Source organism: Manihot esculenta, chromosome 11, assembly GCF_001659605.2.
Source record: "Manihot esculenta cultivar AM560-2 chromosome 11, M.esculenta_v8, whole genome shotgun sequence".
Lineage (NCBI taxonomy): Eukaryota > Viridiplantae > Streptophyta > Magnoliopsida > Malpighiales > Euphorbiaceae > Manihot > Manihot esculenta.
Window position 1 is genome coordinate 7,596,620 of NC_035171.2, and position 253,693 is coordinate 7,850,312.

At 27.7% G+C, this 253,693-nt stretch overlaps 9 protein-coding genes and 2 long non-coding RNA genes across 23 annotated transcripts; 7 read left to right on the top strand and 4 right to left on the bottom strand.

Moving 5' to 3' along the window:
- Window positions 1-5,451: 5,451 nt before the first annotated feature.
- LOC122721228 (heavy metal-associated isoprenylated plant protein 47-like) lies at window positions 5,452-6,330 on the bottom strand. 3 transcript variants are annotated; one of them, XM_043961944.1, is made up of 3 exons: window positions 6,220-6,330; window positions 6,007-6,079; window positions 5,452-5,909 (listed from the first exon to the last, which is right to left on the bottom strand). In XM_043961944.1, the coding sequence occupies exons 1-3, from the start codon at window positions 6,223-6,225 to the stop codon at window positions 5,626-5,628; spliced, it is 363 nt and encodes a 120-aa protein (XP_043817879.1). In that variant the 5' UTR covers window positions 6,226-6,330; the 3' UTR covers window positions 5,452-5,625. The 3 variants fall into 3 exon arrangements, with proteins under 3 accessions (XP_043817879.1, XP_043817878.1, XP_043817877.1); XM_043961943.1 differs by having other exon boundaries at window positions 6,007-6,154; window positions 6,190-6,290; XM_043961942.1 differs by having other exon boundaries at window positions 6,007-6,293.
- A 12,569-nt stretch (window positions 6,331-18,899) lies between these two features.
- Window positions 18,900-28,126, top strand: LOC110607934 (receptor-like protein 56). The gene is made up of 5 exons (XM_043961406.1): window positions 18,900-18,990; window positions 21,868-22,005; window positions 22,050-22,178; window positions 25,943-27,905; window positions 28,078-28,126. Exons 1-5 carry the CDS (start codon window positions 18,900-18,902, stop codon window positions 28,124-28,126), a joined length of 2,370 nt encoding a protein of 789 aa, XP_043817341.1.
- A 9,955-nt stretch (window positions 28,127-38,081) lies between these two features.
- On the bottom strand, window positions 38,082-56,797 carry LOC122725153 (putative protease Do-like 14). The gene is made up of 8 exons (XM_043962064.1): window positions 55,662-56,797; window positions 55,470-55,564; window positions 43,295-43,352; window positions 43,005-43,132; window positions 42,596-42,900; window positions 42,378-42,438; window positions 42,033-42,163; window positions 38,082-39,356 (listed from the first exon to the last, which is right to left on the bottom strand). The coding sequence occupies exons 1-8, from the start codon at window positions 55,735-55,737 to the stop codon at window positions 39,095-39,097; spliced, it is 1,116 nt and encodes a 371-aa protein (XP_043817999.1). The 5' UTR covers window positions 55,738-56,797; the 3' UTR covers window positions 38,082-39,094.
- A 161-nt stretch (window positions 56,798-56,958) lies between these two features.
- On the top strand, window positions 56,959-58,009 carry LOC110607936 (receptor-like protein 1). Its single transcript, XM_021747109.1, has 2 exons — window positions 56,959-57,768; window positions 57,878-58,009. Exons 1-2 carry the CDS (start codon window positions 56,959-56,961, stop codon window positions 58,007-58,009), a joined length of 942 nt encoding a protein of 313 aa, XP_021602801.1.
- A 19,828-nt stretch (window positions 58,010-77,837) lies between these two features.
- Window positions 77,838-78,528, top strand: LOC122725080. The gene is made up of 3 exons (XR_006352489.1): window positions 77,838-78,095; window positions 78,177-78,300; window positions 78,381-78,528. It is a non-coding gene; the product is annotated as an uncharacterized LOC122725080 (long non-coding RNA).
- Window positions 78,529-78,534: 6 nt separating this feature from the next.
- Window positions 78,535-79,573, top strand: LOC110626370. The gene is made up of 3 exons (XM_021772213.2): window positions 78,535-78,707; window positions 78,831-78,938; window positions 79,051-79,573. The coding sequence occupies exons 1-3, from the start codon at window positions 78,546-78,548 to the stop codon at window positions 79,462-79,464; spliced, it is 684 nt and encodes a 227-aa protein (XP_021627905.2). The 5' UTR covers window positions 78,535-78,545; the 3' UTR covers window positions 79,465-79,573.
- Window positions 79,574-98,195: 18,622 nt separating this feature from the next.
- LOC122725062 (AAA-ATPase ASD, mitochondrial-like) lies at window positions 98,196-100,079 on the bottom strand. Its single transcript, XM_043961538.1, has one exon. The coding sequence runs from the start codon at window positions 100,009-100,011 to the stop codon at window positions 98,437-98,439; it is 1,575 nt and encodes a 524-aa protein (XP_043817473.1). The 5' UTR covers window positions 100,012-100,079; the 3' UTR covers window positions 98,196-98,436.
- Window positions 100,080-111,281: 11,202 nt separating this feature from the next.
- On the top strand, window positions 111,282-213,485 carry LOC110607890 (receptor-like protein 13). 5 transcript variants are annotated; one of them, XM_043962156.1, is made up of 9 exons: window positions 151,226-151,355; window positions 151,388-151,680; window positions 151,828-151,837; window positions 204,986-205,131; window positions 207,167-207,304; window positions 209,732-209,869; window positions 209,974-210,048; window positions 211,131-211,202; window positions 211,372-213,317. In XM_043962156.1, the coding sequence occupies exons 1-9, from the start codon at window positions 151,342-151,344 to the stop codon at window positions 212,580-212,582; spliced, it is 2,097 nt and encodes a 698-aa protein (XP_043818091.1). In that variant the 5' UTR covers window positions 151,226-151,341; the 3' UTR covers window positions 212,583-213,317. The 5 variants fall into 5 exon arrangements, with proteins under 5 accessions (XP_043818089.1, XP_043818092.1, XP_043818088.1 ...); XM_043962154.1 differs by lacking the exons at window positions 151,226-151,355; window positions 151,388-151,680; window positions 151,828-151,837 and adding exons at window positions 111,282-111,736; window positions 111,947-111,956 and having other exon boundaries at window positions 211,372-213,485; XM_043962153.1 differs by having other exon boundaries at window positions 151,225-151,680.
- Window positions 165,795-168,424, top strand: LOC110626368 (receptor like protein 21-like). Its single transcript, XM_021772208.2, has 2 exons — window positions 165,795-166,021; window positions 166,122-168,424. Exons 1-2 carry the CDS (start codon window positions 165,949-165,951, stop codon window positions 168,215-168,217), a joined length of 2,169 nt encoding a protein of 722 aa, XP_021627900.1. The 5' UTR covers window positions 165,795-165,948; the 3' UTR covers window positions 168,218-168,424.
- LOC110607892 lies at window positions 191,789-204,487 on the top strand. Of its 7 annotated transcripts, none has more exons than XR_006352651.1 (8): window positions 191,789-191,992; window positions 192,070-192,161; window positions 192,752-192,938; window positions 193,733-193,830; window positions 195,198-195,409; window positions 196,181-196,278; window positions 196,905-196,982; window positions 204,333-204,487. It is a non-coding gene; the product is annotated as an uncharacterized LOC110607892 (long non-coding RNA). The 7 variants fall into 7 exon arrangements; XR_002486796.2 differs by having other exon boundaries at window positions 191,790-191,992; window positions 195,198-195,297; XR_006352652.1 differs by having other exon boundaries at window positions 191,790-191,992; window positions 195,198-195,384; window positions 204,290-204,482.
- A 29,013-nt stretch (window positions 213,486-242,498) lies between the features above and the next one.
- Window positions 242,499-244,364, bottom strand: LOC110607783 (AAA-ATPase ASD, mitochondrial). Its single transcript, XM_021746949.2, has one exon. It carries the CDS (start codon window positions 244,311-244,313, stop codon window positions 242,739-242,741), a length of 1,575 nt encoding a protein of 524 aa, XP_021602641.2. The 5' UTR covers window positions 244,314-244,364; the 3' UTR covers window positions 242,499-242,738.
- Between the last annotated feature and the right edge of the window lie 9,329 nt (window positions 244,365-253,693).

Consider the following 253,693-nt stretch of genomic DNA (forward strand, 5'->3'; position numbering starts at 1 on the left):
TGGGACTCTAAAAAAAATAAGTTTGATCCTAAATCTATTATCTGTGTTTTTGCAGGTTATAGTGAAAAATATAAGGGATACAGGTGCTTTGATATTCATAATAGACGATATATAATATCCAGGAATGTTGCTTTTGATGAAGTGTGTTTTCCTTACAAATCTAAAATGGGTACAGATGTCATTAACCAAGCTGGTCAAATTATTGACAACTGGACCACTACTTTAAAAACTACTGAGTCGCACCCAGAGCAACCAATCTCAACAATACCCCTACCTGCACCTGGTCTTTTAACACCTGCAATCGTCCCACCACAAATAACACCTTTGAATTCTGCTCCAACGTTGCCATCCAATTCACCACCCCCGCTCCTCAGTTCACCAATTGATGTCAATTTCACACCTCAAACCCAATCGGAATCTAGAGTATCCCAAGCGGATTCAATTTCCTCTCACCATATGTCGGTGTTTTCAGAAACTACACCACCCAATTTACCTGCAATTCCTAGACCGTCAATTGAATCCCAGTCACCCACCTCAGGTGGATCTGTTCCGACCATCCATCAAGATGAAAATCGACAAGCAATAATAGTGGCAGAACACTTACACATTGATCCTCCTGTTCCTCAACATTCGATGATGACGAGGTCAAAATCTGGTATTGTGAAACCTAACCCCAGGTATGCTCTTCTAACAACTGTTGATTCATCCATTCCAAAAGAACCTCGCACAGTCCGACAAGCTCTGGCCCATCCTGGTTGGAAACGTGCTATGGAGGAGGAGATAGTTGCTCTTCACAAAAATGAAACCTGGACTTTGGTTCCCAGGCTTCCAAATATGAATGTCATCGGGTCCAAATGGGTCTTCAAAGCCAAGCTTAAATCAGATGGTACCTTAGATCGGTTGAAAGCATGGCTGGTAGCGAAAGGTTTTCATCAGATTGATGGTAAAGATTTTACGGAAACGTTCTCTCCAGTAATCAAACCAGGTACAATACGTCTTGTTTTGTCTATTGCACTGGTTCGAAAATGGCAGATTAGGCAATTAGATGTGAAAAATGCGTTCCTGCATGGACACATTACAGAGGATTTGTACATGACTCAACCGTCAGGTATGACAGATTCTCAGTTTCCAAATTATGTCTGTAAACTGAAACGAGCGTTGTATGGTTTGAAACAAGCTCCGCGAGCTTGGTTTGATCGGTTGAGTAGGTTTTTGATTTCGTATGGGTTTGTTTGCAGCTTAGCTGATCCATCTCTGTTCATATTTCAGTCCTCCAAAGGCATGCTCGCTTTGTTAATTTATGTCGATGATATGTTGTTAACAGGTTCTTCTGCTGTTTTACTTGATGAGTTTGTTCAGTTATTATGTAAGGAATTTGCCATGAAAGATCTAGGACAATTGCATCATTTTTTAGGCATAGAAGTTACCCATACGTCTGAAGGATTGTTCTTGAATCAGTTCCACTATGCATTCACATTACTTGACAGGTTTGGAATGCTTGATAGTAAGCCCATGTCGACACCCTTGGAGCTTCGACCGCCGGTTACCAAGGCTGCTGCTTCAGTTGATGCCACTATATATCGCAGCATGGTCGGCGCCTTACAATATCTAACTCTAACACGACCTGACATTGCTTTCAGTGTTAACTTTGTTTCACAGTTTATGCACGATCCGACGGTACTTCATATGAAGTTTGTACATCGCATTCTCCGCTATGTGAAAGGCACTCTTGAACATGGTTTACATTTTACTTCCAACTCCACCTTAACGCTTCAAGGATTTGCTGATGCTGATTGGGCCGGCTGTCCGGTCACAAGACGATCCACCACAGGCTACTGCACTTTCCTCGGCTCCAATTTGATTTCCTGGTGTGCAAAAAAACAGCACACGGTCTCACGCTCAAGTACGGAGGCAGAGTATAGAGCTATGGCGCATGCGGCAGCAGAGCTTACTTGGCTCACCTATTTGCTCCAAGAATTCTTGGTCCCTCTTACGGTTACTCCGCTTTTGTTTTGTGATAATCTCAGTGCTCTCTATCTCACTATCAATCCCGTTTTCCATGCACGAAGTAAACACATAGAATTGGACTATCACTTTGTACAAGAACGTGTTGCACAAGGACTTCTTGTAACTAAGTACATTCCCAGCACTCAACAGGTCGCTGACATCTTCACTAAACCAATCCATAAATCTGCCCTTGTTCCATTTCGGACCAAACTTCGCCTCCAACCTCGGCCAAGTTTGAGGGGGGATGTTAGCAATCACAGCTGATATAAGGTGATAAGTGTGATTCTGCAAATTAAGTACAACCTGTTCATGGAAAATATGATAGGTATAAGGTTGTCAAAGGGGTTATAAGGTTGACTAATATTTTCCTATTTTTCACAACAAGAATATATTTGGTTATTTGATATCTTTGTGCAGCAGGTTCTTGACTTGGTATTAGTTCATATTCTTAGCCAAATAATCTGGCTTCTGTTACTATTTTTTGAATAATTGCATTATTATAGGGATTCAGTAGATTGTATTTGTAAAACAATCTCTATTTAAAGAGCATTGTATTTGTATTGAGGTGTGTGTGGAAAAAATATTAAAAACAATTTTTTTTCTCTATTAAGGTTTTTTTCTATCGAACTTCTTGTATTTTTTTTATGACTTTTCATTCAAAATTATATTAATTTAATTTTTAAGTATTTTTCTTCCTCTTAAAAAGTTCCTTCATTAGATAAATTTTTTTCTTTTAAAAAATATATTTTTAAATTTTTTTAATGATTCCTTCCATTTTTGTAAAAAAGAATTATTGTAAAGAATGTGTAAAGAGATAATAAATTTCCATTAATAAATTTAATTTTTAAAAAATTAATTTTATTTTATTTTAAATTTTAAAAATAAAATTAAGCATAGAAAAATTTTGAAAATAAAAATTCATTAGATTTTACTTTTGTTTTTCAATTTTATATATTCTAATTTTATAAGTCCTAATAAATTAAATGTATAGATGGAGTAAATTTTCTAATTGAGTGGGCCACTTAAATTGAAGTTGATTATGAAGTTTAGCCACTGAATAGTAATTTGAAAATTTTGAATAAATATGGGACCGCATTTCACGTCTCAAACTTGCTTTCTATACTAATAATATTTTAGATTCATTTATAAAGTAAATTATTATTTAATTATTTTTTAAAACAGAAATGTTAAAATTTAGTATGAAAATATTTTTAAATATATTTCATTAATATATTTATCGTATTTTTTAAAAAAATAAATAAAATTATAATTAAAGTTTAGTCACATAATTATAATTAAAAAATTTTAAATGAATAATAGACTGCATTTAATACTGATTTATAAAATTATTAAATTATTGAGATGGTTATTTAAAAAGAAATATTTAATGGTTCCATCAACATGTTTAGATAGATTTAAATTCTTAAAATTTTATGATATTATTATTTTAATTAAAAATTTTGAGAGAATATAATAAATTATTTATCTACCATTGACTTGTATAATTGACATCAAGTCAATATAATTACTTTCTTTTTTTAGTGACTTATCAAAATATCTCTTTTTAAATATGTTTAGTCGCCTGCAATATATATTAAAAAAATTATTATAAAATATTTATTTTAATTGATATTTTTTAAATATAAATTATTTTTTATAAATAAATAAATATTAATAACAATATATGGAATAACTTATAATTATAATATTTAGAGAGAGATAAATGTAAGATGAATGGAAATAATGGTGAGAGATTTTGAAAGGAAATTGAAAGAAAAAGAATCATATAAACTATTATATACATTAATTGTTATTTTCCAGACCATAATTTTGAAAACATCACAATTTGAGAAAATAAATTTATAAAGACTTAATAAAATTTTAAGTCCACTGCTATTATTTTTTTCTTTTTAGCGTTCTTAACTTCTTCTATTTTTTAATAATATTTCATTTGAAATTATTTTAATTTAACCCATTGTACTTCCAATACTAGAAATAAAAATAAATTTACATCATTTTTTCAATTCTAAGACATCTCTGTCATTGCATCCATCACTTCACCACTTTAACCATATGTAAATAATAATACTAAATAATAATATAAACTTTTTCACTTTAATTATATGTAAATAATAATAATAAATTTTTAATAGAATCGATTGTTTTATTTTATGAAAAAAATTATTATTTAAATTTATTAATTAATTTTTCAATTTTAAAAAATTATATTAAAACATTTGAAAAATATATTAAAACATTCTTAACATTTTAAAAAATCTACTAATTATTTGATTAAAAAAAATTTACTAATTAATTTTAACCGTTAAATATTATAAAAAAATATAAAATGCCCTGATATTTAAAAATTAATTAATATATTTTTTAAAAATTTGAAGAATCAATTAATAAATTTTTTAAAATTATAAAAACTATTTAATAAAATATTTAACAGATAAAATTAATAGAAAAATTAATTAATAGATTTATTAAAATGTCATGAATATTTTAATATATTTTTTTAAATTAAAAAATTAATTAATGAGTCTTTCTATATTATAGAAACTGAATTGTAATTTTTTCATTTATTAACGACACCCTATAATTAGATTGTGACTTGGGCACATTAAACCAAAGATCCCTTAAATGGATTTTGAACATCCTTTATCATGTTTTTTCTCTCTTATGTGGAAAAAAAATCCCTTTCATTGAATAAACTATTTTTTTATAAATATATTTAAATTTTATTATTATTTTTGAAAAAAATTTAAATTTTAAAAATAAAAATTAATTAAATTTTACTTTTATTTTTTAGAAATTTTGATGATATTACCAATTTGATTGGAAAGTTTGATAGATTACAACAAATCACTTGCCAACTATCAATGTAATGTAGTTGTCATCAGACCAATACAATTACATCAAGTGGTATATTTTATTCTAATAACTCATAAAATATTTTTTTAAACGTTTTTAGTACGCTTAGAATTATTCATACATGAGAAAAATATCTTGTAACTTTTGTATTATATATGATGTGGCTATTTTTTATATTTTTTTCAAAAAAATTAAGATCTGCTTGTGTTTTAAATTGGAGATTGAGGTGTAGGGACTCAATTTTTTTTAAAATTAATAATATATCCTTAGCCGCTAAATTAATTCGTAAAAGAAAATTTAAATATTTCAGTAAATAAATTTTAAGCGTTGTTTGTGTAATTTAATTAAATTTATATGTGAAATTTGATTTCATGTCTTATTGTTACTTATTGCATAAAAATTTAGTTTACATTAAATTTGTTATACTAAACTAATCGATGAATTTAAATGTAAAAAGAAATTATTTAATAATATTTTGAAAAATAGATAATCACTTATTAATTTCTACAGATATATATAAAAGAATACATGCACATGATGAGTGTATATTCAATGAGAAGCCCATTCCTATGAGAGAGAATAATTTTTTCACTAAAATTCATAAATGCATGTAAAATTATTAATAAAATAAAATTTGTCTTCTACCAGAAAACCTAGACCACAAGTAATATAGAGGGCAGGTAGGAACTCCAGTCCAGTCAGCGGATTCTTAAAAAAAAAAAAAAAAGAAAAAGAAAAAAACTTTCACATGATGGTGCAAGTTCCTGGATTAGTATCATAAACCACACTGACTAATTCGCAACGAGGAGGTTGTTGACAGCAATGTGGAGTTGGCGTATTATCTTCATCTTTCTTTTTATTGTCACCTTCCTGCTTCTTCTCCTCAGGCTTCACTTCTTCTACACTTTCTATGGCTGCATAGTTTATCTTCTTCCGAAGTGCTCTGGTCAAGCACGCTGCGTCTACTCTTTCTCCGATCACCACCAACTTATCTTTGTCATCTCCCTCCAATGCCACAGAATTCACACCTAATTATATCGCCATTAACAAAACAATTAAAGATTAATTAACTTAATTATAATTACAACATATGATCATTAATTAATTGCAAAAGAAATCTCTCACCATCTGCAATGGCAGCTGTCTTCAAGGCCTTGCTTCGGCCTTTATCGCAACAAGTTGTCACCTTGATCACTATCTTTTGCCGCAACATTGTCAGTAAATAATTAATGCTAAGTATGATTATTACAAGTGTTTAACTATAATTAACTAACTTTTAGTTTTTCTTTTTTTTTTTTTTGAATCAAACTTTTAGTTTTTCTAGCCAGGTGTACTTACCTTCATAATTTTCTCGAGCACCAAACAAGATGTTGGTTTCGTAGACTAGCGAGTGATGTTGAGAGAATAAGAAGAAAGAATCAAGAAATGGGTATTTATAGATGAAGAGAGAGATTAAAGATTTGCATGAGAAGTAAACTTGCACATGACTCGAAATTACTATCTGTGCATGGAATTTTAAGGAATGATTATTTTTGATGATATTATATTTTTGCATGGAATTTATATATTTTTTTATAAATATATTTAAATTTTATTATTATTTTTGAAAAAAATTTAAATTTTAAAAATAAAAATTAATTAAATTTTACTTTTATTTTTTAGAAATTTTGATGATATTACCAATTTGATTGGAAAGTTTGATAGATTACAATAAAAATAAATTGTTCTTTGTACATAAATAAAACCTAAAAGACTAAAATAAGTAGTATTAACAACATATGAAATGATTTGAAATTATAATATTTTGAGAGAGAAGATATGAAGAGAGAGGGAGAGACTATTGTATATGTCAATAGTTATTTTCATGGACTACAATTGTAAAAATATCACAGTCGAAGAAAATAAGTTTGTAAAAACTCAATAAAATCTTCTAATTTTTTATGACCTTTTATCTGAAATTATATTAATTTAATAGCTAGGTAATTTTTTTTCTCTTAAAAAGTATAAAGATAAACTACTTTCTTTTCTCTTAAAAAATATAATTTTAAATTTTTTTTATTAATTTCTTTCGATTTTTTTAAAAAGAATCATCGTAAAGAATTGTAAAGAGAGATTAAGTTTTCATTAATAAATTTAATTTTTTAAAAAAATTAAATTTACTTTATTTTATTAAAAATAAAATTAAGCATAGAAATATTTTGAAAATAAAAATTCATTAAAATTACTTTTGTTTTTCAATTTTTATATATTTTAATTTTAAAAGTACTAATAAATTAAAAAATATTCAAAAAAATTCATTAAATTTTACTTTTGTTTTTCAATTTTTATATATTCTAATTTTAAAAGTACTAATAAATTAAAAAATAATAAGTTTACGAGTTTTACAACTAGTAATTAACAAGAAAAAGAGAAAATAATTGTGAGATGAGAAATTTATAAAATGCTTAAATCTCATCAGTAATTATAGAACATGTTTAGATTAAGACTTGCATAAAGAAATAGGCTGAATTTTCTCATATGGAATTGGGTGGGCCAATTAAATTAAAGTGATTATGAAATTTGGCTATTGAATGATAATTAGGAATTTTTTTTTTTTTTAATAAAAATCACATTCAATACGTTTAGATGGAATAAAAATTTTAAAATTAATATTATTAATTTAATTAAAAATTTTAAGAAAATATAATAAATCACTCATTTATCATTGATCTGGTCATTATTGATCATAATAATTAAATGAATTAAAAAGAGTTTAAAAATCATAACAATTAAATACAAATTAATTATATTATTTTTTATAAATAATTAATTATATTATTAATAATTTATTGAAAAATAAAAATTATTAATATATAAAATTCATTATATAAAATTCTAAATTAATCAAAATAAAAATACAATATTTTCTGTATTTTAAAAATTTTATTAAAATATCAATATATAAATAATTAATTATATTATTAATAATTTATTGAAAAATAAAAATGATCAATATATAAAATTCATTATATAAAATTCTAAATTAATCAAAATAAAAATACATTATTTTCTGTATTTTAAAAATTTTATTAAAATATCAATATATAAAATTCTAAATATATTTTAAATATAAATTATTTTTCACAAATAAATAAAATATAAATCACTCAAATAAGTAAATAATTTATAATTATAATATTTGGAGAAAGATAAAGATGTGGAGAGACAAGTGAAAATGATGGTAAAAGAGAGACCTAAAGGAAATTAAAAAAAAAAAATCATATAGACTATTATATATTTTAATAGTCATCTTCTGGACCACAATTTGAAAAAATCAGTGTTTGATAAAATAAGTTTATAAGGACTTAATAAAAATTGCACTACTATAATTTTTCTTTTTTTCAGCATTCTTAATTTCTTATAATTTGTTTTTAACAATCTTTTATCTGAAATTATATTAATTTAATTTCTAAATAATTTGATAATTCATCAATGAATTAACCCATTTTATTTCGAATAATAAAAATAAAAGTAAAGTTATATAAATTTTTCAATTTTGAGCGAGTCGGTAACTGCATTCATCACTTCACCGCTTTAACTATATGTAAATAATAATAATAAATAAAAATTAAATTTTTAATAGAATCGGTTATTTTATTTTATGAAAAAAATTACTATTTAATTTTTATGATACGAAAAAATTTATTAATTAGTCTTTCAATTTTAAAAAATATACTAAAATATCTCTGATATTTTAAAAAATTCTACTAATTAGTTATTTTATTAATTTTAACTGTTAAATATTATAAAAAAATCTAAAATATCTATGATATAAAAAAATTAATTAATATATTTTTTAAAAATTTAAGAGATCAATAAATAAATTTTTTAAAATTATAAGAGCTATTTAATAAAATATTTAACAGTAAAAACCTAATAAAAGAACTAATTAGTAAATTTTTTTAAATATTCTGAATGTTTTTATTATATATTTTTAAATAAAAAAATTAATTAATCATTTTTTTAATCATAAAAACTATATAATAATTTTTTTCAAGCCCCTATTATTGCATTGGAAAGTAGATTGTGACTTGGGCACATTAAATCAAAGATCTCTTAAATGGATTTTTCACGTCTTTTTTCATTTGTGGAAAAAAAAATCCCTTCTTGGATATTGATTGGAAAATTTTTTTAAAAAATATTATTGTAAAGATTCTTAAAGAAATATTAAGTTTCCATTAATAAATTTAATATTTTAAAAAAGTTAATTTTATTTCTTGTAAATTTTAAAAATAAAACAAAAATTTTACTTTTATTTTTTTATTTTATATATTCTAATTTTTTTTGAAATAGATATTTTAATTTTAAATTTTAAAAGTACTAATAAATGAAAATATATTTTACAGTTATTTCATATATTATGAAACATAATTAAACTCATTTAGATTAAGATTTGCATAGATATGGTCCGAATTTTCTCATATGAAATTGGGTGGGCCACTTAAATTAAAGTGATTATGAAGTTTGGCCATTAAATGATAATTAGGAATTTTCTTTTTTTAAAAAAAAAAATTCCAAGTCATACGTTTAAATAGAATAAAATTTTAAAAATTTGATAATATTATCAATTTAATTAGAAATTTTGAGATAATACAGTAATGATTCATTAAAATTATTATCTGTATAGAACGTCAACAAGTTTGAATACAATAAAATATTAAAGTTTGAAATATTTCAGACTTAGAAAATGCTTCAAGTTCACTAAAAATTAGTATGTAATATGAGATTGAAATTTAGATGCAGACGGGCTAAATTTTCATTTTTGGAATTGAGGTAGGTATCTTAGAATATGTAATATGAGATTTCTTGGCATAATTCTCCATTTGATTTTCCAAATTTTCTTCTTTAAGTTCCAAATTTCTCCTTTTCATTAGGAATCCGATCAAAATTTTATGGAAAAGTTAATGTAAAAATCAACTTGAAATATTCAATTTAGTTGCTTAATGTAACTCTATATATAATATATAATTTATAAAATATTAGTTTATAAAATTATAATATAAACTAAAATATAATTATATATTATTAAAAAAATATAAATAATATTTAGTTTGGATATCTATGTTAATTAAAGAAATTAAATTAATTCCATTATTAATTAAATTACATATTATAAAAAATAATTAAAATGAATTGATGAAAACATACACTCATCCGAAGCATGAAAGTTCTCTTCTAGGACCAGAATTTTAAAACACGATACTCAAAGAAAGCTTAACTTATTTTTTCATTGTAAAGATTCAAAAATTAAAAAAAAAAAAATCAAAGTCTCACTGTCATTATTTTCATTGTATTTTTTTTATTACTTCAATCATAAAAAATTATATTAATTTACTTTGTATGCAAGCGATCTTAATTTTTCACAATCTTTTTTCAAAAAAAATATTTTATATTTTTAACATTTAAATCAATAAAAAAATAGTTAACAAAAAAATATTTTTTTATCAAAATAAAAATATATTATTTTCTATATTTTAAAATTTTATTAAAATATTAATATATTTTAATATTTAAATCAAAATTAAATAATAAAAATAAATAATTTTATTATAAAATATTTTCTTTGATTGATATTTTTTAAATATAAATTATTATTCACAAATAAATAAAATTTAAATCAATGAAATAGATATTAATAATAATATATGAAATAATTTATAATTATAATATTTAAAGAAAGAGAAAGACATGGAAAAATAAATGAAAATGGTGGTGAGAGAGACGAAAAAAAAGAACTATGTAGACTATTAAACATTAATAGTCATTCTCCATACCACAATTTTAAAAACATCATAGTTGGAGAAAATAAGTTTGTAAAAACTTAATAAAATTTTTTGTATTTTTTCTTTTCTAATAATCTTTCATTTGAAATTATATTAAATTTAGTTTTTTCGTTAATTTTAACTATTAAATATTATTAAAAAAATTAAAATGCCCTTAATATAGAAGAACTAATTAGTATACTTTTTGAAAATTTTAAAAATCAATTAATAAATTTTTTAAAATCATAAAAACTATTTAGTAAAACATTTAACGGTTAAAATTAATAGAAAAATTAATTAATAAAATTTTTAAAATATTAAAAATATTTTAATATATTTTTTAAAATTAAAAAATTAACCAATAAGTTTTTACTATGAAAATTAAATAGGAACTTTTCCTTTTTACTAATAAAGCCCCCTACTGTTGCATTGGAAATTAGATTGTAACTTACGAAAGATCCCTTAAATGAATTTTTTACGTCCATTATCGTTTCTTTTCTTTTATTGGATAAATTATTTTTTTTAAAAAGAAAAAAGTAAAATATGAATGCAAAGCAAATAGTAATCCTAATTAAAGTATGCAGATTATCATATATATACTCATTGTAAATGATGACATCAGTGGAAAAAAAAAAAAAGAAACTTATAAATTATCACTCATGGAAACATAAAAGTTATTTTTTTATCAATTGGTTTTATTTCATGCCTTTATTTTATTAGTAACAGACTTCTTCCAAAAATGTGAGATTTTGAATTTAAATATTAGATAAAGTCAATTACTAAAAAAATAAAATATAATAAAAAAATATAAAATGTAATTTGAAAACTCTAACAATATCAAAACAAAAAAATAAATTAAAAAAAAATCAATGATTTAACCCTATCAAACACCAACCTGATGACTAACAATAATTTGCATAATATCAAAATAAAAAAATAAATAAAAAGAAGTCAATGTATTAATACATTTGATGACAAAGTCTAAATTATTCTAAACCTCAAATTTCAAATTGAAAGTGATTGTGGTCCCACATACCACATTAAATTTTACGCCTTTTCATTTTGTTTTCTTCTATTTTCATTTTCAAAAGAGCGTTCGACATACGGTTAGATATTAACTCAATTAAGCTCAAAATAAAAATCAATTAATAATTTTTAACTCAAATTTAAGATTAAAAATATCTAAGATGACTATTATAAACATTTCCTTTTAAATTTTTATTAAAAATATTAAAATTGACAATGTAATCTCTAGAATTTAATATGCTTTCAGTGAATTCTAAAAAGTAAAAGTTAGATATAAGAAAAAAAAGAGTGATGGATAGTAGCATCGCATTTTCAAAACATAAGTTTTAAATATGTGTGAAATAAAATTTAATAAAATTTAATGTATTTTAGAGTGTATAATTGAAAAGTTAATAAAAAAATTATATTTTTTAATAAATGTGAAAAAATGGATAAAAATTATAGAAAAGAGAGAATATTTTGCTTTAAAAGTTTATTTGATTTATTTTTTAAAATTTATTTGATATTTTTTTAAAATTTAATAGTTTTATTAATTACACTTCAAAAAATTAAATGTCTTATTAATTTATTTATTGATCTAGATTTTAAAGGTTGCCTTTTTGTTAAAAGAAAAAAAAAATAATATTGACTCTCTTAGATTTCATGGAAACAAAGGTTGCTTTGAAGAAGATAGATTGGCTCTCTTAGATTTCAAGGCATTTGTTGGATCAAATGGGTTCGACGCAGACCATCTTCTTCCTTCATGGATTGATGATCCAATCAGCAATTGTTGTGAATGGGAGCGTGTAATGTGCAACTCAACCACTGGTCACGTAACTGAGCTCTCGCTCAACAATACACGAAAATATGATATTGATGATCTCAATCAATAGATTTAGATATAATAAAATTTTTTAAAATTTGATAATATTATCAATTTAATTAAAATATTAATATATAAAATTATTAATATATTTTAATTTTTAAATCAAAATTTATTAATAAAAATAAATTATTTTATTATAAAATATTTTCTTTAATTAATATTTTTTAAATATAAATGATTTTTTATAAACAAATAAAATTTAAATCACTGAAATAAGTATTAATAATAATATATGAAATTATTTATATTTATAATATTTAGAGAGAGATAAAGACACGGAGAGAAGAATGAAAATGATGGTGAAAGAGAGATTGAAAGGAAATTGTAAAAATTTAATAAAATAAGTTTGTAAAGACTTGATAAAATTCTAAGTCAATTATAATTTTTCTTTTTTTAGCATTCTCAACTTCTTGCATTTTTTTTTAGGTAATTTGGTAACCCATCTAAGATATTTTCTTTTTTTAACATTCTCAACTTTTGTATTTTATAAAATGCTTCAATCTCATTATTATTAATATTTTGTTATACTCATATATTTTATAGTTATTCCATATATTATGGAACATAATTAATCACATTTAGATTAAGACTTGCATATAGAGATAATCTGAATTTTCTCATATGAAATTGGGTGGGCCACTTAAATTAAAGTGATTATAAAGTTTGGCTATTGATTGGTAATTAGAAATTTTTTTTTTCTTTTTCTGAAAAAAAATTTCAGTCAATACGTTTTATATAAAATAAAACTTTTGAAATTTCAATAATATTATCAATTTAATTAAAAATTTTAAGAAAATATAATAAATCACTTATCTATCATTCACCTATATATGATGTGGTTGTTATTGATCATAAACAAATTAATCATATTAGTTTTCTATAAATAATTAATTATATTATTGATAATTTATTGAAAAATAAAAATTATCACATATTACTAACTAACAGTATTTTAAATGAATTATTATAAATTGAAAAAGTTATATGAATATAGTTTTATCAGTTTATAAATATTTAAATTTTAATCAATAAAATTTTACAGTTAGTAATAAATTAAATTATGTATGACTTATTTTTATAAATTATCAATATAATTAATGTGTTTAATTGATATAATTTTTGTAAATTTTGGTATTCAATAAATTATAATTTAAATTTAAATTTTTAATGAGTTAATATGAAATAGTAAAGTGGTATAAGGATATATTTAGAATTATTTCAATAAGAATAATAATAAATATTTTAAAACACTTGAAATTAAAATAAACGGAACTGGAGAGAATTATATATATATATATAAATTAAACAAAATTCTGGAAAAAAAATAAATTAAAAAAAAGGTAAGGTGAGGATGTAATATTGTTGTTATTAAAGAATATTAATATATTAATTATACAAAATTTATAAATATATAACAAATAAAGCTCGTAAAAAAATTAAAATATATAGTAAATTTCATAAAGTTGATTTAATATATTAAAATAAGGAATTGTTATTATCTTTAATAATGAAAATAAAATATAATAATATGATTCTCAAAGTAATATTTTAAATTTATTTATAAAGTAAATTATTATTTAATTTTTATAAAGGGAAATGTTAAATTTTAACATGAAATATTCTTAAATATATTTATTTATTTTATCTTTTAAATTTTATAAATATATATATCAACGTATTTATTATTCATACCACCTTATATTAAAATTATATTGATTTACTTTTTACGCCAGCGATCTTAGTTTTTCACAAACTTTTTTAAAAATAATATTTTACATTTTTAATATTTAAGTCAATAAATAAAATTTAAATCACTAAAATAAGTATTAGTAATAATATATGAAATGATTTATAAATATAATATTTTGAAAGAGATAAATACATGGAGAAACGAATAAAAATAATGGTGAAAGAGAGACCGAAAAATTAAAAAACAAAATCATATAGACTATTATATAATATACGTTAATGGTCATTCTCCGAACAATAATTTTAGAGATATCAGTATAAAATAAGTTTGGTAGAGACTTAATAAAATTTTAAATCCACTATTATGATTTTTTTTTAGCATTCTTAACTTCTTGTAACCTTTTTAAAATCTTTCATCCGAAATTATATTAATTTAATTTCTAAATAATTTAATAATCCATCGATGATTTAACTCATTTTACTTTCAATAATAGAAATAAAGGTAAAGTTACGTAATTTTTTCAATTCTCACCAAGTTGGTAATTACATCAATCACTTTACCACTTTAATTAATAAAAATACAAATTTTTAATAGAATCAGTTATTTTATTCTATGAAAAAAATTACTATTTAATTCTTATAATAAGAGAAAATTTATTAATTAGTCTTTTAATTTTAAAAAATACATTAAAATGTCTCTAATATTTTAAAATTTACTAATTAATCTTTCTATTAATTTTAACCGTTAAATATTATAAAAAAATCTAAAATATCTCTAATATAAAAGGACTAATTAATATATTTTTAAAAAATTTAAGAGATCAATAAATAATTTTTTTAAAATTATAAGAACTATTTAGTAAAATATTTAATGATTCAAACTAATAAAAAAATTAATTAATAATTTTTTTTAAATATTTAGAATATTTTAATATATTTTTTAAAATAAAAAAATTAATTAATATGTTTCTTTATATCATAAAAAATTGAATAATAATTTTTTCAAGCCCCTATTATTGCATTGGAAATTAGATTGTGACTTGGCCGCATTAAATCAAAGATCCCTTAAATGGATTTTTCACGTACTTTGTCATTTGGGAAAAAAAGCCTTCATTGGATATTGATTGGAAAATTTTTTAAAAGATATTATTGTAAAGATTTGTAATGAGATATTAATTTCCATTAATAAATTTAATGTTTTAAAAAAGTTAATTTATTTATTGTAAATTTTAAAAGTAAAACAAAAATTTTACTTTTGTTTTTGTATTTTATAAATTTTAATTTTAAAAGTATAATAAACGAAACATAATTAACCTCATTTTAGATTAAGACTTGTATACAGAGATAGTCTAAATTTTCTCATAGAGAATTGGGTGGGCCACTTAAATTAAAGTGATTATGAAGTTTGGCCATTGAATGGTAATTAGATTTTTTTTTTTTTTGAAATTTTGATGGTATTACCAAAAAGTAAATTATTGTTTAAATGGAAATGTTAAATTTTAATATTAAATTTTACCAAAAAGTAAATTTTGATGATATTACCAAAAATTTGGTCTTAGGAAATTTTGAATGCATACCGGACCATATTTGATATTGATTTAAGAAATTAATAAATTATTAGGATGGTTATCTGAAAAGGAAATTTTGCTGATCCAATCAATACGTTTAAATAGAATAAAATTTTTGAAATTTTAATAATATTATCAATTTAATTGAAAATTTTGAGAAAATACAATAAATCACTCATCTATCATTGAATATAGTTATTAAATATTAATGATTCATTGAAATTATTGTGTAAAACTTAAATATCCCAGTCAATAAGTTTGAGTAGAATAAAATTCTCAAAACTTTTTTGATATATAGCTGTCTTAATAGAAAATTTAAGAGGAATATGACACATCATTAAAAATATTGGCAACATTATGGTTCAGAGTAATATTTTAAATTTATTCATAAAGTAAATTGTTATTTAATTATTTTTAAAATTTTATAAACGGAAATAAAATAAGAGCATTGATCATTTAAGCACTACTATAAAAGAGAGGCATTTAGAGTTCAGCTAAATAATGATATATCGAAGCAGAGATCGTTGGACGTAATAGCGTGGTCTTGAGAGTCCAATATCACTAAAATCAAATTCTCTTTGGCGTCATATAAAAACCATCATGTAAATTAGATTTATTCAGCAAATCCCTCGTTGGTGAAGACTAAAACATACAAAATAGAAACCGTCCACAATCGGTAAGAAAAATTAGAGATAGAGGTTCAAAAAAAACTATAAATCTAATAAAACTACAAAATGTAAAAAATCACAAATCACAAAGTAATTCGGTAAACTGCATGCGAAGTCGAAGACCTTATCAAACTCAATTATGATGACTAATGATAATTTGCACAATATTAAAATAAAAAAAGAAAAAAATAAATAAAAAGTAGTTAATGAATTCGGTCATTTTGATGACAAGTCTAAATCATTTCAAATAAGGAATTCCAGAATGAAAGTGCCTGTGGTCCATATATCATACCAAATTGCACTCCTTTCCATCTCTGTCTCTTCTATTTTGGTTTTCCAAGTCCATCTGCTATGATTTATGGTTTATGATTTTTTTTTTCTTTTACGGTCTTAACTTCTTATGTTTTTTCTTATGACTTTTCACCTGATATTATATTAATTTAATTTTTAAATATTTTTTTCCTCTTAAAAGTCCTTCATTAGATAAACTATTTTTACTCTTAAAAAATATAATTTTAGATTTTTTTTATTGATTCCTTCCATTTTTTTTAAAAAGAATTATCGTAAAGAATATATAAAGACATATTAAGTTTCCATTAATAAATTAAATTTTTAAAAAATTAATTTTATTTTATTGTAAATTTTAAAAATAAAATTAAGCATAGAAAAATTGTGAAAACTAGGTTTTACTTTTGTTTTTCAATTTTATATATTCTAATTTTAGAAGTCCTAATAAATTAAAAAATAATAAGTTTACGAGTTTTACAACCAGTAAGTAACAAGAAAAAAAGAAAATAATTGTGAGATGAGAAATTTATAAAATGCTTCAATCTCACTAATAATTAATATTTTTTACACTTACAGCTATTCCATATGTATTATAGAATATAATTAACCTCATTTAGATTAAGATTTGAATACAGAGATGGACTGAATTTTCTCATACACAATTGGATGGGCCACTTAAATTGAAGTTGATTATAAAGTTTGTCCACTAAATGGTAAATTATTATTTAATTTAGATTCATTCATAAAGTAAATTATTATTTAATTATTTTTTAAAACGGAAATGTTAAATTTGAATATGAAAATATTTTTAAATATATTTCATTAATATATTTGTTGCATTTTTTAAAAAAGTAAATAAAATTATAATTAAAGTTTGGTCACATAATGGTAATTAAGAAATTTTAAATGAATAATAGATCACATATACTGATTTATGAAATTATAAAATTATTGAGATGGTTATTTAAAAAGAAATATTTAATGATTCCGATCAATAGATTTAAATATATTAAAATTATTTTTTAAAACAGAAATGTTAAATTTTAATATAAAAATTATTTTAAATATATTTCATTAATATATTTATTGCATTTATTTTTTTAAAAAATAAATATCAATGCCAAACAAATAGTGGTAGTAATTAAAATTTGATCACAGAATGGTAATTAGGAAATTTTGAATGCATACCGGACTATATTTGATATTGTTTAAGAAATTAATAAATTATTAAAATGATTATCTGAAAAAGAAATTTTGATGATTCCGATCAATACATTTAGATAAAATAAAATTCTTAAAATTTTGATATTATATTATCAATTTAATTAAAAATTTTGAGAAAATATAATAAATCACTTATCTATCATTGATCATATGATATGGTTGTTAAATATTAATGATTCATTGAAATTATTGTCTATACAGGAAGACTTAAAATTCCGGTCAACAAGTTTGGGTAGAATAAAATTCTCAAAGATTTTATGATATATAACTGTCTTGATGGAGAAAGAGGAATAAAATTCTCAAACATGATTCCGAGAGTAATATTTTAAATTTATTCATAAGATAAATCATTATTTAATTATTTTTAAATTTTTATAAATAGAAATGTTAAATTTTAATATGAAATATTCTTAAATATATTTCAGTAATATATTTATTATATATTTTTTAAAAAAAGTAAAATATTAATGCAAAACAAATAGTAATTCTAATTAAAGTATATGGACTATCATATATACTCATTGTAAATTATCACTCATAGAAACATAAAAGTTATTTTTTTTATCAATCAGTTGTATTTCATGCCTTTATTTTATTAGTAACAGAGTTCTTCCCAAGATGTAAGATTTTGAATTTAAATATTAATTAAAGTCAATTATTAAAAAATATAATATTATAAAAAATATAAAATATAATTTAAATATTTTTTTATTAATACACCATATATTCTATTTAATCAAGGTTCATATGTATATGAGAGAGTTATTGAATAGTATTCAAAAGTTAAAAATCTAGTATAAATCCAACCAAATTAAAATTTAAAAATAGGAATCAAACCAACTAGACAATAAGCAAACTAAATAAAAAAATAAATAATCACAACTAAGCAATGACTTTGCCAAACTCCATCGCCACAGCACCGATGACTCCCATCGATATTCCATTGTTATTGACCAATAAGGAAGTGAGAACAACAAAAAGTAAAGAACGCAATCAACACCAAATTCAAAAAAAATAAAACAAACATAATAAAAAAACAAAATAACTAATATGCAGTAAATTGGAGAAAGCCTTCGAAATAAAACAAGAGCGTTGATCATCCAAGCACTATTATAAAAAGGGAGACATTCAGAGCTCATCTAAATAATGATATACGGGAGCAAAAATCACCGGACGTAACAACGTGGTCTCGAGAATCCAATGTTAATAAAATCAAACTCTCTTTGGAGTCATATAAAAATTCTAAGTAAATTAAATTTATCGAGCAAATCTCTCATTGGAGAAGATTAGAACATGCAAAATAAAAACTGTCCACAATCGGTAAGGAAAATTAGAGATAAAAGTTAAAAAAATAACTATAAATCTAACAAAACCACAAAATGTAAAAAATCACCAATCACAAAATAACTCTGCAAATTATAAGCGAAGTCGAAGACCTTACCAAACTCAATTCTGATAATTAATGATAATTTGCACGATATCAAAATAAAAAAGTAAAAAATAATAAGTAAAAAGAAGTCAATGAATCAAGTCATTTGATAATAAAGTCTAAATCATTCCAAATCCTGAATTCCAAAATGAAAGTGACTGTGGTCCATATACCACACCAAATTAGCTCCTCTTGTTTAAAGTAAAACAAATTAGCCATTAAAGTTTGATTTTTTTACTTGTTTGTACACTTTGATAAATTTTTTATTTTTATTTAATTTTTAAGAAAATCAACAGTAATTTATTGTTTATAATGCGGAGCACACTCTTGTTTTTTATATAAATTATGAAAATGATGATAAATTATTACACTTAATAAATATTTGATGAATAAATTATAAATATGAATATGATAAATTTAATGTGTGACTCTAATGGGAAGTAATTATAAAAAATTATATTTATTGTACTCTATACATAATAGATATTATGTTTCAATAGTATCCTATCATTTAAAGGTAAATTTTAAATTTTTGTATTTATAAATTGATTTCTTTTAAAAAAAATAAATGGATTTCTCAAATGTTTTTATATATGATTTTACAAAAAAATATTTGTCTTTGTTACATATATATTAAGAAAAATAATTTTTTATATTAACTTTTCAAATTATATTCATCTTAAAAATATTAAATATTAAAATTTATTTTGAATTTTTTTTAAAATAACATAAAATTAAATAGAACTATAATAGTCAATTTATATGTTATTATAATAAAAAAATAAATAATAATTTTAAACAATTAAAATAATAGATAAAAATCATAGAACGAATAGAGTATATATTATATTTATATTTAAAATATATACATATAATATGTCTAAATATAATAAATATAATTTTAATTACTATTCTAATTTTTAAGAATTTTTTTTTGAAATGCTTATGTTGTATATTATAAATACTCCATTCTTCTTATAATTTTTATCAATTTTTTTTAACAATCTTAAAATTATTTTTTTTAGACTATAGTAATATATAAATTAATTATTATAATTTTATTTAATTTTATCTTATTTTTAATAAATCTCTTAAAATATCTCTTAATATTTAATAAAATTTAATATATTTAAAATGGATATAATTAATTAAAAAAGTAATAAAAAAATTATATTTTTTTAATATGTGTGAAAAAGTAAGTTAAAAAAAAATTATAAAACAGAGTATATTTTTTTCTCATTTACAATTTATATACCTATTGAATATATATGAGTCTGTGAAATAAAATACATTTTAAATAGGAATGTTAAAATTTTCATTATTTATTGTAAAAATCTTCATCAAATTAATTAATACATTAGTTAATTTGAATTTTTTAACTTGTTTGTACACTTTGATAAATTTTTTATTTTAATTTAATTTTTAAGAAAAAAAGCAGTAATCTATTGTTTATAATGCGGAGTACACTATTTTTTTTAGATTAGAATTCAATAATAAAAAATAAATTATTATATAAAAAATATTTTTTAAAAAATATAAATTATTTTTCAGAAACTCTAATTTGATAATTTTTTACTCCTACAATTTTTGCTTATTTTTGTTTTCACACTTATTAAGAAAAAATAGTGTTTTTATAAACTTTTCAATTATACACCTCTTAAATATATTAAATTTTATTAAATATTAAAAGATATTTTCAGACAATAAAAAATATTATTATAGTGTAAAAAAAATTAATAATAATTTTATGATAATAAAAAATATGGACAAAAATTATGAGAGAGAAAATATTTATTTTATATAATTTGATATTTTTTATTTATTTGCATAAATAAGTAATGCGAATCACGCTACTTTTTTTTATTTAAAGTATAAAAATTTAAGATGAATTATTCAATTCACCTCATTTTACCTATTTCTTTATTATATTAAGACATATTTAATGAATAAATTATATATATAAATATTTTAATAGAATTATTCTTTCAAATTTAATGTGTAACTCATAGTGAAAAATAATAAAAATGTTTTATTTATTATACTCTAAGCATAACATATATTATATTTTTAAATTAAATAAAAAATTTAATTAAAATTCTATTTTATTGACAAAATAAAATTTAAAAGATAATTAAAATTATTTTTTATTATTTAAATTACGGTTAATAATAAATTTGAATAAAGTGGTCATCACATTAACTTTAATCGTAATTTTATAAAATATTCTTTAATCGAAAAAATTCTATTAAAATTAAATATCACCAAAAATAATATAAGAAGTTACTATATATAATATTTATTAGGATTGAATATATAAATAAGAAATATATATATATGTATGACAATTAAAATTATTAGATTAAATTGTAATTTTAATAAAAAGTTGATTTTTTTATTATCCTTACTTAAATACTGAATATTTTTGTAGGTTTTGAAAGATTAAAGACGTTAGATATTAGTTGGAATAGATTCAATAAAAGCATATTATCATCATTGGGAGCTCTTACATCACTCAACACTTTAATTCTTAGAGACAATTTCATGAGAGGTTCATTCCCTGTTCAAGGTATGTTTGATTAATCTTGGATATGTTTGATTAATCTTGAATAGTTCATTCCCCTTCATCATTGGGAGCTCTTACATCATTGAGAGCTACTTCTGCAGAATTGAAGAACTTGAAGAATTTAACATTCTTGGATATAAGTTATAACCGTTTCAACGGCACTCTATCCTTTAAAGGTAAAATTTAAATCCTTTATCTTTGTATTTATAAATTGATTTCTTTAAAAAAAAAGAAATTCTCAAATGCTTTTATATATGATTTTATAAAACTATGTATAAACTAGAACATTTCTCTTCATTATTGTATATTATATATATACATAAGTTCATATTTTATCAAATTTTAAAATAAATAAAATATAAATCATAATTTTATTAAAATGTTTTTGAATGAAATAAGTGTTTAGCTACAAAATAACTAAAGTTTATGCTAAAAAGAAAAGTAATTTTTTTATATTTAATTGAGAAATTATTTTTTTTTTAACATCATTCATCATCGCTATTAATTTATATGTTAAGATTTTCAATTAATATAAATATATAAAGCAAGCTAAATTAAAAATATTAAAATTAATAAATATTTATTATTTCTTATGTGAATTAAAAAATACACATAATTAAAAATTACATAAAATTTTAAGTATATTTTCAAAGTTCTTTGACTCTTTGAAGTTATTAGCTTTACATAGTTAGTTAAACCCACTCAACCATGCCCTTTATATATATAAAAATATAGAAAAATATTTATTTAAATCAAATTTTTTGGATTCAACTATAAGTGAATTTATATAAAATTTTATATGTTTATATTATAAATTTATTCTTTTTGCTATTTGTTTAAAATTAAGTACCATTTTAAAGTAATGTGTGAATTGTCTTTGCATTTATAAACTAATAATTTTTATAAATTGTTATATAATTCACAAAATCAATGCTTAAATTGAGATTTTTTAAATAAAATATATAGTAACAAAAATTAATATTAACATTTCAAATTAATACTGTTCTAAATTATAATTTCCACTTCTTATAATAATTTCAACAGTCTTCAAATTAATCTAAACTCTAAAAATATTTTTATTTTTATTTTAGGATATATATAATTTTTAAAAATTGTATTAGATGAAAATGTCCAATTTTTGTTCCAATTCGCTTAAACTTTAAATCTGTTATTATAATATAAAAATTTTAAATTAATTACAGTTTCAGATTAGAAGTAGAAATTAATTTAAATTTAGAAAGTTAACAGTAAATTACATTAATATAGTTCCTGAAGGTTTATTTAATATAAAATAGTTTGTTAATTCAATTTTTTATGAATTAAGTATATCATAGGTTTAATTATTTTAATTATTTTTATGAAAAATAAATAGGTTTCTCAAATGTTTTTATTTATGGTTTTACAAAATCATGTATAAATTAAAAAATTATCTTCATTTTAAGTAATATTATTTATTAAAATTTATTATATAAATTATGTATATCATAAATTTCATATTAACTTAAATAAAATATTAAAATAAATAAAATATAAATCACAATTTGAATAGAATAAGCGTTATACAGTCAAATCCACATGCATGTTATTAGCTTCATGGGTTTAAGAACTTTCACAAATTTAGCTAATCACTTAATTTAAACTTTTAGTTATTAGAATACCAAAAATTCCAAACTTTTTAACTTATTTTTATAATTAGGATTAAAGTAAACAATTTTTCATAAAATTTAAATATAAATATTCATAAATTTTTTAATAATATTTTTATTATTTTATTCATTTATTAACGGTATAAGGTATCATATTTATTTTAAAACTTGATTATTAAAATTTAATTCCTTTAAAATAATATATAAGTGAAATGGATAAACAAAATCTTGTTATTAACAACGTAGGGTTAATAACATAAACATTTTCTCTACTTGAATTAATTTTAGTTTATTTTACATAAAACATTACCATTTATTTTTAATTTATTACAAAAATCAATATTTATATCAATTATTTTATTTAGAACATTATCTTTTCTCTATTTGGATTAGTCGATCTAATTTCTTTGGTCATACAGAGTTTTCGACTTTCAAAAAGTTAGAAATTTTGAATTTAAAGGGTAATACTTTCGCTGGATATATTCCGGAAGATATGTGGGCTCTTTTTCTGAAACCATTATTTATACGATAACAAACTTAGGGATTCTATAACAAACTTAGTGACTCTTTGTCAAAGCAAAATAAGTTTTACCTCAAACAAAACCAAATTTTAATTTTGTGATAATCACTTGCAGAGAGAAGATGTTAATATTAGTAATCTTTTTATTTGTTATAATATAGATTTGTGTGGTTTAAAAGATCTTCAACATTTAGATCTCAGTTTTAATGAATTTGGAGGCACTCTTTCCCGATACCTTGGTAATTTGACATTTCTCACATTTCTTGATCTGTCTGAAACCAATTAACAGAATATCTTAGCCAAAACATAAATTTCATTTGAATCCGGTTGGATTCTTATAACATCGTCTTTTTGATTCCAATATAATTATTTGATTGAGCTAGGAATTCCAAAAACTGTATACTGCCAAAACAAAGCCATGCTGCCCCTTTTAACATAGGAGACATTTTTCGTTTTCGGGATTTACGAACTCAAGTCATGCAGGGCCAACACATGCCAATCCTTAATTTTAATATGGATCTATATTTCAAAAAAAAAAAAAAAAAAAAACATTCAGCCATTAATTTCACAAACACTGTAAAGATAAAAATAAAAATAATATTTTTCAACTATGCTCTCTATTCATTTTTTGTTTACGTTAAATTAAAATCACATAAAAGTTAAAATCTCTTAATTTTAAGCAATATAATATGTATTAGAAAATTATGAAATATATATTAGTATATTATGAAAATTATGACTAGTGTATATTCACTTTTTATTTTTTAATTTTTTCTCAATTTCATATGGTGTAGAATTAAGTAATCTGAAAAATTTGAAAACGCTGGATGTGAGTTATAATCAATTCAACAGCTCCCTCTTTGCAGCAGGTAACTTCACTTTCATATCCCATCTCCAATGTTATTTTTATTATTGAATACGAACAAACTAATTGACATATTTTTATTAACATAAGAACGATATTTTTTTAATTAAATCATTTTTTATAGATTACATTTGATATTAATTTCACAAATATTATAAAAATAAAATAAAAATTGTAGTTATGTCATAATGAAATTAATTAAATTGAATATTTCCTCCCTTTTATTTCCAAAAAAAATCTATGTATGTTAGTCATAAAATAATTTATCAAAAAGATTAAAATAATTCCATAAAATAAATATGTAGAGTGAAATAACTCTAACTAGAAAGCATCACCAAAAATTAAAAAATTTTCAGTAAAATTATTCTTTTTTATAATACATTGAAACATTAGGCAAATAGAATGATAGGAAAAAAAAATCTCTCGAGATTTTTAAACCATATACCCTTTTATTACTTACAAAATTAAATATTATTCTTTTACTTATATTACTTATAAAACTCGAGATTTATTAGAATAATTATGTTTAAAATAAATTAATTAAATAATTTTAATGAATTAAAAATATAATATAATTGTAATTATATACTATTTAGAGCTATTATTTTGTACATTTTTTTAAAAATAAGATAACACTAAAAATTATAGAGTTTTATGATCACATTATTAATTTTTTAAATCAAACTTTATATATATGGTTTAAAAAGTGAGCTTCGTTATTAATATGTTTGGGCACTCACAAATAGATATATAAAAAAATATATATAAAAACATTTTCAATGACGTCATACACAAAATAATACATAAAATAATAGTTAAATATATTTTGGGCACTAATTGAATTTATTAATTAAATTCTAAATTTTTCTTCAAAAAATTTTTTCATTTGATCAATATTTTCTATCTTAGGATTATGTGTACTGAAAAGTCTCGTTGAGTTGCATCTCCAAGGAAATCGACTTTCTGGCCCTCTTCCAGAATGTATTGGCAACTTGACCAACCTCCAATTTCTTGATCTGTCATTCAATCAGTTGAGTGGCAACATTCAATCTATTGTTTCTGAACTCACCTCCCTCAAGTATTTGCTTCTTTCTGGCAATGAGTTTGAAGGCTCATTCTCATTTAGCGCTTTGGCTAACCACTCAACACTTGAAGTATTTATACTCTCTCCTGGAAGTAGCAGGCTAGAAGTGGAAACAGAAAATCCAACATGGTTTCCTGCATTTCAACTCAAGGACATTCAATTATCAAATTGCAACTTAAATGTGAGAACTAGAGCAATTCCTAGCTTTCTTCGTTACCAGAATGACATACGCTTTATTGATCTTTCTCATAATAAGTTGGTTGGAACATTCCCCACCTGGATCTTACAAAATAATTCCAATTTAGGAGTTATAAATTTGAGGAACAACTCATTCACAGGAACTTTTCAACTGCCCAATTTCAAGCATGGTCTAGTTGAGTTAGATATTTCGAGAAATAATCTCACTGGTATGCTGCCTAAGGAGTTTGGCTTGGTCCTCCCAAGACTAGAATATATAAACATGTCGAGGAATAATTTCGGTGGTAATGTTCCTTCTTCAATCAGTGAGACACCAACACTATCTACTCTGGATTTATCCTATAATAATTTCTCAGGAGAATTGCCAAGAAGTCTGTTCGCAAATTGTACCATGGATTGTGCACTGATTCTATCAAACAACAATTTTCAAGGTAACGTTTTTCCTCAGGATATGGACTTGAGAAGCATAAGGGTATTGGATATGAAAAACAACAACTTCAGTGCGATGGTAGGTGCAGACTTGTTGAATAGTGGCAGCCTATCAAGCCTCAGTTTTTTTGACATATCCAATAACAAGGTATCCGGTCTAATTCCCAGACAAGTATGTAATCTGACCAATCTTGTCCTTTTAGATCTCTCAAAAAATAGGTTGTATGGGTCTATGCCTTCCTGCTTCAATTCTTCATCATTGCTCTTTCTGTTTTTACAAAAGAACAATCTAAGTGGACCCATACCCCATGAGCTTCTCAGAAGTCCTAATTTAGGGGCACTTGATCTGAAGGATAACAATTTTTCTGGAAATATTCCATCTTGGATCGGTCAGTTCTCTGAATTGCATGTGCTTTCATTGGGAGGGAATGCATTACAAGGCCGTATTCCTAATCAGTTGTGTGAATTAAGAAATGCGAATATAATGGATCTTTCAAGCAACTTACTTTTTGGTTCCGTACCTGCATGCTTTAGTAACATTTCTTTTGGCAATAATATATTATTTTGGATGATGGAAGTATTTGATATTACAGCAATTGTGGAAGTGGAATTTGCAACGAAATATAGATACAACTCCTACAAGGGTGATATTATCAACTCAATGGCAGGAATAGATCTATCGTGCAATGAGTTAAGTGGCAGCATTCCTCAAGAAATTGGAGACCTGCATGAAATTCGATCATTGAATTTGTCTCACAATCATATAACAGGATCTATACCAGTCAGTTTTTCAAATCTAAGGAGTTTAGAGAGCTTAGATCTTGGCAACAATAATTTGAGTGGTGAAATCCCCAGTGAACTAGTTGCGCTGACCTTTTTGGAAACTTTCAATGTTTCATACAACAATTTATCAGGTAGAGTTCCTAATGGAGGGCAATTTGGAACTTTCGATGAAAACAATTACAGAGGTAATCCTGGTCTCTGTGGAGAACGCATTCATAAGAGCTGCAAAAGTGATGAAGCTCCACAAACACCGCCACCATCTGCTGATGTAGAAGAGGAAGATGAAGGGGGTATTGATATGGTGTGGTTCTATTGGAGTTTCAGTGGAGCCTATGTCACAATCCTATTGGTGTTGGCAGCAATCCTCCGCATCAACAGGCATTGGCGCATGTTGTGGTTTTATTATGTTGATGTTTGTATTTATTCAATTTCCATTTGGGTTTGTCAGAACTGATTTCAAGCAATAGTCTGACAGAAAGACACATTGTAATACAATATATATATACATTTGGTTTTAATGTTGATGTTGCTCTTATTTTGCTTCTGGTAGAATTCTGGTTTCTAAGGATGTTGGTCTAGTGGAAATGGAAGAACCTTAGGGCAATATGAACACTGCTCTCTAGTGTTTAGGAAGGAAAAGAACTCTAGATTGATGCAATTTTAAAGGACTGGTTCTTGGGTTTACTTTGCTGCAAGAATGCTAGGGCCATGAGGTGCTTTCATGGATTCTGAATTACGGAGTGAGCAAATAAAAAGGTCAGAAGAATATGGAATGTAAGGGAAGATTCATTCGCTGTACCAGATATATTATTTCAAGCCGAATATCTTATCTTTTAGCTCTATTTTTTTTTATATTTAATTATTGTTCTAATTTTTGCAAATCTTTATTGTCATTTGGAAAGTGTTGTGTACTTTGTGTTTCTTGGAGTTTGCTGCTTGATTTTCTAACATGTACACTAAATGTTTCCTCTTAATTTATGCAACTTGAAAAACTTGGAATTGCTGTTTCAATGTATTTGATAGCAATCTAATTTTGTTATTTCATTTTTTTACAATTATTTTAGATGTAATAATTTTTTTAATTTCTATAAAATTAAAATTAGTCATATTTATGAAAAAATTAAATTAATATGTATAAATTATTTTAATTTTTAATTTGTGTAAAATTTAAAAAAGTCATATTTTAAAAAAAATTAAAATAATGTGTAAAATATATTTTATTTTTTAATTTTTATAAAATAAATTAGTCGCATTTCTGAAAATAATTAAAATAATATGTAAAATTATTTTATTATTTTATTTTATTTTTTAATTTCTAAAAAAATTAAAATTAAAATTTTTATTTTAAAATTAAACTTTTTCTAAAATTTAGAAGATTTAAAAGTGTATAAGTTATAAAATTAATTAAATATTTTTTACTTCATTATTATTATTTGAAATTTAATATTTAAATTTAATTATTTTATTTTCATTTAATTTTTTATGATACTTTATGATTTATATTTTTTAATTATGCTTTTATTATATTAATAAATTTATCGTTGAAACTTTGATGATCTTTAATTGTATTTCATAATTAATATATCATTAACTAATAGATTGATTTTAATGGTTGATAGAGTGCGAAAATAATAGATGATTTAAATAGTTAATCATTATTTAACCAATAAAATAATATATAGTTTGAATTGAATTTAATTATAAAATTATATATATTATAATGAATGAAAATGGTTTGGATTCAAATTTGATCCAAATCAATCATCGGACTATGATAAGCGACTAACTCCATTTATTCTTTCTGGTATTTATTCAAAATTAAAGAACTTGAAGAATTTAGAAATCTTGGATGTCAGTATTAACCGTTTCAATAACACCCTATTATTTCAAGATAAATTATAAATTTTTTTTATGTGAATTGTCTTTTTATTTTTAAATTGATTATTTTTATAAAAAGCAAATGGTCTGTCAAATGTTTTTATGTATGATTTTACAAAATCATGTATGAACCTAAAAATTTCTCATCATTTCAAGTAATTATTTTTAAGATTTAATTATATAGATTGTGTATATCATAAAAATTTCATATTTTATGTTAAATATGATATATCATTTAAATAAAATATTAAGATAAATAAAATATAACTCATAATTTTATTAAATTGTTTATGAATAAAATAAGTCTCTATCTACAAAATTGAAAATAATGGAAAGGCAATTATTAATATATAAAAGAAATTAAATAATATAATATTTATTAAAAATTTTATCTACAGTTAAAAGAGCTGGATAATTTACCAAACTTTACCACAAAAATTTTATAACTCTAAATTTGAAAAATATATCATTAAATATCTAAATTATTTAAAAATGAAATTAAAATAACACTAAAATCCTAATTAATAGATAGCGATAGACCGTCTTATAACATTTTATCAAAATATATTTTGAAAATAGGAAATATAGAATTAATTTCAATTTTAGAATTTATATGTTTTATATGATTATTATCATTAGGTTATTAATAAATTTACAGTTGAAACTTTGATAATTTTTAATTGTATTTCATAATTAATAGACCATTAACTAGTAAATTGATTTTAATGGTTAATAGAGTGTGAAAATAATAGATGATTTTTTTTAAAATGAGAATTAAAGAGTATAATTTGAAATCTTTCAAATTTATTTAATATATTTACCATCAAACTAAATTATAAGTGCAAAATAATAAATGATTTAAATGGTTAATCATTAGTTAATTAATAAAATAATATATAGTTTGAATTGAATTTAATTACAAAACTATATGTAACTATATGTCTTATAATGAATGAAGATGATTTGGATCCAAATTTGATCTAAATCAATCATCCAACGCGTTTAATAATAACCAACTAACTCTATTTATTTTTTTTTTTTTTTGCTATTCGTTCAGAATTAAGGAATTTAAAGAGTTTAAAATTCTTGAATGTTAGTATTAACAGTTTTAATAACACCAATCATTTCAAAATAAACGGTAAATTCTTTTGTGTGATTTATCTTTTTATTTTTAAATTGATTATTTTTATAAAAACTAAATGGATCTGTCCAATGTTTTTATGTATGATTTTATAAAAAAATCATGTATAAATCTAAAAGTTTCTCATCATTTCAAGTAATTATTTTTAAGATTTAATTATATAGATTGTGTATATCATAAAAATTCCATATTTTATGTTAAATATGATATATCATTTAAATAAAATATTAAGATAAATAAAATATAACTCATAATTTTATTAAATTGTTTATGAATAAAATAAGTCCCTATCTACAAAATTGAAAATAATGGAAAGACAATTATATATTAATGTATAAAAGAAATTAAATAATATAATATTTATTAAAAAAATTTATGTACAGTTAAAGAGTTGGAGAATTTACCAAACTTTACCACAAAAATTTTATACCTCTAAATTAAAAGAATATATTATTATTTATCTAAGCTATTTAAAAGTGAAATTAAAATAATATTTTTTTTGAATTGTGAATTGGAAGAGTAGAATTTAAGATCTCTCAAATTTAATGCACTTACTACCAAATTAAACTTGTGAGTGCGAAATTAAAATAACATTAAAATTCTAATTAATAGATAGCGATGAATCTCTGATAACATTTTATCAAAATATATTTTGAAAATAGGAAATATAGGATTAATTTCAATTTTAGAATTTATATGTTTTATATGATTATTATCATTAGGTTATTAATTATTAATTATACAATTATGTAATAATTTAATTATTGTGAGTATACATTTTTTTAGTCTACATACTACTTTATACTAAAATTATAAAATCATTTCAATTATATTTTTGAATAATTTAAATATTTATTAAAACTGACATAATTCTTTTAAAAAAATTAAAATGCACAAATATATATTTCGCTATGCTGTATAACATTTAAAATAGGAGACACCTTTTTCCTCCTAGGCATTTGAAGGGCTGAATATAACTTATATATGATTATTTAAATCACCCCACTGCAGTAATTCAAAATTTTTTATTGTTATTATAATTTTTTTGTACCATTTAACCAATAAAACATGTTTTTTTCAGAAAAAACTTTTGACTTTAAGCTATTATTTTTAAGATTTATTAGTTTGATATTGTATATTATTACTATCATAAAAATATGCGACCGAAATTGTTATTTTATATATTTAAATTATAATTATAATTTAATAATAATGATATAAAATTTGTTGTATTTATCTCTATTATTATAATCTAAAATAAAAATTTATTTATTTTTTCATAATGAAGGGATTTGATGTATGTACATAAACTGCAAACAAAATTTGTTGAAGGAATTCTATACATATATTGTTAAAAGACTCTTAATTATTTTTCTTTTATGATTTGTTGTTTGAGGAGAAGTAGCGAAAATATGCTGAAATTGTTATATATATTTTTTTTAATTTTATCACTTATTTTAGATATTTAGTCTTAATTCTAAATATTTAATTTCAGTATTTAGACATCTACTCTCTTTTCTAATTTTTAACGGTGGTGAATATTTAGCTGTAATTACGAAGAAGATCTAGAATTGATAGTAAAATTCTCAAAGAGTGTTGGCAATTGAAATATTTTATTGCAACAAGTTTCTTTGATTAGATATATTTGGTGAAAATTTAGACAAAAGAAATTTTTGTATGTAAGATACAAAACATAGTCATACCTAAATATGGGTTATTAAACTTTGTAAGGTTTCTCCATTGTAAAAATGTAAGAGATAGAAGTGTATTTTCTGCGAAGATGTGCGGAAAAGATGAAGAAGAAAAAAATATAAATTTTTTTTTGTATTATTCTGTTTTTTTATTGAAATTTAATGTTTATTTTTTTTTTATTTTTTCCTCTCTTTAGTTATGGTATTTTGAATATTTTGTTATGCATTTGCGAAAGTTAAAGTTCCCGCTTTTGATATTCGGTTTTGTCACTGAATATTTAGTATTTTTGAATTTATTTTTATCTCATTTAAAATATTTATTTTATATTTTTAAATATTTAATTTTAATTTTAAATATTTATTTTCTATTTTGGTATCAGAATTTCCTTTTTGATTTTCCAATAAAATCTATAGAGTTTGGAAAGTCTAGACCTTAGCAACAACAATTTAAGCAACTTAAATGACGGTTATATTAAAACAGAATTCACGTAGTGGAACTTTGAAGATCCAAGTTTTCATTTCTATCCTAATCATTTCTTGATTTTAGGTACCAGAACTTTATGGATTGGATATTCTTGAATCCTTTATTTAAAATCAAATATTTCACAAGAATTCAGTTCAATTTATTTTTTTTTTGTCAAAATTTTTATTTGAAATGGAAAATTTTATTTTTTCTTAACTTACAAAATTAAAAAAATAAAATTATGAATAATTTTTTTAAAATTCAATTTTTTTTATAAAATGAATTATGCCAAATGGAAGAATAGAAATTAATCTTAGAAACAATAGCTTTGAAGGTTCTTGTACTAAAAACTTGAAAACCAAATAAGCTTACTCATAGAATTCCCGAGTTTTTGATTTACCAATGGCAACTAAAATTGTTGATCTCTCCCAAAATAATTTGGAAGGAAGATTTCCTGCTTGGCTATCTGCAAACAATAGCCTAATAGAATTTGTCAGTCAAGAAAAAATCCTTGATGGGTTAGTTTTACTTGTTGCAAACAATAGCATAAAGTGACAACGTTTGTTTTTTTTTTTTTTTTTTTTTTTTTTTTTTTTTTCTTTTGTTTCATAGATCCTTTCCTTTCCTAAATCTATTTTTGTTTGATCCAGCATTGTTTTTTGTTATGCTACCTATCCTTCTTCAATTCATGTGGTTTAGTGATAGAGCATATTTTAGTACATTTTATCTTGATATTATTGATAATTATTTACATGATTTCTGCTTAATTTAGCGCTTTTGATATTATTTCGCAGAAAATGGTGTAAAAGGACATTTTGGAGAAAATACCCTTAAAACTGCCTTAAATGGAGCAAAAGAGTGTAAGCCTGCCAAGTTGAAATCAAGTGAAGCTAAATAAGGAAAGTGGCAAAGAAGGAAAGAACACTCAGCCAAACATATTTTAATACATTTTATCTTGATATTATTGATAATTATTTACATGATTTCTGCTTAATTTAGCGCTTTTGATATTATTTTGCAGAAAATGGTGTAAAATGACATTTTGGAGAAAATACCCTTAAAACTGCCATTTTGGAGAAAATACCCTTAAAACTGCCTTAAATAGAGCAAAAGAGTGTAAGCCTGCCAAGTTGAAATCAAGTGAAGCTAAATAAGGAAAGTGGCAAAGAAGGAAAGAACATTCAACCAAAGTAATTTGAAATTCAAATTTCAAATCTCCAAGTAGCCTTCTCTTTATTCAAGAAGCCAAATCTCAAGTTCCCATAAATGAAGAGCCAAATAAGAAAAGTATTTTGAATTTCAAATCTTCAAGATTCATATTCAAATTTTGAATTTCAAGATTCAGCTTATTAAGGAAGCCAAATCCAAAGATCACATGCTTCCCACTTCATGCCATGCACATTCAAAATTCAAATTGCAAAAGGAGGCTCCACCTTTCTTATTTGTGCATGGACAGCAACTTGATTCTTGGGCAGCCTTTTGAAAGCCCTTGGGCAGCTTCTTGAAGACATATGGGCAGCAAAGACATCAGCATGAGCAGAAAGTGGGAGCTAGGGCCCACACATTGCACAATTGAAGACCAAGCACACACCTCACTCTTCAAATGCTTATTTAAATTATTCTTGTAATTAATGTATTTTAATTTTTTAAATGCTTATTAAATAAGATTATATTGGTAAATTGATAAATAAATAAATAATTATTGTCAAGAAAGAACAGATTTATTTGTTAAAAAGAATTCCAGAGTGGATGTGTGATTATGATCATTCCTTTTTGTTTCACACTCTTTTGTATTGTCCTTTTGCAAGTCCATTATAAGGTTTGGCCATTGCCCATTAAATGGTTAGGAAATTTTGAATAAATTAATTAATAATATTTGAATTGTTAATTATCAGCAAAATTAAAGAATACTTGACTATCCCAATCAATTAGTTGATTTCAAGTCAACAACAAGGCCCACGTTGTCTTCTAAGGATTCCCCAAATTGAGCGTCTTTTTTAAGTTTTAAACATTATATACACTGACTTACTTGGATGATCTATTAATTATATATAGAGATTTGAATAAAATTAAAAAAAAGGTTATTTTTTTAAAAAAATGGTTTTATTTTTTTAATTAAAAAAATATTTTTTATTGATTTTTGAGTATTTTAAAGATTAAAAAATATAAAAAATATAAAAAACATTTTCTGTGAAACAGATTTAATTTTAATATTATTTTAATGTGTTTGAAGATAAAAGAATTAATTTGTTAATAATAACATTATTTAGGGATATTTTTGTAACTTTGATGATCTGAGATCCAGAGAAATAGGATTTTTACAATGGACTCTGTAAAATGTAGAAAAAGCCTAAAACTAGAAGAGAGAGATCCTCCTTTTATAGGTTTCTTTTTGTCTGCTAGTGACGTGCCAAAAGAACGAGTACTAGTAGACCATCTGTCCCTGCCACGCTGATACAGACGTACGTGGAAATCAAATCTCTGCCCCATGCGTAACGACCTCTGATTCTCCCTAGGCACGGATGGGCGGATCTGCAAGATGAACGGATGGGTCTTACTCTGGGTTCCTGGTTGGGCCGGCCAGGCTGGGCCGGGTGAAGGGAACAAGATTGGGCTGAAGAGGGGCTCCCCTACGGAACTGGAGAATGGGCCATCCTGGTTGAGGCGCGTCAGGAGGGAGCCCGTCCTTACCATTTGAATAAACCAGACCTTATCCATATTAAGGGCTCTAAGATGTCTGAGTAATGGGCCGATATCGTGGGCCTCGTCTCTGATTCGGACGAAGAAATCTCGCGGTCATCAATTGCCCCTTTACCCTCTCGGCAGTTATTATCTGACTGTTGAGGGGGTAAATATCGAGGACCATCATGACCACGCCGCTCAAGGACAGTTTCTTCTAAGACGCTTGGACGCCCTTCTGTCTTGTTACCGTTTCGAATTTTGAACTCTTTCTGCCTTCTTGGAGCATTTGCCATCTTTGATTCCTTACGCCACTCGCCCACTTCGTCTTATAGCTTCGGCCATTGTTAAGGTACGCTTCTCTTCTTCACTCCCCATGGATAGCCCCAAAATTCCTGATGTTCTCCGGGTTAAGTCTAACGTTACCCCATCTTCCTTAAAAAACTTTTTCTCTCTGGAGTATTTAGATACTCCCCTTTTTCGCATTCGCGCTCCTCTCCCGTACGAAAGGATCGTTCTTCCTGATCCTCCTCCCTCTGGCTTAATTGATCCCCAGGAGGGTGTTAGCTTGGTATTCTTTGCTAAACAGAGGGAGTATGGTTTAACCTTTCCTTTTTCGCCTTTCTTTACCCAGGTTTTCCAACATTATCGTATAACCCCTCGGATGTTGGTCCCCAATTCCATCTTGTTCATGTCCTCTTTTGAATCTGTGTGTCTGAGTTGGGGATTTACACCCACGGTGTCTTTGTTTATGTCTTTCTTTCGATTGGTAAGGGGAATCCAAAATTTTTATTACTCTTCCCCTCGTGGGAAGCTTTCAATTTTCACGGGTCACAAAGACTCAATAAAGGGCTGGATGGAGGGCTTTGCAGTAGTGGAGCTTAAGAGGGAGTCCGGACTTGTCTGGGACTTAGAGCTCTCATGGGAGGATATTCCACTGGACTGCAATGACCTATCCCAGCTAAGCCTCACCGAGCAGGTTGGGTATATTCGACTGACTTCTGTCGAAATGAAGTATGATGTCGAGAAGTGTATGTTTATTTCTAATCTCCATGATATCAAAGACGCGGGTACTTGACTCTTCTCAGTAGCTGCTCTGCTTTAGATTTGTGTGACTGTTTACCTGATTTTGTGTTGATTTTTGAATTTTTACAGCTTCCCAGGTGAAGATGGATCAAATTAAGCCCCCTAAGAATTTTTGTCTGTCCCGAGAAAGCATGAACGCTGCGCTGGACATTCTGCGTGCAGGGGGACGCGTTTCCGAGGCTACCGAGGAAGTAGCTCGGGTCATTGCTTCTACCACAATGAGCCGACCTCCCAGGTTGACCTCCAAAGGTACTAGACCTTCCAAGCCCTCCCGAAGTGGCCAAGGGAGCTCGGCTCCTCTCCCTTTTCAAGCCTCCCAGCCTCGACGGAATGACAATACACAAAATGTGAGGGATCCGGAGGTTGCTGCCAAATTGGCTGAGGGTCTCGGATTCGTGAGGGCGGATGATCTTCATTCTTCTGCCGAGGTTTCCGTGGAGCTTTTGGAAACTGTCCCCATTGAGGGGGTGGGCCCTGAGGACAAAAATGAGGCGAGTTCGAAAGGACAGAATGCCCAAAAAATTTCTTCCGAGGTCGTCCCAACAAAAGAGGCTGTAACTGGGCCTACAGGGGTAGCTCCTCTACAGGGGTCGATGGTTGTTCCTCAGGGTATGGCCAAAGGGGTCAGGAGCAAGCGTCCTTTGCCTGCTGAAGAATTCGGTTCGACTCCCTCTTTGAAGAAAGCTCGAACCTCTGGGCGCCCTGCCCCTCCCTTGCCTCCTTTGGAGAAAGCGAAGACTTCCGTGGTGCCTCTGCTATCTGCCCCGGATAATGATATATTAAATGTAGAAGACATCACGCATCAGTCTCCCGTAGGGGTCGTGGCAGAGATTTTGCGAGAGCGGATGTTCGGAGGGATCACAGATGCTTCAGACTCTCGTCTACTGGCCTTGACTGGCCATTTGGCGGGCTTTACACAGGAGCAAGCAACCTTTCGTTCTTTACCACGGGAGGAGCTCGGAGAGAAGATCAGAGAGATGCTCCTGATGGTAAGTTGCCCCTTTTGCTCTTACTTTGATTCTTTCAATTTCTTTATCCTTATGGGCATTTCCTTTTCGCATTAGGCACTGGGTCTTTCCATGGAGGCAGATGCTCGTGACCTCTCTCTACGAGAGTCTGTCGACCGTAGGATTGAAGAAGCTCGTCGAGATGAGAACCTATCTGCAACCGTTGATGCCCAGGGCAACCTCGCGACAGCTCGAGAACATACTGCGTCTCTCCAGACGGAACTGTATGCAGCTCATGAGGCCTTAAAGAGGGCTGACGGAAAGGTAGCCGATGCAGAGGAGTATGCCAAGTCCGTGGAGACAGAGCTGTTTAACACCCGAAGACTTCTTGAGGAGTCTAATGAGAGGGCAGCTGCAGTTGAGGCTCGTTGCGAGGGGGTTTTGAAGCAGTTGTCTTCTGCAGCGGAGGGCCTTTGCGAGAGAGATGAGGCTGTAAGTCAAAAGGAGGAGATTCAGCGCCAGCTAGAGCAGCTGAAGGTAAAATTGAACTTTTAACACTTTACATGCACGTGAACTGATTTTCACAATTCTATGCTTAATGTAAAGTAAAGAAAAAGTATTGATGAAGCAACATCCAAGGGCGCAGTGGAGGAAGATTACAGAAAAAAGCGATAATAATGAAGTCTCAATTGATAGGTCAATAAGACCATTCCTAAATCAAAACCTTGCAAAAAAATGGATTGGTTATGGGAGAGAGAGGCCTTTGACTGCTCAACCCTCCATGAAGTTTTAACTTCTTATTTATGCAACTAGTTTTTTCCCATCACTATTTCCACTTTTCATATTGCAGTTAATGAAAAGTTTTCCACAATTAGACAAACTCATTGTTTGGTTGGAGGTGAAAATTATTTATGTTTTTTGTTGGCATTTCTTCTTGACTTCCCGGAAAGTCAAAGGTTTTTCTTCTTTTAGTGGAGGGAAAATAACTTACCTACCCCAATCTAGTTAAGTTAGGTCCTGGAAGTGACTTCTTAGGAGGTGACACATTTGAACCAACCAAGACACATTTGAACCAAACAAGGCCTAAAAGAAAAAGTAACCTATAACATTAAAAATAGCCATGTAAATACATATCAGTTGATCAACTAACTACCATCAACTTTCAGTGACTACCATAATTTATCCTTTTCTTTTTGTCTTTGTCCCATACTTTAATATTACACAAAAAATAATGAGGTTCTAAGAGGTTTAAATAATCTTATAGTTGGGCACATTCCAAAAGTTGAAAAAATCCAACTAATTCAAGGATTGCAACCAAACAATGGAAAATAAGTTATTTTCTCAAAATGTTTTTATCAAAAAATGTTTTCTCATATATGCTTTTGGAAAAACAAATAAGCCCAATATAGTAGTAATCTTCTTTTAGTGTTAAATTAACTATGGTGCTAATAGAGCTTGAAGGATGAAGATAGAGAATTTTGCTTTTTCTTTTGACCAGCAATAAGCTAGAAATTGTTAATCCCACTATATCTAATGGAATCATTGACGATCTTTTTGCAATATTTTTATCAGCCTTGGATTCAGTATTTACTGCTTATGCATAGAATGAAAATTAACTATTCTTTTATGCAAATTTTATATAAACATGTGCCTCAATCTTGAAAGGTCCCTTGAACCTAAGCCTAAGGTACCCTAATGCCCTCATGTCCCTCGAACTTTATACAACTATGACTGAGGATAACGATATTAGCCAAAGTACTACGATCCTTTAGAAACAAGTTGCACAACCTTTTAGAAACAAGTTGCATGAAACAAGACGATACCTCTTCAACAATGACCCCCTTAAATACGTTAGGGAACTTTTGAACGATCTTCTCTAAAATATCCACATCAGCTGCATAAAGGTTAGTAACTTCCATTCCAAGCCAAGGTCGGCGGGGTTCCCTAGGCCACAACATTAATCATTAGAATAGCAATGGTTAGATTTTGGTCAGCTGAATACATAAATTGCCCCTATACCGAGGACAGTAAAATTCACCTTTAACAAGACATAATATCTAAAATATAAATCATATGATGGGATAGGATGGAATTTACTACACCTTACAGAACACTTGCCACAAAAAAAAATACACAATATAGACAATGGGAATGACAGACCAACTAATCTCTAGAAAAATATGAACTCTATGCTATCTCATTTATATTGCATTGTAAATTTGTTATGAATATGCATTATCCCTCTATTTGATAGATTCTGATCAAAGTGATTGCAACAAATAAGATCAGTATTTAGCTTGTTATCTCTAATTTGATTTTTTAGTTGCTATTTAAAGTTAAATTTTCAAATTTTTGATTTTAAAAGAAGATAGAAAATATTTTTAATTCAAATGTTCATGCAACGTGAATGTAGCCTTCACTGTAAAGAGACACTTGAAATAATTGAATAAAACATTCAGAAAATATTATTCATCAGTTTATGCGAAACGAGAATTCTCTCAAAAGAGTTCTCAAATTATTTTACAATAGGTTCCTCAAAGAGAAGCATAAACATTAATAAGGGAAGATCAGTCTGGCGAGAGGATAATTATAGACTTGTGTCGTCCTATTCAAGGGCACATAACAACTTCATATCAGAGCCAATCATTATGGCCAATTCAGCGAATCTGAAAGAGAAGTTGAACTCTTTCATACAACAAATCGATGCTCGATAGTCTAGCTGCCTTCCATCCTACTAGTGAGGCTCAATTTTGGTATTACAGATTTGAATGGGAAGAACCTAGATTGACATGGCAAGTGTTCAAGGAGAACTACAATTTACGATTTAGTCCTCCTTTTCATAGCAATCCCTTGGGGGAGTTGGTGAATTTGAAGCAGGTTGGACCAGTAGAAGATTATCACCGCTGATTTCAATCTTTATTGGCAAGAGCAACAACTGTTTGAACTAATCAAAAGTTAACTTTTTTATTGCGGGATTGTCGGAGACTATTCGGCTTAAGGTGGAACTAAAAAACCCTCCCAATTTAGTTACAACAATGAATTTTGCACGAACATTCAAGAAGAAACAACAATTTGGTCTAATGATGACAGCTTACAGGTTTTGAATTTCAAGGGTCTGCACCATCTTCTAGCAATAATGGAGCGTCTTCAATTGTCGAAAGCACCTCAACTCCATTGCTGAACATCGAGCTAAAGGCCTTTGCTACAACTGTGATAAGACATTTTGTCAACCATCAATACAAAAAATTATTTTCGATGGAGATGAAGGATCCAAGGTCTCCTATTATTGAACAAGATGATTGAGGACAAGCTTGAGGATAAGCTTTTTCTCAAAGAAGGGGACAATGTTATGGATCCGCATTATCCTTCTATTTGATAGATTCTGATCAAAGCGGTTGCAACAAATAAGATCGTGTTGTCTCTGATTTGATTTTTTAGTTGCTATCTTTAGTTAAATTTTTAAATTTTAATAAAAGATAGGAAGTATTTTGAATTCAAATGTTGATGCAATTTGGATGTAGCTTTCACCATAAAAAGGCATTTGAGATCATTGAATAAAACATTTAGAAAATATTATTCATCAGTTTATGAGATCCGAAAATTTTTTTCAAACGAGTTCTCAATTAATTTCACAATAGGTCCCTCAAAGAAAAGTAGAAATATTATCAAGGAAAAGTCAGTCGGCGAGTGGAGGAGGATTTTACAGTTAATCGACCTATGACGAGATCCTATTCAAGGGCACATAACAAATTTCTTTCCATAGAAACATCTCATAAAATGTTTAGATTGAATATTAATGGATATCATCTACCCACTTTTGGTTCTTTTATTAGTGTTGACCAGACACATGGAAAATTTTCTAAAATTCCACAGAGTGCATTTAGATATAGCATTAAGGCCAAAGAAGTCCTAAATAAGATAGGTTTAAACTCGTGATTTAGAAATCACGAAAAAGAAGAAGGTTATCTTAAGGTTCTGTAGTTAATTAAAAAAAGGGTGATATATGCACCACATTAGAGTATTTGAGTGCATCAATTAAAAATAAACTAGAGTTATGCTTCAAAAACTAGAAGTTTAGATGAAAAGGCCTTTTAAGATTTGATGGAACTTTTCACACACTATCAGTAGTTACCTCAGGTTCTAAAAGGAAAACTTAAAATAATTGCCAAGTGCATCTCGAAAGGAACTAAAAGGGGAAGAAAAAAAATTACACGTCTAGAAAACAGCGTGCATGTTTTTTTTACCAAATACATCATTGGGGGTAATGTCCATTACCGTTGCTTAATTCCAAATAACTGTCATTAACACTTGTAATTGTTGTTCCCTACAACCCATAAAATGCCTTTTAATAACAGGGCAATAGGTAGCAAACCCCTAAAGAACCTATAAATAACACCATAAAATAACATGACGGCCATTCTCTAAAACCATAATTATATAAGAAACCTTGTGTCTCTTTTATAAATATTTTGAAATGTCTCCAAATGCGAGACATGAGGTACCTTTTACTATTTGCTTTAATAAAATGATAAGAACAAAAAGAGAAGAGATTTAAACGTAACAAACACATGCATTATTCATTTGACAGCAAAATGATAGCTAGAAAGGTTTGGTGCATACCCACATCTCTTGTAGTGCTCCCACCATTTGGAAGCTACATTAATTGGCAAAAAAGGAGTAAAACCCATATCATGAAAACAGATTCCCATAACTTCCCCATAATAGTTGATAAATGAGCCCCCAATGCCACACTACAAAAGAAAATATGTGTTACAACGGAAACACAAGACCTTATTCATTATAAATAAAATGTATACCAGTTTCACCACATATGTTGACACGTGATCTATCACCTTAGTAAAACCAAACTTCAATGCGCCTTACCAAATGAATATAAGCAAAAGGAAAACCCACAAAGTAAAGCAAAGTAGAGAGGTAAGGGACGAAGGGGGGAGAGGAAATTACTCTTGTGATTTGGCAGTTCACCCTCAACAGCTCTTTACAATCATATTCACAGCGATCGAGACTAAAAGAAAATAAAAATAATGTTAGTAATTAAGATAGCAATTAGGTATAGTCATATTGGAAATACAGTTACACTATATAATAGCTCATAATAGAGAAAGTGCATTTGTCCAACATATAATTAAATTAAACAGTAGAGTTAATCTATATTGCTTTACCTGAATTCACCAGCGGTAGCCATGACATCATATGGCTTTATAAAATAACGTCCAACCGCAATTAATGTATCCCCAGGGATGAGATTAAATGATTTTGAATGTGGGCGAAGCTGAAAAGGTTTTTCTTCACGAATGTAAAGCTGATTGGGATCAACTGAGATAGAATCATCCAAATGTGCCAAGCATGCAGTTGGGAGTGGAGCATCTGATTCTGACTGGATCTTTAAGGCAGCAATATTATAGTGGAAATCAAATGGTAAGATTTGACAATCAAATGAATGACCATTTGATAGGTGTGCAACAACCTAAAAAAAGTAGCATACAGTTATAAACTCAGAGCATCAGATTGCACAGAACATAAATGGCAGTATCACTGATCAAGAATGGAAAATATGGTAAAAAAAGCCACCTTTACATCATCTGCTACTGAATTTCTGCCCATACGACACCTAATGAGAGTAGCAGAAGTTAATATAACACCACTGTTACCATCACTTTCTATAATAGTTCCAGAACCTTGAAATATCTCCTCCTTCCCTGTGTAGATAAATGTATAGGATACAGCACAAACTAAGATAATTAGAAAAGAAAAAAAATATTAAAAAAAGAAAAAATAGGCAAGCAATCAGGAAAAAAACCCAATATAAGCAATCAGAAAAGTAAAGCATAAATTATTAAAAAAATAAATAAATGGATTACCTGAATAAGATATTAGACCAACAATAGATGGAGAAGCTTTCAAAACAGCTCTCTTGGAATACTGATCAAGCACAATTTAGCCACATTTTTATCATAATTATTATTGTTTATTTACACATTTTTTTGGTTAATTTATGGTTTTTATCTTGTTTTTACAGAAAAGGAAGAATTTGAAAAATTGGAGAAAAAGTGCAAAAAATTGACAGAAAAGTGATTGGGTCAGAGATTTGCCCAGTGATCTGCCCAGATCAAGCTGAAGCAGAAACCTGGAGGCAACAGGCAGAAGTGATATGTGCAGTGATTTGCCCAAGACACTCGAAGAAACTGGGCAAATCACTCACAGAGGCAGAGAAGACTGACTCACAGAAAAGTGATTGGGTCAGTGATTTGCCCAAAACACTCAAATCACCAGGCAAATCACTTTGACAGCAGAAACTGACAAAAGAGCGGGAAATTGGGCAGAAAACAGAAATCCGAATTTTCAGAAGTCCAAATCCAACCCAATCACTACCAACATAAAACCAAGAGCCACGAAAGAGCTTCTCATCCAAGGAATTCCAATTGCAATTAAATTCAACATCATAAGAGGAGTCAAACACCAAATCAAAAAGGGATTTTGAAACCCTAGATGGATGAAATTCTGCAGCTATAAAAGGAGAGCCTCCAAACCAGCAAAGGCATCTTTTGATCAGCTATTGAGCCTCCTCTTCCTCTCGCCAGAAACTCTGCAGCTCTTCCCTTTTCTTTTCTTTTTCATCTTTTGTGTATTTTAGTCACCATGAGTGGCTAAATTCATTCTTTTCTAGTTGAAGTTGAGAATATTCAGATTTGTGATGAATTGGGAGGTTTAATACTCCATTGTTGAACTCTTGTTTGTTTCACTATTTATGCAATCTGATCTTTTCCATAATTATTACTTTGCTTTTAGAATCAATAAGGGCCCATTGCTTTTAAATTGCTTAGGTGATAAATTGTTTGAATGATTTAGGTCCATAATTGCTTAAATTGTTTGAACATAAATATAATCAGTTGCATAACCTAGCATTGACCACGCGGTTGGCAAGGATAGAATTGGGTTTCTCTAAGTCTTAATGCGATCAATGGTTGTTCGATGCTAAATGCCCCAATGACGTTCCTTGGCAACTTGTTGATCAGTGTTTGATTAGCGAACGTTTCCTAATCGAACTAGAACTAAGGAGGAATTTGGATTGTGAGAAGCGTCTTCCATAACCAAAATTGATTTATTGAAATCAAATAGGAGTCTTTAATAATCAATGATCAATTCTGAACAAACTGAATTAGGCTCACACTTCAGCTAGAATCTCTTTCCCATTGATATTCTCACTTATTTAAATTACTGTTCTCTTTTGCTTTTAGATTTTAATTCATCAAAACAAACCCCCCTCTTTTACTTATTCGTTATTACTTGCCTTAGTCATTATTATGAAGATACTTGGTGTCAATTCCCTGTGGTTCGACCCTATTGCCACTATTTACAAGTTTATTGTTGATTGTTTAATAGGTTTATTTTTGACGGCTTCGACAACCGCTTATCAAAAATTGGCGCCGTTGCCGGGGAATTGATTTAAACTAACGTATTTTCCCTATATGACCAGGTCTGGCCGTAAAGACACTCTTCTTTACGACCCTGAGATTGAGAAAACTGCCAAGCACTTAAGGAAGCAAGCAAATTTGAGGAACCAAGCCTCAAAAGCATATTCATCAGCAACACCATCTCACAGAGCTGTTGTTATACCTGCTGATTTTTCTGCACCAGCAAATTCACCTACCTCTGCACCAGCTGAAGCACTTGCTGTCACATCTGCCCCTGCTGCAGAAATTTTTGCACCAGCAGACTCTCCTACAGCCACTACTGCATTTGAACCTGATACCCGATTCCAGGTTATGGCAGAAAATCCAGCAATGGCAGCACCACATGCTGCACATGTAGAAGCTGAAATACAAGCTGGAAACGCGCCCATCCAAGCACCCCAGCCACGGGAAAGAACTCTCGGAGAGTTAGCTGAACCAACAGGAGATCAAGCACCCTTATGCATTGAATATCCCCTATTGACAGCACCATTCGAGCTAAGGACAGGACTGATTCATCTCCTTCCTAAATTCAGAGGCCTAGAAAATGAAGATCCTCACAAGCATTTGAAGGCATTCCACGTTGTGTGCTCAACCATGAGACCCCAAGGCATTCCAGAAGACGATATCAAGCTTAGAGCCTTCCCTTTTTCCCTTGAAGACTATGCCAAAGAATGGCTATTCTACTTGCCACCCGGATCCATCACATCATGGGCTGATATGGTAAGAGCATTCTTGAGAAAATTCTTTCCAACCTCAAAAGCCATAGGCATCCGTCGAGAAATAAGTGGCATAAAGCAAAAGCACTCTGAAGGCTTGTATGAGTACTGGGAAAGGTTCAAAAAGTTGTGCACAAGCTGCCCTCGGCATGATATTTCTGACCAATCTCTCATTGAGTACTTCTATGGAGGTTTGCTACCCTCAGAGAGAAAATTTATTGACGCAGCCTGTGGAAGAACAATTGAAAAAAAATCACCTCGAGAGATGAGGGACTTAATTTCCTCCATGGCTGCAGCTTCTCAACAATTTGGAGACCAAGAGCTGCCAACAAGGAATGTAAATGAGGTGAGTAATTCCATTTTATCATCCCAACTTTCTGAACTCACCAATGCTGTCCGTAGCCTTGTTGTGAGTCAAACCCAACAAGTCCAGCAGATTCAGCAGCCCAAGACATGTGGAATATGTGCCAACAACCACCCAACTGATCTATGTCCTTCCCTTCAAGAGGAGGACCAGCAAGTCAATGCTGTTGGAGGCTTCAATGGGCAAAGAAGGTATGATCCTTATGCAAATACTTATAATCCAGGCTGGAGGGACCATCCAAATTTCAGTTATGCAAGGGGAAACCAATACCCAAGCTACCAGCAAAGGAACCAAGCTCAAGCTGCACCTCAGAACTCCAATGAATCTCTTGAAGAGATTGTGAAGAATTTAGCAAGTACCGTGCAAAATCTTGAGAAACAAGTGAGCCAAATGGCCACTTCAATGAGCAAATATGAGTCTCAAGGGAAGCTACCCTCCCAAACTGAGATAAATCCAAGGCAAAATGCTAGTGCCATCACATTGAGGAGTGGAAAGGACAATAGGGCTGAAAAATTGCAAAAACAGGGCATGGAAGAAATTCTGCCAGAAAGTGATCAGGGCAGTGATTTGCCCAATTCACTAGTAGAAACTGACCCGATCGCTGGTCAAACTGAGCTGTCCAGCAGTGATCTGCCCAAACCACCAGAGAAGGCAGAAAGTGATTTGCCCAAATCACCAGAGAAGGCAGAATCCAGTCAAAGGCAGAAACAGCAACCAGCAGAGAGATTCAAGGTACCTCCTCCCTTCCCAAAGAGATTTGCAAGGTCCCAAAAGGAGAAAGAAGAAAAAGAGATACTTGAGACACTCCACAAGGTGGAAATCAACATTCCCCTACTTGATGCTGTGAAGCAAATTCCAAGGTATGCCAAGTTTCTCAAAGAGCTATGCACCAACTGAAGGAAACTTGCTGAACGTGAAAAGGTAAGTGTGGGGGAGTGTGTTTCAGCTGTCATCCAAAGGAAACTTCCAACCAAATGCAAGGATAGAGGAATGTTCGCGGTTTCATGCAAAATAGGCAATGTGGGAATAAAGAAGGCCATGTGCAACCTTGGAGCTTCAATAAATGTCATGCCTCTTTCCATTTTTAACTTGTTGAATGCAGGTACACTCAAGGGCACCAGCATTATGATCCAACTAGCTGACCGATCCGTTGTCTACCCCAAGGGAGTGCTAGAAGATGTGTTGGTGCAAGTGGACCAATTAGTCTTTCCAGCAGATTTTTATGTTATTGACATGGAGGGAGACAAGAGCAACACCACCTCTGATATCTTACTTGGAAGACCATTCTTGAGTACAGCAAGAACAAAAATTGATGTGCATGATGGCACATTGACTATGGAGTTTGAAGGGGAAGTTATCAAATTTAATGTTTATGATGCCATGAAATTCCCCAATGATGTTTCTCCTGTTTATGGCCTTGATGTTATTGATGATCTAAGTCAAGAATTTTTTGATTTTGAACAAGAAAATTTACTTTATGATGGCCTTTGCAGGAAAGGAGAAGTGGACAGCAACATCACTGAAGCAGAAAAAACAGCAGACTGCTGTAACTTGCTGGATATGGGTGATTTGCCCAGTGATTTGCCCACAACACCAGATAATCTGCTCAAATCACAGACCAAATCACTGGAGCAGACAGACTTGACAGAGAGTGATTTGCCCACATCACCAGATAATCTGCTCAAATCACAGCCCAAATCAGACAGCAAACAGACAGAAAACCAGCAGACAGAGGAAGCACCAGATCTGAAACCCTTGCCTAGCCACCTCAAATATGCCTACTTGGGAGCTGGAAATACACTTCCAGTAATTATTTCCAACCAGCTCAGCCAAGAAGAAGAAGGAAAGCTCCTTGATCTGTTGAGAAAGCACAAGAAAGCAATTGGGTGGACCTTGGAGGACATAAAGGGTATCTCACCATCAACATGCATGCATAGGATTCTCATGGAGGATGAGTGCAAACCTGTTCGTGAGGCACAAAGAAGGCTGAATCCACCAATGATGGAGGTTGTGAAGAAGGAGATAGTGAAACTCCTAGATATTGGGGTCATCTACCCCATTTCAGACAGTAAATGGGTGAGTCCCATTCATGTGGTACCAAAGAAGACTGGGATTACCATTATCCCTAATTTTGAAGGAGAGCTAGTACCCACTCGTGTGCAAAATGGGTGGAGAGTTTGCATGGACTACAAGAAGCTCAACATAGCCACAAGGAAGGACCACTTTCCCTTGCCATTCATGGATCAAATGCTTGAAAGACTTGCTGGAAAAAGTCATTACTGCCTCCTAGATGGATATTCGGGATTTTATCAAATTCCCGTTGCACCTGAAGATCAAGAGAAGACCACTTTCATATGCCCATTTGGCACTTTCGCATTTAGGAGGATGCCCTTCGGTCTTTGCAATGCACCAGCCACTTTCCAAAGGTGCATGATGAGCATTTTTTCTGACTATGTGGAGAAGATCATTGAAGTCTTCATGGATGACTTTACGGTGTATGGCAACTCATTCCATGAATGCCTAGCCAACTTGGAGAAGATACTTCAAAGGTGTTTGGAGACAAACTTGGTTCTCAATTATGAGAAGTGCCACTTCATGGTCAGCCATGGCTTAATCTTGGGCCATATTGTTTCAGCAAAAGGGATTGAGGTAGACAAAGCCAAAATTGACACCATTAAAAATCTGCCCTATCCAACCAGCATTAGGGAGATTAGATCATTCCTTGGACATGCTGGTTTTTATAGGAGGTTCATCAAGGATTTTTCCAAGATAACTCAGCCTTTGTGCAGGTTATTACAGCAAGATATCCCATTTGAATTTGATGACAACTGCAAAACAACCTTTGATTTGATCAAATCACTGCTAATTTCTGCCCCAGTCATCCAGCCACCTGATTGGACCCTTCCATTTGAGATCATGTGTGATGCCAACAACTTTGCTGTAGGAGCGGTATTGGGACAGCGTAAAGGTAACTCTCCTCATGTCATTCACTATGCCTCACGCACCCTAGATGCTGCACAATGCAATTATTCAACCACGGAAAAAGAGTTGCTGGCTGTTGTCTTTGCATTGGAGAAATTTCGGTCCTATCTACTTGGGACCAAGGTGATCATATACTCAGACCATGCTGCATTGAGGTATTTAATCAAGAAAAAAGAGTCCAAACTAAGGCTAGTACGTTGGATATTATTGCTACAAGAGTTTGACTTGGAGATTCGTGACAAGAAGGGAAAAGAGAATCTTGTGGCTGATCACCTCAGCAGAATTCTGACCGAGATGGAGACATGCCCCATCAATGAGACCTTCCCTGATGAGCACCTCTTTGCTGTCCAAGAAGAGGAACCATGGTATGCTGATATTGTTAATTTCCTTGCCACAGGTGATTTGCCCACTGATTTACCCAAACACATGAGAGACAAGATCAAGAAAGATGCAAGGTATTATGTGTGGGATGAGCCTTACCTATGGAAGCATTATGCAGATCAAGTAATCCGAAGATGCATCCCAAATCATGAGATTTCTTCTGTCTTAACTTTTTGCCACTCTTACAGTTGTGGGGGACATTTTGGGCCACGCAAGACAGCCTTGAAAATACTTGAAAGTGGGTTATTTTGGCCTAACCTCTTCAGAGATTCTTATTTATTTTGTAGGTCATGTGCAAGATGCCAACAAACGGGAAACCTTGGCAACCGAAGTGAAATGCCACAAGCACCCATCATGGTGTGTGAAATCTTTGACATATGGGGCATTGACTTCATGGGACCATTCCCACCTTCCTTTGGAAACACCTACATACTTCTTGCTGTGGATTATGTGTCCAAGTGGATTGAAGCCAAAGCAACAAGGGCTGATGATGCAAAAACAGTGTGTGAATTTGTAAAATCCCACATTTTCTCAAGATTTGGTCTGCCCAAAGCCATTATCAGTGACCGAGGCACTCATTTTTGCAACAAGGTAGTAGGAACTCTCCTCAAGAAGCACCATGTCATCCATAGAACCTCTACTGCCTATCACCCTCAAACAAATGGGTTGGCTGAAGTGTCAAATAGGGAGATCAAGTCCATCTTGGAGAAAACAGTCTGCCCAAGTCGCAAGGACTGGAGTGTGCGCCTAAATGATGCTTTATGGGCATATAGAACAGCATATAAAACTCCAATTGGGATGTCTCCATATAGGCTGATTTATGGGAAAGCATGCCATCTACCTATGGAACTTGAACACAAAGCCTATTGGGTTGTGAAGAGCTGCAATCTTAATGAAAAAGAGGCTGGAGTTCACAGAAAATTGCAAATCCAAGAGCTTGAAGAGATTCGGCGTGATGCATATGAAGCTTCATGGGATTATAAAGCTTCATGGGATTATAAAGCAAGAACCAAAGCCTTCCATGATAAAAACATCTCCAGAAAACCTTCCAGGTTGGTGATAAGGTTTTGCTTTTTGATTCCAGGTTCAAATTATTCCCTGGAAAACTTCGGTCAAGGTGGATTGGACCATTCTTGGTTGAACATGTCTTTCCACATGGAGCTGTTGACATACGGAGTCCACAAACAAGCAAAGTTTTCAAAGTTAATGGGCATCGTTTGAAGAGATTCTATGAAGGTTTTACTGTCCATGTTGTGGAGGAGGTTCCCTTGGATCCCCCTTCCCAAGACTGCTGAGCAAGACACTGAAGTCCAGCCCACGACAGAAAATAGGGCGCTACTGGGAGGCAGCCCAGAGGCAATGATTTGCCCAGTGATTTGCCCACTGCTTGCCCAAATTCCCTGGCAAATCGACTGAATGTACCATAGTCACAAGTGATCGGGGCAGTGATTTGCCCATTTGCCCAGATAATTTAACCAGATCACCGGGCCAATCGCAAAATCAAGCACATCATCAGAAAAGGGCGTGAACAGTACCAGCCCAGCAATTGCAAAGGAGAAGCGATCTGGCCAAGTGCTTTGCCCAATTGCCCAGATAATTTGCCCAAATCACTGGTCAAATCACCCTGTCAAGAATCCAGAGGGCCAGCATTAAATGATCAGGGCAGTTCACATACCCAAATCACTTTAAGTAGTCTTTTCTTATATTTTTTACTTTTTACGCAATTTACTGCTTTTATCTCTTCTTCTTCTTCAAGATTTCTCTCCTCCGACCACCACTCACCCACCGGCAAACTCAAGACCACCATGGTCCGAATTAAGATGAAGGCCACCGGCGGACCGTTCATGTGGAAGAAACTAGGGCTGCCGAAACCCATCCCCTCTGACAGTGACGATGAAGCGTGGGACACCACTCCACCAGCCACCACCAGCACCGAAACGCCACCGGCTACTGAACCAGCGACCGGACGCACCGACTCACCGGCCGTCTAGACATATCGCCGGCAAAAGAAACGGCAAAGAACGCCGCCACCACCATCCACAATAGCCCCAACGGCAAACCCTGCCGGCGAAATGCTACCTGAAGCCACCACTTCCTCCGGCCACGACCAGAAACGGCCAAGAACACAGTCGCCACCTCCACCGCCGAGATCAGAGCCAGAGCCAGAACACACCATTGCCATACATTCCGCAGGACACAAAGAAAGTGGTACGCCCAGAAATTTCACCAGCAATATGCCAAGTGATGTGCCCACTGATGCACCCAGCGATGTGCCCACTGATGCGCCCACGGACTTGCCAAGTGATATGCCCAGCGATGTGCCCAGCGACACACTCAGTGATATGCCCAGTAATCTGCCCAGTGATTTGCCCAAGCCAGCATACCCTGATCACATCGTTCAAGCATTGACATTCAACAAAATTTCTTAGCGCACCAGGCTGATCAAAATTTCATCTCTACCATATCACTCAGGTAAGTATATCCACCATGGCACACTTGGAGCACTGAGACTCCATTCCCAGGTACGTTCCCTCATATCTGCTATTGGCTGGGACACCTTTTTCTTCCTGCGCATGCCCTCTTTCCTTGAACTCACACATGAGTTCTTCACCACATTTTATTTTGATAAACCTGCCATGCATAACCTACACACACCAGGCACTATTGGATTTAGGTTATTGGGGAAGCGATTTCGCTTATCCCTGCAGGAATTCGGAATTGCCATGGGCTGTGAATGCCCTCAGTCCACCTAGGACTTCCCTGCTGAGTTTGATCCAAGCTCTGTGTACTTGGAATTAAGCGATAATCCACCAGACTCATACTCACCCACCAGGTCCAAGGACCTATACCTCAGAAACCCCAGCCTGAAATACCTCCATAGATTTCTGGCTTATACATTTTTTGGGAGGAAGGATGCTTCCAACATCCTGACCAGAACTGAGTTATATACCTTTGGTGCATGAACACACACAGGAAAATACATCTTGGATACTGGGTTGCCACCCAACTATCCAGCATCATTCAGTATAACAGGCCACTGATTTTTGGCCCCTTGATCACTGCCATTGCAGTGAATCTCAAATTATTGCACCCAACACATATTGACCTTTCCCCCACTTCCAAGACAACCCCCTTGGACCTACGCACATTAGATGACATGGGGTTGCTTTGCAAAGTGGGGGACATTTTTTCAATTTCACCTGCAGGTCCAGTAACACCACGCCATGAGCGCATTTTCAGGAGGAAGAAAGCCAAAAGCATCAGCACCCAGCACCCAGCCTCCACAGCAGAACCAGTAGATGGGTCAACACAGGCAATAGGGCAGGAACCAGCAAACGAGCCACCTCCAGCAGCCCCCCAGCAGGATGCTCCTCAGCCACCTGAAGACGAAGCCCCCAACCAGACAGTAGAGGCTCGTCTCAGTAGGATTGAGGACCGAATGCAAAGGATGAAGCACTTGTTGAACCTGCTGGTGGACCATTTTCTGCCCCAGCACCGTGACAGATAGCGATTTGCCCAGTGATTTGCCCAGTGCTTGCCCAAGTCACTGGTCAAATCACCCACAGGCCAGGAAGTCTCTTTCCCTTTTCTCCTTCATTTCTCTATACATATATTCAAACATTGAGGACAATATTTGGGCTAGGTGTGGGGGTACTGGAGAGTATTTATTCACTGATCACACCATCTTTTGATTTCTTTTTGATTTCTTTTTGTTTCTTTTTGTTTCTTTTTCTTTTTGCATTATTCTTACCCCTTTTTGCACACACCAGAATTTACAGAATTTTGTCTTAGCTTTTGCTCTACTCAACATAGATAACAAGGTTAAAAGAGTTTCCTTATCTCATGACCCCATTGATCTGCCACCCCTTTAAGCCTAAATTGAATCATTCAAAATATGTTACCTTCACTTAGGGAGTTTTTCTCTTGAATTGAATCCTCAAATTTGCTAAGGTCAAGGGAAATAAAAATACAAATACATGCAAACACAAAGTTAGTGTAACTCCCTAAGAGCTGATTTGCCCAAACTATCATGAAAAACCAGCATAAAGCACAAATCGTAAACCTGTTCCAATGGTCTAAGACTATGAACTAAGCCTAATAGCCACTTGGAGAAGTGACTGACTGAGTAACCGGGGGTGTATCACCCATGTACACAATCGCGTAAAAAGGTCAGTAACTTTTTCAAACAAATAAGTTTCGATGGTCTAGACTATGAACAGAGCTAGTAGCCACTTGAACAAGTGACTAACTGAGTAACCGAGGGTGTATCACCCATGTACACAATCGCGTAAAAAGGTTAGTGACTTTTTCAGGCAAGGATAAGAATAAGTGCTGCTGAAAATAAAAATAAAAATTAAATAAAAAGGAGAAAGAGAGAAGGTGGCAAGTCACTCCTAGGGGGTTGCATTAAACCTAACATAAAGGAATAAGCACGATTGAGTCAAAAACCTTTCTCTTGACCATGGTAGGTGAAAGGAAACAAGGAAAGGAGGGGATGACCTTAGTGCATGTACTCTATACTGTGATAATTCAGATTAGGAGTCTAGGGGAGGCTGATTAAGTGGTACTTAAGGAAAAAGGGCTTGATTGGCTAAGTTATTTGTTGCTTGAGGACAAGCAAAAAGCTAGGTGTGGGGGTATTTGATCAAGCACAATTTAGCCACATTTTTATCATAATTATTATTGTTTATTTACACATTTTTTTGGTTAATTTATGGTTTTTATCTTGTTTTTACAGAAAAGGAAGAATTTGGAAAATTGGAGAAAAAGTGCAGAAAATTGACAGAAAAGTGATTGGGTCAGAGATTTGCCCAGTGATCTGCCCAGATCAAGCTGAAGCAGAAACCTGGAGGCAACAGGCAGAAGTGATATGGACAGTGATTTGCCCAAGACACTCGAAGAAACTGGGCAAATCACTCGCAGAGGCAGAGAGGACTGACTCACAGAAAAGTGATTGGGTCAGTGATTTGCCCAAAACACTCAAATCACCAGGCAAATCACTTTGACAGCAGAAACTGACAGAAGAGCGAGAAATTGGGCAGAAAACAGAAATCCGAATTTTTAGAAGTCCAAATCCAACCCAATCACTAACAACATAAAACCAAGAGCCACGAAAGAGCTTCTCATCCAAGGAATTCCAATTGCAATTAAATTCAACATCATAAGAGGAGTCAAACACCAAATCAAAAAGGGATTTTGAAACCCTAGATGGATGAAATTCTGCAGCTATAAAATGAGAGCCTCCAAACCAGCAAAGGCATCTTCTGATCAGCTATTGAGCCTCCTCTTCCTCTCGCCAGAAACTCTGCAGCTCTTCCCTTTTCTTTTCTTTTTCATCTTTTGTGTATTTTAGTCACCATGAGTGGCTAAATTCATTCTTTTCTAGTTGAAGTTGAGAATATTCAGATTTGTGATGAATTGGGAGGTTTAATACTCCATTGTTGAACTCTTGTTTGTTTCAATATTTATGCAATCTGATCTTTTCCATAATTATTACTTTGCTTTTAGAATCAATAAGGGCCCATTGCTTTTAAATTGCTTAGGTGATAAATTGTTTGAATGATTTAGGTCCGTAATTGCTTAAATTGTTTGAACATAAATATAATCAGTTGCATAACCTAGCCTTGACCACGCGGTTGGCAAGGATAGAATTGGGTTTCTCTAAGTCTTAATGCGATCAATGGTTGTTCGATGCTAAATGCCCCAAGGACGTTCCTTGGCAACTTGTTGATCAGTGTTTGATTAGCGAATGTTTCCTAATCGAACTAGAACTAAGGAGGAATTTGGATTGTGAGAAGCGTCTTCCACAACCAAAACTGATTTATTGGAATCAAATAGGAGTCTTTAATAATCAATGATCAATTCTGAACAAACTGAATTAGACTCACACTTCAGCTAGAATCTCTTTCCCATTGATATTCTCACTTATTTAAATTACTGTTCTCTTTTGCTTTTAGATTTTAATTCATCAAAACAAACCCCCCTCTTTTACTTATTCGTTATTACTTGCCTTAATCATTATTAGGAAGATACTTGGTATCAATTCCCTGTGGTTCGACCCTATTGCCACTATCTACAAGTTTATTGTTGATTGTTTAATAGGTTTATTTTTTACGGCTTCGACAACCGCTTATCAAAAATACATATCCAAACATATGTTATGTTTAACCAAAAGTGCAGCAAACTTGGGACGCTTCAAAGCATGGTTCATTAAGTAATTCATATCATCAAAGGCTATGCAGACAAAACAAGTGAATTCATAAAGAGAAAAGTTAGAAAGTAGAAGCAAAACAAGTATAATAAAATGCAAAGAAACTTATAAAAAACCTACTAATTGATGCTTCCTTTGGATCCCTCTGCCATGGGTTAGGACTTGCAAGCTTTCTCTTCTTGCTTTCAAAATCCATAATTTATGTGTATGTTGCTTTTACCTTTCTCTGCACAATCACAAATCTATATGCTAATATTACCAGTTATTTCTAGTATCTCCGACGGCCGAAGAAGCCGAACAGACTCTATGGTTCAGTCCCAGAGAAGCACACATGTAATTCAGAATATTGAAAATGCATTCTTGATTTTTTTTTTTTCTAATTTAGCTTCATTGAAATCCCAACAAATAAAAATTCAATTTCAATATCAAATAAATATGGCTGAATGACCTTAAAAAGTTAGAAGAATTATAGCATAAACCTGAACCTTATATGATACTCAAAATTAACAACACCCTAATTAACAAGCACCAATTAAGAAGACAATGGAAGAATGCAGAATCTGCAATCTGCAGCAGAATGCAAATGTTATTCTCTAAAAGAACTAATTTAAGAGTTATTTGTTATTTTTCAGGAAGTACCAATCTAAAAATATAATTGAACTTTGGTAAAATTTTAATCTAAAAATACTGACTTATGTGATTTTACTTTGATTTTGAATCTAATGAACTTTGAGCTTTCATTTATAAACTTTCATCTCACAAATACACCTATATTTATAAACTTTGATTTTGAAAATGCATTCTTGACAATGGGTCCACTTCTAGGGCTGAAATTTCTCAGTTGAAGGTTTCTATAGGTAGATCTTTCCGGACAAGGAGAGTTTTCTGTATCTCTAATTTATTTAGTATAGTATAAAAAAATCCTTCATTAACAATTCAAAGGGAGAAATTAAAGATTTGGTAAACCAGCTCAGTTATATTTACCTATTTGAAATTGGATGAATAATAAAGGAACCCATTATTTTTTAACAAAATCAAGCCCATTACAATGTAACCCATATTTCTATCCCAATTGACGTCTTAAACAAGATTGAAGAAGAATGAAATAGGATTAAAGAAAAACATCTATAGAAAGCCTCATAGAAACCTAACCCATGCCTCAGAAACTAACAAAGTAGAAACAAGAAACTTAAATAGATGAATGAGAAATCAAAGGCTTAGTGATCCCTTGCAGACTACCCGCCGAAATCACTTGCTTAAGACTCACCAAATAATTTCCTGCAAGGAGAGGTTTGTGCATTTAGAACAACTAGAAATTATCAAGGAAAATCTGACCCATGCCTTAGGAACCATCAAAGTAGAAATCAGAAACTTAAATAGATAAATGAAAAATCAGAGGCTTAAGACTCACCAAATAATGGATCTTTCTCGCAACTTACTTTTTGGTTCCATACCTGCATGCTTTAGTAACATTTCTTTTGGCAATAATATATCATTTGGGATGATGGAAGAAGTTAATATTATGGGTTTCAATCCGAGTGCTCCCGATAAAATCGCTCTTAATCTCCATTTGCCATGGGTAGATTGGGGTTCTTCAGAAATTGTGGAAGTGGAATTTGCAACGAAATATAGATACAACTCCTACAAGGGTGATATTATAAACTCAATGGCAGGAATAGATCTATCGTGCAATGAGTTAAGTGGCAGCATTCCTCAAGAAATTGGAGACCTGCATGAAATTCGATCATTGAATTTGTCTCACAATCATATAACAGGATCTATACCATTCAGTTTTTCAAATCTAAGGAGTTTAGAGAGCTTAGATCTTGGCAACAATAATTTGAGTGGTGAAATCCCCAGTGAACTAGTTGCGCTGACCTTTTTGGAAACTTTCAATGTTTCATACAACAATTTATCAGGTAGAGTTCCTAATGGAGCGCAATTTGGAACTTTCGATGAAAACAATTACAGAGGTAATCCTGGTCTCTGTGGAGAACCCATTCATAAGAGCTGCAAAAGTGATGAAGCTCCACAAACACCGCCACCATCTGCTGATGTAGAAGAGGAAGATGAAGGGGGTATTGATATGGTGTGGTTCTATTGGAGTTTCAGTGGAGCCTATGTCACAATCCTATTGGTGTTGGCAGCAATCCTCCGCATCAACGGGCATTGGCGCATGTTGTGGTTTTATTATGTTGATGTTTGTATTTATTCAATTTCCATTTGGGTTTGTCAGAACTGATTTCAAGCAATAGTCTGACGGAAAGACACATTGTAATACAATATATATACATTTGGTTTTAATGTTGATGTTGCCCTTATTTTGCTTCTGGAAGAATTTGGATTCTAAGGATGATGGGGAGATTTTAAAGCGAATTGCGATTTTGGGTACGAGTCTAATAGTAGTGGACGTGAATAAGGGTTTGGAGCCAGCGATTTGCTTGAATTTCAATACCTCGATGCAATGAAGCATTGTAACATGAATGAATTTCAGCTTGGAACGCATTTTATTTGGCTATTTTTTAAACGTTAAATACTATTAGATAGATTATTTTTTATTGACATTGGAAGCACATCACATTATGACAAGATAACATTTCACTTTTTAATGAATTGTTCATTTATTTGATGTTTATATATGGAAAAATCTCCCACTTAATTATCTTCATTAGTAACATAGCAACAATTGCTTTGTCTTTCGGATGGATTCTTATATTTTTACTCCCTATTGCTCTTCAACTATGTTTTATTTATTATTATTATTATAAGGGCAACCAAGAGAGAGAGAGTGAAGTTCGATTTCTGTCCCTGACAAGATTTAAGAAATGCCATGGGTCATCTAGACTCAACGTCCTTAGCCAATCTTTTCCATTTCTTGCTCTTCTATTTTTCCTTTTCAATGTCCATCCGTATATAGTTAAGTTGAAATTAGATCACTTAATTAAGCGATGAAAATCAATTAATAATTTTTAGCTCAAATTAAATTTGAAATTTTTAAGATGATAGACCTAAACCCTTTCTCTCTTAACTTTTTATTAAAAATATTGAAATTAGCAATATAATTTCTCAAAATTTAATATATTTTTAACCGTAAATTTTAAAAAATAATAAAAATTATATAATTTTAAACTGAATCAAAATTAAACAGAAATTATTAAAAATTAATCTTCAGTTGGTTTAAAATATGAATTCATCGTCAAAATAAGTTAGCCCATAAATAAAAAATTTAAATAAAAAATAAGAATTTATGGATCCACTTTGAAAATTTGAATATGATATTTTACTCCAAAGGCTTATTAAATTTATTTCTTTAAACTTATTTTATATTTTTTAAATTTGAAAGCCTTATTTGTATCTCAAAATATTAAAAATTTTATTTGTCTATTGACTAAGCTTTAAGGGTTTAAAAAAACTTTATGCTAAAAAAAATAATTAAACCAATTATTTATTGTGATAGATGTGATGGTAGACTAATGAATAAAATAAGGAGAGGAGTTGTAGAATTGTATTTTAGTAGATAAGGCTTCCTTATTGGAAAGATTTCCTTCTTGTTTCCTATAACGAGTCTCTCTCTCTGCGATGGAGTCTTTCGCAAATCTTAACCTAGACGACGATGATACGCAGCTCCAACCGGACGATAATGATTTTGTTGCTTCGATTGAAAATTCAACGTTTACTCTTATAGGTAAGCTTTTGACAGATCGCCAAATAAATTTCAATGATTTGAAGGCCACAATATCCAATCTATGGCGTCTTGGGGAAGGGGTGTTTTTCAAAGAATTGGAGCTGAAACTCTACTGGATTCAATTTTTCAACCATATCGACCTGCAATATATAATTGATGGAGGTCCTTGGTCATTTAGTAATCACCTGTTGGTGACTCATCTTCTTCAGTTAGGTGAAATCCCGATGGAAGTTTCTTTGTCTTCAGCTCTCTTTTGGATCCAAATTCACAATCTGCCATCTGGTTACATGACATCTTTAACGGTGCAATTATTGGGCCATTTTATGAGTCGGTATGTGAATTATGATACAACTGTTGTTGGTGGAAGCTGGCGGAGCTCCATGTTGGTCAGAGTTGCAATCGATGCGCGGTTACCGCTTAAGAGTTCAAAGCGTGTGGTCATACATGGCAATCAATCCTTTATTATGCACTTCAAATACGAAAAGCCGCCAATCTTCTGCTTTCTGTGTGGTCTGGGCCACAATGAAAAATTCTATAATCGGTTGTTTGATGGAGTCAATCTCACTAGCCGAAACCATGATTTAAATAAAATAAGAGTTTAGATTACATGACATCAATTGTCTAAAGTCTCTTACAAATTTGAAAATCAAACCTTCGGAGGTAAACATGGCTGCCTCAAATGCAACTTCAACAACCAAACTTGTATTTTGGCTGAATAGCAAAACTCAATTCTGCGGCTGGTAATCAACCCCAACACTTAAACATGGGCTTAAATTTGACAATCTAGCGATCACATAATCTTTATAGACCCAAAACAAGCTAAAAATACTAAAGAACACAATATGCAACAATTTACATAGATTTCATCATAAATTTAAAACTCACCTCATGAAAAACATAAAAACTTTTACATGCAAAAATTGAGTCACTCTTAAACAACATGAAAATGTTCTAAACAAACATATTTCAACTACAAAACACTTGCATGAAAGATTTTAAACTTTTTCATCTCTTAGGCAGCTAAGATTTTCAAGAGAACAACTTGGGTCTTTGGGTTGAAATCTTGCAACTTTGTAGAGGTAAAGATCTCAATCTTCATTAATACAATAAGATGAATCAATACTCTTGAGAATATTGATCTTTTAATTTAGAAGTGAAGGAGAAATTAAAAGGAAATTGACAGAGGTTACCTAAGGCCTGAAAATAGAGGAGTTTCCTTCATTTTTTCAGGTTTGAAAGTCTTATATAAGTAAGTTTGCCTGCTAATACTCGGGGGCCAAATCTTGGAAGTTCATGGCTGAACATTAAGACTTCTTGATTTTTTTTTTTTTTCAAAATTTATTTTTAAAATACTTAAAATTATTTTATAAAAAACTCATTTTATCATTTTCTAAAATTTACGATCTCGACATTCTAAATTCCAATAAAAATTTTATCAAAAGCTTGGAATTTGAGTACTGGGGTTTAGCTAAGTGTTATGGAAATGGATTAATTTGAGATTGAATTAAGATAATTAGTGTACCTAAATTATTCGTAAAACTAGAAAACTTATAATTATAAAACATATTAGTTTTTTAATACAATTAACAATAAAAATTCATAAAATTAAGAAAAAAATCTTATAAATTTTAATTTCAGAGGAAATAAAAAAAAAATCTAAACCTTAAAGAAAATTACAATTTCACCCTAAACTATTAAAATTATTAATTAAATTTTAAACTTTTAATTTATTATCAATTCTAACATCGAATTTATTAACATTTACATAGTGTTAAATAACGTGGTAATTTTATTAATATTTAATGACATAAGTAGCAATACGTATATTTAAAAAATATAAAGTTTAGGATTTAATTAATAATAAATTTAATAATGGATAAAATTGTAAAAATTTAAAATGATAGGATTTTTTATGATAACTCTTAAGAAAATGATAATTTCGTCTAAAAGTTTATTGTTTATTAAAATAGGGATTGAATGACCACTATGCTCTTAATCTTATTTTCAATTTTTCAAAATTGTTCCTGAAATTTTAGTTAATAAAATGGAGCGGTTTTGTATTTTAATAAATAAATTAAATATTATATTTAAAAATATAGATATATGTTATGTTTAAATACAACAAATATAATTTTTTATGAATATGTTCCTTTATGTGTCGTAATCTAAATTTTAAGGATTTTTTTGACATATTTATATAGTATATTGTAAATATATTGTTTTTCATGTTTATAATTTGTAAACCAATTGAGTATGTGCAAATCCATTAAATAAAATATATTTTAAATAGAAGTGTTAAAAGATATTTTTATTACCGTTCTTATTAAATAAGTCTCTATATTATAAAAGAAGTCTGCTTAAAGGACAATTTTTCTCCATGCTGTTCTCTAATGGATTCAGTATCAATTTGGAGTTCACATTGACTTCTACCCGTCAAAACCCATGGTTCCAAACACATTATAAACCGTGAATTAGACCATGTAATTTAATCGTATGACATTGCACACACCCAATCTCATGGTATAATCCATCAACCAGTTATACATACTATTTTGTATCACTCCACCTACATTCTTATTTTCTAAATTCCATGGTCTAGCAGACTATTTAACTAATTTAACTATTTTTTCAACAAATAAATATCACCCCGTTCAAGGTCTTTCTAGAGAAGTCATTGAATTTTTTGCATTAGAATAGAAAATGTATTAGATGGCCTACAGTGATGTCTGTAAGTCAATAACTTGATCTTATTGGATAATCTATATATATATATATTCTTACGACTTTTTATTAATTAATTCAATCTTTTTTATTTACACAATTTGATATTTTTTAATAGAAAATTAGAAATATAAAGACTGAAATCTGGATGTACAAAGTAAATATATATTTTTAAAAATCTGGAGCAAGATAAGTCAGGCGATAATTTTATTTATTTATTTATTTATTTACACAATTTTATAATTATTTTGTTTTTATCAAATTTTTTAAGAAAATAGATATTAATTTATTTTTTGTAATGCAAAGCACGCTAATTTCTTTTATATAAATTATGAAAAATTATTTAATTCACCAAACTTACATGTCTTATTACACTTCACATATGTAATGAATAAATTATAAATATAAATATTTAATAAAACATTATATTTATTATACTCTAAACATAATATATATTGTATTTTAAATAAAAAAATTATTATTTAACAAAATAATTGACAGTATTTTGATCATTTAACTTACAATAAATAATAAATTTGAACAAAGTGATCATTATATTTACTTGATCTATTAATTAGATAGTCTTTAATACATAGAAGAAGTTCCTACAAAATTAAAAATAACTGAAAATAATTATAAAAAATTTAAATTAGGATAAATTATATTTTTAATTTTTAAAATTTTATAAAACAATATAATTTAATTTATATATTTCTAAAATTAATTATAAAGTTTATTTTATAATAAAATATTCTGTTTAGATATTAAAAAATAACAAGGGATGGAGCCAGCCCCATTGATAAGGGGGCCAAGCTAGGCTGGCCAATGGTATTGTTGGAGACATCAATTTTCTTATGTTTTATGGGTTTAAAAATATATTAAACCAATAATAAAATGCAAGACCAAACATATAATATTTCAAAGTCTATTTATTCAAGCAATTCAGGGAACTTTTTAACATTGGAGACATTTTTCCTTTTTGGAATTGTGGGCTTTGGTCCCCTAAGCCCTTGAAGGGCTGAATGTAACTTATCTGATTATTTAAATCATCCTAATGCAACAATAGAATTTTCAAATTTCAAACTGATCAAATGGACTAAAAGTAAACCGAAAAAATTATAGACTATAGAATGCTTTTTAATTGTCTAGAATTAAAAAATGGAAAAATTTTGAAGATACTAGATATGAGTTGGAATCAATTCAACGGCTCTCTTTTAATTTTGTGATAATCATTTGCAGATAGAAGATGTTAATGTTAGTAATCCTTTTCTTTGTGATAATCATTTGCAGATAAAAGATGTTAATGCTAGTAATCCTTTTCTTTGTGATAACATATAAAATATAACACTCTCTATAATCGGAACATGTGTTCACGGTCCAATCAGATTTTAGCAATTGTAAAAAATTGACTTTGATAAGAGCCGGATAAAATTATTAAATCCCTATTATTAGATCACTTAAAGATATCACATTTGAAGAGTGAGGAGATGATTCGGGTGAAATATAATTGCCCCCACTCGTAGAGAAGAGGAAAAGAATTGCAAAATATCTGTGACCCCATCTTAAATCTAAACCCCTACTAAAGTCCCCTCGGGCCCAACAGCAAAATTATCCATCCAATGCTCAATTGAATCTTTGTGACTGATGAAAATAGATAGGCGGATCCGACCATAAAAACTCAAAAAACATTGTTGGCTTTAACAACTTTGAAAAAGGCCCTGAACAGGCCTAAAGAATGAGGGAAATCCCATCCGTGGCAAATTGCCTCAAAGTCGCTCATGAACAGAATAGAATTTGGAATCAAAATCCCATGAGTAACTTTGAAAAATTAAAGACAGAATGAAAAAATTTCGAAAAGAGGAAAGAAAGCCCATAGTCTACCTACTTCAAATAAAAGACAAGTTTTCTCCCGGTTTGGGCTTCCACCAAATCAAGAGCAGAAGGAAAGAAAAACAGAGCAATTTGCTCATTACAGTGTGGAGTCTGGATGTAATAAGCCTCTGTGGAAAGAAGAGATCAAAGAAAGGTCTCAGAAACAAAAGACGAGATCGAGGAAAGATCTTAGAAAGAAAAGAAGGGGTGACCCTAGAGACTACTTTCTCTCGTTAGAGAAACGGTATGGGAGCCATGACAGAGAGGACGCATATCTTTGGGATGGAAACTCGGAAAGAGAAGGAAAGAGATGAGAGCAGCTTTTAGGCAGGAGTTGAAGCAAGAACAAGATAGCAAAAGTAAGGGAAAGGGAGAAAGTCTCCAATTTATACCCCAAACTAGGCATTAATACACATTTAAGACGATGCATCTCGGCATCCTAAACGACAGTAGCAATAAACGTGCTCCATAATCATTGCACTCACTTATTATGCATGCCTATGGTGTCTCTTCATAACCCGCAAAATAAAACAGGGCTTAAAGTTGGCAATGAACAGATGAAATAGATTCATTTCTTTAACCATCATAAATAATTCTCGAAGAAGCAAAGCTAAATGATATCTGATAATATATAAAATATAAGACCCTCTATGATTGGGACACGTGTCCAGGTCCAACCAGGCCTTGGTAATCGAAAAAGACCGACTTCAATAAGGATTCGGTAAGTCGAGCATAACCTGATCCGACCTGGAGGTAAATATAAATCTTCAGCGTGATGGTCAGCTTCACTGATCCTCATCGAGGTAATAAATGTGCGTGTTGTCAATTAAGCTAATATGACGTGAACGAATGAACATTTATTAGCGGACTGTCTACTATTAATGAGTAGCCTGACATACCTGCTAAAGGGTATTCCTGTTTGATCCGATGGGATGTGGCGTGGGGATTGTCAGAATGAATCAGGGTATATATACCCTTAAACCAACACAAATTTGACATTCTGAACCTCCCAGAGAGCTTTATACCTTCTCTATTTTCTGGAATCTTAACCAACTCGAACCAAAGTACACAAATCTATTAACTCTCTAACCACCAATCCTGATCCATTAATTTCCCCAATCAACCTAACTTTTGCTCATATATCCGCTGTTGGATATTTTATTTCAAAAGAATCATAAATAATTTAAAATATTTTGAAATAAGTTACAGATTTTAAGTTGGTTAAAAATATTTTTCCACTTTAAGTTATCTTAATCTTTATCCTAACTGAACCATATCTTTAGCTGATATTGTGGATATCTTAATCTTTATCTTAACTGAACCATATTTTTAGCTGATATTATGGATTTGAATGACGTTAAGCACTATAAATAGCAGTGCATTTACGTTATTCAGGATCACAAAAAAAATAAATACTTCTCTTTCTCTCTACTGCTTCTTCTCTATTTTTCTGGATAATTAATAATTGCTGCTGTTCTTGCTCCTGGGTTACTTGTAATTCAGAAGGCTTGTTGAATCCTGGAGGATACTCAACCATAGGCGAATTATCCTTAAGGACAGTGATTATTATCACACCTGAAGCAAATATTCTGCTCATCTTTCATTTAATTTCTATATCTTTTTCTACCACATTCAACAATCTTAAGGATAATGGCTGAAATTACTTCTCCTAACAATACTTCCATTACTGGACCTATTGATCCTTTTGCCACTCGCATTCCAAGTGGTGTTCCTATTGCTATGATGCAACCTGCCATGACAATGTCCAAGCCATTCCCATATGTCTCCAAAATTGAACAGCTCAATGGTGACAATTTCAAACGCTGGCAGGAACGTGTATTTTCAGTTCTTGATATGCATGGAGTTGCTTTTGCTCTCACCGATGCTAAACCTGCAGAAACTTCCAACAAACAATGGGAATTATGGGTTCATGCTAATAAGGTATGTAGGTACACTATTATTAGCACGTTATCTAACAATCTCTTTGATATTTATTGCTCTTATAAAGAAGCAAAACAAATATGGGAGTCCATAATTGCCAAATATACTGCTGAGGATGTTGGCAAACAGAAATTTACTATTGGCAAATTTTACAAATGGGAGATGGTGGATGATAAAGATATAAAGGCACAAATCAATGAATACCACAAATTGATTGAGGACCTGAAATCAGAAAATATAACACTTCAAGAGGAGCTTGTTGCTGGTTTGCTAATTGAAAAATTACCGACTTCGTAGAGCGACTACAAGCAACAACTCAAGCATAAACATAAGCAGCTGTCCCTTTCTGAGCTTATCACTCATATCATCATAGAAGATACAAACAAGAAAGAGATCAAGAAAGCTAAAGAAAAAGAGATCGCTGCCAACGCCAACTTAATCCAAGACAAGCCACACTACCAAAACAAAAGGTATGAAAAGAAATATGATTATAAACCAAAAATTAATAATCCTACTTTTAAGAAAAAAGGTAGTTATTTTGTGTGTGGCAAGCCAGGCCATCATGCACCTCAATGCAGGAAAAGAATGGGGAGAAATGACAATCCTGCTAAACCAAAGGCAAATTTAGTGGAAGCAGATGACATAATTGCTGCGGTCATTTCTCAAGCCAATCTTGTAGCTAATGTGAATGAATGGGTCATAGACTCAGGTGCTACGAGGCACATTTGTGCAAATAGAAGTGCTTTTTCATCCTACACTCAAGCTAGTGCAGGAGAATATTATGTGTTTCTTGGTGACTCAAGGACTACACAAGTTCTTGGAAAAGGCAAAGTGCTTCTTCGTCTCACATCTGGCAAAATTTTGAAACTGAATGAGGTGCTATATGTCCCTGAAATTCGAACTAATCTGATTAATGTGTTTGTAGGTGATAAGCAGTTGTCGAAGCCGTAAAAAATAAATCTATTAAACAATCAACAATAAACTTGTAGATAGTGGCAATAGGGTCGAACCACAGGGAATTGACACAAATGATTTTCCTAATAATGACTAGGTCAAGTAAATAACAAGTAATTAAAAGAGGGGGGTTTGATTTGATGAGTTAAAACTAAATAGCAAAAGAAAGCAATAATGTAAAGATGAGTAAATCAATAAGAGAGAAGCTTCTAGTTGAAGTATGGATCTATTTCAGATTGTTTAGAATTGATCATTGATTCTTTAACACTCCTATTTATTCCAATAAATTAGTTTAGGATGTGGAAGACGCTTCTCACAATCCAAATTCCTCCTTAGTTCTAGTTTGATTAGGAAACGTTCGCTAATCAAACACTAGTTAACAAGTTGCCAAGGAACGTCCTTGGGGCCTTTGGCATCGAACAACTGTTAACTGCATTAAGACTTAGAGAAACCTAATTCTATCCTTGCCAACCGCGTGGTCAAGTTTAGATCATGCAACTTGATTAAATGTGAGTTTAAATATTCTAAGCAATTACGGACCTAAATTATTTAAACAATTGTTACTCAAGCAATTAAAAGCAATGGGCCCTTATTGATTCTAAAAGTAAAGCAACAATTATAGAAAGATCAAATTGCATAAATATTGGAAATAAATAGAAGTTTAACAATGGAGATTTAAATCTCCCAATTCATCACAAAATCTGAAATTCACCAACTTCAACTAGAAAAGAATGAATTTAGCCACTCATGGTGACTAAAATACATAAAAGATGAAAAGAAAAGAAAGAAGAGCAGCTGCAGAGTTTCTGGCGAGGGAGAAGATGCTCCCTTCCTGATCAGAAGGTGATCCTTTTATAGCTGAAGAATTCTATCTATCTAGGGTTTTGAAATCCCTTTTTGATTTGGTGTTTGACTCCTCTTTTGATGTTGAATTTAATTGCAATTGGAATTCCTTGGATGAGAAACTCTTTCGTGGCTCTTGGTTTTATGTTGGCAGTGATTGGGTTGGATTTGGACTTCTAAAAATTCGGATTTCTGTTTTCTGCCCAATTTTCCGCTCTGCTGTCAGTTTCTGCTGTCAAAGTGATTTGCCCGGTGATTTGAGTATTTTGGGCAAATCACTGACCCAATCACTTTTCTGTAAGTCAGTCCAGTTTTTTGTTCTCTGTCTTCTGCGAGTGATTTGGCCAATGTCTTCGAGTGTCTTGGGCAAATCACTTGCCCATATCACTTCTGCCTGTTGCCTCCAGGTTTCTGCTGTCAAAGTGATTTGCCCGGTGATTTGAGTGTTTTGGGCAAATCACTGACCCAATCACTTTTCTGTCAATTTTCTGCACTTTTTCTCCAATTTTCCAATTTCTTCCTTTTCTGTAAAAACAAGATAAAAACCATAAATTAAACTAAAAAATGTGTAAATAAACAATAATAATTATGATAAAAATGTGGCTAAATTATACTTGATCAGTAGGTAAGGGATATTGTAATAATGGACTGTTTGTATTGAATGTTTCCAAGATTGTTAATGATGAAAATGTTGATTCTTTTGCTTACTTGGTTGATTCTTTTAAATTATGGCATGATAGGATGGGTCATGTAAGTTTACCTTATATTAAGAAGATGCATGGAATTATACTTATATCTAATATTAATAATTCATGCTTAGATAAATGTGAAGTATGTGCTGAATCAAAACAAACAAAGAAAACTTGTGCTTTTATTTTTAGAGAAACTGAATTATTAAATTTGATTCATACTGATTTAGGAGATTTAAAACAAACTATGACTAGAGGTGGAAAAAGATATTATATAACTTTTATTGATGATTTTTCTAGATATACTAAAGTATATTTATTAAAAAATAAAGATGAAGTCTTTGACATGTTTCTAGTATATAAAAATGAAGTAGAAAATCAATTAAATAGAAAAATTAAAAGAATTAGATCAGATAGAGGAGGTGAATATGTCTTACTAAATGATTATTGTGAAAAATATGGCATAATCCACGAAATTACTCCACCATATTCACCTAAATCAAATGGGATAGCAGAAAGAAAAAAAATAGAACTTTAAAGGAAATGATGAATTGTTTACTTGTTAGTTTTAATGCACCAGATAATCTATGGGGTGAAGCCATTTTTTGCATATCACTTACAAAATAGAATTACTTATAAAAAAACTGGTATTACACCTTATGAATTATGGAAGGGTTATCCTCCAAACTTAAAATATTTAAAAGTGTGGGGGTGTTTAGCCAAAGTTATGCTTCCTGAACCAAAGAAAAGAAAAATTGATGCAAAAACTTCTGATTTTTTATTTATTGGTTATGCTAATTGTAGTGCTGCATATAGATTTGGAGGATAACCCTTTTAAATATTTAAGAAGATGCATGGAATTATGGAAGGGTCATGTAAGTTTACCTTATATTAAGAAGATGCATGGAATTATACTTATATCTAATATTAATAATTCATGCTTAGATAAATGTGAAGTATGTGCTGAATCAAAACAAACAAAGAAAACTTGTGCTTTTATTTTTAGAGAAACTGAATTATTAAATTTGATTCATACTGATTTAGGAGATTTAAAACAAACTATAACTAGAGGTGGAAAAAGATATTATATAACTTTTATTGATGATTTTTCTAGATATACTAAAGTATATTTATTAAAAAATAAAGATGAAGTCTTTGACATGTTTCTAGTATATAAAAATGAAGTAGAAAATCAATTAAATAGAAAAATTAAAAGAATTAGATTAGATAGAGGAGGTGAATATGTCTTACTAAATGATTATTGTGAAAAATATGGCATAATCCACGAAATTACTCCACCATATTCACCTAAATCAAATGGGATAGCAGAAAGAAAAAAAATAGAATTTTAAAGGAAATGATGAATTGTTTACTTGTTAGTTTTAATGCACTAGATAATCTATGGGGTGAAGCCATTTTTTGCATGTCACTTACAAAATAGAATTACTTATAAAAAAACTGGTATTACACCTTATGAATTATGGAAGGGTTATCCTCCAAACTTAAAATATTTAAAAGTGTGGGGGTGTTTAGCCAAAGTTATGCTTCCTGAACCAAAGAAAAGAAAAATTGATGCAAAAACTTCTGATTTTTTATTTATTGGTTATGCTAATTGTAGTGCTGCATATAGATTTCTTATGCTCAAAAGTGATGTTTTGGATTGTAACACTATTATTAAAACTAAAAATGCTGAGTTTTTTGAAAACATTTTTCCTCTGAGAAATAAAGTTGTTTCTAATGCATCTGTTAGTGGAAATATAAATGAAAGTGAAGTTGAAGAGTTAAGAAGATCAAAAAGACAAAGAAAAGAAAAATCATTTGGAAATGATTTTTATGCTTATCTTTTGGAAGATGATCCTTTAACTTTTTCAGATACAATTTCTTCTTCTAATGCATTATTTTGGAAAGAAGCTATTAAAGTTGAAATTGATTCTATTTTACAAAACAATACTTGGAAACTTGTTGATCTACCACATGGAGCAAAACCAATTGGTTGCAAATGGATTTTCAAAAAGAAATTAAATCTTGATGGTTCAATTGATAAATACAAAGCTAGACTTGTTGCAAAAGGTTTTACTCAAGAACAAAACATTGACTATTTTGATACATATGCTCCTGTTACTAGAATTTCTTCAATTAGAATTTTAATTGCTTTAGCTTCTATTTACAAACTTTATATCCATCAGATGGATATAAAAACTGCATTTTTAAATGGTGATTTGGAAGAAGAGATTTACATGGTACAACCAGAAAGTTGTGTTGTTTTAGGCCAAGAAAATAAAGTATGTAAATTGCTTAAATCTTTATATGGTTTAAAACAAGTACCAAAACAATGGCATGAAAAATTTGACCAAGTTTTGTTAAGTAATGGTTTTTCTTCTATTGAGGTTGATAAATGTGTTTATACAAAACTTATTGGAAATGATTGTGTAATTATATGCTTATATGTGTATGATATGCTCATTTTTTGTTCATGTCTTGATATAGTTTAAGAAACAAAACAATTTTTATCTTCTAAATTTGAAATGAAAGACATAGGAGAAGCTAAAGTAATTTTGGGTGTGAAAATTGTACAAAATGATCATGAGTTAATGTTGACTCAAGAACATTATGTTGAAAAACTTCTAAAGAAATTTGAGAATTTTGATATGAAACCTGTAAACACTCCATTTGATGCTAACAGTCAGTTAAAGAAAAATGTTGGAGATGCTGTATCCCAGTCTAAATATGCTCAAATTATTAGAATTTTAATTCATTTGATGAATTTTACTCGATCAGATATAGCTTATGTAGTGTGTAGACTGAGCAGGTACACTCAAAGTCCTAAACATGATCATTGGAATGCTTTGGTACGTTTAATGAAATATTTGAGAAGTATCATAAATTATGATATTCTATATAGTGGATTTCCCGCTATGCTAGAGGGGTAAAAGGAAATTATAAAAAATGTATTTTGTTATAATTGAATGTAGCTCAGTATATCAATGAGCTAAATTACACAGCTTTAAATAAGTAGAAAAACAACCATAGTAGCAAATAAACAGGAGAAAATAACTGAACTAACTTAGGCAATCAAACTCATCACTCGCAGAATCATAACCACTTAGACACATTCAAAGTAAAACATATTTACAAAAATACACCTTATCACTCCAATGCTCTAGCACACGGCAATCACCTTATTACTCCAGAGGGATGAACACATCCTTATAACTCCTTAAGCTATTATCCCCCCTCAAACTTTGTCGGGGCTGAAGACAAAGTTTGTGTCGAAATTGAGCCAGGCGAGCTTTAGTCATTGACTTAGTAAATATGTCAGCCAGTTGGAAAGTGGACGGAATGTGCTTAGTGATTAAGACCCCTTGAGCAACTCGTTCTCTCACATAATGATAGTCCAAAGCTATGTGTTTGCTACGGGCATGAAGAACCGGATTAACAGTCAAATATAAAGCACTTAAGTTATCACCATAAAGTATAGGTGGATTACGTTGAGGAACTCGTAAATCATCCAACAGATATCCTAACCAAGTTAGCTCTGCGGCGGCATGAGCCATAGCTCGATACTCTGCTTCGGTGCTGGAACGGGCAACAGTAGTCTGTTTCTTGGCACACCAAGAAACAATATTAGACCCTAGAAAAGTGCAGTAACCAGTTGTGGAACGTCTTATCAGCTGACAGCCGGCCCAGTCTGCATCAGAAAAAGCAGAAAGAGCAAGTGACGTATCTGCTGTAAGAGAAAGACCTAAGCCAAGAGTGCCTTTTAAATAATGTAAAATACGGCGAACATATTTGAGGTGGGACATGTGAGGAGAGTGCATAAATTGGGAAACATAATTAACACTAAAAGAAAGGTCTGGACGGGTAAGCGTGAGATACTGCAATGACCCTACAAGCACACGAAAATAACTTGGATCATCAACAGGTGTGTCAACGGATGTAGACACCGATTTTTGAACCAATGGCGTGGGCATAGGCTGGCATTCTAGCATTTGAGCACGCTCCAAAATGGAATAGGCATAATGAGTCTGGGATAAATGAAGTCCAGTGGTTGTGGATTGAACCTGAATGCCCAAGAAGTGATGTAAAGGACCAAGATCTTTCATAGAAAATTCTGAATTTAAAACCTGCAAAAATGACTGAACAAGAGTAATGGAAGAGCCTGTAAGAAGCATATCATCAACATAAATTAGAAGAATTAAAGTACCAGCTGCCGAATGGAAAACAAATAGAGAAGGATCTGCAAGACTACAATAAAACCCATATTTCAGTAAAAAAACACTCAGTCTATCAAACCAGGCACGCGGCGCCTGTTTCAATCCATAAAGAGCTCGTTGGAGCTTACAAACATAGGAAGGATTATTAGAATCAATCATTCCTGGTGGCTGTTCCATATAAATATTCTCAGAAATAAATCCATGCAAGAAAGCATTTTTCACATCTAACTGACGAATAGGCCAATGCCTGACCAACGCAACAGTTAAAACCAAACGAATTGTGCCCGATTTAATAACAGGGGAAAACGTTTCAGTGTAATCTACACCGTCTAGTTGATGAAACCCTTTACCAACAAGACGGGCCTTTAACCTATCTAAAGTGCCATCTGGTTTCAACTTAGCTTTATACACCCATTTACACCCTATAACATGCAAATCAGATGTACGGGGAACCAAAGTCCAAGTCTTATTTCTAGTCAAGGCATTAAATTCATCAAGCATAGCAGTTTTCCAACCATTATGAGCAAGAGCATGTTTAACATTTTTTGGTTCAGGCGGAATAACAGAAGACATAGTAACATTCAAAGCATATCGTGGATTGGGTTTAACAATACCTGATTTTGAACGAGTAATCATAGAATGATTAGGTGCTATATCCTCAACATGCTCCTCAGGTACATTAATTTCAGCTAAAGAAGAATTACCTGCTCCTGCACTAACCGAATCACCTATGTGTAGAACCTCTAAAGACTGCTCCTGTTGTGCACTAGATTCAATCATGTGCTGATCCGTGATGGGTTGATCATAGAGCAACGGAGCGGCAACAGGAAGCTCCTTTGGTTCCTGGTCTTGAATCAACTCGGCTTCTGGTTGTTCTGCAAATACCTCAACTGCAGAAAACTGATTGGCCAGTACATCTGAAGTATAAGACAGAACGTGTTCTGTTAATTGGTGTTGAGATGTTGTAGATGAACCAGCTTCCTGAGCTGCTGCTGGTACAATAGCAGTTTGGTCCGTTTGCAAGGGCTGTCCAGCAGACACAGCAGTGGCTGTTTGTTGAGCAGCTAGTGGGTCAGCTGGTGACTGTAACACTACTGCTGACTGTGTGCCTGCTGCTGGCGGGGGCAGCACATCAGACTCTTCTTCACACGGCAAAATACCTGCTACATCAACAGCTGAAATAAATGGTGCACATTCCTGTAAACTAAGAGAAGAATCAGTTACATTAGTTTGGGTATTTAAACCAGAACAATCAGGTAGCCAAGAATTCATAATTTTAAGAGCAAAGGATTTATCAAAAGATGACGACTTGAAAGGAAAAACTGCCTCATCAAAACTTACATGACGGCTTATGATAAATTTTTTAGTTCTAGGGTTAAAGCATTTATAACCTTTGTGTTTTTCACTGTAACCAACAAAAACACATAAGCAAGATTTTGGATCAAACTTATGACTTCTAGAATCCCAAATGTATGGAAAGCACTTCGAACCAAAGACCCGTAATGAACTATAATCAAAATGGAATCCATGTAGCATATAAAATGGTGTCTCTTTGCCCAACACAGTAGTAGGTAACCTATTCAAAAGAAAGACAGCAGTCTGAAAAGCCTCTACCCACATACATAACGGCATATGGCTATGGTACATCATAGTTAAACCTAGTTCACGTATTACTCGATGTCGCCGTTCAACGGCACCTGTTTGTTCAGGAGTATATGGACATGAAATGTGATGTTTTATGCCATGTGCAAGAAAATGAGAAGACAAAGCATTATTAACAAACTCACCTCCTCCATCGGAATGAAAAACTTTAATTCGCTTCCCAAATTGTCGAAATATAAATTGTTCAAATGCTAAATAAGTAACAAAGAAATCAGATTTCTTCTTTAAAGGAACTATCCAAGAATATTTTGAAAAGTCATCAACAAAACATGCATAAAACTTAAACTTAGAAAAAGAAATTACAGGGGCTGGTCCCCATAGATCACAATGAATCTTATCAAAACTAGATGAACTAGTATGTTCTGAAGAATTAAAAGGAAACTTACTCAATTTGCCTAACTGGCAACTATCACACAAAAACTTAGATTGCAATGAACCTTTTACATCAACTAGATTTTTATTAAATAAAACTGAAACTGCAGAAGCTTGTGGGTGTCCTAATTGTTGATGCCAAATCTCAGCGGTACCAGTCCTAAACCGATTCGAGAAATAAGCTGTAGGTACTCCAGACAACGTATACAAATTACGCCTCCTTGGTCCTGTTAAGAGCACCTGTCCCGTTTCCCGATCCTTTACATTAATAGACACGTTAGAGAATTCACAGTTTACAGGATATTCATCAGTCAGTTGGCTAATGGATAACAAGTTCTGTTTTAAATCAGGAACAGATAACACATTAGAGATAGGCAAATTATATTTTTGGTTTAAACAGGCTGTACCTACACCATCAATTGGCAGGAAGGTACCATCCCCTATCGTAATCGAATCAGGTCCATGATACTTATCAATATTTTTTAGAAGAAGTTTGTTACCTGTCATGTGATCAGACGCGCCCGAATCAGCTACCCAGTCTGTTTCCACGACTCCATTGTTAAGCGTGAGAGCTGCAAGGGCTTGTGGAGGATCTTCACGTTGTGCTTTAGATATCCACCAGCAGATTTTGGCTATATGCCCCTTTTTGCCACAGTATTGGCAAATTTCATCCTTATAAAGTTCCCATTCAGCGGGAGTCATTCTTCGCTGACCAGGTGGTGGAGGGCGACGTTGAGAGGAGTATGATCCTCTGTTCTGACCCTGTCCTCGAGTTTGTTGGGCCTGAAACCCCCGTCCATGAGAATCGAAATTGTTGCGTCAATTCGAACTGGAATTGGCTTGTTTCTGTTGATTACCATAAAAGGCAACATGCGCGATCTGGTCAAGCGCAGAATCCGACTGATTGGAGAACCAACTTCGCCTCTGATCCAGATTTTTTAATTGGGAAACCAGCTCGTTGTAACTTGGCCGTGGTGGTTTGAGCATGGTGGTGGTGAAGGTCTCATATTGCGGACCTAAACTTGTGAGAAGACAGAAGATCTTTTCATCGTCTGGAACTTTCTTCCCGATTGCAGCCAGATTATCACAAATCTCCTTAAACAAGCGTAAGTGCTCTGTGATTGTCTTATTTTCATCTTTTCGAAAATAAGTTAGCTGTTGGCGTAGGGTAAATACCCTTTCTTGTGAATCTTGTGCATAGGCCTCTTTTAATGCACTCCAAACAGCACACACAGTTTCTAGCCCAATGACAAGTCCCAGAGATTCTTCGCTAAGGGTTCCGTAGATCCACCCTCGAAGCAATCGATCGGACTTTTGCCATGTCTTAAATTCATTTGACTGCTGTGGTTGATAATTTTCTGGAATTGGTGTTGGAGGAGGAGTGAATTTCTGATCTGCTGGAAATTCCGCCACTAAATGATCGGATAATTCTTGACTCTCAGCTAAACTCAACACCTGTTCTCTCCAAAGTTGGTAATTGGTTTGTTTCAGCTTTAGTGTAACGAAATTCGCTACATTCAAGGTAGAAGAAGCCATGGTGAGTGGACAGAAAGAAAAGAAAAAAAAAAAGCGATACTTTTGCTCTTTCTGGCTTTGATACCAAAAGGAAATTATAAAGAAATGTATTTTATTATAATTGAATGTAGCTCAGTATATCAATGAGCTAAATTACACAGCTTTAAATAAGTAGAAAAACAACCATCACTACAAAAAAACAAGGTATCAGTGACGGATTTAGCAACGGAAGTAACTTCCGTCGGAAAAAAAAAATTTAGCGACGGAATTAGCGACGGATCAGCGACGAATACTTTATGTTTAATTTTCTGACGGATTAGCGACGGATTTTTAAAATATTAGCGACGGAATTTATTCCGTCGCTAATCCGTCAGAAAAAGCAAACAATATAAAAGCAAAAACCTAATCTTCTTTTCATCTCTTTTAATTTCAGCCACCCTTTCCTCTTCTCTCTGCCCCTCAGCACCCATTCGTGCTTCTTGCCACTCTCGCCGCCGCCGCTGTTCCCCTCTCCGCCGCCGCCTTTTACTCGCCGTCGCTGTCCCCTCTCCGTCGCTGTCGCTGCTCATCCCGTGGGTGTTGCGCTCCTCTCTCTGTCGCCGTCGCTGCTCATCCCGTGGGTGTCGCGCTCCCCTCTCTGTCGCCGTCGCTGTCCCCTCTCCGTCCCCTCTCCATCGCCGTCGCTGTCGCTGCTCATCCCGTGGGTGTCGCGCTCCTCTCTCCGTCGTCGTCGCTGTGGCTGCTCATCCCGTGGGTGTCGCGCTCCCCTCTCCGTCGCCGTCGCTGTCCCCTCGCCGTTGCCGCCGTTGCCACCCGCTGCTGCAGCTGCCGATCGTCGCCACTCCAGGTAAGTGTGTGTGTGTGTGCTGTGATGAGTGAATGTGTTATTGAATTGAAAGCATGTTAAATTATTTCAATAAAAAAAAATTAATTGAATTAATGTGTTATTGAATGGATTTAATAAGCTCATAGTGCATTGCGGTCTAGTTTGTTGATGAAAACAATAGAGGTAGTCAATATGGGACAGCTTGGGAGCAAATAGTCAAAGTATATTTTCCCAGCCTTAGCTTAGTTAGAAAGAATCCCACTGGAACCCCACCTAGTTACCTTCTTGGAAGTTGCCACTGTGCACTGATGAAGTCATCTATGTAATAATTTTTAATTATTATCAATTGGTTTGTTTACTCACAGTTGCATTTTTTTTACTCTTCTGTAGAGGAAAATGGTTTTACTCTTTCCAACACATTTTTGTTGTGCTCCTCTCTTTTTTCTGCTGCTGGTTTGGATTTTCTTCATACATAGTTTTATGAGTTTTTATTAAAATTCAAGGTTTATGGCTGTCCCTTCAATAATACGGTACCTAAAATTGAATCAAGTTTTTTTTCTTGAAGTGTGTTATTGAATGGATTCAATAATTTATAGATATTTTATATATGTAAATATTCTTATAATTAATTAAAAATATTCTTATCGGTTTAATTTGATTCGATTTATTGAATTAATTGAATTAATGTGTTATTGAATGAATTCAATAATTTATAGATATTTTATATATGTAAATATTCTTATAATTAATTAAAAATATTCTTATCGGTTTAATTTGATTCGATTTATTGAATTAATTGAATTAATGTGTTATTGAATGGATTCAATAATTTATAGATATTTTATATATGTAAATATTCTTATAATTAATTAAAAATATTCTTATCGGTTTAATTTGATTCGATTTATTTCAAATTTTGATTTGGTTCGATCTTTAAAAAATTTATAGTTCGATTTTCAATTTTTTTTAATACGATTCGATTTTTTTATTGTTAATTGAAACTAATGGATAATTATTTTTTCAGATGCCTCGAAGAGCAGTATCATCTAGAGGTAGAGGACATAGCCAGCAGCTCTCTACGAATGAAACAGATGAGCCAGTACAGATGCAAGAGGAAACACTGGAGCACACTCCAGCAGCATTAGAGGGACAAGCAAACGCATCATCATCATCATCAGTTCGAACTAGAGGTCCGAACTTGGGACATCCTATCCCATCAAACCCGTCTGATCGGCAATTGATCAGATTGAAAGGAAATGTGTAAGTCATATACAACTTTTTGCTATTGATTTAATATGTATTATTACTTACAACTACTAATTATGTATAAAAATATTGTAGCTTTTTAGATTCCACAGTTACTAGATCAATCAATAATGACATTAAGATGCGCTACACTGCTCCATGGAAAACTTGGTCAGAAATACCTTTAAAGACAAAAGACGAGCTCTTCTGACTTTTTCGGGTAAATACAATTTATATTCTAAAATTTCTAAATGCATTTTAAGTTTTTTAAATTTACATAACACTAATTATTGTTTGTAGAGTCGATATGTATGGGATGAGAGTGAAGAAGATATGATTCGAACTGCTTGGGAAAAGGTAGGAAAAGAAAGACTGCGAGACATTCTTAATAGAGTTAGGAGTGAATTGTTGCGTAAGCACAAGAAGACAGATATTGCTTATCTATACAATTTAGGACCAGATTGGATGGAGGCAGAGATATGGAATGCACTTGTTGCATATTGGAGTACACCAGAGTGGAGAAAGAAATCAAAAGCTGGTAAAGCAAATAGAAACGTAGAAAAAGATGGGACTATTACGAAACACTCTTGTGGTTCAATAAAACTGGAGGTTCATGAGAATAGATTGGTATAACTTTTTTATTCCTTACTTTTATTTATACAATTCTGTTTTTATATAAATGCCTAGATATTATTCGTGCATATTGTGTTGTGGTGCATCTTGTGTTGTGTGATTATTTCTTTTTTGTAGGCAAAGAAGTTAGGTAGGCAACCAACTCAACTTGAACTATTTCGTGCCACTCACACGAAAAAGGGGAGTCAAGGTGTTTTCATTGATGGAAAATCACAACGAGTTGATGTAAGTTAGTTTTTGTTTATTTATCGTTATCACATTATTTTTCTATTTGTTATGTTATCATTAGTTGTGTATGGTGCATGAAATGTTGATTATGTTTTCTTTTTTTACTTAGGGAGCTTATTTGACTGCCATTGCTGAAAATGTGAATGACAATTGTGATAGTCAGTCTGCTTTTGATTTGAATAAGTGGATGGAAATTTCTGGAAGTAGTAAAGGGAGGGTTTATGGTTTTGGATCTTCTGATATTGCAAAATCTGGAACTCCAACTACCTCTTTCTCATGCACATCAGCTCATCCTGGAGGACCTTCTCAAACTATGTTTTCTTTAGAGGAGGTTGAACAAATATTAGAGCAAAACCGGGTCAAAATGAAACAAGACATGGAGCAAATGCAAGAGCAAATGCGAGTGCAGATAGAAAAGCAAATAAAAGATCAGATGAAATCATTGAATAACAAAAAAAGATCTTCATCGCATAATCCAACTGCAGATTGTACTTCTCTATCAGATGGTTCAACAAATTCATAGATTAGTTTTTAGTTTTATGAACATTGTTAAGTATAATTGATTTATTTTAAATTTTATGACGATTGTTAAGTATTATGAATTTATTTTAAATTTTATGAACATTGTTAAATATTATGAATTTATTTTAAATATTCTGAATATTATTGAGTATTATGAACATTACTTATAATTATTATGAATGATATTTAATTTATATTTAATATGATTCTTAATTATAAATTATTTGATTATACAGGGAATATGTAAATAAAAACAGGGAATTATTTTTTGTGATCGAAATTTAACAGATTAGCGACGGATTTGTGAGAAAATTTTTTAAAATACGTTAATATTTCCAACGGATTTCCGACGGAAAATTTTCGTCTCTAATTATTTTCGACGGAACGTTCATCGGATAAATTGGAATTTCCGACGGATTTAGCGACAAACTTTTTCGTCGCTAAATTTTTCCGACTGAATTTTCCTTCGAAAAATCCGTCGGAAAAAATTAGCGACATGACTTTAAGCGACGGACTTGAGTTCGTCGCAAATCCGTCGCTGAAAGTTTCAGCGACGGATTTTTGACTTTCAGCGACGGAAAAATCCGTCACTGATAGACTGTTTTTTTGTAGTGCATAGTAGCAAATAAACAGGAGAAAATAACTGAACTAACTTAGGCAATCAAACTCATCACTCGCAGAATCATAACCACTTAGACACATTCAAAGTAAAACATATTTACAAAAATACACCTTATCACTCCAATGCTCTAGCACACGACAATCACCTTATTACTCCAGAGGGATGAACACATCCTTATAACTCCTTAAGCTATTAGGGTATAGCGATGCAAATTGAATTTCAGATTCAGATGAGAACAAATCCACTAGTGGTTATATTTTCACCCTAGGTGGTAGAGCAATATCGTGGAAATCAGCAAAATAAACTGTTATTGCTAGATCAACCATGGAATCAGAGTTTATTGCTCTAGATTCGACTGGCAATGAGGCTGAGTGGTTAAAAAACTTCTTGGCAGGCATTCCATTAGGAATGAAACTAACACTTTCTGTGTCTATTCATTGTGATTGCCAAGCTGCAATAGCCATTGCAAAAAATAAAACCTTTAATGGTAAAAATAGACACATTCGGTTGAGACATAATGTGGTAAAACAGCTGCTAAAAGATGGAGTTATATCTATTAATTATGTGAAGTCAGAAGTGAATTTGGCCGATCCTCTGACTAAACCCTTGGGAAAGAAATTAATAAACGAAATATCGAGGGGTATGGGACTACAGCCTGTTGGAGGAAGTCAACAATGATGATAACCCAACCTATATGATTGGCGATCCCATGAAATAAGTTCATATGGGTAATAACAAATCATTAGTTGATTTATATTAAGCACTTTATAAAGTCCTACCTGTGGTGTTAGTGCTAAAACTGCAAAGAAAGTGAGGTTGAGTTAAAACTCTTAATTATTTCCATATCCTTTATAGGTGGCGTATAAGGTGCAGTATACACTTGATGGAATGACCTATATGAGAGTGGAGTGGTGCCGCTTCTATGAAATTAAAGGCAAATTTCTAGAGCTCTCATGAACTTTCAGGCATGCGCATGACTTATTAGCGCAACACCGCGTCAAACAGCAGAATTGTGAAAGTAAATTGTGATTGGTGAAAAGTTTAATTTACACTAAGAATTATTTGGCTCATAGAAGTTTAAATTTCACCAAATATTCAGTAAATTATCTTTCACTTAATCAAATTTTGGTTCATAGTCCAAAAGACACCAAAATTAATACATTGTACTATACCCAGAAAATATTTTACTTAAATTTATGTCCCAATTCTTTTGAAATAAGTGGGAAATTGTTGGATATTTTATTTCAAAAGAATTATAAATAATTTAAAATATTTTGAAATAAGTTACAGATTTTAAGTTGGTTAAAAAGATTTTTTCTCTTTAAGTTATCTCGATCTTTATCCTAACTGAACCATATCTTTAGCTGATATTGTGGATATCTTAATCTTTATCTTAACTGAATCATATTTTTAACTGATATTATGGATTTGAATGACATTAAGCACTATAAATAGCAGTGCATTTACGTTATTCAGGATCACACAAAAAATAAATACTTCTATTTCTCTCTATTGCTTCTTCTCTATTTTTCTGGGTAATTAATAATTGCTACTGTTCTTGCTCCTGAGTTACTTGTAATTCAGAAGACTTGTTGAATCCTGGAGGATACGAACTATAGGCGAATTATCCTTAAGGACAGTGATTATTATCACGCCTCAAGCAAATATTATGCTCATCTTTCATTTAATTTCTATATCTTTTTCTACCACATTCAACATCCGCATCTGGTAAGCCTATCAGATCTCAGATTATCAATTTGTTATAATATAGGTTTGTGTGGTTTAAAAGATATTCAACAGTTAGATCTGAGCTATAATGAACTTGGAGGCACTCTTCCTCAATGTCTTGACAATTTGACATCTCTCAAAGCCTTAGATCTTTCTGGAAATCAATTAACATGGCATCTTCCTTCATTTTAGGCACCTAAGCTCTGATATATTGAACTTCGTAATGACCATTTTGAGGGTGTATTCTCTTTCGATTCATTTGATAAGTATTCCAGCCTTGAGGTGGTTGGATTAAGTGGCAATATTGCATTTGAGAATGGTTGGATTCCATCACTTCAGTTAAGGGCTCTTGCACTGCAACACTGTGGTCTCCAAAGTAATATAGGGCCTTTGGAGATATAGGGCATAAGAAAAAAACTAATATCGTAATTTCTATGGGCCTTTCATGATTTTAATATATGTAATATATTTTAATTGATTTAGTGTATATATGAAGTAAAATATCCCATTTTTATAGAAGGGTAACGTCCCAGCCAACACGTTTACAACGGTGTTGTTGAAAAGTTTGATAATATATATAGAGCTGCCTTATTGGAAAATTTGATAATATATGGCAGCCTTATTTGAAAATTTGAGAGAATATCACATCAAATTTCACTCCTTTCCGTTTCATTCCTTTTTATTTTCCTTTTCAAAGTCCATTATTTTCCTTAAAATATATATATATATATATTTTTTTTCTTACGACTTTTTATTAGTTAATTCAATATATATATATATATATATTATTTTTCGCCTAGGCCCTTGAAGGGCTGAATATAACTTATATAAGATTAAAATTAAAATTTTTTATTGTTATTATAAAATTTGAATTTTTCTTACCATGTAACCAGTAAAACATGTTTTTCTAAAAATTAAATTAAAAATATTCACTATAAGCAATTGTATTTAAGATTTATAGCATAGATTATGTATACCATAAATTATATACTTTACGTTATAAATGTGATATAGTTCATATGAAAAACTAAAGATAAACAAAATATAAATCATAACTTTATTAAATTATTTTTTAATAGAATACTTGCTACAAAATTGAAAATAACTAAAACGTATTATAAACATTGCAAAAGAAATTAAACATTATAATATTTATTAGAAAATTATGTATATATATGAAATTATAATATTTTTTTATTAACATAAGAATATTTTTTTTTCAATTGATTTTTAAAAATAATATTTGTTAATTAATTTTTTTTAATTGATTTCATTTGTTATTACTCAAATATTATAAAGACAAAAATAAAAATTATAGTTACGTCATAGTGAAATTTAATTGATATTTCCTTCATTTTATTTCAAAAAACTCTATTTATTTTTTCATAAAATAATTTATTCTTTTGATATATTGATATATTAAAATTAATTTAATAAACTAAATACACATAGAAAGCGTTACTAAAACTTAAAATTTTTTTACTAAGATTATTCTTTTTCATAATACATAGAAACATGATCAGGCAAATAGAATGTTAAAAAAAATCACAGAAATTATTCGTTGATAATCTATCTTTTTTTTTTTTTACTTATAAAATTAAATATTATTCTTTTACGAATCAATATTACAAATAAACCTCGAGATTGACTAGAATAATTATTTTTAAAAAAATAATAATTTAATGGATTAAAAATATAGTAGAATTATAATTATTTATTACTTAGTGTTATTATTTTACAAAATTTTTGTTTAAAGATAAAATAACATTAAAAATGGTAGAATTTTATGATCACATTATAAATTTTTTAAAATCAAATTTATGAATAAACTTATAAAAGAATATATAAAACATTCTTATTTATATTGCTAAGAAAATTAATAATAGCACAATTAAATATAATATAAAAATATTTAAATATACTTTCACCGATGTCATATATAAAATAATAGTTACTAAATTTATTAATTAAATTATAAATTTTGTTTAAAAAAAATATCTTACAGTGATTTGTTATTCCGACAAAAAAAGATTCATTCGTAATATTAAAAATTATATTTGATTAGCAATCACTAATAAGTTTATTCTAACATTTTAGGATTATGCGAACTGAAAAGCCTTGTTGAGTTGGGTCTCAAAGAAAATCAAAATTTTGGCCCTCTTCCGGAATGTTATGAATTTGAGGAAAAACTCACTCACAGAAACATGATTGATGTGCTGCCTAAGGAGTTTGGTTTGGTCCTCTCAAAACTAGAATATATAAACATATAGAGGAATAATTTCAGTGGTAATGTTCCTCCTTCAATCAGTGAGACACAGCACTAGTTGCTTTGGATTTATTCTATAATAATTTCTCAGGAAATCTGTTCGCAAATTGTACTTTTTACTGTACACCGATTCTATCAAACAACAATTTTCAGGGCAACGTTTTTTCTCATAATATGAACTTGAGAAGCTTGATGGTATTGGATATGAAAAAAAACACCTTTAGCGCGATGGTCGGTGTAGACTTATTGAATAGCTCCAGTCTATTTTTTTTTGGACATGTCCAATAATAAGATATCAGGTCCATTTTCCAAAATACTAAGCGGTCTTCAATTTTCGGATCTCTCAGGAAATAGATTGTATGGGTCTATGCCTTCCTGCTTCAATTTTCATCATTGCTCTTTCTATTTTTACAAAAGAACAGTGTAAGTGGACCCATACCCCATGAGCTTCTTAGAAGTCCTAATTTTGTGGCACTTGATCTGAGGGATAATAATTTTTCTGGAAATATTCCATTTTGGATCAGTCAGTTCTCAACTTAATGGCAGGAGTAGATCTCCTCTTTGATTCTTTGTTGATGCCATTAAGATTGCTGGACTGATTTGAATAATCACCAACGTCTTGAGATGACAGATTTTCTTTTATCTGTAAATGCACATCTTGAAACTCATCCTGCATTACCTAAGCAAAGTAAAATTTAACATTTAAATAATGTTACAACTAAAAATAAAATTATACAAAGTGGAAATTTTATACCAAATGGTTTGTTGATTAAGTACAATTTGGACACTTAATGTATGTCTATTTCAACTTTTCTTGCAAATTGATGAAATAATGGGAGAGAATGCGAAAAATCATATTGAAATGGTTATCATTTAAGAATTTTTAGTGGTCTTTCACATGTACAATACTTTAATATGCCAATTCCATCCACATACAACAAAAGTTATGTTTACTAAATAATAAAGAAAATTTTGAAAAAAATGATTCAAAAAACCCCATACGCTGGAAAATTGATGAATATGAATATATTAGTAATCGGATTAGAGAAAAATTGAGCTGATTTTACTAATAGATTCACAATTTATCGGTAAAATCTGTAATAAAATCTCAAAGTGTGAAATATTTCAGATTAACTGAAAAAATGCTTCAAGCTCACTAAAAATTAGTATGTTAATATTCATATATTTATAATTTTTTTTATTTTAATTCATATATTTATAGTTATTCCATAGATTATAAAATATTGAATAAAATCTCGTGTAGATTGAAATTGAGATGCTGATGGACTAAATTTTCTTTTTTGGAATTGAGTGGGCCAATTAAATTGAGGCGGGTATCTTAGGATTGTTTAGCCCTTAATGGTTACATTAGAATATATAATATGAGATTTCTTGGCATAATTCTCCATTTGATTTTTCAAACTTTCTTCTTAAGTTTCAACTCTAAATCTCTCCTTTTCGTTAGGAATCCAATCAAAATTTTATGCCAATGTTAATATAAAAATCAACTTGAAATATTCAATTTAGTTGTTTAATGTAACCCTATAATTTATAAAAATATTAATTTATAAAGTTATAATATAAACAAAAATATATATTATTAAAAAATAATAGTATACTTTAGTATTATTGATAAAAAAATAAATAATATTTAGTTTAGGTATATATATTAAATAAAGAAATTAAATTAATTCCATTATTAATTAAATTACATATTATCAAAAACAATTAAAATGAATTGATGAAAACACACTCATCCCAAGCATGAAAGTTCTCCTCTAGGACCAGAATTTTAAAAACATGATATTCAAAGAAAGCTCAACTTAATTCTTCGTTGCAAAGACTCAAAAATAAAAAATAAAAAAATTCAAGTCTCACTCTCATTATGTTTATTGTATTTTTTTATTACTTCAATCATAAAAACTTATATTAATTTACTTTTTATGCAAGCGAGCTTAGTTTTCTATAATCTTTTTTCAAAAAAAATATTTTACATTTTTAACATTTAAGTCAATAAAAAAATATTTAACAAAAAATAGTTTTTTATCAAAATAAAAATATATTATTTTCTGTATTTTAAAAATTTATTAAAATATTAATATATAAAATTATTAATATAATAATAAAAATAAATTATTTTATTATAAAATATTTTCTTTAATTAATATTTTTTAAATATAAATTATTTTTTATAAATAAATAAAATTTAAATCTAAGAAATAATTATTAATAATAATATATAAAATAATTTATAATTATAATATTTGGAAAGAGATAAAAGCATGGGGAGTCAAATGGAAACGATGGTGCGAGAGAGACCGAAAGAAAATTAAAAGTAAAAGAAAAAAAACTATAATCATTCTTGGGAACACAATTTTAAAAATATCATAGTATGAGAAAATAAGTTTATAAAGACTTAAAAAAATTTTAAGTCCACTGCTATGAAGTAACCCAAGAGAGGTAAATTGGGTTTATAAGAAATTTAAAGGTAAAGAGACACAAATTAAAAAGAGAATAAGGAACATAGAGAAAAAAACAATACAATGGTTTATAGAAGTTCAGTTATCTCAAGCCTACATCCTCTCCTCAAAACCCTCCTTAAGAGTTCAACTCCACTATCAAATTTTTTTTTTTGGTGAAAGATTAAAATCTCTTATAATTCTAAAGCAAAATCCTTACTCTTTACAATTTTCTTTTTCTCACAAGAGCAATCATTTGCTCAAAATCATACCCATTACAATAAATTCACTCAACAACCTTCACTCAATCTTAAAACTCAAACCACTTAAAACTCAAACCAATTACAACTCAAGACAATCTTTCAAGAAATTAATGTTATGGCTCAAGATTTTGAGAGAGAGAGAGTGAAAAAGGCTTTAATCTCAATAATTGTATGTTTAGATGATTGTTTTAACCTTTTCAGATTAAAAACACATTATATTTATAATTCTGTCATAAATATGGCCGTTAGGGATGCATTAAATGCAAATAGAGCGTTTGTGTACAAAAATAACCGTTATATCGTGTTCAGAAAAACTCTGGTTTGACGGCTGAACCATTTAAGGTGAAGAACGTCTTTCTTGAAAATAGACTTTCGACAGTCTAAAGTCTATATTCGGCGGCATAATATTTTAGACTTTTGCCTCTTTCCCTTCTCCTTCAAAAGCCAAAAGTTTTACTTTAGGGGGCATATTGAAAACAGACTTTTAGCGGCCTAAAGTTTATATTCGGCGGCCAAACATATGAGACTTTTACCTCTGTCATTCATTTTCAGAAGCCGAACATTTGACTTTAGGAGCACAAAAATAATTCTTTAAATCTTTGAAAAATCATAACTTAGGCTATGAAACTCCATTTTTCAATCCGTTTGAATTTTTGCAACCTATATTTTTGGATCTTTTATTTTGATAAAAAAATATTTTCAAAATCACTTGTTTTGGAAAATTTCATTTTGGTCCCTCAAAGTCAATTACTTAAAACTTGGCCATATTTATAAACTTTTAGGATCAAAAGAAAACTTGAGCCATCACAATTAATTAATTGAAATTCACAATGCATAAAGAAAAAATTACATTCCGATCCCTTTCTTATGGCATGCTTCCAAATTCGGCACTTTTCATTCTTGAAACTGAAGCGATTTCATTTATTTTAATAAGGGACCTACAAGCTCAACACAAATACTTTTAAAGATAATTAGTAGCACATCAATTGTTTATTAGTATCAAAACAAGGATTAGAACACTTAGGTCCAACAATCTCCCCCTTTTTAATGATGACAAACAATTGGTGGATGATAAGATAATGATCACAAGTGTAGTATATGGATTTTAAGAATTACTCCCCTTAATGTACTCCCCTTTCAAAAATACTCTATGCCATATTTAAAATTTGAGAAGACACATAAGGGAGGTTTTGACTCAATGAAATGAGTTGCAATGAATCCTATATGAATAAATGAGCCTATGAAAAAGATAGAAAAATGCATCTCAAGAAGAGCTATAATCATACAAAATATTCATAATTCAAAAGAGTCAAAATATGTTTAATCCAAAAGAGTCAAACAAAAATCAAGGTATCAACAAGGTACTCCATAAACATCATCTAACATCCATAACCATCCATAAACATCATCTAATATCTATAAACATAATCTAACATGTACATTTCTCCCCCTTTTGACATCATAAAAAACAAATGCACCAAAAGGGGAATAATAAGGGCACACAAGCAAAAAAAAATAATAAAAAAAATATAAAACATCACTGAGGTGGCTGAGAAGGTAGCACTCTAGACGACTGCTGAAGGAAGTATAGAATTTGCCTCTGCTGCTCAATAAGGGTCTGTTGCTAGTCAGCAAGTCGTCTTAACTGCTACTCCATTTGAGTCTGACGATTAGACATATGAGCAATCTACAACTCCAGATGACCCATAGCATCAAAAAGATCAAATATAGTCTGGAAAGATGTACCCTGCTCGGTAGACTTGCCTGTACTAGCATCTCCTCTAGGAGCCTGCTCTGTCTCTGGATTAGCAGGAGAAACATCATTTGACTCTTCCTCGTTATAATCATCATGCCTCTGTGTTGATGCTCGCGCTTCTCGTCGAGCTGCAAAATCTCTCCTAGAATTATAGAACTCATTGCCTCTCTTGGTTAGACCCATATGAAGGAGAGTAGTCTCAATGTAGGGGTAATACTCACTAGATAAGGGTAAGCCAGACTCGGTGTTTAGGTCAACCCCTAAGGCTCGGAGAATGAGGGTGAGATGACAACCAAAAGAAAGACAGCCCCTACTCAACCTAAGAGAGTCTACTATGGTATGAAGCATAATATATGGTAGGTTTAGAGCTGGACCCTCTAGGAGGCAAGACACCACAAACATATCAGAATAGGAAAGAGTAGTCCTATGACCTGCTCAGGGGAGAACCTCATAGGTGACAATATGATGGACAACTTTGGGAAGGGTAGTGAGGCCACAAGTCATAAGCCTGGATGGCTGCTCACGCTCAGGGTCACCTGAAATAATACAAGACTAATGAAGGGAAGAAACCTCACTAGAGATCCACTTATGAGTGGTGGATACTACAGCTCCAAAATTACGGATACCTAGGTGCTGAGCAATGATGTTAGGAGTGAGATAAACTCGCTGACCATTAACAAAACTGACAAGGTTAGGGGGAGAGTGACAATTGAATGTATGCAAGTTAGCATAAAACTCCCTAACAATCCTAGGGTGCCTGAGGGAGTAATCAAGAGATGTTCCCAACCCTAAACTATAAACGGCTGAAAGAATCCATGAGAATGAAATAACTGAATACTGTTAGTATGAATGGTTCTCCTAGGATGAACAAATCTTAGAGAGAATGGCTGAAAAGAAGGATCCTCCTCTCTAACTATAGGTGTAATACCCGGCTAGAGTCCGGCATCGGAATTCCTGTAGTCCGGAGGAATCTCGGGTGTCGGAACCCTCTAGAAGGGTAATAGTTATGTTTTCTAAAGTTTTTTTAATATGTTTTAATGTTTTAAGAGTAAAGGAAATGTGTTTTTGAAAGAAAAGCACAAAGGGAGAAAAGCCAGGTTCGGCCGCCGAAGGTGAAGTTCGGCCGCCGAACATGCATGGCTTTCGGGACCACGTTTGGCCGCCGAAGGTGGTCTGGCCAACCACCTATAAAAGGCCAAAGGTCGGTGAATGGATAAGATTTTCTTTCCATTCCCACTCACAGAGGTGAGACCATGATCTTCCTTGGGTGATCTTCATGTTTTCTTCCAATCTTTCAAAGTTTTGACAAGTTTTCTTGGTGTTTTGAAGCTTTTGAGCAAAAGACCAAGGTTTTGAAGCTTGAAGAGTTTGAGAGCGAGTTTCTCCATATCTCCACGTTAGGATCACCTATCCTCTAGATCTTCAAGAGGTAAGTGTAGATCCTTAGCTTCTTGAATGTTTTATGAAGATTTTATGGAGTTATATGGGTAGAGATGCATGTTTAGGTTAAGTAGGGTTTTTGTGTGCTTTGTGAAAAAGCATGTTGATGTGTTGTGTTGATGTTGTTGCTTGGGGTTTTAAGTTAGTTTTGGACCCCTTTGTGCATATACTTAAGTATATGCTTGTTGTGGAGCGTTGGTTGCATGTTTGAGTGATGTTTGGGGGAGTTGTGCATGAAGAGGAGCAGGATTCTACCTTACTGGGGAATCCAGCTTCGGCCGCTGAAGGAAGGTTCGGCCGCCGAAGGAAGGTTCGGCCGCCGAATGTGCTAAGGAGGTGGTTTCGGCTGCCAAAGCTCGCCCCTGAAAGTTTGGACTTTCGGCTCTGAAGGGAGTTTCGGCCGCCGAAGGTGCCGCCGAAGGTTATGGACTTTCGGCTCTGGAGTGCCTTTCAGCCCCCGAACCTTACCCCCGAAAGTTAGGCTTTCGGTATAAGAAGGGACTTTCAGCTGCCGAAAGTCAAGTTCGGCCGCCGAAAGTGCATGAGTTTCTGCTCTGGAGAGGAGTTTCGGCCGCCGAACCTGCCGCCGAAAGTGCCCTGTCCAGCCTTCTTTTGCATGCTTTATGTGATTGTTTTAGGATGTTTTAAGGGGGTTTTGGGGAGTTTATTAGAGATATTCTTGAGCTAGTTTGGTCCCTCATTTGAGTCCACCTGTGTAGGTTCGGACCCGAGGAACCGAGAAGATCAGCAGTGAGCACTGCTTCAGAATTCACAGAGTTAGTACAGAGTCGGCCAGAGGTGAGTGGAACTAAACTTAATCTTTTTAATTGAGAAATCAAATGCTTTTAGCATGTTTCATGCATCATGATATGTAACAGGATTGATTGCATTAGTGTACACGAATATGACGCATTGCATTTCTCCTTATACTTGGCACTGCTCCTTGTACATTGTTTTATGTGCGGAACGGACATAGAGTGGATTCATTAGCCCTCCCAGTAAAGTCCTGAGGAGCCCCATCGAGGGCCGGGCACAGTAAAGTCCTGAGGAGCCTCTGAGAGGGGTCGGGCACAGGGTACTTCGGTACTATTGATTGTATAATAAAGTCCTGAGGAGCTCCTTCACGGGCCGGGCATAGATTTGAGGGATTTTTATTTCCGTCCGACTGAGATGGGTGAATTACTTGTGATGTGATGCATTCCATGAGAGCATGTTTATTATCATGTTTTTACTGTTCTACTCACTGGGCTAGTATAGCTCACCCCTCTCCCCTAACCCAGTTTTGCAGGTACAGAGTTCAGGGGGAGTGTCAGCAGGGTACAGAAAGAGTGAAGAGTCATGTAAAAGTATAGTGTGGACATGTATTATTGTAAAGAGATGTATTTTGTAACAGTTGTACGGAGTATTGTGTAGAATTGTGCTTGACCCATATGTAATGTAAATCCCTTTTTGTATACATGGTCTGTTTATGTATATGTCTAGTTGGTGAGTATGGAAATCCAGGTTTAACATATATTGTGTGGACCCAGCTAGGGCATTTGATGAGGGCTCTAGTAAGGGGTCTGTGCACAGAGTTAGTGCATGCACAGGTTGAGCCTTGGTATCCAGCAGAGTTTTTACAGTTTTTACAGAGAATGTATGATCATGTATGGGATTTTACAAGCACACAGAGAGTATAGCAGGCTTGCTACGGGTCCCAGCAGCCTTAAGCCGACCTAGACCCTAGCGCCGGTAGCGGTCCGAATTTCTGGGTCGTTACAGATTGGTATCAGAGCCCTAGGTTCATATGGTCGGACCTATAGAGAGAGTGTCGGGCTCATAGAGGTTATAGTAGGTCAAACACAATAGGAAAATATGTCCACTAGGATAGGATGTTGAGTCCTGTCTATATGATGGTGTGTAGTGCTATGCTTTCATGCATGTGCATTATTGATATGTGATGTATGCTTTGAGGGTTCATGTGTTTCCACATGGACCATATGTTGTTGATGTGTTATGTTTTGTGCTGTTTTCCAGAGTTAAGATGAGAGGAACTCGTCAATCTGCATGATTGACTGGAGTCCCACCAGAAAGAGAGGGTACAGATGCTCGTCCTCCTGCGTTGCCAAGGGCAATGTCTCAGAGATCAAGCAGAGAGGGCACGTCAAGGGACCCTAGAAGGTCTTTTGACGAGAGCAGAAGAGGAACAGTCAGGGGAGGGAGGTCAGATGAAGTGAGGGAGGCTATGGATGTTGATCAGAGAAGAGATGAAAGCATGGGTATGGACAGGTCAGAAGAGGGTATGGGAGAGTCTCAAGGAGGCGCTCAGGCCTCGGGGTTTGGTTATCCACCCCAGTATTCACCCTTTCCACAGGGCCCGGGGTATCCGATGGGAGGTACGTCGGATTACTCCAGCTTTACCCCATATCCTACCTACATGCCTTATATGCCTTATCCTCCTTTTTACCCCCCATATCCCATGTATCCACCCTCACCTTTCCATCCAAGTCCAGCACACCCAGAATCAAGAGATACAGTACCTCCTCCTCCACCACCAGAACCAGTAACTCCAGCTGTCCAGGTACCTCAGCCTAGCTCATCTGGGGGAAGTAAAGTGAAGATGACAGAGTACCTGAAGTTGGATGCTCCCAAGTTCAACACGGGAGATGATCCATTTGAGTACCTCAGATCGGTGAAGATGATAACCGATGAGTTAGGAGCTGATGACAGCAGAGCCATTGAGATGGCAGGGTTCACACTGAGGTGCAAGAAAGCTAGAGAGTGGTACAAGAGTTATGTGGACCCCAGGTTGGACAGCATGTCTTGGGAAGAGTTCGCCAATGAGTTTGCAGGGTGGGCTTTTCCTGACAGTTCCAGGGAGATGAAAGTGATAGAGTTCGAACAGCTGAGATAGACCGAAGAGATGAGTGTAGATGAATACACTGATAAGTTCCTGGAACTGCTACAGTATGTGGGTCAGGCCTATGACACTGACCAGAAGAAGGCAATGAGATATACTATGAGGCTTCATCCCAGGTATTCCTCCTTGATTCTTCCAGCAGAGAAAGAGAGTTTCCACTCTATAGTGGATGCCGCCAGGAAGATGGAGACGAGTGCCATTATTTAGGGGACAGTTAAGCAGCATGTGGCACAGTCTTCGGGTTCTAAGACCCCCAGTTCAACAGCTTCAGGCAGCAAAAAGGGAGAAAAGTTTAAGTCTAAGAAGGGCAAGTTCTGGAGCAAGATCAAGTCTGGTATGGGAATGGGTAGTGGCTCAAGCTCTGGCATAGGTAGTCCAGTTTGTATGAGATGTGGGAGACCGCATAAGGGAGTTTGTCGGATGGGATCTACAGCCTGCTTTAAGTGTGGGCAGGAGGGGCATTTTGCACGGGAATGTCCTATAGCAACCTTAAGGGCACCATCCCAGCAGATGACTTCTGGCAGTGTGGCACAGCCAGCAGCTTCAGCCATGCCTCAGAGTAGAGGCAGAGGTAGAGGGAGAGGGTCAGCCTCTTCTTCTGCAGCAGGTTCCCGAGGTGGAGGTCCAACAGCCCCAGCATGGATCTTCACTGTGACACAAGAGGAGGCGAACACATCTAACACAGTGGTGTCAGGTAATCTCATCATTGGGTTTTCTGATGTGTATGCTTTGATGGACCCCGGTGCTTCTCATTCCTTCATTGCTTATAGAGCCGTAGAGAGGTTGGGTCTGATAGTTTCTGAGTTGGAGTGTCCTCTCTGGGTCAGTGGACCCAAGTGTGACCCATCAGTGGCAGAGTCAGTCTGCCGTTTCAGTCCAGTGTTCATAGAGGATAGATGCCTTCCAACTGACCTGGTGGTTCTAAATTTGACAGATTTTGATGTCATTCTAGGGATGGATTGGTTATCTACATATGGTGCTACCTTGGACTGTAGAGACAAGGTAGTCAGTCTTAGAGATTTGGATGGGTCAGAGTGTGTCTTCAGAGGAGACAGGAAGGGGACACCTAGGGGCTTGATATCAGCCCTTCAGGCTCGCAGGTTGCTTAGGAGGGGATGTCAGGGGTTTTTAGCTCATGTGAGAGAGCTTAAGATTTCAAATTAATATAAATATATAAAGTAACTAAATTAAGAATATTAAAATCGATGAATATTTATTATTTGTTATGTGAATTAAAAAAATACAAATAATTAAAAATTACATAAAATTTTAAATATATTTTCAAAATTTTTTCTTGGGTGTTTTTACATCACTTAAGACTTTGATTCTTGGCTACAATAGTATGAAAGATTTTTTTTCCTATACAAGATATGTTTGATCTTTAAAATCCAATTAAACTCACTCAACCATACTCTCTGTTTTCAAGTTTTATTTTCTATTATTTTTTTAAAAATATTTTTTTTCTGCTCCCATTTAAGTGCTATTTTTAATTATATAAACTACGGATAAACATGAAATGAAATTGTTAAATGTTTTTTATAGTTCTACAAAATATATATAAAAGTTATTTTCATATACTTTCTATTCTTTTTGATTTATTTTTTTCAGCTATTTATCCCGAATTTATAGATCGATAAAAAAGTCCAACATTTGCATTTTAATTCAATTCTTTTAATTTAATTAATCCGATATGGTATAATTTTAATTAATCTGTAAATTTTTAAATTTGATAATCTATGTCGTAATTTGATAATTTAAATGGCATGTCATGTAAATTATTATTATTAATTTTTAATTGGCCAATTGACCGAAAAAAGTCATTTTGTATTAAAAATAGTATATGTCAAAATAATATTATATATATGTATAATATTTATTATAATTGAATATATATAATTAAGAGATATAAGAATATATAAAGTAGATAATTATAATTTGCTATGTGAGTTTTAAAAATTTTAAATATATTTTCAATGTTTTATCAAGTAACCTTGGAATTGTATCATATAATAATGATTTTATTTTTTAAATTAAAATTAAATAATGAAAAATAAATTTTTTTTTTGAAAACATTTTAAAAAATATAAATTATTTTCATAAACAAACGAAGTTTTATTTTAATAATTATTTATTTATTTTAAATTTTAATATTTTTTATTTATTTGCACAAAATAAATAATGCAAAATAGGCTAATTTTTTTATTTAAAGTATGAAAATTTAAGAAACATCATTCAATTCATCTCATTTTATATATACCTTATTATATTAAGATATATGTAATAAATAAATTGACTTCAAAAAAGAATAAATAAATTATATATATAAATATTTTAATAGAATTATTCTTATAAATTTAATGTGTAACTCATATAACAGGTTTTCAAAGATTAGAGGAGTTGGATTTAAGTGATAACATATTTATTAATGGTGTAAGGTACCATATTTATTTTAATATTAAAGTTATTTGTTAACGTACGGTTTAATATCTAATATTTTTTTAATAGAGATTTAATGATGTTGGTTTTTCTTATTGTTTTACCCATGTCTTAAAATTTAAGTTCTTAAATAGCAATTATAAAAAGTTTAAAAATCTAAAAATAATTCTTTAATTTTATCAAAATTTAAATAACTTTTGACAATTTTTTAATGTTTAAAAAGGTTTTTTTTTTAATATATAATATTATATTCAAAATATTATATAATTTATACCAGCAATGAATTAAATCAGTCTAGTGCTACAATAAAAATTAATATTGCAATTTAAAATTTAATTCTTTTAAAATAATATATAAGTGAAATGGATAAATAAAATCTTGTTATTAATAACGTAGGGTTAATAACATAAACCTTTTCTCTATTTGGATTTATTTTATTTTATTTTACATAAAATGTTATAATTTATTTTTAATTTATTACAAAAATCAATATTTATAATTTTAACCAATAATGTTTGGCTAGAACAAAACAATAGAAACAAGTGGAAAGAATCAAAAACACTAATTGAAATTCTTGGAAGATTGAAAAGTGTTTATAAACAACTAAGGAAAGGCTATTTATAATAGAAAAACCCTAATATGAAAAATTATAAATAAATCCAAAAAAATAATCAAAATGCAAATTAACCCCCTAAATGGTGGAATTTGGACTGATTAAACTCTGTCAAGAGTTTTATCCAATAACGTTTGGCTAAAACGAAACAATAGAAATAAGAGGCAAGATGCCGAAAACTCTTATTGAAATTCTTGAAAAATTGAAAAGTGTCTATAAATAGTCAAGGAAATGTTATTTATGATAGAAAAATCCTAATATGAAAAATTACAACAAAGTCCAAAAAATAATCAAAATGCAAAATTGACCCCCTAAATGGTGGAGTTTGGACTGATTAGACTCTGTCAGGAGTTTTAACCAATAACGTTTTGCTAAGACGAAACAATAAAAATAATAGGCAAGATGCCAAAAACTCTTATTCAAATTCTTGAAATATCGAAAAGTGTTTATAAACTGTAAGGAAATGTTATTTATAATAAAAAAATTCTAATATGAAAAATTATAAAAAAATCCAAAAAAAATAATTAGAACGCAAAATTGACCCCCTAAACAGTGGAGTTTGGAATTATTAGACTCTGTCAGGAGTTTTAACCAATAACATTTACCTAAGACGAAACAATAGAAACAAGAGGTTAGAAGCCGAAAACTCTTATTAAAATTCTTGAAAAATTGAAAAATGTTTATAAAAAGGCAAGGAAATGCTATTTATAATAGAAAAACCGTTATATGAAAAATTACAACAAAATTAAAAAAAAAATCAAAATACAAAATTGACCACCTAAACGGTGGAGTTTGGACTGATTAGACTCTGTCAGAAGTTTTAACCTATAACATTTGCCAAAGACGAAACAATATAAACAAGTGGTAAGAAGCCGAAAACTCTTATTGAAATTCTTCAAAAATTGAAAAGTGTTTATAGACAACTAAGGAAATGCTATTTATGATAGAAAAATTCTAATATGAAAAATTATAAAAAAATTCAAAAAAATTATTAGAATGCAAAATTGACCCATAAATGGTGGAGTTTGAACTAATTACACTCCGTCAGAATTTTTAACCAACAACGTTTAGCTAAGGCGAAACAATAGAAAGAAAAAGTTAGAAGCCGAAAACACTTACTAAAATTCTTGAAAAATTGAAAAGTGTTTATAAACAGTCAAGGAAATACTATTTATAATAGAAAAACCTAAAAGAAAAATACAACAAAATCCAGAAAAAAAAAATTGAAATGCAAAATGGACCCCCTAAACGGTGGAGTTTGGAATGATTAGACTTTGTCATGAGTTTTAACCAATAATGTTTGGATAAGACGAAAAAATAGAAACAAGTGACAAGAAATCGAAAACTTTTATTGAAATTCTTGAAAGATTGAAAAGTGTTTATAAACAGTTAAGGAAAAGTTATTTATAATAGAAAAATCCTAATATGAAAATTATAAAAATAATCCAAAAAAGTAATCAAAATACAAAATTAACCTCCTAAATGGTGGAGTTTAGAGTGGTTAGACTCCGTCGGGTGTTTTAACCAATAATTTTTTGCTAAAACGAAAATATAGAAATAAGAGGCAAGAAGCCGAAAACTCTTATTGAAAGTCTTGAAAGATTGAAAACTGTTTATAAACAGTCAAGGAAATGTTATTTATAATAGAAAAACCCTAATAAAGAAAATTATAAAAAAATTCAAAAAAATAATCAAAAAAAAAATTTACCCCCTAAACGGTGGAGTTTGGAATGATTAGACTCTGTCAGGAGTTTTAACCAATAACGTTTGGTTAAGACGAAACAACAGAAACAATCTCAAGAAGTCAAAAACTCTTATTAAAATTCTTGAAAAATTGAAAAGAGTGTATAAATAGTCAAAGAAATGTTATTTATAATAGAAAAACTCTAATATGAAAAATTATAAAAAATCTAAAAACAATATAACAAATATTATCTTTCTATATCGACCAACACATAATTGTAAACTTGCAATATATAGACCGCCAAAATTAATCCCTAAGCTACACAGTATAATTTTAAATTTAACTATCACAAGTGATAAAACTCATCACACTTAAATTAGTTACTACTAATCACGTATCCTCTTTAAATTTAATTAATAAATATTAAAAATCATCTTTATTACTCCATAAATTGAGCCTTATCATCCTTATCACTCCATAAGATGAGGGCACCCTTATTTCTGCGTAGGATTAATGTGTTAATACATATACTTATCATAAGAAGGTATTCAAGCATTCATGAATCTTTAGCTCCAACATCGAATTAAGAAAAATTTATATTCCATTTCTTAAAGTTAAATCTACAGCAGTGAACATGAAGTCAATTATGGTCTGCTCTAGCCAATCAGAGATTACAAGATAATAACTTTTGGTGTGCTTAGCTCAAGTTTACTAGAAACCCAAAACCTAACAATTCTTAAAATCAAACTCAAATATGAATCTAACAATTTATTCATGAATTCTCAATTACCTATCCACCTTCTTCAACTACGAATCTCCCTGCTTCGTAGATTCAATAGAAATTTCTTCCTTCCCATTTGAGATCAATCCATTCTCTTTAGCTATGCCAATTTCCTTACCCTTTTCATCTTCTTTAGCTGGTTGGTCTTTCTCTTTGTCTTGCTCTGCTTTCAACTTTGCTTCTTCCTCAGACTTCTTTCTTCCTTCCTCTTCCTTGGCCTCTTCTAGAGCAGCAATCAATTTCTTCAGACATGTCTCTTCGTCTTCGTCTTCCGACTTTGGCATCAAATTCTCAGCAACATCAGCTGGTGTCATCTTCGTTTCCTCCAACAAGTTTTGAATCTTTGCAAACAGTTCATGGGATTCGACATCTAGATAATTCTCAGCTAGAACCTTAAATGCTTCAAAGCAACAATAAGACATTTCTATATGCTTATCCATCCTTCCCCTTCTGATCAAAGCAGGATCAAGCTTTTCCACATAATTTGTAGTGAACACAATGATTCTTTCTCCTCCACAAGCTGACCAAATTCCATCAATAAAATTCAACAGCCCAGATAAAGTTACCTTGCTGCTTTTCTTGTTTTCAGCTTCCTCTTCCTTTTCCTTTTTGGAAATTGGATCTTGCCCCTCTCCATCTTTATCTTCCTCTTTCTCCTTTGGCTTTCTCTGACCTGTAAGATCCAGAGAGCAATCAATATCTTCAATAACTATTATAGACTTGCTCGTCGTCTCGATCAATAGCTTTCTGAGCTCAGAATTGTCCTTGACTGTAGTCAACTCAAGATCATAGACATCATAGTTCAAGAAATTAGCCATGGCAGCTATCATAGTTGATTTCCCAGTTCCTGGAGGACCATAAAGGAGATAACCACGCTTCCAAGCCTTCCCAATCTTAGCATAGTAGCTTTTCCCCTTGCTGAACTTGACAAGATCTTTCATGATTTCTTCCTTCTCCTTTGTTGCCATTGCCAAAGTATCGAAACTTGCAGGATGCTCAAACACCACATGGCTCCACTTGGTAGCTTTCCATTCATACCAATTATTACTGGGATTGTTGGTGTAGAGTTTTCTTTGCCGATTCTTGACAGCAACAGCCTTCCCTTCTTTAATAACATGATCTATATAAGAATTGGTGATAACATTTCTGTAACGTCTATGAACTGTGAGCTTGAAATACCTCCTGCCTTCAGTGATAGGGTAAAAAGAAAAGGACTGGGTTTGTGGGGTTATTTTGTTTGAAGACCACCAGATTTTAATCCCATTAAAATCATCAGTAATCTCTTCATGATCGTCCATGCTGAGAACCACAGAGTGGCTTTCGTTGACAACGTCAGCTTTGAGCTTATTGGCACGCATGGAAGAGTTGGCGCTGAGGTAGCTTTGAATGGCGGAGTAGACCTCGCTGCGCTTAAGACGTTCTCCTGTGTATTCATGGAAAGTAATTTGTAGATAAGGGTAAACAAAACCCACTAATCTCTGAGTGTATCTGTTAAAAGATCCCCGGAGTTGATCTGGGAAGTACTGCTTAAACATAGCCCAACCAAACATTAGGCCGGCGATTACCGAGCCTAGTTGAGTCCACATCTCTGTTATAGTCATTGATTTGGACGCTTGAAATGAGAAGAAGAAGAAGAAGAAGAAGAAGTAGTGAATTTTAGAGTGGTTGGAAGCATATGGATGGAACTTGTGTTATTGAATATTTATATATTGAAGAAATATGACAAATTCACACTAGTCCACTTTGCATTGGTTCCTCGTAAATTCAATTGCCTTTCGGTTCTTGGTAGCTAGTAAGAACCATGATGGAACCTTCACAGAAGCTGGGGTGGCATTTAGTCGGTTGAATTCAAAATGGAATTCAACTAAATAAATTAAAATTTTAATTTTAAGAATTTAATGAATTCAATTCAAATTGAATTAAAAAAAATTCCATCTGTTAAACTTTTTAATGGTGTTTTCATATTTAGACTTTATGCAAGGGCGAAACCAAAAGACGGTTGAGGAGCCCTTCCCTTCGTCTCCCCCTGCTCTTTCTTTTCACTTTCGCTTTCCTTGATCCTCTTCTCCACTCGGTTATTTATTTCAAAAGAATATTTTGTATTTTTAACATTTAAGTCAATAAAAAATAGTTAAAGAAAAATATTTTTGTTATTAAAATAAAAATATATTATTTTTCATATTTTGAAAATTTTATTAAAATATTAATATATAAAATTATTAATATATTTTAATTTTTAAAACAAAATTAAATAATAAAAATAAATGATTTATTATAAAGTATTTTATTTGATTGATATTTTTAAAATATAAATTATTTTTCATAAATAAATAAAATTTAAATCACTGAAATAAGTGTTAATAATAATATATGAAATAATTTATAATTATAATATTTAGAGAGAAATAAAGATATGTAGAGATGAATGGAAATGATAGAGAGAGACCGAAAGAAAAAGAAGCATGTAGGCTATTATATACGGTAATAGTCATTCTCTGAACTATAATTTTAAAAACATCACAATCTAAGAAAATTCTAAGTCCGCTACTATCATTTTTTTTCTTTAGCGTTCTTAACTTTTTGTATTTTTTCTTTTTTAATGATCTTTCATCTGAAATTATGTTAATTTAATTTCTAGCTAGTTAATTTTTTTATTAATTTTAACCGTTAAATATTATTAAAAAAATTTAAAATACCCTTAATATAGAAGGACTAATTAGTATTTTTTTAAAAATCTAAATGATCAATTAATTAATTTTTTAAAATTATAAAGACTATTTAATAAAATATTTAACGACTAAAATTAATAAAAAGACTAACTAATAAAATTTTTAAAATGTTAAAAATATTTTAATATATTTTTTAAAATTAAAAAATTAACTAATAAATTTTTTAAAATCAAATAATAACTTTTTTCTTTTTACTAATAAAGATCTCTTAAATGGATTTTTCGCCTCCTTTTGTCATTTCTTTCCCTTTATTGGATAAACTATTTTTTTTCTTAAAAAAATATATTGATTTGAAAAAATTTTAAAAAATATTATTGTAAAGAGATATTAAGTTCCCATTAATAAATTTAATTTTTTAAAAAAGTTAATTGTAAATTTTAAAAATAAAACTAAGCATAGTAAAATTTTAAAAATAAAAGTTAATTAAATTTTACTTTTGTTTTTCTATTTTATATGTTCTAATGTTAAAAGTACTAATAAATGAAAATATATATTACAGTTATTCCATGTATTATAAAACATAATTAAGTTCATTTAGATTAAGACTTGCATATAGAGATAGTCTGAATTTTTCATATGAAATTGGGAGGACCACTTAAATTAAAGTGATCATGAAGTTTGGCCATTCACATGGTAGTGAGGATTTTTCTTTTTTCTTTTCTAAAAAAAATCCTAGTCAAAACGTTTAGATAGGATAAATTTTTTAAAAATTTAATAATATTATCAAATTTAATTAGAAATTTTGAGAAAAATAAAATAATGATTTATTAAAATTATTGTGTGTACAGAAAGACTTAAATATCCCAGTCAACAAGTTTTGATACAATAAAATTAATTTTCAAAATAGAAATTTTGAGTTTTATTATAAATTAAAATAGCTGAATATATAATTATATTTTATATTAAACACAAATTAATTATATTATTTTTTATAAACAATTAATTATATTATCAATAATTTATTAAAAAAGTAAAAATTGATCACATATTACTAACTGTATTTTAAATTTTGCTATGCTATGAATTATTATAAATTGATTATAATTTTATTATTTTATAAAAATTTAAAATTTAATCAATAAAATTTTAAATACAGTTAATAATAAATTAAATATTGGCAATAACATAATTTTTAAAGTAATAACAAATCACTCCGTTTTGAAATGCAAAATATTGTCAATAAAATTTAATCAATAAAATTTTATCAATTGGTTTTATTTCATGCCCTTATTTTATTAGTACGAGACTTCTTCCAAAAATGTGAGATTTTGAATTTAAATATTAATTAAAGTCAATTTTTAAAAAAATATAATATAATAAAAAATATAAAATATAATTTGAATATATTTTTTATTAATGCACCATATAATTTGAAAATTCTATCAAACTCAAACGGAGCATTAATGATAATTTGTACAATATCAAAATAAAAAATAAATTAAAAAATCAATGATTTAACTCTGTTAAACACAAGCCTGATGACTAACAATAATTTGCAAAATATTAAAATAAAAAATAAATAAAAAGAAGTCAATAAATTAAGTTAACAAAGTCTAAATTATTCCAAACCTCAAATTTCAAATTGAAAGGGATTATGGTCCTACATACCACACCAAATTGTACTCCTTTTCATTTTGTTTTCTTCTATTTTGGTTTTCAAAATCTTCGAGATACGGTTATATTTAAAATTAAATCATTACCTTAATTAAGCTCCAAATAAAAATCAATTAATAATTTTTAACTCAAATTTAGAATTGAAAATATTTCTGTCCAAGTACGGTTATATTTGAAATTAGACAATTAACTCAATTAAGTTCGAGATGAAAATCGATTAATAATTTTTAACTCAAATTTAAGATTGAAAATATCTAAAATGACCATTCTAAACACTTCCTTTCAAATTTTTATTAAAAATATTGAAATTGACAATGTAATCTCTAGAATTTGATATGCTTTCAGCCGTGAATTCTAAAAAGTAAAAGTTATATATATAAAAAAAAGAATGGTGGAGGGTAGCATGGCATTTTCAAAACACAAGTTTTAAATATGTGTGAAATAAAATTTAATAAAATTTAATGTATTTTAGGATGTATAATTGAAAAGTTAATAAAAAAATTATATTTTTTAATAAATGTGAAAAAGTGAATAAAAATTATAGAAAAGAGATAATATTTTGCTTTAAAAGTTTATTTGATTTATTTTTTAAAATTTATTTGATATTTTTTTTAAATTTAATAGTTTTATTAATTACACTTCAAAAAATTAAATGTCTTATTAATTTATTTATTGATCTAGATTTTAAAGGTTGCCTTTTTGTTAAAAGAAAAAGAAAAATATTGGCTCTCTTAGATTTCATGGAAACAAAGGTTGCTTTGAAGAAGATAGATTGGCTCTCTTAGATTTCAAGGCATTCATTGGTTCCACGCAGACCATCTTCTTCCTTCATGGATTGATGATCCAATCAGCAATTATTGTGAATGGAAGCATGTCATTTGCAACTCAACCACTGATCACGTAACTGAGCGGTTACATGCTCTCACTCAACAATACACGAAAATATGATATTGATGATCTCAGTTAATATGTTTAGATATAATAAAATTTTTTAAAAATTTAATAATATTATCAATTTAATTAAAATATCAATATATAAAATTATTAATATATTTTAATTTTTAAATCAAAATTTATTAATAAAAAATAAATTATTTTATTATAAAATATTTTCTTTGATTAATATTTTTTAAATATAAATTATTTTTTATAAACAAATAAAATCTAAAGCACTGGAATAAGTATTAATAATAATATATGAAATGATTTATAATTATAATATTTAGAGAGATAAATACAAATTAATTATATTATTTTTTTATAAATAATTAATTATATTATTGATAATTTATTGAAAAAGCGAAAAATTATCACATATTACTAACTAACTGTATTTTAAATGAATTATTATAAATTGAAAAAGTTATATGAATATAGTTTTATCATTTTATAAATATTTAAAATTTAATCAATAAAATTTTACAGTTAGTAATAAATTAAATTATTTATGACTTATTTTTATAAATTATCAATATTATAATTAATGTGTTTAATTGATATATTTTTTGTAAATTTTGGTATTCAATAAATTATAATTTAAATTTAAATTTTGGGAAAATTACTTCTTAGTCCCTCAGGTTTAACATAATTAACACTTCTATCCCTCTATTTTGGCGACCCAACACTTAAGTCCCTCACTTTCTCTCCCGTCCAAATTCGTAGTCCTTCCGTCCATTTAAACCATTTGGTCAAAGAGTCAAAAGTGAGAGGAAGAAGAAGAAGAAGAAGAAGAAGAAGAAGAAGAAGAAGAAGAAGAAGAAGAAGAAGAAGAAAGAAGAAGAAGAAGAAGAAGAAGAAGAAGAAGAAGAAGAAGAAGAAGAAGAAGAAGAAGAAGAAGAAGAAGAAGAAAGAAGAAGAAGAAGAAGAAGCAGAAGGAGAAAGAAGAAGAAAAGAAGAAGTTGTAGAAAATGGTAAGAAGAAGAAAAGAAGAAGTTGTAGAAAATGGTAAGAAGAAGAAGGAGAAGAAGAAGGAGAAGAAGAAGAAGGGGTATTTGGGTTTGGGTTTAGTGAGGGTTAATTTTGTCAATTCACGTGTCCCAAACGGCTATTTTGGACGGAAGGACTGCGAATTTGAATTGAGGAGAAAGTGTGGGACTTAAGTGTTGGGTCGCTAAAATAGAGGGACAGAAGTGTTAATTACGTTAAACCTGAGGAACTAAAAAGTAATTTTCCCTTAAATTTTTAATGAGTTAACATGAAATAGTAAAGCGGTATAAGTATATATTTAGAATTATTTCAATAAGAATAATAATAAATATTTTAAAACACTTGAACTTAAAATAAAGGGAATTGGAGAAAATTTTATATATATATAAAGTAAACAAAATTCTGGAAAAAAAATAAATTAAAAAAAAAGGTAAGGTGAGGATGTAATTTTGTTGTTATTAAAGAATATTAATATATTAATTATATAAAATTTATAAATATATAACAAATAAAGCTCGTAAAAAAATTAAAATATATAGTAAATTTCATAAAGTTGATTTAATATATTAAAATAAGGAATTGTTATTATCTTTAATAATGAAAATAAAATATAATAATATGATTCTCAGAGTAATATTTTAAATTTATTTATATAGTAAATTATTATTTATTTTTTATAAAGGGAAATATTAAAATTTAACATGAAATATTCTCAAATATATTTATTTTATTTTACTTTTTAAATTTCATAAATATATATCAAAATATCAACTATATAAAATTTTATCAAAATAAAAATGTATTTTTTTCTGTATTTTAAAAATTTTATTAAAATATCAACTATATAAAATTATTAATATATTTTAATTTTTAAATCAAAATTAATTAATAAAAAAATAAATTATTTTGTTATAAAATATTTTCTTTGATTGATATTTTTTAAATATAATTTTTTTTACAAATAAATAAAATTTAAATAACTAAAATAAGTATTAGTAATAATATATGAAATTATTTATAAATATAAAATTTCGAGAGAGATAAATACATAAGAGAAGATGAAGAGACGAATGAAAATGATGGTGAAAGAAAGACCGAAAAAATTGAAAGAAAAAGAATCATATAAAATAAGTTTGTAAAGACTTAATAAAATTCTAAGTCTATTAATATGATTTTTTTTAATATTTTTAATTTCTTGTAATTTTTTAAAGATTTTTCATCCAAAATTATATTAATTTAATTTCTAGGTAATTTGATAATCCATCTATGATTTAACTCATTTGACTTTCAATAATAGAAATAAAGGTAAAGTTATGTAATTTTTTCAATTCTCAGCAAGTTGGTAACTACATTCATCACTTCACCATTTTAAGTATATGTAAATAATAATAATAAATAAAAACATAAATTTTTAATAGAATCAGTTATTTTATTCTATATAATGAAAAGATTACTATTTAATTTTTAAGGTGATAGAAAACTTATTAATTAATCTCTCAATTTTAAAAAATGTATTAAATGTCTTTACTATTTTAAAAATCTACTAATTAAATCTTCTATTAATTTTAATCGTTAAATATTATAAAAAAATTAAAAATATCTCTAATATAAAAGAACTAATTAATATATTTTTTAAAATTATAAAAACTATTTAGTAAATTTTTTTAAATGTTCAAAATGTTTTAGTATATTTTTTAAAATAAAAAAATTAATTAATAAGTTTCTTTATATTATAAAAACTGAATAATAATTTTTTCAACCCCTATTATTGCAATGGAAATTAGAATTTTTTTAATTTTAATTTTAGTATATTTTTCATTTAATTTTTTTAATTAATTAATAAGTTTCTTTAATTTTAGTATATTTGTCATTTGCGGAAAAAAATCCTTCATTAGATATTTATTCGAAAAATATTTTTAAAATATTATTGTAAAGATTCTGTAAAAAGATATTAAGTTTTCATTAATAAATTTTATGTTTTAAAAAAGTTAATATTATTTATTGTAAATTTTAAAAATAATACAAAAATTTTACTTTTGTTTTTCTATTTTATAAATAAGTATAATAAATAAAAATATATTTTACAGTTATTATGAAACATAATCAATCTCATTTTAGATTAAGACTTGCATACAGAGATGGTCTGAATTTTCTCATAAAGAATTGGGTGGGACACTTAAATTAAAGTGATTATGAAGTTTGGCCATTGGTAATTAGAATTTTTTTTTTTTTGAAATTTTGATGATGTTACTTAAAAGTAAATTATTTTTTAAATGGAAATGTTAAATTTTAATATGAAAATATTTTTAAATATATTTCATTAATATATTGTTGCATTTTTTTTTAAAGAAAAAGTAAATATCAATGCCAAATAAATAGTGGTACCAATTAAAATTTGGTCATAGAATGGTAATTAGGAAATTTTGAATTCATATGGGACCATTTGATATTAATTTAAGAAATTAATAAATTATTGAGATGGTTATCTGAAAAGAAAATTTTAATAATCCAATCAATACATTTAGATAGAATAAAATTCTTGAAATTTTAATAATATTATTAATTTAATAGAAAATTTTGAGAAAATACAATAAATCACTCATCTATCATCGACTATAATTGTTAAGCATTAATGATTCATTGAAATTATTGTGCAAGACTTAAATATCCCAGTCAATAAATTTGAATAGAATAAAATTCTAAAATTTTTTTTAATATATAGCTGTTTTGATGAAATATTTAAGTGGAATATGACATATCATTAAAAATATTGGCAACAACATGGTCCCAAATAATATTTTAAATTTATTCATAAAGTAAATTGTTATTTAATTATTTTTGAAGTTTTATAAACCAAAATAAAATAAGTACATTGATCATTTAAGCACTATTATAAAAGGGAGGCATTTAGAATTCAGCTAAATAATGATATACCGAAGCAGAGATCGCCGGACGTAACAGCGCGGTCTCGAGAATTCAATGTCACTAAAATCAAATTCTTTTTGGAGTCACATAAAAACCCTCACGTAAATTAAATTTATCGAGTAAATCCATCGTTGGAGAAGACTAGAACATGCAAAATAGAAGCCGTCCACAATCGGCAAGAAAAATTAGAGATAGGGTTAAAAAAAAAAAACTATAAATCTAATACAACCACAAAATGTAAAAAATCACTAATTACAAAGTAATTCGATAAACTACATGCGAAGTCGAAAATCTTACCGAACTCAATTCTGACGACTAATGATAATTTGCACAATATTAAAATAACAAAAAAAAAGTAGTCCATAAATTAAGTCATTTGATGACAAATTCTAAATTATTTCAAATCCGAAATTCCAAAATGGAAGTGACTGTGGTCCATATATCACACCGAATTGCACTCCTTTCCATCTCACACCAAATTGCACTCCTTTCCATCTCTGTCTCTTCTATTTTTGTTTTCCATCTGTGTCTCACACCAAGTCCTCTTAAAAGTCCTTCATTAGATAAACTATTTTTTCTCTTAAAAAATATAGTTTTAGATTTTTTTATTGATTCCTACCGTTTTTTAAAAAAGACTTATTGTAAAGAGATATTAAGTTTCTATTAATAAATTTAATTTTTAAAAAATTAATTTAATTTTATTGTAAATTTTAGAAATAAAATTAAGAATAGAAAAATTTTGAAAATAAAAATTCATTAGGTTTTACTTTTGTTTTTTAATTTTATATATTCTAATTTTAGAAGTCCTAATAAATTAAAAAATAATAAGTTTACAAGTTTTACCACTCGTAATTAACAAGAAAAAAAGAAAATAATTGTGAAATGTGAAATTTATAAAATGTTTCAATCTCACTAATAATTAATATTTTTTTTATACTCATATATTTTACAGTTATTCCATGTCTAATGGAATATAATTAACCTCGGATTTAGATGAAGAGATGGACTGAATTTGATTATGAAGTTGATTATGAAGTTTGGCCACTGAATGGTAAATTATTATTTAATTTAGATTCATTCATAAAGTAAATTATTATTTAATTATTTTTTAAAACGGAAATGTTAAATTTGAATATGAAAATATTTTTAAATATATTTCATTAATATATTTGTTGCATTTTTTTAAAAAGTAAATAAATTTATAATTAAAGTTTGGTCACATAATGGTAATTAAAAAATTTTAAATGAATAATAGATCACAGATACTGATTTATAAAATTATTAAATTATTGAGATGATTATTTAAAAAGAAATTTAATAATTTCAGTCAATACGTTTGGATAGACTAAAATTTATGAAATTATTAAATTATTGAGATGTTGCATTTATTTTTTTAAAAAAAGTAAATATCAATACCAAACAAATAGTAGTAATAATTAAAATTTCATCACAGAATGATAATTAGGAAATTTTGAATGCATACTGGACCATATTTGATATTGATTTAAGAAATTAATAAATTATTGAGATGGTTATTTGAAAAAGAAATTTTAATGATTCCGGTCAATACGTTTAAATAAAAGAAAATTCTTGCAATTTTGATATTATATCATTAATTTAATTAGAAATTTTGAGAAAATACAATAAACTACTTATTTATCATTGAATTGACCTATATATGATGTGGTTGTTAAACATTAATGATTTATTAAAATTATTGTTTGTATAGGAAGACTTAAAATTCCGGTCAACAAGTTTGGATAGAATAAAATTCTCAAAGATTTTATGATATATAGCTGTCTTGATGGAAAATTTGAGAGAAATATCACACTATCACTAAAAATATAACAAATTACTATGTTTTGAAATATAAAATATTGGCAATAACATGATTCCATAGTAATATTTTAAATTTATTCATAAAATAAATTGTTATTTAATTATTTTTAAATTTTTATAAACGGAAATATTAAATTTTAATATGAAAGATTTTTAAATATATTTCAGTAATATATTTATTGTATTTAAAAAAAAAGTAAAATATAAATGCAAAACAAATAGCAATCCTAACTAAAGTATATGGATTATCATATATATTCATCGTAAATTATCACTTATGAAACATAAAAGTTATTTTTTTATCAATTGGTTGTATTTCATACCTTTATTTTATTAGTAACAGATCTTCCAAACATGTGAGATTTTGAATTTAACTAATAAATTTGAATATTAGTTAAAGTTAATTAATAAAAAAAATATAAAATAAAAAATATAACTTACATATTTTTTTATTAATATTCCATATATTTTATTTAATCAAGGTTCATATGGCTATACATGAGAGAGTTCCTTAATGGTATCCAAAAGTTCAAAATTCAGTATAAATCGAATCAAACTAAAATCTAAAAATAGTAATAAATCAAACCAACTCCACAACAAACAAACCAAATTAAAAAATAAATAGTCACGACTAAGTACTGATTTTACTAAACTCCACTGTTATAACACCGATAACTCCCATCAACATCCCATTATTGTCGATCAACACGGAAGCGAGCGCAACAATAAGTCAAGAATGCAATTAATACCAAATACAGAAAAAACAAAAGAAATATAATAAGAAAATAAAACAACTAACATGCAGTAAATTGGAGAAAACCTTTGAAACAAAGTAAGAGCGTTGATCATTCAAGCACTACTATAATTGAGAGGTGTTCAACGCTCAGCTAAATAATGATACACGAGAGCGGAGATCGCCGGATATAACAGCGAGGTCTCTAGAGTCCAATGTTACTAAAATCAAACTCTTTTTAGAGTCATATAAAAACTCTCAAGCAAATCAAATTTATGGAACAAATCTCTCATCGAATAAGATTAGAACATGCAAAATAGAAGCCGTCCACAAATGGCGAGGAAAATTAAAAATAGAAATTAAAGAAAAATAATTATAAATCTAATAAAATCATAAAATATAAAAAAATCACCGATCACAAAGTAACTCGCAAACTGTCAGCAAAGTCGAAAATCCTACATAACTCAATCTATACGACTAATAATAATTTGTACAACTTCAAAATAAAAAAAAAATAAATAAAAAGAAGTCAATGAATCAAGTCATTTGATGACAAAGTCTAAATCATTCCAAATCCTCAATTTCAAAGTGGAAGTGATTGTGGTCCCACAATTCACCCCAAATTGCACTCTTTTCCATTTTGTTCTCTTCAAATCTATCTACTACGCTTAAATTTGAAATTAAACCATTAGCTCAATTAAACTCAAGATGGAAATCAATTAATGACTTTTAACTCAATTTAAGATTGGAACTATAAGATGGCAATTCTAAATCTTTTCTCTCAAATTTTTATCGAAAATATTGAAATTGGAAATACAATTTGATATGCTTCCAATTATAAATTTAAAAAAATAAAAATTATATAAATTTAAACTGAATTAAAATTAAGCAGAAACCATTAAAAATTGACTTACAGTTAGTTTAAAATATGAATTAATCATCAAAGAAAATTAATTCCATAGATAAAAAAATTTGATAATTTTATTAATTACACATTAAAAAATTAAAATGGCTTATTAATTTATTTATTGATCTAGACTTTAAAAGTTACCTTTTGTTAAAAAAAAATCCAATATTTGTGATTAGGGACACTAATAGAGTTATGAATGAATATAAATAAGGGGAAGGAGTGGTGGATGGGAGCATCGCATTTCCAAATGGAGTTGGCTAACATAGCAAAGTGCTTATTGTTGGGTGTTGTGATTCTGTGGATTCAAATCCATGGAAACAAATGTTGCTTTGAAGAAGAGAGATTGGCTCTCTTAGATTTCAAGGCATTTGTTGGATCAAATGGGTTTGACGCAGACCATCTTCTTCCTTCATGGATTGATGATCCAACCAGCAATTGTTGTAAATGGGAGCGTGTCATGTGCAACTCAACCATCGATCACGTGACTGAGCTGTCGCTCAACAATACACGACAATATGATATAGGGAGTGATTCGTTTTATTATGATGAAAATAGTTGGTATGTAAACTTGTCAATGTTTCAGCAACTGAAAGAGCTCAAAACTCTTAATTTATCCTACAATAATTTTGATTGTTCTATTGATGACCAAGGTAATATACTATGCTCTTCTAATTCTATTTTTATTTTCACTTTTCTATTTATTTTCTAAATATAAAAATATTTAAATATAATTTCTACTATTAATAACATGATATGAAAATGTCTAGGAATTATTATCTCAAATAACATGGAAGATGTATGATATCAAAACTTGGATTATTATGGTTTATATATATATATTAATTTCCAAACATATGCAGGTTGTGAAAGTTTATCAAAACTGAAGAAACTTGAAGTTTTGGATCTTACTTGGAATAGAATGGAAGGTTCTTTTCCTATACAAGGTATGTTTGATCTTTAAAAATCATTCAATCTTAAAATTCAATTAAACTCAATCAACCATTCTCTCTGTTTTCAAGTTTTATTTCACATTATTTTTTTTTTCTGCTCCTACTGTAAGTGCTGTTTTTAATTATATAAACTATAGGTAAACTTTAAATTCCTATAGATGAATTGTCTTTACATTTGTAAAATAAATATTTTTTTATAAAAAATTAACTGGAATTGTCAAATGATAGTTCTGCAAAATCAAATTCAAATGTTTTTTAGGCAACTTAGAATTATGGATTTGAAATTCAATGAATTGACTTCTTGCAAGTGATTAATTAATTAATTGTGACATAAAATAACATACAAATTGTATGGTATACAAGTTTTCTAAAATTAAAGGAGTTGGATTTAAGTGTTAACAAATTCAATTATAGCATTTTATTATCATCTTAAAAATATTAAATTTTATTAAATACTAAAAAATATTTTGAAAAATTTTTTAAAAATAAAATGAAATTAAATTAAATATGGCTATTAATAGTCAAATAAATGAAAAAAAAGGCAATAATTTTAGAACAACTAAAAGAAAAATAAATAAAAATTATAAAATGAAAGGAATATATATTACATTTATATTAAAAAATATTGACATAATTAAAAAATACATATAATTAAAAATACTCTAAAATTTTTTAAATATATTTTCTATGTGTTATCATAAAAATAAAAGTAATTTTGGAATTGCATGACATATATATATATATTCAGTGATTTTTTATTAGATTAGAATTAAATAATAAAAAATAAATTATTATGTGAAAAATATTTTTTTTAAAAAAATATACATTATTTTCCAGAAGCTCTAATTTAATATTTTTTTTATTTATTTACGTAAAACAAATAATGCAAAGCACGTTAATTTATTTATTTAAAATATAAAAATTTAAACTAAATTATACGATTTATCTCATGTTATATATGTATTATTATATTAAGACATATTTAATAAATAATTTGTATATATAAATATTTTAATAGAATTATTCTTACATAAAATATAAAAATTTAAAATAAATTATACGATTTATCTCATGTTATATATGTATTATTATATTAAGACATATTTAATAAATAATTTGTATATATAAATATTTTAATAGAATTATTCTTACAAATTGAATGTGTAATTTATATCAAAAAATAATAAAAATATTATATTTAGTATATTCTGGGCTAATATATATTATATTTTTAAATTAATTAAAAATTTTAATTAAGAAGCCCTTTTATTAACAAAATAAAATTTGAGAGATAATTAAGATTACTTTTTATTTCAAGACATTTATTTTTAGGTAACTTAATTATGTGAAAGTGATTAATTCATTAATTGTGTTATGAAATAACATATAAGTTGTTATATGGTATACAGGCTTTTAAAGATTAGCGGATTTGGACATTAATTGTGTTATGAAATAGTTTCAATAATAGCATCTTATCATCATTGGCTGCTCTTCCATCCTTTTGTTTAAAGTGAAACAAATTAGTTATTAAAATTCATCATAATATTACTATCTCATATTTTATTTTATTTTATTTATTAAAATTATGAGAAATTTCAAAAACTATTAGCTCCTTTAGTTAAAGTAATATATAAATTAATTATTATAGTACTATTTAATTTATCTTATTTTCAGTAAATCTCTTAAAATATCTCTTAATATTTAATAAAATTTAATGTATTTAAAATGGATACAATTAAAAAATTAATAAAAAATTATATTTTTTAATATTTGTGTAAAAGCACATTAAAAAAAATTGAAACGGAGAGAATATATTTTTTTTCTTATTTACAATTTATATATTGAATATATGCGAGTCAGTAAAACAAAATATATTTTAAATAGGAGTGTTAAAATTTTCATTATTTATTGTAAAAAAAATCTTCATCAAATTAATTAATACATTAGTTAATTTGATTTTTTATTTTTGATAAATTTTGATAAATTTTTTATTTTTATTTAATTATTAAGAAAATAAACAATAATATATTGTTTATAATGTGAAGCACACTATTTTTTTATATATAAATTATGAAAATGATGATAAATTATTTAATTCTCCTAAACTTACATATCTTATTACACTTAACAAATATTTAATAAATAAATTATAAATATGAATATTTATAACTCATATTGAAAAATAATAAAAAGGTTATATTTATTATATTCTACGCATAATATATATTATATTTTTAAATTAAATAAAAATTTTAATAAAAATGTCATTTTATTGATAAAATAAAATTTGAGAGATAATTAAAATTATTTTTTATCATTTAAATTACAGTTAATAATAAATTTAAATAAATATCACCGAAAATAATATAAGAAATTACTATATATATATAATATTTATTAGGATTGAATATATAAATAAAAAATATATATATGTATGACAATCAAAACTATTAGATTAAATTATAATTTTGATAAAAAATATGATTTTTTTTCATTACCCTTACTTAAATGCAGAATATTTTACAGGTTTTGAAAGATTGAAGAAGTTAGACATTAATGGAAATAGATTCAATAAAAACATATTATCATCATTGGGAGCTCTTACATCACTCAACACTTTAACTCTTAGTCACATGTATGATGCAATGGATAGTTCATTCCCTATCCAAGGTAAGTTTAATTAATTTTAGATTTATTTTCCTTACATTCATTGTATTACAACATTCTGTTTCATTCTACCACAATATTCTGCAGAATAAAAGAATTTGAAGAATTTAACATTCTTGGATATAAGTGGTAACAATTTCAATGGCACCCTATCATTTAAAAAAAAATAAATTGATTTTTTTTTAAAAAAAATAAATGAATTTCTCAAATGTTTTTATATATGATTTTACAAAACTATGTATAAACTAAAACATTTCTCTTCGTTATTATATATATTATGTATATACATAAATTCATATTTTACATTAAAATAATATAATTAAAATCAAATTTTAAGATAAATAAAATGTAAATCATAATTTTATTAAAATATTTTTAAATAAAATAAGTGTTTAGCTAATAACTAAAGTTTATACTTAAAAAGGAAAAGTATTTTTTATATATATATAATTGAGAAATATAATTTCCGGTGATATTTTTTTAATATTATTCATCATCACTATTAATTTATACGTTAAAATTTCAAATTAATATAAATATATAAAGCAGACTAAATTAAAAATATTAAAATCGATGAATATTTATTATTGATTATGTGAATTAAAAAATATATATAATTAAAAAATACATAAAATTTTAAATATATTTTCAAAGTTTTTTCTTACTATCATTGGGTGATTTTACATCACTTGAGACTCTCACTCTTGGCTACAATAGTATGAAAGATTTTTTCCTATACAAGGTATGTTTGATCTTTAAAATCCAATTAAACTCACTCAACCATACTCTCCGTATTATATTTAATAAATAAATTATATATATAAATATTTTAATAGAATTATGCTTATAAAAAATTAATAAAAATATTATATTGATTACACTCTAGACATAATTTGTGCAACTTAATTATGTGAAAGTGATTAATTAATTAATTGTGACGTAAAATAACATACAAGTTGTATGATATACAGATTTTCAAAGATTAGAGGAGTTGGATTTAAGTGGCAATAGATTCAATAATAGCATCTTATTATCATTGGCTGCTCTTCCATCACTTAATACTTTGATTCTCAATGACAATTATATGGAAGGTTCATTCCCTAACCAAGGTATATTTGATTACTGATTGAATGACCACTATACTCTTAAATCTTATTTTTAATTTTTTAAAATTATTTTTAAAATTTATTTAATAAAATGTAGCCACTTTGTATTTAAACAAATACTCCATTCGTAAAATAAAATAAAATTAAATATGGTTATAAGAGTCAATTTATATGTTATTATAGTGAAAAAAATGACAATAATTTTAGAACAACTAAAAGAAATATAAATAAAAATTATAAAATAAGAGGAATATATATTACATTTATATTAAAAAATATTGACATAATTAAAAAAATATATAATTAAAAATAATCTAAATTTTTTAAATATATTTTCTATGTTTTATCATAAAAATAAAAGTAATTTTGGAATTGTATGAATATATATATATATATATATATATATTCAGTGATTTTTTTAGATTATAATTAAATAATAAAAAATAATTTATTATGTGAATTTTTTAAAAAAAATACAAATTATTTTCTAAAAGCCCTAATTTAATAATTTTTTATTTATTTTATACAATTTAATATTTTTTATTTATTTTCACATATAAATAATGCCAAACACGCTAATTTTTTTATTTAAAATATAAAAATTTAAAATAAATTATTTAATTCACTTCATTTTTTATATGTCTTATTACACCAAGACATATATAATGAATAATTTATATATATAAATATTTTAATAGAATTATTCTTACAAATTTAATGTGTAATTCATATGGGAAATAATAAAAATATTATATTTATCATTCTCTAAACATAATATATATTATATTTTTAAATTAAATAATATAACTGAAATTAAATTTTAAAATAAATAAAATATTTTAAAATAGAATTATAATTATGATAAGAGTTATTCGTTCAACTACAACTCAACTGCAGGTCACGTGACTGAGCTCTCGCTCAACAATACACGACAATATGATATGGAGAGTTATTCGTTTTATTATGATGAGAATATTTGGTATGGAGAGTTATTCGTTTTATTATGATGAGAATATTTGGTATGTAAATTTGTCAATGTTCCAGCAACTGAAAGAGCTCAAAACTCTTAATTTATCCTATAATCATTTCGATTGTTCTATTGATGATCAAGGTAATATACTATGCTCTTCTAATTCTATTTTTATTTTCACTTTTCTATTTATTTTCTAAATATAAAAATAGTTAAATATAGTTTCCATGATATGTTTAGATAAAATTTTCTACTATTAATAACATGATATCAAAATGTCTAGAAATTGATGGACTTGAAATTCAATTATTATTTCATATGCAGGTTGTGAAAGATTATTAAAAGTGAAGAAGCTTGAAGTTTTAGACCTGACTTCGAATAGATTTAGTAATATCATTTTATCATCATTGGGTGCTCTTATATCACTTAAAACTTTAATTCTTAGCAGCAATAGAATGGAAGGTTCTTTTCCTATACAAGGTATGTTTGATCTTTAAAAATCATTCGATCTTAAAATCCAATTAAACTCATTCAACTATGCTCTCTGTTTTCAAGTTTTATTTTCTTTTTTTTTTTTTTTTCTGCTCCTACTGTAAGTGCTGTTTTTAATTATATAAACTATAGGTAAACTTTAAATTCCTATAGATGAATTGTCTTTGCATTTATAAAATAATTATTTTTTTTATAAAAAATTTACTGGAATTGTCAAATAATAGTCTGCAAAATCAAATTGTCAAATATTTTTTTAGGCAACTTAGAATTATTGGATTTGAAATTCAATGAATTGACTTCTTGCAAGTGATTAGTGATTAATTAATTAATTGTAACAATGAGATAACATACAATTTGTATGGTATTCAGGTTTTCAAAAATTAGAGGAGTTGGACATTAGTTTGAATAGTTTCAATAATAGCATTTTATCATCATTGGCTGTTCTTCCATCACTCAAGACTTTGATTCTCATAAGCAATCTCATGGAAGGTTCATTCCCTAATCAAGGTATATTTAATTATTGAAATTATTTTCTTCACACTCAAGTTTATTATATCACCTAATTTATGACCATTAGTTCCTTTTGTTTAATAATATTACTATCTCCATGAGATTGTAAAATGATAAAATGATTGTAAAATTAACCATTAAAATTTGATTTTATTAATAAAATGATAATTTTATATTTAAATGCTTTATATTTAAATAAATATTTCACTCGTTTCATACTTTGCTTTTTTATATATATTAAAAAATATAATTTTTTATAGTAATTTTTTTAATTATATCCATTTTAAAAATATTAAATATTAAAAAATATTTTAAAAATAAAATAAAATTAAAGGAGGCTATAATAATTAATTTATATGTTATTATAATAAAATAAATAAATAATAATTTTAAAATAATAAAAGAAAGATAAAAATTATGAGACAAATGGAGTATATATTATATTTATATTTAAAATATATATAGATATAATATGTTTAAATACAATAAATATAATTTTTTTACTATTATATTCCCTATGTATAGCATTCTAATTTTTAAGATTTTTTTTAAATGTTGATATCGTATATTATAAATATGTTATTCGTTTTATAATTTTTATCAATTTTTTTAGATTATATAGTAATATATAAATTAATTATTATAATTTTATTTTATTTTAATAAATTTCTTAAAATATTTTTTAATATTTAATAATATTTAAGTTGAATATAATTAAAAAATTAATGAAAAAAATTATATTTTTTAATATGTGTAAAAAAATAAAATATAAAAATATTATGAAATGGAGGAGTATTTTTTTTCTTTTATAATTTATATATTTATTGAATATATACGACTCGTGAAATAAAATAACTCTTAAAACAATTTTGTTAAAAAAAATTTTATTGCCTTTAATTTTAATTTTATTAAATATTTTTTAATTGAAAAAGTTTCAATAAAATTAAATATTATTAAAAATAATATAAAAAATTATTATATATAATATTTATTAAGATTGAATATATAAATAATAAATATATATGTATGACAATTTTTTTTGAATCAATATATATGTATGACAATTAAAACTATTAGATTATAAAATGGTCAAACTCATTTATAAAGTCTAAAAGTTAAATGACGCATTTGTTTGTAGTAATATAATAATAAGTTTATAAGGAAGTAGTTTATAAATACCAAAAACATAAGATGATACTCTTAATTTTTTACTTTGATGCGTATAAACAGTGGTTATAAGTTAGTTTGACCAATTAAATTACTATAATATCTTTATTAAAAATTTAAAATTATAATATATACTCTCATTTAATGATAAACTAACTTATATCCCTTTTAATCATTTTTATAATAAATATATATTTTAATTTGTTGAAATAGGGATTTTGAGTTGTGGAAATTTAACATGAAATCTCTTAAATCTATTCATATGCACTTATCATCAGATTAAATCTGTAAGTGCTCATAATAAATATATTTATAAGTTATTTTTAACCGAACACATCAAATTTCATTTACCACTTATAAGCACTTATACTAAACACTTAAATTAGTTTTATTAGCATTCGATAAAATTAAACAGAATTATAATAGTTTATTTATATTTTATTATAATATAAAAAATAGATAATAATTTTAAAATAATTAAAAATAAAAGATGAACAAAAATTATTGTACAAAAAGAATATTTATTTTATATAATTTGATATTTTTTATTTATTTGCACAAATAAATAATGTGAAGCACGCTAATTTTTTTATTTAAAATATCAATTCATCTCTCTTTATTCGTGTCTTATTACGTTAAAACATATTTAATGAATAAATTATATATATAAATATTTTAATAAAATTATTTTTATAAATTTAATGTGCAAATCATATCAAAAAATAATAAAAATATTATATTTATTATAATCTAGACATAATATATATTATATTTTTAAATTAATTAAAAATTTTAATTAAAAGGCCCTTTTATTGATAAAATAAAATTTGAGGGATAATTAAGATTATTTTTTATCATTTAAATCACAATTAATAATAAATTTAAATAAATTTTAATCATAATATTTTAAGGCATTTATTTTTTTGCAACTTCATTATGTGAAATTGATTAATTAATTAATTGTGACATAGAAATAAAATACAAGTTATATGGTATACAGGTTTTCAAAAATTAGAGGAGTTGGACATTAGTTGGAATAATTTCAATAATAGTATCTTATCATCATTGGCCGTTCTTCCATCGCTCAAAACTTTGATTCTCATGAACAATAACATGGAAGGTTCATTCCCTAACCAAGGTATTATTTGATTACTAATTGAATGATCACTGTACTCTTAAATCTTATTTTTACTCTTTTAAAATTGTTCCTAAAATTTTATTTAATAAAATGGAGTCATTTTATATTAATCCATTCGTTTTATAATTTTAATTTATTTTTCTTTTTTATATATATTTTTATTAACTTTTCAATTATACCATCTTAAAAATATTAAATTTTATTAAATATTAAGAGATATTTTGAAAAAAGTTTAAAAATAAATTAAAATTAAATATGGCAAAAAAAGAATAAGTAATAATTTTGAAACAATTAAAAATATATAAATAAAAATTATGAGAAGAAAGGAATATATATTACATTTATACTAAAAAATATTGACATAATTAAAAAATATATGTAATTAAAAATAATGTAAAATTTTTTAAATATATTTTCTATGTTTTATCATAAAAATAAAAGTAATTTTGGAATTGCATGAATATATATATATATATATATATATATATATATATATATATATATATTCAGTGATTTTTTTTCAGATTAGAATTAAATAATAAAAAATAAATTATTATGTGAAAAATATTCTTTTAAAATAATACAAATTATTTTCCAAAACTCTAATTTGATAATTTTTTTATTTATTTTATATAATTTAATATTTTTTATTTATTTGCACAAATAAATAATGTGAATCACGCTAATTATTTTATTTAAAGTATGAAAATTTAAGATAAATTATTCAATTTACCTCATTTTAGCTGTCTTATTACACTAAGATGTATTTAATGAATAATTTATATATATAAATATTTTAATAGAATTACTCTTACAAATTTAATTTGTAATTCATATAAAAAATAATAAAAATATTATATTTATCATTTTCTAAACACAATATATATTATATTTTTAAATTAAATAAAAAATTTAATGAAAATACCATTTTATTGATAAAATAAATTTTAAAAAATAATTAAATTATTTTTTATCAGTTAATAATAAATTTGAATAAAGTGAACGTCACATTATCTTTAATTGTAATTTTATAAAATATTTTTTAATGAAAAAAATTTTGATAAAATTAAATATCAACGAAGATAATTTAAAAAGTTACTATATATATATATAATATTTATTAGAATTGAATATATAAATAAGAAATATATATATATGACAATCAAAATTATTAAATTAAATTGTAATTTTGATAAAAAATTGAATTTTTTTTCATTATCCATGCATAAATGCGAAATATTTTGTAGGATTCGAAAGATTGGAGAAGTTAGATATTGGTGGGAATAGATTTAATAAAAACATGTTATCATCATTGGGAGCTCTTACATCACTTAAAATTTTAATTCTTACAAATATGTATGATATAATGAATGGTTCATTCCCTATTCAAGGCATGTTTGATTAATCTTAAATTTATTTTCCTTGCATTCATTTTACCACAATATTCTCTTTTTTATCCTATTATTTTTTGCAGAATTAAAGAATTTGAACAATTTACAATTCTTGGATATACGTTATAACAATTTGAACGGCACCTATCATTTAAAGGTAAACTTTTATTTATTTACATAAATAAGTAATATGAAACATGTTAATTTTTTATTTAAAAAATAAAAATTTAAGAGAAATTATTCAATTCACCTTATTTTACATATGTTTTATTACACTAAGACATATTTAATGAATAAATTATATATATAAATATTTTAATAAAATTATTCTTACAAATTTAATGTGTAACTCATATCAGAAAATAATATATTTATTATACTATGGGCATAATATATATTGTATTTTTAAATTAAATAAAATTGTAATTAAAAGGCCATTTTATTGAGAAAATAAAATTCGGAAGATAATTAAGATTTTTTTATCATTTAAATTACAGTTAATAATAAATTTGAATAAAATGTTCATCACATTAATTTTAATTGTAATTTTATAAAATATTTTTTAATTAAAAAATTTTAATAAAATGAAATATCACTGAAGATAATTTAATAAAATTAAATATCATTGAAGATAATTTAATAAGTTACTATATCTAATATTTATTAGAATTGAATATATAAATAAAAATATATGCACTCACAAGTTTAGCCGATAAATGCATATGAAAAAGAGAGATCTCAGGTTCTACGCTCCCAATCCCCAATTCACATTTTAAAAGAAAAAAAAAAAGAAAAAAAGAAAAATATATATATATGTATGACAATCAAAATTATTAAATTAAATTGTAATTTTGATATAAAGTTTTTTTTATTACCCTTATATAAATGCAGAATATTTTGCAGGTTTTGAAAGATTGAAGAAGTTAAACATTAGTAGGAATAGGTTCAATAAAAGTATATTATCATCATTGGGAGCGCTTACATCACTCAACACTTTAATTCTTAGTGGCATGTATGATGCAATGGCTGATTCATTCCCTATCCAAGGTATGTTTAATTAATCTTAAATTTGTTTTCCTTACATTTATTATATTATAACATTCTGTTTTTGGTCCGATTATTTCTGCAGAATTAAAGAACTTGAACAACTTACAATTTTTGGATATAAGTTATAGCAATTTCAACGGCACCCTATCATTTAAAGATAAAGTTTAAATTTCTTATTTTTGTATTTATAAATTAATTATTTTTAAAAAAATAAATGAGTTTCTCAAATGTTTTTGTATATGATTCTATAAAATCATGTATAAACTAAAATATTTCTCTTCATTAAATTCATATTTTACGTTAAAACGATATAATTACAATAAATTTTTAAGATAAATAAAATGTAAATCATAATTTTATTAAAATGTTTTTGAATGGAATAAATATCTGACTATAAAATAATTAAAATTTATGCTAAAAAGAAAAAAAATTATAATCAAGAAAAATAATCTGGAACGACATTTTTTTTTAAATTGTTCATCATCGCTATTAATTTATATGTTGAAATTTTTAATCTAAACATGCTAAATTAAGGATATTAAAATCGATTGAGACTTATTATTTGCTATGTGAATTAAAAATATATATATAATTAAAAAATTGTATTAAATTTTTAAATATACTTTCAAAGGTTTATCATAAAATAAAAGTAATCTTAGAATTACATCATATTATACTAATATATATATCACTATTGGTTAAACCGATTCAACCATGCCTTCTATATATATAAAAATATAAAAAAAAATATTTACTTACATAGAACCGCTTTGTATTTAGATAAATATTTGATTCGTTTTATAATTTTTATTTTTTTTTTATTTTTTTTAAATAATTTTTTTTATTAATTTTTAATTATATTTATCTTAGAAATATTAAATTTTATTAAATATTAAGAGATGTTTTGAGAAATTTTTTAAAAATAAGATAAAATTAAATAAAATTATAATAATTAATTTATATATTATTATAATAAATAATAAATAATAATTTTAAAATAATTAAAATAAATAAATAAAAATTATAAAATGAAAAAAATATATATTACATTTAAACATATAATATGTCTAAATACAATAAATATAATTTTTTTACTAATATGTTCCTTATGTGTCACATTCTAATTTTTAAGAAATATTTTTTTAAAATATTTATATTTTATATTATAAATATATTTTTTCCTATTTATAATTTATATATCTATTGAATATATACGACTCTGTGAAATAAAATATATTTTAAATAGGAGTATTAAAATAATTGTTAAAATTTTCATTATTTATTGTAAAAATCTTCACCAAGTTAATTAATACATTAGTAAATTTGATTTTTTTTAGTTGTTTTTACAATTTGATAAATTTTTTATTTTTATTTAATTATTAAGAAAATAAGCAGTAATCTATTGTTTATAATGCGAAGCACACTATTTTTTTATATAAATTATGAGAATGATGATAAATTATTTAATTCACCTAAATTTAGGCATGTTTTATTACACTTAATAAATATTTAATGAATAAATTATAAATATGAATATTTAATTGAATTATTCTTAAAAATTTAATGCGTGACTTTTAGTGGAATTAATTATAAAAAAAATATTTATTGTACTCTAGACATAATATATATTTTGTTTTAAATATAAATATATAATTACTTAACAAAATATAATTTTGAGAGATAATTAAGTGTATTTTGATCATTTAACTTACAATTAATAATAAATTTGAACAAAGTGATCATTATATTGGTGTAAATAATTAATCAGATAGTTTAATAGAAGTTCCTACAAAATTAAAAATAATAAAAGATAATTATAAAAAAGTCAAAATAATACAATATATAAGTATAATATTTATTATAATTGAATATATATAATTAAGAAACATAAGAATATATAAAGTAGATACTTATAATTTGCTATGTGAAATTAAAAATTATACATAATTAAAAATAATCTAAAATTTTTAAATATATTTTCAATGTTTTATCATAAAAATAAAAGTAATCTTGGAATTGCATGATATATATATATATATATATATATTCAGTGATTTATTTTTAGATTAGAATTAAAAAATAAAAAATAAATTATTATGTAAAAAATATTTTTTAGAAAAATATAGATTATTTTTCAGAAGCCTTTGATAATTTTTTACTATTATAATTTTTATTCACTTTGCTTTTTCATACATATTAAAAAAAATAATTTTCTAGTTATATCCTTTTAAATATATTAAATTTTATTATTTTTTATACATATTAAAAAAATATTTTTATAATTTTTTATAAAAAAGTAAATAATAATATTAGCATAATTAAAATAAAAAATAGATAAAAATTATAAAACAAAAAGAGTATTTATTTTATACAATTTGATATTTTTTATTTATTTGTACAAATAGTAATGCGGATTACGTTAATTTGTTTATTTAAAATATGAAAATTTAAAATATATTATTTAATTCACCTTATTTTACATATGTCTTATTACACTAAAACATATTTAATGACTAAATTATACATATGAATATTTTAATCATATCAGAAAATAATAAAAACATTATATTTATTATACTCTGGACATAGTATATATTGTATTTTTAAATTAAATAAAATTATAGTTAAAAGGCCTGAGAAAATATTGGAGATAATTAATATTTTTTTTATCATTTAAATTACTGTTAATAATAAATTTAAATAAAATATTTTAATTTTATAAGATATTTTTTTAATTGAAAAAATTTTAAAAAAATTAAATATCACTGAAAATAATTTAAGAAGTTACTATATATATATAATATTTATTAGTAATATATAAATTAAAAATATATATATATAACAATTAAAACTATTAGATTAAATTGTAATTTTAATAAAAAAATTGACTTTTTTTTCATTACCCTTATCCTTACCCTTATTTAAATGTGAAATATTTTGCAGGTTTTGAAAAATCAGAGAAATTAAATATTAGTGGGAATAGATTTAATAAAAGTATATTATCATCGTTGAGAGCTCTTATATCACTCAACACTTTAATTCTTACGAACATGTACAATACAATGGATGGTTTATTTCCTATCCAATGTATGTTTGATTAATCTTGGATTTATTTTTTTTACATTCATTTTATCATAATATTCTGTTTTTTGTCCTGTTATTTCTGCAGAATTAAAGAATTTAAAGAACTTAACATTATTGGATATAAATGATAATGGTTTCAATGTCACCCTATTATTTAAAGGTAAATTTTAAATTCCTTATCTTTGTATTTATTTTTTAAAAAATAAATGAGTTTCTCAAATATTTTTATATACAATTCTACAAAATCATGTATAAATTAAAATATTTCTCTTTATTATTTTTAAGATTTATTATATATTATGTATATTCATAAATTCATATTTTACTTTAAAATGATATAATTGAAATAAATTTTTAAAATAAATAAAATATAAATCATAATTTTATTAAAATGTTTTTGAATGGAATAAGTATCTACCTACAAAATAATTAAAATTTATGCTAAAAAAATTATTTTTATTATTTTTTTAGATTTTTTTGAAAATAAAATAAAATAAAATAAAATAATAATAATTAATTTATATATTATTATAATAAAAAATAATTTTAAAATAATTAAAATAAATAAATAAAAATTATGAAAAGAAAAAAAATATATATTACATTTATATTTAAAAATATAGATATATAATATGTCTAAATACAATTATAATTTTTTTACTAATATGTTCTTTATTAGTCGCATTCTTCTAATTTTTAAGAAATTTTTTTTTGAAATGTTTATATTTTATATTATAAATATATTTTTTCCTATATTTATAATTCATATATCTATTGAATATATGACGATCCATGAAATAAAATAAATTTTAAATAGGAGTGTTAAAATTTTTATTATTTATTGTAAAAATCTTCACCAAATTAATTAATACATTAGTTAATTTAAATTTTTTTTACCTGTTTGTACAATTTAATAAATTTTTTATTTTTATTTAATTTTTAAGAAAATAAGCAGTAATCTATTATTTATAATGGGAAGCATACTATTTTTTTTATATATAAATTATGAAAATGATGATAAATTATTTAATTCAACTAAACTTACATATGTCTTATTACACTTAATAAATATTTAATGAATAAATTATAAATATGAATATTTAATTGAATTATTCTTAAAAATTTAATGCCTGACTCTTAATGGAATTAATTATGAAAAAATATATATTTATTGTACTCTAGACATAATATATATTATCTTTCAAATATAGATATATAATTATTTAATAAAATATAATTTTGAGAGATAATTAAGAGTATTTTGATCATTTAACTTACAATATTATATTGATGTAAATAATTAATCAGATAGTTTAATAGAAGAAGTTCCTACAAATGTTATATAATTTATACCAGCAAATGAATTAAGTCAATCTAGTGCTGCAATAAAAATTAATATTGCAATTTAAAATTTAATTCCTCTAAAATAATATAATTTTAATCTTGTAATAGTTATGAAAATAATATATAAGTGAAATCAAATATTAGGATAAACAAAATCTTGTTATTAATATATAATAACATAGGGTTAATTACATAAACTTTTAATTTATTACAAAAATTAATATCTATATCAATAAATTAGTCGATTTAATTTTTTTTGTTATACAGAGTTTTTGACTTTCAAAAGGTTAGAGATTTTGAATTTGGCAAACAACGCTTTCACGGGATGTATTCCGGAAGATACGTGGACTCCACCTTCTCTGAAAGCATTATATTTATATGGTAACAAATTCAGTGGCTCTTTAACAAACCAAAGTAAGTTTACATGAAATACAGCTAAATTTCAATTTTGTGATAATCATTTGCAGAGAGAAGATGTTAATGTTAGTAATCCTTTTATTTGTTATAATATAGGTTTGTGTGGTTTAAAAGGTCTTCAACTTTTAGATCTCAGCTATAATGAATTTGGAAGCACTCTTCCTCCATGCCTTGGCAATTTGACATCTCTCACATTCCTAGATCTGTCTGAAAACCACTTAACAGGGCGTCTTCCTTCATTTTGGCCACCTAAGCTCCAATATGTTGATCTTAGCCATAATCATCTCCAGGGCGTATTCTCTTTTAATTATTCCAGCCTTGAGAATGGTTGGATTCCATCATTTCAGTTAAGGGCTTTTATAATGCAAGATTGTGGTCTCGAAAGTATTCCTGAGTTTCTGTTTCACCTATTCAAATTGGAAGTACTTGACCTTTCTCACAACAAACTAAAAGGAAGATTTCTTATTGGTTACTTCAAAACAATGGAGGACTTAAGATCCTAGATCTCAGGAATAATTCTTTCAATGGCCAGCTTGAAATTGGGGCAAAGATGCTTCCGAGCATGACATATCTTAATTTAGCCAAAAATCATTTTAAAGGAGATCTTCTTTTTTTCTGCTGGTGATGACCGTAAATTGGTCGCTTAGATTTGTGTCATAACTACTTTTCAGAGGAAGTTCCAGAGAGACTGCTTTCAAATTGCATTTCTGTGAGCTATTTGAGGTTATCTCATAATAATTTTCATGGTCAAATAGCATTGTTTAACTTGACTCGAATTGCTGATTTGCAATTGAATGACAACCAATTCGAAGGAACCCTATCAAGTTTACTCACCAATTTTAGTCATCAAAGCTCTGGCCCAGTGGTGTTACATTTGAGCAATAATCAATTGCACGGTGAGATTCCACACTGGATGGGTAACTTCACAGGATTAAAATATCTCAACTTGCGCGATAATCTTTTTCAAGGTCAGATTTCATGCCAACTTCTTTCAACAGGAATAGAGTATCTAGACTTTTCTTATAATTCTCTTTTTGGGTTGTTACCTTCTTGCTTTAATGGAAATTCTTTGCGACAAATAAATTTGCAAGGTAATAGATTCAGTGGTTCAATACCTGAAGCTTTGCTCAATATCTCAACACTGAGCTCATTAGACTTAAGCGACAATGAGTTGTCGGACACCATTCTTAATAAATCTGGTGAGAATTTAAGTGGTTTACGAGTTCTTTTATTACGAGAAAATCATTTCAATGGCTTCATTCCAAATTGGTTGTGTCAGCTGAATAATGTTAACTTATTGGATCTCTCAAGGAACTCCTTTTCTGGGTCTATACCCCATTGCTTATATAATCTCTCATTTGCAAGGGAAGGAGAAGGACATCTCTATGATCCTCCATTCAGTGATAAACTTTTTGAATGGGTGATAGAATATAGGGGTAGCAGCAAATTCTATAGGAGTAGCAGCAAAACTCTCTTTGATAACAGAGTTTCTTTTGATGCCGAGGTTGATGAAGAAAGTGAGTTTGTTACAAAATATAGAGCCCACACATATAAGAATAAGGCTCTTAATTTAATGTCTGGATTAGATTTGTCAGATAATAACCTAACGGGTGAAATTCCATATGAACTTGGAGCGCTATCTGAGATTCATGAATTAAACCTATCACACAATCAATTGACAAGATCTATTCCGAGATCTTTTTCAAATTTATCCCAAATAGAAAGTTTGGATCTCTCTTACAACATTTTAAGCGGACAAATTCCAGTGGAATTGATCGATCTAAACTTTTTAGAGGCATTTAGCATGACCCACAATAATTTATCAGGCAGAATTCTAGATATGAAAGGACAGTTCAGTACATTTGAGAGTAAAAGTTACGAAGGAACCCATTTCTTTGCGGAACTCAAGTGAGAAGAAAATGCCACGATAATAATGATGAACCATCTCCATCACAAATGGAGTCACCACAAGAAGAAGTGGGAAATGGTATGAAATTGATCGCGAGATTTTTCTTACAAGTTTTTCAATAACTTTTATAATGTTCTTTTTGTCTGTCATCACCATTTTATATGTCAATCCTTATTGGTAATAGAGATTGATCTATCATACTAAACAATATCTATTTTCATGTTATTACTTTTTGTATGATAATTTAGTAAAGTTATTTGTCTAATTTTCATACCATTAATTAATGTAATCAGTTCTTAGATCATTTAGAGCTAATAGTGCTTGGACTGGTAATGTGAATTTACAATTGTTGTATTTATAACAATTTTGAGTATTAATTACCAAATTAATTTTAAATTGGATATGTAAAATTGATTGTGATTTAATTTATATTAGAATTTTTAATTATAAATAGTCTAATTAAAAGAAAAATTGAACAAGCTAAAGCATCTAGACTTGAGCTGGAACTTGCTTATTACTCTCTCACCCAGTTTTATAGACTTTTTTACAACTATTTGATAGGGTTAATACCTACTTGACTTAAATTACAAAATACAAAATACATGGGTTTGTACTAAAATCTGAACTCAACTCTTCAATATTAACAACATTGGATATAGAGACAATAATCTGTCCTGGCAAGATTCTTGATTCAATAACTTCACTTCTAGATTTATAAGTTTTTTTGCTGAAAGGAAATCATTTGGTTGGTACTATTCCAATTAAGTCAAATTTATGCATTGATTTTTGGTTTTTGTTACTTGTACTTTGTTGCCAATTACATTGGCTGGTTAAATTTCCTTTGTACTATTGAAACGTAAAAATTTGAGGATTCACTAGGTTAGTGTGCTCCCTCAGTAAAACTCTTCAATGAGCAAATACTTGACAAGTTTAAATCTGAGTAACTATTTCCTAAGGTTAGGTCAGAATTACAACATACTAAATAGTCAATCCTGATATTGATTTAGTGAAATAGTTTCTCTATTCACTTCTTCATTAAACCAAACAAGTTGCTGGCTTTCATAATTAAGAAATTAAAATATCCTTTGTTCACCTTCTGAATCAGTGACAATCAAGGATTCAAAACCGAAAATCTCCCATGATCATAAGCCAGAAAGACAGAGAGCTGGCAGAAAAAATCTTTGGTTGCCAAGCATTAACAAAATAGGAAGTTTCAATACAATAAATTTACCAAGAGGGACAACACATTAACATGTGATTTCTAATTTAGTAAATAATGCATCAGTTCGAAGATGTGCAGAATATCAGCAGGTAAAACAATTGGCTAATCAAATTTATTATTTCAGAATCCACATCAATATTAACATAGGAATTAACAATTTATCTATTAAGGATTTATCTTAGTCATTTAAATGGAAAGCCAAGGGGAAAGAAAAGGGGCATACAGCAGCACCACCATGAAGTTTTTCATATTGAAAGATCAGCCAAGCTAAAAGTCCTTTCCACGGCTTTGAACCAAGAATCCGCCCTCTTCTTCCTTAGCTCTTCATCTATTAAGGGGCGAAAAATGGTATCCGTCTTAGCCTGTATTATGAATGCAAACAACTAAGACTGCGCTCCAGAAAAAAGGCAAGAAATTTAGATAAATATAATACATAATTATTGTGAAATCTTTTCATAAAGAAAATTTTATTAAAAATCCAGGAAAAACTTAGCATGTCACAGACCACTAAGACCCAAACTTAGAACAAACTTAGCCCCAACATGTTAAGTGAAAAAATCTGGAAAATCTCGATGCAATAAACAAACAACGGTAACAAATTAAACCAGCAGCACTAGTTACTTCAGGAAACCAATACACATCACAAAGATGCAACAAAACCTCCTAAAAACCAGCTATAAAAAAGATACCAAAGGTTACTCAAAACAATGAAAACAAACCAAAATCAAAACAACAAAACCCAGGCATTCATAAAGAGCAGCAAGGAACCAAGTGAAGCCTCCACAAAACAGCAGCCGAGAAGCGACGAAGCAAATACAGAAAAGCAGAGAACAACAGACCATCAACATGGAGCCGAAATGCAATTCAACTTAGTAGAAACCAACCAAACCATGAACTCCTTTTCTAGGCATAGCCACAAGTTATTCACATTACTGATATCATAGTTTAAAAAAAATTATTAAAGAATGCACAAAAGTCAAACCTGCAATTGTATCAGAAGGTTGTTAACAGTTGCACCACCATCCACTCTAAGCAAAAACTCCCCCTTTGCATTCCTGTTTTCACCCTTTTCCCCTGCATCTTTGTGCATTGAGTCCAATACATCTTTAACTTGAAAACACATGCTTTCAAGTACTGCACCAGCAATATGAGACTTATTTGTAAATCTTGTGATCCCAATGCAAACCCCACGAGCATCATCACGCCACCATGGAGCAAACTGTCCATTATTAATTCCATTATTAATTAAATTACATATTATCAAAAATAATTAAAATAAATTGATGAAAACACACTCATCCGAAGCATGAAAGTTCTCTTCTAGGACCAGAATTTTAAAAATACGATGCTCAAACAAGGCTTAACTTAATTCTTCATTGCAAAGACTCAAAAAGAAAAAATAAAAAAATCCAAGTTTCACTGTCATGATTTTTATTGTATTTTTTTTAGTACTTCAATCATAAAAAATTATATTAATTTACTTTTTACGCAAGGGATCTTAGTTTCCCAGAGGAATATGGCACATCATTAAAAATATTGATAACAACATGGTCCCCAGAGTAATATTTTAAATTTATTCATAAAATAAATTGTTATTTAATTATTTTTAAATTTTTATAAATGAAAATGTTAAATTTTAATATGAAATATGAAATATTTTTAAATATATTTATTGTATTTTTTAATTAAGAAAAAGGTAAAATATCAATGCAAAACAAATAGTAATCCTAATTAAAGTATATAGACTATCATATATACTCATTGTAAATTATCACTCATGGAAACATAAAAGTTATTTTTTTTATCAATTGGTTGTATTTCATGCCTTTATTTTATTAGTAACAGAGTTCTTTCAAAGATGTTTGATTTTGAATTTAAATATTAATTAAAGTCGATTATTAAAAAATATAATATAATAAAAATACAAAATATAATTTAAATATTTTTTTATTAATGCAGCATATATTCTATTTAACCAAGGTTCATATGACAGTATATGAGAGAGTTATTGAATAGTATCCAAAAGTTAAAAATCTAAAAATAGGAATAAATCAAACCAACTAGACAATAAATAAACCAAACTAAAAAATAAATAGTCACGACTAAGCATTGACTTTGCCAAACTTCATCGCCACAGCACTGATGACTCCCATCGGTAGCACTGATGACTCCCATTGGTATCCCATTGTTGTCGATCAATACAGAAGCAAGCACAACAATAAGCAAAGAATGCGATCAACACTAAACTCAGAAAAAACAAAACAAATATAATAAGAAAATAAAATAACTAACATGCAGTAAATTGGAGAAAGCCTTCGAAATAAAACAAAAGTGTTGATTATTCAAACACTACTATAAAAGGGAGGCATTTAGAACTCAGCGAAATAATAATATAGGGGAGTGAAAATCGCGGAACGTAACAGTGGTCTCGAGAATCCAATGTCACTGAAATCAAATTCTCTTTAGAGTCATATAAAAATCATCAAGTAAATTAAATTTATCAAGCAAATCTCTCATTGGAGAATATTAGAACATGTAAAATAGAAGCCGTCCACAATCAGTAAGGAAAATTAGAGATAGAGATTAAAAAAATAACTATAAATCTAAGAAAACCACAAAACGTAAAAAATCACCAATCACAAAATAACTTGATAAATTGTAGACGAAATTGAAAATTTTATCCAACTCAATCCTGACGACAAATGATAATTTACACAATATCAAAATAAAAAAATAAAAATAAAAAGAATTCAACAAATCAAGTCATTTGATGACAAACTCTAAATCATTCCAAATACTGAATTCCAAAACGGAAGTTCATAGACCACACCAAATTACACTCTTTTCCATCTCATTCTCTTCTATTTTCATTTTTCAAGTCCATCTGTTATGATTTATGATGTATGATTTTTTTTTATGTTCTTAACTTCTTGTATTTTTTTTTATGACTTTTCATTTGAAATTATATTAATTTAATTTCTAAGTATTTTTTTCCCCTTAAAATTAAAATCCCTTCATTAGATAAAATATTTTTTCTCTTAAAAATATATAATTTTAGATTTTTTTATTGATTCCTTCCATTTTTTTTTAAATTATTGTAAAGAATCTGTAAAGAGATATTAAGTTTCCATTAATAAATTTAATTTTTAAAAAATTAAATTGAGGTGGTATCTTAGGATTGTTGGGCCATTGATGATTACATTAGAGTATGTAATATGAGATTCTTGTGATAATTCTCCATTTGATTTTCCAAACTTTCATTAGGAATTCAAACCTTAAAACATTAAAATAAGTAGTATTAATGAAATTATTGATGATTTGAAATTATAATATTTTGAGGGAGATAAAGATATGAAGAAATGACCGAAAATGTTAGAGAAAGAGGAAGAGACCGAAGGAAATTGAAAGAAAAAGAACCATATAGACTATTATATACCTTAATAATTATTCTCACGGACTACAATTTTAAAAACCTCACAGTAGAATAAAATAAATTTATAAATACTTAATAAAATTTCAAGTCTACTGCTATAATTTTTTTTTTGACATTTTCAACTTTTGGTATAATTTAAAAATCTCACGGTCGAAGAAATTTTAAATGATCCGGTCAATACGTTTGAATAGACTAAAATTCTTGAAATTTTATAATATTATTATTTTGAGAGAATATAAAATAAAATTTCAAGTCTCCTGCTATAATTTAAAAATCTCAATACGTTTGAATAGACTAAAATTCTTGAAGTTTTATAATATTATTATTTTGAGAGAATATAATAAATCACTTATCTACCATTAACCTATAATATTAATATCAAGTCAATATAATTATTTTCTTTTTACTAGTGGCTTACCAAAATATCTTCTTCTAAACGTTCTTAGTCGCCTACAATATATAAAAAAAAATCATATAATTTTTTAACACAATCAACTTTTTAACAAAATATTTAGTAAATCACTGTACTTTAAATTTTACTAATTATATTGTAAATTAAATAGATTTTTCACGTTCTTTATCATTTGGAGGAAAAATCTCTCCATTGGATATTGATTCAAATTTTTTTTTTAAAAAATATTATTGTAAAGATTTGTAAAGATATATTAAGTTTCTATTAATAAATTTAATTTTTTAAAAATGTTAATTTTATTTATTGTAAATTTTAAAAATAAAATAAAAATTTTACTTTTGTTTTTCTATTTATATATTCTAATTGTAAGTACTAATAAATGAAAATATAAGAAGTTGACAAGTTTTACAACAACTAATTAATAAAAAAAAATGTTTTATACTCATATATATTTTACGGTTATTCCATATATTATGGAACATAATTAACCTCATTAAGACTTGATGGTCTGAATTTTCTCATATGGAGTTGGGTGGGCCACTTAAATTAAAGTGATTATGAATTTTATTAAGACTTGATGGTCTGAATTTTCTCATATGGAGTTGCGTGGGCCACTTAAATTAAAGTGATTATGAATTTTATTAAGACTTGATGGTCTGAATTTTCTCATGCAATTGGGTGGGCCACTTAAATTAAAGTGATTATGAATTTTATTAAGACATGATGGTCTGAATTTTCTCATATGGAGGTGGGCCACTTAAATTAAAGTGATTATGAATTTTGGCCATTGAATGGTAATTACAAAATTTCTTTTTTTTCTTTTTAATTTTGATGATAGATTACAACAAGAGACGTATTTTATTCTAATAGCTTTCTAAGCGTTTTTAGTATGTCGGTAAATTAAATCAAATCAGTATTAATATTAATGATTCTGTTAAAAATATTCAAGCCAGTAAAAGAAAACTAAAATATCCTGGTCAATAAGTTTAGATAGAATAAAATAGTATGATCTACTAAAAATAAAACCGAAATAAAGATAGAGAATGAGATAAAGATGTGCAGTTATTACAGCCTAAAATTGTTTAAAATTATTTTAATGATAAATAATAATAATAACATATATTAAATAGTTTAAAGCACTTTGAAATTAAAATAATAAAATTAATTCTAATTTCTAGGCAAAATTGAACTCATCTTGATTTTTGATAACTTTTTAAATATATAACTTAATTTTTTTTATTATGTCGAATTTGAGACTTGGAAATCAAGTGAGATGTTTTTAACTTGAACAGAGTAAGCATTCTAAACTATTTCAAACTAACTGACGTTTTGAATTTTTAAACTTGCATGTGTATGTGTTTCAATATGCTTTCTACAATAATAATAATCATTTAGATTTATTCATAAAGTAAATTATTATTTAATTATTTTTTAAAACGGAAATGTTAAATTTTAATATGAAAATATTTTTAAATATATTTCATTAAAATATTTGTTGCATTTGTTTTTTTTTTTAAAAAAGTTAAATATCAATGCCAAATAAATACCGGTAGTAATTAAAGTTTGATCACATAATGGTAATTAGGAAATTTTGAATGCATGCTGAACCATATTTGATATTGATTTAAGAAATTAATAAATTATTGAGATGGTTATCTGAAAAAGAAATTTTGATGATTCCAGTCAATAAGTTTAGATAGAATAAAATTCTTGAAATTTTGATAATATTATCAATTTAATTGCAAAGTTTGAGAAAATACAATAAATCACTTATTTATCATTGACCTATATATGATGGTTGTTAAATATTAATGATTTATTAAAATTATTGTCTGTACAGGAAGACTTAAAATCTCAGTCAACAAGTTTAGGTAGAATAAAATTCTCAAAAATTTTATGATATATAGCTGTCTTGATGGAAAATTTGAGAGAAATATCACACACCACTAAAAATATATCTACTTACTGTATTTTGAAATATAAAATATTGGCAATAACATGATTTCAGAATAATATTTTAAATTTGTTCATAAAATAAATTGTTATTTAATTATTTTTAAAATTTTATAAACGGAAATATTAAATTTAAATATGAAATATTTTTAAATATATTTCAGTAATATATTTATTGTATTTAAAAAAAAAAGTAAAATATCAGTGAAAAAGAAATAGCAATCCTAACTAAAGTATATGGATTATCATATATACTCATCGTAAATTATCACTCATGGAAACATAAAAGTTATTTTTTTATCAATTGGTTGTATTTCATGCCTTTATTTTATTAGCAACAGATCTTCCAAACATGAGAGATTTTGAATTTAACTAATAAATTTGAATATTAGTTAAAGTCAATTTAATAAAAAAATAAAATATAATAAAAAAATAAAAAATATATTTACATATTTTTTTATTAATGCACCATATATTTTATTTAACCAAGGTTCATATGGTTGTATATGATAGAGTTACTTAATGGTATCCAAAAGTTTAAAATTTAATATAATTTCAAATAAATAGTCACGACTAAGTACTGATTTTGCTAAATTCTACTGTTACAACACCGATGATTCCCATCGACATCCCGTTGTTGTCGATCAACACGGAAATGAGCGCAACAATAAGCCAAGAAGGCAATTAATATCAAATTCAGAAAAAATAAAAGAAATATAATAAGAAAATAAAACAACTAACCTGCACGCAGTAAACTGGAGAAGACATTCGAAACAAAGTAAGAACGTTGATCATCCAAGCACTACTATAATGGGGAGGCGTTCAACGCTTAGCTAAATAATGATACATGGGAGTAGAAATCGTCGGACGTAACAGTGCAGTTTCGAGAGTCCAATGTTACTGAATTCCAATCAATAGATAAAATTTTGAAAATTTAATAGTATTATTAATTTAATTGAAAATTTTGAAAAAATATAATTATATATTGATGTGGTAGTTAAGTATTAATGATTCATTGAATTATTATCAGTACAGGAAATTTTAGAGTAATAAAATATTCTAGTCAACAAGTTTGGGTATAATAAAATTAATTCTAAAAAATTTTATGAAAATTTTAGAGTAATATCACATATCACTAAAATAAAAAATTCATAATAAAATAGTGTAATTACTAAAATAGAAAATTCATAATAAAATAGTGTAATCCACTAAATTATGAAACAAAAATACAGAATAAAGAGTTTATTATAAATTAAAATAGCTGAATATATAATTATATTTTATTGTAATTGTAATTAATTTGCATTAAAATTTTAACTTATTTAACACTAAAACTTATAAAAATCATAACAATTAATTTACTTTTTATGCTTAGTTTTCCACGATCTTTTTTTAAAAAAGTATTTTACATTTTTAACATTTAAGTCAATAAAAAATATTTAACAAAAAATATTTTTTTATCAAAATAAAAATGTATTATTTTCTATATTTTAAAAATTTTATTAAAATATCAATATATAAAATTCTTAATATATTTTAATTTTTAAATAAAAATTAATTAATAAAAAATAAAATATTTTCTTGATATTTTTAAATATAAATTATTTTTTTACAAATAAATAAAATCTAAATAATTGAAATAAGTATTAATAATAATATATAAAATGATTTATAATTATAATATTTCGAGAAAGATAAATACATGGAGAAACAAATGAAAATGATGGTGAAAGAGAGACTAAAAAGAAATTGAAAGAAAAAAATTCATGTAGACTATTATATACATTAATAGTCATTCTTTGGACCACAATTTTAAAACATCAGTATACGAGAAAATAAATTTGTAAAGACTTAATAAAATTCTAAGTACACTACTATTATTTTTCTTTTTTTAGCATTTTTAACTTCTTGTATTATTTTGTAATGATATTATATTATATTAATTTAATTTCTAGGTAATTTGGTAACCCATCTATGATTTATTTCATTTTCAATTCTATTAATAAATAAAAATATACATTTTTAATAGAATCGGTTACTTTATTTTACAAAGAAAAAATTACTATTTAATTCTTATTATAAAAGAAAATTGATTAATTGGTCTTTCAATTTTAAAAAATATATTAAAACGACTTTGAGTTTTTAAAAAATTTACTAATTAGTCATTTTATTAATTTTAACAGTTAAATATTGTAAAAAAATCTAAAATATCCTTAATACAAAAGAACTAATTAATATAACTTTTAAAAAATTTAAGGGATCAACTAATAAATTTTTTAAAATTATAAGAACTATTTAATAAAATATTTAACGATTAAAACTAATAGAAGAATTATGTAGATTTTTTTTAAACATTCAAAATACTTTAATATATTTTTAAAATAAAAAAATTAACTAGTGAGTTTCTTTATATCATGAAAATTGAATAATAATTTTTTCAAGCCCCTGTCATTGCATTGGAAATTAGATTGTGACTTAGGCACATTAAATCAAAGATCCTTAAATGGATTTTTCACGTCCTTTATCATTTGGGGAAAAAATCCCTTCATTGGATATTGATTCGAAAATTTTTTTAAAAATATTATTGTAAAGATTCTGTAAAGAGATATTAAGTTTTCATTAATAAATTTAATGTTTTAAAAAAGATTTTATCTCATGCAGGTTGTAGATAAAGTAGACACATCAGACATCCACATCAGATATTAAAACCATTATCATAACAAGTTGTTTTGAGTTTTTGAGTCATAGTATAGTTATATTTTGATATGTACATATTAAATAGAGTTAGTTATGAAGGTTATGTAAATTAAGGAATAATAAGATATCAAATAACAATTGATAATTTTACATGTGTTTTGTTTTATATGTACTACAGGTTGAAATGTTAATGAAACAGAGGAGATTTTGTCAAAATTTTGGTTTAAAATCTTACATTTACTTTAATCACCTTATAAAATTTACTTGGACTACCTAAAAACTTGATATTCACAGATAAAGGAAATTGTTTAGTGCTGATATGTTTCAAAAGGTATAGTTTGTGACGGTTCTTACTCTGTCTACATTTTGATAAGGTAAGAGGTGTTACAATTAATTTTATTTATTGTAAATTTTAAAAATAAAACAAAAATTTTACTTTTGTTTTTCTATTTTATATATTCTAATTTTAAAAGTATAATAAATAAAAATATATGTTACAGTTATTCCATGCATTATGAAATATAATTAACCTCATTTTAGATTAAGATTTGCATCTAGAGATGGTGTGAATTTTCTCATAGAGAATTGGATGGGCCACTTAAATTAAAGTGATTTTGAAGTTTGGCCATTGAATGGTAATTAGGATTTTTTTATTTTGATGATATTACCAAAAAGTAAATTATTTTTTAAATGGCAATGTTAAATTTTAATATGAAAATATTTTTAAATATATTTCATTAATATATTGTTGCATTTTTTAAAAAAAAAAGTAAATATCAATGCCAAATAAATAGTGGTACCAATTAAAATTTTATCATAAAATGGTAATTAGCAAATTTTGAATGCATACCGATCCTATTTGATATTGATTTAAGAAATTAATAAATTATTGAGATGGTTATCTGAAAAGGAAAATTTGATGATCCAATCAATATGTTTAGATAGAATAAAATTCTTGAAATTTTAATAATATTATCAATTTAATTGAAAATTTTGAGAAAATACAATAAATCATTCATGTATCATTGACTATAGTTGTTAAATATTAATAATTCATTGAAATTATTGTGCAAGACTTAAATATCCTATTCAATAAGTTTGAGTAGAATAAAATTCTCAAAAATTTTTTTAATATATAGCTGTCTTGATGGAAAATTTAAGAGAAATCTGACACATCATTAAAAATATTGGCAACAATATGGTCTCAGAGTAATATTTTAAATTTATTCATAAAATAAATTGTTATTTAATTATTTTGTCTCAAAGTAATATTTTAAATTTATTCATAAAATAAATTGTTATTTAATTATTTTTAAAGTTTTATAAATGGAAATAAAATAAGGGCATTATCATTTAAGCACTACTATAAAAGGGAGGCATTCAGAGCTCAGCTAAATAATGATATACCGAAGTAGAGATTACCGAAAATAACAATACGGTCTCGAGAGTCCAATGTCACTAAAATCAAACCCTCTTTAGAGTCATATAAAAACCCTCACGTAAATTTAACTTATCGAGCAAATAGTTGGAGAAGACTAGAACATGCAAAGTAGAAGCCGTCCACAATCGACAAGAAAAATTAGAAATAGGGGTTAAAAAAACTATAAATCTAATAAAACTATAAAATATAAAAAATCACTAATCACAAAGTAATTCGGTAAACTACATGCGAAGTCAAAAATTTTACCAAATTCAATCCTGACAAATAATGATAATTTGCATATTATCAAAATAAAAAAATAAAAAAAATAAATAAAAAATAGTCAATAAATCAAATCATTTTGACAAAATCTAAATCATTTCAAATCCAGAATTCCAAAATGAAAGTGGCTGTGGTCCATATACACCAAATTACACTTCTTTCCATCTTTGTCTCTTCTATTTTCGTTTTCCAAGTCCATCTACTATGATTTATGGTTTATGATTTTTTTTTCTTTTATGTTCTTAACTTCCTATGTTTTTTTATGACTTTTCATATGAAATTATATTAAATTAATTTTTAAATATTTTTTTCCTCTTAAAAGTCCTTCATTAGATAAACTATTTTTTCTCTTAAAAAATATAGTTTTAGATTTTTTTATTAATTCCTTCCATTTTTTTAAAAAAGAATTATTGTAAAGAATCTGTCAAGAGATATTAAGTTTCCATTAATAAATTTAATTTTTAAAAATTTAATTTAATTTAATTATAAATTTTAAAAATAAAATTAAGCATAGAAAAATTTTGAAAATAAAAATTCATTAGGTTTTACTTTTGTTTTTCAATTTTATGTATTCTAATTTTAGAAGTCCTAATAAATTAAAAAATAATAAGTTTATGAGTTTTACAACTAGTAATTAACAAGAAAAAAAATAATTGTGAGATGAGAAATTTATAAAATGCTTCAATCTCACTAATAATTAATATTTTTTATACTTACAGTTATTCCATGTATTATGGTAAATTATTATTTAATTTAGATTCATTCATAAAGTAAATTATTATTTAATTATTTTTTAAAACGGAAATGTTAAATTTGAAAATGAAAATATTTTTAAATATATTTCATTAATATATTTGTTGCATTTTTTAAAAAGTAAATAAAATTATAATTAAAGTTTGCTCACATAATGATAATTAGGAAATTTTAAATGAATAATAAATCACAAATACTGATTTATGAAATTATTAAATTATTGAGATGATTATTTAAAAAAAAATATTTAATAATTCCGGTCAATAAATTTGGATAGACTAAAATTTTTGAAATTTTATAATATTATTATTTTAATTAAAAATTTTGAGAAAATATAATAAACTACTTATCTAACTTTGACCTATATAATTAACATCAAGTCAATACAATTACTTTCTTTTTTCTAGTGGCTTACCAAAATATCTCCTTCTAAACATCTTTAGTCGCCTGCAATATATAAAAAAGAAATATTATAAAATATTTTCTTTAATTAATATTTTTTAAATATAAATTATTTTTTATAAATAAATAAGATTTAAATCACTAAAATAAGTATTAATAACAATATATGAAATAATTTATAATTATAATATTTGGAGAAATAAAGGTATGGGGAGACAAATGGAAATGATGGTGAGAAATATTTTGAAAGAAAATTGAAAGAAGAAAAATCATGTAAACTATTATATATATATTAATAGTTATTCTCCTTATTATAATTTTGAAAACATCATAGTCTTGAAAAAATAAATTTGTAAAAACTTAATAAAATTTTAAGTCCACTGCTATTATTTTTCTCTTTTTAGCATCTTAACTTCTTATATTTTTTCTTAATAATATTTCATTTGAAATTATATTAATTTAACCCATTTTACTTTCAATACATAATTTTTTCAATTCCATAAATTTACATAATTTTTTCAATTCTCAAAGTTTCGCTAATTGCATCCATCACTTCACCCCTTTAACCATATATAAATAATAATAATAAATAATAATATAAACTTTTCCACTTTAACTATGTGTAAATAATAATAATAAATTTTTAATAGAATTGCTTGTTTTATTTTATGAAAAAATTATTATTTAAACTTATTAGTTAATTTTTTTAAAAAAAGTTATATTAAAATATTTAAAAAATATATTAAAACGTTCTTGACATTTTAAAAAGTCTATTAATTAGTTTTTTCGTTAATTTTAATAGTTAAATATTATAAAAAAAAATCTAAAATGTCTCTTATATGAAAAAACTAATTAATATATTTTTAAAAAATTTAAAGTATCAACTAATAAATTTTTTAAAATCATAAGAGCTATTTAATAAAATATTTAACAGATAAAATTAATGAAAAAATTAATTAATAGGCTTATTAAAATATCATGAATATTTTAATATATTTTTTTAAATTAAAAAATTAATTATAGAAACTGAATTGTAATTTTTTCATTTATTAACAACACCCTATTATTACATTGGAAATTAGATTGTGACTTGGGCACATTAAACCAAAGATCCCTTGAAATATTTTATATTTTTAACATTTAAGTCAATAAAAAAATAGTTAAAGAAAAATATCTTTTATTAAAATAAAAAAATATTATTTTTTATATTTTGAAAATTTTATTAAAATATTAATATATAATTATTAATATATTTTAATTTTTAAATCAAAATTAAATAATAAAAAGTAAATTGTTTTATTATAAAATATTTTCTTTTGATTGATAATTTTTTAAATATAAATTATTTTTAATAAATAAATAAAATTTAAATCACTCAAATAAATATTAGTATTTATAATTATAATATTTCGAGAGAGATAAAGACAATTATAATATTTCGAGAGAGATAAAGACACGGAGAGATGAGTGAAAATGATGATGAAAGAGGGACCAAAAGAAAATTAAAAAAAAAATGTAGATTATCATATACGGTAATGGTCATTCTCCGTACCACAATTTTAAAAATATCAGTACATGAGAAAATAAGTTTGTAAAGACTTCATAAAATTCTAAGTCTACTATTATGATTTTTCTTTTTTAACATTCTTAACTTGTATTTTTTATAATCATCCATAATGATCTTTCAACCGGAATTATATTAATTTAATTTAATTTTTAGGTAATTTGATAACCTATTTAACCCATTTTACTTCCAATAATAGAAATAAAGGTAAAGTTACATAATTTTTTCAATTCTAACTGCATCCATCACTTTACCACTTTAATTATACGTAAATAATAATAAATAAAATTATAAATTTTTAATAGAATTGGTTAAAATTACTATTTAATCCTTATGATAAAAGAAAATTTATTAATTAATCTCTCAATTTTAAAAAATATATTAAAATATCTCTAATATTTAAAAAAATCTATTAATTAGTTCTTTTATTAATTAAAACCGTTAAATATTATAAAAGAATTTAAAAATTTCCTAATATGAAAAAACTAATTAATATATTTTTAAAAAATTTAAGAGATCAACTAATAAATTTTTTAAAATTATAATGACTATTTAATAAAATATTTAATGGTTAAAATTAATAAAAGAACTAATTAATAAACTTTTTAAATGTTTAGAATATTTTAATATATTTTTTAAAATCAAAAAATTAACTAGTAAATTTCTTTATATTATAAAAACTGAATAATAATTTTTTCCTTTTACTAACGAAGCTCCTATTATTGCATTGGAAATTAGATTGTGATTTGGGCACATTAAACCAAAGATACCTTAAATGGATTTTTCACGGCCTTTGTCATTTGGGGAAAAAATCCATTCATTGGATATTGATTCGAAAATCTTTTAAAAAATATTATTGTAAAGATAGTGTAAAGAGATATTAAGTTTTCATTAACAAATTTAATTTTTTAAAAAAGTTAATTTTATTTATTGTAAATTTTAAAAATAAAACAAAAATTATACTTTTGTTTTTTCTATTTTATATATTCTAATTTTAAAAGTACTAATAAATGAAAATATAAGAAATTCATGAACTTTACAACTACTGATATAAAAAGGAAAAAAAATTTTATACTCATATATATTTTACGATTATTCCATAAATTATGAAACGTAATTAAACTCATTTAGATTAAGACTCGTTGTTTTTTGAATTTTCTCGTATAGAGTTGGATAGGCCATTTAAATTAAAGTGATTATGAAGTTTGGCTATTGGTAATTAGGATTTTTTTTTCTTTTTGAAATTTTGATGATTTTATAAAAAGTAAATTATTTTTTAAACGGAAATGTTAAATTTTAATATGAAAATATTTTTAAATATATTTTATTTATATATTTGATGACTAAGTCTAAATCATTTGATAACTAAAAAAGAAAAAGGAAAAAGAAAAATAAATCATTTGATGACTAAGTCTAAATCAAAATAATAAAAAAAAAGAAGTCAATAAATCAAGTCATTTGATGACTAAGTCTAAATCATTCCAAATCCTGAATTCCAAAATAAAAGTAACTGTGGTCCATATACCACACCAAATTGCACTCCTTTCCATCTCATTCTCTTCTATTTTCATTTTCCAAGTCCATCTGCTATGATTTATGATTTATGATTTTTTTTATGTTCTTAACTTCTTATATTTTTTTTATGCCTTTTCATCCGAAATTATATTAATTTAATTTTTAAGTATTTTTTTCCTCTTAAAAAGTCATAAAAAAATTTAGATACGTTTAGTCATAAATCTTTAATGTTACAGTCAATACGTTTAGATAGATTAAAATTTTTGAAATTTTATAATATTATTATTTTAATTAAATATTTTGAGAGAATATAATAAACCACTTATCTACCATTAACCTATATAATTACTTTCTTTTTTCTAGTGGCTTACCAAAATATCTCTTTCTAAGCGTCCTTAGTCGCCTACAATATATGAAAAAAAAAAATCATACTAAACTTTTAACACAACCAACCTTTTAACAAAATATTTAGGAAAATAAATAAACATTAGTAAGTAAAAATTGATCACTGTACTTTAAATTTTACTAATTATACTATAAATTAAATGGATTTTTCACGTCCTTGATTCAAAATTTTTTTAAAAAATATTATTGTAAAGATTTTGTGAAGAGATATTAAATTTCCATTAATAAATTTAATGTTTTAAAAAGTTAATTTTATTTATTGTAAATTTTAAAAATAAAACAAAAATTTTACTTTTATTTTTTTATTTTATATATTCTAATTTTAAAAATACTAATAAATGAAAATATATTTTACCGTTATTCCATGCATTATGAAACATAATTAACCTTATTTAGATTAAGACTTGCATACAAAGATAGTCGAAATTTTATGATATGGAATTGGGTGGACTACTTAAATTAAAGTTATTATGAAGTTTGACCATTGAATGATAATTAAGATTTTTTTTAAAAAAAAAAATCCCAGTCAATACATTTATATAAAATAAAAATTTTGAAAATTTTATATACATTACCAAGACAAAGCAAAATTTAGCATTTAAATAATGTTACAGTTAGAAACAAAAGTATACAAATTAGAAATTTTATATCAAATGGCTAGCACAATATGGACATTTAATGAATGTCTATCTTTTTACTCAAGCGATCTTAGTTTTCCACTATTTTTTTTCAAAAGAATATTTTACAATTTTAACATTTAAGTCAATAAAAAAATAGTTAAAGAAAAATATTTTTGTTATTAAAATAAAAATATATTATTTTTTATATTTTGAAAATTTTATTAAAACATTAATATATAAAATTATTAATATATTTTAATTTTTAAATGAAAATTAAATAAAATAAATAAAGTATTTATTATAAATTATTTTATTTGATTGATATTTTTTCAATTATTTTCCATAAATAAATAAAATCTAAATCACTCAAATAAATATTAATAATAATATATGAAATGATTTATAATTATAATATTTAGAGAGAGATAAAGGCATGGAGAGATGAATGGAAATGATGGTGAGAGAGACCGAAAGACAAAAAACCATATAGACTATTAATAGTCATTCTCCGGACCACAATTTTAAAAATATCACTATTCAAGAAAATTCTAAGTCCGCTATCATTTTTCTTTTTTTATTGTTCTTAACTTTTTGTATTTTTTCTTTTTTAATGATCTTTCGTCTGAAATTATGTTAATTTAATTTCTAATTAATTAGTTCTTCCATTAATTTTAACCGTTAAGTATTATTAAAAAATTTAAAATATCTCTAATATAAAAGGACTAATTAGTATATTTTTTAAAAGTTTAAGGGATCAATTAATAAATTTTTTAAAATCATAAAGACTATTTAATAAAATATTTAATAATTAAAATTAATAAAGAGACTAATTAATAAAATTTTTAAAATGTTAATAATATTTTAATATATTTTTAGATTTTTTTATTGATTCCTTCCATTTTTTAAAAAAAGAATATGTAAAGAGATATTAAGTTTCCATTAATAAATTTAATTTTAAAAAATTAATTTTATTTTATTTTAAATTTTAAAAGTAAAATTAAGCATAAAAAAATTGAAAAATTTAAAATTCATTAGAGTTTACTTTTGTTTTTCTATTTTATATATTCTAATTTTAGAAGTCCTAATAAATTAAAAAATAATAAGTTTAGGAGTTTTACAACTAGTAATTAACAAGCAAAAAAGAAAATAATTGTGAGATGAGAAATTTATAAAATGCTTCAATCTCACTAATAATTAGTATTTTTTTTAGGGAAAATTACTTTATAGTCCCTGAGGTTTAACGTAATTAACACTTCTGTCCCTCTATTTTGGCGACCCAACACTTAAGTCCCTCACTTTCTTTTCTGTCCAACTTCGTAGTCCTTCCGTCCAAAATAGCCGTTTGGGACACGTGAATTGACAAAATTAACCTTCTTCTTCTTCTTCTTCCTCCTTTTTCTGCAACTTCTTCTTCTTCTTTCTTCTTCTTCTTCTTCTTTCTTCTTCCTTCTTCTTCTTCTTCTTTCTTCTTCTTCTTCTTCTTCTTCTTCTTCTTCCTACTCTTTCTACAGCAGCTTCTTCTTCTTCTTCTTCTTCCTACTCTTTCTGCAGCAGCTTCTTCTTCTTCTTTCTTCTTCTTCTTCTTCTTCTTCTTCTTCTTCTTCTTCTTCTTCTTCTTCTTCTTCTTCTTCTTCTTCTTCTGCAACTGGAGAGAGAAAGCATGAAAGAGAAAAAAAAAAAAGGAATTTCACATTAAGAGAAGGGTATTTCTGGAAAAAATTATCACCTCTCACTTTTGACTCTTTGACCAAACGGTTTAAATGGACGGAAGGACTACGAATTTGGACGGAAGAGAAAGTGAGGGACTTAAGTGTTGGGTCGCCAAAATAGAGGGACAGAAGTGTTAATTACGTTAAACCTCAGGGACTAAAAAGTAAATTTCCCTTTTTTTTATACTCATATATTTTACGGTTATTCCATGTCTTAATCTCGTTTAAATTAAGATTTGGATGCAGAGATAGACTGAATTTACTCATATGCAATTGGGTGGGCCACTTAAATTGAAGTTGATTATGAAGTTTGGCCATTGAATGTAAATGATAATTAGGAAATTTTGAATAAATATGAGACCGCATTTGATGTCTCAAACTTGCTTTCTATACTAATAATATTTTAGATTCATGGGGAATCCCTTTTTTAATAAAAATCCGGATCGGATTATAAATTATAATGAATTTGGGGGAATTTATAAGCGGAAAAACTCTTTATTTTTATTTTATTAAAGTAAAATAAGAAAATAAAAGTTATAAGACAAGAAAAAAAAGATAATAAAAGTAAATTATTATTTAATTATTTTTTAAAACAGAAATGTTAAATTTTAATATGAAAATATTTTTAAATATATTTCATTAATATATTTATTGTATTTTTTAAAAAAAGTAAATAAAATCATAATTAAAGTTTAGTCATGAAATTGTGAATGAATAGTAGACCACATTTGATACTAAAATTAATAAATTATTGGGATGATTATCTAAAAAGAAATTTTTAATGATCCGGACAATACGTTTGATAGACTAAAAGTCTTGAAATTTTATAATAGCTCATAAAATATTTCTTTCTAAGCTTTTTTAGTACGCTTAAAATTATTCATACATGAGAAAAATATCTTGTAACTTTTGTACTATATATGATGTGGCTATTTTTTTATGTTTTTTTCAAAAAAATTATATATGATCGGCTTATTTTTTGAATCGGAGATTGAAGTGTAGGGACTCAATTTTTTTAAATTAATAATATATCTTTAGCCACTAAATTAATGATCCAGTTAAAATTATTGAGCTCAGTAAAAGAAAACTTAAATATTCCGATCAATAAGTTTACATAGAATAAAATAGTGTAATCTACTAAAAATGAAACAGAAATAAAGCTGGAGAATGAGATACAAGATGTGCAGTTATTACAACCTAAAATTGTTTAAAATTATTTCAATGATAAATAATAATAATAACATATATTAAATAGTTTAAAGCACTTTGAAATTAAAATAATAAAATTAATTTTAATTTCTAGGCAAACTTGAACTCATCTTAATTTTGGTAACTTTATATATATATATATATATATATATATATATATATATATATCTTTTTTTATTATTATGTCGAATTTGAGACTTGAAAATCAAGTGAGATGTTTTTAACTTGAACAGACTAAGCTTTTTTGAAACTTGCATGTGTATGTGTTTCAATATGCTTTCTACAATAATAATAATAATAATATTTTAGATTTATTCATAAAGTAAATTATTATTTAAATATTTTTTAAAACAAAAATGTTAAATTTTAATATGAAAATATTTTTAAATATATTTCATTAATATATTTGTTGCATTTGCTTTTTTTTTTTTTAAAAAGTAAATATTCATACCAAACAAATAGTGGTAACCATTAAAGTTTGATCACATAATGGTAATTAGGAAATTTTGAATGCATACTGGACCATATTTGATATTGATTTAAGAAATTAATGAATTATTAAGATGCTTATCTGAAAAAGAAATTTTGATGATCCCGGTCGATACGTTTAAATAGAATAAAATTTTTGAAATTTTGATATTATATTATCAATTTAATTGGAAATTTTGAGAAAATACAATAAACCACTTATCTATCATTGACCATATGATGTGGTTGTTAAACATTAATAATTCATTGAAATTATTGTCTATACAAGAAGACTTAAAATTTCAGTCAACAAGTTTGGGTAGAATAAAATTCTCAAAGATTTTATGATATATAAGCTGTCTTGATGAAAAATTTGAGAGAAATATAACACATCACTCAAAATATAAGAAACCACTGTGTTTTGAAGTACAAAATATTGGGAATAACATGATTCCAGAATAATATTTTAAATTTATTCATAAAGTAAATTGTTATTTAATTATTTTTAAATTTTTATAAACGAAAATGTTAAATTTTAATATGAAATATTTTTAAATATTTTTCAGTAATATATTTATTGTATGTTAAAAAAAAAGTAAAATATCAATGCAAAATAAATAGCAATCCTAACTAAAGTATATGGATTATCATATATACTCATAGTAAATTATCACTCATGGAAATATAAAGGTTATTTTTTTTATCAATTGGTTGTATTTCATGCCTTTATTTTATTAGTAACAGAGTTCTTCCAAACATGTGAGATTTTGAATTTAACTAATAAATTTGAATATTAGTTAAAATCAATTATTAAAAAAATAAAATATAATAAAAAAATATAAAATATAATTTACATATTTTTTTATTAATGCACCATATATTTTATTTAACCAAATTCATATGGCAGTATATGTGAGAGTTACTTAATGGTATCCAAAAGTTCAAAATTCAGTATAAATTCAATCAAACCAAAATCTAAAAATAATAATAAATCAAACCAACTAGACAACAAACAAACCAAACTAAAAAATAAATAATCATGACTAAGCACTGATTTTGCTAAACTTCACCGCTACAGCATCGATGACTCCCATCGACATCCCGTTGTTGTCAATCAACACGGAAGCGAGCGCAACAATAAGCCAAGAAGGCAATTAATACCAAATTCAGAAAAAACAAAAGAAATATAATAAAAAAATAAAACAACTAACATGCAGTAAAGTGGAGAAGGCCTTCGAAACAAAGTAAGAGCGTTGATCATCCAAGTACTACTATAATGGGGAGGCGTTCAGCGCTCAGTTAAATAATGATACACGGGAGCAGAGATCGCTGGACATAACAGCGCGGTCTCGTGAGTCCAATGTTACTGAAATCGGATCCCTTGTAGAGTCATATAAAAACCCTCAAGCAAATGAAATTTATCGAACAAATCCCTCCTCGAAGAAGACTAGAACATGCAAAATAGAAGTCGTCCACAATTGGCGAGGAAAATTAGAAATAGAGATTAAAAAAAATAATAACTATAAATCTAATAAAATTACAAAATATAAAAAATCATTGATCACAAAGTAACTCGCAAACTGTAAGCGAAGTCGAAAATCCTACCGAATTCAATCCTGACGACTAATAATAATTTGTACAACATCAAAAAAAAAAAAGAAAAATAAATAAAAAGAAATCAATGAATCAAGTCATTTGATGACAAAGTCTAAATCATTCCAAATCCTCAATTTCAAAGTGGAAGTGATTGTGGTCCCACAATTCACACTAAATTGCACTCCTTTCCATTTTGTTCTCTTCAAATCCATCTAGCACACGGTTAAGTTTGAAATTAAACCCTTAGCTCAATTAAATTCAAGATAGAAATCAATTAATGAGTTATGAATGAATATAAATAAGGGGAAGGAGTGGTGGATGGGAGCATCGCATTTCCAAATGGAGTTGGCTAACATAGCAAAGTGCTTATTGTTGGGTGTTGTGATTCTGTGGATTCAAATCCATGGAAACAAAGGTTGCTTTGAAGAAGAGAGATCGACTCTCTTAGATTTCAAGGCATTTGTTGGATCAAATGGGTTTGACGCAGACCATCTTCTTCCTTCATGGATTGATGATCCAACCAGCAATTGTTGTGAATGGGAGCGTGTCATGTGCAACTCAACTACAGGTCACGTGACTGAACTCTCGCTCAACAATACACGACAATATTATATGGAGAGTTATTCGTTTTATTATGATGAGAATATTTGGTATGTAAACTTGTCAATGTTCCAGCAACTGAAAGAGCTCAAAACTCTTAATTTATCCTACAATCATTTCGATTGTTCCATTGATGACCAAGGTAATATACTATACTCTTCTAATTCTATTTTTATTTTCAACTTTCTATTTATTAATAACATGATATGAAAATGTTTAGGAATTGATGGACTTGAAATTCAATTATTATGGTTTATATATATATATATTAATTTCCAAACATATGCAGGTTGTGAAAGATTATCAAAACTAGAGAAGCTTGAAGTTTTAGACCTTACTTGGAATAGATTCAATAATAACATCTTATCATCGTTGAGTGCTCTTATATCACTTAAGACTTTGATTCTTGACTACAATGGAATGGAAGGTTCTTTTCCTATGCAAGGTATGTTTGATATTTAAAAATCATTCAATTTTAAAATCCAATTAATAACACTCAACCATGCTCTTTGTTTTCAAGTTTTATTTCCCATTATTTTTCCTGCTCCTATTGTAAGTGCTATTTTTAATTGTATAAACTATAGGTAAACTTTAAATTCTTATAGATGAATTGTCTTTACATTTGTAAAATAATTATTTTTTTATAAAAAATTAACTGAAATTGTCAAATGATAGTTCTGCAAAATCAAATTGTCAAATGTTTTTTAGGCAACTTAGAATTATGGATTTCAAATTCAATGAATTGGCTTCTTGCAAGTGATTAATTAATTAATTGTATTCAAGTGTTAACAAATTCCTTAATAAATTTTTTGTGCTCAATTACATGAAATAACATATAAATAAATCCTATATTCGTCTCATAATTTTAATTCACTTTGCATTTTTACATATATAAAAAAATAAATTTTTTTATTAATTTTCTAACACCATCTTAAAAATATTAAATTTTATTAAATACTAAAAAGCATTTTAAAAAATTTTTTAAAACTAAAATAAAATAAAATTAAATATGGCTATTAATAGTCAATTATATGTTATTATAATGAGAAAAATGGCAATAATTTTAGAACAACTAAAAGAAATATAAATAAAAATTATAAAATGGAAGGAATATATATTACATTTATATTAAAAAATATTGACATAATTAAAAAATATATATAATTAAAAATACTCTAAAATTTTTTAAATATATTTTCAATGTGTTATCATAAAAATAAAAGTAATTTTGGAATTGCATGATATATATATATATATATATATATATATATATATATATATATTCAGTGATTTTTTTGTTAGATTAGAATTAAATAATAAAAAATAAATTATTATGTGAAAAATTTTTTTTTAAAAAAATATAAATTATTTTCCAGAAGCTCTATTTTGATATTTTTTATTTATTTTATATAATTTAATATTTTTTATTTATTTACATAAATAAATAATGTAAAACACGCTAATTTCTTTATTTAAAATATAAAAATTTAAAATAAATTATTTGATTCATCTTATGTTATATATGTTTTATTAATTATTATATTAAGACATATTTAATAAATAATTGTATATATAAATATTTTAATAGAATTATTCTTAAAAATTTAATCTGTAACCCATAATGAGAACTAATAAAAACATTATATATATTTTATTTTTAAATTAAATAAAATTATAATTAAAAGGCCATTTTACTGATAAAATAAAATTTGTGAGATAACTAAGATTATTTTTTATCATTTAAATTACAGTTAATAATAAATTTGCATAAAATTTTGGTCATGAAATAATATTTTTGAATATAAGTTAAAATAATTTTAATGGCACTCAATCATTTAAAGGTAAATTTTAAATTTCGTATAATTGCATTTATAAATTATTTAATTTACAAAAATAAATGGATTTTTTAAATGTTTTTATATATGATTTTACAAAATCATATACAAACTAAAATATTTCTCTCCATTATTTTTAAGATTTATTATATATATATATATATATATATATATATATATATATATATTCATATTTTGTGTTAAAATAATATAATTGAAATTAAATTTTAAAATAAATAAAATATAAATTATAATTTTATTAAAATATTTTTAACTGAAATAAGTCTCTAATTACGAAATAACTAAAATATAAGTTAAAATTTTTTTTTTTTTATAATTGAGAAATATAATGTCAAGTGACATTATTTTTTTTAACATTATCCATCATCGCTATTTTAAAATTTTTTATCTATAAATATATATAAAGCAAGTTAAATTAAAAATATTAAAATTAATAAATAATTAATTATATAAAATACGGGTAAACTTTAAATCCCTCTAGATGAATTGTCTTTTCTAAAGTAATTATTTTTTATGAAAAATAAGTGGAGTTGTCAAATTTTTTTAATAGTTCTGCAAAATCATAATAACTAAAAAAATAAAAATAAAAATAACTGAAAGATAATTATACTTAAAAAGAAAAGTATTTTTTTATATATATAATTGAGAAATATAATCTCCAGTGACATTTTTTTTAATATTGTTCATTATCACTATTAATTTATACGTTAAAATTTCAAATTAATATAAATATATAAAGCAAACAAAATTAAGAATATTAAAATCGATGAATATTTATTATTTATTATGTGAATTAAAAAATACACATAATTAAAAATTACATAAAATTTTACGAGAAATAAGTGGAATTGTCAAAAGTTTTTAATAGTTCTGCAAAATTATAATAACAATAAAAAATTAAAAATTAAAAATAACTGAAAGATAATTGTAAACATGTAAAAATAATACAATATATAAGTATAATATTTATTATAATTGAATATATATAATTAAGAAACATAAGAGTATATAAAGTACATACTTAATTATAATTTGCTTAATATATAAAGTATAATATTTATTATACAATTTGATATTTTTTATTTATTTTTTATGAAAATTTAAGATAAATTATTCAATTCACCTCATTTTACCTATATTTTATTACATTAAGACATAATTAATTGTATTATGAAATAACATACAAGTTGTATGATATACAGGTTTTCAAAGATTAGAGGAGTTGAATCTTAGAGGGAATACTTTCAATAATAGTATTTTATCATCATTGGCTGCTCTTCCATCACTCAACACTTTGATTCTCAGAGGCATTGAGATGAAAGATTCATTTCCTAATCAAGGTATATTTGATTATTGAAATTATTTTCTTCACACTTAAGTTTAATATATCACCTAATTAATGACTATTATTAGTTCCTTTTGTTTTTTGTTTTTTTGAAATGGATTAGTTCCTTTTGTTTAAAGTGAAACAAATTAGTTATTAAACTTTATATTTAAATAAATATTTCATTTGTATCATACTTTACTTGTTTATATATATTAAAAAAGATAAAAAAGAAATTTTATTAACTTTTCAATTATATCCATTTTAAAATATTAAATTTTATTAAATATTAAAAAATATTAATTTTTTTTTTAAAAATAGAACAAAATTAAATAGAATTATAATATTCAATTTATATGTTATTATAGTAAAAAAAACAATAATTTTAAAACAATAAAAAAGAAAAACATAAATAAAAATTATGAGGGGATGGAGTATATATTATATTTATATTTAAAATATATATAGATATAATGTGTCTAAATACAATAAATATAATTTTTTTATTATTATGTTTCCTATGTATCGCATTCTATTTTTTTTAGCTATTTCAAAATTATTATTCAATTTTTTAAATTATAATAATATATAAATTGATTGCTATAATATTATTTTATTTTATTTTATTTTCAATAAATCTCTCAAAATATCATTTAATATTTAATAAAATTTAATGTATTTGAAATTAGTATAATTGAAAAGTTAATAAAAAAATTATATTTCATTTAATATTTAATAAAATTTAATGTATTTGAAATGAGTATAATTGAAAAGTTAATAAAAAAATTATATTTCTTAATATATATGAAAAATAAAATATAAAAAAATTATAGAATAGAAGGAGTATAATTTTTTCTAATTTATAATTTATATAACTATTGAATATATGCTGCTCCGTGAAATAAAATACATTTTAAATAAGAGTGTTAAAATAATTTATTAAAATTTTCATTATTTATTATAAAAATCTTCACCAAATTAATTAATACATTAGTTAATTTGATTTTTTTACTTGTTTGTACATTTTGATAAATTTTTTTATTTTTATTTAATTATTAAGAAAATAAACAGTAATTTATTGTTTATAATGCGAAACACACTATTTTTTTTATATATAAATTACGAAAATGATAATAAATTATTTAATTCACCTAAACTTACATATGTCTTATTACACTTAACAAATATTTAATGAATAAATTATAAATATGAATATTTATAACTTATATTGAAAAATAATAAAAATATTATATTTATTATACTCTACACATAATATATATTATATTTTTAAATTAAATAAAAAATTTAATTAAAATGTCATTTTATTGATAAAATAAAATTTGAGAGATAATTAAAATTATTTTTTATCATTTAAATTACAAATAATAATAAATTTAAATAAATATCACCGAAAATAATATAAGAAATTACTATATATATATAATATTTATTAGGATTGAATATATAAATAAGAAATATATATATGTATGACAATCAAAACTATTAGATTAAATTGTAATTTTGATAAAAAAATTTGATTTTTTTTTTCATTACCCTTACTTAAATGCGGAATATTTTACAGGTTTTGAAAGATTGGAGAAGTTAGACATTAGTGGGAATAGATTCAATAAAAGCATATTATCATCATTGGGAGCTCTTACATCACTCAACACTTTAATTCTTAGGGAGATGTATGATATGAATGGTTCATTCCCTATCCAAGGTATGTTTGATTAATTTTGGATTTGTTTTCCTTACATTCATTCCACCATAACATTCTGTTTCATTCTACCACAATATTCTGCAGAATTAAAGAATTTGAAGAGTTTAACATTTTTGGATATAAGTGGTAACAATTTCAATGGCACCCTATTATTTAAAGGTAAATTTTAAATCTCTTATCTTTGTATTTATAAATTGATTTTTAAAAAAAAAAAAAATGAATTTCTCAAATATTTTTATATATGATTTTACAAAACTATATATAAACTAAAACATTTCTCTTCGTTATCATATATATTATGTATATACCTAAATTCATATTTTGCGTTAAAATAATATAATTAAAATCAAATTTTAAGATAAATAAAATGTAAATCATAATTTTATTAAAATATTTTTGAATAAAATAAGTGTTTAGCTAATAACTAAAGTTTATACTTAAAAGGAAAAGTATTTTTTTATATATATAATTGAGAAATATAATCTCCGGTGATAATTATTTTTTAATATTGTTCATCATCACTATTAATCTATACATTAAAATTTTAAATTAATATAAATATATAAAACATACTAAATTAAGAATATTAAAACAGATGAATATTTATTATTTATTATCTGAATTAAAAAAATACACATAATTAAAAATTACATAAAATTTTAAATATATTTTCAAAGTTTTTTCTTACTATCATTAGGTGCTTTTACATCACTTAAAACTTTGATTCTTGGCTACAATAGTATGAAAGATTTTTTTCCTATACAAGGTATGTTTGATCTTTAAAATCCAATTAAACTCACCCAACCATACTCTCTGTTTTTAAGTTTTATTTCCCATTATTTAAAAAAAAAAATTTTTTTGCTCCCGTTGTAAGTGCTATTTTTAATTGTATAAACTATGGGTAAACTTGGTTTATTTTTTCATATATTTTCTATTCTTTTTGGTTTATTTTTTTCAGCTATTTATCCCAAATTTGTGGATCGATAAAAAAGTCCAACATTTACATTTTAATTCAATTTTTTTAATTTAATTTACTAGATATGATATAATTTTAATTAATCTGTAAATTTTTAAATTTGATAATCTATAATTTGATAATTTATTATTAATTTTTAATTGACCAATTGACTGAAAAAAGTCGTTTGTGTTAAAAATAATATATGTCAAAATAATATTATATATATGTATAATATTTATTATAATTGAATATATATAATTAAGAAATATAAGACTATGTGAGTTTTAAAAATATACATAATTGAAAATTATATAGAAATTTTAAATATATTTTCAATGTTTTATCAAGAAACCTTGGAATTGTAAGGTATAATAATGATTTTATTTTTTAAATTAAAATTAAATAATGAAAAATAAATTATTTTTTTGAAAACATTTTAAAAAAATATAAATTATTTTCATAAACAAACAAAGTTTTATTTTAATAATTATTTATTTATTTTAAATTTTAATATTTTTTATTTATTTGCACAAAATAAATAATACAAAATAGGCTAATTTTTTTATTTAAAGTATGAAAATTTAAGACACATCATTCAATTTATCTCATTTTATATATATCTTATTATATTAAGATATATTTAATAAATAAATTATATATATAAATATATTAATAGAATTATTCTTATAAATTTAATGTGTAACTCATATAAAAAATTAATAAAAATATTATATTGATTATACGCTAGGCATAATTTTTTTTATTTAAAGTATAAAAATTTAAGACACATCATTCAATTCATCTCATTTTATATATATCTTATTATATTAAGATATATTTAATAAATAAATTATATATATAAATATTTTAATAGAATTATTCTTATAAATTTAATGTGTAACTCATATAAAAAATTAATAAAAATATTATATTGATTACATTCTAGGCATAATTTTTGCAATTTAATTATGTGAAAGTGATTAATTAATTAATTGTGACGTAAAATAATATACAAGTTGTATGGTATACAGATTTTCAAAGATTAGAGGAGTTGGATTTAAGTGGCAACAGATTCAATAATAGCATATTATCATCATTGGCCGCTCTTTCATCACTCAACACTTTGATTCTCAGCTACAATTACATAGAAGGTTCATTCCCTAACCAAGGTATATTACTCTTAAATTTTACTTTCAATTTTTTAAAATTATTTTGTATTTAAACAAATATTCCATTCGTCTCATAATTTTAATTTATTTTCTTTTTTTACACATATAAAAATGAATAAAATTTTTTATTAACTTTCTAATTATACTATCTTAAATATATTAAATTTTATTTTATGCTAATAGATGTTTTAAAAAGTTTTTTAAAAATAAGATAAAATTAAATATAGCTATAATAGTCAATTTATATGTTATTATAATGAAAAAAATGACAATAATTTTCTAACAACTAAAAGAAATATAAATAAAAATTATAAAATAAAAGGAATATATATTACACTTATATTAAAAAAAAATATTGACATAATTAAAAATAATCTAAATTTTTTAAATATATTTTCTATGTTTTATCATAAAAATAAAAGTAATTTTGGAATTGCATGAATATATATATATATATATATTCAGTGATTTTTTTAAGATTATAATTAAATAATAAAAAATAATTTATTATGTGAAAATTTTTTTAAAAAAATACAAATTATTTTCTAAAAGCCCTAATTTAATAATTTTTTATTTATTTTATACAATTTGATATTTTTTATTTATTTTCATGTATAAGTAATGCCAAGCACGCTAATTTCTTTATTTAAAATATAAAAATTTAAAATAAATTATTTAATTCACCTCATTTTTCATATGTCTTATTACACTAAGACATATATAATGAATAATTTATATATATATAAATATTTTAATAGTTATAAATTTAATGTGTAATTCATATGGAAAATAATAAAAATATTATATTTATCATTCTCTAAACATAATATATATTATATTTTTAAATTAAATAATATAACTGAAATTAAATTTTAAAATAAATAAAATATAAATCATAATTTTATTAAAATTTTTAATTTATATACATATATAAAGAAAGTTAAATTAAGAATATTAAAATCGATAAATACTTAATTATATTACTTAATTGTCTTTTCATTTGTAAAGTAATTATTATTTATGAAAAATAAGTGAAATTGTCAAATGTTTTTAGTAGTTCTGCAAAATCATAATAACTAAAAAAATGAAAATTAAAAATAACTGAAAGATAATATAAACATGTCAAAATAATACAATATATAAGTATAATATTTATTATAATTGAATATATATATTTAAGAAACATAAGAATATATAAAGTACGTAGATACTTAATTATAATTTATACTTATTATACAATTTGATATTTATTTACATAAATAAGTACTGCGAAACACGCTAAGTTTTTTATTTAAAATATAAAAATTTAAGATAAATTATTTAATTCACCTCATTTTATCTATATATAATATTAAGATATATTTAATGAATGAATTATATATATAAATATTTTAATAAAATTATTCTTACACACAAATTGAATGTGTAACTCATATAAAAAAATAATAAAAACATTATATTTAGTATACTCTAGGTTAATATATATTATATTTTTAAATTAATTAAAAATTTTAATTAAAAGGCTCTTTTATTAATAAAATAAAATTTGTGAGATAATTAAGATTATTTTTTATTATTTAAATCACAGTTAATAATAAATTTGAATAAAGTGTTTATTACATTAACTTTAATCATAATATTTCAAGGCATTTATTTTTTTGCAAGTTAATTATGTGAAAGTGATTAATTAATTAATTGTGTTATGAAATAACATACAAGTTATATGGTACACAGGCTTTCAAAGATTAGAGGAGTTGGATCTTAGTGGGAATAGTTTCAATAATAGTATCTTATCATCATTGACTGCTCTTCCATCACTCAACACTTTGATTTTCACTTACAATGACATGGAATGTTCATTTCCTCATCAAGGTATGTTTGATTATTAGAATTGTTTTCTTCGTATTCAAATTTAATATATCATCTAATTAATGACTATTATTAGCTCCTTTTGTTTAAAGTGAAACAAATTAGTTATTAAAGTTCATCATAATATTATTATCTCATATTTTATTTTAATTTTATTTATTAAAATCATGAGAAATTTCAAAAACTATTAGCTCCTTTAGTTTAAAGTAAAAAAAATTAGCCATTAAAGTTTGATTTTATTAATAAATGATAATTTCATCTGCAATTTATTTACGGATTGAAACATCACCATACTCTTCATCTTATTCTCAATTTTTTAAAATTATTCTTAAAATTTTATTTAATAAAATAAATCCGCTTTTATATTTAAATAAATACTTTATTTTTTTTACATATATTAAGAAAAATAATTTTTTATATTAATTTTTCAAATTATATCCATCTTAAAAATATTAAATATTAAAATTTATTTTGAAATTTTTTTAAAAATAATATAAAATTAAATAAAACTATAATAGTCAATTTATATATTATTATAGTAAAAAAAAATAAATAATAATTTTAAACAATTAAAAAAATAAATAAAAATTATAGAACGAATAGAGTATATATTATATTTATATTTAAAATATATACATATAATATGTCTAAATATAATAAATATAATTTTAATTACTATTCTAATTTTTAAGATTTTTTTTTTGAAATGTTTATGTTGTATATTATAAATACTTCATTCTTCTTATAACTTTTATCACATTTTTTTTAACTATCTCAAAATTATTATTTATTTTTCTTTTTTAGACTATAGTAATATATAAATAAATTATTATAATTTTATTTAATTTTATCTTATTTTCAATAAATCTCTTAAAATATCTCTTAATATTTAATAAAATTTAATGTATTTAAAATGGATATAATTAAAAAGTTAATAAAAAAATTATATATTTTTTAATATGTGTGGAAAAGTAAATTAAAAAAAATTATAAACCAGAGTATATTTTTTTCTCATTTACAATTTATATGTAACGACCCGAAAACCGGACGCTACCGGCGCTAGGATTTAGGTCGATTTAAGGTCGTCGGAACCCGTAGCAAGCCTACTATACATCCTGCTACCAAATAAAATCCCATACATGATCATACATGATCATACATTTTCATAAAAGTTTTAAACATTTCATATACCACACTCAACCTGTGCATGCATCATGACTGTAAACATAAAACTCACACTAGAGTCCTCATCAAATACTCTAGTGTGGTCAACAACTCATGCAACAAGCTTGACTCAACATAACTCATCATTAGAACTCTTACATAATAATCATGTTAACTGGGATTTATATCATACAACATCATATACTAGGGCTAAGCACAATTCTAATCCATTAAATAATACATGTCCACAAGCTACTCTATTACATAGATTTATACCAGCTACTAAGCCGATTCACCCGTGCTATCTCTGGACCTGCAAGCCTGGGGTTAGGGGAAAGGGGTAAGCTAGAAGAGTCTAGTGAGCACAACATAAGAAAAACAGTTTAATAACCATATGTTTTCATGGAATGCATCACAACACAAACAATACACATCAAGGATGGTCTTGTCACCAGTAACCCTCTACATAATCTAATGTGCCCGGCCCACTACGTGTGCTCCTCAGGACTTTCGCTTAAACATAACATAACATATCCATAAATGCCAGGGGCGTAGAATGGGCAGCCCTGGTCTTTCCCTTACATAGTGCCAGGGCGCATAGAATGGGCAGCTCTGGTCTTCCATATCCGTATCATATCATATCATCATCATATCGAGGGCTAGTGGGTCATCCAATATCCATCCACATCAACAGTAAAATATGCAATGCATCATATTCGTGAATTCTAATGCAACATCCTATAAATATGGCATTCGTGATGCATGGACATACTCAAAAGTTTTATTACTTAAAAACAGAAAAATAGTTAAGTTCTACTCACCTTTGGCTGACGTTCTACTAACTCTAGAGCAGCTGGCTCACTGCTGGTCTCTACGGTCTCTCTGGTCCGATCCTACACAGGTGGACTCAAATGAGGGACCAACATACTCTAACAAGACTCTAAACAACTCCCCCAAAAACCCCCTAAAACATCACAAAACATGCATAGGAAAAAAGCAAGGAAGAGCTGGACAGAGGACTTTCGGCGGCAGGTTCGGCGACTGAAGGTCCCTACAGATCCGAAAGTCAGGCACTTTCAGAGGCAGGTTCGGCGGCCGAAGGTCTCCACAGATCCGAAAGTCACCAACCTTCGGGAATAGTTTCGGCGAAGGTCTCCACAGATCCGAAAGTCACCAACCTTGGGAATAGATTCGGCGGCCGAAACACCCGTCCAGATCCAAAAGTCCAAGCCTTCGGGGGTATGTTAGGCGGCCAAAAGGGCTGCCTCCCATGCAGGTTCGGCGGCCGAACCTGGTTCCCTCTAAACGGCAGGCCCGAAACTGCCTCATGCATTCCAACCCCCAAACTCTCAAATCCTCACATCCAACATCTCCAAACATACATACTCACTCCCACATGCATAAAGGGGTAAAAACTAGCCTAAACCCCAACAAACATCAACACAACAACCTTAAAACATACATTTATCATCAAAACTAACATAAACCCTAATATATTAGATCTAAACAGTTCATGCATTTTAACCCCTTAACCCTTCATAAAACTTATTTAAAAATATAAAAGAGGCAAGGATCTACACTTATCTCTTGAAGATCCAAGATGAACGTGACCCAAGCTTGGAGTTGAGGAAAATAGTCTCCAAACTTCCAAAACTTGGATTCAATCTTAAAACTTCAAAAGCAAGAGAAAACTTATGTAAAACTTTAAAGGATTTGAAGGAAAAACATAAAATCAACCAAGGGAGGGAAATAACTCACCTTAGCCCGAAAATGGAGAGAAAAACTCGTCAATTTTCGAACTGAGGGCCTTTTATAGGTGGCTGGCCAGACCACCTCTGGAGGCCGAAGAGTCCCGGCAACTGCCCCATGTTCGGCGGCCGAACTTGGCTTTCCTAAACAAAAACTCTTTTCTTTTCTTTAAAAGCTTTAATTCGAAAACTTAGTGTTAAAACCATAAAATCATGAAAATCATTTTATAAAACTTTATTTTACCCTTCTAGAGGTTCCGATATCTGAGATTTCGAATTCCAACGGAGATTTCTCCAGGAAGTTGGAATTCCGATACCGGAGTCTAGCCGGATATTACATTATATACCTATTGAATATATATGAGTATGTGAAATAAAATACATTTTAAATAGGAATGTTAAAATTTTCATTATATATTGTAAAAATCTTCATCAAATTAATTAATACATTAGTACACTTTGATAAATTTTTTTTTTTATTTAATTTTTAAGAAAATAAGCAGTAATCTATTGTTTGTAATGCGGAGCACACTATTTTTTTTTTAGATTAGAATTAAATAATAAAAAATAAATTATTATGTAAAAAATATTTTTCAAAAATACAATTTTTTTTCCAGAAACTCTAATTTGATAATTTTTTACTCCTACAATTTTTGCCTATTTTTGTTTTCAAACTTATTAAGAAAAAATAGTGTTTTTATAAACTTTTCAATTATATACCTCTTAAATATATTAAATTTTATCAAATATTAAAAGATGTTTTCAGAATTTTTTAAAATAAAATAAAATAAAATAGAATTATAATAGTTAATTTATATATTATTATGGTGTAAAAAAAATTAACAATAATTTTATGACAACAAAAAATATGGACAAAAATTATGGGAGAGAAAGTATTTATTTTATATAATTTGATATTTTTTATTTATTTGCATAAATAAGTAATGCAGCACGCTAATTTTTTTATTTAAAGTATAAAAATTTAAGATGAATTATTCAATTCACCTCATTTTACCTATTTCTTTATTATATTAAGACATATTTAATGAATAAATTATATATATAAATATTTTAATAGAGTTATTCTTACAAATTTAATATATAACTCATATTGAAAAATAATAAAAATATTATATTTATTATACTCTACGCATAATATATATTATATTTTTAAATTAAATAAAAAATTTAATTAAAATGCCATTTTATTGATAAAATTAAATTTGAGAGATAATTAAAATTTTTTTTATCATTTAAATTACAGTTAATAATAAATTTGAATAAAGTGATTATCACATTAACTTTAATCGTAATTTTATAAAATATTTTTTTAATAGAAGAAGTTCCAATAAAATTAAATATCATCGAAAATAATATAAGAAATTACTATATATATAATATTTATTAGGATTGAATATATAAATAAGAAATATATATATGTATGACAATCAAAACTATTAGATTAAATTGTAATTTTGATAAAAATTTTGATTTTTTTTTTCATTACCCTTACTTAAATGTGAAATATTTTATAGGTTTTGAAAGATTGGAGAAGTTAGACATTAGTGGGAATAGATTCAATAAAAGCATATTATCATCATTGGGAGCTCTTACATCACTCAACACTTTAATTCTTAGGGAGATGTATGATATGAATGGTTCATTCCCTATCCAAGGTATGTTTGATTAATTTTAGATTTATTTTCCTTACATTCATTCTATTACAACATTCTGTTTTATTTTACCACAATATTCTGCAGAATTAAAGAATTTAAAGAATTTAACATTCTTGGATATAAGTGGTAATAATTTCAATGGCGCCCTATTATTTAAAGGTAAATTTTAAATCTCTTATATTTGTATTTATAAATTGATTTCTTTTTAAAAAAATAAATGAATTTCTCAAATGTTTTTATATATGATTTTACAAAACTATATACAAACTAAAACATTTCTCTTCGTTATCATATATATTATGTATATACCTAAATTCATATTTTGCGTTAAAATAATATAATTAAAATCAAATTTTAAGATAAATAAAATGTAAATCATAATTTTATTAAAATATTTTTGAATAAAATAAGTGTTTAGCTAATAACTAAAGTTTATACTTAAAAAGAAAAGTATTTTTTTATATATATAATTGAGAAATATAATCTCCAGTGACATTTTTTTTTAATATTGTATTCAAAATGTTATATAATTTATACCAGCAATGAATTAAATCAGTCTAGTGCTGCAATAAAAATTAATATTGCAATTTAAAATTTAATTCCTTCTAAAATAATATATAAGTGAAATCAAATATTAAGATAAATGAAATCTTGTTATTAATATATAATAACGTAGGATTAATAACATAAATCTTATCTCTACTTAGATTAATTTTAATTTATTTTACGTAAAACGTTACCATTTACTTTTAATTTATTATAAAAATCAATATGTATATCAATTATTTTATTTAGAACCATTTATTTTATTATTGTAAATTAGTCGATCTAATTTCTTTAGTTATATAGACTTTTCAACTTTCAAAAGGTTAGAGACTTTGAATTTGGGGGACAATGATTTCACTGGATGTATTCCGGAAGATATGTGGGCTCCACTTTCTCTGAAAGCATTATATTTATATGATAATAAACTCAGTGGCTCTTTATCAAAGCAAAGTAAGTTTTACTTGAAACACAGCCAAATTTCAATTTTGTGATAATCATTTATAGAGAGAAGATGTTAATGTTAGTAATCCTTTTATTTGTTATAATATAGGTTTGTGTGGTTTAAAAGATCTTCAACTTTTAGATCTCAGCTTTAATGAATTTGGAGGCACTCTTCCTCAATGCCTTGGCAATTTGACATCTCTCACATTCCTACATCTGTCTGAAAACCAACTAACAGGATATCTTCCTTCATTTTGGCCACCTAAGCTCCAATATCTTGATCTTAGTCATAATCATCTCGATGGCATATTCTCTGTCAATTATTCTAGCCTTGAGGTGATTGGATTAAGTGGCAACAAAATTACATTTGAGAATGGTTGGATTCCATCATTTCAGTTAAGGGCTCTTATAATGCAAGATTGTGGTCTCGAAAGTATTCCTGAGTTTTTGTTTCACCAATTCAAATTGGAAGTACTTGACCTTTCTCACAACAAACTAAAAGGAAGATTTCCTTATTGGTTACTTCAAAACAATGGAGGACTTGAGATCCTAGATCTAAAGAATAATTCTTTCAATGGCCAGCTTGAAATTGGGACAAATATGCTTCCGAGCATACAATATCTTAATTTAGCCGCAAACCATTTTGAAGGTGATCTTCTTTTTTCTGCTGGGGATGATTGTAAATTGATCGCTTTAGATTTGTCTCATAACAATTTTTCAGGGGAAGTTCCAGAGAGACTGCTTTCAAATTGCATTTCCTTGAGCTATTTGAGGTTATCTCATAATAATTTTCATGGTCAGATAGCATTATTTAATTTGACTCGAATTGCTGATTTGGAATTGCATGACAACCAATTCGAAGGAACCCTATCAAGTTTATTCACCAATTTTAGTCATCAAAGTTATGGCCCAGAGGTGTTACATTTGAGCAACAATCGATTGCACGGTGAGATTCCACACTGGATGAGTAACTTCACAGGATTGGGATATCTCAATTTGCGTCATAATTTTTTTCAAGGTCAGATTTCATGCCAACTTCTTTCAACAGGAATAGAATATCTAGACCTTTCTTATAATTCTTTTTCTGGGTTGTTACCTTCTTGCTCCAATGAAAATTCTTTGCGACAAATAAATTTGCAAGGTAATAGATTCAGTGGTTCAATACCTGAAGCTTGGGTTAATATTTCAACACTGAACTTATTAGACGTAAGCGACAACGAATTGTCGGGCACCATTTTTAATAAATCTGGTGAGAATTTAAGTGGTTTACGAGTTCTTTTATTACGAGGAAATCATTTCAATGGCTTCATTCCAAATTGGTTGTGTCAGCTGAATAATGTCAGCTTATTGGATCTCTCAAGGAACTCCTTTTCTGGGTCTATACCCCATTGCTTATATAATCTCTCATTTGGAGGGGAAGGAGAAGGACATCCCTATGATCCTCCATTCAGCGACATACTTTTTGCATGGGGGATAGGATATGGGGGTAGCAGTAAAACTCTCTTGGATAACACAGATATTTTTTATGGCGAGATTGATGAAGAAAGTGAGTTTGTTACAAAATATAGAGCCGACACATATAAGAATAAGGCTCTTAACTATATGTCTGGATTAGATTTGTCAAATAATAACTTAACGGGTGAAATCCCATATGAACTTGGAGCGCTATGTCAAATTCATGCATTAAACCTATCACACAATCAATTGATAGGATCTATTCCGAGATCTTTTGCAAATTTGTCCCAAATAGAAAGTTTGGATCTCTCCTATAACATTTTAAGCGGACAAATTCCAGTAGAATTGATCAATCTGAACTTTCTAGAGGCATTTAGCGTGGCCCACAATAATTTATCAGGCAGAATTCCAGACATGAAAGGACAGTTCAGTACATTTGAGAGTAAAAGTTATGAAGGGAACCCATTTCTTTGCGGAACTCAAGTGAGAAGAAAATGCCACGATGATAATGATGAACCATCTCCATCACAAATGGAGTCACCACAAGAAGCAAGTGGGAAATGGTATGAAATTGATCGCGAGATTTTCCTTGCAAGTTTTTCAGTAACTTTTATAATGTTCTTTTTGTCTGTCATCATCATTTTATATGTCAATCCTTATTGGCAACAGAAATTGATCTATCATACTAGACAACATCTATTTTCATGTTATTATTTTTTGTATGATAATTTAGTGAAGTTATTTGTCTAATTTTCATACCATTAATTAATGTAATCAGTTCTTAGATCATCTAGAGCTAATAGTGCTTGGATTGGTAATGTGAATTTACGATTGTTGTATTTATAACAATTTTGAGTATTAATCACCAAATTAATTTTAAATCGAATATGTAAAATTGATTGTGATTTAATTTATATTAGAAATTTTAATTATAAATAGTCTAATAAAAAGAAAAATTGAATAAGCTAAAGCATTTAGACTTGAGCCGAAACTTGTTTATTACTCTCTCACCCAATTTTATAGACCTTTTTTACAACTATTTGACTGGATTAATACCTACTTCACTGAAATTACAAAATACAAAATACATGGGTTTGTACCAAAATCTGTACTCAACTCTTCAATATTTTAACAATATTGGATATCAGAGACAATAATCTGTCCAACAAAATTCTTAATTCAATAACTTCACTTCTCAATTTTTAATTTTTTTTGCTGAAAGGAAATCATTTGGCTGGTACTATTCCAATTCAGTTATGTCAACTTGTCGCATAATACAAGAGGAAAATTAAGTCACATTCATGCATTGATTTTTGGTTTTTGTTACTTGTACTTCATCTGGTTAAATTTCCTTTGTACTATTGAAAAGTAAAAAATTGAGGATTCACTTGTTTGAAATACTTGATAAGTTTAAATCTGAGTAACTATTTCTTAAGGTTAGGTCAGAATTACAACATACTAACGAGTCACTTGTTTGAAAATTGAATTAACCGATCTTGACATTGATTTAGTGAAATAGTTTCTCTATTCACTTCTTCACTAAACTAAACAAGTTGTTTTTCGTAAATAAGAAATTAAAATATCATTTGTTCACCTTCTGAATCAATGACAATCAAGAATTCAGAACAAAAAATCTCCCATGTTCATAAGCCAAAAATGCAGAGAGCTGCCAGAAAAAATCTTAGGTGGCCAAGCATTAAGAAAACAGAAAGTTTCAATACAATAAATTTACCAAGAGGGACGACACATTAACATGTGATTTCTAATTTAGTAAATAATGCATCAGTTCGAAGATGTGCAGAATATCAGCAGGTAAAACAACGGGCTAATTAAATTTATTATTTCAAAATCCACATCAATATTAACATAGGAATTAATAATTTATCTATTAAGGATTTATCTTAGTCATTTGAATGCAAAGCCAAGGGGAAAGAAAAGGGGCATACAGCAGCACCACCATGAAGTTTTTCATATTGAAAGATCAGCCAAGCTAAAAGTCCTTTCCACGGCTTTGAACCAAGAATCCGCCCTCTTCTTCCTTAGCTCTTCATCTATTAAGGGGCGGAAAATGGTATCCGTCTTAGCCTTTTCTCCAGAAGCAAATATCTTCTCCTCTTTCCAAATCCCCATAGTCAAACCAGCAGCATAGGCCGCTCCAAGAGCTGTTGTCTCTATATCATCAGGTCTCACAACTGGGGATCCCAACAAGTCCGCCTACAAACCATTATGAGTGCAAACAACTAAGATTGAGCTCCAGAAAAAAGGCAAGAAATTTAGATAAATATAATACATAAGTATTGTGAAATCTTTTGATAAAGAAAATTTTATTAAAAATCCAGGAAAAACTTAGTAGGTCACACGCCACTAAGATCCAAACTTAGAACAAAATTAGCCCCAACATGTTATGCTAAGTGAAAAAACCTGGAAAACCTCGATGCAATAAACAAACAACGCTAACAAATTAAACCAGCAGCATTAGTTACTTCAGGAAACCAATACACATCACAAAGATGCAACAAAACCTCCTAAAAACCAGCTATAGAAAAGATACCAAAGGTTACTCAAAACAATGAAAACAAACCAAAATCAAAACAACAAAACCCAGGCATTCATAAAGAGCAGCAAGGAACCAAGTGAAGCCTCCACAAACAGCAGCCGAGAAGCGACGAAGCAAATACAGAAAAGCAGAGAACAAGAGACCATTATTAATTAAATTAATTCCATTATTAATTAAAAAACATATTATCAAAAATAGTTAAAATGAATTGATGAAAACACACACTCATCCGAAGCATGAAAGTTCTCTTCTAGGACCAGAATTCTAAAAATACGATGCTCAAAGAAAGCTCAACTTAATTATTCGTTGCAAAGACTCAAAAATAAAAAATAAAAAAAATCCAAGTTTCACTGTCATGATTTTTATTGTATTTTTTTTAGTACTTCAATCATAAAAAATTATATTAATTTATTTTGTACGCAAATGATCTTAGTTTTCCACAATCCTTTTTAAAAAAAATATTTTACATTTTTAATATTTAATATTTAAGTCAATAAAAAAAATAATTAGCAAAAAATATTTTTTTTAACAAAATAAAAATATATTATTTTTTGTATTTTAAGATTTTTATTAAAATATTAATATATAAAATTATTAATATATATTAATTTTTAAATTAAAATTAAATAATAAAAATAAATTATTTTATTATAAAATATTTTATTTGATTAATTTTTTTAAATATAGATTATTTTTCACAAACAAATAAAATTTAAATAACTGCATTAAGTATTAATAAGGATATATGAAATTATTTATAATTGTAATATTTGGATAGATAAAGACGTGGAGAGACGAATGGAAATGATGGTGAGAGAGAGACCGAAAGGAAAAGAACCATGTAAACTATCATATACGTTAATAATCATTTTCTGGACTATAATTTTAAAAATATTAAAATAAGTTTGTAAAGACTTAATAAAATTCTAAAAATATTTAGCGGTTAAAATTAATGAAAGACTAATTAATAAAATTTTTAAAATGTTAGAAACATTTTAATGTATTTTTTAAAATTAAGAGACCAATTAATGAGTGTCTCTATACTATCTGATAACCGTTGGGTCTTTCCACCTCTCAGGCCGGGTTAGGGCCCAGGATAACGAGGCTAGCCCCGAGCCCGGAACATCTCGAGGAGGCCTGCCCAGCTGCAGTGGACCGGACCTAAGGGTATCTGCCGACCTGGGCCGTTTGCAAGCCCAGGGCCCACAGGAATGAAGCCAGCCCTGTGATGGGACCCAAGGAAGGGTAGCAGGCCCAGTCTTTTCGTAGCCCTCTTCGCACGCGTACTGGGGGGAATTAAATGGCCGCCTGACATGAGCAAGGGGGACTGACACTGCTTTGCGTACGGACCTGAATGACAGAGACAGGCGTCCCTGTAGTAGACAGGCCATGGGACGTCACTAACAAGCAAAGGGAAAAAGGATAAAGAGGAGAGGAGGTATGCCCTCTCCAAATAAGCTTAACCAAACCATTGTAATCCTATTTTCTAGATCTCAGAATATCAATTGGCGCCGTCTGTGGGAACGAAGGAAATCTTTTCATCACCGGAGTTCCATTCTTACAACACCCACTGAGATCCACAATGATAATCACACTACCAACATGCCCAACGACTTGAGCTCTGCCCCTGAAGGGCAATAGTTCTCTTTTTCTAGCCCTACAACACCCATCAACCAACCACCCATGACCCTTAATCCCTCGCCGAGCTCGGCAGGGAACATACCCGGATCCACCATGACAAACCAAGACCTTCAAACTATGGCCTTGCAGTTGCAAAACACAGCCCAGTGGTTGGGGCAAATAATGCAGCAAAGGGGCCTCAATACCCCCATTAAATATATCACCTGTCGCCGAAGGGATTCAAACTCACGAACCCCAGCCAACTTTCAACCATCCAGTTCCCCAACAAAGTAACAAAGGAATGGAGGAGAGAAGCAGAGAAGCCGGTGGAGAAGCAAAACCGGCGGCTAGAGCTCATGGTAGAAAGGTGAGAGAGCTAATAGAAAATGAAAAAGTGGAGAGCTACTCCGCGGGAACGATCATGAGAGCAGAGAGTGAGGAATGGAGGGAAGGATATTGCCTAGAGAAAAGGCCTAGGCAGGAGGAGGAAGACGTAGACCAAAAGCTACGAAGAATGAAGGAACAGTTGTTGGCAGAACTGGGAGCAAAAGACCACAGCCATGCTCTCCTGCCCACGTCGTCACCTTTCTCAGGATGGATTCAATAAGAAACCATTCCTAAAAAATTCATGATGCCACCAATGGCGGCGTATGATGGAGCAGAAAACCCGAGGGAACACATCCTGAGTTACAAAACCTTCATGGAGTTGCAGACCTTATCGGATGCTTTGATGTGCAAGGTATTCCCTACTACACTCACAGGCCCAGCAAGGGCTTGGTTTAATAATCTGGAGGCAGGGAGTATTGGAAGTTTTGGCGACCTAGCTAGCTCCTTCATCAACCGGTTTATAACAGGAGTACCGGCTGATAGGAAAACCAGCTACCTGGAGATGGTCAGGCAGAGAAGGAATGAGTCCCTACGAGAATATGTAGCCCATTTCAATACGGAGGCCCTACAGATCCCTGAGCTGGATGAGAATAGAGCTGTAGAGGCAATGCAGAAAGGGACCACCTCCCCAGAGTTCTTTGGTTCCTTGTGCAGAAAGCCACCGACCTCCTTGGCAGAGTTGATGAAGAGAGCAGAAAAGTATATAAGGCAAGACGATACCTTAACCACCAGCAGGTTCGCAAGGGAAACAGCAGACAAGGGAAAGGCCTCGAAAGAAAAGAGGTCGGACAGGCACGAAAGAAGACAAAATAGAGGGCCCGAGGCATACAGGCAGCCTTGGGAAAGAAGAGAGCAGAGACCACCACCACCTCGGGTCCCAGAGGCAGTATCACCTCTCAACGCGTCCAGAGCCGAGGTGCTCGTGGCCGTGTAAGACAAGGAATTCCTCCAGTGGCCCAAGCCTCTGAGAGCAGACGCAAGCCAGAGAGATCCTGACAAATACTGTCAGTATCACCGCACTCATGGTCATGATACCAATGATTACTATCAGTTGATCAACGAGATTGAAAGACTGATAAAGAGGGGGCATCTCCGCAACTTTGTGAAGAAACCCGAAGGAGAAAGACCTCAACAAAACCCTGCAGCGAAGAGGCCTCGCAGGCTGGGGGCAGGACCTGTTAATGATGGTTCCAATGGGACCATTAATATGATTGAAGGAGGCACGGGAGGTCGGATGAGCAGAAGAGGAAGGAAGAGGTGGCGAGATGGAGAGAGCAACAACAATGAAGTCATGCAGATAGTCCAACATTCTCCAGCGGTCATCTATTTCTCCCCAGAGGATGCTCACGGCATCCAAATGCCCCATGATGATGCCCTAGTCATTGAAGCTGTCATTCACAACTTTCGAGTTCGGAAGATCCTAGTTGACGACGGGAGCAAGGTAAACTTACTACCGTATAGGGTTTTCCAGCAGATGGGGATACCGGAAGAGCAATTAGTACGAGATCAAGCACCCGTGAGGGGGATCGGAGGAGTTCAGATACCTGTGGAAGGAAAAGTAAAGGTGGCTCTGACCTTAGGGGAAGCACCCTCGACCCGAACTCACTATGCAGTGTTCTTGGTGGTAAAGCTTCCTTTAAACTACAACGCGATACTGGGGAGGCCTGTGCTGTATGATTTGAGATAGTAACCAGCATAAGGTACTTAACCTTGAAGTTCCCAACAGAAGCAGGAGTGGGAGTAGTTCGGGGGCGCTAAGAAGAAGCGAGAGCAGTGTACATGGCCACTGTGGCAGAGCCAAGCTCGGTAGAGGAAAAATTTGACTCAGAAGTCTTGGAGGTTCGAGATTGTAATACCCGGCTAGATCCCAGTATCGGAATTCCTAATTTTCGGCGGAATCTCCTTTGGAATCCAGGAATCCTGGATGTCGAAGCTCTCTAGAAGGGTAAAGTAAAGGTTTTCTAAAATGCTTTTAAATGTTTTTATGATTTTAATTAAGAAAATTTGAGTTTTGAAAGGAAGAGACCAAGGAGGTTTTGCCAGGTTCGGCCGCCGAAAGTTAGATTCGGCCGCCGAAAGTGGTTGGCTTTTGCTGCCCCCGAATCTCCACTTCGGCCGCCGAACGTGGTGGATTTTTGCATGTAGCTTTGCCGCCGAAGGAAAGGCGGTTGGCCACCTATAAAAGCCCCTTTGACTGGAAATGGAGTGTGTTTTGCTCTCTTTTTGGTCAAGGGTAGGTTCTTGTCCTCCTTTGGTTGATTTTTACTTTGTTCTTCAAATCATGCAAGTTTTTATGAGTTTTTAACTTGGGTTTTGAGGTTTTGAGCAAAAAAAGGGCAAAGTTGAGAGACTTGGAGACTGTGGATTTTCTTCCTTCACAAGCTCTGAGTTAGCACAATCAATCCTCTAGATCTTCAAGAGGTAAGCATGGATTCTCATCTTCCCTTGTGTTTAAAGTATGTTTTGAAGGGTTTTTAGTGAGTTTTGCATGGGTTTTGCATGGTTTGCATGGTTAGGGTTTATGTTGATCATAAGCCATATGTGTTGTTTTTGGGGTCTTGAGCTAGTTCTAGGCCTCTATATGCATGAAGAAGGGTATATGTATGTGTTTGTGAGCTTGTTGTTGGGTTATGCATGTTTTGGAAGGGTTTTAGAGGCTGGAGACATGAGGTTGGATCGAGTTCTGCCTTCTTGGCGAACTCAGGTTCGGCTGCCGAAGCAAGGTTCGGCCGCCGAACCCCTTGAGGAGGTTGTTCTGGTTGCCTAAACTTGCCCCCGAAAGTTTGGACTTTCGTCTCTGGAGGGGGGTTTCGGCCGCCGAACATGCCGCCTGTAATACCCGGCTAGACTCCGGTATCGGAATTCCTACCGTCCGGTGGAATTTGGGTGTCGGAAACCTCTAGAAGGGTAAAAGCATGTTTTTATAAAATGTTTTCATGTATTTTAATGTTTTAAGTATGATTTTAAACAAGTTTTAAGTAAGATCTATGGGTAGAAATGCATGTTAGGACATATGTTGAGATTTTGAGCAATGTAGCTTGATTGTGTGTGTATGAAGTGTTGTAGATGGGGTATATGCATGTTTGAGGCCCCTAGGAACTTGTATGTATGTTTTGGTTGAGAAATATGCATGATCTGTGGTTTTGGGAGGCAGGAGGTTCATTTGAACCAAGTTTCTGCCGTTTGGCAGAAACCAGGTTCGGCAGCCGAAGGGAGTTTCGGCCGCCGAACCCCTCTTGTGAAGGCAGCTTTCGGCTGCCGAAGGTGCCCCCGAAAAGAGACTTTCGTCTCTGTCTGGCACTTTCGGCCGCCGAAGGTGCCGCCGAACCTAGCTGAGTTTCGTCTCTGTCCAGGACTTTCGGCCGCCGAAGGTGCCGCCGAAGGTGCCCTGTTCAGCCATTTCATGCATATTTTCTGTGATGTTTTCATGATGTTTTAGGGGGTTTTTGGGGGATATATTAGAGATATGTTTATATGTGTTTGGTCCCTCATTGGAGTCCACCTGTGTAGGTTCGGACCCGAGGAACCAAGGACCCCAGCAGTGAGCCAGCTGTTGAGAGTTTGACAGAGTCAGCCAGAGGTGAGTGGAACTATACTTAACCTTTTTCTAAATTAAGAAAGTGAATGTTTTATCATGTTTCATGCATCATGACTATAATATAGGATGTTTGCATTAGAATCACGAATATGCTACATTGCATTGTTATATTGTGGTTGATGAGGATGGACATTGCACGACTCACTAGCCCTGTGTACAAAGTCCTGTGGTGCCCATAATAGGGCCGGGCAATAGCTCCGAGTTACGAAGTCCTGTGGTGCCCATAATAGGGCCGGGCAATACGAAGTCCTGTGGTGCCCATAATAGGGCCGGGCATGGAGCTGAGGAATTTTTGAGTCAGTCCGTCCATGATGTGAAATGTTTGTGCAATGATGCATTCCATTATAGCATGTTTTAAATATTCTTTTTATAGTTCTACTCACTGGGCATCTAGCTCACCCCTCTCCCCTAAACCCCAGGTTTGCAGGTACGGGATTGATAGAGAAGCAAAGAAGAGAAAAGTCATATGTATGTAATAGTTAGAGTTTGTGGACATGACAATGATAAGAATGTAATGTAGAGTTTTGAACAGTTGTGTAATTATGTTATTGAGGATAGAGTTGTGCTTGACCATAATGTATTGCTAATCCCTTTTATTTTATGTACATGATCTTATGATATGATGTTTATGCAAAACTAACTCAACACATGATGTATAGCCCTTCGAGGCTTTGATGAGATCCCACAGAGGGACTTTATTTATGTATATGTTCAGAGTATGCACAGGTTGAGTTGGTGATTGATCACATGTATAAAAGAAAAGTTTTAATTTTTATGTATGATGGTTGATCATGTATGGGATTAAACAGGTTTACAGGTACATGTTAGGCTTGCTACGGGTCCCGGCGGCCTTATGCCGATCTGGATCCTAGCGCCGGTAGCGGTCCGGATTTCCGGGGCGTTACACCGCCGAAGGAGGGAGACTTTCGTCTCTGGACAGGACTTTCGGCAGCCGAAGATGCCACTGAAAATACCTGAGTTTCGTCTCTGGAGGGACTTTCGGCCGCCGAACCTGCCGCCGAAAGTGCCCTGTCCAGCCTTTTCATGAGTGTTTTGTATGCATGTTTTGTTGATGTTTGAGGGGATTTTTGGGGGGGATGTTTAGAGTCCTGATAGAGTATGTTGGGTCCCTCATCTGATGTCTACCTGTATAGGATCAGACCTGAGAGACAGAGGTGACTAGTAGTGAGTTAGCTGCTCCAGAGTCAGTAGAGCGTCAGCCAGAGGTGAGTAGAACTAAACTTTATCTTTTTAATTGAGAAATCAAATGCTTTTAGCATGTTTCATGCATCATGATTATGCAATAGGTTGATTGCATTAGAATTCACGAATATGTTGCATTGCATTATATGATGAAGATGATGTGGATGAATATTGGATGATCCTCTAGCCCTCACTAGGATATGGCATGAGAGGATATGATATAACATGATATGAGATGAGGTAGAAAGACCAGGTAAGGCAGAGTCGCCCCTGGCAACATGTTATATATAAGAGAAGACCATGTAAGGCCGTAGTGCCCCTGGCATAGTTGGACTGTAAGAGAAGACCAGTTGAGGCCTTATCGCCCCTGGCATAGTTGGACATGATATACTGTACTATGATTGAGAGGCAGTCCTGAGGAGCCCCGTTGTGGGCTGGACATCTATTAGATGTGCAGAGGGTTATTGGTGACAATTCCATCCTTGATGTGATTTGCTGTGATGTGATGCATTCCATGATAGCATATGTTTTAATAATGTTTTATTGTTCTGCTCACTGGGCTTTTTAGCTCACCCCTTTCCCCTAACCCCAGTTTTGCAGGATCAGGGATAGCAAGGAGTCAAGAAGAGTGAGGGTATGCTTGGTTATGCCATGTAATAGTATAGCAGTGGACATGTATTATGTACAGTGATGTAATGTAAAAATAATGTATTGAGGTTTAGAATTGCGCTTGACCCTAATGTGTATGGTTAATCCCTGTGTTATACATGATCTATAGGTATGTTTTATGATGAGTTATGTTGACCAGGCTTGATGTATGTTATGATGGACCCGCCTGGAGCATTTGATGAGGGCTCCAGTAGGGGTTTTATATTACAGTGTTAGTGCATGCACAGGAAAAGCTTGGTTTTTGTGAAAAGCTTTATGCCTTTTCATGAGTATGTTTGATCATGTATGGGATTCCATTAGAGGTACAGAGTATATAGCAGGCTTGCTACAGGTCCCGGTGACCTTAAGTCGATCTGGATCCTAGCGCCGGTAGCGGTCCGGTTTCCGGGTCGTTACAGATTGGTATCAGAGCCCTAGGTTCACATGGTCGGACCTAGAGTGTGTTGGGCTCATAGAGGTCATAGAAGGGCAAGCACAATAAGAAAAATCATGTCCACTAGGATAGGATATAGAGTCCTGTCTTGCATGATGATGTGAAATGCCATGATTTTATACATGTGCATTAATGGTATGTATGCTATGTGAGATAAGGATTCATGTGTTTTCACATGAACTATATGATGTTATGTTTAAGTGTTTATGTGTTGTTTTTTTTTCAGAGAGGTAAGATGAGAGGAACTTGTCAATCTGCACGATTGACTGGAGCTCCACCAGAGTACGAGGGCATGGATGCCCATTCCCCTGCATTGCCAAGGGCAATGTCATGTGGATCAAGCAGAGAAGTTACATCAAGGGACCCTAGAAGGTCTTTTGATGTGAGCAGGAGAGGAGTAGTTCAGGATGGTATGTCAGTGGATGTGAGGGAATCAGAGGAGGATGAACAGAGAAGAGATGATAGTTTGGGCATGGGTATGTCAGGCGAGGATATGGGAGAGTCCCAAGGAGGCACTCAGGCCTCGGGTTTTGTTCCACCACAGTACCCACCCTACCCACAAGGGCCAGGGTATTCGATGGGAGGTACATCGGATTTCTTTAGCTATAACCCATATCCCACCTTTATGCCCTATCCTCCCTTTTACTCGCCATATCCACAGTATCCCATGTTTCCACCCTCACCCTTTTTCCCAGGTCCAGCAAACCCTAGTCCAGGGAATGCTGCACCTCCTCCTCCACCAGTAGAACCAGTAGTCCCGGATGTTCAGACATCCAAACCTAGCTCATCAGTTGGGGGTAAAGTAAAGATGACAGATTACCTGAAGTTGGATGCCCCCAAGTTTGAAACAAGTGATGACCCTTTTGAGTATCTCAGAACGGTAAAGATGATAGCTGATGAGCTGGGAGCAAGTGACAGTAGAGCCATTCAGATGGCAGGGTTCACATTAAAATGCAAGAAAGCAAGAGAATGGTTCAAAAACTATGTGGACCCAATGATGGAGAGCTTATCCTGGGATCAGTTTGCCAATGAGTTTGCAGGATGGGCTTTTCCAGACAGTTCAAGGGAGCTCAAGGTGATTGAGTTTGAGCAGCTAAGGCAGACAGAGAACATGAGTGTAGATGCGTACACAGACAAGTTCCTTGAGTTGCTCCAGTACGTGGGACAAGCATATGATACAGATCAGAAGAAAGCTAGGAGGTATACCATGAGACTTCACTCTAGGTATTCCTCCCTGATCTTAGCTGCAGAAAGGGAGAGTTTCCACTCCATAGTGGATGCAGCCAGAAAGATGGAGGCTAGTGCCATCATCGAGTTGTCAGTTAAACAGCAGGTGGCAGAATCCTCAGGTTTTAAAACCCCGGGGACAGAGAATGTTGATCTCTCCTCTCTGGGTGAGACTGCTGTAAAGAGTAAAAAGGGAAGCAGAGGCCTCAGAAGGTCGAGGAAGAGCAAGTTTTGGAACAGGTTTAAGTTTGGTCTGGGATTAAGTGATGGCTCGAGCTCTGGTTGGGATAGCTCCAGATGTACGAGGTGCGGTAGGCCGCACTAGGGAGTCTGTCGGAGTAGGACAACGGCATGTTTCAGGTGCGGGTAGGAGGGGCATATGGCACATGAGTGTCCCACTAAGACCTTGTTAGCACGGTCCTAGCAGACAGCTTCAGATAGTATAGCTCAACCAGTAGCTTCAGCCTCGATGCAGGGCAAAGGCAGAGGAAGAGGGGTGGCCCCTTCTTCAGTAGGTTCCCTCGGAGAAGATCCATCGGCTCCGGCACGGATCTTCACCATGACCCAGCAGGAGGCTGACACATCAGACATGGCGGTGACAGGTAATCTCACTCTCTCATGTTCTGATGTGTGTGTACTAGTGGACTCTGATGTTTCTCTTTCCTTGTTGCTTTGAGAGCCGTAGTTAGAGTGGGTTGATAGCTTCTGGGTTAGAGTGTTCTCTTTGGGTCAATGGACCCAAGTGTGATCCATCTGTGACAGAGTCAGTCTGTCAGTATAGTTCAGAGTATGTTGAGGGTAGATGCCTTCCAGCCGACCTAGTGGTTCTAGATTTGACAGTTTATGACATCATTCTAGGGATGGATTGGCTTTCTACTTGTGGTGCTACCTTGCATTGCAGAGACAAGGTAGACCGGTTTAGTGATCTGGATGGATCAGAGGTAGTCCTTAGAGGGGACAGTGTAAGGATACCCAGAGGTTTGATATCAGCCCTACAGGCTCGTGAGTTGTTTAGGAGAGGTTGTCAGGGGTTTCTTGCTCTTGTTAGAGAGCATAGTAGTCAGGTCAGGGAACCAGCTTGATCCGCGCCCCTCCTTCCTTCTGGAGAATTTGCAATGCGATTCTTTCCTTTTCAGCACTTTGGGCAGCCTTTTCACTAATTAGGAAGCAAGTATGATCTAGGGCAGCACTTTCAACTATAAAAAGACACATAAGGAGCCTCCACACAACCTTTACACTACCCTTGGGAGACACCTACGGGATTCACATCTCTTCTTCTACCTTTCTTCTTTTCTTTTATTTTTGGTTTTGTTTCAACCATGAGAGGCTGAAATCTTTTATTCTAGTTGAAGATTAGGTGATGCTTTAGTTTTTTTATGGATTGGGAGACTTGATCAAACATTGTTTATCTTTTGTTATTCAATATTCATACAATCTCATGCTTAATTCCATTGTTGCTTTGTTGTTTTGATCAATATGGCTAATTGATTCTTGATTGCAAAGTAATAATATGTTAGTTTGGGTGATTTAAGTCCGTAATTGCTTAGATTATTCAAACATAAGAATACTTGGTATAAAAACCAAGGAAATTGTATGATCTAGCAACATCTCATGCGTTTGAGTAGTTAGGATTGGATCTCTCTCTTTCTTCATGCAATTAACAATTGTTTGATGCCTAAGGCCCAAGGACGTTCCTTGGCAATTTGTTAATTAGTAATTAATTAGAGGACGTTCCCTAATTGGTTTAATCATAAGGAGAGACATGGTGGTGAGAAGCGTCTTCCATCTTCATAACTAATCTATTGAATCAATCAAAAGAAACTAAGTGTCAATGATCAATCCCAACAACTGAAGTGGATTCAATTCTTCAACTAGAGCTTTCTTATTATTTATTTCTCTTTTATTTTATTATTTGCTTATTTTAATTGCTTTCAATAGTTTGTTAATCAAATCAATCTCAAACCCCCCATTTTACTTTTACTGCAATTTATTTTTATTTCGCTTTCAGTTTATCTCGTTTTCAGTTTTATCTCGTTTCAGTTTATTCTATTTTCAGTTTATTTCTCTTTCAGTTTATTTTGGTTTCAGTTAATTCTCTTGGTCTTGATAAGAAAAATAGGTAAGTTCTCAATTCCCTGTGGATTCGATCCTTTCACCACTATCTACAGTTGTAAATTATTAATAACCAGAAAGGTTATTTTTGACCGGTTTCGACAACCGCTAGTCAATCTGTAACAAGTGAAGAGATAGCAACAGACTTGGAAATTGTTGCATAATCTGCTGCACAACTTGCTGCACCAGTAGCAGAACCAACAGCAGCTAGTATGCAAGCTGCTGCACTAAAAGCACCCCACCGAACACCTGGAGAAGTTGAACCACCTGTTGTCTTCGCTGAAATTGAAGCTGAAAATGCCGAGGTGAGAGCTCCAATGGCCCAAGAAAGGACTCTTCGCGAACTAGCCACACCCATGGGTGATCAAGCACCCCTTTGCATCACCTATCCACCTTTGAAAACCCTTTTTTGTTAGTGTATTTGCCCTAGGCTATTATCATAGACCTTTTTGTATGTCATTTTTGTTATTAAAGAAAGAGATTTTATTATCATTATTATTTATTTGCATGTTACATAATAATGATTAACATCTCTGGTTACTTATTATTATTGTGATAATAATAAAATTTAACTAGTATGATTATTGATTGATAATCATGAGATAATTATGTATATGTTGATATAATTCAATAATCATAGATACTTGTTAGAGAATACAGTATTGGATGAACCCACACTGAGATCACTACATGGGTTATTGTCATAAGTAAATCTCAAGATAGTTATGTTTTAATCCTTTCACTTGAGATTGTCATAGTTTTCAATATAAGGACTGTTATGTTTTGACATAACCAAATATTGTCTTTAATCGGATAATCATAAAGGTTATGATTGAGCATAATAGAAATCATGCAGAGGATATTAAACAATCAAGATAGAACTTGTCCCTCTCTTTGAAGAGATATCTTCTGGACCCCTCGATAAGTGAAACTGAGAAATGCATGGCCATGCTCCAATGAATTTATAGTGTAATCAATATTATTTGGTTTTATCATTCTACTTAGAGATCAAGAAATCATAAGTTTGAACATTATAAGTTTGACATTGACCATGACTTATATTCAAACTAGATATTGTGTGACAAACGGATTAATAAATGTTCTATTTATTCGGCTTTATCGGACTATCGATCCTCATATTAATTGGATAGTCATAATCTATTTCTAGAGGCCGCTTATGATTTATGGGCCTTGTGGGACTAGGTCTATTGCCAATTAATGTGAGTCTATTATCAGTGTATTTGCCCTAGGCCATTATCTTGAACTTTTTTGTATGTCATTTTGGTTATTAATAAAAGAGGTTTTATTATCATTATTATTTGTTTGCATGTTACATAATAATGATTAACATCCCTTGTTACTTATTATTATGGTGATAATAATAAAATATGACTAGTATGATTATTGATTAATAATGTAACGGTCAGCTGCTGCAATTGGACCGAGTGTAACGGTCAGCTGCCTGCTTGCAGAATTGCGGCAGCTGACCCGTCCCACATCAGTAGATTTAAAGAAAATTGATTTGTATATAATAGCTAGCAAGAAACTACTAAATAACTTGGGTTAACCATTTTGGGCCAAGTGGAAAGTGGGCCCAAAAATTATTTGGGCCAGTTTGGGCCGGGCTGTTTCAATTGGTATTAGAGCCACCCTGGGTCAGACAAATTGTGCGAAACTAGTGGGCCTGCGAGGAAAGGGCTACCCGTGAGAGACGAGGTGGAGCCGCCCGAGGTACTAGCGAACCACAATACCCAAGGATCCGGTCCTGCTTAGCAATTGTAATTGATTCAATTGCGACGAGGACGTCGCAAAATTTAGCGGGACCGAGTGCAATGGTCAACTGCCGCAATTGGACCGAGTGTAACGGTCAGCTGCCTGCTTGTGGAATTGCAGCAGCTGATCCGTGGCAGCTGACCCATCCCACATCGGTAGATTTAAAGAAAATTGATTTGTATATAATAGATAGCACGAAACTACTAAATAACTTGGGTTAACCATTTTGGGCCAAGTGGAAAGTGGGCCCAAAAGTTATTTGGGCCAGTTTGGGCCGGACTGTTTCAAATAATCATGAGATGATTATGTATATGTTGATATAATTCAATAATCATAGATACTTGTTAGAGAACAAAGTATTGGATGGACCCACACTGAGATCACTACATGGGTTATTGTCATAAGTTAATCTCAAGATAGTTATATTTTAATCCTTTGACTTGAGATTGTCATAGTTTTTAACATAAGGACTGTTATTTTTTTACATAACCAAACATTGTCTTTAATTGGATAATCATAAAGGTTATGATTGAGTATAATAGAAATTATATAGAAAATATTAAACAATCAAGATAGAATTTATCCCTCCCTTTAGAAAATACTTAGTCAGTATGGATGTTACCTTCCGAGAAACTGAATCCTACTTCAGTACCATCCACTCACCTCTTCAGGGGGAGAATAATGAGCAAGAAGAGGTGATCCCGAATTTTGCGATTCTGGATAATATGGTTCAACTAGAGAGTTTGAATTCTAATAGACAGGGAGATGTCCAATCAGGGAGAAAGAATTGGTCGTTTGGATAAGTCAGATTTGAGAAGGTACTCAAGGAGAGACAAGGCAGAAGAAGAAGCCATTATGCAGTCTACTCAGAGTCAAGAATCTTCTTCTGGTGAGTTACCAAAAACTCTTGAATACTCCGATGACTTAAATAAACCTATTGCACTAAGAAAATGTGTCAGGTCTTGTACTAAACATCCTGTTTCTAACTTTATTTCTTATGAATCCTTGTCTCCTTCATATAGAGCCTTTGCCTTATCTATTTTCTCTATGTCTATTCCACAGGATTGGAAGAAAGCTCTCGCAGATTCTAAATGGAAGGAAGCAATGATTGAAGAGATGAAAGCATTGGCTAAAAATGAGACTTGGGAGTTTGTCACTCTTCCACCTGGAAAGAAACTCGTTGGCTGTAAGTGGGTGTTCACAGTAAAGCACAAAGCTGATAGTACAATTGAACGATTTAAGGTCAGATTAGTTGCTAAAGGATTCACCAAAACTTATGGAATGGATTACCAATAGACATTTGCTCCAATTGTAAAAATGAACTTAATCCGAGTTCTGTTATCTTGCGCGACCAACTTGGATTGGGACTTGCAACAGTTTGATGTGAAGAATGTTTTCCTCCATGGAGATTTAGAGGAAGAAGTGTTTATGGAAATTTCTCCTGGATTTGCTAATGAGAAGACACAAGAAAATGTGTGTAGATTAAAAAAGGCTTTGTATGGGCTAAAACAATCTCCCAGAGCTTGGTTTAACAAGTTTAGCAGAGCCATGATGTCCTTTGGTTACCAACAAAACAATAATGATCACACTCTGTTTATCAAACATCATAAGGGTAAGATCACTCTTATTGTGTATGTTGATGATATAGTGGTGACGGGTGATGACAAAAAGGAAATGGCTCAACTAAAGAGGTTGTTGGCAACAAAAAATCTAGAAAAACTGCAATCACAAGCTGGAAGCAGGAACTGGTGAGTCCGTGGATATTGGAAGATACCAGAGATTGGTAGGAAGGTTGATTTATCTCTCACACACTCAACTGGATATAGCATATACTGTTAGCTTAGTCAGCCAATTCATGAATGACCCTCGCGAGACTCATATGCACGCTGTACTTCGCATCTTGAGATACCTAAAGTTTGTGCCAGGGAAAAGGCTTATTTACTCCAAACATGGTCACCTCAAAATTGAAGCTTTTGCAGATGTAGATTGGACAGGATCTCTCGGTGACAGGAGATCCACCTCTGGCTACTGCACAATTGTGAGAGGGAACCTTGTCATCTGGAGGAGAAAAAATAAAGTGTTGTTGTTCGGTTAAGTGTGGAAGTAGAATACAGAGCAATGACCCAAGGTGTGTGTGAACTCTTATGGTTGCAGAAGTTATTGGAAGAGCTGAGATTGCCCAAGAGAGACAAGATAATCTTGTATTGTGACAATAAAGCTGCTATAAGTATAGTACAAAATCCAGTCTAATATAACCAGACGAAACACATTGAAATTGATCGGCACTTCATTAAAGAAAAATTAATAGACGGTGTCTTGAGTCTAATTCATGTAATTTCTAATGGACAACTTGCGGATATATTTACTAAAGGGCTCAACAACAAGATCTACCATAATTTGATTTGCAAGTTGGGCATGTGCGACATCTTTGCACCAACTTGAGGGGGAGTGTTGACTTATTTGCTAATCTTAGCTGATTCTAAGGATATGATTTGATCTGATTAGGATCCTTAATTATCTCTGTAATTATTATTTGATTATTTACTTCCTTTTTAGATATAATTCTTTGTATATAAATAGTCATGTAGACCAATTGTAAAGATAAAGAGTGAATATAAGAATACTCAAAATTTTCTCAAAATTTTCTCAAAATTCTTCAATATGTTTATGCATGTTAAGGTATAAATACTACATATTCTGGTAGGGTTACTTTGTCATTAGGATTAATTATATTTAACTAATATTCATGTGTTATAAATTATAGGTTCTATGCCATGGATGATTGTGCTGTTCAGTTTGGATTTGGAATTCATTTGAGGATGCTGGCAGCCCTGTGCTTATACTGTCATCTAATTCGGAAGTGGGTTAGTACAGATGGTGCCATTCATGCTTCATAAACATCAGTTCCCTTGGTTGCTCCATTATTAGGCGTGATTTATGGTGGAGAGCTGGTGAGTATTTTTCTATTGTTGATGGGTAATTGAGTTTTGTTCTTGCTTTCTCTCTATGTCTAAGTTTATTTATATTTATGATTTTCATTTTTTTCTTTTCTATGTCTTGCTGTGATTTATTTTTTGTTTTGATTGGGAGATTCTGCTATGATAGTAAGTTAAGGATGTAACTAATGCTTCTCTAATTGTTTGCTTATTTTATTTGTTTTGAATGATTTGCATGTTTTTCATCCTACATTCTATTGTTTAACTGTGGTTTCGTTTATCTTTAATTTTTGTGCATTTTAAGTTTTCTTTTGTTTTATTATCTATTTTTTCCTTGGAGGTTCATAGGTTGTTTATTTTCTTATTCTTTTTCATGTTTTCTTCCCTTCCTTTTGTCATCATTTTCTTCTTGGCTTTTGTGGTTGTTCTACTGTTTAAAATTGTTGAATCCCACATCGGTTGTGGAAAGGGGTAATGTGCCCCCTATATGAGTCATAGGCAATCCTCCCCCTTGAGCTAGCTTTTGGGGTGAGTTAGGCCTGGCCCAAATTTAACTAAAATTACAAAATTTCTATTCCACTGTGATCTAGTGTGTCTATGCTTATGGTCTTTGCTCTTTAGTTTACCTATTGTGGCTTGATTTATCTTTAATTTGCCAAATTTCTGAAAAATTTCTAACAAAACTTTTGTTATATTTGTGTAGTTACACAATTCATTACCATTAAAATACTTTGGTTTAGCAATGGGATATAGTAATGTAAATTACTTTGGTTTTTCAGGCGACTGAGCTTCACATATTAATACTTTGCATTTCATATATTGGAGGGTTGTTTTTGCATACGTAAAGGTGCAGCCAATTTTATATGTTTCCCAAAAAAAAGACAGTTAGAAGATGCTTTTATGTATATATTTATCAAGTGATATGGCCTTTGCAACTTTTAAATCTGCTTCAGTTAGATATGTTAAAGGCATGCAGCTGCTAGCTTTAGAAATTTGTATATTTGTAGTGCACATAGAAGCTCAATGGCAATGTTTGTTGGACGCATGCCATCAAGACTTGCCAAATATTACATCACTAGTTAATTATTCTTGCATATACCAAAAATTATATGCAATGAAATCATATATCCCATTAAAACCACCAATTTTATAAAAATTTAATTTAATAAATTTTATTTTTAAAAATTTTTAATTTAAAAAATTTTCATTATATATAAAAATAAGAAATAAAATAATCAATAATTTTATAATAATTTATTTGAATTATTTTCTTGTGAAATTATTTATAATAAATCGATAAATAATAATTTATTATTTGAGATTTGATTTCATTAAAATATCGGTTCTTACTGTCTATACTCTAGGTTAACAGTTTTTTTTTTTAATTTCAATAATTTAGTTTACTATAAAATTTTCTTTGTTAGTAAAATAATTATTAAAAAATAATATACCTTTTTCATTGAAAAAAATAGTTAGTAATAGTCTCATTGATAATATGCTTTACTGAAATTTTAAATTTTGCTATATTATGATTCACAATTGTTTTTTTTATATAGTAATATTTATAACAAACAAATAATTATGGGAAGTTTTTTAATATCATTTCCAAGAAAAATTTTGGAAAAGATGTTACATTTTTATACAATATGATGGAAATTATAATTTTATCTAAAATTTTTTAAATTTAAAACTTGTTTATAATTTATAAGTATTACAGTGTTTCATTTAAATTATTTCTAAAATTAAATCGTATTCCTTTTAAGTAAAGATTTAATTTAAGTAAAATCAAACTCATTTTTATTTTCTGAATTTAATTCAAAATTTTTATGTGCTATTAAAAACATTTACATACTTTTAGGCAATTTTTATATATTTGAGTGATTATGAGTTTTACATTTAGGTAATTGTAATTATAGAACTAATTATAATAAATATTTAAATAATTTTTAAAATGTATAACTATTTAAACATAAGTTCAATAACTAATTATATATAGGATTTGATTGTAAGAACATATTTATAGTAGGGATACAGAAAAGTTATTTTTTATGACATTTCATTAATTATTATTAAAATAATTATTAATTATTAAAATAATTAATAACTATTAAAATAATTAATAATAGACAACATAACATGTTATTTTTATTTTTATACTTCTTTCTATTTAATTAAAATTGATATTTTAGATTTTAGACTGTATAATTTAATTTAAATTAATTATGTCTTTACACCTCTAATGCTTTAGAGAAAAATATTTATATTAATATTAGTAAAAATTAATAATATTAAAATTAGTTAATTATGATTTATTCGGTAGATAATAACATAATATTCATTCAAAACACTTAAATTTGAATCTCCATATCCTGATCTCTTACTTAAAAAAATAAAAATACATTTATATATATAACATGTGATTAGCAAAGCAATCATTATGAGTGATTGCACTCTTGTGAAATTAAAGTTTTGTTTAGAATAATTTAATTTTAATAAAATTTATATTTTATATGATTTTATAATTTTTTAAAAAAAAATGTTTTTTTTTCTCATTTTAAACAAGAATATTGAGAAAAAAAATTGTATTGAAATGCTTATAAAATCTTTAATTTGAAAAGAAGCATGGAAAATCACAAAACTTTCACCCCCCAATGTGGCTAACTAGTCAACTAGCTTTCTCTAATCTTAACCACCAATCGATACCAAAATTTTAGTCGTCCATCATGATTTGGTCAATTGAGGTCTAAGGTTTAATGAGTTATTTTATTTTATTTTATTATTTTACAAAAATTTAAGTAGTTAAAAATATTCAATTTTATCTTTTCTTTTAAGCAAATTAATCGTATATTAAGAAAAAAAGGAAAAATATCAAGAAAAAGCCAAGAATATACAGAACTAATTTTGGTGAGTTGACAGTTTCAATATATTACATAGGTAGCAAAGAGTAAGGGCGAAGAGGTAATGACACTTAAAAAAGTTAACTTATTTAGAACTACGTAAATAATTTTATATTATGCTAATGTCTCTTGGATTTAATCATAGTGTAGTTAAATTAATTAGAATTTATTTTATTTTATTTTATTTCGATGGATTAAATATTAATAAAATTACAGAGTATTTAATTTTAATACGTATAAAAATAATACTCACTTATTATTATATTATTAAAAATTTATTGAGAAATCAAATCAATTTAATTTTAGAGATATAAATCAGAGGTATTCTTATGTTTAATTATACTTAAATAAATTATTAATGATATTTAGATGTATACGTAATAGGTATTCTTAGCTGTCCGAATTCTAGTCCTAACCTCCCAATAAAAAGGAAAAATGTGTACACATGTCATTCAAATAAAGCTTCAAACCCTTAATTATTTCCCTTCCCCTGGATTAGAAAAAGAAACAATATTATAATATATTTTTGAAAGAACAGATAAAAATTGAATAAAAAAATGATAGGATATCATACTCTATAAATAGAATGAAGAAAATGAATTCAGAGAATTTAATGAGTATTAGAGAATAATGTTCTTAACAGGTTTAAAATTTCTTATTTTTATAATATTGGGGAAGGATGATAATTTTTTTAAAAACTTATATATTTAAAAATACTTTTCAAATACATTATTTACCCAATAAATAATTAATATATTAAAAAATTTTATAAACTCGAGTTTGAGCTCTACCTCGACTCGAACTCTAATATTTAGATCAAACTTGACTCAAAAATTAAATACGATAATCGAGTTCGATTCGAATTCGACTCGTGAAAAATTCGTTTAAACTAATAATGAATCTAATTCAAACTTAAACTCGATTAAAAAGCTCATTTAAACTAATAACGAGTTTAATTCAAGTTCGAGCTCGAAAACTCAATTAAAAAATTTATTAATAAAATTTAATTAATTGAAATTTTTAAATATTAAAATTTTAAACTAAAAGGTCAAAAGAGATTTTAATAAAATTAAATATAATTTAATTAAACTATATTGTAATCAAATCCTTAATTTAAAGTAGAATAGAAAGCGAAATCTTTATTTATAGAGTTTCACCCCTTCATCTCTATAAGTTTCCGACGTGGGATAGGGGATATTATTTTAGTAACCTTCAATATCTCTTAACGAGTCTGTTCTCGAGTTTCTTAACGAGTCAATTCGCGAATTTTAACGAGCCGAATACTACTAAATTCAAGTTTGGCTCGTTTAATAAATGAGTCTAAAAATTAAATTCGAGTTCTGCTCATTTAGAAATCGAATCTAGGCCAATCAAGTTTTTATCGAGTCGAATCTCAAATAATTCACGAATAATTTAGTTCATTTACAGCCACATTAAAATTAAATTAAAAGCTGAATTACAAGTAGAAGAATAACTATTAATCATATGAACAAGATCAGTCAAACTATATTATAGAATGTTGAATAAACCTTCATGGAGATTGAAATTGAAATGTCAGTTGTCTAAATTTTCTTATTTGAAATTGGATGATCTACTCAAATTAAGGATTGTTGGGTCCTCGATACATCAAAAATACGTAATATTAGATTTTTTTGAATGATTATCAATTTGATTTTTCAAACTTTTTTCTTAAATATCTCTCCATTCCATTTAGAAAATTCGACCTTATTGTAAGGATCATATTACACTAAATATTATATTTGATTAGTGAAACTAATTTTTTATAGAATTATTATTTTTTTAAAAGATTGATCCCCTTTGTTCAAAACTTGATGGCAAAGTTAATGTAAAATCAATTTGAAATATTCAATTTAGTAACTCAATTTAATACTAGGTATATTAATTTATAAATTTATAATATATATAAAAATATAAATTTATAATTTTGTATATTATAAACAAAAATACAATATAACTGAAAATAAAATATTTAATTTAATATTTAAAATATAATTAAGAATTATCATATATAAAACCGTGGAACGAGTGTTCATATGACATATAACAAGAATTTTAACTTGTTTTTTACTGCACTTAGCTCTAACCTCTTATTTACAGTTTGTTTGTGAAAAAATATTTATATTTAAAAAATAAAAAAAATTCTTTTTTATAAAAATATTTTTTAATGAGATAAATTATTTTTTATTATTTAATTTTAATTTAACCTTTTATTTACAGTTTGTTTGTGAAAAAATATTTATATTTAAAACATAAAAAAGATTTTTATAAAAAAATATTTTTTAACGAGATAAATTATTTTTTTATTATTTAATTTTAATTTAAAAAATAAAATTTATTAATAAATTTATATATAAAAGTGGTGTGGAAAATAGCTTGAAGAGAAAGTTATTTTTTCTTAAAATGAATTTTTTTAGAAAAATATTTTTTATTAACTAAATTATTTAAATGTTTAAATATTAAAAAATATAAAAAATATTTTTTATGAAATAAACGGAACTTAAAAATTAAAAAATATCGTAAGTAACCTATTATGTAATATATAATTTTATACTTAGTTCAATAACTATAGAAGGTAAAAAAGCTAAATTTAGCTTTGAGCTATTAACCAGATAAAAAATATAAAATTTAATTTCTTTTATTTAAAAATGTCTTTGGACTATAATTAAAAGGTCAAATAAAAATATGCTTCATCCGATCTATTTTGCATCATTTTAAATAAATTTAATTTTTAATAATAATTTATAGATATTTTTAAACTGAAAAATAAAATTTAATATTTTTCACATTTATAAATATAAATTTAACCTTTTAGCGAATTGAAAATTAAACTAAAGCTGGGCCGTATAGAGAACTTTTCTGGGCTGGCCTACTTCTATTTAAAGCCTATATTTCTGCTACTCTTATTCTCTCCCTTGCTCGCTCGCTATAGATGTAAAACAACAGCGTTTTTCTTCATAGCTTTGTTCGTTTCCCTTCCTTTCCTTTCTCCTCTCAATTTATATCTCTTTTATTGGCCATTGTTTTGCCCTATGCTTCCTATTTTCCTTCAATTCCTGCGATTCAGTTTTCCTTCGTTTGATTTGAGAATGCACGTATGCTATTTTCACCATCTCTTTCTTCTCTTTGCTATATTAGTTTTGATGTTAAATTGAGGTGTTTTCTCTTTTAGAGGTGCCGAGTGGTGGATTCAACACTTTAGGAACTCTCTTTCCCTTCCAAGTCGGGTGCCATTTATCAGTTGTAAGAATTATGAATTCCTTGGTATGTTTGGCTATTCAGTTACTGATAAACTGGATGCTCTTTTTCTATATTGATTTTTGGATTGCTAATTGTTTGAATTTTTTACTTTCAGTTTCATAATTCATTTAGATTCTGAGTCATTTTGGGCTAAATGCAGTTTAAATGTACTAAGAGTCATTTGGATTTGAGAAATTGATGAAACTGTGAACTGTGTTTTAGGAAGAGCATTGAAAGAGCTCGGTTATGAAGTGAAATCAGATGTAATGTTCATTTAATCAATTTTTTCTTGGATATATATGTAAATCTTAAAATCAGTATGAGCTAGTATTTTGGAATGCTTTTAGCTCTTCAGAGCTATATCTGGAGCAATTTGTCACAAAAGCTATCATAATAAACTCTTAAAAGGACAAGCGAACTTTGAATTTTTGATGTTGTATATATGCTTGCTATATTCCATTTACTTTCACTCTTCTTGGTTAGTGTGTTCAGTTAACATACCTTTTACTATATGTTTATGCATGTTAAGGTATAAATACTACATGTTCTGGTAGGGTTACTTTGTCATTAGGATTAATTATATTTAACTAATATTCATGTGTTATAAATTATAGGTTCTATGCCATGGATGATTGTGCTGTTCAGTTTGGATTTGGAATTCTTTGGAGGATGCTGGAAGCCCTGTGCTTATACTGTCATCTAATTTGGAAGTGGGTTAGTACTGATGGTGCCATTCATGCTTCATAAACATCAGTTCCCTTGGTTGCTCCATTATTAGGCGTGATTTATGGTGGAGAGCTGGTGAGTATTTTTCTAGTGTTGATGGGTAATTGAGTTTTGTTCTTGCTTTCTCTCTATGTATAAGTTTATTTATATTTATGATTTTCATTTTTTTTTCTTTTCTATGTCTTGCTGTGATTTATTGTTTGTTTTGATTGGGAGATTCTGCTATGATAGGTAAGTTGAGGATGTAACTAATGCTTCTCTAATTGTTTGCTTATTTTATTTGTTTTGAATGATTTGCATGTTTTTTATCCTCTATTCTGGTGTTTAACTGTGGTTTTGTTTATCTTTAATTTTTGAACATTTTAAGTTTTCTTTTGTTTTATTATCTATTTTTTCCTTAGAGGTTCATGGGTTGTTTATTTTCTTATTATTTTTCATGATTTCTTCCCTTCCTTTTGTCATCATTTTCTTCTTGGCTTTTGTGGTTGTTCTACTGATTAAAATTACAAAATTTTTATTCACTGTGATCTAGTGTGTCTATGCTTCTGGCCTTTGCTCTTTAGTTTACCTATTGTGGCTTGATTTATCTTTAATTTGCGAAATTTCTGAAAAATTTCTTACAGAACTTTTGTTATATTTGTGTATTTACGCAATTCATTACCATTGTTATTCCTTTTAAAATGCAATGCTGTCTTTTTTTTTCGTCATGTTTTTTTTGCCTAGACTTTTTGTTGGTCGTAAGTTGCTGCTAAATGTGTGCAAGGAGATATTTCAAATACATTTGCTTCTTATGGTATGGTGTATTGGATGCATGACTTACCTATAACAAAATTTTATATGCTCAATATCCTTGCTTTTGTTTCTTTCAGGATGCTTCTTCTCTAGTATGATTATCAGAAAAAGACGAGAAGCATCTTAAATTGAATCATGTCTCCAAAATTATATATGGAGTTATGGACGACATACTGTAAGTTTATTTCTATTAAGATTTATGCAGCTTTATATGTTACATACTGTAGTAACATGTTGATTATAGATCAGAGGAGTTTGAAACACATTTCATTTTGTACCTTGTATAGGTTTTTATCATCCTCATCATTTGCAGTTTAAGCTGGCTTCTTATCTTAAGCAATGGGATATAGTAATGTAAATTACTTTGGTTTTTCAGGCGATTGAGCTTCACATATTAATACTTTGCATTTCATATATTGGAGGGTTGTTTTTGCACACGTAAAGGTGCAGCCAATTTTATATGTTCCCCAATGTGCCCGGCCCTCGACGGGACTCCCCAGGACTTCCTCTTAAACATAACATAGTGCCAGGACGCGTGGAATGGGCAGCCCTGGACTTGCTTAACCGTCATAACATATTGTATCATCTCGAGGGCTAATGGGTCATTCAATATCCATCCACATCAACATTAAATTATGCAATGCATCATATTCGTGAATTCTAATGCAATACAACATATTACATATATGGCATTCATGATGCATGAACATGATTAAAAGTTTATTTGCTTTGAAGTAAAAAGAGTTGTGTTCTACTCACCTCTGGCTGACGCTGGACTAACTCTGAAGCAGCTAACTCACTACTGATTCCCTCGGTTCCTCAGGTCCGATCCTACACAGGTGAACTCAAATGAGGGACTAAACATACTCTATAAGGATTCTAAACAATTCTTCAAAAATACCCTAAAACATCATTAAACATGCATTGAAAACAGCCAAAGAAAGGCTGAACAGGGGACTTTCGGCGGCAGGTTCGGCGGCCTAAGGTCCCTCCAGATCTGAAAGTCGAGCACTTTCGGGGGCAAGGTTCGGCGGCCGAAAGCTTTCACAGATCCGAAAGTCACTAACTTTCGAGGGCAGGTTCGGCGGCCGAAACTCCCCTCCAAAGCCGAAAGTCCAACTTTCAGAGACGAGTTTAGGCGGCCAAAACTGCCTCCACAGGCAGGTTCGACGGGCGAACCTAGGTTCGACGGCCGAACCTTGCTTCGGCGGCCAAACCTTGCTTCGGTTGCCAAACCTGGATTCTCCTGGGTGGCCGAACCTGGAATGCTTTTAGCTCTTCAGAGCTATATCTGGAGCAATTTGTCACAAAAGCTATCATAATAAACTCTTAAAAGGACAAGCGAACTTTGAATTTTTGATGTTGTATATATGTTTGCTATATTTCATTTAGTTTCACTCTTCTTGGTTAGTGTGTTCAGTTCACATACCTTTTACTATATGTTTATGCATGTTAAGGTATAAATACTACATGTTCTGGTAGGGTTACTTTGTCATTAGGATTAATTATATTTAACTAATATTCATGTGTTATAAATTATAGGTTCTATGCCATGGATGATTGCGCTGATCAGTTTGGATTTGGAATTCTTTTGAGGATGCTGGCAGCCCAGTGCTTATACTGTCATCTAATTCGGAAGTGGGTTAGTACAGATTGTGCCATTCATGCTTCATAAACATCAGTTCCCTTGGTTGCTCCATTATTAGGCGTGATATATGGTGGAGAGCTGGTGAGTATTTTTCTAATGTTGATGGGTAATTGAGTTTTGTTCTTGCTTTCTCTCTATGTCTAAGTTTATTTATATTTATGATTTTCATTTTTTTTCTTTTCTATGTCTTGCTGTGATTTATTTTTTGTTTTGATTGGGAGATTCTGCTATGATAGGTAAGTTGAGGATGTAACTAATGCTTCTCTAATTGTTTGCTTATTTTATTTGTTTTGAATGATTTGCATGTCCTTTATCCTCCATTCTGTTGTTTAACTGTGGTTTCGTTTATTTTTAATTTTTGTACATTTTAAGTTTTCTTTTGTTTTATTATCTATTTTTTCCTTAGAGGTTCATGGGTTGTTTATTTTCTTATTCTTTTTCATGTTTTCTTCCCTTCCTTTTGTCATCATTTTCTTCTTGGCTTTTGTGGTTGTTCTACTAATTAAAATTACAAAATTTCTATTCCACTGTGATCTAGTGTGTCTATGCTTCTGGTCTTTGCTCTTTAGTTTGCCTATTATGGCTTGATTTATCTTTAATTTGTGAAATTTCTGAAAATTTTCTTACGAAACTTTTGTTATATTTGTGTAGTTACACAATTCATTACCATTGTTATTCCTTTTAAAATGCAATGCTGTCTTTTTTCTTTTTGTCATGTATTTTTTGCCTAGACTTTTTGTTGGTCGTAAGTTGCTGCTAAATGTGTGCAAGGAGATATTTCAAATACATTTGCTTCTTTTGGTATGGTGTATTGGATGCATGACTTACCTATAACAAAATTTTATATGCTCAATGTCCTTGCTTTTGTTTCTTTCAGGATGCTTCTTCTCTAATATGATTATCAGAAAAAGACGAGAAGCATCTTAAATTGAATCATGTCTCCAGAATTATATATGGAGTTATGGACGACATACTGTAAGTTTATTTCTATTAAGATTTATGCAGCTGTATATGTTACATACTGTAGTAACATGTTGATTATAGATCAGAGGAGTTTGAAACATATATTTCATTTTGTACCTTGTATAGGTATTTTATCATCCTTATTATTTGCAGTTTAAGCTGACTTCTTATCTTAAGCAATGGGATATAGTAATGTAAAATTTTTCAGGCGATTGAGCTTCACATATTAATGCTTTGCATTTCATATATTGGAGGGTTGTTTTTGCATACGTAAAGGTGCAGCCAAGTTTATATGTTCCCCAAATAAAGACAGTTAGAAGATGCTTTTATGTACATATTTATCAAGTGATATGGCCTTTGCAACTTTTAAATCTGCTTCAGTTAGATATGTTAAACGCATGCAGCTGCTAGCTTTAGAAATTTGTATATTTGTAGTGCACATAGAAGCTCAATGGTCAATGGAATGGGTGCAAGTATGATGTGATAAAGCCCTTTACGATTTCTGCTTTCTTGCATAATTCAATGCTAACTTTGTAATGAATTTATTTATGTATTTATTTATTTTTGGTATGTAATTTATTAATAAATTCTGAGAAATGTTTATCTTGATAAACCCCCTTTTTGGGTTTAATTTTTAGTGCTCTATTGCTGTAAGAGGATCGCTTACACTCATCAATGGCTTTGAGTTGATTGGATGCCTTCACTTCACTTCACAGGTATGCAATTAACTTGCTTCCTTTGTGCATACTTAGCGAATAATACGTGATCTCTCTCACACTTCCTTACATTCTATTTTCACCTGAGCTGATTGACATTTGATAAATAAACAACGAAATACTGATTGCCTTAAGGACGTTTTCTTTTCAACAACGAAAAAGGAAGAGTTCTATCTACCCAATTCTGGAACTGTCAAACTCAGGGCAGGATCAACCAAAGAATATATAATGAAGTGTGTGTATGCAGAGAAGAGAAGATATACAATGATAAAGATATAGGGAAAAAATATAATCTTTAATAATCCTAATCCATTTCTAAGCATGAAAATTGTTTACCTGATTGAAATTTTCTAAGGTTTCCTTCACATTAGTTACTTCCTTATTTTGATAGGTGTAGCACTAGAAAATACCAATTCCTCAATTTCAAATTCTTACTACTTCTATGTCCTGGTCCACTATTTCACCAATACACTAACATCATACGTACTTATTATAATGTTTAATAAGCATAAGTTTTACTCCACAAATCCTTAGTGTTGCAATTGATTTAGAGTTCATTTCTTAGTGTTACAGAAGAAAGATAAAAGTTTCAATCCATCTCCCCTTCAATGCTTTGTTGATGCCATTAAAATTGTTGAACTGATTTGACTAATCACCAATGTACTGTGATGGCAGATTTTCTTTTTTCTGTAAATGCACATAATGAAACTCACCCTACATTACCGACACAAAGCAAAATTTAGCATTTAAATAATGTTAGAGTTAGAAACAAAAGTATACAAAGTAGAAATTTTATATTAAATGGCTAGCAGAATATGGACATTTAATGAATGTCTACCTCAACTTTTCTGGCAAAGTGGTGAAATAATGGGAGAGAATGCGAAGAATCATATTGAAATGGTTATCGTTTAGGAATTCCCAGTAATCTCTCACATGTACAATGCCTTACTATGCCAATTCCATCCACATACAACAAAAGTTATGTTTACCAAATAGTAAGGAAAACTTAAAGAAAAATGATTCAAAGAAATTCCATACACTACAAGACGGACGGACGGCAATATATTGGTAATCGGATTACCAAATTCATTGCTGATTGTGAGAGAAAAATTGGGTTGATTTTACTAAATAGATTCACAATCCATTGGTTAAAATCTGCAATAAAATCTCAGATTTTGAAATGTTTCAGATTCACTAAAAAAATGCTTCACGCTCACTAGAAAATAGTATATTTTATATTCATATTTAGTTTTTAATCTTAATTCATATATTTATAGTTATTCCATATATTATAGAATATTGAATAAAACCTCATGAGATGATGATGGGCTAAATTTTCTTTTTCGGAATTGAGTGGGCCACTTAAATTGAGGTGGGTATCTTAGGATTGTTGGGCCATTGTTAGTTACATTAGAATATGTAATATGAGATTCATGGGATAATTCTCCATTTGATTTTCCAAACTTTCTTTATTAAATCTCTCTCCTTTTCATTACTAATTCGAACCTTACGATGGGATCAGCTAAGAGTGGAAATTTGATTAGTCAAACCAGTTTTTTAAAACAATTAATTTTTTTAAAGATTAATCAAATCCAATCAAATTGACTAATTTTTTTAAAACAATTAATTTTTTTAAAGATTAATCAAATCCAATCAAAATTTGATGGCAAATTTAATATAAAAATCAACTTGAAATATTCAATTTAGTGACTTAATTTAACCCTATATATAATATATAATTTATCTAATATTAATTTATAAGCTTATAATATAAATGAAAATATAGTTATATATTATTAAAAAACAATATATACTTTAGTATCATTGATAAAAATATAAATAATATTTAGTTTAGGTATATTAGTTAAAGAAATTAAATTACTTCCATTATTAACTAAATCATATATTATCAAAAGTAATTAAAATGTATTGATGCAATCAAACTTTTTAATTGCAATTGAATAATGCATGATGAAAACACTTACTCAACCGAAGCATAAAAGTTCTCTTCTAGGACCAGAATTTTAAAAACATGATACTCAAAGAAGGCTTAACTTAATTCTTCGTTGCAGAAGACCGAAAAATGAAAAAAGTTCCAAATCCACTGCCATGATTTTTATTGTATCTTTTTATTACTTCAATCATAAAAAATTATATTAATTTTTAGGCAAGCTTTCTTAGTTTTCCACAATTTGTTTTTCAAAAAACATTTAACATTTCTAAAATTGGTTAATTAAAAATATTTTTTAACAAAATATCATTTTTACAATTTCAAAATCTTAGTAAAATACCAATATAAAAATTTATTAATATATTTTAATTTTTAAATAAAAATTAAATAATAAAAAAAAGTTATTTTATTATAAAATATCTTTTATGGAAAATATTTTAGAAGATATTTTTTAAATATCTCTTTAAATAAATAAAACCTAAAACGCTAAAGAAGTATTATTAACAATATTATTGACTAACATATGAAATGATTTGAAATTATAATATTTTGAGAAATAAAGACATGGAGAGACGGCCGAAACGATGGAGAGGAAGAAATTAAAAGAAAAACAAATCATATAAACTAGTGATTTGAAATTATAATATTTTGAGAAATAAAGACATGGAGAGACGGCCGAAACGATGGAGAGGAAGAAATTAAAAGAAAAACAAATCATATAAACTAATGATTTGAAATTATAATATTTTGAGAAATAAAGACATGGAGAGACGGCAGAAAACGATGGAGAGAAAGAAATTAAAAGAAAAACAAATCATATAAACTGTTATATATGTCATTTTCATGGACTACAATTTTAAAAACATCCGTTAAAGAAAATGAGTTTATAAAGACTTAACAAAATTTCAAGTCTTACTGCTATGATTTTTTTTTTTTTAGCGTTATTAACTTCTTATATTTTTTCTATGACCTTTCATCCTATTACAACGACCACTCGCCTACCATCAACCTAATATAGTTGAAAATTTGATAATTACCAATTTAATATTACCACTTGCCTACCATCAACTTAATATATTTGAAATTTTGATAATTACCAATTTAATATTACCACTTGCCTACCATCCGATTATACTAAATTTTTGAAATTTTGATAATATTACCAATTTAATTTGAAAATTTGATAGATTACAACGAACCACTTGCCTACCGTTGACATCAAAACAATACAATTACGGACACATTTTGTTCTATTGGCTCACAAAATGCCACTTTTTAAGCGTCTCTTGTACGTCTACAATTATTCATACATGAGAAAGATATCGTGCAACTTTTGTGTGATTGCATAATGACGATATAACTTTGTGCAATAAAATTGCATTAAATGGTGAATAGTATGTGTATTAATAATATTTTAGCTGCCCATTAAGTAGTAAAAAAAGTTCTCTAGTTTTCTGAAGTGGAGGAATATTTTGCTGTGTTTTTATTTATTTATTTATTTTTTTAAATTATAGATGATGTGCTTATTTTTTGAGTTGGAGATTGGGGTTATAGGGTGTTGGGATTCAAACCTAAATTTCTTAGATTAATAATATGCCTTTAACAGCTGAATCAAATCAGACTAGGTATATATAATATGCTTATTAAACATTAATGATTTATGGAGTCTCGTAAAGGAAAAATTAAATATTCTAGTTAATAAGTTTAGCTAAATGGAAAATTTGAGAAATTGTTTAAAATTATTTCAATGATAAATAATAATAATAACATATATTAAATAGTTTAAAGCACTTTGTAATAAAATAATAATATTAATTTTAATTTCTAGGCAACTTCAACTCATTTTAATTTTTGGTAACTTTTCATATATATATCTTAAATTATTTTTTTATTAAGTCCAATGGTTCACTTAAAAATAATAAAAACGGAATTAAATATGAAATTTCAAAATCAAGTGGGATGTTTTTAACTGAACAAATTAAATATTTTAAACTATCTCAAACTAACGGATGTATCGAATTTTCAAACTTGCATGTGTACTTGTTTGAGACTTACTTTCTATAATATTTTAGATTCATTCATAAAGTAAATTATTATTTAGTTATTTTTTAAAACAGAAACGTTAAATTTTAATATGAAAATATTTTTAAATATATTTCATTAAAATATTTGTTGTATTTTTTTAAAAAATAAATATTAATGCAAAACAATTCTAATTAAAATTGATAATTAGGAAATTTTTAATAAATATTGGATCACATTTGATATTTATTTATGAAATTAATAAATTATTGGGATGGTTATTTAAAAAGAAATTTTAATGATATGGTCAATGCATTTGGATAGAATACAATTCTTGAAATTTTAATATTATTATTAATTTAATTGAAAATTAAAAATATAATAAACCATTGACCTATATAATTGACATCAAGTTAATATAATTATTATTTTTTTTCCTAGTGGCTCACTAAAATATCTCCTTGTCCTTAGTCGCCTATGATATATGTAAAATAAAATCATACTAACTTTTTAACACAATCAACTTTTTAACAAAGTGTTTAGTAAAATAAATAAACATTAGTCATATTATCGAATGAGTAAAAATTAATCACTGTATTTTAAATTTTACTAATTGATAAAGTTATATAAATATAATTTTATCATTTTATAAAAATTTAGAGTACAATGCCGTTAAGAATAAATTATATCGTTTATAATTTATTTTTATAAATTATCAATATTATTGATTAATGTGTTTAATCAAATATTTTGAATTACTAAGAAATGATAAGCGGTACAAGTATATATTTGGAACAATTATATATTTAAAATTATTTCTATAATAATAATAATATTTTAAAGCACTTGAAATTAAAATAAACGAAAGTGGAGAAAATCATATATATATATATATATATATAGCTGTATTTCAAATTTTGTTAATTATATTATAAATTATTATAAATTGATAAAGTTTTTTATTTTTTGAATTGAGAATTGAAAATTGATGGAATAGAAATTGAGATTAGATGTATTTACCATCAGTCTAAACCTGTGAATTCAAACTTGTGAATTCAAAGTTACATGAATATAATTTTATCATTTTATAAAAATTTAAAATTCAATCAGTAAATTTCAAATACAATTAGTAGATAAATTGAATTATTTATTATTTATTTTTATAAATTATCAATATTACAATTAATGTGTTTAATTGGTACTATTTTTGTAAATTTTGGTATTTAATAAATTATAATTTTATTTTTAATTTTTAATGAGTTAACATGAAATAATAAGGTGGCATAAGTATATATTTAGAATTATTTCAATAATAACAATAATAAATAGTTCAAAACACTTGAAATTAAAATAAACGGAACCGGAGGAAATCTCATATATGTATATAAAGTAAATAAAATTCTCGAAAAAAAAATAAAATTAAAAAAAAGGTAAGTTGACGATGTACTTTTGTTGTTATTAAACAATATTAATATATTAATTATATAAAATTTATAAATATACAACAAATAAAACTAGTAAAAAAATTAAAATATATAGTAAATTTCATAAAATTGATTTAATATTTTAAAATAAAGAGTCATTATTATCTTTAATAATGAAAATAAAAATATAATAAATTATTGCATTTTAAAATACAAAATATTGGCAATAACACAATTTTAGAGTAATATTTTAGATTTATTTATAAAGTAAATTGTTGTTTAATTATTTTTAAATTTTTATAAATGGAAATATTAAATTTCAATGTGAAATATTCTTAAATATATTTATTGTATTTTTTTTAAAAGTAAAATATCAATGCAAAATAAATATTAATCCTAATTAAAGTATACAGATTATTATTTTATTAAAAAAATGAAATATAATAAAAAATATAAAATATAATTTAAATATTTTTTTACTAATGCACCATATATTTTATTTAATCAAGATTTGTATGATTGTATATGAGAGTCAAAATCTAAAAAATAGGAATTAATTAAATCAACTAAACAATAAGCAAAAAAAAAAAAAAACAAATAGTCACGATTAAGTATTGATTTTATCAAACTCCATCACCACAGCACTGATAACTCCCTTTGACATCCCGTTGTAGTCGACCAACATGGAAGTGAGCACAACAATAAGCAAAGAAGGCAATCAACACTAAACTCACGTAAAATAAAAAAAAAACATAATAACAAAACAACTAACATATAATAAACTGGAAGAGGCCTTCTAAACAAAGTAAGAGCATTGATCATTCAAGTATTACTATAAAGGGAAGACGTTCAGAGCTCAACTGAACAATTTGTAGGAGCAAAAATCGCTAGACGTAACAGCGCGGTCTCGAGAGTTCAACGTTATTGAAACCGGACTCTCTTCGGAGTTATATTGAAACCCTCAAGAAAATTAAATTTATTGAGCAAATCCCTCACCAGAGAATATTAGAACATGCAAAATAGAAGCGGTTTACAACCGACAAAGAAATTTAGAGGTAGAGGTTAAAAAAAAAAATTATAAATATAATAAAATCACAAAATGCAAAAAACACTAACCACAAAGTATTTCGGCAAACCGTAAGTGAAGTCGAAGACTATCGAACTCAAGTCTGATGACTAATGATAATTTGTATAATGTCAAAAAAAATAAATAAAAAATAAATAAAAAGAAATATGACAAAGTCTATATCATTTCAAATCCTAAATTTCAAAACGGAAGTAATTGTGGTCCCACATACCGCACCAAATTGCACTCTATTTTATTTCGTTCTCTTTTATTTTCGTTTTCAAAATCCATTTGGATACAGTTATGTTTGAAATTAGACGGAAATAGATTAATAATTTTTAATTCAAATTTAAAATTGAAAATATCTATGATGACCCTTCTAAACACTTCCTCTCAATTTTTTATTAAAAATATTGAAATTGGCAATATAATTTAGAATTTGATATGCTTCCAACTATGAATTCTAAAAGATAAAAGTTATATTAAAAAAAAGAGTGATGGATAGGAGCATCGCATTTTCAAAACATAAATTTTTATTATGTGTGAAATAAAATTTAATGTATTTTAGAGTATATAATTGAAAAGTTAATAAAAAATTATATTTTTTAATAAATGTAAAAAGACGAATAAAAATTATAGGACAAAAAAACATTTTAAGGCTTATTTGATTTACTTTTTAAAATTTATTTGATTTTTTTTTAAATTTATTTTTTTTTAAATTTGATAGTTTTATTAATTACACATCAAAAAGTTAAATGGCTTATTAATTTATTTATTGATCTAGACCTTACAGGTTACCTTTTTCTTAAAAAAAAAAAAAAAAAAAAACAATATTTGTCGTTAGGGATGTGATGGGAGACTAATAGTTATGAATGAATATAAATAAGGGGAAGGAGTGGTGGATGGGAGCATCGCATTTCCAAATGGAGTTGGCTAACATAGCAAAGTGCTTATTGTTGGGTGTTGTGATTCTGTGGATTCAAATCCATGGAAACAAAGGTTGCTTTGAAGAAGAGAGATTGGCTCTCATTTCAAGGCATTTGTTGGATCAAATGGGTTCGACGCAGACCATCTTCTTCCTTCATGGATTGATGATCCAACCAGCAATTGTTGTCAATGAGAGCGTGTCATGTGCAACTCAACTACAGGTCACGTGACTGAGCTCTCGCTCAACAATACACGACAATATGATATAGAGAGTAGATCATTTTATTATGATGAGAATATTTGGTATGTAAACTTGTCAATGTTCCAGCAATTGAAAGAGCTCAAAACTCTTAATTTATCCTATAATCATTTCGATTGTTCCATTGATGACCAAAGTAATATACTATGCTCTTTTAATTCTATTTTTATTTTCAGCTTTCTATTTATTTTCTAAATATAAAAATATTTAAATATAATTTCCATGATATGTTTAGATAAAATTTTCTACTATTAATAACATGATATGAAAATGTCTAGAAATTGATGGAAGATGTATGATATGAAAACTTTGATTAGTATGGTTTATATATATATTAATTTCCAAACATATGAGATTATCAAAACTGAAGAAGCTTGAAGTTTTGGACCTTACTTGGAATAGATTCAATAATATCATCTTACCATCATTGGGTACTCTTACATCACTTAAGACTTTGATTCTTGGCTCCAATAGAATGGAAGGTTCTTTTCCCATACAAGGTATGTTTGATCTTTAAAAATCATTCAATCTTAAAATCCAATTAAACTCACTCAACCATGCTCTCTGTTTTCAAATGATAGTTCTGCAAAATCAAATTGTCAAATATTTTTTAGGCAACTTAGAATTATGGATTTGAAATTCAATGAATTGGCTTCTTGCAAGTGATTAATTAATTAATTGTGACATGACATAACATAAAAATTGTATGGTATACAGGTTTTTCAAAAATTAGAGAAGTTAGACATTAATTTGAATAGTTTCAATAATAGCATTTTATCATCGTTGACGGTTCTTCCATCATTAACTCTTTGATTCTCAATAACAATTACATGGAAGGTGCATATGCAACTTTATTGTTTATTACTGATTGAATCACTACTATACTCTTGATCTTATTCTCAATTTTTTAAAATTATCCTTAAAATTTTATTTAATAAAATAAAATGTAACATACTTAAATAAATATTTCATTTGTCTCATACTTTGCTTTTTTATATATATTAAAAAAAATAAAAAAAATTATTAACTTTTCAATTATATTCATCTTAAAATATTAAATTTTATTAAATACTAAAAAATATTTTGAGAGATTTTTTTAAAATAAAATAAAATTGAATAGAATTATAATAATTAATTTATATGTTATTATAGTAAAAAAAGAAAATAAACAATAATTTTAAAACAATTAAAAAATATATAAATAAAAGTTATGAAGGGATGGAGTATATGTTATATTTATATTTAAAATATATATAGATATAATATGTCTAAATACAATAAATATAATTTTTTTAGCTATCTCAAAATTATTATTCAATTTTTTTTAAACTGTAGTAATATATAAATTAATTATTATAATTTTATTTTATTTTATTTTATTTTCACTAAATCTCTCAAAATATTTTTTAATATTTAATAGAATTTAATATATTCAAAATGAGTATAGTTGAAAAATTAAAAAAATTATATTTTTAATATATATAAAAAATTAAAATATAAAAAAATTATGGAACGGATAGAGTATATTTTTTTCTCATATATAATTTATATATCTATTGAATATATGCCCGTCCAAAAATAAAATACATTTTAAATAAGGGTGTTAAAATAATTTTTTATTAAAATTTTCACTATTCATTGTAAAATTCTTTACCAAATTAATTAATACATTAGTTAATTTGATCTTTTTAATTGTTTGTACAATTTGATAAATTTTTTATTTTTATTTAATTTTTAAGAAAATAAGCAGTAATCTATTGTTTAAGATTGATTTCTTTTATACAAAATAAATGGTTTTCTGTTTTTATACATGATTTTACAAAATCATGTATTTCTCTTCATTATTTTTAAGATTTATTATATATATATTATGTATATACATAAATTCAAATTTTGCGTTAAAATAATATAATTGAAATCAAATTTTAAGATAAATCATAATTTTATTAAAATATTTTTAACTGAAATAAGTGTCTAGCTACGAAATAATTAAAATTTATGCTCAAATGAAAAATATTTTTTTATAATTAAGAAATATAATCTCGAGCAACATGGATAAACTTTAAAATTTTTGATCTATATATAAATTATGGATAAACTTTAAATCTCTATAGATGAATTGTCTTTTCATTTGTAAAGTAATTATTTTTTATGAAAAATAAGTGGAATTATCAAATGTTTTTAATAGTTCTGCAAAATCAGAATAACTAAAAAAATAAAAAATAAAAATAACTGAAAGATAATTATAAACATGTCAAAACAATACAATATATAAGTGTAATATTTATTATAATTGAATATATATAATTAAAAAAATAAAAAGACTTTTTTATTAATAAAATAAAATTTGAGAGATAATTAAGATTATTTTTTATTATTTAAATCACAGTTAATAATAAATTTGAATAAAGTGTTCATCACATTAACTTTAATCATAATATTTTAAGGCATTTATTTTTTTGCAACTTAATTATGTGAAAGTGATTAATTAATTAATTGTGTTATGAAATAACATACAAGTCCTATGGTATACAGGCTTTCAAAGATTAAAGGAGTTGGACCTTACTATGAATAGTTTCAATAATAGCATCTTATCATCATTGGCTGCTCTTCCATCACTCAACACTTTGATTCTCAGAGGCAATCACATGGAAGGTTCATTTCCTAATCAAGGTATAGTTTCAATAATTAATGACAATTATTAGTTCCTTTTGTTTAAAGTGAAACAAATTAGTTATTAAAGTTCATCATAATATTACTATCTCATATTTTATTTTAATTTTTTTATTAAAATTATGAGAAATTTCTAAAACCATTAGCTCCTCTTGTTTAAAGTAAAACAAATTAGCCAGTAAAGTTTGATTTTATTAATAAATGATAATTTCATCTGCAATTTATTTACGGATTAAAACACCATCATACTCTTCATCTTATTCTCAATTTTTTAAAATTATTCTTAAAATTTTATTTAATAAAATAAAACCACTTTTATATTTAAATAAATACTTCATTTGTCTTTTTTACATATATTAAAAAAATAATTTTTTATATTAACTTTTCAAATTATATCCATCTTAAAAATATTAAATATTAAAAATTAAAAAAAATAAATAATAATTTTAAATAATTAAAAAAATAAATAAAAATTATAGAACGAATAGAGTATATATTATATTTATATTTAAAATATATATATATAATATGTCTAAATATAATAAATATAATTTTAATTACTATTCTAATTTTAAGAATTTTTTTTTGAAATGTTTATGTTGTATATTATAAATACTCCATTCTTCTTATAATTTTTGTCAATTTTTTTTAACTATCTCAAAATTACTATTTATTTTTCTTTTTTAGACTATAATAATATATAAATTAATTATTATAATTCTATTTAATTTTATCTTATTTTCAATAAATCTCCCAAAATATCTCTTAATATTTAATAAAATTTAATGTATTTAAAATGGATATAATTAAAAAATAAATAAAAAATTATATTTTTTAATATGTGTGAAAAAATAAATTAAAAAAAATTATAAAGCATATGGAGTATATTTTTTTCTCATTTACAATTTATATAGCTATTGAATATATATAAGTCTGTGAAATAAAGTACATTTTAAATAGGAATGTTAAAATTTTTATTATTTATTGTAAAAATCTTCATCAAATTAATTAATACATTAGTTAATTTGATTTTTTTACTTGTTTGTACACTTTGATAAATTTTTTATTTTTATTTAATTTTTAAGAAAATAAACAGTAATCTATTGTTTATAATGTGGAGCACACTCTTTTTTTTTATATATAAATTATGAAAATGATGATAAATTATTACACTTAATAAATATTTGATGAATAAATTATAAATATGAATATTTAATTGAATTGTTCTTGAAATTCAATGTGTGAAGTTACTCTTAATAAATATTGAATATGAATATTTAATGAATAAATTATAAATATAAATATGATAAATTTAATGTGTGACTCTAATGGGAAGTAATTATAAAAAATTATATTTATTGTACTCTATACATAATAGATATTATGTTTTAAATATAAATATATAAGCTATAACAGTTTCAATAGTATCCTATCATTTAAAGGTAAATTTTAAATTTTTATCTTTATATTTATAAATTGATTTCTTTTAAAAAAAATAAATGGATTTCTCAACTGTTTTTATATATGATTTTACAAAAAAATCATGTATAAACTAAAATATTTCTCCTCATTACTATATATATATATATACATAAATTCATATTTTCTTTAAAATGATATAATTGAAATTAAATTTTAAGATAAATAAAATGTAAATCATAATTTTATTAAAATATTTTTGAATAAAATAAGCGTTTATCTACAAAATAATTAAAATTTATGCTAAAAAAAAATAATTTTTTTTTATAATTGAGAAATATAATCTCCAATGACATTATTTTCTTTTAACATCGTTCATCATCGCTATTAATCTATACGTTAAGATTTCTAATTAATATAAATTACATAAAATTTTAAATATATTTTCAAAGTTTTTTGTTAGTTAAAATAATAGTAGTTCTTTGACTCTTTGGAATTATTCGCTTTACATAGTTAGTTAAACCCACTCAACCATGCCCTTTATATATATAAAAATATAGAAAAATACTTATTTAAATTGAATTTTTGGATTCAACTATAAGTGAATTTATATAAAATTTTATATATTTATATTATAAATTCATGTGAAATTAAATTTATACTTTTTGCTATTTGTTTAAAATTAAGTATGGTTTTAAAGTAATGTATAAATTGTCTTTGCATTTATAAACTAATAATTTTTATAAATTGTTATATAATTCACAAAATCAATGTTTATATTGAGATTTTTTAAATAAAATATATAGTAACAGAAATTAATATTAACATTTCAAATTAATACTGTTAGTATAAAATTTTAGTTTATGATAATTTAGTAAATTATCATAAATATAAGATGAAATATAAGTTAGTAAATTATGAAAAGTAAAATTATTGGATTAAATTGTAATTTTGAGAAAACAAGTTGACTATATTTTTTTTTTCTTATTATCCTTGAATGGTTTACAGGTTTTGAAAGATTGGAGAAGTTAGACATTAGTTGGAATATATTCAATGGAAGTATCTTATTATCATTGGGAGCTCTTACATCACTCAACACTTTGATTTTTAGTTACAATGACATGGGAGGTTCATTTCCTATCCAAGGTATGTTTGGTTTTTAAAATTATTTTCTTTACATTCATTCTACCACAATATCTTATTAACTCCATTCTTTTTTTTTTTCTTTCTTTTTTTTGCTATTTGTGCAGAATTAAAAAATTTGAAGAGTTTAGAATTCTTGGATATAAGTGGTAACGGTTTTAACAACACTCTATCATTTTTAGGTAAACTTCAAATTCCTTTATGTAATTTGTCTTTGCATTTATAAATTTGATTATTTTTATAAATTATGTATAAATTTGATTTATTAAAATTTATTATATAAATTATGTATATCATAACTTTCATATTAACTTAAATAAAATATTAAGATAAATAAAATATAAATAGAATAAGTGTTTAGTTGTGAAATAACTGAAAGGCCATTATATACATGTAAAAAGAAAATAATAATGATATAGCGTCAAATCCACAGACTGTATATTATTTTGAGTGTTATTAGACTTTTACAAATTTAGCTAATCACTTAATTTAAACTTTTAGTTACTAGAATACCAAAAATTCCAAACTTTTTAACTTATTTTTATAATTAGGATTAAAGTAACCTATTTTTCATAAAATTTAAATATAAATATTCATAAATTTTTTAATAATATTTTATTATTGTTTTATTCATTTATTAACAGTGTAAGGTACCATATTTATTTTAAAACTTGATTATTAAAATTTTAATATTAAATTTATTTGTTAACGTAGGGTTTAATAGAGATTTAATGATATTGGTTTTTTTTATTGTTTTACCTATTTCTTAAAATTTAAGTTCTTAAATAGCAATTATAAAAAGTTTAAAAATCTAAAAATAATACTTAAAGTTTATCAAATTTAAATAACTTTTGACAATTTTTTAATGTTTAAAAAGGATTTTTTTAAATATATTATATTATATTCAAAATGTTATATAATTTATACCAATTAAATCAGTCTAGTGCTGCAATAAAAATTAATATTGCAATTTAAAATTTAATTCCTCTAAAATAATATAATTTTAATCTTGTAATAGTTATGAAAATAATATATAAGTGAAATAAAATATTAGGATAAACAAAATCTTATTATTAATGTATAATAATGTAGGGTTAATAACATAAACCTTTTCTCATTTGGATTAATTTTAATTTATATTACATAAAACGTTACCATTTATTTTTAATTTATTACAAAAATCAATATGCATATCAATGATTTTATTTAAAACCATTAATTTTATTATTGTAAATTAGTCGATCTAATTTCTTTGGTTATACAGAGTTTTCGACTTTCAAAAGGTTAGAGACTTTGAATTTGGGGGATAACGCTTTCACGGGAAGTATTTCGGAAGGTATGTGGGCTCCACCTTCTCTGAAAGCATTATATTTATATAGTAACAAACTCAACGACACTTTACTAAAGCAAAGTTTACTTGAAACACAGCCGAATTCCAATTTTGTGATATCATTTGCAGAGAAAAGTCGTTAATGTTAGTAATCCTTTTATTTGTTATAATATAGGTTTGTGTGGTTTAAAAGATCTTCGACATTTAGATCTCAGCTATAATGAATTTGGAGGCACTCTTCCTCAATGCCTTGGCAATTTGACATCTCTCACATTCCTAGATCTGTCTGAGAACCACTTAACAGGGCGTCTTCCTTCATTTTGGCAACCAAACCTCCAATATGTTGATCTTAGCCATAATCATCTCGAGGGCGTATTCTCTTTCAATTATTCCAGCCTTGAGGTGATTAGATTAAGTGGCAACAAAATTACATTTGAGAATGGTTGGATTCCATCATTTCAGTTAAGGGCTCTTATAATGCAAGATTGTGGTCTCGAAAGTATTCTTGAGTTTCTGTTTCACCAATTCAAATTGAAAGAACTTGACCTTTCTCACAACAATCTAAAAGGAAGATTTCCCTATTGGTTACTTCAAAACAATGGAGGACTTGAGATCCTAAATCTCATGAATAATTCTTTCAATGGCCAGCTTGAAATTGGGGCAAAGATGCTTCCGAGCATGACATATCTTAATTTAGCCAGAAATCATTTTGAAGGTGATATTCTTTTTTCTGCTGGCGATGACTGTAAATTGGAGACTTTAGATTTGTCTCATAACAACTTTTCAGGGGAAGTTCCAGAGAGACTGCTTTCAAATTGCACTTCCTTGAGCCTTCTGAGGTTATCTCATAATAATTTTCATGGTCAGATAGCATTGTTTAACTTGACTCGAATTGCTGATTTGCAATTGAATGACAACCAATTCGAAGGAACCTTATCAAGTTTACACACCAATTTTAGTCATCAAAGCTATGGCCCGGTTGTGTTACATTTGAGCAACAATCGATTGCACGGTGAGATTCCACACTGGATGGGTAACTTCGCAGGATTGATATATCTCAACTTGCGCGATAATCTTTTTCAAGGTCAGATTTCATGCCAACTTCTTTCAACAGAAATAGAGTATCTAGACCTTTCTTATAATTCTTTTTCTGGGTTGTTACCTTCTTGCTTCAATGGAAATTCTTTGCGACAGATAAATTTGCAAGGTAATAGATTCAGTGGTTCAATACCTGAAGCGTTGCTTAATATCTCAACACTGAACTCATTAGACTTAAGCGACAACGAGTTGTTGGGCACCATTCTTAATAAATCTGGTGGGAATTTAAGTAGTTTACGAGTTCTTTTATTACGAGGAAATCATTTCAGTGGCTTCATTCCAAATTAGTTCTGTCAGTTGAATAATGTCAGCTTATTGGATCTCTCAAGGAACTCCTTTTCTGGGTCTATACCCCATTGCTTATATAATCTCTCATTTGCAAGGGAAGGAGGACACCTCTATGCTCCTCCATTCAGCGATGCACTTTTTACATGGGGGATAGGATATAGGGGTAGCAACGAAACTCCCTTAGCTAACACATATATTTTTCAAGCCGAGGTTGATGAAGAAAGTGAGTTCGTTACAAAATATAGAGCCGACACATATAAAAATAAGGCTCTTAACTATATGTCTGGATTAGATTTGTCAGATAATAACTTAACGGGTGAAATCCCATATGAACTTGGAGCGCTATCTCATATTCATGCATTAAACCTATCACACAATCAATTGACATCTTTTTCAAATTTATCCAAAATAGAAAGTTTGGATCTCTCTTACAACATTTTAAGCGGACAAATTCCAGTAGAATTAATCGATCTAAACTTTCTAGAGGCATTTAGCGTGGCCCACAATAATTTATCAGGCAGAATTCCAGATATGAAAGGACAGTTCAGTACATTTGAGAGTAAAAGTTATGAAGGGAACCCATTTCTTTGCGGAACTCAAGTGAGAAGAAAATGCCACGATGATAATGATGAACCATCTCCATCACAAATGGAGTCACGACAAGAAGCAAGTGGGAAATGGTATGAAATTGATCGCGAGATTTTTTTTGCAAGTTTTTCAGTAACTTTTATAATATTCGTTTTGTCTGTCATCACCATTCTATATGTCAATTCTTATTGGCAACAGAGATTGATCTATCATACTAGACGGTATCTATTTTCATGTTATTACTTCTTGTATGATAATTTAGTGAAGTTATTTATTTGATTTTCATATAATGTAATCAGTTCCTAGATCATTCGGAACTAATAGACTGGTAATGTGAATTTACAATTGTTGTATTTATAATAATTTTGAGTGTTAATCATCAAATTAATTTTAAATCAGATATGCAAAATTATTTAATTTATATTAAAATTTTAAATTTTGAATAGTGTAATTAAAAGAATAATGAACAAGCTAGAGCATCTAGACTTGAACTGGAACTTGCTTATTACTCTCTCACCCAGTCTTATAGACCTTTTTTACAACTATTTGACAGGATTAATACCTACTTGTCTGAAACTACAAAATACATGGGTTCGTACCAAAATTTGTACTGAACTCTTCAATACTAACAACATTGGACATCATAGACAATAATCTGTCCGGAAAGATTAACTTCACTTCCCAATTTATAAGTTTTTCTGTTAAAAGGAAATCATTTGGTTTTTGTCAACTTGTCGCATAATACAAGAGAAAAACTAATTCAGATTCATGTATTGATTTTTGGTTTTTGTTACTTGTACTTTGTCGCCAATTACATTGGCTAGTTAAATTGTGAGTAACTATTTTCTATAGGTCAGAATTACCACATACTAACGAGTCAATTGTTTGAAAATTGAATTAACTTGACATTAATTTAGTGAAATAGTTTCTCTATTTACTTTCTCATCTTCTGAATCAGCGACAATCAAGGATTCATAAGCCAAAAAGGCAGAGAGCTGGCAGAAAAAATCTTTGGTGGCGAAGCATTAACAAAACAAAAATTTTCAATACAATAAATTTACCAAGAGGGACGACACATTAACATGTGATTTCCAATTTAGTAAATAATATCAGCAGGTAAAACAACTGGCTAATCAGATTTATTATTTCAGAATCCACATCAATATTAACATAGGAATTAACAATTTATCTATTAAGGATTTATCTTGTCATTTAAATGGAAAGCCAAGGGGAAAGATCAGCCAAGCTAAAAGTCCTTTCCACGGCTTTGAACCAAGAATCCGCCCTCTTCTTCCTTAGCTGTTCATCTATTAAGGGGCGGAAAATGGTATCCGTCTTAGCCTTTTCTCCAGAAGCAAATATCTCCTCCTCTTTCCAAATCCCCACAGCCAAACCAGCAGCATAGGCTGCTCCAAGAGCTGTTGTCTCTATATCAGCAGTTCTCACAACTGGAGATCCCAACAAGTCCGCCTACAAACCATTATGAGTGCAAACAACTAAGATTGAGCTCCAGAAAAAAGGCAAGAAATTTAGATAAATATAATACATAACTATTGTGAAATCTTTTGATAAAGAAAATTTTATTAAAAATCCAGGAAAAACTTAGCAGGTCATACGCCACTAAGATCCAAACTTAGAACAAAATTAGCCCCAACATGCTAATGCTAAGTGAAAAAACCTGGAAAACCACGATGCAATAAACAAACAACGCTAACAAATTAAACCAGCAGCACTAGTTACTTCAGGAAACCAATACACATCACAAAGATGCAACAAAACCTACTAAAAACCAGATATAAAAAAGATACCAAAGGTTACTCAAAACAATGAAAACAAACCAAAATCAAAACAACAAAACCCAAGCAATTGCATCAGAAGGTTGTTAACAGTTGCACCACCATCCACTCTAAGCAAAAACTCCCCCTTTGCATTCCTGTTTTCACCCTTTTCCCCTGCATCTTTGTGCATTGAGTCCAATACATCTTTAACTTGGAAACACATGCTTTCAAGTACTGCACGAGCAATATGAGACTTATTTGTAAATTATTTTTTACAAATAAATAAAATCTAAATCACTGAAATAAGTATTAGTAATAAAGGACTATTTAGATTCCGTCAGAAATTTTAACCATTATCGTTTGGGTAAGATGAAATAAGATAAAAGATATGATAGAAGACGAAAAATCTTGCTGAAATTCCTTAAATATTAAAAAAGTGAATTTCTAATAGTCAAATGAGACTATTTATAATAGAAAAAAAACTCTAATATGCAAAATTATGAAAATACCCAAAATATCCAAAAAAAATAATTAAAATACAAAATTGACCCTCTAAACGATGGAATTTCAATATCGAACTTTGTGACAAGCTTATGGCCCTTGTCATACTTTCGAAAGTCGTGCGTCTCAAAATTCCTTTTCTGAAAAGCTATCGTTGGTCTCTATCGGACATTGACAGTAAAAATTAGGTCCGGTCCAAGTCTGCCGTAAAGTCCAAAACTAGTTGTTTCATGTTTATTAGTAACAATATATGAAATGGTTTATAATTATAATATTTGGAAAGAGATAAAAGACATGGAGAAATGAATGAAAATGATGGTAAAAGAGAGACGGAAAGAAAATTGAAAGAAAAAGAACCATGTAGACTATTATATACATTAATAGTCATATTGAAATGGTTATTATTTAGGAATTCCTAGCAGTCTCTCATATGTACAATGTGTTATTATGCCAATTCCATCCTCATATAACAAAAGTTATATTTACCAAATAATAAAGGAAATTTCAAGAAAAATAATTAAAAAAACCCCATATGCTACAAGACCGACCAACGTGAATATATTGATAATCGAATTATCAAATTCATTCCTAAATTTGTAGGAGAAAAATTGGGTTGATTTTACTAATAAATTCACCATCCATGAGTAGAATCTGCAATAAAATCTTAGAGTTTGGAATGTTCCGGGTCCACTAAGAAAATGCTTCAAACTCACTAAAAATTAGTATGTTTTATATTCATATATTTATAGTTTTTTTTAATTTTAATTCATATATTTATAGCTATTCCATAGATTATAGAACATTGAGTAAAACCTCATGTACATTGAAATTGAGATGCAGATGGGCTAAATTTTCTTTTTTGGAATTGAGTGGGCCAATTAAATTGAGGTGGGTATCTTAGAATATGTAATATGAGATTTCTTCGCATAGTTCTCCATTTAATTTTCCAGACTTTCTTCTTAAGTTCCAAATCTCTCATTTTCATTAGAAATCCAATCAAAATTTTATGGTAAAGTTAATGTAAAAATCAACTTGAAATATCCAGTTTAGTTGCTTAATGTAACCCTATGTATAATATATAATTTATAAAATATTAATTTATAAAGGTATAATATAAACGAAATTATAATTATATATTATTAAATAAAATAAATTAATTCCATTATTAATTAAATTACATATTATGAAAAATAGTTAAAATGAATTGATGAAAACACACTCATCCGAAGCATGAAAGTTCTCTTTTAGGACCAGAATTTTAAAAACACGATACTCAAAGAAAACTTAACTTAATGCTTCGTTGCGACTCAAAAATTAAAAAAAAAAAAAAAAAACTCAAGTCCCACTGTCATGATTTTTATTGTATTTTTTTTAGTACTTCAATCATAACAAATTATATTAATTTACTTTTTACTCAAGCGATCTTAGTTTTCCACTATCTTTTTTCAAAATAATATTTTACATTTTTAACATTTAAGTCAATAAAAAAATAATTAAAGAAAAATATTTTTGTTATTAAATAAAAATATATTATTTTTTTATATTTTGAAAATTTTATTAAAATATTTTATTTGATTGATATTTTTTAAATATAAATTATTTTTCACAAATAAATAAAATATAAATCACTCAAATAAGTATTAATAACAATATATGAAACGATTTATAATTATAATATTTGGAGAGAGATAAAGACATGGAGAGACGAATGAAAATAATGGTGAGAGAGACCGAAAGAAAAAAAATCATATAGACTATTATATATGTTAGGTAATAGTCATTCTCCGGACCACAATTTTAAAAATATCACAATCCGAGAAAATAAATTTATAAATACTTAATAAAATTCTAAGTCCACTTTTATCTTTCTTTTTTTTAGCATTCTTAACTTCTTGTATTTTTCTTTCTTAATGATCTTTCATGCGGAATTATATTAATTTGATTTCTAGGCAATTTGGCAATCCATCTATATTTTATTTTACAAAAGAAAAAATATTATTTAGTTTTTATATTATGAGAAAACTTATTAGTTGATTTTCTAGTTTTGAAAATTACATTAAAACATTTCTGACATTTTAAAAAGTCTACTAATTAATTTTTTCATTAATTTTAAAAAATATTATTGTAAAGAGATATTAAATTCCATTAATAAATTTAACTTTTTAAAAAAGTTAATTTTTTTTATTGTAAATTTAAAGAAAATTTTTTATAAAATATATATATATTTTTTAAATGGAGGACTGGAGATTGGGAGAGTAGAATCTGAGATCTCTCAAATGCACTTTGCTACCGAACTAAGTCTGCAATTTTAAAAAATATTATTGTAAAGAGATATTAAATTTCCATTAATAAATTTAACTTTTTTAAAAAGTTAATTTTATTTATTGTAAATTTAAAGAAAATTTTTTATAAAATATATATTTTTTTTTAAATGGAGGACTGGAGATTGGGAAAGTAGAATCTGAGATCTCTCAGATGCACTTTACAACCGGACTAAGTCTGCAATTTTAAAAAATATTATTGTAAAGAGATATTAAATTTCCATTAATAAATTTAACTTTTTAAAAAAGTTAATTTTATTTATTGTAAATTTAAAAAATAAAACTAAGTATAGAATTAAATTTTACTTTTGTTTTTATATTTTATAATTTTAATTTTTTTTTAAATAGAATTGGAAATTAGAAAAGTAGAAGCTGAGATCTCTCAAATTTATACAAATACACTTACCACCAGACTAAGTCTGCAAATAAAAATACTATGGAATATAATTACAATTATTTCATGTATTATGGAATATAATTAATCTCATTTAGATTAAGATTTGCATATAGATGGTTTGAATTTTCTCATATAGAATTGGGTGGGCCACTTAAATTAAAGTGATTATGAAGTTTGACCATTGAATGGTAATTAAGAATATTTTTTTATTTTTTTTAAAAGAATTCTGGTTAATACATTTAAATAGAATAAAATTCTTAAAATTTTGATAATATTATCAATTTAATTAAAATTTTTTAGGAAATACAATAAACCACTTATCTATCATTCACACATAACCCATATATTATGTGGTTATTAAATATTAATGATTCATTGAAATTATTAAAGACTTAAATATCTCAATCAAAAAGAAAAAATTTATAGCAATTAAATATAAATTAATCATATTTTTTTTATAAATAATTATTTATATTATTGATAATTTATTAAAAAAACAAAAATGATCACATATTACTAACTGTATTTTAAATGAATTATTATAAATTAATAAAATTATATGAATATAATTTTATTATTTTATAAAAATTTAAAATTCAATCAGTAAAATTATAAATAAATTTAATAATAAATTAAACTATTTATAAGTTATTTTTATAAATTATCAATATTATAATTAATATGTTTGATTGGTATAATTTTTATAAATTGTGGTATTCAATAAATTATAATTTAAATTTAAATTTTTAATGAGTTAACATGAAATAGTAAAGTGGTATAAGTATATATTTAGAATTATTTCAATAAGAATAATAATAAATATTTTAAAACACTTGAACTTAAAATAAAGGGAATTGGAGAAAATTTTATATATATATAAAGTAAACAAAATTCTGGAAAAAAATTAAATTAAAAAAAAGGTAAGGTGAGGATGTAATTTTGTTGTTATTAAAGAATATTAATATATTAATTATATAAAATTTATAAATATATAACAAATAAAGCTCGTAAAAAAAATTAAAATATATAGTAAATTTCATAAAGTTGATTTAATACATTAAAATAAGGAATTGTTATTATCTTTAATAATGAAAATAAAAATATAACAAACGAATGTATTTTAAAATATAAAATATTGACTTTCAGAGTAATATTTTAGATTTATTCATAAAGTAAATTATTATTTAATTATTTTTAAATTTTTAGAAATGTTAAATTTTAATATAAAATATTTTTAAATATAAAGTAAAATATCAATGCAAAGTAAATAGTAATCCTAATTAAAGTATACAAACTTAAATAATGACAATAGAAAGAAAAAAAATGTATAAATTATCACTCGTAAAAATATAAAAATTATTTTTTTATAAATTAATTTTCTTTCATGCCTTCGTTTTTTTAGTAACAGACTTCTTTTAAATCAAAAAAATAAATAACTACAATTAAGCATTAACTTTGCCAAACTCCACAGTACCGATGACTCCTATCCACATTGTATTGTAGTCGAAGAATACAGAAGCGAGGACAGCAATAAGCAATAAAGGCAATTAATACTAAATTCAGAAAAAATAAAAGAAACATGATAAGAAAATAAAACAATTAATGATAATTTGCATAACGTCAAATTAAAAAAATAAAAAATATATATAATTAAAAGTTAATGAGAAAGTTTAAATTATTTCAAACCTTGAATTTTAAAGCGGAAGTGATTATAATCCTACATACCACACCAAATTATACTCTTTTCCATTTTGTTCTCTACTATTTTTATTTTCAAAGTCCATTTGAGTAGAGTTATGTTTGAAATTAGACCATTAACTCTATTAAACTCGAAATGAAAATTGATTAATAATTTTTAATTTAAATTTAAAATTGAAAATATTTAAGATGGCTGTTCTAAACACTTTCTCCTGATTTTTTATTAAAAATATTAAAATTGACAATGTAATTTCTAAAATTTGATATGTTTCCAATGAATTTTAAAAAATAAAAATTATATATAAAAAAAGAGTGATGGATGGAAGTATTGTATTTTCAAAACATAAATTTTTTAATATTTGTAAAATAAAATTTAATATATTTTAGAGTATATAATTAAAAAGTTAATAAAAAAATATATTTTTTAATGAATGTGAAAAAGGGAATAAAAATTATGGCTTTAAAAGTTTATTTGATTTATTTTTTAAAATTTATTTAATTTTTTTAAAAAACTTGATAATTTTATGAATTACGCATTAAAAAAATTAAAATAGCTTATTAATTTAATTTTAAGACAAGCTAACAAAGCAACTCACTAAAAGTGCTTTGTGCTATGCTAGTCTTAAAATTTGAGAAGAATTTCTGAAATTTTTTATTAATGTTGTTAGCTCTGTTTAAACAATAAAACTTCTTATTATCAGAAAAATAAAAGAACCTTTAAATTCTCTATGTCTTCTCAAAATTAAATGCAATTATTATTTGAGCTAAATATATAAAATAAGTAGCAACATAAATTGTATGTTTTTAATATGCTTCCAACTATGAATTCTAAAAATTAAAAGTTATATAAATAAAAAAGGGTGATGGATGGAAGCATCGCATTTTCAAAACAAAAGTTTTTAATATGTGTGAAATAAAATTTAATAAAATTTAATGTATTTTAGAGTATATAATTAAAAAGTTAATAACAAAAATTATATTTTTTAATGAATGTGAAAAAGCGAATAAAAGTTATAAGACATAGGGAATATTTTACTTCAAAAGCTTATTTGATTTATTTTTTAAAAATTATTTAATTTTTTTTAAAAAAACTTGATAATTTTATTAATTACACATTAAAAAAAATAAAATGATTTAATTTGAAGACAAGCTAACAAAGCAGTTCACTAGAAGTGCTTTATGCTATGCTGGTCTTAAAATTTGGAAAAATTTTTATTAATGTTGTTAGCTCTGTCTAAACGATAAAACTTTTTATTATCAGCAAAATAAAAGAACCTTTAAATTCTCTATGTCTTGTATAAAATCTTCTCCAAATTAAATGCCACATAAAACTTGAATTATTATTTAAGCTAAATATATAAAATAAGTAGCAACATAAATTGTATCCTATGCAGGTTTTCAAAGACTTGCATTTCTTAGATTTCAGTGATAATCTATTAAAACATATATACTATTCTATCATATGTAAATATTCTTATATCACTTCAACGATTTGATTCTTAGCATTATAATCTATTAAAAAATAGTAGAAATAAAAATAGTAAAAATAGTATAACCTTTAAATTTTGGTTCAGTTCAGTTTTAATCAGAAAAAAATTAAAAAATCGAACCGAATTGATTAAGGATAATAGTATATTATTTTCAATAATATAGAGATATTATATCATATTAAAGTTAAAATATATCAATTAAATTTTAAAATATTAAAAATAAAATATAAAAAATAAAAAATTTATTAAAAATTCAAATTAATCAAATCAAACTGAATCAGACTGATTTTATTTAATTTAATTTCTAATCCAAATCGACTCGATTCAATTTTTATAAATATTAAAATATCAATTTTCGATTTATTTAGTTCGATTCTATTTTAAACCGAACCGACGGAATCCTTATCTAATTTTACATTTACATCTAAATATTGATAACATAAAATGAACAGTGCCAATTTCAAGGATGATTTTGTGGTTATCCATCAAATGGAGGGTGATTTGGTCTTTTAGTCTCCAATTGGGCCGTGTAGAGAGCTCTTTTGGACTGGCTGCTTCCATTTATTTCTGCTCCTCGTAGGAGCACGCTATAGACATAAAACGACAACGTTTTCTTTTCTTATAGCTTTGTTCTGCTCCTTCCTTTTCCTTTCTCCTCCTAAATTTATTTTTGGCTTTCGGGCATCATTTTTCCATATGCTCCCCATTCTCCTCCAATTCCTGTGGTTGAGTTTTTCTCTTTTGCTATTTTCAATATTAAATTACATAATAATTTAAATTTTATAAATATATATCAACATATTTATTATCCATACCATCTTATATTAAAATTATAAAATTATATTAATTATAATTTTAAAAAATTTAAGCGTGCTACGCTATTATTTTTAAAGTACACGAGTTTTATAATTATTAATTAACAAGAAAATTGACAGGCATTAATTCCATCAATCAAAATTAATTTTCTTTTTTTAATTTAATAATTTTTGTATTCCACAAATATTTTAAATTTATTTAATTTAAATAATAAGTGAAGATTTATTTAATTTAAATAATAAGTGAAGGAAAAAAATTTTAAAACAAAAAAGAGAAGTAAGAGATTTCAATGGGAAAATTTGATTTAAAAAAACTTTAAAAAATATGGTGGATTGAGAAAATAAACAATTAATTTAAAAGTACAGCTAAAAGTAATCCAAGTTAAAGATTTATTCGTTAATCATTGATTCACTTAATTTTCTATTGTTTGGTTATATTATTCAAATAAGCGAATTTCACCAATTATTGCTTAAGATTAAATTAATTTACAAAGTGTTAAATTAATTCCTTTCTAATTAATTAATAATTATATCAAGTGTGTAGATCTAATTAATTAATTACATTGAGAAAAAAAAATATAAACTTGATTAATAATTACAAGTAAATTATTTAAATCAAATCACTCAATTTTTCAGTATAAATAGATATGCTAATTGCTACTTATATTAATTCAATTAAATAATTAGGTATTTAATTGAATTAATTAGCAATATGTTGTCTAATTAGAATATTCAATAAACCTGTTGAATTTCCAAAAAGACAACCATGAAAGTTCTGTTTCTTGAAAAAAGAAAAGGTATGAAAATAAAAATTAAGATAAGATCTCACAACTTAATAAAAAAACATCAATTAGATTAACCTTCAACTGAAAAACAGTATTTAGCCACTAAGGACCATAATAAAATCGCAGAAAAATAATAAGAAGAAGAGAAAGAGGTTGGACCGGAGAAACCGTAATGAAGAGGTGAAAATAAAAGGTTAATTGAGAGAAAATGAGATAATTTTCTACTACTAAAACAACCCTTATTTAGGTTATTTTTTAACAAAAAATTAAAGAAAATATCCAAAATCTAAAAAGAAAAAAGTAAATCAATAAATCATTATATTATTGTTATCCTAATCCTTAATTTAATTGTATTTGCAGCTATTTGAAATAATTTGAATTATGTACAACTGTCAAAACCGAAACTCTGTTATCTGTCCGTCGAGTTTGAATTACAGCCTTAGGTAAAACTTTTCAGTATATAACAGCTCTAAAATAGCATCCGTTGGATCCTTTTCACACTCTTGGCTCCAAACTTGTCCAAAAAATCAAAATTCAAGAAAAAAAATCTAATTTTTACCATTAAAAACCTAACAAAATCATAAAAATTAATATGAAAAAAACAATGAGTTTTAAAACTCATCAAAAATAGAAAATAAATGTGAGATGGGAAATTTATAATATATATTTTTAATATATATATATATATATATATATTCCTTGTATTATATAACATAAAACCTCATGTAGATTATGCTCCTAATTATTTCACATAAAATATTTTTAATATATATATATATATATTAACGTTCGACACATTCAAAATAATTAGTTAAAGGAAAAGATTTTTAAATAGTGAATAATATGTGTATTAAAAATATTTTAGTTACCCTATTAAAATGGAGAGAATATTGTACTATATAAGTATACATGATGTGTTACTTAAACATTAATGATTTCTTGAAATTATTGTTTGTAAAGGAATTGAAAACTTATATAATAACTTGAATATCTCTTAAAAATAAAAAGAGGAAGAAAAGGACATCACAAATATTCAAAAACACATATTGTGAGAAAGTGAGAACCCAACAATGTTTAATAAAATATAATGAAATATGATATAAATGGTAATCTGCGCGTTGCATGCTTTAGAAATTTGTGTATTACTATTAGGAGTAGGACTAGAAAATACCAATTCCTCAATTTCAAATTTTTACTACTTCTATGTCTTGATTCACTATTTTCTTTATTTTTTATTTTTTTAACAATGCAAGTCTATTGCATTTTTCATAACTCAATTGGCTAGTATAAAAAACTATAGAGACCAAAACAAAACTTCTAAATGACCAATATCCGTAAAAAATAACCCAAAGCCCACAATCGCAGCCCAAAAAGTAGAAGTCACAACCCCTACCCTACCCAAACCCACCGACATCTGCACTATTGTACAACCACTGATTTGTTGATGCACTGTCTGAGTTACCAAAGAATAGAACAGTGAGAAAAATACAGTTGAGATAATAGTGACAATCCAAATTCAACCCTTCAGCAAACAACAGAAACTAAGAGAATAGATGGCATAACCACAAGTAGACATGCAACCGAGATAGGAACGAGAAGGTTCGTAGCCAAACAGAAGTAGCTCAGAAGGAAACTAGGCACAAAAGGAGTAGGCGCAATAGGTGTCATCGACCTACGAGAGTATAACCCATCAGACGTGTCGATGTAGTCCCGAGGAGCAATGCCCCGTAGATGCAAAGAACCTCCCCAGATTTAGAAATATAGAGCTACCTAACCCTCCAAACTAAGTCCAAAAGAGCAATCCCTCACTATCAAGAAAGATAGTACGTGCAAAAGGAAACCAAAAAGAAAAATAAAATAAAAAACCCATGCCAACCACCCATCTATGGCGAAGAAGAACAGATGGTGGAGGTGATTCCTCACCCAAAAGCAGGGAAGGGCCAAAGTAGTCCAAAAACAAAAACAAAGAAGTCCAAACAACAAAAGCAACTAAAAAACAACAAAGAGACTCTAACATAGAACTTTGAAACTCAGTATTGCGGTTGATTTAGAGTTCACTGCTTAGCATCACAAAAGAAAGATAAAAGTTTCAATCCATCTCCTCTTTCATGCTTTGTTGATGTCATCAAGATTGCTGGACTGATTTGACTAATCACCAACATCTTGAAATGACAATTTTTCTTTTATCCATAAATGCACATCTTGAAATTCACCCTACACTACCAAGACAAATTAAAATTTAGCATTTAAATAATGTTGTAATTAGAAACAAAAGTATACAAAGTGGAAATATTATACCAAATGGCTAGTTGATTTAGCAAAATTTAAACATTTAATGTATGTCTACCTCAACTTTTCTTGCAACGGGGTGAAATTATGGAAGAGAATGCAGAGAATCATATTGAAATCGTTATCATTTAGGAATTCCAAATAATCTCTATCACATGTACAATGGCTTGCTATGCTAATTCCATCCACATACATTCTTGCAGTGTAGGGGGTTTATTTTCTCCGAATCATTTTTCTCAAAGTTTTCTTTACTATTTGATAAACATAACTCCATACGCTACAAAAATGTACCAAAAAGTAGCAAATGATTTTACCAATGAATTTGAATATATTGGAATTGATATTTTGTAAAAGAAAATGGGTTGATTTTACAAACAGATTTCACAATTTATTGGTAAAATCTTCAAGCTCACAAGACTGCTAGGATGCACTTTCCACCAGGCTAAGTCTTGGAGTGCAAAAAATTAGTATATTTTATATTCATATATTTATAGGTTTTTTAATCTTAATTCATATATTGATAGTTATTTCATATATTATAGAACATTGAATAAAACCTCATGTAGATTGAAATTGAGATGCAGATGGGCTGAATTTTTTTTTTTTTCGGATTTGAGTGGGCCAATTAAATTGAGGTGGGTATCTTAGAATTGTTGGGCCATTGATGGTTACATTAGAATATGTAAATGAGATTCTTGGGATAATTGTCCATTTGATTTTCCAAACTTTCTTTATTAAATATTAAGAATTCGAACCTCACCATGGAACCATGGAATCAGGTAAGTGTGGATATTTGATTAGTCAAACCAATTTTTTAAAAGAATTAATTTTTTTTAAAAGATTAATCAAATCCAATCAAAATTTTATGGCAAAAGTTAATGTAAAAATCAACTTGAAATATTCAATTTAGTTACTTAATTTAATCCTATGTAATATATAATTTATTTAATATTAATTTATAAGCTTATAATATAAATGAAAATATAATTATATATTATTTTTTATTGATAAAAATATAAATAATATTTAGTTTAGATATATTAATTAAAGAAATTAAATTAATTCCATTATTAACTAAATCATATATTATCAAAAGTAATTAAAATGAATTGATGCAAATCAAACTTTTTAATTGCAATTGAATAATGGATGATGAAAACACATACTCAATGAAGACTTAACTTTGTTCTTCATTGCAAAGACCGAAAAAAGAAAACAATTCCAAGTCCACTGCTATGATTTATATTGTATTTTTTTATTACTTCAATCATAAAAAATTATATTAATTTACTTTTTAGACAAGCTTTCTTAGTTTTCCACAATTTTTTTTTCAAAAACATTTTACATTTCTAATATGTAGGCCAATTAAAAAAATTAGTTAATAAAAATATTTTTTAATCAAAATAAAAATAAGTTATTTTTACAATTTAAAAAATCTTATTTTATTAATATATTTTAATTTTAAATAAAAATTAAATAATAAAAAAATTATTTTGTAATAAAATATCTTTTATAGAAAACATTTTGAAAGATATTTTCTAAATATAAATTGTTCTTTGTAAATAAATAAAATCTAAAAAAATTAAAATAAGTAGTATTAACAATATTATTGACAACACATGAAATGATTTAAAATTACATTATGTTGAGAGAGACAAAGACATGGAGAGACCGAGAGAAATTGAGAGAAAAAAATCATATAGACTACTGTATACAATAGTTATTCTCACAGTTATTCTCACAGACCACGTAATAAGTGTACGAGTATTACAACGGTTAATTAACAAAGAAAAAAGAAAATAATTGTGAGATGAGAAATTTATAAAATGCTTTAATCTCACCAATAATTAGTATTATAGATTATAATTAACCTCATTTAAATTAAAAATTGTATATAGAAATAGACAGAATTTTTTCATATAGAATTGGGTGGGCCACTCAAATTAAAGTGATTATAAAATTTGGCCATTTAATGATAATTACAAATTTTTTGAAAAAAAATCCTAGTGAATAGAAATAAAAATTTTAAAATTTTGATAATATTATCAATTTAATTGAAAATTTTGAAAAAATACAATAAATTACTTATCTATTATTCACGATGTGGTTGTTATTGATCATAACAATTAAATGAGTTAAAAAATTTAAAAATCATAACAATTAAACAGAAATTAATTATATTTTTTTATTGAAAAAATAAAAATTATCACATATTACTAACTAACTGTATTTTAAATGAATTATTATAAATTGAAAAAGTTATATGAATATAGTTTTATCATTTTATAAATATTTAAATTTTAATCAATAAAATTTTACAGTTAGTAATAAATTAAATTATTTATGACTTATTTTTATAAATTATCAATATTATAATTAATGTGTTTAATTGATATAATTTTTGTAAATTTTGTTATTCAATAAATTATAATTTAAATTTAAATTATTAATGAGTTAACATGATATAGTAAAGTGGTATAAGTATATATTTAGAATTATCTCAATAAAAATAATAATAAATATTTTAAAACACTTGAACTTAAAATAAAGGGAATTGGAGAAAATTTTATATATATATAAAGTAAACAAAATTCTGGAAAAAAAATTAATTAAAAAAAAGGTAAGGTGATGATGTAATTTTATTGTTATTAAAAAATATTAATATATTAATTATATAAAATTGTAATCACATATTTAGTTTAGTAGTAGGTGTATTTGAGTAAATATAATAGATATCATATTCTACTCCAATTTTCAATCTCCATTTCAAAAAAAAAAAATTATATAAAATTTATAAATAATAACAAATAAAGTTCATAAAAAAATTAAAATATATAATAAATTTCATAAAATTTAATATATTAAAATAAAGAATTGTTATTATCTTTAATAATGAAAATAAAATATAATAAATTACTGTATTTTAAAATACAAAATATTGACAATAATATAATTGTCAGAATAATATTTTAAATTTATTTATAAAGTAAATTATTATTTAATTTTTATAAATGGAAATATTAAATTTTAACATGAAATATTCTTAAATATATTTATTTTATTTTAATTTTTAAATTTTAAAAATATATATTAACTTATTTATTATCCATACCACTTTATATTAAAATTATATTAATTTACGTTTTACGCAAGCGATTTTAATTTTCTACATTTTAAAAAAAAAAATATTTTACATTTTTAACATTTAAGTAAATAAAAAATATTTAAAAAATATATTTTTTTATCAAAAATAAAAATATATTATTTTCTATATTTTAAAATTTTATTAAAATATTAAAATATTTTAATTTTTAAATCAAAATTAATTAATAAAAAATAAATTATTTTGTTATAAAATATTTTCTTTCATTGATATTTTTTAAATATAAATTATTTTTTACAAATAAATAAAATTTAAATCACTAATTCAACAATATATAAAATGATTTATAATTATAATATTTCGAGAGAGATAAATATATGGAAAGACAATGAAAATAATAGTGAAAGAAGGATTAAAAGGAAATTGAAAAAAAAAATTATGTAATTTATTATAGATGTTAATAGTTATTCTCTGAACCACAATCTTAAAAACATCTGAAAAAATAAATTTATAAAAACTTAATAAAATTTTAAGTCCACTATTATGATTTTTTTTTTTATAATCCATGATTTAACCCATTTTACTTTCAATAATAGAAATAAAGATAAAGTTGCATAATTTTTACAATTCAAGAGTCGGTGTCTGCATCCATCACTTCACCGCTTTAACTTTATATAAATAATAATAATAAATAAAAATATAAATTTTTAATAGAATCGAATATTTTATTTAAAAAAAAATATTATTTAATTCTCTTATGATAAAAAAAATTTATTAATTGATTTTTTAATTTTAAAAAATAAATTAAAATATTTTTAATATTTTAAAACGTCTACTAATTAATTCTTTTATTAATTTAACCATTAAATATTATAAAAAAATCTAAAATATTCTTAATATAAAGAAACTAATTAATATATTTTTTAAAAATTTAAGGATTAACTAATAGATTTTTTAAAATTATAAAAACTATTTAATAAAATACTTAATAGTTAAAACTAATAAAAAAATTAATTAATAAATTTTTTTAAATAATTAAAATATTTTAATATATTTTTTAAAATAAAAAAATTAACTAATAAAATTTTTCATATTATAAAAACTGCATAATAATTTTTTCTTTTACAAATAAAGCCCCTATTATTGCATTGGAGTTAGATTGTGAGTTGGGCACATTAAACCAAAGATCCCATAAATGGATTTTTCATGTCCTTTGTCATTTGGGGAAAAAATCCCTTCATTGAATATTGATTCGAAAATTTTTTAAAAAATATTATTGTAAAGATTCCGTAAAGTAATATTAAATTTTCATTAATAAATTTATTTTTTTAAAAAAATTAATTTTATTTTTATTTATTGTAAATTTTAAAATTAAAATAAAAATTTTATTTTTATTTATTACATAATTAACCTCATTTAGATTAAGATTTGGATGCAGAAATGGACTGAATTTCCTAATTGGGTAGACCATTTAAATTAAAGTTGATTATGAAGTTTGGGCACTGAATAGTAGATGTTAATTAGGAAATTTTGAATAAATATGGAACCGCATTCAATATCTCAAACTTGCTTTCTATACTAATAATATTTTAGATTCATTCATAAGGTAAATTATTATTTAATTATTTTTTAAAATAGAAATGTTAAATTTAATAAAAAATATTTTTAAATATATTTCATTAATATATTTGTTATATTTTTTCAAAAGTAAATATTCATGCAAAACAATCCTAATTAAAGTTTGGTCACATAATGGTAATTAGAAAATCTTGAATGAATACGAGAACACATTTCATACTGATTTATGAATTTAATAAATTATTGAGATTGATTATCTAAAAAGAAAATTTTAATGATCCCGATCAATGCGTTTGGATAAGCTAAAATTCTTAAAATTTTATAATATTATTACTTTAATTGAAAATTTTAAAAAAACATAATAAATCACATATTTACTATTGACCTATATAATTTACATCAAGTCAATATAATTACTTTTTATTTTTAGTGGCTCACCAAAATATCTCCTTCTAAACGTCCTTAGTCGTCTATGAAAAATAAAAATTATACTAACTTTTTAACACAATCAACTTTTTAACAAAATGTTTAGTAAAATAAATAAACGTTAGGAAGTAAAAATTGATCACTGTACTTTAAATTTTATTAATTAGGCTATAAGTTATTATGGATCGATAAAGTTATATGAATATAATTTTATTATTTTATAAAAATTTAGAATTTAATACAGTTAGCAATAAAATAAATTATTTATGACTTATTTTTATAAATAATTAATATTATGATTAATGTGTTTAATCAAATATTTTGAATTAATATGAAATAATAAGTGGTATAAGTATGTATTTGGAATAATTATATATATATTTTTTTGAAATGGGTGGAATAATTATATATTTAAAATTATTTCTATAATAATAATAATAAATATTTTAAAGCACTTAAAATTAAAATAAACGGAAGTGGAGAAAATCATTTATATATATATATTTATATATATATATATAATAGTTTATTTTGGGTAGGTGTATCGTTCGTGCATATATATATATTTTATATATCTATTATTTTAATATTAAAAATTTAGTGTTCAAAATTATTTTTAATTTAATAATTTGATAGATAAATTTATAAAAATTTACAAAATTAAAAGTTTTATTAAATAAAATATCAAAGTATCATCATAAAATGAAGCTATAACATTTGACAGTATTATTATTTATTTATTTTTATCTATTTATTAAGTAAAAAATCAAAAAAATTTAACATTATAATCGATTTTTTTTTATAAAACCAATAATATTTTATTAATTTATATTGAAAAAATAAAAGTTATTAAGATAATAAAGAAATAGCATTCATAAATTAATATTATATTGACAAAATAATCCAGAAAATATATTTACTTTAAATATATATTTATGTTTTTTTTAATATTTTTATTATATATATATATTAATTTCACATGAATTATTACAAATAAAATATCTTTAAAATGAAAATATTAATATTAAAATTAAATTATATAAATTATAAATACTTATTATTTTATTGCTCTTGTTCAGCAAAACTTAAATATCCTAGTCAATAAATTTAAATAGAATAAAATTCTTAAAATTTAATAATAATGGAAAATTTGAGAGGAATATATATCACACTATTAAATAGAAAATTCATTATAAAATAATGTAATCTACTAAAAATGAATCAGAAATAAAGATGGAGAATGAGATAAAAGGTATGCAGTTATTACAACCTAAAATTGTTTAAAATTATTTCAATGCTAAATAATAATAATAACATATATTAAATAGTTTAAAGCACTTTGTAATTAAAATAATAACATTAATTTTAATTTCTAGGCAACTTCAACTCATCTTAATTTTTGGTAACTTTTCATATATATATCTTAAATTATATTTTTGTAGTTCCAATAGTTAACTTAATGAAAATGGGATCAAAGCATTCTAAATTTCTATTCCACTGTGATCTAGTGTGTATGGTTCTGGTTTTTGCTCTGGTCTCGCTAGGGATTGAACAATACTGTGGCTGGTTCAACGGGACTGTGGGACTGGAAAATGAAAATTATGGTCCTTCATGAGTAGAACTCAGGTTATTCGGGGTGTTTCCAGTATGGTTTTCGCCGTGATTGGCCATGTGAATCTCAGTGGGTATAATGAAGACGAGAACTCTGGTGATGAAAAGATCTCTTTCGTTCCCACAAACGGCTCCAATTGATGATCTCAGATATAGTAGAGGGTAGGATTAGGATATGTATGTGTGAGCTTGGTTTGCATGACCCATTTCTTTTGCCTTTATTCTTTTTTCTTTTTGTTCTTTTGTGATGTATAATTGCCATACTGTATAGTACCACATGTCGTTATCATGCAGAGTCGTACGCACGGACATACTGTCTTTTTCTCCATTGCCATGTAGTTATTTAATTCCTTCTAGCGCCTACGTTGGCACGATTGATCAAGCATAATTTAGCCACATTTTTATTATATTTATTATTGCTTATTTACACATTTTCTAGCTTAATTTATGATTTTTATCTCGTTTTTGAAGAAAAGGAAGAAAATGAAAAATTGGAGAAAAAGTGCAGAAAAAGCTGGAAAATGATTGGGGCAACGATCTGGGCAAATCACTGCCCAAATCAAATTGGAGCAGAAAACTGGGATTAACTCACAGACAGTGATTGGGGCAATGATCTGGGCAAATCACTACCCAGATCAAGCTGAAGCAGAAACCTGGAGGCAACAGGCAGAAGTGATATGGGCAAGTGATCTGCCCAAATCACTCGCAGAGACTAGCCAAATCACTCGCAGAGACAGAAAGCTAAAAACTGGACTGACTCACAGAAAGCGATTAGGGCAGATCGAGCAAGTGATCTGCCCAAATCACCCGCCCCAATCACATTGACAGCAGAAATTGACAGCAGAGCGGGAAATTGTGCAGAAAACAGAAATTCGAATTTTGAGAAGTCTAAATCCACTTCAAACACTGCCATCACAGTTCCAAGAGCCACGAAAGAGTTTCTCACCTAAGGAATTCCAATTGCAATTAAATTCAACATCAAGAGAGGAATTAAAGACTACAAAGACCAAATCAAAATAGGGACTCCAAACCCTAATTGAACTTGGACTCTTCACCTATAAAAGGAGGCAACCCAAACCAGCATCTCATCTTCAGAATTCTGCAGAAAATACAGCAGCTTGTCTCTTCTTTCTTTTCTTCTTTTCTTTTGTGATTTTGTCCACCATGAGTGGCTAAATCCATCCTTTCTAGTTGAAGTTGGAAAATTCAGATTTGTGATGAATTGGGAGATTTAAATCTCCATTGTTAAACTTCTATTTATTTTCAATATTTATGCAATTTGATCTTTCTATAATTGTTGCTTTGCTTTTAGAATCAATTTAGGCCTATTACTTTTAATTGCTTGAGTAACAATTGTTTGAATAATTTAGGTCCGTAATTGCTTAGATTATTTAAACACACATTTAATCAAGTTGCATAATCTAAACATAACCACGCGGTTGGCAAGGTTAGAATTAGATTTTTCTAAATCTTAATACAGTTAACAGTTGTTCGATACTAAAAGCCCCAAGGACGTTCCTTGGCAACTTGTTAACTAGTGTTTGATTAGCGAACGTTTCCTAATCAAACTAGAACTAAGGAGGAATTTGGATTGTGAGAAGCGTCTTCCACATCCTAAACTAATTTATTGAAATAAATAGGAGTGTTAAAGAATCAATGATCAATTCTAAACAAACTGAAATAGATCCATTCTTCAACTAGAATTCTTCTCCTATTGAAATTCTCATATATTTAAATTATTGCTTTCTCTTGCTATTTAGTTTTAATCATCAAAACAAAACCCCCCCTCTTTTAATTTCTTGTTATTTACTTGTCCAAGTCATTATTAGGAAAATCCGTAGTGTCAAATCCCTGTGGTTCGACCCTATTGCCACTATCTACAAGTTAATTGTTGATTGTTTAATAGGTTTATTTTTGACGGCTTCGACAACCGCTTATCAAAAATTGGCGCCGTTGCCGGGGATTTGATCTAACTAACGTATTTTCCTTTATGACCAGGGCTGATCGTAAAGAAGCTCTTCTTTACGATCCAGAAATTGAACGCACTACCAAGACCTTACAAGTATGGCTACGGTAAGTATGTCTTTTCTCTCTTCTCAAATTTCTGAACTAACCTCTATTGTGAGAAATTATGGTATAGGTCAAGCCCAACAACTTCAACAAGCACATGCATTTGAAGGATTCTATGGACAACCAAGACATAATCCCTACCTTGACACATACAATACAGGTTGGGGAGACAATCGGAGCTATGGCTATGCTAGGACAGACCACTACCATGACTACCAAAGAGATTTGCAATACAATCCATGTTGGGGGGACCACCCGAATTATGACTATGTAAGGGCTAACTACTACCAAAACTATCAAGCCCAAGCAACACCTCAAAACTCCAATATGGAACTTGAAGAGATGGTGAGGGAATTGGAAATTTCTAGGAAAATTCTCCAACAGCAAGTGGATCAAGCGGTCAACTCAGTGAACGCGCACATATTAAGAAGAGAGGAAGAGTTTCAAGATCTATGGGACGATGACGAAGGTTCCCAAGAAACAGACCGAGCTGTTGAGTCTGCTGCACAAATCACCACTACTCTTGAAACTGAACCAGCTGCTAAATTTGCTTCATCTGCTATTTTATTTGGTGCACAAAACACTACAGTACTTGCTGCTATACCTACTGAAAATTCCACAATTACACCAGCAATTGCTGAACCTGCTGTCCAAAAATCAGCAAGTGCTGAATCTGCCACCATTGCATCCCTTGTTGTTGTCCAAACACCAGCAACCTCAGAAATTGACACAACTGAACCAGAAGTTGTTGTACTTGCTGAACCAGCAACATACACCACTGAAACAGCTCCTGAACAGCCAGCAAGGAAGCAACAAATGGGACAAATGGCTTCATCCTTGAGTAAGCTTGAATCACAAGGAAAGCTACCTTCCCAAACTGAGATAAATCCAAGACAAAATGTTAGTGCCATCACATTGAGGAGTGGAAAAGAGCTGCAAGACAGCAAGGCTGAGAAATTGAAGAAACAGGCCATAGAGGAGAATCTGCCAGAAAGTGATAAGGGCAGTCGATCTGCCCAAATCACTGACCCAATCGCTAGGCAGACTGAGCTGCCCAGTAGTGATCTGCCCAAATCGCCAGAGAAGGCAGAATTCGATCTGCCCAAATCAACAGATCAGGCAGAGTCCAGTCAAAGGCAGAAACAACAACCAGCAGAAAAATTCAAGGTACCTCCCCCCTTTCCCAAAAGATTTGCAAGATCTCAAAAAGAAAAAAAGGAGAAAGAGATACTTGAGACACTCCGCAAAGTGGAAATCAATATACCTCTACTTGATGCTATCAAACAAATACCAAGGTATGCTAAATTTCTCAAAGAGCTATGCACCAATAGGAGGAAACTTGCTGAACATGAAAAGGTAAGTGTGGGGGAGTGTGTCTCAGCTGTCATTCAAAGGAAACTTCCCACCAAATGCAAGGATAGAGGAATGTTCGTTGTTTCATGCAAAATAGGCAACGTTGGGATAAAGAAGGCCATGTGCGACCTTGGGGTATCAATCAATGTTATGCCACTTTCCATCTTTAACTTGTTGAATGCAGGTACACTCAAAGGCACTAGCATAGTAATCCAATTGGCCGACCGATCGGTTATTTACCCCAAGGGAGTCCTAGAAGATGTGTTGGTACAAGTTGACCAACTAGTCTTCCCAGCAGATTTTTATGTGATTGACATGGAGGAGGATAAGGGCAACATCACCTCTGACATCCTACTTGGAAGACCATTCTTGAGCACGGCTAGAACAAAAATTGATGTGCATGATGGCACATTAACCATGGAGTTTGAAGGGGAGATTATCAAATTTAATGTTTATGATACCATGAAATTCCCCAATGATGTTTCTCCTGTTTATGGCCTTGATGTTATTGATGATTTAAGTCGAGAAATCTTTGATTTTGATCTAGATAACTCACTTAATGCTGATTTATGCAGATCTAAAAAAATGGACAGCACCAGCACTAGCACCGAAAAAGACATAGACCAGACAGTGATTTGGGCAGTTTCTGCGAGTGATTTGCCCAAATCACTTAAGCAAACAGACCCCGTCTCGCCTAAGTCACTGGAGCAGACAGACTTGACAGATAGTGATTTGCCCAGATCACCAGATGATTTGTCCAAATCAACACCAAATCTGCCCCCATCAGCAAGCAGACAGCAAGCAAACCAGCAGACAGAAAATGCACTAGATCTGAAGCCCTTACTAGAACACCTCAAATATGCCTACTTGGGAGCTGGAAATACACGTCCAGTAATTATTTCTAACTAGCTCAGCCAAGGAGAAGAGAAAAAACTCCTAAAGGTGTTGAGGAAGCACAAAGAAGCAATTGGGTGGACCTTGGAGGACATAAAAGGCACCTCCAGACCATTTGGTGGAGGCTCATCTCACCAGAATCAAGGACAGAATGCAGCATATAGAGCACTTGTTGCAGCTGCTGGTGGACCATTTTCTGCCCCACCACCATGACAGACAGTGATTTGGCGAGTGATTTGCCCAAATCACTGGCCAAATCACCCCCAGGCCAGGAAGTCCCTTTCCCTTTCCTTCTTAAATTTTTTATATAAATGTTTAACCATTGAGGACAATGTTTGGGATAGGTGTGGGGGTATTTACTGTTAGGTTATATTTTTTTTTCGTTTACATTATCTTTTTGCTTTCTTTTTGTTTCTTTTTGCATCTTTTTGCCCCATAAACACACACTAAAATTTTTTCACACATTTTTCACTTTTTGCACACTCACACACAGAATTTTGACTTAGCTTTTGCTCTACTCAACATAGATAACAAGGTTAAAAGAGCTTCCTATCTCAAGACCCCATTGATTTTCCACCCCTTTAAGCCTAAATTGAATCAATTATAGTGTGCTACCTTCACTTTGGAAGTTCTTTTCTTGAATTGAATCTCTAAATTTGCATTGGTCAAGGGAAATAAAAATATAAATACATGCAAATAAAAAGTTAGTGTAACTCCCTATGAGGTGATTTGCCCAAACTGTCATGAAAAGAAAAGAAAAAGGAAAAACCAGCACAAAGCACAAATCATAAACCTGTTCCAATGGCCAAATAAGCTATGAACAGAGCTAGTAGCCACTTGAACAAGTGACTAACTGAGTAACCGGGGGTGGATATCACCAATATGCACCTTCGCGTAAAAAGGTTAGTGATTTTTTCAGGCAAGAATAAAAAAGTGCTGCTGAATAAAATAAAAAGCTCAAGGGAGGGCAAGTCACTCTTAGAGGTTGCATTGAGCTTATACAAATAGAATAAGCATGATTGAATCAAAAACCTTTCCTTTGACCATGGTAGGTGAAGGGAAACAAGGAAAAGAGAGAACAACCTTGGTACATGTACTCTATACTGTAATACTTCAATTTAGGAGTCTAGGGGGGCTAATCAAGTGGTACTTAGGTTCTAAAGAAAAGGGGCTTGATTGACTAAGTTGTTTGTTGCTTGAGGACAAGCAAAAAGCTAGGTGTGGGGGTATTTGATCAAGCATAATTTAGCCACATTTTTATTATATTTATTATTGCTTATTTACACATTTTCTAGCTTAATTTATGATTTTTATCTCGTTTGTGAAGTAAAGGAAGAAAATGGAAAATTGGAGAAAAAGTGCAGAAAAAGCTGGAAAATGATTGGGGCAATGATCTGGGCAAATCACTGCCCAAATCAAACTGGAGCAGAAAACTGGGATTAACTCACAGACAGTGATTGGGGCAACGATCTGGGCAAATCACTACCCAGATCAAGCTGAAGCAGAAACCTGGAGGCAACAGGCAGAAGTGATATGGGCAAGTGATCTGCCCAAATCACTCGCAGAGACTGGCCAAATCACTCGCAGAGACAGAAAGCTAAAAACTGGACTGTGAGTGGCTAAATCCATCCTTTCTAGTTGAAGTTGAAAAATTCAGATTTGTGATGAATTGGGAGATTTAAATCTCCATTGTTAAACTTCTATTTATTTTCAATATTTATGCAATTTGATCTTTCTATAATTGTTGCTTTGCTTTTAGAATCAATTTAGGCCTATTGCTTTTAATTGCTTGAGTAACAATTGTTTGAATAATTTAGATCCGTAATTGCTTAGATTATTTAAACACACATTTAATCAAGTTGCATAATCTAAACTTAACCATGCAGTTGGCAAGGTTAGAATTAGGTTTCTCTAAGTCTTAATGCAGTTAACAGTTGTTCGATGCTAAAAGCCCCAAGGACGTTCCTTGGCAACTTGTTAACTAGTATTTGATTAGCGAACGTTTCCTAATCAAACTAGAACTAAGGAGAAATTTGGATTGTGAGAAGCGTCTTCCACATCCTAAACTAATTTATTGAAATAAATAGGAGTGTTAAAGAATCAATGATCAATTCTAAACAAACTGAAATAGATCCATTCTTCAACTAGAATTCTTCTCCTATTGAAATTCTCATATATTTAAATTATTGTTTTCTCTTGCTATTTAGTTTTAATCATCAAAACAAAACCCCCCTCTTTTAATTTGTTGTTATTTACTTGTCCAAGTCATTATTAGGAAAATCCGTAGTGTCAAATCCCTGTGGTTCGACCCTATTGCCACTATCTACAAGTTAATTGTTGATTGTTTAATAGATTTATTTTTGACGGCTTCGACAATCGCTTATCAATGATCCCGGGCGTTCAAGGGTTCGCTGCTCCGCGTATCCATCACCTCTTATGAGATGGACCTCTTTTTTATGGGCCCGTTCCTTGTTGAGTCCGGTCTGTTTGAATCAAACCTGGACTGCATGCTAATAGCCTGGTCTGCATACTAATAGCCCGGCCTACATATTGGACTTGGATGGGCTACGACTTAGCCTTTCAGCATGAGACTGACCGCGGCCTGGGTATGAAAGCCCAATGATTATCCAGAGTTTTGTTCTTGCTTTCTCTCTATGTCTAAGTTTATTTATATTTATAATTTTCTTTTTTTTTTTCTTTTCTATGTCTATTCTGCTATGATAGGTAAGTTGAGGATGTAACTAATGCTTCTCTAATTGTTTGCTTATTTTATTTGTTTTGAATGATTTGCATGTTGTTTATCCTCCATTCTGTTGTTTAACTGTGGTTTCGTTCATCTTTAATCTTTGTACATTTTAAGTTTTCTTTTGTTTTATTACCTATTTTTTCCTTAGAGGTTCATGGGTTGTTTATTTTCTTATTCTTTTTCATGTTTTCTTCCCTTCCTTTTGTTATCATTTTCTTCTTGGCTTTTGTGGTTGTTCTACTGTTTAAAATTACAAAATTTCTTTTCCACTATGATCTAGTGTGTCTATGCTTCTGGTCTTTGCTCTTAGATTACCCATTGTGGCTTGATTTATCTTTAATTTGCGAAATTTCTGAAAATTTTCTTACAAAACTTTGTTATATTTGTGTATTTACTCAATTCATTACCATTGTTATTCCTTTTAAAATGCAATGCTGACTTTTTTTTTTGTCATGTATTTTTTGCCTAGACTTTTTGTTGGTCGTAAGTTGCTGCTAAATGTGTGCAAGGAGATATTTCAAATACATTTGGTTCTTATGGTATGGTGTATTGGATGCATGACTTACCTATAACAAAATTGTATATGCTCAATGTCCTTGCTTTTGTTTGGAATGATTAGACTCTGTCAGGAGTTTTAACTAATAACATTTACCTAAGACGAAACAATAGAAACAAGAGGTTAGAAGCCGAAAACTCTTATTAAAATTCTTGAAAAATTGAAAAATGTGTATAAAAAGCCAAGGAAATGCTATTTATAATAGAAAAACCGTGATATGAAAAATTACAACAAAATTAAAAAAAAAATCAAAATACAAAATTGACCACCTAAACGGTGGAGTTTGGACTGATTAGACTCTGTCAGGAGTTTTAACCTATAACATTTGCCAAAGACGAAACAATAGAAACAAGTGGCAAGAAGCCGAAAACTCTTATTGAAATTCTTCAAAAATTGAAAAGTGTTTATAGACAACTAAGGAAATGCTATTTATAATAGAAAAATTCTAATATGAAAAATTATAAAAAAATCCAAAAAAATAATTAGAATGCAAAATTGACCCATAAATGGTGGAGTTTGAACTAATTACACTCCGTCAGAATTTTTAACCAACAACGTTTAGCTAAGGCGAAACAATAGAAAGAAAATGTTAGAAGCCGAAAACACTTATTAAAATTCTTGAAAAATTGAAAAGTGTTTATAAACAGTCAAGGAAATGCTATTTATAATAGAAAAACCCTAATATAAAAAAATACAACAAAATCCAGAAAAAAAAAATTGAAATGCAAAATGGACCCCCTAAACGGCGGAGTTTGGAATGATTAGACTTTGTCATGAGTTTTAACCAATAATGTTTGGATAAGACGAAAAAATAGAAACAAGTGGCAAGAAGTCGAAAACTTTTATTGAAATTCTTGAAAGATTGAAAAGTGTTTATAAACAGTTAAGGAAAAGTTATTTATAATAGAAAAATCCTAATATGAAAATTATAAAAATAATCCAAAAAAGTAATCAAAATACAAAATTAACCCCCTAAATGGTGGAGTTTAGCGTGGTTAGACTCCGTCGAGTGTTTTAACCAATAATTTTTTGCTAAAACGAAACAATAGAAATAAGAGGCAAGAAGCCGAAAACTCTTATTGAAAGTCTTGAAAGATTGAAAACTGTTTATAAACAGCCAAGGAAATGCTATTTATAATAGAAAAACCCTAATAAAGAAAATTATAAAAAAATCCAAAAAAATTAATTAGAACGCAAAATTGACCCCCTAAACAGTGGAGTTTGGAATGATTAGATTCTGTCAGGAGTTTTAACCAATAACATTTACCTAAGACGAAACAATAGAAACAAGAGGTTAGAAGCCGAAAACTCTTATTAAAATTCTTGAAAAATTGAAAAATGTTTATAAAAAGCCAAGGAAATGCTATTTATAATAGAAAAACCGTGATATGAAAAATTACAACAAAATTAAAAAAAAAAATCAAAATACAAAATTGACCACCTAAACGGTGGAGTTTGGACTGATTAGACTCTGTCAGGAGTTTTAACCTATAACATTTGCCAAAGACGAAACAATAGAAACAAGTGGCAAGAAGCCGAAAACTCTTATTGAAATTCTTTAAAAATTGAAAAGTGTTTATAGACAACTAAGGAAATGCTATTTATAATAGAAAAATTCTAATATGAAAAATTATAAAAAAAATCCAAAAAATATTTAGAATGCAAAATTGACCCATAAATGGTGGAGTTTGAACTAATTACACTCCGTCAGAATTTTTAACCAACAACATTTAGCTAAGGCGAAACAATAGAAAGAAAAGGTTAGAAGCTGAAAACACTTATTAAAATTCTTGAAAAATTGAAAAGTGTTTATAAACAGTCAAGGAAATGCTATTTATAATAGAAAAACCCTAATATAAAAAAATACAATAAAATCCAGAAAAAAAAATTGAAATGCAAAATGGACCCCTTAAACGGTGGAGTTTGGAATGATTAGACTTTGTCATGAGTTTTAACCAATAATGTTTGGATAAGATGAAAAAATAGAAACAAGTGGCAAGAAGTCGAAAACTTTTATTGAAATTCTTGAAAGATTGAAAAGTGTTTATAAACAGTTAAGGAAAAGTTATTTATAATAGAAAAATCCTAATATGAAAATTATAAAAATAATCCAAAAAAGTAATCAAAATACAAAATTAACCCCCTAAATGGTGGAGTTTAGAGTGGTTAGACTCCGTCGGGTGTTTTAACCAATAATTTTTTGCTAAAACGAAACAATAGAAATAAGAGGCAAGAAGCCGAAAACTCTTATTGAAAGTCTTGAAAGATTGAAAACTGTTTATAAACAGCCAAGGAAATGCTATTTATAATAGAAAAACCCTAATAAAGAAAATTATAAAAAAATCCAAAAAAATAATCAAAAAAAAAAAATTTACCCCCTAAACGGTGGAGTTTGGAATGATTAGACTCTGTCAGGAGTTTTAACCAATAACGTTTGGCTAAGACGAAACAATAGAAACAGTCTCAAGAAGTCAAAAACTCTTATTGAAATTCTTGAAAGATTGAAAAGTATTTATAAATAGTCAAAGAAATGTTATTTATAATAGAAAAACTCTAATATGAAAAATTATAAAAAATCCAAAGATAATATAACAAATATTATCTTTCTATATCGACCAACACATAATTGTAAACTTGCAATATATAGACCGCCAAAATTAATCCCTAAGCTACACAGTATAATTTTAAATTTAACTATCACAAGTGATAAAACTCATCACACTTAAATTAGTTACTACTAATCACGTATCCTCTTTAAATTTAATTAATAAATATTAAAAATCATCTTTATTACTCCATAAATTGAGCCTTATCATCCTTATCACTCCATAAGATGAGGGCACCCTTATTTCTGCGTAGGATTAATGTGTTAATACATATACTTATCATAAGAACGTATTCAAGCATTCATGAATCTTTAGCTCCAACATCGAATTAAGAAAAATTTATATTCCATTTCTTAAAGTTAAATCTACAGCAGTGAACATGAAGTCAATTATGGTCTGCTCTAGCCAATCAGAGATTACAAGATAATAACTTTGGTGTGCTTAGCTCAAGTTTACTAGAAACCCAAAACCTAACAATTCTTAAAATCAAACTCAAATATGAATCTAACAATTTATTCATGAATTCTCAATTACCTATCCACCTTCTTCAACTACGAATCTCCCTGCTTCGTAGATTCAATAGAAATTTCTTCCTTCCCATTTGAGATCAATCCATTCTCTTTAGCTATGCCAATTTCCTTACCCTTTTCATCTTCTTTAGCTGGTTGGTCTTTCTCTTTGTCTTGCTCTGCTTTCAACTTTGCTTCTTCCTCAGACTTCTTTCTTCCTTCCTCTTCCTTGGCCTCTTCTAGAGCAGCAATCAATTTCTTCAGACATGTCTCTTCGTCTTCGTCTTCCGACTTTGGCATCAAATTCTCAGCAACATCAGCTGGTGTCATCTTCGTTTCCTCCAACAAGTTTTGAATCTTTGCAAACAGTTCATGGGATTCGACATCTAGATAATTCTCAGCTAGAACCTTAAATGCTTCAAAGCAACAATAAGACATTTCTATATGCTTATCCATCCTTCCCCTTCTGATCAAAGCAGGATCAAGCTTTTCCACATAATTTGTAGTGAACACAATGATTCTTTCTCCTCCACAAGCTGACCAAATTCCATCAATAAAATTCAACAGCCCAGATAAAGTTACCTTGCTGCTTTTCTTGTTTTCAGCTTCCTCTTCCTTTTCCTTTTTGGAAATTGGATCTTGCCCCTCTCCATCTTTATCTTCCTCTTTCTCCTTTGGCTTTCTCTGACCTGTAAGATCCAGAGAGCAATCAATATCTTCAATAACTATTATAGACTTGCTCGTCGTCTCGATCAATAGCTTTCTGAGCTCAGAATTGTCCTTGACTGTAGTCAACTCAAGATCATAGACATCATAGTTCAAGAAATTAGCCATGGCAGCTATCATAGTTGATTTCCCAGTTCCTGGAGGACCATAAAGGAGATAACCACGCTTCCAAGCCTTCCCAATCTTAGCATAGTAGCTTTTCCCCTTGCTGAACTTGACAAGATCTTTCACGATTTCTTCCTTCTCCTTTGTTGCCATTGCCAAAGTATCGAAACTTGCAGGATGCTCAAACACCACATGGCTCCACTTGGTAGCTTTCCATCCATACCAATTATTACTGGGATTGTTGGTGTAGAGTTTTCTTTGCCGATTCTTGACAGCAACAGCCTTCCCTTCTTTAATAACATGATCTATATAAGAATTGGTGATAACATTTCTGTAACGTCTATGAACTGTGAGCTTGAAATACCTCCTGCCTTCAGTGATAGGGTAAAAAGAAAAGGACTGGGTTTGTGGGGTTATTTTGTTTGAAGACCACCAGATTTTAATCCCATTAAAATCATCAGTAATCTCTTCATGATCGTCCATGCTGAGAACCACAGAGTGGCTTTCGTTGACAACGTCAGCTTTGAGCTTATTGGCACGCATGGAAGAGTTGGCGCTGAGGTAGCTTTGAATGGCGGAGTAGACCTCGCTGCGCTTAAGACGTTCTCCTGTGTATTCATGGAAAGTAATTTGTAGATAAGGGTAAACAAAACCCACTAATCTCTGAGTGTATCTGTTAAAAGATCCCCGGAGTTGATCTGGGAAGTACTGCCGAAACATAGCCCAACCAAACATTAGGCCGGCGATTACCGAGCCTAGTTGAGTCCACATCTCTGTTATAGTCATTGATTTGGACGCTTGAAATGAGAAGAAGAAGAAGAAGAAGAAGTAGTGAATTTTAGAGTGGTTGGAAGCATATGGATGGAACTTGTGTTATTGAATATTTATATATTGAAGAAATATGACAAATTCACACTAGTCCACTTTGCATTGGTTCCTCGTAAATTCAAATGCCTTTCGATTCTTGGTAGCTAGTAAGAACCATGATGGAACCTTCACAGAAGCTGGGGTGGCATTTAGTCGGTTGAATTCAAAATGGAATTCAACTAAATAAATTAAAATTTTAATTTTAAGAATTTAATGAATTCAAATCAAATTGAATTAAAAAAAATTCCATCTGTTAAACTTTTTAATGGTGTTTTCATATTTAGACTTTATGCAAGGGCGAAACCAAAAGACGGTTGTTTTAGTTTCCACAAACTTTTTTAAAAATAATATTTTACATTTTTAACATTTAAGTCAATAAAAAAATATTTAACAAAAAATATTTTTTTATCAAAATAAAAATGTATTGTTTTCTGTATTTAAAATTTTCATTAAAATATCAACTATATAAAATTATTAATATATTTTAATTTTTAAATCAAAATTAATTAATAAAAAATAAATTATTTTGTTATAAAATATTTTCTTTGATTGATATTTTTTAAATATATTTTTTTATAAATAAATAAAATTTAAATCACTAAAATAAGTATTAATAATAATATATAAAATGATTTATAAATATAATATTTCGAGAGATAAATACATAGAGAGACGAGTAAAAATGATGGTGAAAGGGAAATTGAAAAAATTGAAAGAAAAAGAATTATAGACTATTATATACGTTAATAGTCATTTGTTCGGACATCAATCATAAAGGCATCAGTGTAAAATAAGTTTATAAAGACTTAATAAAATTTTAAGTCCACTATTTTAATTTTTCTTTTTTTTAGCATTCTTAACTTCTAATATATTTTTTAGGATCTTTCATCCGAAATTATATTAATTTAATTTCTAAGTAATTTGATAATCCATCTATGATTTAACTCATTTTACTTCCAATAATAGAAATAAAGGTAAAGGTAAAGTTACATAATTTTTTCAATTCTCAGCAAGTCGGTAACTGCATCCATCACTTCACCACTTTAATTATATGTAAATAATAATAATAAATAAAAATATAAATTTTTAATAGAATTAATTATTTTATTCTATGAAGAAAAAATTACTATTTAATTCTTATGATAAGTAAAAATTTATTAATTAGTCACTCAATTTTAAAAAATTTATTAAAATGTCTTTAATATTTTAAAAATTTACTAATTAATCCTTCTATTAATTTTAACAGCTAAATATTATAAAAATAAATTTAAAATATTTCTAATATAAAAAAATTAATTAATATATTTTTTAAAAATTTAAAAGATTAATAAATAAATTTTTTAAAATTATAAATACTATTTAGTAAAATATTTAACAGTTAAAACTAATAAAAAAATTAATTAGTAAATTTTTTAAACGTTTAAAATATTTTAATATATTTTTTAAAATAAGAAAATTAATTAATGAGTTTTTTTATATCATAAAAGCTGAATAATAATTTTTTCAAGCCCCTATTATTGCATTGGAAATTAGATTGTGACTTGGCCACATTAAATCAAAGATCCCTCCCTTAAATGGATTTTTCACGTCCTTTGTAATTTGGAGAAAAAAATCCTTCATTGGATATTGATTCTAAAATTATTTTTTAAAAAATATTATTGTAAAGATTCAGTAAAGAGATATTAAGTTTCCATTAATAAATTTAATATTTTAAAAAAAGTTAATTTTATTTATTGTAAATTTTAAAAATAAAACAAAAATTTTACTTTTGTTTTTCTATTTTATAAATTTTAATTTTAAAAATATAATAAATGAAAATATATTTTACAGTTATTCCATGCATTATGAAACATAATTAACCTCATTTTAGATTAAAACTTGCATATATAGAGATAGTCTGAATTTTCTTATAGAGAATTAGGTGGGCCACTTAAATTAGAGTGATTATAAAGTTTGGCCATTGAATGATAATTAGGATTTTTTTTTTGAAATTTTGATGATATTACCAAAAAGTAAATTATTTTTTAAATGGAAATGTTAAATTTTAATATGAAAATATTTTTAAATATATTTCATTAATATATTGTTGCATTTAAAAAAAAAAGTAAATATCAATGCCAAATAAATAGTGGTACCAATTAAAATTTGGTCATAGAATGGTAATTAGGAAATTTTGAAGGTATACGGGACCATATTTGATATTGATTTAAGAAATTAATAAATTATTGAGATGGTTATCTGAAAAGGAAATTTTAATAATGCAATCAATATGTTTAGATAGAATAAAATTCTTGAAATTTTAATAATATTATTAATTTAATTAAAAATTTTGAGAAAATACAATAAATCACTCATCTATCATTGACTATAGTTGTTAAACATTAATGATTCATTGAAATTATTGTGCAAGACTTAAATATCCCAGTCAATAAGTTTGAGTAGAATAAAGTTCTCAAAATTTTTTTAATATATAGCTGTTTTTATGAAAATTTAAGAGAAATATGACACATCATTAAAAATATTGGCAATAACATGGTCCAGAATAATTTATTCATAAAGTAAATTATTATTTAATTATTTTTAAAGTTTTATAAACGGAAATAAAATAAGAGTATTGATCATTTAAGCATTACTATAAAAGGGATTCATTTAGAGCTTAGTTAAATAATGATATACCGAAACAGAGATCGCCGGACGTGACAACATGATCTCGAGAGTCCAATATCATTAAAATTAAACTCTTTTTGGAATCATATAAAAACCCTTACGTAAATTAAATTTATCGAGCAAATCCCTCGTTGGAGAATATTAGAACATGCAAAATAGAAGCCGTCCATAATCGGCAAGGAAAATTAGAGATAGGAGTTAAAAAAAAACTATAAATCTAATAAAATCATAAAATGTAAAAAATCAAAAATTACAAAATAATTCAGTAAACTGCATGCGAAGTCGAAGACCTTACTGAATTCAATACTAACAACTAATGATAATTTGTATAATATTAAAATAAAAAAAGAAAAAAAGAAATAAAAAGTATTCAATGAATCCAGTCATTTGATCACAAAGTCTAGATCATTTCAAATCAAATGGAAGTGACTGTGGTCCATATATCACACCGAATTGCACTCCTTTTCATCTCATTCTCTTCTACTTTCGTTTTCCAAGTCCATCGGCTATGATTTATGATTTATGATTTTTTTTTACGTTCTTAACTTTTTGTATTTTTTTATGACTTTTCATTCGAAATTATATTAATTTAATTTCTAAGTATTTTTTTTTCTCTTAAAAGTCCCATCATTAGATAAACTAATTTTTTCTCTTAAAAAATATAGTTTTAGATTTTTTATATTGATTCCTTTCATTTTTTTAAAAAGGAATTATTGTAAAGAATCTGTAAAGAGATATTAAGTTTCACTAATAAATTTAATTTTTAAAAAATTAATTTTATTTTATTTTAAATTTTAAAAATAAAATTAAGCATAGAAAAATTTTGAAAATAAAAATTCATTGGATTTTACTTTTGTTTTTCAATTTTATATATTCTAATTTTAGAAGTTCTAATAAATTAAAAAATAATAAGTTTACGAGTTTTACAACTAGTAATTAACAAGAAAGAAAGGAAATAATTGTGAGATGAGAAATTTATAAAATGCTTCGATCTCGCCAATAATTGTTTTACGAGTTAATAAGGTTTTTAAAATTGTTTTCTTTACATAATTAAGATTGAAAATAGACCATTAGCTCAATTAAGCGTGAGATGGAAATCGATTAATAATTTTTAACTCAAATTTAAGATTGAAAATATCTAAGATGGACGTTCTAAACACTTCCTCTCAAATTTTTATTAAAAATATTAAAATTGGTAATGTAATCTCTACAATTTGATATGGAATTAGGTGGGCCACTTAAATTAAAGTGATTATGAAGTTTGGCCATTGATTGGTAATTAGAAATTTTGTTTTTTCTTTTTCTGAAAAAAAATCCCAGTCAATACGTTTATATAAAATAAAACTTTTGAAATTTCAATAATATTATCAATTTAATTAAAAATTTTAAGAAAATACAATAAATCACATACCTATCATTCACCTATATATGATGTGGTTGTTATTGATCATAACAAATTAAATGAGTTAAAAGAGTTTAAAAATTATATTATTGATAATTTATTAAAAAATAAAAATTATCACATATTACTAACTAACTGTATTTTAAATGAATTATTATAAATTGAAAAACCTATATGAATATAGTTTTATCATTTTATAAATATTTAAAATTTAATCAATAAAATTAACCTCATTTAGTTTAAGACTTACATACAGAGATGGTCTGAATTTTCTCATATGAAATTGAGTGGTTATTTTTTATTTTTCTTTTTTGAAAAAAATTCCAGTCAAAACGTTTAGATAAGATAAAATTTTTGAAAATTTTATATACATTACCAAGACAAAGCAAAATTTAGCATTTAAATAATGTTACAGTCAGAAACAAAAGTATACAAATTAGAAATTTTATATCAAATGGCTAAGCACAATATGGACATTTAAACTTATATTTTTAACATTTAAGTCAATAAAAAAATAGTTAAAGAAAAATATTTTTGTTATTAAAATAAAAATATATTATTTTTATATTTTGAAAATTTTATTAAACTATTAATATATTTTAATTTTTAAATCAAAATTAAATAATAAAAATAAATTATTTATTATAAAATATTTTATTTGATTGATATTTTTTAAATATAAATTATTTTCTACAAATAAATAAAATCTAAATCACTCAAATAAGTATTAATAACAATATATGAAATGATTTATAATTATAATATTTGGAGAGAGATAAAGACATGGAGAGATGAGTGGAAATGATGGTGAGAGAGACCAAGAGAAAAAAACCATGTAGACTATTAATAGTCATTCTCTGGACCACAATTTTAAAAACATCACGGTCTAAGAAAATTCTAAGTTCGCTACTATTATTTTTCTTTTTTTAGCATTCTTAACTTTTTGTATTTTTTCTTTTTTAATGATTTTTCATCTAAAATTCTTCCGTTAATTTTAACCGTTAAGTATTATTAAAAATCTAAAGGATCAATTAATAAATTTTTTAAAATCATAAAAACTATTTAATAAAATATTTAATGGCTAGAATTAATAAAAGTACTAACTAATAAAAATTTTAAAATGTTAATAATATTTTAATATATTTTTAAAATTAAGAGATCAACTAATAAATTTTTTCATACCATGAAGATCAAATAGTAACATTTCCTTTTTACTAATAAAGCCCCTACTGTTGCATTGGAAATTAGATTGTGATTTGGGCACATTAAACCAAAGATCCCTTAAATGGATTTTTCACATCCTTTATCATTTCTTTCCTAAAATTGGATAAACTATTTTTTTTCTTAAGAAAGTATATTGATTCGAAAAAATTTTAAAAAATATTATAGTAAAGGATATTAAGTTTCGATTAATAAATTTAGTTTTTTAAAAATGTTAATTGTAAATTTTAAAAATAAAATTAAGCATAGTAAAATTTTGAAAATAAAAGTTAATTAAATTTTCTATTTTATATGTTCTAATTTTAAAAGTACTAATAAATGAAAATATATATTACAGTTATTCATTTAGATTAAGACTTGCATACAAAGGTGTCTAAATTTTCTCATATGGAATTGGGTGATAATTAAAGTGATTATAAAGTTTGGCTATTGAATCATAATTAGGAATTTTCTTTGATGGCAAGTCATTTGATGACAAAATCTAAATCATTCCAAATTCTGAATTCCAAAATAAAAGTGACTGTGGTCCATATATCATACCAAATTGCACTCTTTTCCATCTCATTCTCTTCTATTTTCTTTTTTCAAGTCCATCTGCTATGATTTATAATTTATGATTTTTTTTTTACGTTCTTAACTTTTTATATTTTTTTATGACTTTTCATTCAAAATTATATTAATTTAATTTCTAAGTTTTTTTTTCTCTTAAAACTCCCATCATTAGATAAACTAATTTTTTCTCTTAAAAAATATAGTTTTAGATTTTTTTATTGATTCCTTTCATTTTTTAAAAAAGGAATTATTGTAAAGAATCTGTAAAGAGATATTAAGTTTCACTAATAAATTTAATTTTTAAAAAATTAATTTTATTTTATTTTAAATTTTAAAAATAAAATTAAGCATAGAAAAATTTTGAAAATAAAAATTCATTAGATTTTACTTTTGTTTTTAATTTTATATATTCTAATTTTAGAAGTTCTAATAAATTAAAAAATAATAAGTTTGCGAGTTTTACAACTAGTAATTAACAAGAAAAAAAAAGAAAATAATTGTGAGATCAGAAATTTATAAAATGCTTCAATCTCACTAATAATTGTTTTAAGAGTTAACAAGGTTTTTAAAATTATTTTTTTTACACAATTAATCTCGTTTAGATTTAGATTAAGATTTGGGTGGGCCACTTAAACTGAAGTTGATTATGAAGTTTTGCCACTAAATTGTAAATGGTAATTAGAAAATTTTGAATAAATATGGGACCGCATTTGATGTCTCAAACTTGCTTTCTATACTAATAATATTTTAGATTCATTCATAAAGTAAATTATTATTTAATTATTTTTTAAAACAAAATTGTTAAATTTTAATATGAAAATATTTTTAAATATATTTCATTAATATATTTATTGTATTTTTTAAATAAGTAAATAAAATCATAATTAAAGTTTGACCACATAATAGTAATTAGGAATTTTTGAATGAATAATAGACCACATTTCATACTAATTTATGAAATTAATAAATTATTGAGATGGTTATTTAAAAAGAAATATTTAATGATTTCGGTCAATACGTTTGGATAGATTAAAATTTTTGAAATTTTATAATATTATTATTTTAATTAAAAATTTTGAGAGAATATAATAAATTACTTATCAACCTATATAATTGGCGTCAAGTCAATACAATTACTTTCTTTTTTATAGTGGCTTACCTAAATATCTACTTCTAAACATCTTTAGTCGCTTGCAATATATAAAAAAAATTATTTCAAAATATTTTCTTTAATTGATATTTTTTAAATATAAATTATTTTTCACAAACAAATAAAATCTAAATCACTGAAATAAGTATTAATAACAATATATGAAATAATTTATAATTATAATATTTAGAGAGAGATAAAGATATGGAGAGACGAATGGAAATTTTGAATGCCAAACAAATAGTGGTAGTAATTAAAATTTGATCATAGAATAGTAATTAGAAAATTTTGAATGCATACTAGACCATATTTGATATTGATTTAAGAAATTAATGAATTATTGAGATGGCTATATGAATACGTTTAGATGGAATAAAATTTTTAAAATTTTGATAATATTATCAATTTAATTGGAAATTTTGAAAAAATACAATAAACTACTTATCTATCATTGACCTATATATGATGTGGTTGTTAAATATTAATAATTCATTGAAATTATTGTCTGTACATTAAGACTTAGAATCCCGGTCAACAAGTTTGGATAGAATAAAATTCTCAAAGATTTTATGATTATAGCTGTTTTGATGGAAAATTTGAGATAAATATCACATCACTAAAAATATAACAAATTATTATGTTTTGAAGTACAAAATATTGGCAATAACATGATCTCAGAGTAATATTTTAAATTTATTCATAAAGTAAATTGTTATTTAATTATTTTTAAATTTTTATAAATGGAAATGATAAATTTTAATATGAAATATTTTTAAATATATTTCAGTAATATATTTATTGTATTTTTTTTTAAAAAAAAAGTAAAATATCAATGCAAAACAAATGGCAATCCTAATTAAAGTATATGAACTATTATATTTTTTTAAATATATTTTTTTATCAATTGGTTGTATTTCATGCCTTTATTTTATTAGTAACAGAGTTCTTCCAAACATGTGAGATTTTGAATTTAACTAATAAATTTGAATATTAGTTAAAGTCGATTATTAAAAAAATAAAATATAATAAAAAATAAAAAATATAATTTATATATTTTTTTATTAATGCATCATATATTTTATTTAACTAAAGATCATATGGCTGTATATGAAAGAGTTATTTAACGGTATCCAAAAGTTTAAAATTTGGTATAAATCCAATCAAACCAAAATCTAAAAATAATAATGAATCAAACCAACTAGACAATAAACAAATTAAACTAAAAAATAAATACTCACGACTAAATACTGATTTTGCTAAACTCCACCGCTACAGTACCGATAACTCCCATCGACATCTCGTTGTTGTCTATCAACACGGAAGCGAGCGCAACAATAAGCCAAGAAGGCAATTAATACCAAATTCAGAAAAAATAAAAAAAAATATAATAAGAAAACAAAACAACTGACATGCAGTAAACTAGAAAAGGCCTTCGAAACAAGGTAAGAGCGTTGATCATCCAAACACTACTATAATGGGGAGGCATTCAGCGCTCAGCTAAATAATAATACACGGAATCGGAGATCGTCGGTATAACAGTCCGGAAATCCGAACAGCTACCGGCGCTAGGATCCAGATCGGCTTAAGGCCGCTGGGACCCGTAGCAAGCCAAACATAAACCTGTAAACCTGTTTAATCCCATACATGATCAAACATAACCATAACACTATAAACTTTTTCTTTCCTTAACCAAGCTTAACCTGTGCATGCACATAACATAAATATAAACCACACACTGGAGCCCTCATCAAATGCTCCAATGGGGTATCATAACATACATTAAGCTTGGTACATCATAAACATCTCAAAACATAGATCATGTATTCAAAAGGGATACACTGTATAAACCGGGGTCAAGAACAAATTCTAAACCTCAATAACATCATTACATTACATGTCTATCATATTACATCATTTATCATGTCCACATCTAGCTATTACATAATCATAACTTTACTCCTGCTGACCTCCTGGTCTACCCTGTACCTGCAAACCTGGGGGTTAAGGGAATGGGGTGAGCTAAAAAGCCCAGTGAGCAGACCCATAAAACATTTTAATTATTCATGCTTTCATGGAATGCATCATAGCACAGACATTTCACATCAAGGACGGACTTGTCACCAATAACTCTCATTTCTCATAAACAATCATGCATTTGCCCGGACGCGTGGCATGGGCAGCCCGGGACTTTCTGACATGGTGCCAGGACGCGTGGCATGGGCAGCCCTGGACTTTCTAGGTTACATACTGAGAGCTAGTGGGTCATCCAATATCCATCCACATCAACAGTAAAAATGCAATGCATCA

Coding starts and splice junctions, on each gene's coding strand:
- LOC110607783 (XM_021746949.2), bottom strand. CDS start 244,313: ATGACTATAACAGAGATGTGGACTCAACTAGGCTCGGTAATCGCCGGC.
- LOC110607936 (XM_021747109.1), top strand. CDS start 56,959: ATGGATCTTTCTCGCAACTTACTTTTTGGTTCCATACCTGCATGCTTT. Junction 57,769..57,877: donor TTTATTCAATTTCCATTTGG/GTTTGTCAGAAC, acceptor TGCTTCTGGAAG/AATTTGGATTCTAAGGATGA.
- LOC110607934 (XM_043961406.1), top strand. CDS start 18,900: ATGACTTTGCCAAACTCCATCGCCACAGCACCGATGACTCCCATCGAT. Junction 22,006..22,049: donor AGGTTCATTCCCTGTTCAAG/GTATGTTTGATT, acceptor AATCTTGAATAG/TTCATTCCCCTTCATCATTG. Junction 27,906..28,077: donor GCAATCCTCCGCATCAACAG/GCATTGGCGCAT, acceptor TGCTTCTGGTAG/AATTCTGGTTTCTAAGGATG.
- LOC110626368 (XM_021772208.2), top strand. CDS start 165,949: ATGTGGGCTCCACTTTCTCTGAAAGCATTATATTTATATGATAATAAA. Junction 166,022..166,121: donor TGGCTCTTTATCAAAGCAAA/GTAAGTTTTACT, acceptor GTTATAATATAG/GTTTGTGTGGTTTAAAAGAT.
- LOC110626370 (XM_021772213.2), top strand. CDS start 78,546: ATGGAGGCAGAGATATGGAATGCACTTGTTGCATATTGGAGTACACCA. Junction 78,708..78,830: donor AGGTTCATGAGAATAGATTG/GTATAACTTTTT, acceptor TCTTTTTTGTAG/GCAAAGAAGTTAGGTAGGCA. Junction 78,939..79,050: donor GAAAATCACAACGAGTTGAT/GTAAGTTAGTTT, acceptor TTTTTTACTTAG/GGAGCTTATTTGACTGCCAT.
- LOC122721228 (XM_043961942.1), bottom strand. CDS start 6,094: ATGTTGCGGCAAAAGATAGTGATCAAGGTGACAACTTGTTGCGATAAA. Junction 5,910..6,006: donor GACAGCTGCCATTGCAGATG/GTGAGAGATTTC, acceptor CGATATAATTAG/GTGTGAATTCTGTGGCATTG.
- LOC122725153 (XM_043962064.1), bottom strand. CDS start 55,737: ATGGATTTTGAAAGCAAGAAGAGAAAGCTTGCAAGTCCTAACCCATGG. Junction 43,353..55,469: donor ACATATGTTTGGATATGTAT/TTTTGATAAGCG, acceptor CTTGATCAGTAT/TCCAAGAGAGCTGTTTTGAA. Junction 42,901..43,004: donor CAGTAGCAGATGATGTAAAG/GTGGCTTTTTTT, acceptor TACTTTTTTTAG/GTTGTTGCACACCTATCAAA.
- LOC110607890 (XM_043962154.1), top strand. CDS start 111,283: ATGAATATAAATAAGGGGAAGGAGTGGTGGATGGGAGCATCGCATTTC. Junction 205,132..207,166: donor AGGTTCTTTTCCCATACAAG/GTATGTTTGATC, acceptor TATGGTATACAG/GCTTTCAAAGATTAAAGGAG. Junction 209,870..209,973: donor AGGTTCATTTCCTATCCAAG/GTATGTTTGGTT, acceptor CTATTTGTGCAG/AATTAAAAAATTTGAAGAGT.
- LOC122725062 (XM_043961538.1), bottom strand. CDS start 100,011: ATGACTATAACAGAGATGTGGACTCAACTAGGCTCGGTAATCGCCGGC.